This window comes from Manacus vitellinus, unplaced genomic scaffold (assembly GCF_001715985.3).
Source record: "Manacus vitellinus isolate BGI_N305 unplaced genomic scaffold, ASM171598v3 scaffold_36_pilon, whole genome shotgun sequence".
NCBI classification, from domain to species: Eukaryota; Metazoa; Chordata; class Aves; order Passeriformes; family Pipridae; genus Manacus; species Manacus vitellinus.
Window position 1 is genome coordinate 4,347,081 of NW_021940508.1, and position 239,844 is coordinate 4,586,924.

The 239,844-nt window shown below is 37.2% G+C and overlaps 2 protein-coding genes across 14 annotated transcripts; one reads left to right on the plus strand and one right to left on the minus strand.

The window, feature by feature from the left end:
* Positions 1-5,694: 5,694 nt before the first annotated feature.
* Positions 5,695-81,718, minus strand: SPEF2 (sperm flagellar 2). Of its 7 annotated transcripts, none has more exons than XM_029961551.1 (34): positions 81,656-81,718; positions 79,826-79,928; positions 75,396-75,648; positions 70,901-71,071; positions 69,454-69,591; positions 68,362-68,441; positions 67,400-67,628; positions 61,760-61,945; positions 60,407-60,594; positions 59,002-59,170; positions 54,433-54,652; positions 53,855-53,982; positions 53,659-53,682; positions 52,784-52,887; positions 52,064-52,311; positions 50,483-50,591; positions 49,571-49,728; positions 47,762-48,048; positions 46,231-46,358; positions 45,987-46,125; positions 43,202-43,339; positions 40,524-40,750; positions 39,507-39,687; positions 38,575-38,716; positions 35,834-35,941; positions 32,605-32,743; positions 31,161-31,399; positions 19,218-19,324; positions 17,210-17,392; positions 15,462-15,554; positions 14,708-14,881; positions 11,376-11,564; positions 11,126-11,248; positions 5,695-5,957 (listed from the first exon to the last, which is right to left on the minus strand). In XM_029961551.1, the coding sequence occupies exons 1-34, from the start codon at positions 81,711-81,713 to the stop codon at positions 5,880-5,882; spliced, it is 5,241 nt and encodes a 1,746-aa protein (XP_029817411.1). In that variant the 5' UTR covers positions 81,714-81,718; the 3' UTR covers positions 5,695-5,879. The 7 variants fall into 7 exon arrangements, with proteins under 7 accessions (XP_029817411.1, XP_017932645.2, XP_029817413.1 ...); XM_018077156.2 differs by having other exon boundaries at positions 61,760-61,948; XM_029961553.1 differs by lacking the exon at positions 70,901-71,071 and having other exon boundaries at positions 61,760-61,948.
* A 387-nt stretch (positions 81,719-82,105) lies between these two features.
* Positions 82,106-238,303, plus strand: PRLR (prolactin receptor). Of its 7 annotated transcripts, XM_018077223.2 has the most exons (19): positions 82,106-82,200; positions 84,098-84,181; positions 102,206-102,298; positions 170,491-170,578; positions 171,247-171,276; positions 204,700-205,239; positions 208,113-208,181; positions 212,965-213,078; positions 214,101-214,233; positions 217,649-217,818; positions 218,602-218,768; positions 220,273-220,414; positions 223,243-223,375; positions 224,639-224,808; positions 226,048-226,217; positions 227,151-227,295; positions 228,115-228,214; positions 229,118-229,187; positions 229,810-238,303. In XM_018077223.2, exons 8-19 carry the CDS (start codon positions 213,009-213,011, stop codon positions 230,824-230,826), a joined length of 2,487 nt encoding a protein of 828 aa, XP_017932712.1. In that variant the 5' UTR covers positions 82,106-82,200; positions 84,098-84,181; positions 102,206-102,298; positions 170,491-170,578; positions 171,247-171,276; positions 204,700-205,239; positions 208,113-208,181; positions 212,965-213,008; the 3' UTR covers positions 230,827-238,303. The 7 variants fall into 7 exon arrangements, with proteins under 7 accessions (XP_017932712.1, XP_017932713.1, XP_017932714.1 ...); XM_018077224.2 differs by lacking the exon at positions 204,700-205,239; XM_018077225.2 differs by lacking the exons at positions 171,247-171,276; positions 204,700-205,239.
* Positions 238,304-239,844: the final 1,541 nt, after the last annotated feature.

Genomic DNA, 239,844 nt, shown 5'->3' on the forward strand with positions numbered 1-239,844 from the left:
CTAAATCAATTGCAACATGTATTATCTGAATGTCAACTGTCACAGTACTGCAAAGTTCTGTTGTATGTTTAATCTAGGCCTGAGTATACTAACCTTGAATTCCAAGAGATTTCAGCACATGCAGTTTTTAAAATACTGGCAATATTGATTTGATTTTTGTACATGCTGTTATTTCCATTTACAAATTAAAAATGTCCAACGAAAATCCTACACTGACATAATTAAGTATTATTTATGGTGAACTGGAAACACTTCCACAGGACCAACTATGATCAAGACCTTCTCCTAAACTTACTTTATGGTAGTTATAATAATATATATGAAGTTCTCCAGTGGATCAGATTATGAGTTTAACAGTTATAATGCTGTACATTTAAAAAAAAATTAAAAAAAATCAAAAATCATCTTGAGCACAGAATGTCATTTGCTGGAAAAGCTGCAATTAATGGTTCATCAGGATGCAATTAAACTTCTTCAGGTGAAAATTTACTCCCATCTGTAAGTAGGCAAGGAAAACTTTAGCTTTCTCTATGTACATATGTATTTATATGTGTGTACATATATATATGCATATGTATGTATAAATGTGTACATACATGCTTATATATGTATATACACACACACGGGTTGGAAACAAAGAACAGATGAACCACTGTCATAAGAAAAAAGAGGAAAACTGAAGGTTTTGCCTAACTTGAACTATGAATTGTGCGTGGGCACATTCTTTGTTACTGACAGGTACTATTACTACTTTTTATTTAACAGGTATGACATTCACAGTGCAAGATAAGTACAAGTTTTTCTCAAAATACAGGCACCCACTTTTCTTATGTTAATGTAGCAAGGACATGAGCTAGAAGCTTGTCAAGCCTTGTATTACTAAGTCAAAGCTCTGATGTTCTGAAGGGTAAGGATGTCCAAAGCATTGCTACTGAAGCCATGACACTGAAAGGTCTTGAATGTAACGTCTTGAATGTAAATGAGAAGTCCTGAATGTAAGTGTCGATGTCTTTCTGGTACTGGGAGGTCCAGAACTGGACACACACTGTAAACATGATGAATGCTAACTGCTTGAATATAAGGACTTTTCTCAATCTACTCCTAGTTGTGCTCTGGTTGATACCTGCCAAGATTGCTCTTTGCTCCCAGGGCTCAAGTTCAGCTTGAAGTCCACCAACATCCCCTTTCCAGCAGAGCTGCTAGCAGAGCTTTCCAGCAGAGCTAGAAATCCCCCCAGCATTTATATTGTGAGAGCTTACTCGTTTCAGAGGGAAAGCCTTTTGCACCTTCCTACTTGAATCTTCAGGGATGTCCTACAATAAGGTGTTGAACTGCAGAACTTTCATTACACATAATATTTAAAAACAAACAGAAAATATTTTATTTCCCACTGTCAAGGACATTTTGCAAAACTGAGAATTAAATGCAATTGCTTTTCTACTTACAAATAAGAGTATTTGTTAAAGAATCTATCAGAGGTAATAAAAATAGTATCAACACAGGTAATTTTTACTGATAAAGTGAACTGTATTACATATTTTGATTTTTTCAGATTGATACTCCTTTAATTTCATAACTATAATACTGCAAAGAAGTCTGTGCAGTATGCTTGATTTTTAGATCATATCTATCATTCTATGCTTCTTTCAACGATTTGGAGAAATTCCCTTTAGCTGTCTTCACACATTAAGAAAATTCAGCAGACCTAAGAGGTTTTTAATGAAACAGCTGTCTTCACTTATGAAGAATACAAAAACAAACCATGTCTGAACCTCACGCTCAGTGGAAATTTTGAGGTAAGGACCACAGAGCAGATTGAGGAACTTTTCTTGCTATTATGGTGACAAGGTGACATAACACAGCCTCATTTTAAAGCAAAAAAACCCAAAACCAAGCCAAAACAAAACTGTCTTTAAAAGTGTTCTGGTTGCTTGCAAGATTTTGCATCTCCCTGTACCACACTCTGCTTCCTGAGGAATGAGCCTTGAGGGGTTTTACTTATGTAAAGGAATGGGTCATAGCCCTGAAACAGACTAATACGGAGCCTGAATTCTCTACAGAATGAAATGTTGAGATTTTATGCAAGTTAATAGAAGTGTAGAAAATATCCTAATTCAGCAGAATCTCTTGGTTTGCTGGATTTTTTGAAAGAAGATTTTTGCAGGGATGGAATACAAGTAATTTTAATTATTATAAGAACACTGATAATGTAAGCTTTTCTAAAGCAAACTATCCAAGCATTTCTATGCAGCATACACAAGAATACCTGACATAAGTGAAGTTAAAGAATAAACAGAACATTAAAAGATATCAGGTTGTGAAAACAGGATCAAGCACGTTGCATACAATTAACTGAAAGCAAAACTAGTCTTTTAGGTTTAGTTTTTAATTATGTATTTTAACATCAAGTATGCAGTTATTTATTCTTTCAGTTCCTGTCACAACCTGGATCTAAAAGAATTCTCTATCTTGATTTTATAACTCTGATGAGGAAAATGGCATGTTTAGCTGGTTGCTACAGCAGTCAATCTACTTCCTATTAAAAATCTGCTTGTTATTTTGAAGCCTGTTATTTTTGAAGATGCCTCACATGGAATTTGTAAAAGTGATACCTGAAACCCCATTACATTCTCCTTTGATAAAGTAAGAAGACCAAGTTCCTTGAATTTTCTTATACAAAATATGATTTCCCATAATTCTTGACATTATTCTCTGAACACTTTCCAGTTTCCAACATCCAGCTTGAACTGTAGACAAGAAAACTGAACATGATATGACAGTAACTCCACTGCCAAATCTGAATGCAAATCTACTCAGCATTCCCTCTTCATAAAAACAAGAACCTCTTTCACGCCTGGGTACCAGCATTTGGCTGGGAACTCCAAGTCTCTTGAATAACTATTGTGATACTCAGTTATATTCAAGTAGTAATTGTTGACAAAAATAAGTTGTTATTGTCAGGGGATATGTCCTTTGCTTTTGAAATTATACCTTCCTTTTCCCATAGAGGAGTATGTGAGCAGTGCATGAAGTTTGACATTTCTTGGAATCCACTTTACTGTTCATTACTTGACACTGCACAATCTGCACTTAATTTCAAACTTTATCAGTAATGATTTTATGTCCCATTCTAGGCCATAGGTAAAATATATAAATAGTGTATGACAAAGGAGTAATACCTGAAAAATCTTACCTAAATAGAAATTTATGATTTCCAGTAGCTGAAGTTCCCTCTTCCGTCATTCAGGTTTATGGACTGTAGGCAAGCTTTCTGAAAATAATGCCTTTTTATTTTCACATAGAGATCTCCAGCATGCCAAGTCAGAATCTAACACTTACTAATTAGAGCTGGCTTTCACTAAGAAACTATTTAGTTAGTTTCTTAGCCTTCTTTAGTTTTATTTGGAACAAAAGCACAATTTAAAGACTATGAAACATGCAAAAGGTAGAGAGCTGCACTGCAATTCTTTTCTATCCATGTAATATCTTCATAAGAGCAGTAAAAAACCAGAGTCTTGTATGAATTTAGATAGATAGATAGATATAATTTTTCAAAAATGTTGGGGACGAAATTTTGACCAAGTTGTACATGTTATGTGAAGAAATGATTCTGGTAACAAAGCAGATTAATTTGTACGCATCATAAAGTCTGTTGTCACAAGTAAAACGAGGATGTTGAGGTTTCAGCATGGTTTGCGGGGGCACAACAAAGTTACATCTGTTTCTGTGCCGGTGCGGTTAGACAAAATAGGTAGAGTGAAGAGATACAACATTATTTGCCTGAAATGATAATCTCACTGGGTTCTATTCTGAGATTAGTATATCACATATAAATGCTTTGATCTGCTACCTCTAGACTAACTTTCCTTTCAGAATTTTACTCTCTTTAATCAACAAAGAAATAAACCCACCATTATTGACATCAGGTTCTAAGAATCTGACAAAATATTTACTACCAGATAAATTTATTTATCTGGTCTGTTAGTCACTGTCTAACCTTAACTATGCCAGTTTATCTTTTTTTTGTATGCTGCTACTGTTTTTTGAATAGATAATTTTTTTACATTTCAAGAAGACAATCTAGAAACCTCATAAGGGACATCAGCAACTGTTATGCAAGTACTACAGTATCCTACATACTTGGCTAAAAACTAATAAAGACAGATTAAAAATGTAAAAAACATTCTCTGCAGATGGCATTCTCAACAAAGGGGAAAGGTTTGTGGTTCCCTATGTGACTTCAGTGGGACTATTTGTATTCTTAGAGAACATCATATGCTTGAATGCTTTGCTGAATCAAATCAGGGAAAGTAACCTTTAAATATTTTGTGCAATTCTTACCAGGGTAATGCTGAATCCAGAAAAAAAATATACTCCAGAATGAAGAAGCAGTGTTCAGATATGACCAGGCATCTTGGAATTATTTACTTATTAATAACATTTGTAGGCTAGTAAAACAATGTAGAATGCCCACTGTTAGCTACCATCTTGGGCAGTTGACAGACTACAAATTAGATGCTATACTGAGTTCAGATAATCACAGGTACCTGTTTCCTATGTTTAGTCCTCAGAAAACTCGAAACGGTAGATCAGAAGAATGAATACCACTGAAAACTGAAGATTTATTAGATATCTCAATTTTTAATTCAGGAGTGTTCTGAAATGCATGTCACAAAGTTCCATGAAAAACTAGTTCCTATCATTTTACAGTTAGCCATCACCAGACACAAGAGAATGGAAAAGTTGAATAAAACTACATTGAAACACAAACATCCTAACAACAGGAAAATTTATTTGAAATCTATTCCAGAACAATTCCAGAAAAAAACCAGTAACAGTCACACTTGATATAGAAGAAGAAACAACCACTTCAGCCATAAATGAGAGCATTTGACCAAGACTCTGCTTAATCTGCCAGAGAAGGCAACATCCTCTAGGTGTCATGGTATGCCATAGAGAGTTTTAGACAAATACGCGTCACACATGAAAATCTGCAACATTTGTCTGGAGAACACGGTGCCCTTGAATATACCATGTGAATAAAAAAAGGACTCTTGGTCAATTACTGAAAACAGTGGTGTGGAACTCCCCTTATTCTTGTAGCCACTGATGTGATGTGCAAAATTAGCGGTGGAACCACAAATGGTGTGCTGCTTGCCCTGCTGCTGCATGTCTGTGCCACATGCTGTGAGGGGAGGTGATCCTGTGCCACCCACACCACTGGGCTCTGCCTGGTGCTGCAGTGGAGGAAAAGCCTGTAGATTTTTAGTATGTGGCAGCAGAACTGAGATGTAGTGGAAGGTTAGAAATAGAAAGGTTGAATAGCAAAGAGTCATCATCTCCACTGCCAACAGGCACCCCATTTTCATGCCCTTTTGGTGGTTGATGCTGATCTTTAAAAAAGCAGTGTTTTCATTTACTTATTTTATTTGCTACAAATTGCAACATGTTTTAAAGAATTGATTACAACATTTACTTAACTAAATATTAAACTATACACATAACAAAAAGTGAGCAGATATCTTAGTTTACTTAGAAGAATTGGACATCTCCTTTTCTTAAACCAACTCTTAATGAACACATTATCATCTCTATTTACATTCAGAAATTGGTTTAATTTGATTTAGAAATATCATTAGACTATTTGACATGAGCAAATCATAACTTTTCCTGTTGGTGGTTTTGGTTTTTTTAAAATTTAAAGTAACAGAAAATGTGTAATTGCAATGGGATTTTGCTCTCACAACAATAAACAAAAAAACCTCACTCATGGAAGAGAGGACTGGAGATGTAAGACACATTTCTTGCCAACTTAAAAAAATATTTCTTAATGTTCATGAACAACAGTTTTTCAAACATTGATGTTTTTAATGTATGTTTTAATGATGTTTTAACGCTTTTTCCCCTCCATCAGTAGGATGTGCTTGTTTAGGTCTTTGGAGGAAGATTTTAACGTCCTATGAAAAGGAAAAAGAAATGTTAAAAGGTCATTCCATGTTGCAGCCTGATCCACCTTAAAACTTGTAATAATAACACCCTGGGGTGAGCTTTCTTTCCACGGGGTGAGTTTTCTAACTAGTGACTAGAAGATTGTGATGAAAAACTGACTTCAGAGGAGATAAGTTACATGTTCCCCAGGTTACAGAAGTTTTCTTCCAGAAGAGCACTAAAACCAATGCTGTCAGTCAGCTTAAGTATTAATATCACTGAGATGATGTTTTCATATTATCCCCAGAACCTCATTGCCTTTGGTGGCTTTACAAAACTGCAATGTGCTAAAATGCAATTCTTAAAGTAAACAGAGATCTTAAACATCAGCTTAAACATGTACCTAAAGAGAGGTATTAAAACTGTTGTTTAAACCAGTAAATGTTATTCAGAACACACAAAGACAAACTCTCCAATAAAGTTTCTTTTTTTTTTCACATATGTCATATTTCAGGCTGAACTTAAACAATTCCAGGAAATGGATATAAAAGAAAATAATTAATTAACATTTGGAAGAATACATGCCCTCATTAGTTTGATTTTGTGTTCAGTTCTTTATTGTTCAATTTGTTAATTTTCAATAATTTTGTATAAGCACAATCTGCTCAATTTCCAATTTTAGCAACTTTATTCACTGCCTTAGTCGGATGAACAAGGAATTTTTGGTTTAAAAAAAACCCCAAGCTGAATGTTCAGTACAGAGATAAATAGTAATTTAACTTATTAGAATTTTCCAATATTGTCAGTAAACATATTTCTTCCTTTGGAAAAATAATTAACAGCCAGAATTTTTATAAAATAAATTAGTTTAAATTCAGATATATAGTTCAATATATATTTCATGCATATTTTGAAGATACAGCCTTTTTTCAAAAGCAAGAACTGCCTGTATGGAAATGATGCTTCACAAGCTTGCAAAACATCAGAAGTATTTCAGTGAATACAGCAGAAACATGTTAAAAGAAAATTTTACCAGTCATTTGATTTAGAAGGCAGCACTACTGTTTATCTTTGACTCAAAGAAATACTTCAGTAGAAGGCCCTTTTCAGCACATTGAGTCAGAAAAGGGAGATTCAATTCCAGTTCCACAATACTAAATATTAGCAAATGTAATCTTAAATACTGTCAAAACACTGCAGATACAGTAGTTCAACTGATTTACTTTGTGCTTAATGAAGCAAACTTACTGTTCCAAAATAAATTTTTTTATATTTTTTGAATGTAAGAAACTATATTGTTCATGTACATTTCATTTTCCAAGATTTTTTAGGGATGAAATACATGATAAAAAGAAGCATAACACAGGTCTCCTCTTTAAACTAGGTATTTAAACACTGTGTTAAATTTTCCTTTTCTTGCACACTGAGACATTTAAAACACCACATGAAAAAAGCTTCTCAAGTTTCACAAGTATTACAACTACAGCCTATGACTAGACAGTGATTCAGCAGTGCTTTTTTCTGTCAAAGCATTGACTATGAACTATATGGTCCAGGTCATAAGATGTACTGAATATAATCTGTATGAACAGATTACTTGTTAAGTTATATGTGGAGTTCTGAATGTTTGTTGAGTCTTGTAACATCAAATGGCTGCTGTGAGTATAAATAGGTTTTGTAATAATTCCTCAGCACACTAATAAAACTTTTGGATAAAGACATGTTAACTATACATTAATAGAAATCTTATTTCCGTGGAATTCCTATTTGAATAAATATCTGAGTTATGTTATCGAAATGATTAACAGAATTAACAACAATAACAATAACATGATAATTAATTTAGAAGGAATAAGCATAATGCAAGGGCCTATGTTAAATGTATTCAAAACATGGATGCATAGAAAGACAGTGCGATATCCCTATCTTCAAAGCCAGAGCTTTTTAAAAAGGACTATTCAGGATTTGAAAGCAGGATAAAACATGTAACATAATTTATCCAATGCATACTATTTTTATATCAATAAACTGAATTCTAATTATCAAGCTACCTTGTTATCCTCAGTAATTATAAGAAAGTAGTCCACTCAAATTAACAGATACTGCACTAAGCATTACAAATTATAGAAGCAGAATATATCCCAGGCTCTTCCTTTAAATTTATCGGAATCAAAATGCAGAGTTACTGAAATGTGTGATTGTTTCTCTAGTTCTGTATCTGTGACAGTCTCAGAACAGATGGAACAATTGTAACAATAAATAATATAGGGCCTGAAGAAGACCCTTTAATTGAACAAAACAAATGGACAAACCCATGCGGTGGAAAAGGCAGAACCGCTTGTTTCTTCCTCCTGAATCAGTTGGTCTAATAAAATATTGTCTCATTTATTATCAAAGGTATTTAAAGAAAATTTAATTTGGAATGTAATGAAGTGTATTCATAAACATACATATATAGGTGTCACCCAACTACTCTTAAGGAACAAATTTCATGTGATAAGCAGAAAAAATATGTGTTGATAATGGCAAACCACTTGACAGCTCTAGTCAGGACCAGAAAGATTTGTAATCAGGACAGGAAAGACCAGATGAAAAAGTCATAGAATTTCCAAGCTTATTCTTTGTTGATATTTTTACTAAGGCTGAAAGGTCAGAAAGGTCATCATCATGTAGGATGTTGACAACCCACTGGTACCTGAACTGAGAAAACAAAATCCCTTCAAAAGACAAGAATATATCTCATCTTGAAAAAATATTTTTATGAGAGATAGTATTGGTTAAAATCAAACAGATCATCAAGATCCAAAGGAATCAGGTGTCCTAACTCAAAAAAATTGTAAGCTAGGTATCCCACTTATAGCTTTCAGCAAAAGATTTTATTTTCTGATGTTTCTGACTGCATTAGTAGAAACACTTTAACTTTAGAAACCACACCCTAACTTGCTATATTTATCTTATAAATGATCTCAAAATAACAGCATTGCGGTTGAATTTTGTTTTTTTAGACATCTCTCAGGAGAATTTCTGAAGAAATAATTGTTGGTAAAAATATTGTTTACTTACTTCAGCAATGTCTTGGAAAGAAAAAAAGTTTACCTGTTCCCCAAATATGGAATTGGCAGAGGAAGACTCTTGGAAGTTCATATGTTTTAGACCAGAATTGTAATGTACTTATAACAACGGTCCCTGGGTCTCTATGCTTGTTTGCTGATGAATATAAGACTTTTTTGTAAACCTGATTTAAAAACTTGTGGTTATAACTCTTCACCAGTTAGTCAGAACTTGAAAGTAAGACTGTGAAGTGTTGATTTCATGCATAAAACAGCAGTCTGTATTTAACAATAACAAGGAATAAAATATTCTGGTTTAAGTATAGAAACCGTAGAGTACTGTATTTGAGATAATCAGCATAAGCCTTTTCAAGAGAGCATTTTAAAGTATTACAAATGAGAACTGAAGCTCTGCATCACCTAACTGTTGAGTCAGGAGATACAGGCATCAAACAAACCTGCCAAAAAAGTGGAAAAATGTATTGTTTAAGTGCAATGATACCAACATATAAACGAGGTGAAAACTCCTTTGGGCTAGAATATGTACACTGAAACCCTCAGCTACTGCCAAGATTCATATACACTGTCTTACAGCTTTTCTCACAGAGTGACAATTTTTATAACTGAAGTTCTCTGAATATATCCTACCAGCCAGAAATAACATAGGTGATCAATGGTAGCTAATAAATTTTCAATGTGTACTACAGTCTACTCTTTAAGCTATATAACAGTTCCTCCTAAAAGTCGTAAAGAAAGACTGGAAATTTTAATAAAGAATAGATGCTGTGCTTTTTATTTGCAGCTCTTGGTTAGTGTGAAGAGATTTCAAAAAAAAAGTCACCCTTGCTGTAAATAGTCAAGCATATAGATATGGCTTTTCTCAGTTTACACCTTAGTTAAGTATTATTTTAGGTTGCATCACATTTGGTCTACATGAAGAGGTTGCATTATGTTAAATGTAACAAAGTCAGTGAGGTGTTTGTGTGAAGAACAACTCTTGAGATGGAACACATACAGACAACTGGTTCAAGAAATGCTTTGGCCTACAAGAAATTCAGTGAGGATGGAAAAATAATTCAAATTAGAAAACAAAGTACTAAATAAATTAAAAGGGTCAGGAAGAAGGAATAAGGAAGGAAAGGGAGGAATGACCTAACATTCCATGGTGTCTGTCTTCCCAAACTGGCTGAGATGTCAACATAGGCAGGATACCCACTGAAAGTTATAATCTTCAGTTGTGTTGTCTTTGTCTTACATTTTCCTTTTCTATCTCTTCCTATTATAGCAAATTAATTTTTAACCCTCACTTTGACTGAGTAAATGTATTCTTTTATTCTTATATCTCATCTTTTACTGAAAACGATTATGAGTGATATAATAAATGCCGCGCACTTCACATCCTACAAGTGATGAACATAATTCAGAAAAATGTACAAGTTAATCCTGAAGTATAATTTACCTTATTCAGATTTTGTGGGACGCTATGTGCCCTTGGTGGTGATCATCTCAAACCCGTGAAGACTGTTTATATTTCAACTCTAGGCATGCAAATGTCCTTTCATCTTGTCTCACACTATTTTCTTAGACCCTATATATCGTGTATTTTTGCCATAGTTTGACACATTAAATAGGGTTATACTCTGGCTCAAACCTGCCTTATGTGCAACTGTTTTAATGCATGTTTAAGCATAGGTGCAAGTAAGAGGGAAGCTCTAGAGAATGGCAGGGAAGAACACTTGGTCCTCTACTACCTCTGAATGCCCTTTTCTGAAGCCTAGTTGGCCTGGGATGTAACATGACCTATCACATATCCTGTAGTGTCCTGCAGTATGATCCTGTTGGGAAGATAACACAACCAGTATCCTTCCCATGGGTAAGGAGAAAGGCAATGCTGGATGTGACAAGGCTGTAGAAAATGATGGATGTGACAAGGCTGTAGGCAGCTACAGGCCAGCCAGATGTGTACAAAAAATAGGTCAGAAAGTTGTCTTTCACGGACAAGAAAACAACTGATCTAACCTACAGCTGTACAGCTGATCTACACTGCAAATTGGCAGCATCTACACAAATTACATTTACATTTCTAGGATAACGCAATTCAAATATGTATACTTACAAAGTTCTTGGTCCCAAAAAGCAATACTCACATGAAGTTTATATCCTTGATAGCTGTTGATCAAGTCTTTCATGAAGGAGTGAATCAAAAGGAGTTCAACCGGAATAGGTGTCAGATCTTCAATATCTAATTCTTTGTATATTTTGATGAAATGCTTAAAGAAAAAATAATACATAGCCAATTTATTGTTTAAAACATTGGTGGAAAAGCAAAGATTATGGCAGGTATTTATATAACATATAATGCAAGCTACAAAACCTTCTTTGAATCAATCTGCCTACCTCATCATAGTTGCCTGCCTTCTCCAGATCGCTAAATCTATGATTATCTTGATCTTTTCTTCCTCCAGTATGAAATACTTTGAATAGAGTTGCCACTGAAATTACTCCTTCACCGGTGTAATTCAAGACTTCTTTTTCATTTTCTTTTAAAGTCTTCTCATTTGACAATGTTTTGGGGTATGGAGAATCCTAAGAAAATTAATGTATAATACTTGGAGACAAATAGTCTGTCAGCAGATCACCTGTTTCAGTTAAACATTCATTAAGGATCAATGGATTACACTTCAAGCTTAAGTTCTTGCAAAACAAAAATCATCAACTCACACAAAATTATCTACTGCACTGTAGGATGAAGGAATAGATCTTAAGAGTCCAGAAATATCCATAATGTTGGCATTAGCAGAAATTTAATAAACAGCTTTTTCCATGAATGTGGCCAACATTTTACAGAAAAAATAATATTTCTCAGAGCAACAAAACATAAAAATATTTAATAGCTACAAATTACAATACCAAGAACTTTGTGTTTATATAAGGAGTAAACTCGAGGATTCTGAATGTTCACATGAAAAAAACAGTAGGAATTTTCTAGTGCAAATGAAGGAGTCACTGCAAGAACTCTGTTTTGGCCAACAGTTAACATAGACTCAGCAGCTCCACAGAAAAAGATGAGATTTTCTGTTTTATGCAGAAAACTTAGAATTTTATTTAAACAAGCAACTAGTTAGCTTTGTGGTGATATAAGGGCTGGTCAAAGAGAAAAAAAGCCCAAACAAAACCAAAACCAAACCTGCTGTAGAGATCTGTGAGCACAAAGACGAGAAAGGATCCCACACAGGTGAACAATGCTTTGACTAGATTATGCCACTGTGTAGACTAACAGCTAAGACCAGGAGGAAATTGCATTTAATTGAACAAACCATTTCTCTCCTCATTAGGAGGGAGAGACTGCTGAGATTCAGTCACGCTTGTGCTATGTGCCTTAGGCCTTAATACGTGTAATTTTGAACACAAGAGGAGCAGAGTCATTTATACAGCCTTTTTAACAAGCAATAGTTGAGATTACACAAATATCAGCACTGAAGTTTTTCTATCTCCCACTGTATCATTTACATTTAGCTTTCAGACTTTCATAGCCAACAACATTATCGAGACTTAAAAGTTAAACATTTTAAGTGAGAGGGTCTTTAAGTCTCAAGAATATGTTTGTCTGAGCTTTTCTTATTAACAGCATTAAAGTTTCAGATGCATTTCTGTAGGCAGTTACCAATGAGAAGTCATTACAATTATTGGCACGAAACAAGAAAAAGAAAAGAGACAAATGAGATGCAGCTGTATAAGTGCCTACATATAAGCCAGCTACCTAAACTGTACTAGAAGACTTCTTAGAGGTGAACAGCATAGCTCTTTATATTTCATTGATGAATATTCCACTGATAATATTTACTAAATTTCCAGTACTCGTAGTGAGAACTGGGATATTTAGATCACATGTAAACACCCACAGGGAAACAAAGATTTAGGTTCTTAATTTGGTGCTGAAAACCACTTAGGATGCCTTCAGAATTCTCTCTATTTGATGGAGCTTGGCTCAAACATGACACAATATCAATACACAATTTAATTTTTGCCCGCTTGTGTTTGTGGAACAACTTGCATGAAATGTTGCCTCTACTAAAACCAATGGAGAAAACTAATTTGCTTCAATGGAATGGGATTTCCTTTGTTCTCTTTTGTCTGTATTCAACATTATTGTGAAAGTGCACAAAGATGGAACACAAGGCATAAGAAGAAAGAAAATATTAAAATGATGTTCTATCAGTCCTGTGATTCTGAGTACCAACCTAAAACAGACAATTCTAAAGTCAAAGAGAATCCACACAAGCAAGATTTAACATTTAATTCTTAGATATTCCCAGGTTTCTAAGAGGGTCCCCAAATGAATTAGGCACACAAACTGTCTGTATAATACACTGTGCATAGGACACAGCACCGATTCACAGAGCCAATGCCTTGAGTGGGAAATTAGGCATGAGGAAATTCTCAGGTTAGATGGGATATAACTCCTTCTGCTCAGAGATATGTTGTTAATTGTAAGTTGAAGGCAAACGTTCACCTTCACTTGTGACTCAGAGCCTAAAGAAATTGTTGACACATAGGTGGTAATGCCAGTGTAGATATATATTACAAAACTTCCAACCAAACAGATCAAACCCAGCAGAAACTGGTAAAGAGGAGAATAGGTTGTGTAGCTTTATATCCAATGAGATGAGAGTTAGAACTTTCCACTGAAATGTGGGAAACTAAGTTCAGGTCCACAGTATCTAACTGGGAGTAGTCTGTGCTCTACTTCTTCCAATAAAGTGTGAAAAGGAAATTGTCTTATTCCCTCTCTCTAATGTACAAAAACTCTGTTGTGCCAAATAAAATACAGGGAAGTATAATATGTTTTGTCATTTGAAGTGATAAAATGTTATTATGCTTATGTATATGATTACACTGTGTAGTAAAATAAGGCCCTTTCTTTACTGTTTCTAGAGATCTCAACTGTACTGTAGGTATCGGGCAAATTCTACAGTCACTGTGGTTGTGACAGGGCAATGAAACATTTTATTGTCTGGAACAGTATGTTCTTTCCAAGGTGTGTACAGATAAGTAATGTATGTCTCAAAAAAATAATTTGTACTTCAATAATAAGTAACTGATGCAAGCAGTGCACTAATTGCAATTTTGAGACTTTAAGAATAAAAACATGCTCCAGAAATACCAAAAATGTTCAAAAGACCAGTTTCATTTGATGTGAGAATACATTCATCACAGCTGTAAAAATAACTTAAAAATTATTTTGTATGAAACTAATTTATCCTTCTGGTTTACAGGTAAAACTAAACACTTTAAAATAACAACAAATGTGTATCTACTTCTAAATACCCCAAAGAAACACAGTGGAAAATAAAGTAAGACCAGCAATAATATCAGGTGTTGCATCTATAGATAACACTACAGTCACACTACAGTCTAATTCCTGGGGACTGACTGCTGGTCTAAGACTAGGCCAAGGAATTACCTTATATTCTTATGTACAAGGAGTAATTACCAGTAAATATCTTAAACTTTCACTATTATTTGGCAAGCAAATTTGCAGACTTTTGGAAGGATACTTCTGAGTATTACTACCAAAGTCAGTAAACTATTTGCAGAGTTCACATGAAGTCAATGAGATTATTTGTAAGGACTGGAGATACCCAGGATAAGCGAATATACAGAAATATAGCTAATTTACAATCTGAAAGCACTACTACTTTCTCTAGTAATTTACTGTAATGCTTTACCGCACACGGATGAGAGGCTTCCTTTCTTCTGTGAACATATGTTCCAGTAGCAATGCTAAGTGCTCTGTATACACCTTCAACTGGATCAGAGTGGGAGGCAAAATAAAGCAGCATCTCAGTATAGTCGAGCACAGCAGGATCTTTTCTGGTATCAGCAAATAAACTGAAGAAAAACTATAAAAGGACAAAAATATGTAAACCAATTTCCATGAGTGGAATTTAATGGAATATAAATCAAGGACTGTAGAGAAAAGGATGAAATACAATAATTACTCCTAATAAGAGATACTGTGTTTAAAAGCATGTTAATGCTGTGTAAATCCAGATAAATCGTGTGTTTTAAGTAATTCAAGGAAACAGAAATTGAATTTCACAGAACATGGAAAAATTAATAAAATCGTTTATCATGACAAACATGTTCAAAGCATTTTTTGTATTCAGGTCACACTATTAGCTCCCTCTTTCATGGAAACGTCTATGCAGTGATCATTTGCCTCCTATTCTTTACAAAGCTGGTTACTGTGTAGTAAAATTAATGTTGTTCAACGAAGAGCACAAATAATTAATTCTGAACAGACTACTTTAGTAGGACAATTCTTAGATTCCTTTCTACATTATTCTGAAGCACCACCTGACCTCAAAAAACACTGAAACATTGAAGCAATTATGGAAAAAAAAAGACACAAGAAACTTTTGTATGAGACCTCTCAGGTTTGAATAGTGGTCTCTTCAAAAAACCTGTGTTTTTAGTTACCTTTATGAGGTGTTTTAGCCTATCTAAAGGCACAGATTGTGTGCAACTTTTTGTTATGCTTAGATCTTCATCTCCATTAAACCATAAGCCAACCTGATTAAAAAAAAAAAGTTTGTTAATTTTCACACATTAAAATAAGGTGGTCTTTAACTGTTCAACAGACAGGTTACTAAGAGCTTAATTCCTAAGTAGCTGTTTGTACTTTATAACAGATACTTCAGAAATTACTGAAAATTAGGTAGGAGAGAAGTGAATTTATGCTCTTGAAAATACATAGTGGTAAACTACACCGCCGAAAAAGCAAAATATGATGTGGAGTTTCTATGCATGTTCTGGTTTCCTCCTTTTAGGATACCATTTGCTACCTCCATAGCTTTTGTCTGAACTGTACTTTTAGAAGAAACTGTCCACAATTCAGGATGAAGGATGGAGTCATGGCTCTTCTCATGCTTGCCCTGCTCCCAAAAAGATAACTAATGTAATGCCTGCAGAGCATGTCCTCTAATGCCTACAGAGCTATAGCTACAGCTGTAATTAAAAGTCCTCAGAACCAATTCTATAATACTAGACTAGGAAATATCAACTAGATCTAAAACAGGATAGGCATGAACAGACTGTAAGATCCTGTGCACATTCTCAGTCTGCATGCCTTATAACTGTTAGTTTATTTTTGAACTCTCACACTTCAGTAAAAATTACCACAATAGAAAAATAGGTGCAGATAGACCTGCACTTTTTGTGGGATTTTTGGCCTTGCAGAATTTGTTTCTTTGCAAGTCAGGGATGGGTAGGCATTGGCAGGCACCCCTACAATCTAGAAATTAATCAAAGTAGTTCTGAAACTGACAGACTTCTGAACTAACACAGACTTTATTTAGTTTTTGAAGAAAATCAACACTAGGTGATTGGAAAATAAATTGCAATAAAGGTCCTATAAAATGTATTTAAAACAGTTTGAAAATTATTTTTAATATCAACAGACAAATGCAAACTGGCGGAACTGTACATCTTCTGTGTATACGTGCACACACATACACATATATCTATGGACACATACTAGCTGATATTTATAGCTAGTATGGACTAAAAGAATGAAACAGCAGTCATTTTAATTATGATTAAGAAAGCAGAGTAAAAGTAAGTGAAAATTTAATGAGCAGAATTTTTCTAAAAGAAGAAAAATGTGTTCTTAATACTCCTTCATGAAACTTGCTCGCTGAAAAATCTCACTAAACTATGTGACAATTCAAATAGACTCTATCTTCAAAGAAAAGATCAAAGAATTTTATAATTTTCCAGGTACTCAAGGTCTGAAAAACAATCTTAATTTGAGGAAATAATTAATGGGAAAAAAAAATCTAGAAATGTTTCAATTAAGTACAGCTGATGAGCTGAAACTAAAACCCTTATTTCTGCTTGAGCAAGTTTTTTGTCTTATTCAGTGTCAAATAAGCTAATAGTCATCAAAGTGCATACACAAAGGTTTCTTTAAAACCGAAAGGGTTTTTACTTTAAATTAATGGTGAAACTAGGAAATGAAAGTAAAAAGTAAGCTTGATTTGTGGAAATATGGACATCATTAGGCCATCCATTTCCTGAAAACGCTTTTTACCAGAAAGCACCCTCAAACCCAAAAACATTTAAAATTCAGACTGAGTTTCTGAATGTGAATAAACCCGATAATACACCATTCAATTTAGAGAGTTTAGCAAAACAAAACATGATTCAGAAGAGAAAAGGTTTATAACCTGCAAGTAGTATTCCTCTGTAACAAAGCCTGATCCAGCTACATCAACAGCCTTGAAGCTATGCAGTGTTTTGAGGAGTTGTGTCACAGATGGCACTGGCCAAGGCTGTGCTGCTGCTACCAAGAATCTGCGCCAGTCAGTAAATTCTGCGTTCACTGAGAATGCAGATGCCAGATTTTCTAACTATAAAACCAGAATAATAAATATTGTCAAATATGTGTGTATAAACATACAAACATACTCTTTCAATATCCTGTGTATTCTTGGGTCTTTTCCTGGCTAGGAAGGACAAGGTCCTGCAGAGAGATGTCACAGTTATATAAAAGGCATGTATCAGTAGAAAAACAGGCCACAAGCCACTGTGTGTCAGTTGATATCCCTCTAAATAAATACTCTTACTCCCCAAATAGGGCTCTGTATCTAAACTGCCTATGAGATATCATCCTGAAACCCTGAACCATGTCCTGTCTGCATGAGCACCAAGAATTGAACTGACAATTCAGCAGCATGAGCACAAAATCTAGCAAATCCTTGGTCCTGTGCCTTGGCCCTGTTACTCTTAGAGGTGTTGACCAGGTGGCTTTCTCTGCTCCAGCATTATTGTCACTTAGAAAAAAGCAGTGGTAGAAAAAATGCTTTGTGTCTTTTTACCAATGAAGACATTGCAGAGCTGGTTACAGGGAGAAACAAACAGAACACTCCTAAAAGGAGCAGCATTAAAAAGGCTGTATTTGACAAAGGAAACCAAATCTGTCCAGTTCATTTCTGCACTGCTGGTATGATGAGACCCTACTATGCACCTCTACACAACTTTCTGCCCTACACCCAGATTTCCTTGTCAAGGGAAGTGTCTGGGTTGCTCCAGTCCAGAGTTTGAGAAGAATGTGTTCACAGGAAGAACACATGCCCTGGGGCATCACAGTGAGACAATTTGGTAACACTGTACATGTCATCTGTGCTGACACTGGTTGGAACACTGCCGCTTATTATTAATTGAAAATTTACTGAGATTCTAGTGAGTCACACAATGATGAAATGGTGAGTTAAGCTCAGAATAGCTTGTGCAAAATAAATATATACCTTAGCTTATGCTTCATGCATTTCCTTTTGTAAATAAGTTCTTGCTTTCATTATAAATTTAAAAGTCTCATTTTAAAATGGCGCTTTTAAAGAAAGAAAATTCAGTTATTAAAATAAAAATAGCATTTATAAGCACTAAAAGTTCTCAAAGAACACAGAACATGGGATATATGCACATGTGGTCTATTAATAGACAATATTTGACTTGTAGTTTCCTCCAAACAATTAATTTTCTGTGCTAAGATTAGATTTTTATATACTGATGATGACAGCTGTGGCTAGTTTTCACTAAACTCAGTGGAAATACACCACTGGGAAACTTTAAAATGTTTTACTCATGCAGTTCATCTGTGTGAAGAACATATGAATGAAGCTGTTTCCACATGTGAAATCCAGTAAAAATATAAATGTGAATCATGGTTTACTCTAAGAAATAACTATCAAAACATGCTAAAACAAGTAAATAATTTCATTCAATAGGCCTACCAGCAACATCTGAAAGTAAAATTAATCAGACAATTCAGTATGGAAGATTTGGAAAGATTAAATTCTAATTTTCATGTCCCTAAACCTGAAAATCTTAGATAAGTAAGTTTAAGGTCATACAGCTCCAGATTTTAATTTCCTGTGCTGGAATGAAGAACATAAACAGTGTTATTTTAACTCCTGGAAATGAATTTTCAATGGTGTCTAAAAAAACCCATGATTTGAAAATTGTAAATAAATATATTGCTGACAAAAGCATTTTATTTCTGGTGCAGTAGCTTCCAGAATCCTCTAGTGCAACAGAAGAATTTTAAGGAAAAACTGATAATGTCCTATAATAACTATAATCTTGATTTTATCTTAATAAGGACAATGCTGCATCAATAGCACAATATTGCACAAACCAATATTCCAGTTGAAGAGAAAACAGGGGTTAACTTACATCTGGAAGTTTTAAGTTCATCCATCGATCAGGAAGGCAATTTACTCCACGATTCAAATTAACCAAGCGACTAAAAATGTCAATAAATACTTTCTTTCGTATAAAACCTAATAGAAAAGTCAATACCAAAAAATATATTTAGCATTTTAAATAGATTTCTTCTGTTAAAGGAAATCTGGTTTTTTTTTAATTTTAATAGCAATGTGGGAAACTTATTTGTTTTGCTATTATGCACTATTGATAATGCTAATATTTTCAAAGCCAAACATAAAATTTCCTCATTTAAAATAAACCGTGTGGCCTATCTAATAGCAAAATATAAAATATTCCAATGCATTGCATTTCTTTTGATACTTGTCCTGATCTGCATTGTTATCGCTAATCCATCCTCACACAGTCTACACTGACAGTTAATGAGCAGTTCAAAAATACCAATCACACGATTTCTGTGTGTTGAATACCTACCAATCTTTTCCCCCACTGTCCTCTATTTTAATCAATCATAAATCTATCTCCACACTTTAAAGCATGCATAAGTTAGAGAATAGGATAAGAAACACAGATCATTGTCTGTTGAAATTTGAAACAAAATCGATCTGTTTAAAAAGCTTTTCAGAACTGACTTGCAGGAGTTAAAAATAGCTCCATTAATTTTATTTTATAGAAATCATTAGACAGGTAAGTCTAACAAGTTCTATTTGTTTTTTTAAATAGGCATGGATTTGCTTATGAGCAAGCAAACTTTAAATGTTATACTCGGTATTAAAATGCAAAATTATGTATGTAAAATTTAGCAGACAGATAGAAGTCTTTTCTTCCAGAAACAGACTTCGCTGGCTCAGTGAGAATTCACTGCAAAACCTCTGCATTAACAAAAAAACCTGGAAAATAAGTTTCAAATTATTTAAATTTTGAGAGACAAAGCTGATTTGGTCAGGTTATGATCACTTCCACAGCACCAAAACTGGAAGTCTTCAGATTAACTTTAAAAGCGTATACAATCAGTGAAATACTGGTAAGACTTACTTATTTTTTTTTCTTTTTCCAGTCGAAAGTCTTGTCCTTTTGAAAAAGCACAGCTGTGCACATTTTATGGCTAAGAGACATTTTTGTTGGAAGCAAAACAGTGGAGTGAAATGTAACTTTATGAAAAAAGATGTAACTGGTAGAAAAATTAAGAATGTTTGAATATTAATTTCATAATGTCAGTATTCAAAATCCAGTAGCCAATTTGAATTGATAGTCTACAGTCTCTGTTTATGTCCAATCAGAAAACACAGGATTAATGCCTTCAGCACATCTTAGTACAGCAGAGGAATCCTACACATATATAAGCTTGGAGAGAAGAGGTAAAAAACAGATTTGGGAAGCTTAAATTCTGTTGGGAGAGGAAGAAGGAAGGACTTGAAGCCATATATCCTACCACAATTTCAGCATGAAAGCAAAGGCTGCAGAAAAAATACTGGCAGACTGGTAATAGTGCTCTGATGTCACCTTGTGAAAGTTTTTGAGTTATCGACATTGAGAAGGAATATCTTCTAAAAAACTCTTTGCTGTTTACTGAAGCACTCTGGATTGATGATGTAATAATTTAAGGTAACCAGAAATTTGTAGCCTGAAAACTTCATGCTACAAGGATCAGATAATTTCCATATGGCACAATAAAGCCTGCATAACAAAAGCATCATTACTGGGTGACTTCATAAGTAATTCAATAAACCACGTAACATTTTAGTGGTTCATGGGGAGAATAGTCTATGGTCCATGAAGGAGTCAGTGTACACTTCACATAAAAAACAACAGGAAAAAGTTTTACATCTTCTTTCAGTCTCATTTTTTTCCTAGTGCTTTACCATGAAGAGAGCAGTTATGGTAATTTTTATTGCATTTTTTGCTGAAATTTGCCTTTCCACATCTGATTACTGGCAATCTAACTTTTCTCACAACAGTTCAACTCCTAATATGATTTCTCTCTATGCCAATAAAGAATGTAGCTCCTGTATTTCCTATAAGCTTATGGTTTCCTGAAATGAAATTTAATTTTGTTTTTCTGCATAAAATTCTAAAAGGATACTAAGATCCTCATCTAAGTTTTTATGAGGCTACATGACTTTAGAAACATACATAAAAAGTATTTGAGAGACAAAGAATTTTAAGAGGAATTGCATCAAAACTAATGTCCAAAATAGGATTGCAATCTAAAATGTTACTCACAATCATAGAACTTAGACTGGATTATAGAAAATGCTAGAATGCAGTTTTCAGGTACATATTATGGCAAACATGAATTACTGTGAGATATTTAAGCTCTGCCAGGTGATCTGCAGTATCTACCCACTTTTCTTCCTGTGTGGGAAATGTGAAGAAACACATCCTCTTTCAATCAGAGCTAAGCCATTTTCTATCTATTAATTATAGAATTGCTGATGTGCTGTAGCGCAATTTCTTTTACTTTATTACCTCCTCCTGAAACATCTGATGTAGGATAATTCCAAAGTTATAAAAGTTCAAAACTTTCAAATGGACTGTGATTTAATTCCTCCTACTGACATATGTAGGAGGAATGATGAGGAAGTCTCAGAGAGACAGAGGAAATCCCTCATAAACATGTAAAAAAAGATAAGAAATACTTTCCTCACTGTGTTTTCAGGTATTTTGTCTCGATTTAATGAATTTGGGTACATATTACAGAGCACGGAATCACTTTTGAATATCTGATTATAATCTGAGACGAAAGGTGATTCACCATTTCAGTTCAAGAGCTGCTAATGCTTTATAATCACGGAGAGATGCCTGAGAGTGGGCAGCTACACAGATGGTACCGAGAAAAGAATACCGGTGTCTGCAAATGGCACTCTGCAAGTGGTAAAAGTAAATAATGTCTTCTAGGAAAGAACAAGGAAAACAATTCCCAGAATTGCCTTTGTCCACGTAACAGGACTCGTTTCAAAACAGGTATGCTCTTTATAAAAATCTTTTTGCTAAGCCCAAAATAAAAGAAACCAAACCCAGTAAGTTTTAGTTGAATAATGTAGGAGAATGAATAGAAAACGAAATTATTAAATGTCGAGAAACATTTTTAATTAGAAGAGGTAGCAAGCACTGTGGAAAAAGAATCAGTATTCATGAAGATTTTGAAAGACTCAAGAGATGATGAAGATCAGTAAGTAAATTTCACCAGAAACACATCAAAGTACTTTGAGGAAACAGATTGACAAACTGATGCATTTATTACACTACAGATAAAACAATTCAGGAAGGAATTTTAAGCACACTGGAGAATAATAGGATTAGAATTCAAAGTGAGCTTTACATGTTGGAGATACAGTCTAGAATAAAAGGACACTATCTAACAAGGATTAATATCAAGTGTCCCACTGGGCTGAAACAATGAACTGCATAAACAGCACAATGGGAATCTTACTGATAAAGTAAAATTTGTATAGAAAAGTATCTAGGGACTACAGCAGATCACAATATTACCAGAAAGTACACATAAAGACATTGGAAATAATCCTTTTTTTTTTTCTTCTCCCAGATGTTAAAGCTTCTGCTAGCATACAATTTTGGAATTTGCAGATCTACAAGGATGTACATAAACTAAAGACTGCCCAGAAGAAAGCAGCAAGAATCATCACAGGCTTAGAAAATATGTCCCAAGAGGCAAGGTTGAAGGAATTCTCCTAGTTTCATGGCTGAAAGCAAGATTATGAGAAAACATGCCCCTCTGCACCATGGAAGTGACTTCAGTGTTATAGATTCTAAATACACTTTCAGATTTTATTTCTTTTTTTTTGTCTTCAGCTGTTGGACATTCTGGGAACACATTTTCTAATCTCAACATAGTTAAAAATTTCCCATTTGAAAACTTAAGAGGGGAAAAAATCCTCTTGGCATTATCTGATTTAAGAGAAAACCCGCAGCATCAGCAATGCCACATATCTAATAAGGTACCTTGTACAATATATATCCTGTTGCTTCTTACTTAAAATATATCTAAACTACTTTTTTTTTTTTGGTCTGAGAAATCACAGATTAACATATTTCAGTGATGGATCTTCTATAATTCACTGTATAGTTCACAGTACTGATCCTTTTTCTGATCCCTACAGATTAACTCTTCCTGAATGGACTAAAATCCCTTCAGAAGGCACTCATTCAAAACTTACTCCATTTCTGACATACTATTTGGAACTAGATATATGCAAAACACTAAATATATATATATGTGTGTGTAAATAGTGTAGTTACATGATATAGTATGGTATGGAATGGTATTGTGCAGTTTCTGCTATTATTACACACATTTTACAGCGAAAGAGTTGATCTTGATTCAGAAAAAGGGTTGATTTAAAGGTGAATGATCTCACATTCATTTCTCCCAAATTATCTCTAGTACATCTTCATTACTGTTGGAAGAAGTAAGAGGGGTCCTTAATGATTTAATTTTAGCTATCTTTTGATACAAATCATTGCTTTTTCTTTGATGGTAAAAATATATTCTGCTGGTATGCTTTACCTTGATTGGAAATTATCAAGTAGAAAGTTGCATTTAGAATATGTAGAATTATGAAAATATGAAATCAGATACTTCTCTGAACTATACTTATTCTCAGCTCCTAGATAAAGACTCAAGATAAAGCATTCTTATTACAACTTTCAAAAATATTTTTACGGGGGGAAAGAAAAGTGGTTCAAACTGTGGAGTACATTGGTCATATCCTGGCTGTAAGAGTACTTGTTATGGGAAGACTGATTTGTGCAATTAATAATCAGCAATGGATCTGTTCTGTCTCTGTAGAGAAGTCTTCAGAAGGATAAGTCTGAGAAAAACTGTGAAGGGTCATGTTAAAGCTTATCTGATTTGTAAATTTAATCAAGATCTACAAGGGGAGAACCAGATTTAGCCATAGCATGGTATGTTCTAAAAATATTTTCTACTCTCCCTAATGTTAAGGAGTTCATGCTCTTCAACATCTGCTCAGTAGAAGCTGTGTCTGGTGAAGCAGTACTGGCAGCTTCCATGCAGGTAGCCCAGGCATGAGCTTCACTACTCTGGTGTGTGTTTATAAATTCAAGTTTGAAATCATCAGTGCCAGAACAAAAATTATGAATGTTTTCCCCCAAATCCACGTTATGTTTACGACATGGTACACAGAACATTATTCCCCTTTCATCATCATATTTTAACCAGGAGTATTTTGTTAGCCATATTTTTGGAAATTGACGATTCGTCTTTCTTTTCTGGTGTTCCAAATCTTTCTTCTCTTTCCCTTTGTCATCAACTTCTCTCTTGCTAGAAGAATTACTCTTGCTTTTAAATTGCTTCAGTGCTCTTATGGCTATAATTTAAAAAGAAACAACTAAATAGATAATAGTTATTATTCCATAATATATCAATTGCATATTTTCTTTTTTTTGTCCATATTAATCTTGTTAATTTGGGATTAAACTGTGACTTGAAATAAACAGCCATGAAGGAGAACAAGGAAAACAGAGATCTACTCTTAAATCATTTGGAGACTACCCAGGATTCTTGTAAGAAATGGTCAGTTTTGACTTCCATTTCCTTTTGACTATCAGGGGTTTGTCAGAACATGCAATCAGTGAAGGGCAGCAGCATCAATACTATTTTGGAAACAAAGAAAAGCAGAGTTAGGAAGAGGAATTAAGAAGGGTCTTCAAGGAAAAATGTCTCCAGAAGATACTACTGAAGTCACAAACTTATTCCAATGCCCATCATACCTGACATTAGCAGAAAAGTTAAGTTGGAGCAAGTCTGTAAATACATAATCAAAAACCTGACAAAAAAGCATAAGATGCTCTAAGGCACATGTAGCTGACATGATTTTCTTAAGATGTATTTATACACAGAATGATTTTATTACTGCTTTCAGAACAAGGAACTGTATAAGCTTCTCATTTTGTTCTCCAAATTAAAACAGTCTTAAAACATTGAGATTGTTCTTAACATTTCCCAGATTGTTCTGAAGATGGCCTTTCCTGTATTTTGTAGGAGAACACACCATAAGCTGAAATTTTTGAAGATTTTATCTCTAGAGCTTATGAATCTCCTACTTTTGGCCAGTAATTTAATGATTCTTTTAGTACATTGCTGCCAGAAAGTTAGGACTTTAAAAGAAAGTAACCAGATAATGATGAGAAATTACATGCAGAATGGAGGCAAGACAACTAGAAATCTATTTATTCACTGCAAAATAGCAAAAGTAAGGTCCTGAGCAAATGACCTAAACCCAGTCTGACTCCCCGCCCTCCTTATTGTGATGTGTACGTCAAGAGGCAAAATTTATGATTACATTAAGCTAATCATAGAAGGAAATGCCGTTCCTGGTGCCTTAAAAGGTCTGAAGAAAACAAGTTTTTGTATGCCACTCTTTTCTGTTTTACAGGAAAGAGCAAATTTTAATATATATTATACAATTTGTGAGAACTCTCTGTTCCCATTGTCATAAAAAATGACAGTTTGATTGTTCCATTCTATTCTAAGCATCCTGAAAGGCCATAATATTAAAAAAAGCTTGGAACATGCAGTTTAAATACATTTGAGTGATCCTTTCAGAGAACTTTAAAACTGAGGTAGCAGCTGTGGTCCACATGGACAGCAAAACCAATTAGACCACAGAAGGTTTTTCTGATGTGCACAGGTACCATACCCAGGACCCAAAAGATGGGCACAAGTATTCTTAACATACAGTAAAGATTTAAAATCTTCCCTAACATTAGGCAGCCCCAAACTCACAAGACTAGGTGAAAAAGAGTTGGAGAGATGGATTAATGGATCTGCAACTTCAGAAGTCAAAGGGTGGAAGGGACAAAATCATTGCAACATATTTATAGTGCCTACTGCTTCTTGAGGGGTGTGGGCACCTGTAGAAATTTCCTGGTACTTAGAAAATAAGGGTCAGAATAGATCTGTGATCCACTGCCAGGGATAATATTCTCTGTAAGACAGACCTTCAATGTTACCAACATTTTTCAGTTTCCATGCAGAAACTGGGACACATAGGAAAAGGTGGTATCTGTTGCAGTAGTACTTTGGAAAGAACACAGGATACAAAAGGAAGCCAGCCTGTACTACTTATGAAGCAGCCTCTTTTTCACATAAAGTTTGTCATCAATGAAATCAGAAAGTAAGAAAAGCTACACAAGGTAAACTTGTTTTTCATTAAAAACTTTTTAAAAGGTGGTATCATTCCCTAATACACAAGGTGACATTAGAAAGCCTTTATATGTTTCAAAAAGCAGTGCAGAAACATCATAAACAAATGCAAAAAGTAATTAGTGAAGAAATTAAGATTATGACTGCAAATGAAATTGAAAACAGTAAAATTAAACATCCAAAAAGGAGCATTAAGAATGACAGTAGTGCAAGTGTACACTGGATTTGTACCGTGTGAACCAGGACTGGGACATTTAACCAAAGAGCAATCACCCTGCACAGATATAAAAAAGAGATTTTTTTAAAAACACACCAATCAGCAGAATATTTTCATACAGGCATGAAAATATTTCCCTAAACTGAGAAAGTAGTATATCTCTAATTATTAAAAATTCAGATTATAAATTTACACAGGCAACAAACCTATACTAGAGATGAGAATTATGTTAATATTCCCTTTTCATAAAATTTTACCAGAACATTTGAACAGATTTTCACTGAGAAAAATATTTCCATAGTAATATCAAGAGGTTTGGATGATGATCCATGCAAGTTATGCACCAGACTCTGTAGCATGAGTGAAATAAACCTTGAGGATGAATTACATTCATCTAACTTTAGTAGTCTAAAAGGCAATAATATGGGATACTTCCATACTTAGATGAAAAAGACAAGCATTTCAAATATATGATTCTTTCCATCCAAGTTATTGAGAGACTCATCACTCCCTGCAGGCGAATTTCACTGTAAATATTTACATCATCTATTTACTAATTATTACTGATTCTGCTATATGTCCAATCCTAAATAGCAAGAATTGGGATTTTAAATTTAGAATCACAGAGAGTAAGGTATTTCTGGTGCTGCACAGATGCAATGAGGGGTGAGGTCCTCTGTTGTGCTGACTGAAATCTTAAAACTGGATATATATATATATATATATATTAAATGTACAGAAACATATACAACCATGTTAAATATGTTCCATACAAGTAATTAGATACAGAGATTTATAAACACCATAGGCAAATAGTCACAAATTTCTGAAATTCAGTAACATACATGATTTAGTAAGAGATATAACAGCAGGTTTAAATGGAACTTTCAGTAGAATTACCAAGTTTTCATCTAGTAAAAGATACGTCCTCTGTCTACAAACTTAACCTTTCTTATTTTCAAGTTTTAAAAAGCACATTGAAAATAAATAGTCTCAAAAAATATAAGTTAGAGATGATGAACCTATTTCTGTGCTCATATATGAACTTCAATCCCTACATACATTAGTCAGGTCATGATGATTACTAATGTAAGATCCTGAATTGCTTCTAGAGTGCTTGGGAAGAGAAAGCATAATCTATAGACATTATCCAGGGTCAGCATAAAATTCTGATTCAAAAAAATATTCTATTAAAAAGGTAACAATTCAGCTGAACTACATGAACACTTTAATATATCTATTTGTTCCAAATCTAGCAACACAGTAAAATTCAACTGGCAAGCCTACAACTTGAATAGAAATAGCAATACAATTTGGTTATAGGCTGTCCTTTATGTTCACGTCTTAGTAGCCTACTTAATAATTTCATAAATATTTTAAACATTTTTTTGTTATTTGATATAGAAATTTTTTAACCTGACTGAAGTTTATTTCTGGTGAATAATGGCTTCTATAATTAAATTGGAATGGTTCATAAAAATCATGACTACGAAAAAAAATAAAATTTAAAATTCCTTTGTGTGATTCAGTCATAAGATGGAGAACATAGTCTGGGATAGAATCCAATTTGATCTGCTTAGTAATGCAAAGCCATACCCAAATTGCATTTTCTGAAGCATCTTTAGAAGAGAACTAAGACATTCCATATGTATGCTAATTGTAATGACAAGAGATGTGGTCATAGGAAGAACATAGTGCTGAAGGGAAGCAAAGGGGATGAGATTTAATAAATAGTTTAATTTTGTTTATAAGAAGAACACATATCCAAAGAGACCATAGAAGAGAAAATAAAAAAAGTAAGAGTTAGTAGCTCTACATGCCACAGCTTTTCCTATAAAAAAGCATTCCTGAGGTAACATATTAGAGCACTGTCAACAACTTGATCAAAAGAGTTAGTGAAATCATCAATTATTGGAGAGCCATGTTGAGCTTGGGTAATGGCATGTGGAATAGTAAAAAAGAAAAAAAAAGTATTTCCTTATCAAATGAAAGGCTGTCAGTAGGTAGGAAGGTCCAGCATAAGCTGGGGTTTTTTTGTCCATCGCTGCTTATAATGGAGAGTAATGTGCTTCCATGGAGAACCAAGTGTGCAGGACAGTACAAAGTTGTCTGTAGTAAACCGGCAGTTCTTTAAAACTTTAAATTCCTAGGAAACACAAAACTGTTTACAATTTTTATATGAATTCTTTTGTGAATATCAAAATCCTTTAAAGTATATTGGCATGCCAACTTCTAGCTTTAATTTTAGCAATTTATTAAACATATCTTGAAAAGACTTTTGACATTTACCAAATATCCAGTAAGAAACCTGTTTACATGTTCACTTCTTCCAACATAATCACCCCTTCTTTGTTACTCTTTATGTGCTTGCTTTCTAAGTAAAAATCTGCTTCATGTAATCTCCATAATGCTTTAAAAAAGCCTAATATGCAATTTTGAGAACCACTTCAGGAATTTTGCTATTCACATACGACAAGGAGATTGGCAGGTTTATTCTATTTAGACTTGCCTAATAGCCTATGCCTCATGTGCTTGTTTGAGTGGACTTCCATTAAACACTGAGAGATCAGCTTGAGTGGGTGAGAATAAGAAAAAATAAGATGTTTGGCAGCACATCTAGATCAGTTTAGAGGTTCTCCAAGGCAGGGATTTGTTTGTTACTTTTTTGTATGTGCTTTAGAGCTGCCGGTCAACAATTTCACTGCCAGTGTGCTGGGTGCTTTAGTGTTTTCCCCTCTTTTGTTCAGTAGAGACTAACTACTAAGGAGGCATGTATTTTATGTTGAGCATTCTGTTGAACAAGAGGAGATAGATGGATATGAAAAATTTTCCTGATGTTTTAGGAGAGAAATGAGTTTATAATGAAGGGGAGCGGTTGCCTTAGGAAATGTAGGACACGATTTATGTTGTCTTAAAATAAGGAAAAGAATGGGAAGAAGTATTTTAAAGATGACTTGCACAACTTGTGATTTTCATCCTAATTCAGCTATCCAAAAAAGGTAAATATCTTGACTTAATAGTCACCAGAGACTAGAAGAAAGCTTTTGCATGTTTTTGGGACCTTATTTTAAACAATAATTCCTTCCCATTGTCCCAGACAACATGCACCACCATTCCGTTACTGTCTCAGGACTACTAAGTCAAGATATTTCGTTTTTTGGGTACCATGCAAGTCATGTTGGGTCATTTTAGTGAATATAATAATATCAAAATGACAAATATTGTAACAGATAAATATTTCAATTGTTTTCTTGCTAATTATTACAAGTATACAAGCAAAGTAGTTGGTCTGTCTTGAAGTTAGTAATAGACAAAATTTTTTGGTTTTAAATATCTTAAAGAATGAGTGACTTAACACCAAAAAGACCCTTTTTAAGTGAAAGGACCAGTCATACTGGTATCTGTGTTCCACCTCTCTGGCACTTTCTAATGATTACAAACATACAGATTTTTTAGTTTTATGTGTCATAGTGTATGCAATACTATCTGCAAAATTAGTCTCTACAGAAGATTTTGAAATGCTTACACACACATCCACACTCCTCCACTATAGATGAGACGATATGCATCTCTCTAAGGGAAAACTGTAAACATCTTTCTGCCTAAAATGGTTTCATATGCAAAAGGAAATTGGAATTGCTCTATAAATATTCATAAAAGCATTTCTGAATAAAGAATTAAATTCAACATCATAGTGCCTTTGTGGTCTTATTACATTGGAAGAGTTAGATTTAAAATTGCAAGTAGTTGTTTACACACTGTATTTCACAATCTTAAGGGCAATCATACTAAAATTATATATGGAACACTGGTAGTAATGAAACACTGCAAATATGTGTGTAACTACTTTCCATCTCAGTTTAAAAACTGCCTTACCTAAATTATTTTGTAACATTTGTACAGTTGTAGGAAGTTTTGCAAGTAAGTCTCTGCAACCATCCTAAGCCTAAGGTTCCCATAATTAGCAGGCACCCATACAATAAGTGTACATTCAAAAGAAAAGAAAAATTACATATTTGAGTTAACAAATTACATTATCTAAGTTAAGATCCAAAACAGCAGGCACACATTGACTGGAAGAATATAATGGTTAATAATTATAATAGACCCTTTATAATAGTTTCATGAAAATACTGATTTCTTTAAAATTGTGTTTTAAAATAATACAGCTTCAGTGTTCATTGAGCTGTCATTTAGTAAACAAGTTACAGACTTGAATCTTTAGCAAGCACAAAACGTACTCCTCTAAAAACATATTACAGAGGCAGCTGTTGGAGGAATATTAAATATGTGGTCCTGTGGATACAAAGCCCACAACAAAGCCATTAGAAGCTTTCAAGCGGTCTGGTACTTTACATTTCCAGTATTCTGTACTACGAGTTTTCTGTGTAGCAAGATCTTCATCATGATCTTCATCACTAGCATGATCTTCATCAATATGTTTAGTCATACTAATGTTTAACAGTTACTCTCAGACAGTTACTCCAGATTGTAAGTGAGTAACTAACAGCCCTTTAGGAGTTAAAAGGAAAAAAAAATCTCCTACCTTTAGGTGCCACCTGTAGAAACTGCTTATGAAGATTAGTGAGTTGTGAAATAGTTAGAGTACTTCTAGAGGTTTTTATGCATGGAACTTGTGGTACAGGAACAGGGTCAGGAACAGGGTCAGGAAACATTTTTACACCGCCATTGATGAAGAAATCTGTTTCTTCTAAAGTCATTTCATATTGGATTTTGCTAGAACTCTCAACATGATATCGTGCAGCCTCAACCAGCTTTTCAACACTGTGAAAGTGTGAGTGAAGAAAACCATGAGTACTTCTAAACACAATGTTAATAACATAGCTTTAAATTTTAATGTGTTTACACTTATAGAGCTTTTCTGAAATAAGAATTACAAATCCTCTGTGCAAATCCTGTAATCAGCAAAATCATTATGAAGTCTACTCCTCCTCTAGTAGCATGACATCTTTTGACTACGGTAAGAAATTTATATAAAGTCAGATCTAGGACACAAAAGAATGGAAAAATATGAAAGCACTTCCTAGGGCAGCATTGTAGAGAGGCATATGAACTCCCTTTTCAAATGTAATGAGTACAATTTATACAGGGAAAGACATTAGCTGTCTGTAACATCCAACTAGACACAGGCTTGGAGTGTCAGAAAAAAGGACATGATGTTCTGTAAATACCGTGTCTTTGGTAGCACTTGTTGTCAGGAGATCAAATAAAACTGGCTGGAAGGCAGAGGCTTTGCCTGCTTGAGCTCTGCCTGTTAAAGACTTCACATCCTACATTCATGTCTTTCTTCTCGGGTATGCCCTGAGATGGATCAAGTAGCACTGTCCCAGGTATGATTTAAAATTTAGTACAGGGGAGAAACATTTTACAAAGGGCAAAGTGACCTCTTTTCTTTGGAGAGTAAAAGCTCTTTAATGATATGAACATAGGTCATTCTATGCCAGATGGTCTGTGTCATACAGTGTCCAAAGTACATTTCAGTTACTCGGACAGAAAATTTGCAAAGGAGAACTTTTTTTAATGGTCCTTGAAATAATTTTGAGAAATGTTACAGAAAGTGGTAATAACGGTAGGTGGAATTTTCCAACATGTGTAAAGCACAGGAAACAGAATGATCTCACATTCCAAAGTGACAGAAGCTATGGAAATTATACAGAGCCTTCTACTAAATGGAATAACTGGTTGTCTGCTTGTAAATCTGCCAAAGCTGCAATCCAATAAACAGACTAGAAATATATAACAGAAAAATAGCAAAACTGATAATTACCTTTACAGTTATCAGCAGAACCTTCTAGGAAATCAGTTATTACCACTCAGGTATTGAAGATAAAATGAAATTTCAGTTCATGAAATAAAATTATTATTTTAAATTTTTTTCCCAAATTAATTCTCCTTATATAAACTACCATATTTACTACTATAGTCTAGGTAAAAAAAAAATAAAATTGTTTAAAATTGGTATACATTACCTGGCCATTTCTGCCAGGAAGGTGGATCCAAGCCACTTTTCCATATCTCTGTAAGCCTCTTCTGCTTTCATTTTTAGGTCTTCAAGAAATGCTAAAGCTTTTTCTTTTATAAGTTCTAGTCGAGATTTTGTGGCTGCCTCTGTTTAAATGGTAATGTCATAATGAGTAATATTTATAAAATTTTAGGAAGTTCTCAGTCTTAAGCACCTAAAATTTAGCGTGATTGCCTGTTTTTAGGCAGTAAAACACTTACTTAATTTCTCATATTCTTGAACAAGTTATTTTCTCAGAATCATCTCTATTGCATCCTGTATTTTACAAAAGTGTGTATTCTATAAGCATCAGAATTCACAAGGCAAGAAATAGCTTAATAAAACTAACACAGTGGTGCAGGGAATGTTAAAGTAAGCAGTGACATTGAACAAAATTAATACAGCAACAGACCTAAAATCTTAATGATACAAGTGTGAGTACTCTGTTATGAAAAAATGTTACAGAGAACACACCTAAATCATTACATATGTTAATCACAAGAAAAGTTTGCTTTTCTATTTCTAACCAACCTCCAACCCTTTAAAATTAACCTCACTTGTTCTGCCCCATGCTTCCTACATATCCATTTTACACCTTCAAACTCAGGTTGCATTAGAAAAGAGGTTGATTAGTGAGCACTAAGAAAATAATTCAGCTCTACCAAAATTATGCATAGAATATCTACATGAAAATTTTAAAAACATTGAGAATTTAATGATAATATAGTTTAATATGGTCTGCTGGCTCCTCTGGCACCTTATAGGACCTTCCAGTACCTAGAGGGGCCTTATTAGAAAGACAGAGACAGACTTTATAGTAGAGCCTGAGAGAACAGACAAGTGGTGATGATTTTAAGGTAGAAGAGGGTAGATTCAGAATAGAAATAAAATTTAGTGTGAGAGAACTGGTTACTGTAAAACACTTGAAGATGTTGCTCAGGGAGGTGCCCCATCCCTTAAAACATTCAAGGACAGGCTGGGCAGGGCTCTGAGCAACCTGATCTAGTTACATGTGTCCCTGCCTTTGACATGGAGGTGGACTAGGTGAGCTTTAAGGGTCTCTTCCAACAAAACATGACATTGTATGATTTTAAGAACAGGATGCCAACTGCATGAAAAGACAGCTAAGGCAATATATTGAGAGATACATGGAACTGGTAAAAAGCCTTAAAAAAAAAGACTAACGAAAGAAGACCAGTAGATAGTGATTATTTTCAATCCTTAAGGCAAATTCTGTATTCAACTTGGTTTTTCTTCATATTTAACCCTCTGTATGACAGAATCTTTTAAATAAATAATATTTTATAGTAATTGGTACAGTGACTTCAAAGTTAAAGACTGTCACATTATTTATATAACTATATTTATTGCACAATCTATTAATTTTTAAAAATACTTAGGTTTGGGGATGAAACCTTCTTTAGGCAACCAATGTAAAAAGATGGACTGCAAAAAAACAAAAAATAAGGCATTGTTCTTTAAATGTGATATTGCAGTCACAGCATAATGCAACTCTGCACAATTTCTGTTTTGAGTAATAAAGAGTTGATGTTCAACATTTTAAACATTTGCGTCTCACAAAGGGTTTTTTAATTGACAGGAAAAAGTAAAGGTTCTAAGTTGAAAGTACCTTAGAGGATACTTTGTGCCTGTGTAGTCACCTTTCTATAGTACAGTTTAAGGTTGCCTTAATTGTGACTTCTCTGCACATTCTTTGTGAAGCTGCTATCAGTAGTTACAGATTTTTGTTTAGCAGTAGGCACTGCACAGTTCACCAACAAAGCTGCTCTCTTAACAGTAACAGAGTAAAAGGCAAGGTACTTTGATGCAACAGAGAAATGATACATGAAATCAACATTAAAAACTTAGCAACTATCCACAACTAATGACTTTGCTAGACTCAGTGTAGCTGTATAAGCAAAAGAACAAGTTCCCAAAGCTGCAAGTGAAACTATGATTCTCAAACACCAACTACATGCCTGTGCAAATAGAAAATACAGCTCAACGTGTTTAGCGTTCCTTAGGTTCTTGGATTTTTTCAAATCATGGCTGGGCTTCGTGAACAAAGATTTAGGAAGGGCTCTACCCACGTTTGTTGCAAGCATGTTGGTGGCTAAAAAGGCCAATACAAGATAGAATTTTTTTTTTCAAATGTAGGATAAAAATAAAGCAATGCAAAGAAAACAAAACACGTTAATGAATAACATTCATGTGCATGCTACTAGGATCTTCAAAGTTATTACTATTCTTCTCCTCGCTACTCCAAAACCTTGGAATATTTATTCTTAGACTGCTTTTGTATTAAAACATGTTGAAAGTGGTAAGTGTACAAGCACTTGATCTGATTGGACCTGAAGAAGCCTTATGAATTTGTGTTTTGTTCATTAACTGCTGTTCACCCTCTAACTTTCATAATAAAATACTATGCAATAGTTAGCCCATCAAAGAGGTAACATGTATGGTGATGGGTTTGCCAACTGCTGCCAGATAGAATCTGTAACAGCTATGCTCTATCTTCCCTTTAGTGATAAAGAGGTATTTTTCTTTTAGTTTAAACCCATCTCCAAAAAAATTTTCAAACCTCTTTCAATCTAGGACTTCTTTTTTTCAGACATCTACTTTTGGCTGAATTGGCTTGGAAGTTATTGGATAAGACAGACAAAGAGACAGAATAACTGAAAAAATATGTAGTTTTTGAAGAGTCTGTCTGTAAAGGAGCTTGGAAGAATAAAGAAAATCTGTATCCTGCCCCTTGAATCCCATGTGGCTTGAAGAAGAGGGAATCAGAGAAGAATATCAAGGAAGTACACAACTGCCAAAAAATTCTTTCCCATATCAAAATATTTCAAATACTGAACTCAATTCAATTGAATACTGAAAAGTGGCTAGCCACCAATGCTAAGCCTTTACTCTCATGGCAAATATTTGCTTAGTCATGCCAAATTAAATTAGATGAAAAGAAACAGAGAACAAAAAGAATGAAAATCACATTTCTACTTTTAATATAGTTATCACAAAAGCACTGGCAATTACCACCCTAAAAAAATCCTGATTTCTCCAAACACTACTCTCTTCCTTCCTTTTTTCCTTCTTATCCATCCATTTTCTCTAGTGTTTCTGGCTAGTTTTGACTATTACACTACCTAAATTAGGAATAACAATCACCTCCCAATATAAATAACCAAATAGTAACATACCCTCATGTTTCAAGGCACTCAGATGTTCTTGTTTTATTTTAAGTGCCAGTTCTTGTTTCTTTAATTCTTCTGGGTCTAAAGGAATTACACTGACTTTCTTCTGTGATCCTGCAGGAAAACAGATCTTTCAGTCTTTGGACTTTGCTAGTAAATTTGTGTATCAATACACAGGCACTTATTAGCATATTTTTTTAAAGAAAAATTACACTTTCTACCTTACTTGATGTGACCATTATGAGAACATGCAGATGGGTGCTCGGCTATCAAATGTGATTTACATCTGCAAGTCATGCTAAGATTAACACTCCATAAACATACCCCAGCATATACAACTGTATTAAAATTGCTCAAAGGACATCCTAAAACGTATTTTTGAATGGAAAAATCATGACTGAGTAGGTGCGCCTCTGTTTTGACCCTAGGTGGTCAGAATATCCTGTTTGACCCTAATATCTACCAATTTATCACAACCAGCACATAAATAAACATCTTTTGAATAACACTTGTTTCTTTATGCCTTTCCAAACCATTCTGTAATCTGCATTACCAGCTTGTTTTAACTTGTTTATCTATGAACAGATACTGTAAAGGTATTTTATAATGTTTTTAGAGATTCTGTAGCCATGTCACTTTGGCTATTACTCAAAAATATTAAAATGTTTGTAATTGCTTTATCCTAGAAGAAGAGCAGATGGGGATGTTACAGAAAAAAAAATGACATCTGCATGATACATAAGGTCAACATAAAGCAAATGGTCAAATCGAGAAATGACAAAACTGCATGTGCTAAATTGTATCACTCAGTTACTAGCGCACAGCTCTTTCCCAGGGAATTCTTGAGTCACAGGAACACTACAGTAACGTTGTGTTTGACATTAAATCAAAGTTGATACTTCAGTTACAAATCATCAGTTGACACTTCCTCTTCTACCAGGAGGAATGCACAGCTGAGTTCTTGTTGCAGTTCTATCACTTTATGGTTTTGTGATTTCAGGTAAGTTGTCTGGTACCAGGTAGGAACAAAAACTTAGTTCCAAGAAGCAATCCACAAACTCCGACCTAGCCACTTAGCATACAGCAAGTGACGACTGCTGATTTTTTTCTCACAAAACTTTTCTAGAAGTCTGAAAATCTGCTACTCTCTTGGCTGGACTAAATGCTAAACTAAGCCTCTGGCTCTCTGGGGCTCACAATTGGCTAAGTATTTGCAAGGCTATGCTTATTCGACCTACTAAGGGCCGAATCAACCAGAGGGAGAGAACTGAGCAGAGTGCAAATTAAATGTCCATAAAAGAAAAAAGTCATCTGCTTTATGCACAATAACTCTGCAGTTACAGCTTTCTCACTTGGAAATGGAGTACCTGAATTTCAGGTTACCCTCACATCGCAGGGCATGAGCCCCTCTCTTGACATGTAGAATGTCTACACAAAAGATAAAAGATTCAGGCTACTAGCCTTGCTTCCTGCTGAAGTTAGGACATTTTGCAGGAAAAAAAAAGTGGAAGTTACATAAACCACTACCTGCACAAGGAAGTAGTTACGACAAAATGTATAAACAGCCTTGTACACCACAATCCCTTCCAGCAGACTGCCTGTTCCCCTTTTGCAAATAAATTAGGACAGTTTCTTACCAGGCCTACATTCGAGATCTCCCTCAATAGGAGTTGCTTTTTTTTGAGACTATAGATGATATTAGATTCTGTGTTCTTTATTTACACCACATTGCAGTTACACATAAAAATTATGGATATTGATTGATCCATGCTACCATATGGCTACTAAATTAATTTCAGTATATTTTAAGATACTGGATAATTTACTCATTCCATTCCAGTCCTATTATTTTAATTGTTGAGGAATGCAGTCAGTGCAGCTAGCTTTGGGAGCTGCAGGCTGAGTTCTGGGTGGTGGGAGCCTGAGACAAGAGGTTGTGAATTGGCACCAACCCTTTGCAGAACAAAGGGCCCGGGGCCCTGCCAGGGGACTGGACACCCAGAGTCACAGCAGGAGACAATGACCCCAAACTTTCATGCACTTAGACTGTGAGAGCATAAGAGCCCAGGGTTTCCTTTGTTCAGGGTCCCTCCTTGAAGGCACCAGTTCAAGCTCTTATCCTGTTGTTGCACCATAATTAAATTATTTTAAGGATCCAGATGTCTGAGACTCTGCCGTGGGAAAACTGGAATGGAGCCTGAAAGGAAACCTGGACTGATTGTGCAAGTGTGGGCTGTGTAAGGAATCAACTGGGGACCTGTCCATTCACTGGAGTTCCCTGCTATGAAGAGACCTCAGTCCCAGCTCAAGTGGTGCAGAGTGTGACTGCCAGAGTGGTTCCTGGATGGTCAGACAGGGAAATTTCCTTAATATTAATATTTGAAATATTTTTACTTATAGCTGGTAAATAGGTAGAATTTAATAGAATTTTATTTAATTTGATAAACTAGTTCTAACTATTCCATTCCATTCCAGTATGGAACATGGAGAAAAAATATTTATGTGCTATTTAGAATCTTTATTCCTACATATAGAGACAACATATATGTTTAAATAAATGCAATTGCCATTCAAAAACCTCTGCCCTTTTTTATCACTACCAGCTTTTTATACTGACATGTTACACTTTGCATTTTAAAAGAGAAAGTAAATACAAATTAAATATCTTGGCTTATTCATTTCTGTATTACATATTTACATTTCAGTAATTTCAAGCACTGCTGAAACAAAGCTTGTATTTTAAATACCTTTCTTCTTAGAAAGTGATTTGGTAGAAGGCTTTCTGACATCTTTCCCAGCAGCTTTGCCTGAGCGTTTCGGATCTTCTTTCAGTTTTTGCTGCTGCTGTTCTTCTTCCTCCATTTCTCTAAACTCTATTTCAGCTGTTACCTTGACACCATAGTCACACACAGTACAGTACATAGCATGAAGTCTGTGCAATTACTGTTTCAAATTGCCTATATTTGTTGAAAGTACTTAATGATAAGTAGACACATAAATAAAGGATATACTTTAACTAATTGATTAAACTTTGATTATTTACCAAAAATATAATTGTACATCAAAAATGCAAGACAGAGACAGAGTGGGTTTAATTCTGTAATCATTCCCTGTGCTCAAGGAAAATGTGAGAAATGCAAGAATCAACAGTGTAGGAAGCAAGACTAAAAGTTATGTGGCAAGGGTGCAGAAATTCATTTATTTTTAAATGATCACAGAGAAAAGAAAAATTAAACCTAGAAACCAACCATTTTAAAAGCTCACCTAATTTACTTTTAGCTATAGAGAAAAAAGATTGTAACTATAGCTTTTCAAGCTGTGAAAGTTTTGAGCAAACACTGCATCACAGGACTAAAATTCTCCATCTTCTCACACTTCTACAGAGGGGGAAGAGGAGAGTTTATCATGGAAGAAGTAGATATACAGAGGCAACATTCAAAGTATTTCTCTCAGTAATGGAGTAAAAGGGTCAGTTATAAATACAGAGATGCTGATAACACACAGATTCCAACACTTTCCTCATAGAACTACAAAAATGTTCAATGGAAATATCAGCAGTAGAGCAAGAGGCATGAAATTGAGATACACAGTGCAAAGATGATGTGTTTAGGCTGCCTGCTGAATGGGAGGCTTTGAATGTATGATCCAGAAGTGGTTAAGTAAATAAAATATTCCTTACCATATTTGATACTGCTGTTACTGCTTTTTGCCATGTATAAATAATAAGCCTTTCATCATTCCTGCAAGCAGCCAGTCTATTTTCAGAATTCTCAACGTCAGGACTTGCCTGCAGAGTTCTCTTGTTTTCTGTCTCAGCATTAATTTCTGGTGAAAACAGTTTCCGAGAAACCAGAGGAATCCTCAAAAATAAAATATAAGCAATAATTGATACATCTCTTTGCAAAAAGTGTTAGCAACTATATCAGAGAATATACCAAAAAAATTAGAATGCTATTTTCAAAATTTCCAATAGCAATAGAAAATGACCAAAAGTGAAGAAGAGTGTGTATGAGAAGAAAACTGTCCAGTTTAACAATTAACATCTAAAGAATATGAACAGATGGATAAAACTACAGTAAATAACTGTGTGATTTGCTGATGAATTCCACATGAGTTAGAAGCAGAGTTTTACTACTAAGACATTTTCTAAATGCACTGCAAGTAAGTTAAAAAGCAGGTGTCAATACTGATGGCATTTTTTATATTGTGAAATTATCTGATGGTATCCCTTCCCTTTTAATATGGCATTCAGTTCTGTGCATCTTTGTAGATTGCTTTGATTTACATTTGTCATTACACAACCCATTTAATTATGTTAATTGGTGCAAATTTTAAACCTGCTAATGTTCCACAATAATATTTTAACTTATTTATGTGAGGATTGTGCTGGAAATGATCAGCAACACAAAGGGACATAGGAAACATTTCTACAGTAGATTCAGTCCTAAGGCAGCCTTTACATTTTACAGTTCAGGGATGCATTAGTGAAAGTGATACAGGTAAATCAGTAAAAAAATCAGGGGTACATGTAACCTATAAGATAATATAAGATCCATCATTTAAGTATAATCCCAGGCTAAAAATTCTTGTTTCCCTATCCTTCTAAGTATACACACATATACTTTCACATACACCCACAAAGTTATCAGTGCATTGTATTCATTCATATTTGTATAATTTAATAATGCATTTCTACCTTTTTGATTTGTCTTCAGCTTCCTTCTGCTCTTCAGCTTCCTTCTGCTCTACATCTTTCTTATCTACATCTTCCTTATCTACATCTTCCTTCTGCTTTACATCAAAAATATCTAACAGTGGGATTCTAGTAAAATCTTTCCTGTCTTCTGTTGGGATTTTTCCTTCCATTGACCTATAGTAGTCATGAAGAATTCTCTTTGTATCTTGGAAACGATCCATTTCAACCTCAAGAAGAAAAGACAGAAGAATTGTAATTCAAAATAGGACAGAACAAAGTTCTGTTACTTTTTTAAATACATGTTAGCAGAAACAATTCTAAATCCTAAGAGTTTGAAGGACAGAAAGAAGCATAACCATTTATAGCGTACTCAATGTATACTACTTGCACCTATACTGTATTCACACTGCTATTTCTAAGGAGTAATAAGAATCTTGGTTGTTAAAATAGCAAAAATAGGAAAAATCCTCTACAATAAATAATCACAGAATCACAGAATACGCCGAATTGGAAGGGGCCCACAAGGATCATCAAGTCCAGCTCATAGCCCTGCACAGGACCACCCCAAAGAGTCACACCATGAGCCTAATGTGTATTACATTTAATCACAATATATTTTGATGTATATATATTTCTATAGTAGCAAGTATGCCAGCATATTACATGGATCTTCTTCTTCAAAGGAAATAAAATCCTTAATACCATAAAATAAAAAGGGCTATGGATGGAGAAAATTTTACAAGTCATACAGTTTTCTGGATCAAAGAAATCAACACACTTTACACACCTAAGTGTCTTGAAGATCTTTTTGTGTGAATCATCTCAGAAGAAATCAAGTAAGATTCAAGAAACATTTAACACCTGTCATGTTTTGATTTATTGATACAGTATGGTGTTAGTCTCTAACTGACAAAACAGCACTAAATATTCATGGGAAAATGCACAAAACCACATTCACAAAACAAAGGATAAAACCTTTGTGGTGTAAACCAGTACTCATCCATAAGTTAAGGAGGAAATATCTTCTATTATAACTGTGTGTACACAGAAAGATGGAATGAAATCTGATAAATGGCATTTATACAAATCTATATGTTCATGCAGTTACAGAGCCACCTGGGGAACATATGTAACTTTCAACAGAAAAACCCACAGATGGAGAGCTCAATATCAAAGAAGCCTGTTTCTGGCTGTTTCTAAAAAAAAAAAAAGTCATTACATAAAGTTACAGTTATTATATTTTTAGTTCTGCAGTTTAGGATTAATAATTCAGTTATTTTGGGAAGTACATACTAGAGTAAAGAAAGAAATAATGTTTTCCTTTAAATTTTTCTTTATGAAAATAAAAGCTTATCTATGGATAATACATGTGTTTGTAATTTTAAAGAGTTACTCTGCATATACACACAAGACAGATCAAATTAGATTCACAGTGAATATCCACTGGACTGCATCATATCTGTCAATGAAATTCTGTTAGAATCAGGATTGCAAAGTTATATATTATTATAAAAGGAGAATAATAAAATATTTAAGGTCTGTAACATTACTTTAATTTGTCTGCTTTATGCATATAATTCAAGATGGATTTTTTAAATAGTCAGGCCTATAAATACTCTAATTACAGGATGAATGTGGTTCAGCTAGTCAGGAGTTATTTGATATTTCAACCTCTCTCTTTAGTCAGTGGTCTTAAGTCTTTCTTTAGGGCATTACTTAGACTCTTTGAAAATGAAGTTAACAATTTACTTACTGCAGCAACAGATTGTTTCACAAACTTCATATTTAAATTACCATAACACTCACACGAGATAAGAGAGTGGCTCCCTTGTTTATTAAACATATAAAAATCACACAGAGAATTAAAGGCACGAAACCCACCCTAAACTGCTTAGGTCTGCTTTTTTCAGCTAAATCATCATCACAAGGTATGTGTTTAAAGCATTGTTTTTATTGTCTTCTTTAAAGTGCCAAAACTTTCACAGAATTTTCACTTCAGTTTACAGAAAAGCCTGTCTAGTCTAGTCTATTCCAGTCCAGTTCTAAACCAAATTTATGCACCTAGAACAGAAGTAACAGGGAAATCTTACTTTACTGCTCTTGAAAAATTTAAGGTTAGATATCTGAAAGCTGGGTCATATTTGAATGGGTTTTCTCAAGAGCAACAAATGACATCTCAATATCAAAAACATACCTTGCTTTTTGGGTTTTTTTTCAGTGTGTAGGTAAAATTTCAAGCCACATTGGTGAAGTTACAACTGAAATAATTTTGAGATACAGGAAATACTGTAACATCAAGTAAGTCAACAACAGAGGTGAATTATGTACTTCACAAATTAAATGGAGATGTCAATATGATTACAGAAGGATAAACATCTGTAACATTTCTGTTAAAAAAATCAGATGATTCACTGGAGTGATAAAATAGCAAAAAGTAGCACTGTATAACAGAGATTGAAAGTTCGGGGGGGTTGGACAACAACAATGGTATTTTTCTTAACCTTTCCTGCCTGTATGGAATGTCACCTTTTTGTCTCTCAGCTTCCCAGATAAATTCAGAAGAGACATGAAGATTTGCTTAATTAATTCTCAGTCTCTCACACATTTCTCTCAGGCTTACTGTCCTCCAAATCGAAGTCATTGTCCCCTTCCATTGCAGACTCTGTAGTGGTCCATACCTGCATAAGTGAAAAGAAATGGTTCATTGCAATTCCCCTGTGATCTGGCAGCCAGCCTTTATTCATGATATCAACACGTTCCTGCTCTGCTTCTTCCCTTCTGCTGTCACAGATATCCCAGAGAAGATCTCTTAGGTCCTAAAACACAAAATCAAATATGATAACTAACTATGAGAGAAAACTTAAATAACTTTATTTTATATATTTATTATTAATTTGGGGGGGGGGGCTGTGTATAGAGCATTGTCTCATTTGGGGTTTTTCTTTATTGCCATAAATATCAAAGCCTGGTCAAGTGACATGCTTATAGAGAGCTGACAGAAAGTGGCTTTACAAATGTACCACAGAAGAATACAAAGACCTGAGTTCAATGTGCAGGCTGCCTTGCTTTTTCTCAGGTAGAGATAATCTATCTAAGCTAGACAAACACGAGACTATGAATAGCTAAGCTCCCAACTGCACCAACTTTGCAGTTGGATGGTTTGCTAACCAATACACTAAGAATAATACTCTAAAGGGATGTGCAATATGGAAATTCTAAGAAAATCATGCCAGATTTCAAGAGGTGTTCCAATTTGGATTACCTCCGTGCCATTTTTCTCTAACATTCTTTTAATCAAGGGCTCTTCAACTAATGTCTATATCTAATAGCAGAACTATGTGGCTCACTGACAGCACTGAAGACCTACTAAGCATCAAACATCCTTGCAAATCCATTGTTCCCTATTACCATCTCTGCACGGAAATAGCATGAACAAACCACTATGTTGTAAGAGGTCATAGGAAGAGATCTGTTAAATGCAGTGCTAAGGTAGGACCAGATGACCTGTCTGTTGGGCTCCAAGCAGTTCCGCCTCACCTGACCTGTTCTGGGATAAAAAAGGTGTTAGGTGTTCCAGACTACTAGCCCTGCCATGAGGAGCTTAGCTTCAGTTGAGGTGATTCCATATTCACCAGGTCTTGGTCTCAGACTATTATGTCAAATCCTGTTTCTCTCTCCCTGTCCAAAGACTTCAGACAAAATCACTCGTCCTCTGTTGAACAAAAGCCACAGGGAAGCTGACAAATAGGAAGCCCAAACACATTAGTGATGGCTAGAAGGTACTCAAGGACTCTATGCCCTGCCACAACATCTGCTCCTGCCTGGGCTCTTCCATACAGGCCACAGTTCCTGCCAGGAGCCTGCTCTGATGTGGGGTCTCTGCACGCCCATGGACTGGAGTGGTGAATGAATTCCTTGTTTTCCTTTGCTTGGTGCTTGATTTTTGCTTTACCTGTTAAACTCTCTTTATCTCAGCCCACAAGTTTTCTAGCTTTTATGATTCTCTCCCCAGTCCCACTGGTGGGGGAGGGAGGGAGTGGCTGCATGGGGCTTAGATGCTGGCTGGGGTTAAACCACAACAGCATGTCAAAGGAAGTCTTGGCTGGCCTTTGGGCTTTAGGCCTTTAAGAAAGTTCTCATACATCACAAGATGGGGTGGGATTTTATATTTTCCAGTCGATATCAGAGAAATTTTGTTTTCAGGTTTTACAGCTGGCCCTTTCCAGTGTTTTAGGAGAGGATCAGCTGAGATGACAGAGCTGAGCAGTCTAGGAGTTTGAGGAAAAACATTCTGAAGATTATCACTGCTTTCATTTCCTCTTTTTTTCTAGCATCAAGGAAGGATGGCTGACAGAATTCTTACAGGCAGGGAGGTACAATGGGCATGGCCTAAAAGCATAGAGGAGGTATCATCTTCACAATCACCCAAAGGTTTGGGATCTACAAGGAATAGAATGGGTCATTCAAAGAAAAAAATTCTGAAAATCATTTATTCACTCCAAAATGTTTAGCCTTATCACAGTATCTGAGTCTCACTGCATCATATGGGAGTACCACCTCCTCTTAACAGAATCTGAACTGGACAATGTCAAACATGGATTTCTGTTATATACAACAGTCCAAATATTTTAATTTTACCTTTCTAAAATATAGCACAGAGCGATTCCAGTCTTTTTGTAATTCCATTTAGTAGAAATTAGGACTATGGATGATGATTTTTAAGTCCTCTAATACATTCTATTGAAATAATTCTACAGAAAAGAAGATCCATCTAGTGCTTTTTCCATCTCAGTGAATTTTTCCACGATTCCACAAATGTTGCCTTTTACTAGCAACATTGTCAGTATTCTTTTTCCCCTTTTTTGGGAGCATTTTTCCTGATACGACTCAACTAAAAATCATGTCTATTCTGAAATGGGAATCTGATAAAATCAAAGATATTGTACTTTTGGCTTACGTTAAATCTGGCTATGAACTTGTCAGAACTTTAAATGTCACGGATTTTTGTGAAGAAGAACACTCAGGACATGTATGACCTAGCAAAGATCTATCTGAATCAAAACATTTCAAAGAAATTCTCTGTACTTTGTATGAATGTTTTAGAAAACATATATTACCATATACAACTTATGGAAAAACTAAAATCTTGCCAAGATTTGTTAGATTGTGATAGAAATGGCTAAACTTGTAAAATCTCTGAAAACCATAAAATTTAAAGAAAAAAAGAGCAGTGTACCAGGATACCACAGTGTAACCTAAAAATTAAAGCAAGATTTAAGAATATTATGGCCAAACAACAGAGAAATAACTGTGAAGAACACTTTATGCACAAGAGTAAATTAAATAGTTTAAGAGGAGTTGTAAAGAAGGAAAAAGAAGTAAATAATATCGGTCATGTCATATCAAGCTTGTATACAATGAATAATAGTCTATGATATATTGTAACTTCTGCCATTTACTTACAGTAACTCTTTGGTGTAGTTCAGCTTTTGTTTCCTCATCATCTCGCAACTCATCAGAAATTGAATTAAAATCTGTTTGCCACTGAGATACAAACTCCTGCTTAAGATGTGGACGTTTCAAATAATCTTGGAAATTTTCTCTGTAAATTATGGTAAAATAATTTTGGTGTTAAATGACATATAGAATGCCATATGAAAAATAAAATACACTAATATTAAGGTAATAAGATACTATTTCTACTCACCTAATATCTGCTATGTAATGAATCATCGCGTATTGTTCATCCCTTAGGCATCTAAGTACAGTTTTGATGGTATTTATATATGCATTTTCTATCATTTCCCAGTAAGGTACTAAAAAATCAATTATCTCCTGTGAATTTTTTAAAAAACATCAACATTAAATGATATATTTCTTGGTAGCTCATTCATCTGTAGCATTAGTAAATACATGAAAAAATTATTTCGTTAAATCATATTACTTTTTTTTTTCACTATATATTTCTTTTGATTAACAACTGATCATAGACATTGTAACAACATATAGTTTTATCCTGTGCATTTCTTTGAAAAAAGTGGCAGGTCTCAAAAGGAGTTGTAGGTTCTAGCAGAATACTCCAGTATCTATAGTTTTGGATATGCTCATAAACTAAGTGATGATACTGAGTGAATACTGAAGTATGAAAATTTGGTCATTTCTGTTTGAGCTTGTAAAGATCTAAGCTGACCGTCCAGTGTTACAAAAGTGACGTTTCACTGACTGGCTGTCGTGAAATATAAATAAAGCCCATGGCCAGAGGAAACCAAGCATAAGCAGTCATGAAGGAAAAACTGGTAAATATTAAGAAAGGAATTAGTAACAAAATTTCAAGTTTCATTGTCCACCCTCGAAATCTACATCTGAAAAACTGCATGCAGTCCCAGCTTCCCCTCTCCAAAGACTTACAAGAGAACTAGACTAGATTATAACTGGGCTGGAGAAGAAAAGCAGCATTGAGCAAAATGAACATATAAGAGATGCCAGTGACACATCTTAAATACCTTCAGAGAGTGATTATAAAATTATTATTCATTGTATCTCACAATTCATGAATTAGGGTCATCAAGTTCAAGCAAAGAATGGTTTAGAACAAAGAGAGAGAAACTTTTTTTCAGAATTAACATAATTATACAGCCTATTCCATGGAGAACAAAAAGCAAATTGATTCAAAAAAGCAACTAAAGCAGCTAAAACACAGAATCATTAAAAAGAAGTTTATTGAAAGCTACTAAACATAAGATGCAGATACAAAGCAACTTCAGGAAAGCTCTAAACAGATCACTGGAATCTAGAAAGATGCCTTTGGAGAAAACAGGTAAGGAAAAAATTATCCTAGGAGAAAGATTAGTGCACACACTCCCCATTCTTACTCTTTGCATGAGATCCACAGTTGCCCCTTGTCAGAGACAGAAAACTGATCTAGTGAGTCTGTATCAATATATCACAACAGTAAAATGGATTATTATTAAGAACACAGGCATCTGTGTTCTTAATAATAATTCAAAAGAACTTAGAAAGAAAAATCAAAATTTTAAAGTATGTTCCCTTATTTTATGTATTTTAGTAGGAATGATTGTTTGTATATTATTTATCACACAGTACTAGCTTAACGTACATTGAAAAATATTGAAGAAAATAACATGCACTGATGTAAAAAGTTTAAGTAGAACATACATAGAATACTAAGAAAAATATGTACTTTGATATTTAAGATGTTTAATCCTGAATTAACATACCTGGGGAAGTGGTTCATCTACATAAATCCATTCATCCGATCCTGGTTCTATTGGTGGTGGTGGTGTCCCAGGAGAGGGAGGAAGTAGATCATCTGTAACTGGTAAAGGTTTTTCTTCTGTAACTGGTAAAGGCTTTTCTTCTGTATCTGGTAAAGGCTTTTCTTCTGTATCTGGTAAAGGCTTTTCTTCTGTATCTGGTAAAGGCTTTACATCTGTATCTGGTAAAGGCTTTTCTTCTGTATCTGGTAAAGGCTTTTCTTCTGCTGGTGCTATTTCTTGAGTAGACCCTTGATATAAATGTACAATTAGTACCTTCAAACGTATTTTAAGTATCAATAAACAGAATTAGACATCTATGCTACTCTGACAAGTTCAAAATAATGGAACAGATTCACTATTTCACTACTTAGATGTTGTTAATCAGAAAATATACTCATGAAATCAGCAGTGCTCAAGGAGGATTGGGTCAGAGAACAGCTAAAACAAACTTGACAGCCACAAGTCCACAGGCCCTGGCAGAATGCTCCATGAGTGCTGAGAGAGCTGGCAGACATCATAGCCAGGCTGCTCATGATCACCTTTGAAAGGTCATGGAGATCAGGAGAGATGACTGAGGACTGGGAGAAAGCAAATGTCACCCTGGTCTTCAAAAGGGGCAAGAAGGACACAGGGAACTACCAGTCAGTCAGCCTCACCTCAAACCCTGGAAAGGTGATGGAGCACCTCATCTGGAGGCCATCTCTACTCACACAGAGGACAAGAAGGTGATCAGGAGTAGTCAGCATGGAGTCACTAAAGGTAAGTCATATTCCACCAACCTGCTTATATGAACCTAATAGTGAAGGACAGCTTGGAAGCTATCAACATAAATATGAAAGTAAACATTATTAATTGGCCACAGGGATTATTTTTCCATAGGGAATAAATAGTCCTTTACAGTACTTCTATACAATAGCTGGATTCTAACTAGAAAATCTCCACTCCATTTGCATCAATAGGAATTTTGCCACCCACTCCAGCAGGGCTATTAATTATACCAAGCACGTAAAAAAAACACAATTCCAACTAGGTAGCTTTTTGAAAACACTCCATCCAATTTTCTGTCAGCTGTGGTATTTCCAAGAATTTTTCATGAACTAGAGACCTTATGCATGAGTAGTGGGATAAAATTTTACTGTAAAGAGTACTTTTCCAGTTAATTCTTTTTTTTTCCTTTTGGTGGTAGAAGACACATCAAGACTTTCTCATAATAGTTATGAAAAAAACCTCTGATTATTCACAGGTCTACTAATACTGGTCTACTTGATGTATTTGTTTCCCTGGATACTTCACCTTTTCTTCCTTTTTTTATTATTTTCTGCTTGATTAAGAAGAGAAACGGAATAAAGATGTACCAAAATTCATATCAAAACCACTCCTAGTTATCCATATTTTTATGCTGCTGCTGCTGCTAAATGAATACATTTTGATAATGGCAAGTTAGATTTTCTTATACCATTATGCTATATACCATTGTATCATTTTCATAGGATGAAAATGCTATCTGTAATTTTTAATCCATGAAGAAAGACTGAATTTAATGCTTTAATTTAAATTTTATGTGAAATTGGTCCATATCCTCTGGAAAGGTAAAAACACAACAGAAAAGTTAAGGGTTCTGGTTCAGGTATCACTAACTCACACAACTCCAAAGTCTTCCAGGGGCAGCAAAAATGCAGGTTGCCATATAGTGTTATACAGTAATTACTAATTATAGAGAAGAAAGTCTTTTGTTATTGATGTCTAGAAAGTAAGAACACAAAAACTTACTTCTATTCTGGTTTTTCGCAATTTCCTCTATTATAATTTCCTTCACTGTTTCACACACATGACTTTCTTCTGTCTCTGCATTTACACTCACTAGAATATTTTGATGGACTGAAAACCACTTCTCCAATTTTGGCCATGTGTCTAGAAAGCCTGAAATTCTACAAAAATCATATTAATGTATGAAATTAAAATCTAAGTAGTGGAAAATCAAACATTTTCAAAAATTAGTGAACAAAAGAAAAACCAGACCATCTCAACACTAAAACAACTCCATCCACAACAAACTCTTCATTTTAAACACAGGAAAATTTTCAAAATCCTTCTGTTACCTAGTCTTTCTTCCTCTTTCTTCTCACAAGCTAAACCTACTTTCCTATATCACAGCTAAACCAGCAATAACAAATAATAGTCTGAAGTAGTTAGTATTATCAAATATTTAGAAACAAGACTTGTTGTTCTTGATTTTGCTCTTTGTGTAAAGTTAATAATCTAGTGATTTAATTAAAACTGGAAAACTAAGTGCTTTTTATAAATGTAGAAATGGAAAATAGCATTTTAGAAAATCTCTAACTCAAATGTATTTCACCCAAAGGCAGTTACATCATGCGTGCCATATATAGATATATATAGACACAAATATGTATACATATAGTTTATGCAGTATATATCTGAAGACTAAATTCTACCTGGAAGAGTACTTTGGAAAATCAAAACACATGAATTCTAATTTTCTAGGATTATTTATATTGTGCAAACAATGAAAATATCCTTTAGGCTTCACATTAGAGAAACACCTAAGTAAATTCTTTACATTAAGCATGTCAGTATTGTCATGGATCACATATGAGATTGAGATTAGTTACATGCCTAAACATCTACTGGAGCAACTTTTTTGTACTTCATATAACTTACCTATGTAGGACCTGGTCCTTGTCCAAGTCAATGCTCTCTTCTAGGATTTCAGGATCTGAATTTTGATCACTGTTCTCCTGTTCAGTTTGAGATGACTTTGATTTATCTACTGTGTGGAAAAGAGCATATATGAGCATATATCAAAAAAGGCAATCATTCAGTTATTTCTGCAAAGTAAGATAATTATTATAAGAAAAATTTCAGTGTTCCTTGATCTTATACTTCTTCATTTAAAAATTGAGTATCAAACTTCCTAAAAGAAAGGAGAAGTCAGAGAACATCATAGAAATACAAAATCAAACTGTAAAGGACCTAAAACCACTGTCTTGCCTCTTCCTTTTAAATGCATAGCCAATTATAGCACTAACATTTCCTAATGCATGCTTTGCAGTCACAGAAATCTCCAGTTGAAGAGATGGAGCATTCCTGTGGGCAGACTATTTCAGCCTTATCTACTCTACCAGTTAGAAGGTATTTTCCCTGTCTTATCTGAATCTTCCTTGAAGTACCTACTTCTTTCCACAATGAGTAGATATTCCTGCATGAAATGACAAGGTATTGTCTCTCTCTGAGTCTTTTCTAATTTTAAGAAACCTTTAATTCATTAGAAATAAGCCAAATTAAAAAAATTCTGATATATTGTTCTTTTGACTGTATCACCACATTACATAACATGAAATAAATTCTGTTTGTATTTCTGAGATTACATCATGCATTGTCACGTGTTCCAATTGTTCTGGCAAAACAAGATCTTAAATTTATGAAGAATTTCAAGTATCTATACATTTATCTTCACTATGTTGTTAGCAAGAACTCTGAAAATTTTGTCTCATCCTCACTCCTACATCTACATAGAAGTTAAATGTAAATTGTGCTTTAATTTAAGTTATATGCCATCTGTGTGCTGCAGTGAAAACGAAGAAGAATCTCCTATAATTTTGGATAATATGGGACATATTAATGAAAAAAACTTATGTTTTGACAAGGTGTGTTAGGGCAATTTAAAATGTGTAGTCTGAAAGTGAAACAACTCTCAAGAGGCCTTTGAGGCTTTTGTCTTGGTTGGCCTAAAATGACAATTTCTCATCATTCGCTGACTAACTGAAGACAAGACAAAGGCAGTAATCAATAGGGAATTAATTTTGGCATTCTCATAGAATGAATATTGGCACATCCCTCTGTTTATAATTTCCTTCATCCCTTTCCAAATGTGTCTCCTGAAGAAAAATACTATTTCTATACATTTATCTTTATTGAGGGATATTTCTGCATCTGTTGTAACTTGTGTTTCTCCCAGTTGCTGTTTTATGTGATATCTAACACCAGCCACTGTACTATCTCAGCTCCAGTGAGAGTTCAGTACAAATGCAAAAAAGTATATACACATCCACTTGCATACTTCTGATTCACCTTTGACTGAAACAAATAGAAGTATTTGAAATAATAATTCAAGCCACAATTAATGAAAGTGATACTGCAAGATGTAGAGAAATTGTGCAGTAATGCTATTTTTCATTGGTAACTACAACTTACAGATATCTGCTTATCATTTTACTTTGGTAATAGTAGTTGGAAACTTACACTTCATGTTAGCTGCACGTTTCAGTACCACAGTGTCTGAAATATCCAATAATACAGAAACATCAAATGCAGGTGAGAAAACAGGAGGCTCGTTACGGGCTCTGGGATCGATAGCAAGTGAGAGCCTTCCAGGAATTGCATCTTTTTCCTCTGGATCATTCCCTGTATAGGCTTTGTCAAATAGCTTTGCCTGATTAATAGTCATTGGAAACCCTTCCACAATCCACCCCTTCTCTGGTGGTATTTGGCTAAAAGTAAATGAAGAACCAGAATTATACTGTGAATTGATAGCACAATAATAAAAACTAAAGAAGAGCTTGCTCAAGCAGTCTTTCATTATTAATTCAGTATATTAAATATACTGATGAATACAGAATATGACAGATATTATTAAACTGTAAATCTGAAAAAATAACTCTAAGTTTAATTAAAAGTGAAAAAAAAATCAGAAATAAAACTATTTTTGCTGTCTTGATAAATAGAATTTTCAAAACCTGTATAGGAGCTCTTTTTAGAAGTATAATTTCACTGTTTTCTCACTAACTTTTGTACTGAGGTAACAAATAGTAAAATCTGTTCTGTAACTGAAGTATACTAATGGCGGTATAACTTAAATCATATTCATGCAGGAACTTCAGTGGTAAAGGCACATCAGGGTAGTTGAGACAATTTTCTGTCAAACAAGAGTAGACAAAACCAAGTGTTTATATAATTTCATACTTAATGGCTTCCAACAAGAGGTCAATTAGTAGTTCATCGGGAATACTTTTTCCTTTCTTCAACCATTTCTGCGATGCGGCGCCAAGCTGGGCACGTACAGACAGCTGTGGAAGAGTGCACTGTATGCTCAGTGTTCACAACAGTCATTGTCAAAAAGAGTATGATTTTACTTTTTGTATTACATACTATTTATTTTTTAATTTTTTTATTTATATTTAATAGGGTTTCTTTTTCTATTAAGGAGAATAGTTCTAACTGTAAAAAGTGCATAGTTTAATCAAAATCTTCAACTGATTTCCATCACTACATCTGCAACAATGCCAAAAGAAACATGGTTGAGAAACAAAGGATATGAAGGCCAAAAAATAAAGAAGTGTTCTGGTTCTAAGCTTACTTTGATTGATTTTCACTACCATAAATCCACTGATGGTTTCCTACAGTAGCATATCAATTCATTAATTCTACAGAGATTCTTTTATAGTTTAGCTTTTGAAGTATTTTTCAAAGAGCACTAAAGTCAAAGAAATCGCTGTAGAATTAAGCATTTTTAATGTAAAGGAAAGAAACATTGTCATTGAATAAATTATCTGCTTGGCAGTTGTAAAATCAAGAATACAGTTTTGCTAACTCAGAAATGACACAGAAAATACCATATCTTCTGTGAATTTGAGATTTAACATGAAAATATAGAACTTCGACAATATGTATAACTCTCTAACCAACATACAGAGGAATAGATTTTCATTTTTCATACATAAAATGCTTGCAGTGAGGTAATAAAATTTAGAATGATGAAAAGGTGTAACCTTTTAATTAATTTAACCATTTTAATTAATGCTGCTTCACAAAGTAGAAACTAAAATTGGTTCACAAACCTTGGATAGGCCCTCTTGACTGTTCTATAACAGAAAAAAACAAGACTGTCAATTCAAGCTGACTCTTGAAGTCTTACATGTCATAATGTAGAATTAAGTTTGAAATTGAGCAAAAATTGAAACATGCTTTCTTCCTTACATATTTCATTCTCATCTACCTGTTGGAGCCAAAATGATAACTAAGAAAAGTGCTTACCTTATTTTGTTCCCCAGAACTCTCTTCATGTGGAATCATATCATGTTCACTTTTCATTTCATTTTTAAGAAAAGACTCGATAGCCTCCCAAACCAGAGTATCGACAGATAGTACCTGAATATTGCAAACTAATACACAAAAAAATTAAATAACTTTGTAGTTTAAGTTGAGCCTACGCACAGAGAAACTACTACAGGCAGTTAAATTAATAGTATAATAAACGTTCTTTCCACTCTTTCTTCTCTCTAACCACTGCAGTCTGTATCTACAATCACTAGCCACCTTGCCAGTCTCCTCTAAAACAAATACCTCCAAAGTTTACCAAAAGCATTTTCAAATTTGCAATGCAGAAGTAATACTATATTAATACTACTTTCAGGGTTGGGTGTTTCTAATCTTATTTTGGAAGATAATGAAGGAATGACATGCAACCAACCCACGTAAAATACAGATGTACCTGAGGTTCAAGAATTAGTAATTCAAGGATTTGCCCAAAGAATTTTTATTGTTAGAGTGAGATTTTAATACAAATAAAAGTTTCAAAGAAATTCAGGCAAAAAACCACAAACAACCTCTACCTTTTTCAATAAACTTTGCACAGGTAGTTTTTCCACTAAAAGTTTTTCCCAAAATACATCCCTTGACAGGAAATGAAGTAAGTACACGTGGTGAAGGTTTGGGTTGTGGAGGATAGAACAACTCCATCAGTCTACGAAGCACATGACCCAATATGTTATTATTAAGAGGAGGTTTGTTTTCACTGTCCTCTTCAGTTGGACTCCATTCCCCTGTCATACTCTGTATAAATGACAAATTAGCAAATCATGTCTCAATATGCCTTGTCTTTCATTTTTCTAGATATATGTATTTATACACAAACACAATACATAAAAAACCCCAAATCTGAATAGTATTAAATAATAAAATATTTTTTAGAATAGACCCTTGTTAAAAGGTATAATTATATCATAATTATTAAACATGTCTTGATATTCACTAATAACTAGTTAAGAGACAAGTACTCATACAAACACTTACATGGGTTCTGTGATGTTTTGCCTCTGGCTGGATGCCAGGCGCTCACCAAAGCCACTCTATCACTCCCCTAACCAACAGGACGGGGGAGAGAAAATATAACAAAAGGTGTATGGGTTGAGATAAGGACAGGGAGGGATCACTCACCAGTTACCATCATGGGCAAAATGGGCTCAGGTTGGTAAAATTAGTTGAATTTATTACGTATCAAAATCAGAGCAGAATAGCGAGAACTAAACTAAATCCTAAAAAACATTTTCCCCTCACCCCTCCTTCCTTCCTAGGCTTAGCTGTATTCCCAATTCTCTACCTCTTCCTGCTCAGAACAGCGGGGGAACAGGGAATCACATGTTGTTTCTGTTGCTTCTTCCTCCTGATGGAGAGAAGTTCTTCCCTTGCTCCAGCATGGAGTCCTTACCACATGAGCCAGTCCTCCCTGAACATCTCCAGCTCAAGTTCTTCTCATGGGCTACAGTTCATGAACTGCTCCGGTGTGGGTCCCTTCTATGGAGTGCAGTTCTTCAGGAACAGGCTGCACCAGGGCGAATCCCCCATGGGGTCACAAGTCCTGCCAGCAAACCTGCTCCAGTGTGGGCTTCTCACTCCACAGGCCACAGATCCTGCCAGGAGCCTACTCCAGCACAGGCTTCTCATGAAGTCACAGCCTTCTTTTGGGCATCCACCTGCTCTAGTGTGGGGTCCTCCAGGGGCAGTAGGTGGATCTCAGCTCCGGCACCTGAAGCACCTCCTCCCTGTCATTCTCCACTGACCTTGGTGTCTGCAGAACTATTGCTCTCACATATTCTCACTCCTCTCTTCTATGGCCTCAATTACTTCTCTGTGCAAAACCTTTTTTTTCCTTCTTAAATATGTTATCACAGAGCTGTCACCACCTCAGCTTTGGCCAGTGGTGGGTCCAACTCGGAGCCAACTGGTGTTGGCTCAGTCGGATATGGTGGAAGCTTCCAGCAGATTCTCAGAGAACCCACCTCTGTAGCCCCTCTGCTGCCAGGACTTTGCTGTGCAAACCCCAAAAAAAGATTCCTATAATCACTTTTTTAATTCCATAAATATGAAAAATAATTTCACCAATACCATAGAATTAATCAGTAGCAGATTTTTGTAATAGAAATCCAATATTCTACCATTCTGCCTTCTAAAACTGGGCAACATTACTGTCCAGTATCCCACATAAATCTTTGAAAATTTTATGGATAGATTTCAAATATATATTTGCCTAGAACGCATTCAATAGAGAGAAAAAAAAAAAACCAAACCCAACAACCCAAATCAGTTCAAACAATTTAAGGTAAGGAAATACTGAGTAGAAACTTCCAGTTCATGTACTCTGAGATCAATAGCAATTTATGATTTACCAGTGCACAGCTTAATGAGGTTTTGCTAGTAAAGATCCTCTTACTGAGAATCACATCAGAAGAAAGATAAGAATGGAAGGATGTAGTCAAAAGAACGGAACACAGAATTACACTTTTGCCACTCTAATATATACTCTACTAGTATTGCATCTTGTAGCACTAGCAAAGTTTACGCACAGTTTATGCTGTAAGAAGTTGAAAGACAACATTTTAATATGCAGGATAATACCAGTCCTGTATTAATATTTATTTGGTTGCAGCATACTAAACACCTGTTTGGAAGATATGTTGACTAATAATATTTGCTGTTAGATTCTAGCTTGTCACCTCATTTGGGGTGTCAATAAAATGTTGACAGGCAAAGTCAAAAGTTTCAGCGAGAGAAATGCCAAGTGGGAAAAAAAATGATAAAAAAAATTGTTCACAATGAGAGTGGTTAAACATTGGAACAGGTTGCAGAGACTGTTGAATCTCTATCCTTGAAATACTTGGAAGTTGACCAGACAAGGTGTTGAGCAACCTTATCTGACTCAGATGTTGGCCCTGCTCTAAGGAAAGAGGCTGAACTAAATGACTTTCACATCTCGTTAAATGCAAACAACTGTGTCATTCTATAAAATTATATATCTATATATTAAATACAATAAATACAGATGTCTATCTCATATATATATGTACACACATATATAAAATTAAATATTTCATCACCATCAACAAAACTGAAGAGTTTTAAAATTCTACTGAAAGTTAATGTTTTGAATTCATATTCTGGATAGAATATGCAACCTTTTCCTGAATCTACTTTCTGAATGATGTATTGCGACACCATACATTCTACTAATAGAATTTGATCACTGTTTATTTTGAACATATGTGTATTAGATAGAAAAACACGTCATTATCATGCTAAATTAAATTTAAAATAAAATTTCAAATTAATAAAAAAAAAAAAAATTCTTGAGTTGCACAATATCTCCTTTCCAAAATATCTCAGAAAATATACTTCTTCATATGTAATTGAAAAAACATCCTTAAAAACCCCAAATCCTTATACTATCTGAACCATTTTTCCTTAACCATATAAGTAGAGATGGATCAGTTGTTTAAAATTTTATTAGACTTCTGAGAAAAATTAATTCCAAATGGAATGGGTTACCTCACCTTTTGGCTTTCTTGCCCTTTTAACCAGAAAATTGCTAGACTGTACCTGCCATGAGGTAAAGAAGTTTACCTGTCAGAAACAAGTTTTCAGGTATCCAGGTAAGCATTATATAACTCCTGGTCAATACTTTCAAATGAAACGAGAAATTATTTGCTATTTTGAGTAGTATCTAATGTTATGCTTGTTTGGGGTGATTTATTATGTGATTAGCCATGATTGATAATACAGTAGTTTCCAAACACTTTCATGCTAAATCTAATGTCTAATATGCAATGGACTGATAGCACTGCATTTTCTTGTATTTTATCAAATATACTTGATACTTTTAGTCAGTATGTAATGTAAACAGTATTCTTGAGAGATGCCAAACTGCCTGCCTTGGGCTTTTTACAAAAGGTTTAGGAAAATGAGCATGAACATTGCCAGAATGCCCTGTTAATACAGTTTTACCTAGAAGCAATACTTTGAAGGCATTAGCTGTTCACTTAGGTTTTCAGAACACGTAAGTATGAATTGATGCCAACAATTTTACATGTCATATTATACCAGCTTTTGATGAATAATGATTCAGAAAGGCATAAGACTAACAACATCTGTGAATAAATTAATTACGTGACTGTGCATTTGAAACAGCCTGGCAGAAAAAAAGAGGCTTTAAATGTGTCAATAAATCTTTGTGACCTTCACTAATGTTACATCTAGAGAGGACTTTATAATATAAACAATATGACTAAAAACTTAAGTTTTCATTAGTGCTCCCCACTGTTTCCTGCCTTTCTATCCTGTATGTCCTTCCTGTTTACTTTGGGTATGGGCCTTTTTTTCACCTAAAGAAAGTGATCATGAAATCATTACATGAGTTGGTATGTAGTGAATAAGGACCTTAAAAAGAGATACATCAGAAAAACGATACGATCGAAGCCACAGAAACTCATAACTTTTATACTCATTGGAGTATACATCAAAAGAAAACGTACCAATTGGCTCAGGAAGTGAATAAAAGCACATATATATTGTAGTTATAAATTCCCAACAAGATAAAGACAGGTTATTTGCCATGATTTTGCCACATTCTATTTATCAAGTTATTTGAGGTCTAAATATATAATGGGATTTTTTTTTTTTCGAAGAAAAGCACCATTAATGTAACTTTGAAAAAATTGTACAATATATTTTAACAGGGAACTATTCATCCTTCATCTTCAAATTTTGAAATTACACTAATGTATTGTAAAGTTGAAGAAAAGTTTTAGGGTACCCTGAAAAATAGTTACTTCTATTCCAACAGAAGATTAAGAAAAACGTCAGCCATTTTTAATAATTTTCACAAACATTACTATCTTAAAATGAATGGATCACTCAAACTAGTAAATCTTGTTAGACCGTTTTCACTCGAAATTGCTGAAATTAAGACTTCTAGTATTGTAACATATATAGTATTTAATTTTACTGCTTTTACTTGTTACTTTCTGTTGCATTTTCAAACCTGGTAATATAAATTACACCTCCAAATTCTAATTGGCTGAAAATGCAAGGTGTATTATCTTCCATTATGTATTATCAGTTTGGTGTACCTTGTATTCACCATAATCTTTTTCATCTAATAGACTCATTTTATTCATCTCTGCAAGTTGTTCTGGGCCAGGTTCATTTGGCAAAGGTTGAATTGAGGCTTGTTCATATATTGGTTTTCCATTTAAAAAAAATTCCTTCCAGTCCAGCATCAGTTTTAATGGAACTCGGCTGCAGGAAAAAGAAAAACAAAACCAAGCAGTTCCAAATCAAAAATTAAAGGGTTAGATGTTTGAAAATGGTAGACCCAAATTTATAAGAATCTTAATCATGAAACAAGTACATGCTAAGCTAGTTATAGCTTATAATGCTCTCTGTAATTATTACAGTTTTCTGTAAATGTTTGTTTACTTTTAAGACAGCTGTAGGCACTTATAGGCTTCAGTATTTTCACAAATGTGTTATCACACAACATTTGGCTGGCAGAGCTGTGTAGTAACAGTTTTGCTATAGCTATTTTTGCCAGCCCCAAAACATTCTTAGTTTTGTGGGGTAAAGCCTCCTCTTGCCAAAAATCTATAGAACGTTTTTACTGCAAGTTAAAATTAATTTAGAATTGTATGAATAGTTAAACTCCCTTTTTTTAATTAGTAATTTCACTAAATTATGTCCAGGTTGACTATTTTATCATGTAACTACTAAGCCTAAATTTATATAATTTCTATAAAATATAATCAGATATATTTCATATGGTTAAATAGTATTATTTTAACATACAATTACATTAAAAAGCAATTAAGATTTTGGTATACTTTCTAATGCTGTAAGTCTTACCCCACAGTCAAATCACTGAATACTAATGAAAGAACTACAGCTACAAAGCCCCACTCTACGTTTTTTTAAACACTTCTACAGCACAGGCACGTGGAGATTATTGCCCTTTTAGGGTCTTCTCAGAAACCCTGTGCAATTAGGGCATGTCAGAGGGAATCACAGCATGTAGGACGCAGTAGAATTTGGGCTTAGTTGCCACTCTTTGGACAGTCCAGGCAGGGTTACCTATCTTAGGAAATTCATCCAGTTTATATTACACTGAGGAAGTGTTCAGCCACTAGATCAATCTAGAAACCATTCCGTTTTTAACTTTTAACTAAACAATTTGTTCACAAGAAAGGAAATCAGTAGTTTAGCTGTGGCACTAGTGGATTTTTGTCTCCTTAGGATTCAAGTTAGTTGCATCTTCAAGAAATTATGTGAAGGCTGTAGCACTAGTTCACTCTGTATTATACACCAGTGAATTCTCACACAAAACTAATGTGACCATTTTCCCACACAAACTAATTGAAGCTGTCATGTAAAATGTCTGAGAAACTACATAATTGGTTACAGTGCTTACAGCAGTCTGAATAATGCACCCTAACAGCTACCTTACAGCTGCTATTTTTGCCTAGCAGCTACCATACTCACTTCTTTGTCATGTAGCGATATTCTCCTACTTTTGTCGACATATCAACGATTTGGCCCATCACTTCCCAACACATAGAATAACGTTTTTTATAGCGGGCCTGAGCTCTTTCAGCAGCAATTTTCTCATGTTGTTCTCTCTCTTTCATTATTTGTTCTTCATTATCAATGTTTTCTTGTTTTGCAAGAGCCTGGAATTTTTTTAAAGAGTAAATCTGAGACTGCAATGAAAATGAAAGTGCAGAGGTGCACAGTCCTGGAAATGAAAATTAACTTGTTCATTTAAGTCACAAAACAGAAACAGCTCATTTCTCACCAGAGCTGAAGAGCCAGCAAGCAGACTAATACAAAAACTAATCTAAAAATTTTTATTAATTCTATAAATTCCACTTTGTTTGCTTTCTAACTGCTAAAATACAATAAAGGAGAAATGCTTTACTTCTTTAATGACAAACATATTAAGAACATATTGAGTGCTTGGGGGCAGTGAAATCACAGGTTTCAGTGGAATTACTCATTCAGAAAATGTGACAAATAATTTATCTTACTAGATTCTGATCTTCAAATAATTTTAAATTATTGATGTTGTTCAATCTTCGAAAAAGATTTCTGGTCATAGTAGAAAATTATTTCTGTGATGGTGTGCTGCTTTTGGCTGAAAGCATACTTAAAGAGATCAGATAGCTGCTGATTACACAGGACTTCAGCTGTGTTGGAGGATTTGGAGTTACTAATTGTTTTTGACAGGATCACATTATGCCCTACTATGAGCATCGCACTGGGCAGTTTTCCACAGAATTTTAAGTCCTTTTAATCAACTGAAAGCTTCAAGGTAGAAAGAAATAAGCACTCATGAGTGTAACCACTCCAGCATTTGTAAAAAATGGACATTAACATATTATATCTAAGTGAAATTAAAAACATGATTCTTGAAACAAGATCTTAGGCTACTGTCTTTTGTCCTGTTGCCTCTGCAAGACTGTGCCTTTTAAATTCAGCACACAGAGATGCCCTACAAAGTTAAAATTAGTATAGAAAAAAAGATCAAAATTAGACTTTAAGTTGCTCAGCTTTATCCCTTATTATCCCCCTGCCATGGGGGCTGTTCTTCCTCCCTCCCTACATAATTCCCCTAAAGTTTTAACACACTGCAAAATGCTCTCAGTTCCACAATTACAGTTACATGCTTAATGCTTATCACCCATGTTAGCTGTAACTGTGAACTAAAAAATAAAAGAATATATTTATCATTAAATCATCCTGTCCTGAGAAAAGTCTTGAAGATGACAATACGAATTCCATTTAATAACATTCTAATAGTCCTGTAGCAATTCAGAGAGCAAAACAATCTTTTACCGCTTCTCTGTCAAGAGCTTCCTGGAACTCTTTTTGCCGTCTTTCTTCATATTGTTTTTCCCTAAAAATTCTGTTTTGCCTTAACACCTCTTTTTCATGTCGAACATGCATGAGTTGAGCAGCAATCCTCCGCTCGTGCTGAGATTGTTTCATTAGTCTGTAAACAAGCTGCTCCTCCCGGTAAGCCTTCTAAAAGACAAAAAATAATGCTACTAAGCACAGTTTATAAACTATTTCCTAGACAACTCATCGGTGTCTCATATGAGAAATATGAGTGGAGTTTATATAACAGCACTCACCTGCTTATATGACACATAAATCCAGAACAACAAACATATCTATTTATTAGTACTATTTTTGTAAGAAGTGGTACTATTTATGTAAGGATTTATAGCAGCAGTATTTATGTAAGAATTGTAGAACTCTAGAAGAGAATTCTAACTATGTCTTAACTGAGATATTCAGTAAAAATACATTTGGTCAGATTAACTCAATTTTAATGTGGTTATTTCCCATGCGCAAAGAAACTGCAGCACATTTGAAATAATGGCTTCTGTATCTAAAGATATACCCTTTCCTCAAATAATTAACTTATTCCTGCTATTCACCAGTTCCCATTCTCAGCCACATTCTACTGGATCCTTGATCACTCTCTTTTCTACAGGTTTGAAATTTTAACTTCTTTCTGGGGATTTGGGTAATTATCTTCTCCATTCTCCTCTATTCAGGAGACTGAGAATAGGAAGAACCATTCCAGAACAGAGCAATATACAAGACTTCTGGGCAATAGTTCCAGTGTTCTTACTGGGACATGGATACAATACCCTATTTGGTACTATGGGAAAATCGTTCTGAACCATTGCTTGAGGCATGGTCTGTGTACACAGATACTTTCAAGGCTATGGATTGTTATTTTTCTAAGTACTCTCATAACATAATAGTATCTTATCACTACTACACTTCTCTAGCCTTCTCTGGTATGTAAACTAATGCTTAAACTAATGTAAAGTTTTGCTTCATTATCTCCGTCCGGAACTCCTTCTGAGTCCTAAGCAAAAACATCAAGCCCCATTGCCAAATACCACTCCTACAGCAGAATTCTAGACGAAATATCTGATTTGCTGGATATTTGTTTCACATGCAGCAAAACTACTAGGAAATATATTCCAATGTAAGGACCAAAACTGGGAACTGATTTGAAGATTTCAAATTCATTTTCCTAAGAACAGAGGCACAGGTAAAGCCAGTTATTAGTACAAAAAACCCCAAACCAAAATAAAGTCACATCTATTTTCTTTTATCTGGTTTATTTTTTCATCAGCTGTGACAGAGAGGAAAAACACATTACATACATACACCTATAATTGAACAATTCAATTTGATTACATATTATCATATTATTTATGAAAGAACTCTACAAAGAGTCTAGATCTGTGCTACACAATGCAAACTAGGACAACTGTAAAAAAATTTTTATGCAAAGCATGGTTATTTGAATTTCAATAATAAACCCAACAACTTTCTAAATAATTTATTTAATATTGATGTTGGGAAGAAGCCAATTTAAAAAAAAAAACAACCTCTTTCCATATTTTTAAGTTCTTTTCTCTTCACAATTGCTGGGAATAAAGTACATTCCAATTAAATTCTGGTGACTTGAAAATACTAAACTGGTATAAAAATATCTCAACACTTTTCTTATTTCAGCCAAAATGTGGGCTTTGTACTCCCCTTTCCTAGCACCAAATCTCATAACACTGCATGATAGTTCTAATGGCAGATGCAGTCATCTCAGGCTTTAATCCCAGAGTGGTTCACCTGCATGCTATGTTGTCTCTATACAAAGTTTTTCTCAAAATGAGGGCCTAATTTTGAATGTGTTGTGTTTTGTACCCTATTTGTACTTACTGTTTGTAAGCTATTTTTCTATGGAGGGAATTATCATCATGCATGCAACTGAAGTGGAAAACAATGGAATCATAGCAATTTTATATTCATTCTATGTGTCATTTGATATAGTTCAGGTGATAAATTTTTCCAATAGTACTGCCTACTGAAGAGTTAGTCTGTCCATTTTCTCTTACATTCCTATCTCAAGGCAATAAAAGGAGTAACAGTACCTTTTGCCATCTCAGTTCTATCCACTGCTTCTTTGGACTTAGTATTTCATTAAGGTTTCAAAGAAGAGTAGAAAATGCAAGATTTGTTTCCTACTGCAATAAATATCCTTCATTATTTTCTGTAGTTGCTACTGCTTACCTTCAGCCATGGATTATTAGAACAGTAGGCACTTCACCAGAAGAAAATGGATTTTAAAACCCTAATTCACAGGGAATTGAAGGAGCCACCCTAACAGAGTGGTCACTTGTCATACTTAAACCATCAACTTTATGGTGCAAAAAGTTGGTCCATTGAGAAATTAAAGCACCTTATTTAGGTGAATGTGCTCTTCCTAAAGCAAATGGTAAGATGCTCCTTTAGAACACTTTACAGCAGCTAAAAGAGACCTTGTCTTTGCTTACTGAAGTGTAGAGAACTTCAATATTCTAAGTGATCAAATATTTTGGCATGCTCAGTAGGCCTAAAAAGAGCTAGTAGGAAATTTTTGAGGAACAAGAATAAATGAAAAGGCAACTAACTCAAAGATACACAACAGATAAGTAAGGATTCAGAACACCAAACTCAAAGTTTCAGAGAGGTTGCTTATTGGGTGGGGAATTGAAGCCCTGGTAGCTATCTTTCATACAAAAAGGAATGGACAAAGTACTCAAACCAAAGGTTAACAAGTTTTAAAACTTCTGGACATGGTAGGAGACAACATAAAAATTGTAGTACCATTTTTTGACCTAAAATTTTACATCAACATCTTCACAGAGGACTGTGAAGTGCCTGAAGAAATCATAAATATCATAATTGGGAAATCCGCATAATAATTTGAAAAATTACTATTAAAAGAGCACAATACACACTTTTTTCCTGGTTTACCTACTTGAGACAACAGTGGCATCCAGTGGCCAAACCATAATGTGTGTATGCTTCATGTTGTTCATACATAATTACTGTATCACGTTTCTATTTTTCTATTTCCTTGTTTGATTTACATACAAGTGAAACAATTTTGTGCTGTTGTATGGTCATAAAATTTATGACCAAAACTTACAGTTCAGAATACATAAATCTATTTGGTTGACAAGTAATAATCTAGTAACGGTTCATTTCTCCTCCCATTTTCATGTTCTCAATTTATTGCTGAAAGTAACTTATTCCTGATAAATTTTTAATTCGGAGAGATAAAATCTGAACAGAGCACCCAAATATAACAAGTAAAAAGCACAAATAATTTGTTGAAATGGTGGAGATAAAGGTTCAATAGGAATGAAGCCATATTACTGTCAAACACTTTCAACACCTCCCTATGAAAATCGGACTGGCGTCACGCTATGTTCTACAAAGAGTAGAGTATTTTCTCTCCCAGGCTTCAACCTGTGAAGTGCCAAAAATAAAAAATTTGAACAAAGTTCTTTTAGTAAGATTTATAAGCATGGATACAAAACAATCTACTGCGTTCTGAAGGGATGAAATTCATTTGACTCTAAATGATCTCATGCCATGTTCAAAGTTTATGCTGCACAGGTAAAAACCTGATCCTAATACCTACAGGGCAGCTGCAGTTTCAGTGTGAAAATCCTTTATGGTTCAGTACATAATGGAAGGGAAAAGTAATTTTCAACTATTTTGTATATTCATTTATTTTTTAAAGAAAATACCTTAGTTTGCTTCCCAGTTCTCTTAAGTCAAGTGGCACCTAATTTCTGAAATCTCGAAGTTCCAGCCAAACATCTCTTCCTCTGCTAATATAGAACCAAATTACCACTAAACAGATTCTCTGATCTGGTCAAACTACTGTTCCAGTCAAATGCTCACTTGTCTTTCCTTCTAATCCCACAGTCTGTGACTTCAGTTGTTCCTATATCAAAGCTTATTTTTTTCCTGGGAATTTAGGAACACTATTGTTAGTTTTGCCTTGATTTGGAGCCTCCCTGGAGCCTGTGTGATTGGCAGCACATTGCTACAGTTCCTCCATCCCAAACTGATAAGGCTTGTCCTAAACCTCAGGTGGACTAGCTGTGTGACCTCCTCACAGCACTGGCTGGCTTTGCTGGTTTACAGCTGCTGTATCCACCAAGCACCCCAGTGACGGACAGCCAGGACTTTTGGAACCCCTCGTCCAGGCTGCCAGGGCTGCAAGAGCTGAGAGCAATTAAAGAGCAAGTTTTGGGACTTCAGTGATTTCAGGCAACTGGACTGCAAAACTTCTTCATGGCCTATGGATATCACCAAGAACATGATGTAAAATCTCTTTGAATGGGAACTCAGAGACAGGATACATGGATAGACGCACTTTTGGTCTAAGCTACTACAGGTGTTTTTCAAGAATATAGATCAGAGATAGACATCGAGAAGCATCTAATTCCCAGATGACTACCTCAACAAATCAAATTTTTTCTTAACATTTCCAAATAGTCTCACAGAATCACAGAATATGCCGAGTTGAAAGGGACCCACAAGGATCATCGAGTCCAACTCCTGGCCCTGTACAGGACCATCCCCAAGACTCACACCACATACCTGAGAGTATTATCCAAATGCTTCTTGAACTCTGTCAGGCTTGGTGCCATGACAACTTTCCTGGGGAGTCTGTTCCGGTACCCAGCCATCCTCTGAGTGAAGAACCTGTTCCTAATATCCAACCTAAACCTCCTCTGACACAACTTCAGGCCATTCCCTTGGTTCCTCTCACTGGTCACCACAGAGAAGAGATCAGTGCCTGCCCCTTCTCTTCCCCTCATGAGGAAGTTGTAGACTGGGATAAGTCTCCTCTTTAATCTCCAGACATTACATGCCAAGGCTTAAAAATATATACATATATATAAAATGTATGCTACACATCTGAAATGCTATCATTATGCTCCAGCAGTGGAGAAAGTCCCAGCTATAGTGGGTTCAACACACATGATCTAAGCTAAGGACTCACAGTGAAACACTAAAATAAATGATAATCAGAAATCACAGAAACCCAGCAAATTACAAGTTCTGTTTCTACACAATCACTATAAAAGAGAAGACACGTGAAATCAGTAATCTAAGAGCTGCTTTTTGAATAAGGAGTATCGGAAGAGAAATCTTAAAAGCCTTGTGCTTTACAGGACAGGATTCAAATGGAATAACCTGCAACATCCATTTTTAGACATAACACAGACATTCTCCAGAGACATATCTTCTATTCCACAACACATCAAAAATCAAAGCTCTGATCTGCAAATTGAGTTTGATTTTCCTTTGTTCAAGTTTCGGGGGGGTGGCAAGGAATAGAAGGCAGATCTTCAACTGATTTTTATAATCTTTGCTCTGCTGCCTTCATTTATCTTTTGTGGTTTGTAAGTATGGTGTATGACATAAAGGTTGTGAGAAATAAAAGATAACCTTCCCTATTTCTCAAGGAAAGCCAATGGCTGGCATAAAAGTAGTGCATATATCTTCCTTTATCCTCTCCAAAAGTGTTCTGATTTTATATTTGTAAGCAAATTTTTAGATTGCTAACTGCACATGGACTCTATAGTTCAGCATACAATTTCTCACCTCTTCAGATTCATGTGCTAGTAACTGGTCCATTAGCATTTTTCGTCGTCTCTTTGCTCGTTGTTCTCTAGCAAATGTATCTTCCTCTAAACGTTTTTGAATTTTCCTTATATATTCACCATCTGAATAAACATTTAACAGCTCAGTTTTTGTCTGTGCTGTAGTTTCTTGAGTAGTTTCTTGAGTTGTTTCTTGCAATTTCTGTGTTTGCAATGATTCTTGTATATCACTGATTGAAAAGATTAAAAAGAGAAAGATCTCTGACTTAATATGAATTATAGTTCTTAAAGGTGTTTACATACAGATCCCTGTATAGCTATATGCAAGTCTAACAAATGTACAACATCACTCTGAGGGTACTGTGGCTACTTCTCGGTGCCCTTGTTACTGGGTTACTCCTCAAGATATCACTCTGAGTACAGTTTTGCAGTTACAGGTTTACACACAGAAATATCTACAGCAGTATGGATGACTATCACCTCCTGTCAGTAGGGTATACATATCAAAAAAGATGACAGAATGACTATTACTTATAATTATTCACAAATAAATCAACATACAGGCAAGTTTCAGGAAGAAAGTTACTTCTCTCTATTTCCTTTGAAATGTGTTACTGTGTACGAATATTCAGAGCCATTCTCACCTCTCTGCAAGGCTAAATGACCTCATAGACCCAGTGACTAAAATTAACAGAAGAGATGCACTTTGATCCATTTCTTGCTGTATATGTGACAAAAAGTAGAGAAGGAAGCTTGAGCCATCCCTACTACAACTAAAGGTAAGGTAAAGACACTGCAACTGTGTTGGAATTGAAATATGTGCAGTGGGACAATCACTCAAAGAACAATCACAGTGTAAACTAAATGAGACATTACTTTTTCCTCAAGTAGCTGCCTACATAGATAGCAGACACCTGAGGTAGGATCCTGTCTATTCTTAGTAATCTAATATCCAAATATTACCTGTCAGTCACCGGGCTGTGTAATTCAAAGGCATTTCCTGTCATAGACTTCTCAAACTTGTCTATTTCCTTGTATACGTTCTGAAGAAGTAACACAAAATTTAATGTTTCCTTTCTCTTCACAAAACATCACAAAGAACAAGTATTAGGGAATTACTTTTCTGTCATGCATGTACAACAGAAAGGTTTACAGTGAAAATACTTTAAGCATCAGCTAGACCAAGAATAAAGGCAAGACTATTTCCTTCTTCTACCTTTTGCTTCTTCCCTTGTTCCCTGTCCTTTGCTACACCTACTTCCATCAGCTAGAATATTCTAAAAATTTGCAGCTATTCATTCTGCAGGATAATTCCAATTTTGCATAGGGCTTCAGCAGTTTACATAATTCTCACTATTCAGGGATTTGAAAAGATATTCTGGGCTATCATCTGCTTTCCAATCAGTAGCTTGAATGTATCCCCAATAGCTACTCAAGCAACTATGTTACTACAATCTACATTTAAATACATCTGTGACAGTTGCACAGTTGTAAAAGGTAATATTTACACTCCTGATGATAATACAATCCAAGAACTTGAATTACAATCCAAGCACTCTTCCATACTAGATAATACAGATTTTTTTTAATGGTGCATTGCTATCATCTCTTGATTTAAGACAACTGTCAATTTCAGCTATTAGTAACATTTTTAATAGAGCAGACAGCTTTACAGTGTGTTACAGAACAGTTCAAATATTATCGTGCAAAACTTCATCAGGCACAAATGAGAAAGGAATGCTAATACTTTTATTTCACATATTCAACTCAATAGGCTAGAAGGTAAAATAGTTTTAGAAATCAAATTAGTACCTACCTATGGTATATATTCAATACAAATTTTCTCTTATGTCAAAACAGTTTTTATTAAGAAACAAACGCAGAATTATGATAAGTATTCAGCCCATTTCACTGCCTGCGTCTACTATATTTTAACAGTTATATAGCAGCAGCTTTTGTATGATGTAAGTACGGTATTTGTAAGTGCAAATGTTCCCAAAAATCATGGTTTTGAGTTAATATAATTAACATTAAAAGAGCATAGATGATAATTACCTCTGCTTCTCTTTTCTTTAACAATTTTTTAGTTTCAATAGCTTTTATGATGGGTCTTGGTGGAGGCTTTGGAACCTTTAAACCAGCTGTTTGAATCCTGTGCACTACTTCACTTTGTCTCCTTCTTCCAGTGTGATCCTGAATATTCAACATCTTGTGTTCAGATACATAGTTTGAAACAAAATACAACATATGGCCCTAATATACTACCTAAATATTTCTGAAGTAATACGGTACTTTATACATAGACATAGATATAGATGGATAGATAAATACATACATTTACTTAATATATTTATATGAAGTAAACGTAATTAAACCAGAAAGAAAACAATCTTTCAGGAGGAAAGAAGAGCTTATCAGGCTTCAGACTTGAGCAAAGGATCAGTGCCTTATAGGCATTTAGGGGCTTTCATTGAATTCTAGTTCTAGTATGTTACCCTGTTTCAGGTCTGAATACAGTACAGAAACTGAAAATACCAGTTTCCTAGTACAGAAAATGAGAATACCATTAGGTAACACATTAAGTAATACTACTGGTGAACAGTGAGTCTCAGATGACCAAGAAGTAACAAACATATAAATTACACTACAGATACCTGTGGGTACAGATTGATATAAGTAGAAAAAATACTTTTTTACACAAATAGTCAAAGTCAGTAAAAAATATATAATATATCAAATAAGGTACTAATAAATTTTCTTTTAAACTTTTTTTGTTATATTTTGGATATTGTTTGTATTTTCTTTTCTAGATACATGAACTGACTTTTCCTTCTTGTTCACGTAGTGACAATAGAACAGCTAAATAATCACAGCAAGACTCTGTCCCTTAATTAGCCATATAAAACACATATCAAATTAGTCAACTACATCTTCTGTGTGGTTCAACACCTCAGATAGCTCGCCATTTCCTCGATATAAACTGTAAGCTGTACTTTGGATGAGTGTTCCCATGTCTAAACAAATTCCTTTCTCTTTTTTTACTTTATCAGAATGGCTACATAGAAGTACAAGATGTTCTGAGGCCATACCCACTAGGCCCCCTTTCCCTGTCTTTTCCTGTTTTTGAACAATGCTTCTTTTCTTTACAAAAGAAGAATGTCACAAAGTTCTTTTACAAGGACATCTCAAACACATACAAGTTGTGAAATTTACACTTAGTCTTGAAGTCTACAGATATTTTCCACACATGACAAAACATAAGTACTCTCATTTTTAAACTATGTGACTTTTAAACAGTAATGTTTTTAAAGTCTCATAAGAGTATATTGACTCTGTGTCTACATATTAAGGATTTCCACGCATAGTCTTTTCCTTTGTTCTTGTATAAATATGACCGTGTAGCACAGAACTAAGAAGCCTTCACATTGGCTTTAACTAATCCATTATGCACATATCCTTAAGAAAATACATCTTCAGAAGTCTATAAAAAGTAAGCAGTCACCTCTTCAGTGTCTTGAGCTCTTTGCTCTTCTTGGAGCTTCTGAGCTCTCTGCTGCTCTGCAAAATGTGTACGAGCTATTTTATCTGCTACTGCCTTGGATCTTGTTTCAAAACGTTCCGAAATCTGCTGTAGCTGCAAGTCAGCCTGATGTGGCACTGAAGTTTTCAAACGCTAAAATTAAACATCAAGCAATGAAGAGTCAGAAACTGTAATAAACATAATTAAATATGACAATTATAAGATGTTTATTTTAAACTGTGTTTTCCTGTGTAAATGGGTACAAAATAAACATCTAAACATGTTTGAATAGAAAACCAGGACTAGCTCCATTGAAAAAAACAGAGACTTGAATTTGAATGATGCCAAACTTTCTTTACTTTAGACAAAAAGACAAATTGCTTTGTAGAGCTTCTTGAGGAGGGGAAGTGCAGAGGGAGGTGCTGTGCTCTTCTTCCTGGTATCCAGTGAGAGGACATGTAGGAATAGAAGCACAGAATCATAGGATCACAGAATGGTTTGGATTGGAAAGAACCTTAAAGATCATCTAGTTCCAACCCTCCTGCCCTGGGCAGAGACACCTTCCACTAGACCAGGTTGGTCGAAGTCCTATCCAGTCTGGTCCTGAACACTCCCATGGATGGGACATTCACAGCCTCTCTCTGCCAGTGCCTCACCACCCTCACAATAAAGAATTTTTTCTTAATATTTAATCTAAACCTACTCTCAGTTTGAAGCCATTCCCCCTTGTTCTATCACTACATGCTCTTCTAAAAAGTCTCTCTTCATCTTTCTTGCAGGTTCCCTTCAGGTACTCAAAGGCCACAATTAGGTCATTTTGAAGCCTTCTTTTCTCCAGGCTGAACAATCCCAGTTCTCTCAGCCTTGCCTGGTAGGAGATGCTCCATCCCTGCAATCAGCTTGGTGGCCTCCTCTGGACTCTCTCCAACAGGTCAACGTCCTGTCTCTGCTGAGGACCCCAGAGCTGGATGCAGTGCTCCAGGTGGGGTCTCACCAGAGAGGAGCTGAGGGGCAGAATCCCCTCCCTTGACCTTGACTGCTTTTGAAGCAGCCCAGGAAACGTTTGGCTTTCTGGGCTATAAATGCACACGGTCAGGTCATGTCCAGCCTCTCACCCATCAGCATGCCCAAATCCTTCTCAGTAGGGCTGCTCTTCATTTGCTCATCCCTCAGCCTGGACTGGTACCAGGGCTTGCCCTGACTCAGGTGCATCACCTTGTACTTGGTCTTGTTAAACCGCCTGAGATTCCCATGGACCCACTGATCAAGCTTGTCCAGGTCCCTCTGGATGGCATCCTGTCCTTCAGGTGTGGCAACCACACCTCTCAGCTTGGTGTCATCTGCAAATTTGCTGAGGGGGTACTCGATGACTTTGTCATTGATGAAGATATTAAATAACACTAGTCCCAATATGGACTCCTGAGGGGCACCATTTGTCACTGATGTCCATCGGGACTCTGAGCCATTAACTACCCCCTCTGGTAGTGACCATCAAGGCAGTTCCTTCCCACTGAACAGTCCACCCATCAAATCCATGCCTCTCCAATTTAGAGAGAAGGATATTGTGGGGGACCGTGTCAAAGGCCTTACACAAGTCCAGATAAATGACATCTGTAGTCCTTCTCTTGTCCACTACCGTAGTCACTCCATGACAGAAGGTCACTGTATTGGTCAGGCAGGACTTGCCCTTGGTGAAGCTGTGCTGGTTGCCTCAAAGCACCTCCCTATCCTCCATGTGCCTTAGCAGAGCTTCTGGGAGGATCAGTTCCATGATCTTACCAAGTACAGAGACGAGGGTGAAAGTCAGTAGTTCCCAGGGTCCTCCTTTCTACCCTTTTTAAAAGTAGGTACAATGTTTCCCTTTTTCCAGTCACCTGGGATTTCCCCTGATGGCCATGAGTTTTCAAATATCATGGAGAGTGACTTGGGAACTACATCGGCCAATTCCCTCAAAATTCTGTGATGGATCTCATGGGGCCCCATAAACTTACATACGTGATTGTACATTATGTTCATTATTTACTCAGGTGGTCATAGACCTGATCCCTTCTTACAGTGGGAGGGACTTTGCTCCCCCAGTCCCCATCCTGCTGTCCATCCACTGAAGAGGTGTAGGAAGAGAGGCTGTCAGTTAAGACTGAGGCAAAAGAGTTGTTGAGTACTTCGGCCTTCTTCTCATCTGTTGTTACCAGTTTCCCAGTGCTGTTTATCAAAGGGGGTCTACTTTCTTTGACCTTCCTTTTCTGATTAACACACCTGTAGAAGCCCTTCCTGTTATTCTTTGTGTCCCTTGCCACAGTTTCAGCTTTGATATGGCCTTTCTCATCCCATCCCTACACAACCAAACTTCCCCTCCATACTCTTCCCAACTCACTTTTCCTAGCTTCAACTGCCTATGCATTTGCACAGCAGCCACGTCGGTCTCTTGCCTTCCTTGCCTGACTTGCTCCTAGTGATTGCTAGCTCTTACACTCTATGGAAGACATCCTTAAAGATCTTTCAGCTCTGTCTCTGTGGGCAGTCTGCCAGGGTATCCCCTTGACTATCTCCCTGAAGAGCTGAAAGTCTGCTCTCCTAAAGTTCAGGGACCTAACTTTACTCCTCACCTGACCCACATCCCTCAGGACTGCAAACTCCACCAATGCATGATCACTCCAACCCAGGTTGCCTGCAGTCTTGATGTCCCCAATTATCTTGTTTGCTCTGGTGACCAACAGATCAAGAAACACATCCCTCTGGGCTATTTCTTGGGTCAAGAAGTTATCTCTCATGCATTCCAGGAGTCTCTGTGCTACTTTCCCAGCAGATGTCGGGGTGGCTGAAGTCCCGCAGCAGGACAAGAGCCTGTGAGCACGATGACTCCTGTAGCTGGAGTAAGAAGGTTTTGTCAATAGGTTTCCTTGGTCAGGTGGACTGTAGCAGACACCAACTACAGGGTTCCCTTTTTTGCCTTGGTTTGTGATTCTTAGCCACAGGCTTTTGAACTGCTTGTGTCTGTGCCTTGGAGACAATTCTTCACAATCCATCTCTTTATGTAGAGGGCAATCTGTCTGCCTCTCCTTCCTCTTCAGTCTCTTCTAAAAAGCCTGTAGCCATTTATAGTCACACTCCAGCCATGGGATTCATCCCATGCTGCACCAGGGGAGGTTCAGACTCCAAGTTAGGAAGCATTTCTTTACTGAGAGTGTAGTCAAACACTGAGACAGGCTCCCTAGAGAGGTGGTCAATGCCCTGAGTCTGTCACTGTTTCAGAGGCATTTGCACAATGACCTTAACAACAGGCTTTAACTTTTGGTCAGCCCTGAAGTGGTCTGGTAGTTGAACTAGATGATGGTTGTAGGTCCCTTCTAACTGACATATTCTATTCTATTTAAACTGAAATATAGAAAATTCAACTTAAACACAACGAAAAAATTACTGAAAGGGTGGTAAATAATTTACTTACACAAGCTGAGAAGTCTCCAGCTTTGGAGACAGTCAAGACCCCACTGAACAAGGTCCTGAGCAACACGCTCTAGTTGGCTTTACCTGGAGCAGTGGGGATGGACTAAGTGATTTCCAGAGGCCCCTTCCAGCCTCAACTATTCTATGATTCAAATGCTGTTCTGAACCTGCCTAAAGACCAGACCTACTCACAGTTGCTTAACTTCTTTAAGCTATCCCTCTATAGCTGAAGGGATACTTCAACTCTCTGGTACTATCCTTGCATTTGTTCATAATCTTTCTGCCTGCAGACTATTTCTCAGGAAGTGTGACAGAAAAAAAAGTGAAATTTTACCCAGATGAATTTGATTCATGATATATAGCTTCTTAAAAACTGCCCAACCTGCTAACAAATAATGGTTTGCACATGCTGAATCTTACTGCTGAAAACAAGAAGAATGTCTTTAACAGAACCTACTACATCAATACTGACTTCCTCTTAGGTACTCTCTTTTCCTTTTGTTTTTTTTTTTTCTCTTTGTATTACCCAGCACATGATATTGCTGGCTGGAGTGTAGTATAAATATATGGAGAGACATGTAACAGAATGAACCAAATCACTGTGGCACAAAGCTCAACATAGTAAAAAACAGGCTTCCTGGAGGGGCAATTAGTCTAAGTTGATACCTAGACCACAATGCAGTCTGCAATCTGCACTGATAAAAGTAAAAATGCAGCTGCTGAATAACTACTAGGCTTTGTTGTTATAGTATTTTAAGTCTGGAGACAGCTTGAAAATAGAGCGGGTAACACAGGATGAACCAAAACAAAGGAAAACAGAACACAGAAGATCAATAGCCTATTGAGTTACTGATAAGCTGTGTAATGCCACTGTATAAGACATTGCAAAGGACTGCTTCTTTTCAATATAAGTGTTGGGGTTTGAACAGGAGATTTAAAAAGTGAGGAGGGGAAGCACGCAATACACTTGAAAAGTACATGTAAACACATCCTACCTTTTCTCTATTTATACAAAATAGGCATAGCTAGTTACCTCTGGATACAAAACACTCTCAATAGACTTAAGATTTGTAGTTGCGGCGGGTCTTATTGCTTCCATGACTACTCCAGGGTGCTTTGCCTTTCTCTTTTTTTCTAAAGCAATATACAATTCATATAAAAGCTTTGTTGCAGCCCCATGCTGTCCTGTCATGATGTCTTGGGCCACATTCTCATTAAACGGCACACCAAGGAGGTGAAGTGTAGGTTCCAGGCGAGAAAAATTGTTAACTTTTGCATCTGCAACCCTATATGATTAAAAACAACAACAAAAACCAGAAAATAAACTTATTTTCAGTTCCAACTTGCTGCATTAAGCATGGTCATGATACTTACCTCATACCAAGACAGGAGAAGGAAAAAAATAAAACCCACAGAGGACTTCCTTAAATAATGGATTACACAGTTTGGCTTAGGTTTTCTACTGCAGTGTACACACACATTGATTACTAAGTATAACTTCTGGAAAAAACAAAGATCACATTGGATTATATAAATCCTGAAACATAAATACACAAAGTGCATCTGACAGCAAAAGCTAACCCCAATCGCAGCTAATGGTACCCCATCCACAAAACACACACAGAGTTTGAATTAAGTTTCTACATTAGCTGTATCATCACTTGAGCTCTTGCCAATCAAAACATACGTAATGATAAAAAAAGCCTATATTATCCATTAAACCTCACAACACTTTGACATATTTCTTCTCCAATAAAAAGAAATGGACACACAGGTTAGAATTAGCAATTTACATTCTAAGCTAAAATAGTGGCTTGCAGATTACTGTTTTTCTTGATATGTAGATTCTCCTGTGGAAGCAGTCAATATCAGTAGATATACAGGGCAAAGTCAAATAATAATAAATTATCAGTTTATCACAACTAACACATCAAATTTCATCCAACAAATCCATAACTTCAGTCTGAGTCAGAACATCATGCTTTCTACACTGCTCTATCTCTTGAGTTCACAATAGTTCCTTTGTATCTACCAACCAGCTTTTGAGGTCAGCTGAGCTCCAGCACAATTCTACAAAAATGCCCAATTTTACCTGAAGACCTTCTGGTAACAGAGTATTCATCTTATTTTGAGATTAAACTGTCCAGGGGCTCATTATTCTCTCTATAATAGTCCATGCCTTATTTCTTACCCAATTATATATAACTGCAGCTTCCAACTACTGAACATTTTTCTGCCATTGATTCAAGGTTAAGATGAGCCCTATTGTCACAAACCATCTCACATGCACTGAGAGGCTGTAGTGACACCACCTCTTAACTTTTTATTCTGCAAGGTGCGGCAGACTGGTTTGTACATCCCATATTCCCCCTTCTTGCATTCCTTGAAGAGAGGAGTGGCAGTTGCAATCTTCTAGTCCTAGGGACCTCCCCAGTCATCAGGACCTTTCAAAGATTATTGAGTGGCCTAGCAGTGGTATCAGTCAGGTCCCTCAGGTGGGTATATGTCATCAGGTCCCATGGACTTGCATATTTCAAATTTATTTAAACGTTCCTTTCTTGCTACAGACTGTCCTATAAGTCTCAGAGGCTTGGGATATCAAAGTCTTATGGATGTCTCAATAGGTCCACATTTTCCCTAGCCTTCCTTTTGCTGTGGAGATATCTGTAAAAGCCCTTCTCGTTGCCCTTCTGCCTAGGCATAAGACAAGGTCTTTTCCCCATGAGGACAGTCAAGAAAATTGAAATAAATTGCCTGGAGAGTTAGTGTAGTCTTCATCCTTGGAGGTTTTCAAGATGACACTGGGTAAACAACTGCTGCAGACTTTCCTGTTAGTCTCAGGGGCTTGGGATTTCAGAGTGCAAGTTTTACCAGTAGAATAGAGTAGGACAGAGAAGCCATTAAGTATCTCAGCCTCAGCATAGCAGTCTGAGAAATACTCAAGGACCTGAGAGGGAGGCTGATCAATGGAGCCACACTCTGCCACCTTTGATGCAGAAAGACAACTCAGCATGGCTGCTACAGAGGCAGGTCTTGGAACTTATCTGCTCTCTCACACATGGGGCAGCTCTTATTCCTCCTCACCTTCCCAGCCTGTCCATCCTAAAGAGCCTATATCCAGCCATGGCAGCACGCCAGTTGTGTGAGCTAATCCACTGCCTCTCTGTGATTCCAATGATAATCCAGCAACAGGTCACAGGCTGCTAATTTCTTCTGTTTGATCCCCATGCTGCATGCTTTAGTATACAGGCACTTTAGAGAGGCAGCCAGTTGTGTTGATTTTTAAAAAATGCAGAAAAATTTAGAAAAGGTGTGAATGTTTATCCCATAACCTTATCTTCTCAGCACTTCCTTAATAGTGTGCATACATTTGGGGTGGAAGGCCTTCTGTTTTGCTGCTCTTATTTGCATCACCCTCTTCTTGCTTGCCAGTCCAGGCCATCACTTCCTCACTTGTTTGAGAGTAATCCTCTCCTTCTCCCCTCATTCCTAGTTTATCCTCACCAGGTTTGTCAGGCTGTTTCAAAGATGCTTTTGCCCATCTTGGCCAGGTGGATCCTATATCTTCCTAGCAGTCTTCCCTCTCAAAAGAGGATCTCACGGCTGTGAAAAACAAATCCCTGCTGTTAACAGCAGCTGCACAACCACTTGTTGACCCATGGAATCTATCTACTCCTCATCAAGCCCATCCACCTCACCAGCAGAAATAAGAAAAAAAAAATATTTGGGCCCCGTGCTTGTGGCTCCAGGTCTCTCTGGCAATATCCTTGGTACCCACAGAAAAGAGCAGCAGGGATAACAGTGCAAGGGCTCTGGACAAATCTCTGCAGCTCTGGACTGAAGGCCCAGCATGCAGTAAACCCCTCTGGCTAGCATGTCAGGTCAGCAGATGGCACCTCCATTTTCTAGTGCTATCATTTACTTGCTCCCTCTGGTGCTCTGATGTAGTTTAGACTTCAACAGCTCAGATGTTTTGTTGCACAGTGCCACCAGCCTCTCATCTGCTACCACAGCCATCAACCTGTTCTGCAGCTTCACATCAGCAGGTGGAGCAGACACCTTCCTTTTCTTGCCAGAAGTCACCTCCTTGCCAGTCATCTCCTTTTCCCAACCCAACCAGATTCTGCCTGCCTCTCTCTCAGCACAGCTGCGGGTCCAGGTTCCTGTATCTGCAGTGTCTCAGAGAAGATCCAATCCACTGATTTCATTCTGCAGCAGCTTGACTTGGTTACACAGATCCTCCATGAGCATATAGCTCTGCAGGCAAAGCCATCACCTCCCACTCATGAAGACGTAAAGATTCTGGGCATTCCCTTTGGTCTGACACAGGGAGACTTGACTCCTTTCTCTGGAGAGAAATCTGACTTGAGGCCTCTGATATTCTGAGTAGTTGCTCCAATGGGTATTGGGTATCACACTCTGTCACGCATCCCCACGCTTGCTGAGCACACATACACTGTCTCAGCAGAGTTTCTAACCACTTCTTGCACATACTGAAGTGCATCTTCACTAACTGCACCTCAAAGCACACTTTTATTGGGAAGAATCAAGAGAACTTGTTAGAAGCTGCTAGAGCCTGCTAGAAGTAAAAGCCTGTTATTTTCCCCAGCAACAGCAGGTACTCTAAACTTCCTCAAAGAGTTACCAGGGGTTTTCCAATGATCCCAGAAATTCCTGGAAGATCTAGAAGTCTTAGAAGCAGAGCGCAAAAACTGCTGTGCAAAACTGCTTTTTGCTGGCTGCCTTTGTTAGCTGTGCTCAAGTTGCTCTCTTGAAAATTGGTGGGACTTGCAGAGGGAAGGGTGTGAATACACGGGAAGTTCAAAGAACATAAAAACAGAGGTTCAGAAGAAAAAGGAAGATTTCATGCAGCCTGGCACTCTTGATGCATAAGCCAAGGAACTCCATGAACTGCATCAACTGTACCAAAGCTCACAGATCCGCACAAGACTTTTCAAGTTCACATTTTTCAGTTCTTCTTCAGGACAGATACTACACCAGATTACTTGTAAACTTATACATTCTTGTATGATTTTCTACCAGGGCTTCACTCAGAGCCTCACAATGTATCTCCACCATTTTCATTTTAGTGAAGATGGAATGGTCACCACCACACCACAACTCTGTATTCCTGGCTCTACACAGCTCACAGGGACAGTGACAGTATTTCCAGCCCTAGAGACATCCTTGAAGAGCTTTTTGCATTCTTGGTCTAACCTGTTACTATTGTAGTTACAATCAAAATGCATAATTTTCTTGAAGAAGTATGATCAATCTCTCTAGATATATGACACTCATTAAGGCATCACACACAAGCAGCTTTTGAATCTCTGAAAAATGTTTCAAATCTCACTAAGTTCTACATGTTTTCCCACTCTGCATTTAGAAATTCTGAGAAAATATGTATACTATATTAAAATATGTCTACTTTATGTAAGAGACATGTTATCCATAAGTACTAACCTGCTCTGTGAAAATTGTTTAAAGTCATCCTGAAGACCATATTTGTGTAGAAGTTCTCCTAGGAGGTAGCCGTTAGAAAATTCTTCTGGAAATGATCCTGGAACTAAGTTTTGGGTTTTGTTGTTTGAGTTTTTTCCAAAAAATAAGAAAATTAAAAGAATTCATACATTAATCTTAATACAGCTTGTTATTATAACAAAACTAAGTCCAAACTTCATTAAATAATTCAGAGGAATTTTAGAAGATTGACTTAGCAGTAATACTTTTCAACTCACAAATAAATAAACTTTCTGTGTAGTTATTTTGCAACATAAGCTTTAGGTAGTAATTTCTCATTTTCGTTGTAAAAATATAAACATTGTCATTGAGATTGTGGCAATATCTATAAACTATGATTACTACATTTTCCACACAAAATGCAAATGAAAACAAAGCTAGATCTAATGTGCTTCTCTTCAAGAGTCATAGAATATGGTGAGTTGGAAGAGACCGACAGGGATTATCAAGTTCAGCCCTGTGCAGGACACACCAAGAGTCACACCATGTGCCTGAGAGTGTTATCCAAACACTTCTTGAAGGTTGTCAGGTTTGGTGCTGTGACCATTGCCCTGGGGAGCCTGTTCTAATACCCAACCACCGTCTGGGTGAAAAACCTTTTCCTGATATCCTGATATCCTGATAGCCTAAACCTCCCCTGACTCAGCTTCATGCTGTTTCCTTGGGCCCTGTCACTGGTCACCACAGAGAAGAGATCAGTGCCTGCTCCTCTGCTTCCCCAACACGAGGAAGTTGAAGACTATGATGTGGTCTCCCCTCAGTCTCCTCTTCTCCAGGCTGAACACACCAAGTGACCTCAGCCACTCCTCATACGGCTTCCCCTCAGGGCCCTTCACCATCCCCGTTGCCCTCCTTTGAGGGCATTAAGCTCCTAAAAGCTTAATGTCTTTCTTATGTTGTGGTGCCTAAACTGCACACAGGACTCAAGGTGAGGCTGCCCCAGTGCAGAGCAGAGCGGGACAATCCCCTCCCTCCACTGGCTGGTGATGCTCTGCCTGATGCCCCCCCGGACACGGTTGGCCCTCCTGGCTGCCAGGCACTGCTGACTCATATTCAACTTGTTATCGACCAGGATCCCCAGGTCCCTTTCAATGGCACTATTATCCAGCCTCTCATTTCCCAGTCTATACACACAACCAGGGTTGTTCCATTCCAGGTGCAGAATCTGGCACTTGCCCTTGTTAAACTTCATACAGTTGGTGATTATCCATTGCTCTAATTATCAAGAGGAAGTTGCTCCCTCTTCCTTGCAGAACAAATGTTTTTGCAATGCCAGCACAACACCTGCCATACAAAACAAAGCACTACTTTCCAAACACATCAAAATATATTTTTTATCCTCTGGAGTCCTTATTAGCAGGTGAAGCTCCAGCACCTCCTGTCTCCCCAGAGCACTTGCCCCATGAGGAGAATTAACTTCAGCTTGAAAACTTCAGGCATTGGAACAGGTTGTCCAGGAAGGTGGTGGAGCCACCAGTCATTCCTGGAGGTGTTTAAGGAGCGTCTGGGTCTGGCACTGGGCGATGTGGTTTAGGGGTCACAGTGGCAGTGCGGGGCGGACAGTTGGACTGAGTGATCCTGAAGGCTTCTTCCACCCTTGACGACTACATGATTCTACGACTAAACATATACCTGCGGCGGTACCTGGGAGCGGGCCAGCGGGCGGGTCCGCCGGGGGAGCAGCCGGGGGGGGGGGAGGGGAATCCCCTGGCCCGATTCTGGCCCGACCCTGAGCAGCGCCCTCGGTCCTCCCCGCGCAGCAGGGCCACTCACCGACGCGCCGGAGAGCTTCACCTCCTCGTTCAGCCATTCCGCACAGGATTCGCGACATGGCCGAACCGGACCGCCCGCTTCCTCCACCACTCCGCGTCCCGTTGCCGCGGCGACCGCGCGGGCGCCTGCGGTTGGGGGCAGCGGCGGGCGGCGGCGTGCCGCGCAGGCGCCGGGGCAGGCGCGTCCGCGGGGTTGTGCCGGCGCGCGAGGAAGGTGAGCGCGCGACGGGGCGGGGCGGGGCGCGCGCCCCGCCGCCCCTTCAGCGGGGCCAGGGGAGGCGCTGGGCGGGAGGGGCGGGACGCGGCTCCGCCGAGCTGAGCACCGGAGGTCGTGCCGGGGGCAGGTGGCCGGTCCCCGTCCCCGTCCCCGTCCCGTCCCCGTCCCCGTCCCCGTCCCGCCCTGTGCCCCCGCACCGTGCCGGGCTGGCGGCACACGGGGCTGCCACTCCTCTCTGCTCCGGCCGCGTGTTCCATGTGTGTGCCAGCCCGCAGTTCCCCGTTCCGCCCCGACGTCGGCGGCGCCGTGCCTTGTTTGCTCCTGAGCTGGTGCGGGTGATACGGGGCAAAGGGCTGACAGGTTTAGGGTGGACATTAGGGAGGCTGAAGGGCACACATTAGGTAGAACTTTTTCCCAGAAGGGGTGTTTAAACATTGGAATGGGCTGCCCAGGGAGGTGGTGGAGTCACCGTCCCGGGAGGTGTGTAAGGAGAGCCTGGACGTGGCACTCAGTGCCGTGGTCTGGTTGACAGGGTGGTGTCCGGTCATGGGTTGGACTCGATGATCTCGGAGGCCTTTTCTCGCCCAGTCGATTCTGTGATTCTGTGAAACACAGCCTAGCAGGAGAAGGAAATTAATCCAGGGTGATTTTCCGAAATCCGTTCATATAACGGCACAAATTACTCTGTTGGCGCAGTGTGAAAAGGGGGAGGGAGCGCCAGAAGTGCCGAGAAGGGCTCTGGCGGTGCAAATGTGCGCTACACATCGAGGAGGGTTTTTTCCAGCAGCGCTGTCGGTGTGAGGCTGGGGAGCATCCCTGTGCCAGAACAGCTGCTCCTGTGGGAGCCAAGCCGGGCTTATAACGAGCCTCGCCGATACGGCTCTTTGCTCAGCTTTTGTTTGTATTAAGTCATCTTTGTTTTAGAATCTGAAACAATCATGGGTGGTTCCAGTGCTCCTGTCTGAAGCGTGTGTGACAAAACTGTGGAGCGTAGTGCTACATCTGGAAAATGCACTGCACACCATGGGGATTTCAATTGGCCAATTTCTTCTGGAAAAGACTTATGTTTTACTTAGTTTTTGGGTACCTTTCAGTACAATACAGAATCCTAAAGGGTTATTTATCTTGCAAAAGGCAGGGAAAAGAGGATCTAGTGGCTAAAGATAGGCTGACAGCGAACTAACTGTAATTTTCAAAAGTGACAATAATCAACAGTTGGCATAACTTGGAATGTTACAAATTCTGTTTCCCTACAAAGACCAGAATTCTTCAGATTAAATCTCTGGGCTTTTATGGGGGGTATGCTTCAGATCAAATTAAATCCTTGAGAATAAGTAAAAATAAATGTATAACTGACCAGGTATTTATATATCTTGAAAAGGTCAGTACAGAATTAGTGATACATGAATGAATAAAGTAACAGGAAACTTCAAGAGGAGAAGTACTTTCAAGGCAGATGTTTAAATTAATATTTATATTCTTCTAAAGATTCAAAGTTTTGTGTATATCTGAAGGTATAAAAATACCCATACTTTAGGGGGAGAAAAAAAACCTTGAATTTTTAATATTTTTATGACACTATTTCATAGTAGCATGAAAGTGGTAGCAGTAGCATGAAAATAGTAATACTACCCACTAGGAGTGGGTATATCTACTATCACAAGAGTGTTTTTCTGATATGGCAGGGTGCGAGGAACAAATATATTTTAACTTTCTCATGGAATTTTTTCCTTATCTCCAGAAATCAATGTATATTTATTTATGTTTATATATAGTTACATGTTGCTGCACATAGTCATTAATTGTTTAAGAAGTTTATGTTGATTTAAAACATGCAAACCAGAACTGATTTATATTAAGTATAGAACTTCTTTCCATATCACCTCTGACTTTAAAAAGCTGGTATTTCCTGTGTCTCTAGGTTTTTTCCTTATGGAATGTATTCTTTCAACTTTATTATCATATTCAGTGAATTTCTAAACACTTGATTTAGTTTAAAATAACATGGGTTGTTCTATCTGCTGAGATGACATAGTAAAATCTTATTCAGATAAGCTAGAATTATGAGAAACATGGAATTTCATATTTAAATTCAGTAGTGGCTTGTTGTTTCATTTAAATCTGTCTGAGCTCTTAACAAATTAGTGTAGCTTTCTTTCAGAATTCTGGGTAGTGATAGGATAATGTATTAATCAAATTTTACTTTATTCTTTCCCTGAATTTAAGACTTTGGAAGATGTCTGTGTTCTGCACTGTGAAAGCTGAGTCCAGACAGCTTTTAAAGGAAGATTCTAGCAGACAACAAATAAGGTAAGTGTTTCCCTAATTATACCCTTATTGAAAACACCAGTATTGTTAAATGGGTGTTTTCTGTGTTCTCTTAGTTTTTTAATTTTTTTACTTATACTTTAATTTTGCTAGGAATGCCAGTTGGAATATCCTAAGCATTCCAAACTGATTTTTCAAAGGACTCTGTACTTTGAATGGTGTAGATTTTAGACAGCAATACTAGATTGTGGAATGCATATGGATTTTTCACATAAAACTTTGTCTTTATTTTAAAGTTAATACATCTTCTCATGGACTTGCTTAGAAAGAGGAGAGGATTGTCCATAGGCTGAATTTATAATAGCCAAGGGAATAGAAGACATCAGACAACAATCTGTTGAGCACAGAAATTGAGGTGTTGAGGATCATCTGCATATATGAAGAACAAAAAAGGATCTTAAAATATAATCAAGCCTACAGCTTTTTTGTACTTTAGTTTTGAATAACGTGGACATATAGTGGTATGCATGAAGAGCAAGAGGGCAAAATTCAGTTTTAAAAGTGATTATCCATAAACTTCAGTGTTATCACAAAAGGACAATCAAAATTCTTCAGCATGTTCAAGGTAATAAACTGACGGGGGAGTTACTTAGGAGGAATTATTTACAATTTAATACAACGAAGATTAAGAAAAGTCAAATGGAACAGTACCTGAATTCTCAAATCAAATTCCATTTAGATTGAATCTGTGCAAACAGTAATAGCACTAAACTGATACAGAGTAATTAAAGCATGTGTGGGTTCAGGAGCTTCCTTTTTGTGCACCAGAATTTGTTGCTGGGTCAACAAGATTCTTTATAAATATACTTAAGTATAATTATTGCAGTGTTATGGTTCATGTTGTTTGCTTGTCTTTTCTCTCTCCTGAGAATTTACAACAGGGCTAAATAGCCTTCTCTCCACCTAGGGCTTCTTTTCACTTTTCCCTCTCTAGTTTGATTATTTGTTTTACTCAATGTTGTTTACCCACTCTGACATGATCAAATGATCATGTTCTCTTTGAAACTTAATTTTAACTATATTCATCCCTCACAGACTCTCCTCTGGTCACCTCTGGGTCCTCAGGATCAAACTCTAAAGAAATCATGACCTTGAGGATTGTGCTTACCCCACATTTCCACAGCTTCTTGCTTCATGCACCTCTCAGCTCTGTTGCCCATACTGGGCTCTTAGAACAGCACTACTCTGGAAACCTGTTCTGCTTTCTACCTTGAGTTTCCCTGTTGCCACAAGAAAACAGCTATATTGATTCAGAGCTCATGTTTGTCTAGTTCAGTCTCCTGTCTCTGACAATGATCAATAACAAATGCCGGGGAAGAAATGAAGGGAAATCATATACTAGTACTATATGCTTGTTAGCATATACCATGTTGCCATACAGAACGTTGTCTTTACTATCACTTTTTGTGATAAAGGACTTTATGCATCTATGTAAGATAGTACAATTAATTTTTCCTTCCATTAGCACATGCAGACAGTTCTAAACCTCTGTAAATGTTTAATATTGACAGTGGACTGTGGTAAGGAATTCCATAACTTAACCTGGACTTATATGAACAAATTAGGTTACCCTTCATTATGTGAAGAAGTACATTGTTATTTTGAAGCTGCATCCTCTGCAGTGCTGTAACTGTTCTGTTATTTTTAAACAAGAGTATGAGGCATCTGACTTGCAGGTTGAACTGATGCTTTAAGTGCTATCTTGCTTCCAAGAGCTATATAATAGATGTATTTTATACTCACATTTACTACCTATCTTTGTTTTCTCTCTACCCCAGTTGTGAGGTTGTGTCTCTGGACACAAATGTGCCTCATATTAACTGTGGTTAATATGGCTTATTCTGCTCTTTTTATTATCTGCACAAGGAATGCTGGGGTGTGTATCTGCTGTACCAGTCCTGTAAAAAAAAGTCCCCCACTTGACAATGCTGATGTGGCTACATGCCATATATATGCAAGATCCGCAGTTACTGCCTAAATAATCTCTCTGTATTGTAAACAAGTGTGTCTTCTGTGTTCAAATACTGATGAGAATGTATGATGCAGCCTGGCAAATTACAGGTATGCAGGAAAATACTGTAATGGGTGCATTGTTTTCTGTACTGCGAAGTGGATTATTAGTATGTAGGTTCAGTTTGAGTAAATCTCAGTAAATTACTGGGCACAATTAAGGCAAGAGCATTGCAGAGAAGTTCTGCACTATAAAGAGACAGGGCAAAATGTTTCCAGTGTGAGGAACAGCTGTAGTGTTGTGGCTGGCTGATGTTTTGATTCTTTTCCACACTGCTAACCAAGTAAGGAAGAAGATAATTTAATCTTCTTAAGTGAGATCTATAACTCGCTTGTTGTATCTGAGACAGTATGGTTCCGTTTAGTTCAGTTATAGCACTGCACATTTAAACCAGGGACTGAGGGATTTTTCAACTTCAAGTAAGAATTCAGTGTCTCCAGTGTGATGTATTTGTCAGGAATTACAATCCACTATGGTGGATAGTGGCATATGATATTGAATAGTATTTGAATATTGATTGATGCTTTAAGACAAACTAAGTAAAGCAGAGTGGGTTTTTTGGTGGTTTGTTTTTTTCTTTTTAAAAAAAATGCATTACTGACTTCCATTGATTACTGACTTTCATTTAAAGTTTTTGAAAAGGTTCTGTGACTTTAAGGTAGACAATGTTTCTTAAGTATTTCAAGATCAAAGGAGCACTTTCTACAAAAAGCATCGAAACAGTAAAAACTGAGTATAAACGATGGAAATAAAAAAAACAAACTGCCTGACAGATTGAAAATTTACATAAGCAGAATAAAAGGAAGTAGAAAGATCATTAGAACCTCCCTGAATAATGAATATGTACATGTCTTAAGGACACAATAAATTATGGGGGAATTAGAGACTGGCATGTAGATACAGCTTTAAGCGTGTGTGAAACAAAAGAATGAAGAATTAAAGACATTTTTGTTTTGAAGACATTGCTGGGATGCCACTGAATTTGATTACCTGTTTCTGAGCATCTCATTCTTCTTAATAGTTTATTTTGGGATTTATTACCACTTTCTTTCCTGTATGGTAATTTTTTTTCTATCAGAAAGTTGGAGATTGTGGGTGGGGGATTCCATGATTCCTTAATGAGATAGTAGGAGTAGTAGGCAAGGGGTAAAAAAAGTTGGAGATTAGAAATTGAAATTGAATAAAATTCATCGAGGAATGTGACTGGTACAGATAAGTAGTCAAGAAGAGGATTCTTTCAGGGATGGAACAAAGGGAATCATGATGACACAAATTGCCTTAGTTCTATGGCTTGAACAGACTCCTTGAAATTCTGACTCACTGTTTCTCTACCTTAGGAAATTGTATATAAAACATACTGTCAAAGAATGGGTTTAGTCAACCCGGTAATTGCCTGCATCCACACACACATCTGTGTCATAAAACAGAGCTAAAATTATGTGAACATTTTTCTTGTAGTCATTCCTTTATGCACAGAATGGTTGCATGCTTGGTGTGGAGGAACGAAAGCTCTCTCCAGCTGGCTGTTTAAAAAAGAAAGCAAGGCAGCTAAGTAGTAAGGAAAGTTCAGATGGTTCATTTTTGTCATGCACAGTTTAATTCAGACTCTGGCATAGTGTTTCTGCTAGATACAAATCAAGTTAATAAATCAGATTTTTCTAGGCAGCTACAAATTGTGAGTATGTAATTTTATGGTTGGATTACTTTATATATAATGGTCTGAAATATTTTGAGTATTATTTGGAATACTCACAGGCCTCATCAGTTATTATTTTGTCATTCAATAAACTCTTATTAACTGTGCACCATTTGTCTTATGTTCTTTCACTGTAGCTTTTGTGTAGTATTATTAAAGAATGCATGTAATGTAACTAGAATCTTTTTGGATGCTACTGAAATGCAACTGCTTTTTCTTTTACAAATAGTACAGCTATTGTGTACCAACAATTCTGTTCAATTATGTTTTTAGAGTATAAAATTAAGAATAATGTGTCTGTTTTGGAGTAGAGAAGAAATGCAAGTATGCATAATGTAACTAAGTGATCTGGAATTTGGCTAGCATCCTTGCAACAAATGCCAGCACTTAAAAGCCTTGGATAGTTGTTCTTTCTCATTATGTTGAATGAGAACATTGGTCAAGCATGCTGTACATTGGAAGAGTTCCTGGTAGAACATCAGGCTTTCAGAAATGTTCTTTAATTCACACTACTTAGCTAATTAGGGTAAATGTGATCAAGTAAATAGTTAAAATTAAAGTGATGTTGATGTAACTTGACAAAGGAGAGACTGTGGGCTAACATGCCCATTTGCATCTTTTAACAGTAAATTAATGGTACATCACAGCATGATAATGCTAGTACATGGAATATAGCTTCTTTTCTACAGTAATGATTTACCTTTCAAGTTGCTCATTTCTTTCCTCTTATACCAGCCTAAATTTGTTCTGAGGCTGATTCCAATAGATGTTTTCTTTTCTTCTTGAGCATAAGAGTTGCTGATAATGATGGGGATAGTATTGTACTTGTGCTTAATGGCCACCAATATACAATTTAGTTTAACAAAATTGTTGAATTATTCATAAGCAGTTTCTTTTTTGATTGCATGCACTCTGACTTGAAGATTTGGACAGGAAGAAAAAGTCTGTCTTAAGTGAAATTCTGTAAAAAAGTTTAGTTTAATACAGAATGACAGAACACAGGCCCTAGTGAAAGATGTAAAAAAAAGCCATCCAACTGTTCATGCTTTATGTTGTGGCGAAAATAAGCATTTTAAACAAATAACAGAAATTATAATTTAGTCACTGTCATGGTGAAGCATTTACTATTACTGATGGATCACTTCAAATCATGTAACAACCTAGCATGTTCTGTGTTCACACCAGTAGTAAGACTCTAAAATAGTGCTACTCTGCCTCTGATTTTCTTCAACTGTTCTACCACTTATTCCCATTTCCAACTCCTTTTGCTCCATTGATTCTTACTCTCTCCTGCAATCAGAATTATTCTGACCCGTATATTTCCATTTATTTCTTTTTTCATATTCCTCAGGTCTTCACATTTGATGATGTGTCTTTCTTCTTCTTTTCATCTACAGCCCTAATCCTTCTATCCTGTCAAGGCTCATAGGTGCATTTTGTTTTGGAAGTAATTTCTGCTGTAGAACTCTAATCATTCTCTATTCTCTTCACTCTCCAAAGTGTTGGTAGAAACTGTTAAAATTGCTCTTTAGGTTCAATGGCAATAGTTTATCCCTTTTGTTCATTTGAGTCATCTGGAGAGTGGTAGGCCAGCACCCCTTCAGCTGTTCCTTTTGTACAAGTACTTTTTAAGCTCTTTGGCATAAGGATATTTGACACTTGCCTATCTAGGCATCTTAGTGTTTTTGTGGATTACAATTTTGAAATTACTTCCCCAGAGGAATGGTAGATGTTCTGCTTAATCCCAGAGAAAGGTCTTGTGAATGAGATTTAAAATTAAACCCGAAGAAAATCATGGTTGGGCTGTCAGGTACACACTAAACCAGTTGGTGAATGTGTCAGCTTTAAAAAAACCCTCATGACTAGACAGAAAATCTGTTTCCTAAGTACCTTGTGAAACCATTGATTATTTATCCTCAAATCTGCATAATTGTGCCTGTGTTTATATCTATATTGTGCCTTATTCTGAACATATGTTACAAGTTCTAATTTATCTTACACAATTTATGTTCAAAGTCTGGCACATCTTGTTTTACCCTTGGGTTTCGAATATGTTTTCTCACCTGCGGCTCAGCTAGTTGTCAGTGTGTTTATCCTCTTAAACAGAATGAATGCTCCCAAACAAATTATATCAATTACAAGTTCTTTCTTAGCAGCACAGGAACAGCATTTGTCAGAGTGAATCATGAACAACACCCGGAATGCACTGTTTTCTTCCTGCCTCTTCTGAATTTGAAGTAGCATTTTTCTGAGTATATGCTCAGATAGACCTGTCTTCAGTGTCAGTAGAGAGGTGACTCTTCTTTTCACTGGTGATTTCTGACAGTAAAGCTCATTCTGCCCTCTGTTCTTTTTACCTCTCACCATACTGCTACTTCTCTTTTACAATAACAGATACAGATGCTCAAGCTGCGCTATTCAAAACAGCTATTTTAACTGCAGTTATAATAGTTGGTATCTACTGATATTTGATGTTTTCTTATACAAACACTGGTAACTCTCTAGTTGAATTTCTTCTTTGTTTGAAATTCTGTTCACTAGAGGATTTGAAGATTTACTGTAACCTTGAATAAAGTTCTTGCTGTTCAGTTAATGAAATCTTACTTATTTTCCATTTTAAACATGAAAATTGTGACATTTTCTGTGACAAGAATTTGCTTAATGGTGATTAATAAAATATGTAAATGAAGTGGACTTAATCTGTTTTTTGGTCTGTTTACCATTGGACAGCAATAGAAGGTTCTTTCACTAAAGCTGATATCTGCTGTAGACGCACGTTCAATTCAGAAGAGTCATGTAAAAACAGAGTAGTCCTTATCCTCCATTTAGAGAAAGGTGTCATTCTGAGATTTAGGTAGATGTTTTTGGTTTCTATGAGAGTATAATTCTTTATCATATTTGGAGTAAGAAAAGGCTCAAGCCACTAAGACACAAGTGCATTTTAAGTTATATCAAATCAAAGAAATTCTGTACTTTGATTTGATTTATCTTTTTTTTCTTTTTTTCTTTTTTTTTTTGACAGATTAATGCATGATATTACTTGAATGGACCAGATAAAACACAGAAAAATAGTTTTAATTTTTAAACAAAAAATAAGCATCCCTGACAGGCTTTAAGGCATCAGATTTATCCCAGTATGTGTATAGGCTATGTAAATAAAATTTAATTATATAATGAATAATATGATACGTGGAACCTGAGATTCATATAATTCTGTTTCTGGAGTTACACAAGTGCTTCTTGTGATTAGCTGCCTAGAGATCTTCTGTTCAACAATCCCTTTTAATGAATGTTTTTAACAGTTTCGATTTCATGGTGAGAGAATAACCAGATATAGGATGGTCAGCATAATCAAAATGCAAATAAATGAAGATTTATAAGAAAAATTATGTGTAGATTGTGTACAGGCATGCACATGTATATGCTTTTAAATATTTTTTAAAACATTCAGTGATTTTGAAAGCTCTTTTGCAAACACAATGATCAGTGTTTCAAATGACTAATAATAAAATAGTTATTGCTTTCTTACTGCTGCAATGTAGTTTCTTTCCCATGAAGTTACTTATTTTAATGAAAATAAAATAATTACTTTTTCCCCTGAATTTTAAATGAAATTCACTGATTTAATAATGCTTTTCTTCCATCATGATGTTACATTTGAATAATTATACAAATACAACTTCTTGAAATATTTTTTGGGTCTCTTCCAGCTGAAATATTCTTTTTGTGTTTTTTCTGTTCTGTTGTCCAGTCCTGTCCTGGTTTTGAATTTGTCATACATGATATTGTTTGTGCAAAAGGACGAGAATGGGTCTATCAGTTTTTAATAAGTATCTCTGGCTCGCTTTTTGTGAAATAGAGGAAGTAATATTGCTTTCCTCATGATGGTTTTTGATATTTAGATAATTTGTTTCTATTGTCTCTATCACTTAGTATTTGTGAACTACTGCTTACAACCTTTTTGTAAGATTAAAGTAGGTATTTCTGTCCTGTGTATAACATGTTAGCACGTGGTACAGCAGGTGCTAGAGGTGTAGTTTTTCAGTAATTCTAACATTTTATTTTGTTGAACTTTGTAATTTATTATAATCTCTCTGTACTATGTCTCTGTCTGTATGACACAATTTTTTTAATATGTTTAGGTTTTTTCCTTCATCTTTATAGCTTCTGTTTTGTCTGTGATGAAGATATCCTTATTAGTGAAAAGGACTTTCTTGTTGATCACTCATTTTCAGGGAGGATCCCTTATGGTGTTCTCAGTATGCAGGTGTGGTTCAACCATGGTTTATCGTGCCATAAACTGTAATGTGGAATTTAACAAGCAGAAAAAAACACATTTTGCGAGGTGATAAACTGCAGGAAATTCAGGACAAATAATGGAAAAATAAATGAAGTAATTACTAAATAATGGAGGTGTCAAATCTTTATAAGGAGTTAGCAATTACAGTTTGCCTCAACAGGAGACATTTGGAGGTATGTATGTCTGTTTTAGATACCCAGGTATAGTGTCTATTACAGTTACATTCTTAATGCTGTAACTGGAATTGTCTGGAGCAGTGTTTGGGAGATGAATGGAATAACAGTTTGAACCCTGTTGTGTAAAAGAGCAAAATTCCCAACAATAAAAACAGGAAGAAGCCCACTGTACTTTTGTGAGAATTTCCATTTCAGACCGTAGCTGAATCTCACTAATATTTCTCCAGCCTCTCTTTCTGGTATGATCCTGTCTTCCTCCTTCTTACTCAACTGATATTACTATAATTGTTATCGACAACTATCTGTGTGACTTTCTAAGTACTCGGGAAGCATATTATCTTTATTTCTGTCAGCTTTTGTTTTCTCCTATGCAAGACCTCATCATCCTTCATGTTTCTTTCTTCTATCCCTCATCTTTCCAAATTGTCCTATTTCCTCACTGAAGAGAGGACTTTTTCTCTGCTTTACTCAGCTGAGATTTCATTTCTTTTTATATACATTTCATCTTTCAGAAAATTCAGAACACCAAAAATTCTTACATATATGTGTCAATCTGTAAAACTCATTCCTTTTTCCACAAAGGTTTTGTATTGGAGACATCTGGATATGGCACTTGAGGATAATGTTTTAGGGATGATTATGGTGGTGCTGAATTGACAGTTGTACTAGATGATCTTGAAGGTCTCTTCCAACCTTGATGATTCTGTGATATTATGATGACTTTTACATCAGGTCTTGGCAATGTAAGTAAAACTCCTAATATAAGTATATAGGATTCCTCTACAAAAGAAAGAAGATAATGTGTGAGTTTAAGGGAAATAATTTTATCCTAGGATTATAAAGTCTAGCAAATACTGTCAGCGGCTCTTTATCAATCGGCTGATCTACAGCAGCCAGAAAAAGATATTTACAGTGAAAAAATTATGTGTGAAGTGTAACTTGGGGATCAAAGAAATTAAGCTTAAGTGCCTAAAATGTCATCCCCATGATTTTGTGAAGTATTGTCTTTATGGGCAGCTTCAAAAGACAGATATATCACAGCAAGTAACAGGTCTTTGCTAACTTTCAGTTTTGTTAAGATAAACAGAAATTTGCTATCATATGGCTTAGTGAACCTAGATTTATCACAATCTTTCAAAAACTACTGATGTATGATAAACACTTTCATTATGTAATATGAAACACATGGATACTGTATTGCTGGCGCATTGAGAGCCTGGAAATATTTCAACACCTTCAAGCTAGAAAGTATGCAAAGCAGTAAGATAAAATCATTAATAATCAGGTTCTGGATAAAGATTACACAACCACTATTGAAGCAATTCTCATTAAAGTGGTTTTTCTGGATGGGACATGCTTTATAGAATAGCAATGCCACTTTCCCAGAGAATGCAAGCAATGGCTAGCAAACCTGAATGTCAACAAATTAGAAGAAAAGGTTCTGATTAACTTTTTTTGGGAAAAAAAAGTCACCGTTTTCACTAGAATCTTAGGTGTGAAGTTGTAGAACAAAAAAAAAAAAAAAAGAAAACACAGTAGAATAATAAAAGAGAGGAAGGCCTTTTAATTCAGAGTCCGTTAATATGCGATAAGAAAACAATAGGGTTTTTTGAGTGAAAAGAGAATTAAAGTGGGGGCTATTCGCTTAGCTGGAGAATGTTGATATACTTGCTCAATCTTTAAAATGTTTGTAACCTAAAAATCTAAGAAAAAATTTCATGATGAGTTATTTTAACAGAAAGATGGCTATGTTTACCATATTTGTATCCCAGTCACACACACCTAGAGGCTTAATGAGACTATGTTTTTCATGCCCCAGTAAGATCTCTGTTTATACTGTTATAACTCCTGGCTTGAACAGATACATAGTAGTTTGTTGTTGAGATACAGTTTAATCTATTTACAGTATTTTTATTTTCCTTTAATATTTTGGCTAGAGTACTGTACCTTTTAATTTGAAGATTTACTTTCAGTCAAGTTGCAAACTTAGGAAATGTTTTTCATTTATGTGAGCAGTTTAGTTTCTGTTCTTACACAATTTAGTATTTTTTATTTACAATTTCAAATTGGTTATAATGTGAAATTCTGGAGTTTGGGTTGTGAGTTTTTTTCCTCCAGTTTGGGAGCTTCTTTGTTATTTAATTCGCTTTGTGGTAGATCCACTTTATGCTTATTTTTTAAAGAAAATAAAATCAAATGCTGGGACAGTAGTTCTTGCAACAAAATGCCCGCTGCTAAATCATTAGGAACCAGTCTGACTTGACATTATAATAAATATGCTGGATCTCATTTTTGACAGGTGTGGTTCTTTGGTGGCTTATATAGGCAGACTATATGTTTAAGTGAAGTAGAAAATTATATGTTGTAATTTATAGTTATTGCTAGTAATTACTGTTTATTGCATCGCCATGACTCAGAAATCCATTTATTATAGGAGTTAAACACAAGAGATGATGATGCCTGAGAACATGTGCGAAGTGGAGATTAAACCATATTTTCTAGTTTATTTTTTCTTTCTTAGTTTGGCATTTGACTTTAAACATGTTTTATCTGTAGCAGCTCATCAGTTAATATAACATGGGACTAATTATCATGTAAACTATTATGTGTGCTATCCAAAAATGGAGACTGAGCTATCCACTTGTTCTATTGTCCCTACAAAAATGGGATGTAGTCTGTCATTTAACTGAGGGACAATCTCTGAAATCACCACAGTTTAAACCAGCAGTTGCAGCCAATGTAGACCGTATTTGTTGCTGCCTAACTGTGATGCTTTGGTGGTCTTGCCCAACAACCTTTTCTTTGGTCTTAACTTTAGTATGTTTGGTGGGATTTCATAAAGCCATAGAATGCTTTGGGTTGGAAGGGACCTTAAAGGTCATCTCATTCCGACCTCCTGCCATGGGCAGGGACACCTTCCACTAGACCAGTTTTGCTCAAAGCCCCATCCGACCTGGCTGGCCTTGAACACTCCCAGGGATGGGGCATCCACAACCTCTCTGGGCAAATTCATCAAAATTGTTTGTCTTTTTTGCTAAATACAGTGAATACCAAGTTTTTCTTAATTCAGGAATGTCTTCTGAATATTTGATATTGAATTGTCTTACATCATTGGAAGGTACTATGGTGTTGCAGTCTTTTAAAGCTGTATTCTTTGATTTTAAGTTAGTTTGTAAGATGTTTTCTTAAAAGAAATCAAACTAGAAGAGTGTCATCAGTCTAGTGCTCTCCTGTTCTTTCCGTTCTTGGGTATTATCTATTTCTCACTTTAATCCCAGTCCAGTCAGTCTGTAAGAGTATTTTTCCATTATATAGCCTTTAAAATTTTACCTGTACTTTTGCTATTAAATTACTTATTGTATATACCTTAAGTTTCTGAATTTCCTTTGAATTATTTTAGATTCAGTGCTAAATTAAATGTTATCATGCATAGACATGTTTTTACATAATTTTGGTATATTTTTGCTTGACTGTTTTTATATACTTTTCTGTAATGGAAAGTATATGAGCTGCCTGGTTTCTGCAAGAATGTGGTTTTTTTGCACACTTAACATTAAATTTTGGAAGCAGGTCATCTGATTGTAAAGGCAAATGTGTATTTGCATCATGGCTGGGGTTTTTTAAACATTGATAGATCATGTGTATAAATGTTTTCAATGTTTCAGAATAAAGTTTAGTGAATATATTTTAATGTACATGCGTATCTATATGCAAACATATATAACTCATGTATATACATACATAGTATTACACATATCTATACCCTAGAGTTGTGAGGAAAATATTCATCATTACTACCTTAGTGTTGTGAATGAGTGTTTTAAGGTCGCTCAAAGAATCACCAGCAAAGGTATGAGCAAAAGCAGGTTTAATATTAAAGCGACAGTACGACAAAGTTTGTTGGCAAGGTTCACTCTACTTGCTAGATGGTTAAAGCACACAGAGGAAAAATTGGACTAGAACCTAAAATCATTCAATCTAAAACTAAAATCAACCAAAAAATGATCTACATGGAGGCTGGGAATGGAGAAGGGGTAAGGATAGGAAAGGGTAAAGATCAAAAGGAATAAGAGAGACACTCCCATTGAGTCACAAGATTCAAAGTGGACCACTTGCCAAACTTAGCCCCAGACTTGACCAATAATTTAGGCCTTAACAGGACTTAATCTGTATTTAAACAATCTAACAAAAGTTTCTATAGAATTTACTGGAGGCACAACAGTAACTTACAAATCTAAAGTACTTAAGAATCTAGGAGAGCAAAATTCATAGTACATTTGCCTGAGCTTATTCACACTCACAGACACAGAAACCTGAATGAGTATGTACAAGGTATTCACCTGTGAAAAATTCCCCTCGAATTCATGAAGTATTCACATCGGATACCTTTGTGTCTTCTCAATGGACAAAGGGTTGAGGCTCGAGAAGTGGGAGTATCAGCCTAGGATCCATCATAGGCGTTTGATGATCCTTCAAGTAGAGGCTCTGAGAGTCGTCTCACTCGGAGGGAGATGCTGGTCACAGCTCACTGCAGGTCAGAAGAGCTCAGTCACAGAATCATTCAGGTTGCAAAAGACCTTTGAGATCGAGTCCAACCTGTGACCAATCACCACTTCATCAACTAGACCATGGCACTGAGTGGCACATCCAGTTGTTTCTTGAACACCTCTAGGGATGGTGACTCCATCACCTCCCTGGGCAATTCATTCCAATGTTTAACAGCCCTCTCTGTGAAGAAATTCCTCCTGAAAGAAGGGTCTGGCTAAGGACTGCTGTTTATAGGGTTGCAAGAGAATTGGCTTAAGTCATAATAATTTTCATCTTGGCCAAGATTTGGGTCAGTACCTTTCTCTGGTTACAAATATGTTGTTCCAGACAGGAAAAATAAGTTTCCAGGGCTGTTTGTTAAATACAGGAGCTTGTTAGACTGCACTAGTTCCTGGGAGCAGATGGTGGTTTTGATAAGCTCAAGAGGGGCCTAATGCTGGTGTTGTTTGTCAAGGCTGAGGCCTAATGAGCAATTCTGAGATCATAGTGTGGCCTGAGGGGAAGGCAGCAGGGGGATGCACCACCACACGTGGTTTCTGCTTACTGCATAAGAAAGACGTACTTAAAAACGTACATTTTAAGAAATGAAAATGGGATTGACATGTAACTTTCAATTACTTTTCTTGGCCCTGGGAGAAAATCTTTATCTTCACTTTAACAGTAGTCATTGTCAAAAGAAAAAAGAGCAACAATATTGGAAAGGAAAAATTAATTTTTAACCGACATAAAAATCTGTTTGCTTGTTTTCCACCTTTTTTTTTTTTAATAATATTGTAGTGATATTGGGAAAGAAATAATGGCTTCTACTGTGTTTTAAATATTTTAAGTTTGTAAGCTGATACAAGAAATGATTTGGTACTGTGTAATTTAACTGTATGAGCAGAATATTTAACTGTATGAGCAGAATAACCTGCTCTGAGAGATGATGTGAACTTTGTAATAATTTATGCTGTCTGTTAAGAAGTTTTTTTCTGATTTTTAAATCAAGGTAAATCTTGCTACAGGCACAACCATAAAAAGTGAGCCTTTTCTAAATTAATAAGGAATGGTATACCTGTAAGACTACTGGATTAGACTCTAAGGAGCATGAAAGGCAGAAGCAGTACTTCTCAAACACTAAACAAAATGCATTTCCTCCCCTCAATACTCGCCTTCCCCCCATCATGGGAAGTAATATTCCTGTCAGACATACAAAGCCATACAGTCCCAGAATGAAAAGATAAATAATTGAATGCAGGAATATGAATCGATACAATTAATTTCTATTCATTTCCCTTACTCCTTATTTGATACTCCGATGGTCAGGTCTAAATGTCTTTGAGTGATGTTTTAGTTATAGAGACTTGGTTGCCTCTGCCTTGCTGCTGTTTTCTGACTGTTCCCTGTATGTGATGAGATTTTATTCTTGGAATCAGAGGAGATTCAGTGACCTGAAGAAGTTATCTTTGCAATTACTGAGTCAAAAACAAATTGAAAATAGGAAAGCATAATGATGACAATCTCAATCCCTGAAGTGTTTGGTCTGGATTTTAAAGAGAAGTATCAATGTATGGGTATACTGTGTCCTGAGCAGATGCCTCTTAAGACTTAGAAGCACTTTTGAAGTATCATCTAGATGCTGAACTGAATTTACTCAGACAGTTATTTTGAAAACTCTGAAAGCCTGAAGAGGTGTATGTAAAACCAACAATGATTTTGGTATATATGATATGGTTTACTTTGTAATGCTGTAGCTTTCTTCCTAAATTCAGCTCCTTCCTTTTGCCTTATTTAAATCTACCTGGAATAAAAACAGAACCAAAAAGGGAGTGTAGAACAATTGTATCATTTAACTAATCCTCCTCAGCAATTTTAGTACAAGTTATCAATATCAATAGTGATCTGTAGATAATGCCAATTGTTCTTCAGACATTAATTGGGCTAAAGCTTTGTGGCAGTTAATATTAAAACTAATACTAATTTAAATCCTTAATTGCATTTAAATGTAGATTTGCTTATGAAACAAACAGCTGCACCTTTTCCATCATCTTTATTAATCTGCCATTTGAAATATGCAGGAGAGATTTCTGCATCAGCCAGTTATCAAAAGTTGTGCAGATGTAATCACACTATCTTTAATTATTTGTTTTCCATTAAATTAGCTTCTGTGATCTCTGAGACAAGAGTGACAAAAACTATGCATATCTGTCTTCGCAGATAGTATTATTTGCATTAATAATTAACACAATAGATTAATCAAATAGTGACAGTTTGTGGGTGAATAACACAGCAGATCCATCATCATTACAGTTCTGAGTGTATGATTGGGACAGAAATTTGGCTGTTAGCCACCACAATGACATGGCTTAACTAATGTGATCAGTCTTGAACCAGACTGAGTCAAAATTTTATTTCCCTGGGGAATAGAAGCCCCAAGGTATGTTCTAACCAGTTGATATGATAAATTATTAAATACTTTTTGTGACAACAAGGGATCGCAAATATGCTATTTTGTACCCTTCAGAAAGATTTAAGGAGGTACTTGTTCATTTTTTCCTTCTTTGAGTTTTTCCATTAATGTATCATTTTCTGTTAATGTTTTCCATCCTTTTTCCAAGATAGTGAGTCCTACTTCCAGTAAAATGATCTCCATGACAGGGAAGCCACCTCTTCTGGAAGTGCCGTTTTATTGACTCAGACATTGCCACTAACATTTGCAACATTCAGGCCTGGTAAAAGCTGAATGTCTTCCTACTGTTAAATAAAGAAGAAAAATTATGAAAAGGACCAATACTGCAAGAGTACAATATATGTATTGCACATATGGAAGTTAATGTACAAGGCAGGAGGTATCCTGTCACTTTATATTAAAAAAGTGAAGGTTAAGCCACTTTCCATTACAAGTGTAGCATTTCTATCTGAAAAACAGATTCCATGCAACTGGGAAGATGATTTCAAGAGCAGAGTGAATGAGAAGGTTAGTATTGGGAGCCATGTGAGGGACAGGAAACAACGAGGAAACTGGAGGATGATAGTCACTTGGTTTGGAATAGTGGCAGCGCTAGTAGAACTTGGAAGAATGCAGAAAGTAGGGTTTGCTAACCAGAGGGAAAGGATGTAGGCAAGAATAACGGAAAGGGGGGTAAGAGACAGATTGGTGGTGTTGTGGAAGTTGGAATAGAACAGCCTATGGAAAGTGTCCATGAAAACAATGTATTTCCTTATGATACCTATAGTGATTAACTTACGGGAGTAATAAGAGTTTCTTTTTCTTAACTAACCCTAAAATTTAATATTTCCTTCATGTTGAGAATCCTCTATTTCTTATTAAATTGTGTACTTTATCACTCTGTGTCTTGCCTTTAGGCCCACCCAGCTTCTTGCAGATGAGATGGCTACTGACCAGTTGTAAATCTTTTCATCCTTCTGCTTAGGAAGGGATGACCTCTCTATCTAGAAACATTCAGAGGACTGAAGCAGGAAGCAAATGTATTGTTGGAAGATCATGTCCTTCTGGTTCTATCACTATTTTACAGACAGTAAGAACATCAAGATTGCAAAAAATCAGTTGGTACAGTCAGCAAAATAGAAAAAACTGTTTGTGGGTTGGTTGTTTTGCAGGTTTTTCAACCATTCATACAGGCTTATATTTTTCATTAGAAGGTCTTTAATATCATTTAAGGTCATTGAACTCTGGCTGTAATCTGTTAATGAAAACTGACAGTTCTGAAAAAATGAAAGTAACATAGAAACCTGGAATGTAGAAGGCAATAGTACACAGGAAAATATAAGTACAAAAAACTAGATAAAATGTTCTTGGTTAGTAGATGGAACTGCATGACCACTGAGTTGCATCAAGTGCCACTGCAAGTTGAACTGTACTGTCCAGTTGTTAATACACTGGTGTTGCTAATACACTGGTTTACCACAGTCTAAAAATCCTGGGAAACGTGCAAGATTGCGTCTGTAGTTAGTTCTTTTTAAGTATTTGTTATTCTTGATCTATCTTACTTCTGGTCGTAACTGATGTGAAAGCTTCTGACCAGGAAATTCATATTCTGGGATTATCAAGTAATTATCAAGCTATTAGCTATTTTTGCTTACAATTTCCAGTATTAAAAAGGAAAAAAAAAAGTATCTTTACTCTTTCATTCTCTCAGTATTTGTCATTTTGGCAGACTTTACCCTCAAATTTATTATGAATAATTATTCTTTGAGTGTATTCAGGTAATAATGTACTGCCTAGGAAAAAGCCAATTCCTGGTCTTTCCAAACACTGAATACTGCTTAACTAATAATCTCTATAACGTGGGTTTTTTAAAGTTAGCAGCATGAAATTGCTGCAAGTATAATGAGATGGAATTTCATTGTGTTATTTAATTCTGAAGGAGAAAAAAAGATGTTTTATGCAGTTTAAAGTTTCTCATTTCTAAATAGCAAAATGTAATAGATTTGTTGCATTGTGTTGAAATGTATTCATTGTATAAACAATTATTTTCTTTTAAAAAACAGGTTCAGGAGACTCTCAAACTCTTCAGCAAAGTTATATGCCATTTAGAACTTGTAAAATTTCATCATCCTTCTAGATGCAAATGAAGAAATATAACCTACACAAAGTCTTCTACAGTCTGTAAAATGTGATAGATCAAGTGAAGATCTTGATAGCTGAAGAGTTTGAGACTTTGCCAGCTTTTGTAAGACTTAATCTACTGGGAGAAAAGTGAGGTCAAAAAATATCACTAGATATCTGTGCTTCCTTGTATGATGTGCTGACTGCATTGTCAGTCTTCATTCCTTTGATGAAAAGAGACAAACCATTAAATGTCTTTCTAACTCTGCAGTCCAAAAAATACTGTTGTGTAGGAAAAGTATATAAAAGGAATATATAGACAAGCAGATAGTTAAACATGAATTACTACTGTAAGACAATTGAGATTACTGAAAATTACTTGAATGGCTGAAAGTAGTTGCTGTAATGAAGCATAATTATGATACAAAAATCGAAATTGGAACTGCAGTGATTGAAAATTTGTTCAACGGGTACATGGAGATGCTGGCAATTTGGTTGTTTCATTTTGCTATTAGATTCTGGTAATTACCTCAACATGCTTGGAAAGAGATCATTTAGTGTGACAAAATGAAAAATCTATCATCATCACATTAAAAATTGCATTATCTAATGCTGAAAGCTAGATCAGATTTTAGGAAATAGAAAATTTTGTATCTGATTTTATATCTGATTTTAATGTCTGTGTCTACTGGTCCCTTTTTAACCCGTGCCTAACTTTCCTTTCAGATACTGGAACCTGAATGAATACATAGAATTTTTGAAACAAGAAGTGTGAAACAAGTCCTTCTACTACTCAGGCCTCTGCCTGTGCGACATGATGTAGGTCATTTAACCATTTTGTCTCTGTTTTTTCCTTTGTAGACAATGAAAACATACTATTTTCTGTATTTTTAAGAAGGCTTTGTTTGGATTAAATTCCCTAACAATCATGATGAAAGCTTTAATTTTACAATGGAAATTAATTTAGTACATAAAAAATGTTTGGAAAAGAAATGTTAAATGAAACCTTACTTTTCGGCTAAAACTATTAGTTAGATTTGTAATGCTTTTACAAATAATTGCAACTGACCTAAACCTGAGGTATGTGAGGCTGCTTGTTGTTACTTTTTTTGCATTGTTACTTCATGGCTTTGCAATGTTTTAAGCATTTACTAGTAAATGTTCTTACTGGCTTCAGTTCTATAATCTTGTGTGGTTTAAATAATTTAATTTTTTTGGAGCTGTCAAATTATTATTTCAGTGTTTAAGTCCCAGTGATCTGGAAGGATCTATTCACTAGTGCATCCAGGAAAAAAAGTGATCCATAGGAAAAAAATCAACAAATTCTGATATATAAGATATACAGAATATGGGGAGAAATGAAACAGAGTCCTTAGAAGAAAAGAAATATTTAATTCTCTCTATGAATCAGTAAAGTCTTACAAGTTTCGGTTCAGCATCCATGTTAACACAGTATTAGCAGAGAATTTGTCTTGCAGATATTGTCTTTCAACTGTGTTACAGTATGATTAATGTACATTTATAGTAACTTAAGGAAGCAGGTAATAGAATTTTCAGAGGAATTTCTTGGTGACCTAGATTGGTAGAACTCTACGAAAGACAGGGCATAAATGTTTAAGACAAAAAGAGGGGAATGTATTTGGAATCCTCAGTAGCTCATATTTGAAAGCAATTTCCACAGCATGTGCTAGGAAAGTCATTCACTTAAGGGCCTCGCTGTAATAAAATAGCGATTGGGGTCAGTATGTGAATTTATTTGTAACTTGGTTTTTCGTATAACTTTGTTTGTTTTCCATCCATTAACATTAGTACAGATATATTTTAACATAATTTTTGTCTTCATTCTTACATGAATACTGTAGGAACTTCGGGATTTGGGATTCCTCTAGACTGGGTGTAAGCATTTTCTACCATGTGAGAATCTTGCTGTTAAGCATGAACTAACCTTAAGTATGCTTGTATTCTTTTCCTCTTTCTTATTCCTTCTTCTGTTGCAGAAGGTCCTATATCCACCTAACTTTGCTTTTACCTTGCCCAATATGTACTAACCTCCCAAAGGAATGAACTTGAAATCTTTCTTGTTTATTTACTAGTGATTCTTTTAAAAGAATTTTAAGTTTAGATTTGTCACATAAGTCATTATTCTTTTTTAAGCCTTTGTAGTTATTTCTTTCTCTGTTTTTCAGCTGGAAAGCTAGTTATGAAAAGTACCTAATTAATTTTGAGATAGTTATGAAAATTCACTTCCTTTCATAACTATAATCCTTTTTCTTTATTTAATACAGATGTAAAACGCATTATGTCAATACAACTGTATTTGCAACTCTCATCTGTTTCAATATTTCTAAGAATTAACTCTGGGGTTTTATTGTAAGTACATCTTTTTCTAATAATATTAGCTATCTTTCTAAATGTGGTTGTATTTCTTATAAAAGTCTAATTCCTAGGTGTGACTCCTAGTTCTGCATCATTACAATTTAAAATGGCTAATTAATGGTTCTGTTGTGTATTAATATTATTTTTAAAATGTACAAAATATTTTATAACCATGATTTCACAGAGCACTGGTAATGCAAGCTGCTCATAGTCTTTACAGACACTCTTTTTAGCAATACTTTAAACAACAGCCTGTCATTTTCCAAAACCCCTTATGTCTCTTATCTCTTTCCCCCGATGGTTCGCAACCATCCTCTGCTACCATTTATGTCATGGTTTGAGATAGCCCCAAAATCCAATTCCCTAACTCCATTCCCCCTCCCACATCTCAACCTAATGTGAGATGGGTTTTTCCAGACAAAACACGCCAGACTCAAAGTGGGGGAAAGGGAATATATTACAATGACTATACAAATAAATACCACATCACATTATACACACGATCACAACTATCTCTACCATGACACATAGTATTTAAAATGGATCAGATCTCTTCTCTCCTCCAAATAAAAGTCCAGGAGGGAAAGAAGGACAGATCCCTTCCAGTCTCTGAACAGCAACATCTTCTGAGGCAGCAGTCTGTCTTCTTCACATGCATGCAGCAGCTGATAGCTGGATTTCTGCCAGCGCTCACGAGAGAGGTATCCAGGCTCCCTCGGCCCCCTTGACGCAGACAAAGGGGTCTTCCGTGGGCTTCGTAACCCCAGACAAGGTCGTATCACCACGTCATATCACGAAGACACAGGGGGGTCTTCGTGACGGTCTGGTATCTCCAGGAGACTCAGCTCCTTGCAGGGCCTCTGTGCCCTGTCTCTCAGGCTGCCACCGTGGCAGCAGTGCAAGGGGGGGGAGCCAAGGTCAACTCCCCCCACATTCCTCTGGCCGTCCCGGTCCAGCTCCGGGACGCTCTGAGCTTCTCAGCTCCTCTCTCTCTCTGGTGCTGCATGTCTAAAACTCTTCTCCTTAATAGGAGTCCATCTCCCTCTTTTCTCAGAGGGATCTCAAAGGAGTTTTGGGGGGCTGGTACAGTCTTACCCTCAGAACTCTGTCTCTCAGGCTGCTGGCTCTCTTTCTCCCGGCTCTCCTTCCAGGAGTCCTTTTTCTGGTGCTGCATGCTGCTTCTGCTGCTCCTTCAGTTCAGGTGTTATCTGTCCTGGCTCTCTGCCACCGTTTCTGTGGTGCTTGCCGGCTGCTGCTCTGTGCCCATGGAGAAAACATCTCCCAGCTTAACTACAGACACTTAGTCCAGCCTAGCACTGTTCCAGGTCTTTGCAGTCCCCCCCCCTAGCCAGGGGCCCCTTCCTCGTGGCTCTACAACATGGCCACCTCTCCTCCAACAACCAAAACTACAACTCATCTCTTCCGGTGAGCTTGTGGGATGTTGACATTTTTGCAGGAGCGCCCATTGGGCAGAACTTCAAAACTTCCAGGGGTTTCCACCCCTTGGGGTCTACCACTTTTCTTAGCCTCTGGGGGAAAACGAAGTCCAAACCACTACACTCTTCAGTGTCTTAGATTCACAATGTGCACATTTTGTGTGGTTCAGTCACCTGTGTAAATAACAGCTTTCTCAGAACTGAAATGAGCAAATAATTAATTACTAACTTGTACACATAGTCAATATTTTAGTCAAACTAAGTTTTGACAAGTTTACAGAAATTTTTGAGTTTTAGACTCAAAAGCATGAAACATGAAGAGACTAAAGTACAAACAGTATCCAACAAATGCTCTTACTTTTTTTAATTTTTGTTTTGTTACTAGGCCTACAACATCTTGCTTATCACTGGACTATCTTAGTATCTAAGAAAATTGATATTTCTCACTGCATTCTTTCAAAGGTCACAGTTTATGTTATTAGTTTTTTATCTAATATGATGTCTGTAGTCAGGTTATACATTCTATGTTTTTTTTTACTGAAAGCAGGAGAATTCATAGTTTTTCCAACTTCCCAGGGCTAAATTGACAAATACAAGCCAGATAGATGAAGAACTCTTCATCATTGTTTGTTTGGAGTTTAAAAACAAATCTAACTAAACAAAACCAAATAAAAAGCCTTCCCAAACCCCTCAGTAATTTTCTTTACATTTTCAGCTCCACTGTTCTTGAAGATGGAAATTCAATGTCATGGGAGGTTGTGTTCATAGTTGTGCTAACCTGATCTTTTTTTATCATGTGAGCTTGTACACTTGAGATATTTGAAAAGAAAAACTGAAAACTGAAGTTTAACCATATTCAATAGGAAATCAACTATATGAGTAGAGTGATGTATTCTTGGTGACCTGTGTTGCTAAGAAACAAACTGCTGTCTTGTCAATTGATTAAATCCTTCTCTTCTGAGTGTTTTTACTGGAAGGTCCATTGCAATGCCCTACTCAGGCTCGGATGTTGCACATCCAATAACCAAGAGGTCAAGCTTGTGTCTGCTTCATTCCTAACATCAGTCTTGCTTCATCTCAACTAAAATCACTCAGACATCTCTCAGTGAACATCTCCTATAAAGTTCCAGTTACTAGTACTGAATTTGCCTCGTGCAAGTTGGGTTAGAACACACATGAGCACATAGCGTATTTCTGTTATATTAGCCGGTGCACACAAAAGAAAGATTTTTAACAACGTTTTGTTTTCATATTAGATTATTGATATGTGGTCACGTAAAAAGTCTGCCACTAGAAAGTTATCCTGTCAGCATTGTTTGAACAAATTTAAACCAATAAAGTAATTTTGTATAGGATCTATTCTATGCATTGTAGTACTGCAGGCTTCTGGTGAAGTACAAGAAATTGTATGGCTAGATTTACTGCCTAAGTTCTTTTTGCCTATACTTACTGAAGAGTATTTCTAAAGTAGGACCTCCTTATTCAGCTACAGATCTGATAGGTTTGTTTTCTTGTTTCACACTTTGTCTTAATTACTGTAATTTCCCTTTTTTAAACTTCGAGAAACATAGCCTTCTTCCACAGTATTTATATAAAATGTTGCTGCAGTGCATAGTTTGTCACCATCTTGTTTCCATATCCACCTTTAAACTTGGTCCCAGACCTTTCACTTTGGATCCCTAGTGCTCCCTCCGTTTCTGTGCTAGCCATTATTAGCCATTTGTTGAATTTTCAAATGGTATTTTTTTTTACTTTCTCTCATGTTGTATTTCCCACTTGATAGGACTTTATATAAACATTCAGTAATGCCCTTATATCCCATGGCTTCTTGCTGTGACTTTTGCTCCCTGTGCTCACTAAGACAAGAACTAAGTTTCAGGAGTGTCCAACCTATGTAGGGAACATCTTTAATAGAGTGAAGATCTTCACTGCTTTTATTTTTAGCCTTCAATGACCTGTAGAAAATAGCTTTAAATAACAGATTTTCCTCTGGGATATACCCTAAACCTGGACATCACATATGTCTTTGGATGCTGTGGTAACTGCAGCTATGTTGTCAAGGAAACAGCCTTGTGCTCAGTAGGCAAAACCAATGAGGATTAAGCAAGGCTATATTATAGCTAAGTCCCTGTGACCTTATCAGGGATCAAGATCTGTCTGTTCTTCAGTGTGCAGGTGTCGCTCAGGAGTGAGGGTGATATGCACAGGCAAAAACATACGTGCAGTATGCCTGATGTAAGTATCAGACCTGGATTATTCTAAGAAGTGAATTCATTTCCCAGTTAGATGGATTAAAAGACTCCATTTGTGTAAGTAAAATCTTTATATGAAATTAAATAATAGAAAAGTTTCTCTGTAATCTATGAGATGAGGAAGAGAATTGAAGTATAATGAACTCTGTAAGTCTTTTTAATCTTTGTTGAAAATTCACACAAAAATATACCAGTATCCAAATACCATAATTTCTGAGGGATAAGAAACAAAGTTTATAGAACCCTGAGATGCAGAATAGTTGTCAACTGTTTCCAACACAGTGTCCTTCTTCAGTAGTAAGAAATAATTAATGTGTCACTAAAGTACACTGCAACATAGATGTATTATTTCATCCCAGCTTTTTGTATCTAAAAGAATGAAAATCCAAATGGAAGTGAGATAAATTAATACAAGAGAAAAAGCCTAATTGCTGGGTGGAGTAGAAAGTTGAAAAAGTTATTTAAATTGCTCTTAGAAGTTAATTGTTTTCTGCTTAAACTTTAACTTATTTTTACCTTTTGTTTCTAAAGCAAAATAGAATGTTACACATTAGTTAACGCTTTATAACAAATAAGTGAGTGAAGGAGCGACTAAATTCTACATGCTTTGGCAGAGTCTCTGAAGTTTATTGTGGTTTTCTTTTTTATATTGTCACGTAACGTCAAAGGTGATATAATGTCTTTCTTAATTAGCCCTAAGTTTTAATTGTTAATCTAAGTGTATCAGCTGTTATATTTTTCTTTTTTCAGTATCTCTTATGTTACAGGCCTATTTAAGAAAAATTAAAAATCAATGTTAGTTTGTCTGCAGATAATGCCAGACAAACCTTTTTTAATAGTGGTACTGTCCCATGTACTGAGAAGGGAGCGACTGAAGCAAACTGTGAAATGAGACGCATCTGATTAGGATAATGATTTGACTTCTAACATTATCTTGCAATATATTTTCTTTCTTAATGGGTTTTTTCCTTTCAGAGGTTAATCTAAACCTACCAAAATTTTGTTAATTTTATTATTATTTTCTGCCAACCCACTGATTATTTTTTTTCAGTTCTGCATTTCATTCTTTTTTTATACCAGTTTATTTAAAATAACTGGTGGGGTTTTTTCCCAAAATTACTATCATTACCATTTCATCAAAGTTACAGAACAGCATATGAGATGCTTCTTACTACAGAGAGTTCAGGCATTTTGCCTGAATGTTTAAAGCCATTATAGAAAACTTGAAATTGACGTGATTTCATTGCTTCGTTTCTGAAGCACTCTCCTAAGATATTTCTATCAGAACATTAGGGGATTAAATAAAGCAAGAGGACAGTGAAAAATTGTCCACTTCTGTGAGTTGAATATGATGTCAACCTTCTTAACTATGCAAAATAGACAACTACGCAATAATGCGTAAATAACTACGCAATAGAAGAGTTAGAGATGAGACCGCATTCAATACTTAAATATTTAATGCATAAATATTCAAGAACATAACAACATCAAAGTTGTTACAATACATGCAGCAGTTAGCTTAAAAGACTGTGACTTAAGTCCTTGGAGAAAAATCCACTGTGATCCAAACATGCTTAGAGTAACAGAACATTAATTGGCAAAGTAAAAGGATTAGGAAATATGTTGTACCTTCCCAAAATATTCTCATTCCCATTTCTTCTTTTATTATTAATTTATTACTTTCAATTTGCTGGTCATGTACAGAGCTGAATGCTTTTCATAATTTATTATCTCCATCTCGATCTTCTTCCCCTCCTTGCATTTTTTTCTAATTTTGTACCAATAAATCTGTCCTTATTTTCTCTTGGTCCATCCTGTATTAGTGCTCACTAGTATGAATAATCTTAGCCATTTATTACTAATTTAGAAAACAATAAGTGCAATCCAGCTTCTTTTTTTCTTTAAACCAGCTTTAACAGTGTTAAATTCCTGCAAGTTATCTACTACCCTGCCACTGTCTAGGAAAATCTGTAATCCTGAACAATAATCATAGCAGCAGCAGTCTCTCCAGTTGTCTTGTTTGTGGACAAAGAGGCAGATCAGCCTTTCGCGGCTCATAGAGTGAGTTGGGTGAATCCAGGACATGTCACCTCCCCTGTGCACGTGCTGTGCAACTGATCCCTGAGTGCATAACAAGTCTTAAGATACTTCTGATACTGTTGATTTACAGCAGGCCATCTGTGCATGGCCCCAAACCATGTGTCCAGGTGTTCCAACCTGTTTAATACATACCTTTTCTTCCATGTGAAATGATGGCAAATATGATTTTCTCGTTCCATTTTAAATTACTGGTAAAACTTTGGCCTGTCTATTCTAAATACCTTGTCCCATAGACATTTAATTCATTTGATCAAATTCAGACATGAATTCAGGAGTAGTCATTGGAAACATATTACTGTAAAGTCAGATTAATTCTGTAATATCATTATGGAGGAAACCAGAACTAGACCTACAGTACTCCACTCATGTCTGATTTTTCTTCCTCTTTCATCTTATATGTCTATTGACAGTGCTGTAAAATTACAAGAACAGTTACACCAAATCAAAATGTTCCCATTTGTCATATATTGACAACAAAACCGCAGAAAAAAAAGGCTGTGGAAGACCTTGGGTGCTTAGGTTGCTGTTGTCAAGGGGCTGAACAGAGAACTGTAGTTTTAATTAAAATAAATAAAAGCAAACTCTAATTTAGTCCAATGTTCTTCTCAGATGTATTGCATGTGAATTATATACCCATAGATTATGGAACATTAATTCCATTGTTGTTATGAGATTATGTGTTTATAGGAAAAAACTGTATTAATTATTTCTGCACAACGTTGTAATGTTTTGAATTTGGTGCACTGTTCATAACCCAAATATACAAATCTGTATGTTGGATGCTTTTTTTTTATTTATTTACCTTCAGACTCCTGGTGTATACGTTTAAGAGTTTAGTTTCTCATGAGGGTAACTTAGTAGCCATAAACCACTTTCTGAACAAGCTTTGATGATTGAAACACTCAACCTTGACTATGCTTATTCAGGTTGTGAAATACAAATGCTTTGGGGGGTATATTAATCAACAGATGTGTGGTTTCTTTAAAGAATAACATACAGCAATATGCTGTTGCCCATCAGTTTTAAATCAAAGGCTGTCAGCCACAGTAGCTATCTGTGAACAACTGAACATACTTGTAGTACCTATTTTTGTGTCACTGCACTAATAAGTAGCAATTGATAGATAATCCTAACAGAAATCGAGGACACTACTCTGACAACTAACCTAAAGTACCTTACGCTTTTGCAAATTGCTTGCCCTGTTTTCCTGAAACTAACTACGTTTTTTTTCTATAGAAAATTATGCAAAATGTTTACATCAAGATATTTGTATTCTTGGGTGCATCTTTTACTGTTGTTTGCCCCATTAATATTTATGTTACATGTGTTTTATATACAAAAATACTCAAACAAATAGAAAAATAGCCATCTTTAGGCTCTAAGGTCTGTTCATATTATTTAAATCAATTCACTGTGAAGATTTTTTTTTTGCGCATGTATGGTTCACATTCTGATTTTTGATTTACAATCCAGTTTAAATTTGATGGAGAATCAACCCAAAACTTAAATTGTAAGACTGTCAGCACTATCTCCAACTTCATATCCTCCTTAAGTTCGAGTTGTCTGGCAGCAGCAGTAGTAAATCATATTGTCTTGAGGCTTACTGTTATCCAGCAAGCAGCATGCAAGCTCCCCTATGGCTCACTTGATCTTCCAAGAGACAGCAAATGGCTTTCAAGTAGTGGGGAGTAGCTGAGTGCCTTCTCCTGTGCTTGTTCACATCTCAGCTCAGAGAGCAAGGAGGCTGCTGCAGACCCATGGAACTGTGAAGTTATAGCTCAGCACTGAGGGAATGCGAAGAGTGGCTCTCACAGCTCTCCTCTCTCTGTAAATAGTGAAGGTGATTTGTTTCAGAACCAGAGTAGTTTGGCTTAATCACTTAATGTGGAAGCTGTGTGATACTTGCCAGAAGTGCAAGTGCTACCTCATTACTTCATTTTCAAACACCTTAAGAAAGGGGGTGTTTATGGAAGCCCCAGTGCCTATTGGTTTTTTTTATCTCTTGGTAAGTGCTGTGCATTTTTCCATATTATTTGGTGAAACAGTGCAAAACATGCATATTTTCCATTACTACTTTTATTTAAAGCACCGGTGTTTCAGAAGTGACAGAACCAAATCCAGAAAATTATTAGTAGAAAAATTTAGATAAAAGGTTCAATGGATTCGCTAATGTTCTTTGCTGTCTACATTTCAAGTCTGCAATCTTGATAAAACCTGAGTAAATACTGATGATGCTTCCACTGAGAGACATTACATTCTTTTAGAAGTAATAATGTTCAGCCTGAGAAAAACACACAGAGGATCATTTGGATTATGAGTTCTGCTTTTAAGGGTATTAGCAGGCTCATATCCAAGAAGATGATAGTTTCAGTGCATTTTGCTTAGAATTTATACTGAGGCACATGGTCACTAACACAAAACTGTTCTGCTTCCTTAGGAGAAGGTATTTAAGTCCTTTCAGTCACAAGAACATAGAAATGGCTGCACTGGATCAAACCCATTCATTTTTTATTTATTCAGCCTCTGATTGGAGTTTATAATTCATTCTACAGAGAAAAAGGCAAGAATCTGTAGCATTTACAGAATAATCAGCTTACTAAAGAAAATTTCATGTCAGGTTCTCCCTGCTTGTGAGGCTTGATTTGTATGAAATTACTCTGCTAAGTTGAGTGCAGTGGGAAAAATGAAGAAATGGTAAAAGCTACTTCTTAGTTCTTTTGTGTGAAGGAGAACAGTGTGACTGATAGAAAGGAAAAGAGAAGACAGAGACCCATTGGCAGTGACACAAGTAGCTGACAGTGTGCCCTCAGTAGTCCATATTTGATGGATACTGCCTGAGCAAGTACAATGAAGAAATTGGGTAAAATTCAGGGTACAGTTTCAGGGGGTGGGATATGATTGTGTCTGTCCTGGGTGTGGTGAGAACCCTGGATATATCATAAGGAGAAGCAAGAGACTTTTGGGATATTGAGTGATGTTACTTACATTTCCTGATACACAGGTTTGGTAACAGTCCTAAAAGTTCTGATGTATGATATCTGAAGAGCTCCGTGTTCAGCCCCTGATAAGACAAGCACCACAAGGCCGAGAAAAGGATGGGTTTTAGCATTTCTTTTACCACATTGGAATTTACTGTTTCTGAGTCATAGCAGCCCAGTGTATTTTCATTGCATCCTTTCTAAGCTACAGATTCCAAGACTTTTTTCTCTTTTGTATTGTTTTTTTTTCTGTACCTTTCCTTGTATTTTTAAATTGTATTGAAATTCCTGTCTGAATTCCTTCTGTTATTTTTGTATTCTTCCTGGGCTTTTTTTGGTTGGTTTGAGTTGGCTTGGTTTGGTTTTTTTATATAGTATTCTTTGAACTGAAATCAGTTATTACCGGTGTAGATATGCCTTTGATTTTTATAGTCCTTATGAACACTGATAATATTGTCTTTCATTCTAAATCTTATGTTTTGTTTAAGCTTTTTTATTGAGGAGATGTTTTTTTGTTAGTTTGTTTCTTAGTAGGTACATTTGATTGCATCTCCAGTATATGTATAAGTAGTTGGTTATTTTTTTCTTTCAGTATCCACTGACTTCGTAGTTACCCAGAAAATTGTACTTGCTAATGTGATTTTCAAAGTGCCGATGAAAGCTGTCTGTGTTCTCTTGGTTGTAGAGCAGAGCTCAGACATGAAGCACAGTCAACTGCATGTCTCATGCAAAGGTGTTTGTGGAGATCGAACTAGAGGTTCTTGCTGTTACCTCAGTCATATATTTCTCCCAATATATTCCTCTTTGCTTGAGATAATAGAATTTCAAAGATTTGAGGTTATGAACACCCTATTTAACACAGCAATGCGGTGTTTGGACAACCAGAATCACAGTTAGGCAAGCAGATACTCTGTCATCCAGTGATCCCTTTAGTCAGGTGTCTGATGTGTTCTTAAGTGTTCAGGATTATGGGTTTCAAGCTTTTTGAATTCCTTAGCCTATGATATTAGGTCTTTTTTTTATAGGTCCCACACTATTTAGTAGGGTACATTCGTTATGTACAGGGTAAATGTCTCCCTGGAATGTCTTCCAAGAATTTTCAACTAAAGTAACTCTTAAATTTTCTAAAAATATACTTATATGCAAGCTTCAGCAGGATCCAACAGAAAAAAACTAATTACTTGTGTATTTTACAGTGTACTAGAAACAAGCTGTACTTACCCTTCTTCTGCAATTTAAACATATGCTTTTCCATTTAAAACTCCTTTCAAATATCAGACTTCAGTTTTGGCTAATACAGAAACTTACAGTGGTTAGAACAGGTGTTAGGTCTGCAGTAATGACAGGTATTAGATAAATAGTTCCTGTTTTGCTGACTATGTGAGCAAAAACCTTTAATATAATCTGGCATATGTACCTGACTCTGCTGCATCACATTTTCCCAGCAAGGTTCTGTTTAAATACTCCATCTATTTACTGGCATTTTGTCCAGAAATGTGTATTGCAGGAATTTTTAAAATAAGAATTCTAATCTATTTTATAATGTTGTTGCAATTTCATTTTTATGTAGTAAGTGTTCAACTTTGGTTGCCCATACTGGAGTGTTAATGTCTTTGCTTACTTTATTTGAGCTAAAAATTCTCCCTAAATTTTCTTTTTGTTTGCATGTCTGCAGTAGATTTCTCCTGTACACTACCTTCATGAAGGAATTGGGTAGGATATTAATGCCATGCTGGGCTGCAAATACTTGCCAATGCATGGCAAATATGGCAAGGTTGCTTTTCAAGATCTGCAATTCTTTGATAGAATAATTCAGTTAGAAGGGACCTACAGCGATCATCTAGTCCAACTTGTTATCAGAGAATCATATAATAGTTTGGTTTGGAAGGGACCTTAAATATCAGCTAATTCCAACACCCCTGTCATGGTTAGGGACACTTTCCACTAGCTTAGGTAGCTAAAAGTTCCTTCCAACTTAGCTTTGAGCAGTGTCAGGGACAGAGTATCCACAACTTCTCCAGGCAACCTGTTCAGTGCCTCACCACCCTCACAGTAAAGAATTACTCCCTCATGTCTAATATAAACTTACACTCTTTCAGTTAAAAGACACTCCCCCTTTTCCTGTCACTACATGCCCATGTAAAAAGTCCCTCTCCAGCTTTTATGTACTGGAAGGCTGCTTTAAGGTCTCCTTGAAGCCCGTGCTTCTCCAGGCTGAACAACCCCAGCTCTCTCAGCCTTTCCTCATAGGAGAGGTGCTCCAGCCCTCTGGTCATCCCTGTGGCTTTCTCTGGACTAGCTCCAACAAGTTTTTGTCCATACAGCTGGATGCAGCACTCCAGGTGGAGTCTCACAAGACCAGAGTAGAAGAGGAGAACCACCTCCCTAGACCTGCTACCCACATCATTCTTTTGATGCAGGGCTTGCAAGCACATGTCACTGGGTCATGTTGAACTCTGCATCCACTTACAACCCCAAGTCCTTCTCCCCACGTCTGTTCTCAATCCATTCTCCGCCCATCCTGTCTTTGTGCTTGGGATTGCCCTGACTGATGTGCAGGACCTCCCTGCGCTTGGCCTTGTTGACCTTCACAAGGTTCACACAGGCCCACCTCTCAAGCCTGTCATGATCCCTCTGGATGGCATCCCTTCCCTCTAGTGTGGCACCATGAGAGGCTGTCAGAAAAAAAAAAAACAGAGGGAGGTTTCCTCAGAGAGGATATGTTGGAAAATCAAATGTTTGTGACAGTAGTAGATCTGGAACAGAATAAAAAAAATGAACTGTTGCAAATTGGTAAAACTAAGTGAAAAGTACTCATTGGTTTTGAAGGACCATACCTCTAACACAGATGTGCAACCTGTCTTCATTTCGGCATTTTCCAAAGCAGGTTGCTAGTGTACGTGCCTACGTTCCCCTCCTTTAGCCCTGAATGTAAGCTAAGTACTAGTTCTGTTTCCCACACATTTGCAGTCTGACAACACTGCAAATTAATTCAGTTCACCGTGAGAAAAGCTGCAGAACAGAACAACCACAGCACCATAAGATAGGTGAATATTAAATGCCAACAAAACAGACAATTGTATTAAAATGATTCCTGCAGTATGTTAGAAAAATAACAAATCGTAAAAAAAAGAAGAAACACACTGAATCAATGACATCCTGAGGTTGAGTAATCTCACAGGTATTGCTTTTGCTGAATTAATGGACTCAATGAACTTAAAGGTCATTTCTAATGAAAAGATTCTGAGTCTGTGACTAACATTGTGCGTCTTACTTAACTATTAGGATCCATTTAATAGCATTGTGTTTCCTTTTTGCATCAATAATAACATTTGAATTGTGTCACTAGATTTCTGAGAGGGACCATTTAACAAGTAATTTATAGATGGGAAGTAATCCTCAGAATGGAACACAAGGAAGTAAGCACAGATAAGGCAGATAAAGAACAAAAGAAAATACAAATTTTTTTAATCAAGCAAAAGTATGGAAAAATATGATAACTATATGGAATTATTCTTTAAAGAAGCCATCAAGAAGCCACAATAATAAATAACAAATATAAATCTGTAACAGATTATTATTTTACTAAGTATACCTGTTTTTTATACCTGAGGAAGCAGATTATTTTCTGTTTAAATATCTTCCAAAAATAGACATGCTTTTTGTAAGATGTTTTTTTTTCTTTTTTTAAACCTAACAGAACAGATTGGCTGCATTGTCTCAAAGTTACTTATACTGATTTAAACCAGATGAAAATTTAGTCTAATAAATTTAGATTATCTTCATATAATACTCCCAGTTAGAATAAAAAGGAATGAAAGTCAACACACAGAAGGAGCAGAACGTAAACAAAATTTTATACTGAGTAATCATGGTATATTCATTCTTCCCTTAATAGCAGAGGTTTTAATCATATCAGACCCATGGAGTTGTCCAAAAACAAGATCACAGACCTGCAGTCTTACCAATTCCATTTTTTCTTCATAAAAAATGAAATTCACTAAGTATTTAAAAAATATTTAGTATAAATTTGTTATATTAGACATATGAAAACTTCAAATCATCAGTAAAGACTCCAGTTATAAAGGGTAAGCAAATCAGTATTATCAGGAGATGGTTTATGCTTAAAACTATCAGCACATCCCAAGGAACAGATTTCATGGGGACACAGGAACCATTGGAGAGTCATAAGAACAGCAGTCAGTCTTGAATATCTTACTTGGCTGGATGGTTGAACTCAAAGAGTTGGAATCAATGTCTCAATGTCCAAGTGGAGACCAGTGACAAGTGGTGTGCTCAGGGGTCCATACTGGGGCCAGCACTGTAACACCCTTGTCAATGGCATTGAAAGTGAAATTGAGGGCACCCTCAACAAGTTTGCTGCTGACACCAAGCTGTGGATTTCCTGGCTGGATTCATTGAAATAATCCATTATAATATTGTAAACTTTTACCTCAGCAGTGCACCCCTGTGGAGTTTACCTGGTTGACGTGATTGTTTGCTTCTTGCTCTTAGATTTCCTGGTCTCCCACGATATGTCACAGGCACTGTCATCGTCCTAGTCCCCCTGTCAGTATTATAGTCTTAGAAACCCTGTGCTTTCTTACTTAGATGAGAAATCCCAATCCATACTGATCCTATTTTCCTTATTACTGCAGTGAACTCATTTATCTAATTTGATTCAGGTATTTTAGTGTTTAACACTACTCCTCTGTTGGAGTGAACAGTTTTTCCTATGTTTGTGTACTGAACACAATAAGCATTCCATTTAGTATTTTTGTTTCACCACGTTTTTATAGGTTTACAATGTTGTTAAAGTAACTTAGAAATGGTTGTTTGGCTTCCCCCATTTTACTTATTGGTTTGTGCTTGCATGTTTTCATACCTTTGGTACTATTTTTTGAGTTACTATACCCTGTTTAAATAGAACTCTGTTCTTAATCAACCAATAAACTGAATCTTCTCATATCTGCAAAATAATTTATTTTGCTCTTGACTTCTTTACTTGCCTTTCACTTCCACCAGTACAATGTAAACTGTATGATGTTACTGTCTTAAAACTGAGAATGCCTAAAACAAAATTACCCCATACTTGATGACTATAAGATTAAATGAAAAAGCAAACACAAAAGTTAAAGAGAAGCAATTAAACCGGAATTGCAGAGTTTGAATGGAAAGCCACATCAATGGCTTTATGGGTTGTTTTGTTCATGGATTGATGTATGTTCTGTGGGAGGAGGCTGCAGTTTTGATCAAGCATGGTAGGGACAAATTAACGTTATTTTTGTAGGTGCACTAAGAAATGCAATTATGCAGTAGATCATATGTGAGTCTGCACTTTTTTCCTGGTATCTTGAGTCACTGTTTTACATTTCCAGGAGACTGAGAAGACTATGAAGGAATAGGATTTTCAATATTAAATAATAAAAGGTCTGTACAAACAATTAGAGGGAAATGCAAGATTTTTTTCTTTGTAAGTATTTATTAATTTCCTACTTTAAACCTCCTCTGATTTTCTAGGCATTTGTAGATGCCATTTTCATTGAGGGTATGAGACTATACTCATTAAATGCTACAGAGATTTTCACTCTCAATCTTATTTTGCATGCTTGGTAGTACTTTAGATCTGAAGTAATGAGGAACCACACACTTCATGTTTTGTTATTTTAAACTCAGAGTATCTGAGAAAGACAACTTAGATTTTAGCCTGTTTCTGGATGCATAAAACCCCTTTTCCATTACATTCATGCACAAAGTTTCTGTTTATATATCACTCTTTGGCTTGATTACAGCCTTCTGGAAATTATTTTGATTTGCTTTCCTTATTCAGTGGAAAGGTAAAGGCATTCAGAGAAGGATTTTTGGTTGTATTTTTGGTCTGTTTAATAACAGATGAAAGCATCAAAACAAGATCTTGACAGAGATAGGAAAGAAATCAAATTACAAGAATTTTCATTATAAATAGATGTCTAATTACAATGCAATAACCCTTGAATTTATGTAATTACACATACTCAAAAATCTCTGTGTCATGGCCATAATGAAAAAGCCATCATTTCTGTTCAAAAGCACTTCAGAAAGCAAAATTAAGTCTGCCAGCACATTCAATTTGTCCATCTTTCACAAAAATTGTATGCTATCTTCAGTAAGGAAATTGGTGTTCTGTCAAAAGCAAAATAGTTATAAGAATTTCTCAGAAACAGGAGCAGAGTTCTCATCACTCCTTGAAATTAAAATTGTAAATATTTCTCTTCCCCCTTGCTCCCTCGTCTGTTTCATTTCATGAGTATGTAGGCCCCTGACCTTGGCCTGATGGACAAGGAAGTTAAAACTGCAAACACTTAGTATTTCTTTCCACACATCAGGGAAATGGTGTTAGGAATTTTAAATGGATGAACAGTTTAACTAATATTTAATTTATAAAAGGTATAAATGTATGCCATTTTATGGTAAACAATAATATGAAATTTTTTTTTACTGTCAGTAAAAATCTGAAATACTGCAATTAGAAGAAAAAAGATTAATTGTTTTTACATATTAAAACACATGTGTAAGTATATGTTAGGATTTATTTTATTTGGTTACAATTAATAAACATTAGTAAACATGAACCTTGAGACTGGTTATACCCTCCATGCTCCCTGAGCTACTCATTCTAAATCCAGTTTCCTAGGCTTCAGATTGTAAACAAGGTTGCAGTTTCGTCTGCAGTTATGTGCATTCCACATGTCAGGTTATAAACTTGATTAGAGAAGTAAAATTGAACAAAATGTGGAAGTTGCCAAAAATTATTAATGAAAATTGGCAGGAAAACTAAAATTCCTTTTGAATTAAGCATGTAGGGTAGGTGTTCTGTAGATACATTCACAATATTTTTGTTGACTTACTGACCTTAATATCCATCCTAAGATCCCAGTAAGTATGATCAGCAGTAAATTGTGTTGTAAGAAGACAGTTAAATTATCAGGCCATATTACCTAGCAGTGATTTCTTTATTTCTCATTTGGGCTTTTCTTTCTATCTTCTGTGCTCTTTGAAGACTCCTACATAAACAATAAAGTGTGTTGGCATTACAGCTTGTATTTCTTTCCTACTACAATATGTAATTTTTGATCCATCCTCAGTCTTTCACTACTATTCTATTACTAGAAAGTATAACCCCATGTCTGATTCAGAGTTTAGGTCCAAGGCTAAAGTTCATCAAGATGAACTTTATGCTGGTTGGGGGGAAGATTCAAATCACTGCAATTCACAAAAAAAAGGGCTGGGTGACCCCAATGGACATGAGTGAAGTCTTCATATTCCATGGGACCCAATGTGGCACATCCCAGAGTTCTGAGAGAATTGGCTGATGTAGTTCCCAAGCCACTCTCCATGACATATAAAAAGTCATGGCAATCGGGTGAAATCCCAGGTGATGGAAAAAGGGAAACATTGTACCCATCTTTAAAAAGGGTAGAAAGGAGGACCCTGGGAGCTTTTGACCTGTCAGCCTCACCTCTGGGCCTGGGAAGGTCATGGAACAGATTCTCCTGGAAACTGTGCTAAGGCACATGGAGGAGAGGGAGGTGATTTGGGACAGCCAGCATGGCTTCACCAAGCCGGTGACCTTTTGTGATGGCATGACTGCATCAGTGGACAAGGGAAGGGCTACAGGTGTCATTTATCTGGACTTCTGTAGAGGCTTTGACAAGGTCCCTCCCAACATCCTTCTCTCAAAATTGGAGAGACATGGATTTGATGGGTGGACTGTTCAGTGGGTAAGGAATTGGCTTGATAGTTACAACCAGAGGGGGGTAGTCAATGGCTCAGAGTCCCGATGGACATCAGTGACAAATGGTGCCCCTCAGGCATCTGTATTGTTATTTAATATCTTCATTAATGACAAAGTAATTGAGTGCACCCTCAGCAAATTTGCAGATGACACCAAGCTGAGAGGTGTGGTTGCCACACCTGAAGGACAGGATGCCATCCAGAGGGACCTGGACAAGCTTGATTGGTGGGTCCATGGGAATCTCAGGCAGTTTAACAAGATGAAGTGCAAGGTCATGCACCTGAATCAGTGCAACCCCCAGTACCAGTCCAGGCTGGGGGATGAGCAAATGAAGAGCAGCCCTGCTGAGAAAGACCTGGGCATGCTGGTGGGTGAGAGGCTGGACATGACCCGGCCATGTGCACTCACGGCCCAGAAACCAATCCTGTCCTGGGCTGCATCCAAAGCAGGGTAGGCAGCAGGTGAGGGAGGGGATTCTGCCCCTCTGCTCTGCTCCGGTGACACCCGTCCTGGTGCACTGCATCTAACTCTGGGGTAGAATTCAATGAAAGTCCTTAAATGCCTATAAGGCACTGAACACAAACTTGTTTTTTTTCAGATGTGCTTCTTGCACCATACTGTTTATTAATGCAGACAGTATGTATAGATGCACCATTTTCTGATGATGGTAATTAATATGTCTTCATCCTCAAATATTGAAAATTCGTACTAGTATATTGATAAGTTGTCAAAATTATTCAGAATTTAGAATGATTCTTTAAATGCATTTTAGAACATCTACTTGATATAAATTTGTGATTTATGAGTACTGTGGCTAAGAATATTTTAAGTCAAAATTTAGCTGTGGACAAAAGACAAAAAATTTTTTGCTTTTACAACATTTTAGTGGTCTACTTAAAAAAAAATAAGGTACTAGAACTAGAATTCAGTGAAAGCTCTTAAATGCCTATAAGGCACTGCTTGTTTGCTTAGGTGTGAAGCTTGATAAGCTCTTCTTTCTTCCTGGAAGATTGTTTTCCTTCTGGGTTAATTACATAGATAGATAGATATTAGATGTATATATTTGACATATATATATATATATATTTAGTGTATTATTTCAGAGGTATTTAGGTAGTCTATTAGGGCCATATGTTGTATTTTGTTTCAAACTATATATCTGAACACGAGTTGTTGAATATTCAGGATCACATAGGAAGAAGGAGGCAAAATGAAGTAGCACACAGGATTCAAACAGCCATTATACAGATTCCAAAGTCACCATCAAGACCCATCATAAAAGCTACTGAAGCCAAAAAATTCTTAATGAAGAAAAGAAAAGCAGAGGTAATTACTAGCTATATTCTTTTAATGTTAACTATATTAACTCAAAAAATCATGATTTCTGGGAACATTTATACTTACAAATACTGTACTTGCAGCATCCAAAAATTGCACATATATAACTGTTATAGTGATATAGTAGACTCAGCCAGTGAAAATTGTGCTGAATATTTAAATGATCATAATTCTGCATTTCTTTCTTGATAAAGATTGTTTTGATGTAAGAGAAAGTTCTTATTGAATTTAAACCATAGGTAAGTACTAATTTGACTGCTGGATGCTAGGCTGCATCCAAAACAGGGTGGGCAGCAGGTTGAGGGAGGGGATTCTGCCCCTCTGCTCTGCCCTCTTGCAACCCCACCTGAAGCACTGCATCCAGCTCTGGGGTCCCCTGCACAGGAATGACAATGACCTATTGGAGCAAGTCCAGAGGAGACTACCGAGTTGATTAGAGGAATGGAGCAGAGCACCTTTCCTAGGAGGAGAGTCTGGGAGAATCGGGATTGTTCCGCCTGGAGAAGACTTCAGAGTGACCTAATTGTAGCCTTCCAGTACCTGAAGGGAGCCTTCAGGAAAGATGGAGAGAAACTCCAAGAGCATGTACTGACAGGAAAAGAGGAAATGGCTTCAAACTGAAAGGCAATAGGTTTATGTTAGAGATTAAGAAAAAATTCTGTACAGTGAGGGTGGTGAGGCACTGGAGCAGGTTGCCTACAGAAGTTGTGGATGCCCCATCCCTAGAAGTGTTGAAAGCCAGCTTGGACAGAGCTCTGAGCAGTTTGGTCCAGTGAAAAGTGTCACTGCCCACAGCAGGGGGGTTGGAACTAGGTGGTCTTTAAGGTCCCTTCCAACCCAAGCCTTTCTATGATTCTATGATTTAGTCCTCGTAGATAGGCCCATAGAGGATGCATGCTTTTGTCCGTGATGATAAGGCTTAGCTACTTTTTTTTTTTAATAAAATTAGTTTTGGGGTTTTTTTCTGAATTTTTTTGCTGTTTGATTTTTTTGCTACAACTCCTTCCCACTTGTTCTGTGATAGCAGTTCTTCAGAGTGTGAGTACTTACAACAACCTACCCAGATTCTTTGTAGTGGGGGAGGAAATAGGCACTTCTCAGAGAAATTTGTCTTATCCTTTATTTAAAACATGTAAGATGGGTCACATTCTGTAAGAGCCTGTTTCTTTTCATTGACTGCATAGAGACCATATATAGCTCAGCTACAAGCTCAGCTATAGGCATCTGGTTAAGTGAGGTTAAATTTGGCATCCTGAAAGTGTTGTCTCATGGGGAATGCACAATCGACTCAAAGTTCAGCTCAGTTGGAGCCATTAAGGTGGGAACATTACTTTCCTGTTCCAAAATGGGCAAGTTGCAGCCACCTTTCTAGTGTGTATTTTACTTGAGTTGAGTGTTTTTCTGCCCTCTGTTCCCAACAGTACTTTCACAATTGGTCCTTCCAACTACAGATTTCTCTAAATCTCTGGATTTGCTTTTCTTATGTTTATTAAACAAAAAGCTTTTGCCTTTGTATGTTTTTCCCCTATATGTATTACTAGATCCTGAAACTTTGGTACAGGCTATGATTTAATGATTGAAAAGTGTTCTTCGTCTTTAAAATATGCTAATAAGACAAGGTTGCATGAAATAGATTTAGGCTCATTAACAACTTTCCAGGGCAGGAATGACAAATCCCCTATCTTGTTTTTCTTTCTCCAGTTCTGGCCACAGATGTGTATTGCTTACCTTGCACGTGAGCATAGCAGCTCAGTGAAATGTCTGAAAGCTGTCTTGGGAAAACCAGAAGCTGTTTAACCCATTAAATCTTAAGATTAGAGATGGTCTGGATGTTGTATCCTGGACACTGAGAGAGAGTACAGAAACTGTGTTACTGAGGGTTGGAAGGATGGAACTACGTCAAATGCAGGAGGAATAGGGGAAAAGTGAGGATGCAAGACTTCTCTCTTGCAGCGTTGTCAGACTGTACTGTCCACTCATAAAGTGTACTGTCATCTTCAGATTTAGTACAGCTGCTTTTCACTAAATAGAATCACTGAAGTTCATTTTACTGTAATCTGCTGGTCCTTATTCCAGTATCAGAATGTATACCTGTGTTTTAGCCCCCAAATTCTTATTTCAAGTATGATTTGTGAGATTCTATAGCTATTTTAAATTATTACATGTTCATCCTCTAATATTAGGTAATTTAAATGAACTGATCTTCTAACTGGGTCTTAAAAGACACCAGTAAGGTGTACTTGACATAAGAATGTTTATGTTAATGTTGAGCTTTGTCAGTGATATGAACTTAATTCAGTAGTTTTCAGTAATGCGAATATAGTGAGAAATTGACTATTATTAAGAATTATCTCATTCATTGGCTTTTCTTCACCTCTGTAAATTTTGCTGCAAACTGGCTAAAGGCTGTTATAAGAATTGAATGAATGGATATAGAACTATACACAAAATCTTACTATTCCTAGTAGGTTTAAAAAGTTAAAGAAAATATCAATTTTTCCTATTAAATGAGGAATAATATATTGTGATATTATTCTACATAAAGAATTTTTAGGTCTAAGATAAAATCACTGTCTCTTAAATTGCTACAGTAATAAGGACTACTTAATCTCTTCATGAAGTATTTCTAAAAATTCTAATTGAAATACCACAAAATTATGAAGAATAGGAAACACAAAGGAATCTTCTAGATAGGTTCGTAGTATTATGCTGAGCAGATTATTTTAATTTGTTATCAGGTATTTCTTTCCGACTTATTTAGTCTCTTCAAGAAGAAGCAGAGGTAGAAAATCTTTCCTCAGTAATGCCAGCTTTTTATCTATTTTATGGAAAAGTAGAAGATTTTAGTCTCCAAACTGATGACTAAAATTGCAAACCCCATAAGAGATAATGAAAACTCTATGGAAATATTCTTCCTGTGATTATGATGATTTATAGTACAGTTTGTTTCTGAAAGAATATGATTGTTATAAAAGGATATGGTTGTTATAAAACTGTTTCCATTGGGTATTTTCAGGATTTTTATTTGCATGTTAAAGTCTGCAAATGTCAACAAAGAAATAAGCATTTCTGATCATGACCATAGTAAAATGAAGACACTTCTTTCCCATGTGCTGCTCAGTGGAAACTTCCTTCCTCAGTGGAATTCTTAAATGCGCAGGTGTTCTTTTATGTACCGGTTTGGCTGTTACTTCTTTGACGTGACATCAGTAGGTTAGCAGTAATTCAGAAATGTTTGTTTCCATTGCAAAGAAATACTTTTGTTCTGCATTTAGGGGAAAATACAGGATTTGCATTTGGTGCTAGGTCTGTTCATGGGCTTTTGGTTGAGCAAGCTTTTTTAGTGCATCTGATATGCTTAAAGTTGTACATTCGTAATTTCTAATTACGTTTTCACCACTATGATATATAACGTTAGGTAACAGTGACTACATGTAATGAAATACTTGTACAAACTCATCTTCAGGTTTCAAGAAGATATATCTGTCTTTTATTTCTGGTGCTATCTTGAGGCCCTACTGATGGTCACGGACATGCTGCAAAAGCAGTGTTTTTTCAGCAACACAGTTTTTGACCAGCAGAGGCTTTGGTTGGAAAAGAAAACAAAAGTGTTGATCATGTCGCTGTAGCCCTTTCCACTGTAATTTCTGGATTCAGTAGTGGTTTTGCTCTGTTGACTCAAACAGGAAATTTGGCTGCAATGATACAAGTGAGTTAGGCTTGGTTCAAATTGATTCCACTTCTTATTTATCCAGAAACTGCATGCGTGTCACTTAGTTCATGAAAAACATACTTATTCTAGCTAACTGTGAGAGAAACATGATGAATCGGTTAACCAGGGCCAAAAAAAACAAGGAGGGCTAAATACCAGCAGAAGAGGAAAAGGAGCAAGCTTGGAAAGTCATCAGTGCATAGGCTGGCACATAGAGGGTCTACATAAAGCTGTGCTCAGAGCAGTAAGCTAAACATGGGGAAAGTGAAGTTGATAGGAAGGGATCTGGAGGTCAAGAAAAACTCAAGAGTTCAACATCTAATTTTAATTAAGTGATTTCATGATTGATTGGAATTAAAATCCAAGGTGCTGTGTATGTTAATGAGAAGGTGATTGCATGCAAATGCTCTTGAGATATTGTCAATAACTGCTAATGGTTAATTATACCTGAGAAAAGTTGGATGCTAGTAGCTGTCTTTTTTAAGTGTCAAGATCATGACTCCATTTTCTACTTCAAAAGAACTGTTCATCTAATTTTAGGAATCAAGTGTGAATGAGAATTGTTATATACTTATTCATACAGGAAAGATTAATGTGAATTGGTGTTTCTGGGTCATTCTTTCCAATGCAAAAGGAATTATTTTTGAAGGAGGTAGCATTTTAACTGTACAGAACTACTTCAGAGGCCCTTTTAATTAAGGGGGTGGAGATCAGTGAGAGGTGGAAGATCTCAGTCTTTCAATACTAAAAGCTTTCTTTGGTTCACTCAACTTTGAACACACACATGGATGTTGAATCCATTGTCCAAATTATTACTCTGGGGACTGGATAATTGAGCAACCAGTGGCCAAAAGACAGTTTGTAATATAATGGTAAAGTTGTACTGGCTGCATAAATAACTATGGAAAACTCACTAAGGATGTATAATCCCTGTTAATGAGTTCTTATATCTGTTCTCTCAATGTTCTGTGAGTCTGGAGAACTTGGAAATCATGTAATTCAGAAGTACACTTACCTTTTCTTCCCTCTAAGTGTTCCCAGGTTTGCTGTTCTGGTCACTTTATGTAATTTTCCCAGTTCTTTGTCACTTAATTCATCAGCTATGCTATTTCTTTGGGATATTATGCTATATTCTTTGTCTCATCCAGTCTTACTGAAGAAATCACAAGTGTCACTGGCAGCTACTCATTCTCTTCTTAGATTCTGGGTTTGGTATGGTTACTTTTATTAACTGCCAGCTGCTTGACCTGCAAGTGGCCAGGTGGCAAAATTGGCTTTTGCTTGGGACTAAATTATCTATGATTAATTGTCTCTCAGTGACAGTTGTTCACTGGGGTAGAAACTGCCACCTAACTTACTCCAGTTTCCATATTCATGTACAACTTGTTTCCTGGTTTTGTTACACTCTTTCTTTTGACGGTGCTGTACATTTAATATGCATGGTTATTCTTATTTCGGCTACGTTAAGATAGAATTGAACACTCAAATGAAAGTATGAAAGTAGACTACAAATGAAGAAATTACAATGAATAGTCAAAATCAAACCTTCTCTTTTTATTTCTTTGTTTGACATTTGGGTTGAATGTATCTCAAGGTCTTGGTTTTGTAATCTTTCTACATGCTTTTCTGTTTCAACAGGCTTAAACTGTTAAAATTTCTAATCAGAACCTGGATTAGACTTTGCATTAGTAATTTTACAGTCATTTTTCTATTTCCATGTTACCCAACTAAAATAAAGAGTTACTTTAATAAAACTGTGAATCAATCTCAGAGAACTCCTTATATTTTTGAAGAGTTTGAATTGAGGGAGGTTTTTTTTATCCAAACAAAGATTACTTTATTGGAAGTTGTGACTCCACTGAGAAAGAGTTTAACCTTTTAAGTAATCGGATTGAAACCAAAGCTCCCCAATGTTTATCCTAATTAGTTAATACATGTTAAATGACATGCTGTCTGGCATATGTCAGCTAATACGTCAGGTTGGGATTCTTTAAAAATCACCAGCTCTCCTAATGTCAAAGGGCAAACATTTTCTTTCAGTTTCGTGACTTTCATTGTCTTGTCCTGCAATATCGTGGTTTCCAAGTGTCATTTGAGACTGCCTGCAATTTTACCTTTAATGTTAAGGTGGAAGAAAAAAATCTTCTCAGTTCCTCAAATAAATCATAATGAGCTAAATTAAACCTAACCCCAAATCTTTTTCCCTTTACAAAATATCCTAAAATTCAGCTCTTAGAGACATAGTGATGGAGGTAGAAGCCAAGATCTGTTTCTATCAACACTGCAGATGATAATAGACTGACCAACACTTTTACATATATTGTGCATCTATCATTTGCAGCAGCCTTTCCTGTTGTTGCTTTGTTTAATACCGTAACAGGGTGCATACTTAATAAGTAGGATTTTCAGGAAAGTGTGATTTTCTCCATAGAGAAATTAATCATATTTTTCTTACTTAAATATAAATGAGTTTTGAGTCTTTTCTAGAGCATTGTTTTGGTGCTTGGAACAATTTTAAAGGAAGCTGAGGGCGGCTCATCTCCTTTTAACATGTTGTTCACTATTGAAAGTGTATGCTTCTAATGTACATGTGTGTGTTACATGACTAAAATTAGATGGGATTAATTAGAGTCTTCTTTTTCTTTTTCCAGTGGGCAGCGTGGTATGTTTGTCAGACACAAAGGATTTGTAGGGGGAAATAAGAATATTGTAATAATAGATTAGGCTGCTAATAAGTGATATCGTAAGTACTGACACAGTTTTTCTGATGATGATATGGATGTACATTCCTGTTTGCATGCATACTCTGATCACTGACTATGTCTTGAGCAGTGCACAGCTCATTCTGTAATCAGATTATTACTTCAGTCGTATTACAGTACTTTAAGCTCTGAGGGTATTCCCTTAATCCCCTTCCTTTAGGATGCAGAAAAATGGCAAATAACAATAATGAACATTAGGCTCAAGGGATAGTCCCTTCTCTCCACCCCCATTTCTGCAGCTATAGAGTTAAAAATACTTTTGCTTGAGCATACAGTACAAAGAAATCGAACATTGGAACTTAAAATTCACAGTTTTCTCTGCTGCCCTTGTAACTGTTTAGCCCTATTTTGCCAAATAACAATTTGGACACATAGGAAGGTTACATTCATAGAATCATAGAATCATTAAGGTTGGACAAGACCTCCAAGATCATCAAGTCCAAACTTAGACCAAATACCACCATGTCCACTAAACCATATCAGAAGTACCATGTCTGCTTGTTTTATGAACACTTCCAAGGATGGTGACTCCACCACTTCACTGCAGAGCCTAGTCCAATGCTTAACCACTCTTTCAGTGAAGACATTTTTCCTGATATCCAACCTGAACCTCCTTTGGCACAACTTGAAGCCATTTTGTCTTGTCCTGTCACTTTTTGCCTGGGAGAAGAGACCAACCCCCACCTGGCTACAACCTCCTTTCAGGTGGTTGTAGAGAGCAGTAAGGTCCCCTGAGCCTCCTGTTCTCCAGACTAAACACCCCCAGCTCCTTCAGCCTCTCCTCATTAGATTTACATTCCAGATCCCTCCCTGGCACCACTGCCCTTCTCTGGACACACTTCAGCACCTCAATGTCTTTGTTGTGGTGAGGGCCCCAGAACTGGGGGCTTTGAGGTGTGGCCTCACTAGTGCTGAATACAGCGAGGATGATCCCGGCCTTAGTCCTGCTAGCTATGCTGTTGCTGATCCAAGCCAGGATGCCATTGACCTTCTTGATCACCTGGGCACACTCTGGCTCATGTTCAGCCTCTGTCCACCACCAGACCTGCAGGTCTGTTGCTGAAATATGCAAACTAGCAGGCAGTAAAGTATCATGACTTACAGATTATTGTACTTTGTTAACATGTGCAGCTTTGATATTGTGTAAAGCACCATTCCCAGTTTAATAGTCATAACATATACTTACAAAAGTAAAATACTTGTTTATTCTTTCCAATATATACTCTAAGTACAGTGTCAGTAGACTTAAGTTTCAGCCTTTCTGCCAAGCAGTCATTATGGCTGCATCTTTTTTAGTAAATTAAGTGTGCCCAGGAATACTGTCATGGAGGCCAACTGATATGAAATACAATGTCCATACTTTTGACTTGTCTTGCCCTTGAAAGCACTGTAGTTGCCTGCAGACCACCTACTGGGACTAGCCTCTTGTGCAAAATCCAGATTTGTATTCAGATCTGCAGTTCTTTGGAAGACTAGCAGATGACTTGGACCAAATCTGTGTCAGGGACCATTCACAAAATTTAACACTATAGCTAATCAGGTTCCAGTGGGAGATGTTCCTAGGTACACATTTAGATTTACACATCCTAGATTTACAGGCAAGTATATAGTCACTGCAACTAATACATTGTAGTTTCAGACTATAAAATTCAAGGTGACCTTGTTAGTGTATGAGTAATATCTATTGTGGTTTTGAATAACGCTGAAGTGCACCTTTTAGATGCTGTTGCTGTGTCTACTGATTTCTCCAATAACTTGAGATTCTGAGGAAAAAATAATTTCATATATTTCATTTGCTGCCTTCAACTTAAATAGAATTCACAGCTTTTACTGACACATTTAGAAAAAACTACAGCACCCAGATTTTTTGTGTATGTTCTTCTAAGTTTTAATGGGTGTGAATGAATTTACCTATCCATGATGCTTTCAAATAGATTAGCAAATATATTGTGAAATGTTTTGATTTTCATCATCATCTCAGTAATTGTGCAATGTGTAACAATCTCTACTGAATCTTGACTGGGGAACAAAACATAACCTCTCAGTTTTGGCAGTACTTATTTTAGGAGATTTGTACATTAACAAAGTGAATATTAAGCAATATAACTGGTACCAGACAGGATTTGGTGATGAGTAGATACCTGTCAGCTTACAGAGAATATTCCTTTATTTACTCCTTGGACAGTCATTTTGGCAGATCTGTAATGAAAATTAAGTACAACTTTACACAGAGTAACTTTCCCAGTTCAAGAGCTGCAGGATTACTTCACAGCATCAAAACCCCTTTAAAAACTTGAAAGTGTTTGGTGGGGTTTATGAATTTTTTAGGCATGAAGACACAGCGGGAGATAAAGGTGCTGACATTTCTTAATAGTTTTTAAAGTGAACAAGAACGTAAACAATTATCATGATGAGGGTCTAGTCAACAAAATTAAGATAGAAAGAGTAAGAAAAACAAAAGTTCTGATGAGCAACTAGTAGAATCATCCATTATCACTGGTGGTAATGAATGATTTTGACTACTGATTTTGATGAAAGGAATTCAGCAAAATAAAACCACCAGATTCCGAATCAGCAGACTTCAACTCTGAAATGTAATATGTAATATTTCACAGTAGGAAGGCCTAAGAGAAGACTAAAGGAAAATGTGCATCACCTTAAATACGATACACTCTTATACTGACTACACACTACTCCACTGCAGAGGATATACAGTGTAGAAATCAATAGCCCAGGTAAATCATAAGTTCTTGTTTGACCTTAAATACAAGAAGTAAGCACAGAGAAAGCAGAAGTTAGGTCAAATGGCAAAAGCTGAGTAGAAGATAATTATTAAAAAACTCAGACCAATCCAGCACACATGGGGGAATCAAAAAAAAAAGAAACCTGAAGTTAATGGCAGTATATAGACAACCACTGTGTATATAGTGGCATATAAAATGAACCAGTGACAATTCTCTAGCCCCAAGAACATGTGGTGCCACACATTGCATATCCATATGGGTAAATTCTCTGTCCTCCATAACTTTGTCCCATGCTGCCTGTAGGGAACAGTAAGTGGTTCATGCTTCTTCCGAAATGCTCCACTGCATCCAGGGAGAGCACTGATTTGAACAGGCTAAAAGTGGACCAGGAGTGTGCTCTTAAATAGGTTGAACAGATGAATGCTTGGGCTTGAGCTTGGGCCATGACCTTATTTTGTTTACCTTAGTGAATGTTCCAGTGAGTCCTATTCACGTTTTAGCGTAGAATGTTTTTGTTTTCCTTGGGGAGATCCTTACATGCCTCGCCTATCCTATCCCTCGAGGGACCATTTTAATACAGCACATTTATCTTCCTAGGTTTAGACCCTGTTTAAATCCTCTGAATAGGAATTAATATTCCTTCACTTAATAACACCACTGGGTCTTAGTTTTCTTAAAAACCAAGGTTATCAACTTCCCAAGCACAAGACATGACATGAGATGTGACTAAAGGGGGACAATTTTAAAAATGTAAAATGCCTCTCTGGTACAATAAGAGCAGTAAGAGAAAGAACAAGACAATTTTAGTTTTCTAGCAAGTGGAAAGGCCAAAGATGCAAATTATCTTCCATTAAAGAAGTCAATTTCAGTGAGCTGCTGAATGCTATTAATACTATACTGAAGACCTAATGGTACTGTTTAATTCTGAAGAGAAATAAAACATAATCAACTACTTGACTATAAACATCACAAAGGCAACAAGGAGTTGAGTAACTTAGCAGCATTGTCATGAACAAACGAGTCAAACCAGTTCGATTTTTTTTTTCTGGGAGGGCAGTGGGTCTTAGAGGAACAGTAACTATGAGATATCTTGTTTTTGAGAAAGCCTGTAAGGAATAGGCTGTATCCTGTATCTTTTTATACTGTATTGCATGCCATTTTCATACACCAGCAGGGAAACATGGTCAGGATAAATTTATGTTAGGCAAAAACACAGCTAGTTGGAAAATCAGAACAGAGGCAGTTATCAATGGTTCAGCATCAAAAGTTTGTAACAACTGGGGTTCTATATGCATCTGCCCTGTATCCAGTACTACTCAGGATTTTTATTAACAAACATTGGCTTGAAAGTAAATAAATGAAAGCAAATTGGTATGTTGGAGCTGCAACGGTAGGTAATCCAAAATAGATTTTAAAAATTGAAATTATGCTATGAAAAAAATAAGAGACAATATTAGAAGAAAGGATGGAAAGTTACGAATTTAGGAAGGAAAAAGAAGCCACACAGTAATAAGATGGGGAACAAGTAAATACTGAATGTGCAAAAATAAAAGGAGCCATAGACTGTAGCAGCTCACAAGCTGAGCAAGAATTGTCTGTTGAATACTGTTTGTGTTTATCACTTCAAGAATCTGAATGTGAAATTTGTTCGCACATTGAAACCATAGTTTCTTTGCGGAAGAAAAACTTTCTGTTTTGCCATATGTTTCAGTTATTCTTTGCAGATAAGCATAATTTATCTGAGTTAGACATATGGCTAATTCCTAGTTTACTAGGAAAAACTACCATTTGTCAGAAGAGCATGGATTATGTCAGATATTAAGAGGAGCATAGTTCCTAAGATGTGTGTTTTTACGTCTGTTCTTCAGCAATGTTAGTGAATAAACTGAAGTACTTAATTCTTTTTTCAGAGTTTTTGTTTCAAGAATAGAATAATTTCAGAGAATCTATTAGAAAGCATCAAGGGTTTGCCAGAAATCCAGAGAAATCTGTGACAAGAGAAAATCTTGAAATCTGTGATCTCAAGAAGATAGGAGAATGAAAGTGGAGATATATGGTAACAATTTTCACATATTTAAAAACTGTTGCAAGAAGGGGCAGGTTAATCTGTTCCTTATCTGTGGTGCACAGAGCAAACAGTACTAGTTCCAATTCACAGAATGGGTGATTTCTTTTATAGCAATATATTTTGAAACCATCTGGATTTTGCTACATTACTCAGTTAAAACTGCTGGGTTTTACCACAACAGAGACTTATTGAGCTGTCCTTAACTTCCTTGTTCTTTTGCATTTTGATGATTTCTCTTTAGCATCTACACCACTGCATTTTAATTTGAATTTATTTTTCTTTCATCTGTGATTGCAACCTCTGTCACACAGCTTTCCATTACAGTGAGCTTCGGGGCAAAGAATCTTCTATTGCAAGCTGCTGGAAGCTTTCAGTAAGTTGGATTTTGAATCAGCAGAATTCATTAGCTCTTGTATGCTGAGGCAGCCTTCTTTTCTGTCTCTTCAGAAAGTGTATTTATATCTGTTGGTGCATTCCAAAATAATGTGCTTGTATTTCACTGTTCTTCCTGTGTAAAATTCATGTTTCCTGTGAATGTTTCTTCGACTTACTGTTCAGATTATTTTCTCCAAATGTGAATAACTGATGACTGCGTTGTTTCAATGGAAAGATTCTGTGGTTTCTTCGTGAGCTCAATCGAACATTCGGGCCTCTCAAGTAGCCAGCTCTCCATGGTCTCTCCAGTATCCAGCCAGACTTAGGAACACTCTAGTACTTGACTCCCAAAACTTTTATCATAAAATTAAACTGTGCAGAAAAATTACTTTAGGCTATAGGAAATGTCTCAATTAGAAGCAGAAAATTAAGGAAATTTGCATTAAAGTAAAATGCAGCAAAAAAGTGCTATTGTCCACTGAAATGCAATGAGTTCTACTTGCAATATTCTGAACATTTTTGGTTACCGTAGGCTATACAAAAGCACAAAAGTATTATGTGTCTTTATTTTTGCACTGTATTTTCTTGTATTTCTTTGAATTTCAGTACTCTCTAGCTTTGTTTTTTCCTCAGGTTTAATTTTCTCTCTGTTTACTCAGTATTCAGTTGTTTTAGTCAGAATTCTATTCAGGGCATGTTTTATGTTTTTTTTGTTCAATAATGGCTGTATTGATAGAGAAAAGTTGTAAACTGCTTAATACTGATCAAAACAAGAAGCTGAAAATTGGGTCACTTTTAATAAACTTGTTAATAACAAGGTTTGTTACTAAGTAAACAAGGATTCTGCAAGGAAATAAGGATATATAAAAATAAATATGTGCAAGGATCAGTTATTAAAATAGAGCCCCAGAATCAGGAATTTGCTGTAGACAGAGGTAGTACCAGCAATATGCTACTGACATACATCATCCTTTGCAATTAATCCTCGTGGGACACACAAACATACAGTGACACAAAAACATCGCAGACCCCGCACAATACACTGTGAAAGTACATCAAGGGACAATTACAGCCAAGTGCTGCCAGTGTTTGAATGAGAGCCCCCACCAATTTTTGTCCTTGCAGAGAGCTGAAGGATAAGGCAGGCTACTAGTTTGTTTTCACATTTAGGCAGAAGTACTTTTTCACAACTGCAACTTAAGAAAGTTGGCAATTTTTTAAAGGAACAAGATGAAGAGCACCCACACAAATTACTCTTGAGCAGAAGAAAGACAGGTAGTTCAGTAAAAGACCAATTTGGCTAAATCATGAGTTTTTCAACGAAATGAGTCTGAAAAGTGACCTGAAAGATTCACATAAAAGATGGAAAATAGGTCAAAAGCTAAATAGAAAATTAATAGCATATGCATGTAGAAGTCAAATCCAACATACCAAGGTGCAGAATTATGTACAACTAGTTTTTATTTTCTCTGCTTCATTGTCTGAAAAGCCAATGTTATTTCACCAAATTATTTCTGTTACCATTACCAAAAAGTTGACACCTTTTTCCTTGAAAATGGCAGCGTATGCGTGAGAAGTATAAAATAATTCTCAGCTAGTAAATGTCAAAAAAAAGTAAAAAAATGTGAGACTAATATCCTGAGGAGGAAAATTGTTCAAGGGCTTTTTTAAAAAAATTTGCTGGTTAGTATGATCCAATGTGGTTCACAAATATTTTTATTGAAATAAAAAATTAAACATTATTAAACAAGGCTTCTACATGGAAACCCCTAAATTATCCTGCATTGTTTACTGAAGAGCATTGTATTGAATAGTCACTTCAGACAACCTGCAGGAAATGAAAAGACCGTGAGCAGAATTTATGGGAGGAAATATAACTTCTATCAAAATCTCCCACTGATGTTAGAACCATAGAAGTTTCCTGTTAGAAAAAAAAATACTGTGAAGAGAGAAGGACCAGTGAAAAATCTGTTCATCTTTGTATGTTTTCTAAGTATCCTAGTACTTTGGGAGATACTCAAATCTATTAAGAAAATTAATAATCAGGATACTTTCCAAAGCATTATTTCTGTGATGCATTTTAAATAGATGGTTCCAGAGAATGAATTTGTATATTTAGTCCACAAACAATGAATAAGAGCAGTTCTATATGGGTAAAAATGCAGATTTTCCATTACACTTATAAAATCAGACTTAACAAATTGACATAGACATGTAAATACTTTCCTATGCCTGTGGATCAGGTACACAGAAAAGTAAACTACCTAAGTCTTGGGTGCAATAATTTAAGATAAACAGTTGCAATTTTAATTGTCTGCATCAAGTGCCTGAAAATCATAGTAAAAGGCAGACTTTTTCAAGAACAGTGGGAAAAACTGTCTTCAACATCACTTAAAAACATAGAACCTCTATTACTAGATGTCTTTGAGAACAGTTGAGAGAAATATCTTTTATAAATTGCTTTGGTACACTTGATTATACCTTAGAACTGAAAAGTTATTTGAAGGGACCTCAGAATATCAGCTATACTCTGTGCTTTATTGTGTAAAGTCAAAAATTTTACTCCATTCCAAAGGTTGACTTTTTGATTTCAAAAGGGAGAAAAAAAACCTGAGCATTCTCCAAAGGCTAGGTAGACGCTAATTTCCTCCCACAAGGAGATTTGGCCTTTGATCATCCATTTCAAAAGAATTTCCTGTCTCTTCTATATAATATGGGTAAGAGGAGAAGGCAGCCAACTTCATACATCAATCATTTCAATACCATCATTTAATCACCTTCCTGCCAATGATGTGGTGTGTGTATATGTCAAATACTGTGCACCAGTTGTAAAAGGCGCTGAGAACAGAATGTGTTGCAATCTTTCAAAACTACTGTAAGACTGTGAACGTGAAGCTGTGGTTTGTAACAAAGGAGCAAACCTATCACAAAACCACGTTCATGTCTTTGCCTCCATTTAGTTATCTGTTAAGTGACCAGTATTTTAATTCTCTACAGCAAAAGCACCTTCTGCAGCAGATAAGCTTTTCACAAGGAATCTCACTTATCTTTGTAAAAAAGCTTCTGATTGCACAATAATAAAAGATTATGCAGAACTGGAAAAGCAATATAATCTACCATAAACAGGTACTGGAGAGTGAAACTTGAGATGCTAAAATATATTTGAAAATGAGACTGTGTCCCTACGTATTTACAATGTTTTCCTCTGCCATTTTGACATATATAGGATGAAAATCTCTTCTCTTGTTTGTTCAAGAGATTATTCAAATGAAGATCAGGCTATTAGACTGTTAGCTTTACCATGCTGAAGGGAGCAGCTATAAAAAGAGTTTTAAAACAAACAAGGCTCATCCTCAAGACAAGAATCGTTACTAAAAAACAGATCTTATTTTGTAACAATAAACTGTAGTTCTAGAAACCTGGGATGGTTACTGGATTGGAGCATACAATGCACAGGTAGAGGTAAAGGGAAGAGGGTTTGTTTAGCCTGAAGAAGAAAAGGTTGATGGAAGATCTGGTTGTATTCTTTGACTACCTAAAAGGCCAGACTCTTGTCAAAAGAGAACAGTGACAGAACGCAGTGGTCAGAGGTTGTAACAAGGGAGATTTGGATTGGAATTAGAAAAAAGTACTCAAGAGAGAGTGATTAAACACTGAGTTGGTTTAGCTAAAGGGGCTGTTAAAATCTCCATCTTTGAAATTCTCAAAGGCATCTCCATTTACTTATGAGAAACTAGGAACTTGCTCTCTATTGTTCCTCTCCTAAGGTCAGAATTTTGATTTTAGATTTTATTCGTAGAGAAGCAGTACCTCAAGTGGATTCTTAAATTGAGCAGGGCATGTTTGGCTTTAGGGAAGTATAGTAATAATTTGATTTGAAGAAATTGCTTTTGCTGCCTTTACAGTTTATTTTCTGTGAACTATGTTTTCAGTAATTTTGTGATCATAGTTCCTTACCCTTTGCTGGGAATACCTCCGTGAGAAACAGCATGAGCAGACAAAATTAGCATTATTTTTCTATTTGCTTCTAACTGAGGATGATTCATAAATAATCTTACAAGGGTTTGTATTTTAATGATTTTACCCAGACTTTTTTTTAAGTCTTTATGGAGGTTTTTTCAAATATGTAGTTCTATTGAAAAAGCCGTTTATTGTTATGCACAAAGAGCAAGGCATGTACATGCAATAAAACTTCTTATTTTAGATTAAAGAAAACAAAAATAAATAAATAAAATAAATAAAAAACAGCTGCTGACCCTGCAGATAGGCAGTCTTACTGGGATATTAAAACTCAAGTACCAAGGAAGCAAACATAATTCATATCCAACTTCTGGTTGTCAGAGTGCTGTGACTGTACATTATGCTGTTAATTTACATATGTTTTATTTTTAATGTTGCTCTCCATGAAAGTTTTTCTGATTAGTGTGCTGTGTCTCATGAATGGCTTGAGCAAATTATTTGAAGTTGCTGTTTTTCCAGTCTCCAGAATTTGTCTTTTCAGGTCATATCATTGTAAAGTTCCATATGTTAATTCCTTCTTTTCTGTCTGTGGTTTGCAAGAAATTGTCACAAACATTTCCATTGCTAGTTTTCTACTGTATGGCTGTCTTTTGCTCTTTGCAGAATTTAGTTCTTGGTGCTAATAAACGGAAAAAAAAGCTCAAAATCGGAGTAGGGATACTCTAGTAGTACTAGTACTACTAGTAAAACACTCTTACAGTTTTGCGGTGCTATAATGGAACAGCATCAGCTAAAAACATCATTTATGCATTGTAACTACTTGTTTCTTGTTAACAAAGTATCACATACAGGACTTGATTGTATATTAGAAAGAAAAGTTAGTAATCACCAAGGAGAGAGACAATTATTGTAATTATGGACAAGTTGTTTTCTCTTGCAGTTTCACCCATGACTCATAGTGCATGAAGAAGGATAAAAAAAGGAAAGAAAACAAACCTGTAACACAAGAGAGAAAAGGAGAGCTAAGTAAAGATTAATTATTAGTAATTACATCAGTATTAAACTTATAACCTAGAATGCTTTTATTGTATTAGTGGTCTTTATGTGATTTCTTCTAGCTAAAAGGTATGATTCTGATTAAAAGGTGAATCAGTGCCCCCAGATAATTCTGAATAGCAATTAAATTATTTTGGTTGAAAATAATTAAGTGGAAAATTGCACAGCCGTGATAGAAGGAAATTATTTCAGAATTTTCTGTTTAGGACCCAGCTACTTTTTTCACTGGTTTCTGAAAAATCAGGAAGATCAGGTAGTTAATGATGCCAGAGACCTCTTCCTTCAGGTTATCTCTATGGAAGATGTTTGTAAATGTCTGTGTGTTGGAGGAAAAGATGTATCATACCTCCTGTTGTTGTAATTTCTTGATGTAAACTGTACTAAATACTGTTAGAAAACAGTCATGCTGGGTCATATGAAAGGTCCATCTGGTTTTACTGTCTCCTCTACAACTGTGGCCAGTAAATGTTACTTGAGGAAGAGAATAAGGTAAAATGTAGCAGCTGTTCTTGTTAATCTAAAGAACACTCAATAGGTAATGAAATACAGCTCATCTAAACCATTTTTCTACGCCATGATTGTTCAGATGTTAAGTGAGACAGCATGTGGTGTATTGACCCTGCTGGATGCCAGGTACCCACCAAAGCCACTCTGTCACTCCCCTGCTTAGCTGATCAGAGGAGGGAAAATATAATGAAAGCCTCCTGGATTGAGATAAGGACACGGAGAGATCACGCACTGATTACTGTCATGGGCAAAACAGACTCAGCTTGGGGAAAATTAGTTTATTACCAATCAATTCAGAGAAGGATAATGATAAGTAAAAGTAAATCTTAAAACACTTAAAACCCCTCCCTTCTTCTCAGATGCAGCTTCACTCTACCTCTTCCCCCACAGCAGGGCAGGGGGATGGGGAATGGGGGCTGTGGTCAGTTCATCACACATTGTCTCTGCTACTCCTTCCACCTCACAGGAGACAGTTCTTCATGAACTTCTCTGATGTGAGTCCTTCCCATGGGCGGCAGTTCTTCACAAACTGCTACAGCGTGAGTCCCTTCCATGGGGTGCAGTCCTTCAGGAACAGGCTGCTCCAGGACATGTCCCCCACAGGGTCACAAGTCCTGCCAGCAGACCTGCTTCAGCATGGCCTCCTCTCTCGATGGACCACAGATCCTGCCAGGAGCCTGCTTGAGCATGGGCTTCCCATGGGGTCACAGACTCCTTTGGGCATCCACCTGCTCTGGAGTGGGGTCCTGCATGGGCTGCAGATTGATCTCTGGTCGGCTCTAGACCTTCCTGGCCTCGGTGGCCCGGTCTGTCTCACCATGATCTGTAGCTGCAGGCTCACCACGAGCTGCAGGGGAATCTCTGCTCTGGCCCCTGGAGCACATCTTCCCTCTCCTTCTTCACTGACCTTGCTGTTACTCTCACACATTCTCACTCCTTTGTTCACAGTATGGTTGGCAGTCATTTTTCTGCCTCCTTAAATATGTTATCCCAGAGGTGGTGCCACTGTCACTGGTGGGTTTGGCCTTGACCAGCAGCAGGACCATGTTGGATCTGTCTGGCGTTGACTCTGTTGGACATGGGGAAAGCTTCTGGCAGCTGCTCACAGAAGCCAACGCTGTAGCCCTGACTAGAAAACCCTTCTCATGCCAGCCCATACAGCAATATGATTCTTAGTGATCCTATAACATGATTTTGAATAGCAGTATATTTTTTGGAGTGAGTATTAATTTCTGTTTCATAATAGATTTAATACACTTACTGGAAATATTTCTTAAGGGAGAGTTTTCTTCTAATATGGATACACCCATTCTACTGTGGTCAGGCTTTAATTTAAACATCACTGAGAGGCCCTACTCTAGTTCCTGGGACTTACACTGATGGCCATCAATAGAATGGCATGGCCATGTACATTAGGCCAAGTTCATAACTGAATGGAGTCAGAAGGAATATCATCATCATTACATAGTTCAACCTAGATGTTACATAGTTTATTGATTCCACATACGTGTCTTCATCTACTACAATAAAATCTGATTGATTTAGGGAGCAAATGACTTGATTGAGTTCTTGCATTTTTGCATTTAAAAGGATAAAAAGTAAGAATATACTTCCATAAGGCAATCATGTAAGTTAGAAATTAAGTATTGTTTGTGTTTAGTTCTTTTAAAAAAGCTGTATCTGCCCTACAAAAATGTATGGAACCATTTCTTAGAATATTTTAAGAGACCGAATCAATTTAAGACATATAAATAACTGGGAATCAAGTCCTTTGAAAGCCTGTTTTTATAACCACCTCTTTTTCTATTTGTCTTTTCAAACAATGTGAGATTTTCTTGGACATACTGTGTTAATTAGATGTAGAGTTTTGTGATTTAGAAATGTAAATAGGCTTTCTGCAATGGTATAAATATCCAGTAATAAATGTCTTGTTGTATGATAGTGTAACTTCAATTACAGATCAGAGAGATGAAAACATTTAAACTCTGAAAAGGTTGGCTGGTCTGTCACTTAGTGCCAGTACAGAGAGACCATGTTATTGGATAAATACTGTGTGTTGAAATCTGTTAGATCTTGTGTTGTTGACCCAGTGTTTGTATCTGTGCATCTCACATCAACCAAACTGTTGTGATACAGAAATATTTTGGTTTATAATTTAAGCAAAAAGATTCAGATATGGTGAACATCATTGTTATTTCATGAATGTCCTCATGAGATGAAAACATATTTTTAGACAATAAATAGAGTTTGTTGTTTTTCTTTTCTCTGCTTGATTAAGTTTGTCAGAGAGAATCTTTGGCACAGAAATATAAGTAATGAATTTCAATATAGATAGTGGATGTGATCCCCATTCCTTCCACTATGTTCCAATTTTGTTTTAATAATAACCATAATTAAACTGTGTGCCAACTGCAAATGAATGAGATACTCAGTGAAGGCATCCGTGAAAGCTGTGTGTTTGTTACAAATCCAAAATTAAAAGAGATAGGAACATTTCATGAATTTCTTTAGGAGGTAGTCAAGTGATCAAGCATTGCTTAATAAAGTAGGAAGCTGCCACATTGTACAATGATCCCATCCAAGAAGAAAGAGTTATCTGTGTCAATGTATGAACTCAACTGAATGTACAAGCCTTCTGAAGATGAATATAAATTTACAGGGGTTTATAGGGCAAGTGACACAAGGCTGAATTAGCTAATGTTACTGTTGTTGTTCATTAATTCATTCAGGCTTTATAAAATTTTCAGTTTTCTTCAGCACAGCTAGTGCTGGTTGGGTCATCGTATTGTTCCTCACATACTAGTATCCCCATTTTCTCTATTATGCCAACAGATCAGGAGCTGCACTGGCTGCAGGCATGAGCAAGTGTGGAATACTTGCCACTAGTTGATGGACAACTTTTACACAAGATGTGTCCTCACTTCTGGCAGAAGTCCTGCATGCCACACTCATATTGGCAGGCTTACTCAGAGGGTGTCAGGTCCCTCAGGACCAAGCAGTCCTCCCTTCCTTTGCTCCCATCAGATGCCACTTTGCCACCTCAGTCACACTTGTGTGATCTGCAGGCTCCCCATGACTACCTGGCTCCTGAAGCTGTGCCTACTTGCCAGTGTGGTCCATGCACCCAGAGATCCCATTGTGTGAGCATTTGCATGTTAATGCAAAGATCATCAGCATGTCTGAGGGTAAAAAGACTGAAGATTTCTGCAGTAAATGGCAGTCTCACGTGTCCCAAGAACAGGAGTGCAAGAATAGAGTGGCCTGAGTGCAGACTGCTGTGAAGGCTAGGAAAGGGTTATAGTGTCACACAGACCTGGCTGTTAAAGAGATTGTGGTTTTCTGTGAGAGGTGCAAAGGATATGTGGAGAAGAATCACAAAAGTAATGGCTGGAAATGTGGTATGTGTTAAGAACAGATCCTGAAAATAAGCATCAGTGCATTTTGACCACGATTAAAATCCAGGAACAAGGGAGGGCTGTATTTCTGATGACATGGAATGTACGCAGAATGTCCTGGACTTGCTGGCCTAGGAGTACTTCTGGGTAAACAAGAACACAGCTTCGAAAGGGTGATCATCATGGGCTAAGGACATCATGGTCCTGTGGGTCTTTGTTGTGCTTCTCAGTTGAGCTTGCTATGTGATGAGGAAAGGCACAGGACTTCAGAGATACAGTGCTGATGTGAGAGAAAGTGAGCAGCCATAGCACCTGCCGTATCTTCTCTTATATTACAGACAGAAGTACATTTTGTCTGTCTCTAAATACAGTCACATCAGGTGGGTTTGGCTGCAGCTTCTTCAGAGGAGGTCATTGTAAGGAAAGTAGGCAACAGCAGTACAAAATATCATTCTCTCTGTAGCTCTGTGACTTCTTATTTCTTACAGTTGTTCCTCTACATTTAAAAATAGAGGCTTGCCTGTTTCCCTGTTTGATTTCCTTTGATGCCGTTTTGGTTTGGTTTGGTTTGGTTTTTTTATTGCTGGGGGTTTTGAGGAATGGCGGGGACAAACAGCCACAGCCCCACAGCCCCCTCTACAGTGACTCTCCAAGGAAGGCTGGGGATTTTTGATAGATAAGGGTTTCACGAAAGGGCAAAACAGACTGCTGTCTCCTCTCACATGCCTCTCACTGCCTGACATATTCCTTTTAACATTTTTCTTACCTTTAATGCCCTTTCCTGAAAACTTATTGCTTCCTTTGACTGGTTCTTCCAAGTTGTATCTTCTTTCCTGCCTATCTCCCTATATCCTACATGCTTCCTGCTCTGCCTAAACGTCAGAAGTCTGATGTAGCTCCAGTGCAGAGTAACTTTTCTGAGGTTAGTGCAGTTATACAAATGTCATTATAATTGAAAATAAAGTTGGGCTCTTGCTTTCTTAATTTACTAAACCTTCATTTCTTTAAATGATCTGTTGGTGTTAAGGACTTTTGTTTGGAATTTATTAGCTTATTTTGAGAGATTCCAAGCCTACAAACTTTTCTAAGTAAATCAGTATCTGGGAATGAAAGTATTATGCTTCTAGACCAACCACAGAGGAATCTTTCTCTGTTGACTATAGGGCTGCTTAAAATTGTGACCTAAACCAGATTTTTAAAGCGATACACCAGTTACATGAGATGGGATGAATCACGTTGATAACCCCTTCAGAGACTGGCCAATTTCTATTCTAGAAGTAGCTATGCTTTTTTATACACTACTGAAAGTCTGCTTCAATTTTTCATACTTCAGGGGTTAGTATCCTTTTAGTTTACTGTCTGATTTTATGTATGTTCTGTTTCTACCCATTGTTCTTGCTCCAGCGTTGTTCATTCGCCTAAACAGTTTTCTAGTGCTTACTCTCTTTTGTATTTATAGACATACAGTACCTTTATAGGGACAAGTAAGTGCCTGTTCATTTTCTGCCTCAACCTCTACTTTGCCACACTAACCCAGCCAAGTTCTGTCAGTCACATTTGAATAGATAGGCTTTAAAGTCTTACCTCATCTTGGTGACCTTTCTTTTCTTCTGTCCTAATTTGAAAGAATCTTTCTTGAATGTGGGTGACCTGTGCTGTGTGCATATGGGATCTTACTGCTACCTTAAAATACTCTCCTTAATCCAGTGCTCGCTCCTAGGATCACAGTTGCCTTTTCTTGGCAGTTTTCCACCAGAGGCTGAGTGTACTTGTATAGACTTGCCTGACTGGCTTAAATATTGCTGGTAGTGTAGCCACAGGCACACAGTGCTCATTAAAAACTGAAAAAGCTAACTCAAAATCCTAGGGAAATATTTAGTAGCTATCTCACGCTGCACTGCCTGCTGCCACAGTTACCAAGGCTGCATTACGTCAGCTAGCTGTAAACTGAGTGGCACAGGTATAAACGTCTGAAGTTATCATTGTTACTGACACCAGTGGTAGTTCTTAACTATCACACCTCGTCTTTCACTACTAAATCATTAGTGATTTATTTCTTGTTCTCTTTCTCCTGTCAACCACATTCCAGGGCTGTAAAGCCTGTTTTGATTAGGGGGGAAAATATACATGCAGACCTTAACAGTATATACTTCTCTTACAGAAATTAATATGGTGTGAACAGTACTTCTTGGTTCACCTTAATATTGAAAGTTTCTTCCCTAGGTAGAATCTCACCTTTGTCATCCCCCCACTCCTGTTTTGATCTCCCTGTGTTTAGCACAGTCAAACAGATGCAGAAATAAGACAACCAGCTACAGCCTACTATATCTTTTCTGAGTGGTTTAATACCTGTTAGGTTTTACCATGTGTTCCTTTTCTCATTTTTGAGGCGATAGCATCTTTTCAAGAACACATTTCCTATTTATCAGGAGTGGTGTCATCCCTTTCAACACAGAGAATCACCAGTAGAATTTGTTCACAGCTGGATGAATGCTATGGGAACGTGATAAATTTTAAGGCATAGTTTGTGATACAATCAGCTGTGTCTTTTCTGAAAGCTACGTGTTCTGTTCCCCAGCATGCTGTCACCAGCATTTGTTTGATCCCAGAATGAGCCTGTTCAGAAATTTACAAATAAGAGGAAAAACAAAGGAATTGTCTTCCACCAGTTAGCTCTCTAAACTACCTTAACAGAGAGCCAAATGGATAGCACAGCACACATGATGGGAGCAACGCAGGTGGAGGTGCAGAGTGGAACTGTTCCTCTCAGCAGCAGCTGTGAGCGTAGCCAAGCCATACTGAAGGAACACACCTGAAGTTTTGTAATCTCTGTGTGGATAGATCACAAGGTATGCATTCCTTACCTGAAAATGTTTGGCAAGAAACACAAATGTTTGGCAAGAAACTGTTCATATTTTCATATTCACAGATTGTTTCAAATAGTCTGCAGAATGTCCATTTAGTTATGAGATGTGAACAGTGCCAACCTTGGTTGGAGAGACTTGACCCTATTAACAACTTAACATCCACACCAAAGAAATCTCCTTTCATTATGAAAAGGAATCTTCTTGCTCAATCTTCTCCCTTAAAAAGAATTTTCACTACAAATGCATACATTTTATTTTACGTTCAGTTCACTGGCATGAAGATAAAAATATAATTCAATGAAAGCATTACGAAGAATATGTAAAAGTGTTTTTATTGAAGTATAGATAGATGACTAGTGAATAGTTATGTCAGTAAATTTCAAAACCTTATTACATAATCTGAAACTTCTCAAATCACAAGAAATAGCAATCAAAGTTACAAAAAAAAAAAGGACTTTTTTGCCTTCTATTTAATCTGCTTTTTAGTGTAAAGCCAACACCTTTCACTCTGTTGTAAAAAGAATTTATTTTTTCTGCTATTCTAGAATATAAAACATAAACTACTGGTGCACAAAAAGTATTATGGATGCAGTTTGTACTGAAGGGGAATCAGATTTCCCTTGAAAAACAAGAATCATAGACAGTAAGCATTTAAAAGGAGCCACAACAACCTGTAGAGTATGTAGCTGATGCTTACAATTATTCTTTTTCTGCTGATGCATTCCTACGCTCTAGAGCACACCTCTCACCTTTAAAGCCGTCACACTCCAAACATTGCTTGCACTAAAGAGAGTCACTGTTTTGCCTCAAGCAAGGAACATAAGTGTTGCAAAACTGACTCCTCCTCTAATGGGGTGAGCATGTACAAGTACACAGAGTTGTATTTCTCCTAGAGCTGCCAGACTGAACATTTTGCAGTCAGAGCTGTAAAGCTTACAGGCTTTTTCTTTGTTTAGCTTTCTTCTGAGTCTTTTCCCTCCCTTTCTTTCTGGATTTTTTTTTCTTTTAATATATGTGAAACTCGTTCAAACGCTGGATTTTCAAGTCCTTGTTCAGGAAGCATTCATGAACTGGCATGGGTCAACATACATTTCATTACCAGGCAAAAGTAAGTACTGCAGTTAAACCTGTGTTTACCTTACTGTAAAGGGTTTGGTGTTGTTGTATAAAGGGCAGAGTAGACTGTAGTTCTATTAGCAGAAATTAAAAACTTAACAGAAGGTAAAATCAGTTCAGCTTAATGTGGTGTGCTAAATATCATATGGCTTGCATTCTGAAAAATTAAAAAAGCATTTTTACTTGTGATTCAGTGGTCTCTCTTTTAAAATGCTGAAATAAGCTGGACACAGAAATGCCACTCCTTCTGTATGTTTTCTTTTTTTTAATGAGAGTTGGATTATGTTTATTATTTTAAAGCATTTTTAATGCACCTGGTAGTACTAATTTCATTATACTACTGCTTTTTATCATTTATGTTCACTCAATAAACCTCATTTTTGTTATTCATTAATGAAAATATACTGGTTGAGGAAATAAACCTCCTGGAGCTCCCATAACTGCCGTCATATCTTCCACTGTCTTAATGTTCCCTAGCTGTTATTTTATACTTCCTGTGTTACCCTCTCCTACGCTTGCATATACATTCACTAGTTATCAGATTCTGTTTTGCGTTATTATTTTCAGAATTCATTGGTATTGGCATAGACTGGCAGCCAAAGGCTGAAGGGAAATGGATCTCAGAGAGAAGGGAAAGAAAAGCTGTTTACTGAGCTGGCAAGGAGTAAAGAAAACGATGTGATCTGATCCAAAGAGCATCTTTTCAGCCCACTTTTTCATGCATTCTATTGAAAAATTGTACTGTCATAATCTGTAACATTTTCACTATTCCAACAGTCACCTGGGAATTCACGAATACCTTGGAATGAATACAGTTTCCTTTGCTATGAGTTCCCTCTAGAGAGCGCAGCAGCCTGCAAGACAGCTTGTGTGGATTCTGTGTCCGTATTAACCAGTGTAAGATTTCTACTGCAGAAGTGCCGTGCTGCAGCTATCAGTCCTTTCTTCTTTTGAGAGTTGCTTTGCTATTACTGAGCTGCACTAGGCACTCCCCCAAGGCAGGCAGATGGATTGCCCAGGCAGTGAACAAGTTTAGCAACAAGTAATGCTTGAACATCTGCATAATGAAAGGAGCCATTTACCATTTTTGCAGCACGAGGCATCTATAGAAAGTCTGTGGCGTTGAATGCACACCAGTCTGGTGTGACAAAGTACAGCCGAGTTAAAGCACAACGCAAGGATTAACACAGATCCTCGCTGTGGCTTGGAGCATGGAGATTGTGAAGGAAAACAAAATCTAGAGAAATGTAGTTAGTGTAAAGGCAGCAAGGAGCAAAAACGGATAGGTAAGCCTAGCATTTTTTTTGTGTTGTTAAAACTGAACTGGAAATCTGCCAGACTAAAATGTCATGTGAAAGATGTGATGCTTTGAAAAGGGCCAGTTTTCCAGTAGACTGAGCTCAGTAGGATAGTTCAGGTTTCAGAGTTTTCATCTTTGTTTTTCAGAATGGCTTTAAAGTTAAGCTATTTCCATTGTATTATCATCTTTTTTCTGTTGTGCAGTGAAAATGTACTTTTTTTATGTGTTGAGCATTCATGGCCCCAGCTGAATTACCACCTGTAGCAAATGAAGCTCTGCTATCAGAAACAGAGTGCTCAGGAACAAAGGTGGCTTTTGAAAGCTCTGGCCTTCATTTAGAGATTGTGGAAGCTTGACTTCCACATGGTCCTTACTGCACCGAAGCAAATTGAGTTCAGCCACTTCATTCAGCTGCATCAGGATTTGAGATGAAACCTCCGGTGTCCCAGGCATGTTTTTTTCACCAGAATCAGACACAGGTTAATTGCAGACTCATAGAACACTAGAAATGCTTTTTTCCTACTACCTCTTGTTTTTGAAATTAATATTCTGGTACTTCCGGACACTGAAATTTACAAACTTTAAGTTGTTCTCTATATATTTATGTACTTGCATGTACATATCAATACTTTTTATCCCTCAGGCAGGATTTTTTAGAGTTTTGTCACAAACTCTTGCTATGCAATACCCTTCTTTCAAAGTTCTACTTCTCCCTGAAAACCTTAGTTTTCTGTGGCTGCAACCCCTCTTTTGGTTCCCATTTATATCTTCAGTACAGCTGCCTTTCAGAGAGGTTGTAGGGTTGTTTCACAAGGTAAGATCAAATGGCAACTCAGCCTGTACCCTAAGGTTTTGATTGTATTAATAAATGAATGAAGACTCTCACTGACCTTTTCCTGGCTGGTCTCCTGCAGTTTTGGGGGATGCCTTAATTCCCTGGTTTGGTATCCACTCTTTTTGATCTGTGATTGCTATCACATTTCTCCTCAGCCTGGCTCTGAATTAGAAATCTCATGTCACATGAGTCTGTTCGTGTTCAGGCTGCATGGGCAGCTAGGCTAAACTTAGTTCATTTCAAACTGTTCTTAACCCTTTTAAAGAACCAGCCCATGTAATTTTAATATAATTTATTTATTTATTGGTCAGCTGTAGCTTTCCCTAGTCTGCAATCCTCCCTCTCACTCTAAGTTATCATTGTGAAGCAATTTAATTAAACATTATTAAATCAAGGGTGCAGAGGTTATTATGAGCTAAATAATGAGAGAACTAAATAACTCTTGTCATTCCTATCTTTTTTATTGCCTGGCCTTACTGAAGAGGTCATGACCTTGCTCTGAGAGAATAGTGTCCCACAGTTCTGGTAGATGCAGATTGGTTATGGTTCTATTTAACATGACTTTCTCCTTCTAAAAACTTACTTGTTAATAAACTTTCATATCCAGTCGACTTTTTACAATCACTTTTTACCCTTAAATCTTTCTCAGAAATTCCGGTTGAGCCACTGATAATTCTGTTGGTATAAAAATCTTTGCAAATAATCTAGTTGGATTTTTATTTAACTGATTTTTCACTTCATTGCCAATACTGAAAACTATTCTTAAAGAAACTGAAATTATCAGGTTTTCTTAATTGTGTTTTGGCAAGTTGAAAAGACAAAACTTCAGGCTGAGCAAAGCATTCAGCTAATGCTATCTAATCTGAATGAAAAACATTTCATTTTAAAGCCTTTTTTTAGGAATAAAGGAATTAGGAAACTGTCATTAAAATTGTAAAGGTTTTCATCGTAAAAATCTATGATGACTCATGTCAGTGTTTCAGAACACTGTTTAGGTTTTCTTTCTCTTCTGAAATATTTTATTAATATTTTATTATATTAAAATCACAACCGCTTATTTAAATTTTACAGCTCACTAAGTTTTGTCTCTGGATTAAAGTTCTAACCAAAAATTTCTCTCAGTCTAAATTAAACCTTTACTTTTCCTTTTCTAAGGTTTACTATTAATTTTGGTATGCTCTGGACTAGTACAGATTTTATTCTCGGAATCTTTTGACTACTTTTCCAACTGTTGCTTTATCTGTTATGGAGAAGAAGGAATACCTTATCACACAAGTACAAGGAGTTTATGAGACTTGCAGCTGTTGCATCCACCAGTCTTTCTCCCACTTTTTCAGATGCAAACACCAAAATGATCTAGTCATCTCATCTTACCTGGAACATTACACCCTACTTATTTTTGGTTGAGAAATTACAAACTGTTCAGGTTCTTTAAAGTTCAGTCATATTGCATGGCAGTTTTCTACAGCTGATCAACAGAAGTTTTCTCAAGGAATAATTCAATTCATAGTGTTGACCAATTAACTTCATATTCCCAGAAGAAGCCTGTGCTTGAAAGAATCCTGCACTGATAGTCATGTTTTCTGTATTTGCTGTATTCTTTTGGAATTTTCTCATGCAGTAAAAAGTTTCATATTTTAAGTTACAGGATAAACAGTGACCTTACAAAGGCCTTTTTTTAACCTATACTTCAAAATAAAGTATGTAGGTTGTTTCAGCTGAAGATTCAGAAGAGTTTGGATCAGAATTATTATCATGAGAAATTAGGAAGCACTGAACCATGAAGAAATTTATATCTCAAAGCACTTAGTCACTTCTGTAGTCCAGGCTTCTTGTCTTATGGGTGTTGGGAGGAACAGAGAATTCTAGAAGTATTTGCAGTGTGTGACTATTTCAGAGTAGTACTTAGAAGCTTCTTGAATGTGTACGTTCATGCAGCCACATATTGTACTTGTGGAGAATGTGTGAGATGCCTGAGACGTGCTCTGGTGCCACTGGATGAAGTCTGCAAATTTTTCCATGAGTCACCTTGAACCCAGACTACCCCATAACACAGGTGTCAGTGTAGAGTCGTGACGGCTGATACAGATACAAGGAGTCAGTTACATGCAGGAAAGATGTCTTCCTCGTTTTATTTCCTCATCTGCTTTTTTATACCCCTTGCTAGCAGCAAGCAGTATCCTTATTTTAGGTAAGCAAGCAACAGCGTTTTCATTGGCTAGGATCTGTGGGCGATGCATTTGGCAAAGCTCAAGGCCTTAATGCAGTTCCCACATCCTGGGCCTACCAACTTGACAGCCTGCCTTTGTCTTCTCCATTAGGGCTGCGTACTGACTTCCTTATCATCGAGGATACACCCGAAACTTTTCCCAGTCGATATCTCATCCTGACCCGCTATTAACCCCATCAATTCCCCCTTTCTGTAATTGTGTAAGAAATATTCCCTGTGTCGTCTTTTGCAGGGCCCTTTGCAAACACGACACAATACATGGCAACATTACAAGCACAAGCACGAGTATTATCAAAACTGAGACCCCCGTCTTGAGTAAGGACAGTAACCAACCTGAAATGCCCCAATTAGACAGCCAGCCTTCCAGGCCGAAAAACCCAGTTTCCTGTGTGATCTTCTTTGTTTGTTCCTGAAGTGTGGCAGGTTGTCTGTAGATGGATTCAGAGTGATCTGAGATATTTGAACAACATATGCCTTTAAATTCCTGACAACTGTGTCCATGTGCTAATAGCAAAAAATTGATGGGGTTAATAGTGGGTCTATTAGCTCCCAGGATGGAGATATCGACTGGGAAAAGTTTCGGGTGTATCCTCGATGATAAGGAAGTCAGTACGCAGCCCTAATGGAGAAGACAAAGGCAGGCTGTCAAGTTGGTAGGCCCAGGATGTGGGAACTGCATTAAGGCCTTGAGCTTTGCCAAATGTATCGCCCATAGATCCTAGCCAATGAAAACGCTGTTGCTTGCTTACCTAAAATAAGGATACTGCTTGCTGCTAGCAAGGGGTATAAAAAAGCAGATGAGAAAATAAAACGAGGAAGACATCTTTCCTGCATGTAACTGACTCCTTGTATCTGTATCAGCCGTCACGACTCTACACTGACACACAGGAACCATTATTCTCCTGCCTGCAGCTTGTACTGGCAAAGTGCAGCCGTGGCTCTGCTTGATAAACTGTCCTTTACTACATATACCCCATACCTACCAGCACATCTGACCAGCCAAGCAGAGGATTCTGCTTAGATGCCTTTTATGCTGGTCTAACAAAAAGCAGCAAAAAGGAACTAGGGAATCATTTTACATTTTCTGGTGTTTTTTTTTCTGCCCCAATCAAGGTTAGTGAATTAAAAATGTGAAAGAATGAGTGTTCAAAATTAATGTTAAAAAAAACAGTTTTCTGGAATGTCTCTGCTGTTCAGGATTGCATTTAGGTTGAGTTCTATTGCCTTTGTATATAGGTTAGATTATTGTTATGATCCCTCTAGCTTTACAGTTAATGATCTCTGAAAAGACGTCATTGAGCATATTTGTTACATCTGATATAATTTTTTTTCCCTTGTCTTGAGAAATTTTCTAATCTTCTGGATTTCAAACTCCTTACACCCTGAGGTAACCTGAGTCTTTTGACATGGCCATTCTCTTAGCAAATTCATTCTTCCCTCAGGGTGAAGTCATTGCATATTAACAGTACTTCTAAGTTGTAACATTTCCACTTCTGGTGAGCATGTGATACATAACATTCCCTGTGAGCAAGTATGTACTGGTTCATAAAAGCAGTCAATAAACTTGGCACTAATAACTTCTGAAAGCTTTCAGACCTCTAACTGGATCAAGAACAATCAGGAGCAATTGTGATATAAAAATGGAAGTTTTAAAATTCAGGACAGAATAGTCTGATGAAGAGTACATTTTGGATGCTGCTGTGTGGTGTGACCCTTCTTCCTTGGACAGAACAGGAGATCGCCTTTGGAAAAGCAAAGATGACTTGTAGCCAAGTCTACATCTGCTCATAGCTTAATCCAAAAATTGGGTTGCTGCTGTTGCTGTTTCTTCAGCCCTAAACATTAGCTGGGAAATATGAGAGTTTAAGAAAGTCAATCCAAAAAGGATAAGCTTTTCCTTCAAAAGATTCCTTTTGCTTAATCGTGATGCAGAGAGAAAATAAAGAACAATACACCTCAGTGATTATAGAGCAAAGTCAACCTACCTTATGAAAGGTCGGTAGATCGTGATTTTGTGCATACAAAATAAAGATACCAAAAAATTAAAAGGTACGTACTTTAAGTCAAGAATAAAAATCAGTTTTAAAAACATTAATAGATAAACTACTTATTTAGACGGAAGTGTTAAGTAAACTACCAGGCTTAAATAAACTACTAAATTACCAGGTTCAGTGATAAGGTCTGGGTATGTGAAGGTAAGATCCTCATGTAACCCCTTTGTTTTAAGTAACAATATAAAGTATTTTTGTCTAGATAAGGTAATTGGGTATGATCATACCATTTCGTCTTAATATAAGGGAGATAAAAAATAGTTTGTTGGCTCTTTGTTACTTAAAGTATGTCTTCTAGTCTTCTCTTCAGGAGAAGCTCAGCCTCACATATCTTGTATCATCTCTGTACCCCAATCATCATCATCTATCTGCTTAGCCTGTGTAATGCCAAATTACCTCAAACTGCCTGTAATAGTTACTATTGTATGTAAAAATAGTATTCATATGTAAGTTCTCTCACTAATTATTATATACTGCTTCCTACTTATTTTATGTCTAACACCTGTCTTCATTCCTTATTTGAGTGGTAGCAACCTAGATTTCTATTGATTTAGAAAGTTGAGGAGAGGATGAGAAAAGGCTACAACTGATGGAAATGTCATTAGTCTCAGTTGAAGAACAACTTTGGTACAGGATGGTTCAGGCTACATTCCTCCAACTTCTACTGGAAGACCTGACCCTCAAAAGTCTGATGACCACTGTCCCCAGAAGCCCTTCTCCCTTTCCCAACCATATGACCTGTTTAGCCCAGAAGTGCATTATATCCCTCGGGCCTCAGAAGTCCTCGCTTTATCTGTGAAAGTCAGCATTTAGTCATGGTCATGACCAGTACCCCATGTGATTTCAGAACCCCCTGTAACTGCCAGCAGCTGAAACCCTGCCTTTTTCGTTGCCACAGGAGTGTGTCAAAGGCCCTCATGCACACACACACACACACACACGTGTTCGTGTGTGTTTGCGAAAACATGTAAAAGTGTAGAACAGTTTAAATGTGTGTTTATACGTAGTTACACTTCTTTATAATACACAAAAATCATATTTATAAAATGTGTGTATAAAAGTGTTTAGTAAGATATAATAAAATTAGTTGAAAACGTAAGTAGAAAGAAAACAAAATAAAAGGAAAGTACAGTTGAATGGTATGGGAGCATGTCAGAGAGTGGGGAGGCCATGAAAAAATCTGAATATGCACTGGGCAAAGGGATAAACCTATGAAGCTATCCAGGAGGCTGCCACCCAACCCCAGGCCATTCAAAGAATAGACCAGACCTGTGAATCTGCCCAAGAGGCCCCCTTCACCTGCCTGCAAACCAGCCAGATCACCTTATGGGGCTGTCCTTCAGCTTTGTCCTATGCTAGAAAATATAGGTAACATTGCTTACTAAAGATGAAGACCAGAAGAAAAAAAATAACTTCACAAGAACATGTTTGTAGGGACACCTAGAGCCCAAAAGGTCTTCCTAAAAAGACCATCTGCATTGGAGAGAAGATGTTTGGGCTGGCATTATGAAGACAACAGTTTGTGTGAGGGGGTAGGAGGCAACTTTTGTCTACATCTCAGTGTCCTAACAGCTACTTGTAATACCATGACAGGAATTATACTCCATGTATTCCCTTACCCTTATGTTGACATGGATTTTTTAGCACTTTCTGAAAACATGATTCTGGCTGATTGCGTAAAAGACACAATTATTTTGTGAATTGTTTTTAATCTTGCTTAGAACCACAGGATAAAAAAAAAATAAATCAAACCATTAAAAACACATCTTTGAAGGAAAAGAAATGGTGACAGTGAGAGGCAAGTCACCATCACCCAAACGATAAATAAAGTTTTGTTGAACATGACAAATCAGTTGCCTAATGTTTGGTTTTTTGTGTGCATGTAGTAGCAGCATGTTAACAAACTACAGCATCTGTCAAAACATATTTACTATGCTCCTGAGGAAGTGGGATGCTTTGGGAATGTAAAGCCCCTTTCTGAAACAAGCAGTACTGTTGATCTGAAGAGAAAACAGGTAGCCTCATGTCATGTAAACCAAGAATTAGAATATAACATAAGACTGTGAGAAAGTCCTTTAGAAGTAGCAGGTATTTGTGGTTTATTCTAAACACAGTAACAGTATTAGTCTCATTTTAGTGGTGAACATACTATCCCAGTGTGCCTGAACTGTATGTCTGAAAGGCAGAATGAGTTCTGAAGTAGCTGAGGCTTTTAAACCATTTTTGCCACCTCAGTAATTACCAAGCAGAGAATGGATGTTTTTAAATCAGCCTTCACACAAGTTGTTAAATTAGAATAATTTTCACTGCTTTGTTACTAATAATGAAGTAGAGGCCTGTGTCACAGTTTGCTTTAACAGGATGCTCGAAACTAAAACATGGGGATGTTTTACAGCAAGCAATTACCATTTGCTACATTAATGTGTTACTGGAGTTTATAATAAAGAACTGTAACCACAGCTTCTTCATTACAGTCAGAGAATGGGCGTGAAAACTCGAAGCTGTGCAAGGATTTGGAAAACCATGTCTGGCAATTGGTGAAAATTAGAATAAATATGCCTCCACTCAGAAAGGAAGACTATGAGGATGTTTAGGACAAAAGAAATATTTGACATTAGTTATGATTAGATGTTCCCAGGTACTAGTTGAAATTGTGAATGTTGTGGTTTAAACCCAACTGGAAATAAGCACCATGCAGCTGCTCACTCTACCTCTGCCTCTCTCCCCCCACCCTGGTGGAATGGGCATGAGAATCAAAGTAAAACTTGCAGGTTGAGATAAAAAAATTCAAGGAAAAATTTAATGAAGTTTAATAATCAAAAATAAAGTAAAATACAGTAATAATAGTAGATTATAATGATAATTAAAAGGGAAAAACAAGTGATGCACATTACAATTGCTCACCACCAGTTGACCAATGCCAGACTCCCCTTCCCTAACCCAGATCAGCCCCTCTGTTTATACATTGGGCATAATGTTCTATAGTGTGGAATGTCCCCATTGGTCAGTTCAGGTCACCTGCCCCAGTTTAGTTTGTGAACTTCCTCACCTACAGACTGTGCGACAAGAAAAAATAACTTAGGATAAACACAACTTAGCCAAAAACAAAACATCAGTGTGTTATCAACACCGTTCTCATTCCAAATCCAACATACAGCACCGTAAGAAATTAGAATAAGCTACTGAGAAGAAATTAACTCTACCCTAGCTGAAACCAGGACAATATCCACCCCCTTATTCCATACCATTTGTCATGCCAATTTCCACACTTCCCAATATCCCATTACCTTCCCTAGGTGTCCTCAGGACAGTGAGAGAGGGTCAGCATACTGCTTAATAGACTACAGTCACCAAGGTATAAAGGGGACGTTTTATTCCAATGAACTTTAAAGAACTTTAAAAAGTGAGCACTACTGAGAACAGTATATGCAAAATTGAGAAGTTTCTAGCAGTAAAAAGGCAAGTAAGGAAGAAACAGCTGTTTGTGAAGTGGTGGTGCTTGCTGAAGAAATTTAACAGCTGGATAAAAGCCTCTCAAGTCCATGATGTTTAGCAGCTGAAGCCAGAGTGGGAGAAAAAGAAGGATAGTAAACTGTGGTTTTTACATCATGCTCCCCAACAATGCTTACACCAGAATATCCCCACAAAACACCAGTTTGAACTTTACCAAACAGCTATTCAAAGCCCCTGGAAGCTGTCAGGCCAGTGGGAGATGGGGTTTGCAGAAATACAATACCCAGGCAGCTGGAATAATATTAATAATGCTGCTGGGTAAGACGTGGCATTATTCTTTGTGACAAGTCCATTATTCATCCATATGCATATTGCTGGAATGTATAAACATTTACTAGTTCCAACAACAGAGCTTTAACTGTTGACCAACCATAGACCTGGTCTTCAGTCCTGCAATTAGGGAACAAAGCTTAAAATGGATGAAAATCCTTGTACTCTTTGTTCAACTGGGAACCTAGCGAGTTTTTCTGAAACTTCTCCTAGGGTAGCCAGTGACAGTTTCCTTTTTAATTGACATGCCTGGAAGGTTTTTATCCCAATGTACCTCTACACAAAACCTTGTTGAGTACCAGCTGGTTTGAGATTTATAGGTCCCATTATCATGCTGGGTTCTGGCACATGGTAATAGCAGTGAGCTCATTGCAGCAACGTAGTACAAACTGCTTTATGTGCCAGTAAAACAACCTCACGTAGAAAGAGACAGCACTGAAATAAACAAAAATGAAAACAAGCATTTCTTTTTTTGCAGTGGAAAGGAGACTCTGAAGTTTTATCTGTTGACCTGAAAGGTTCTGATGTTTTAAGGAAACACACCATCATGTAGTAAAGAATAAGTAGTAAAGGGTAGTAGAAGAATTAAAAGGACCCTTCCTTGTCCATGAATTATTAAAGAGCCCAGGTGGAGTAGAAGCTGTATTCCGCAGCCTCTTTTCAAAAGCTATACCATTTTTCTAAAAGAGTTTGGAGATTGTTAAGCCACATGTTAAAAGCATGGCTGAAAACATGGCCGAAGATGCAATCAGATGTGTCTCTCAGGCAGTTGTGGCCCAGTTGCAAACACTGGCAAAGCAGGAGATCTCTGGGGTGGTTAAGAGACACATCACAGCCCTGAAGGCCCGTCCTTCCCCAAACCCTTGAAAGGAAAAGGATGGGTAATGCCAGTCTGCATTTCAGCTGCAAAAAGTAAAAGAATAACAAACGCTACTGAAACATAGAAAACCCCAAGAAATTCAGAGGAAGGTGGCCCTTTCTACCGCTAGAAAAGGAGATATATTTTAACAAGGCTGCTTTTTGTTCACGGCTGCTCAGAATAGTGTACCAAACCCATACTAGATTTATTTGAAGTGGCCCCAGCGCAAACAGGCATCACAAAGAGCTTGTTCAGTGAGGTGCCATTACTGTCAACTGTAACATGGACTTTTCCCTGGACTTGAATGGGAAAGACTGTGTAGGTCTGAACAACCGTGCTGGATCTTTGCTGAAAAAAATTGTTGAAGAGTGAGCCTGATGAATTACTTGTTGGTTGCTTTCAGCCAGCTGGATGATAACTTAGGAGAGATCCTGTGTTTGTAAGCCCAGTCTGCTATGTAAGGTATAGGTGATTTGGAAGTTGCCTTCAGGGGTTTGTCTTTTGTCCTAACAGGAGGCATGTTTACTGCTGCATCATGTTCAGGGGAAGCATTCACATTAGAGAAGCCTTTTGGTAAGTGTCATCCCTTGCCCTAGTCACACTGGACAATTTGGTTTTGTTTCAGAAATTTCATCGCAGCTGTCATTTATCCAATGGACGTAGTCTTTTGGGGAAAATCCATTGTGAACTTCTCCTAGTGCCCCTACACATGTTACTGTAAAGTTAAATTTTTGTTCTGATTTTCCATTTTAATAGGTAGTGTTGTCTGTATCTTGCAGCACAGCACAAAGTCCAAAGACAGACCAGGTAATACTGTGCAGCAGTCTGGTTGGGATTTCATCTGTGTTGTTAACTGGTAGTTGTATGACTGTATGTTCTGCCTTTTTTTATTTTCTATTCGTATTTAAACTTTATTTTTGGTACCTCTTACTAAGTAATCTTTTCTATGTAAACTTTTGCAACTATAAATTCATTATTATAAACTGTATGCATTTATAAATATACCCACCTCGCTGTATCTATATTTAGAGATATTTACAATGCTTGTATATGACATATATCAAGAATATATGAGAAGCTCTTGAGAAGCTTGAAAAAGGTTGTGGGGTTTATACCATTAACAAAATGGCATCCCCATGCAAGGAAGAGGGAGGACATCCTGCTCTTGCTGTGCTTTGGGGTTGACCAAGGTATGGCCTCACCTACCAGACAGTCCCAGGTAGTGCTGATATCACCTGGGTTACAGCTGGGTTACAGGGGTGGCCTCGCAAGGACATGATGATGACCTAGTTGTGGGGATAAGCCAATCACTGGAAAATGGGTGTGGTTCTGAGGCAGAGGGTCATGTCGCCCTGAGGTGACCTGCAGCAGGCACCTGCCCTGTTCTGCCTCATGTGAAGCTGTCCTGACCCCAGAATCTAAAATTGGACAGTGGAAAAGGGAGGCAAGATCTTCTCTTTAGACAAGAGAACACCCAGTCAGCAGTTTCTATAGCCTGTTTGCAATTAGTATCTTCTGTGCAGATTTTTAACAGATTTTTTTTTTAGCTGTAGCCTCTGTGTGTTGATCACTTGTTTATAAACTGCTGTAAGATACTGAAGTAAATATATGGGAGAGCATGGAGATAAGTAGCAGCAACACAGGTTCCCACTGAAAAGAAATATTCTCCAAGTGCTCCAGTTTTCTCCTAAAAAGGTAATAAGCCTCAAAGATAGAAGAGCAGCAGTGATGTCATACATCTGCACTGTGGTCAGGCTTTCAATACAATTTCATGAAATTTTTGTAAATTAACTAGAAACCCATAGTCTGTATGAAACTACTGTGCAGGATGCCCCAGTCCTTGGAAAACCATTTACAACTGGTTATCAGTGAGGCACTGTCGGAGCAAAAGGGCAGATTGAAACCAGCTGCCCAACTCCTTGGTGTGGCAGCTAATCTGAATATCATTAGTGACATGGATAACGCTGTACCACATATTTACTAGACAACAGTGAAAGGAGAGGGACTTCAGTTTACTGGAGAAGAGGAAGAAAAAGAAATCATATTTATAGAGTCATGTATTGTTTCTGATAAATAAAGAGTTGCTCAGTAGAAACAAGACCAAGGTGCTCCTCTTAAACACAGATACATAATTGCACAAATACTAGATTGAGGTAACAAGAAGGTATTTGGTATAAGTAAGGGGTTCAGTGCTACACAAGAGGAACAGGAGCCAATACTGTCCCCCTGCTGTGTGAAAAGTAAATACCATGCCAGGATTTACAAGTAGGAGTATGGTTTGGGTTGTGCAAAGTGGTTTCCTTATTCCCTTCAATATTTTCGAGACCTCAGCTAAAGTACTTTGTCTTTCTGAGGCACAGTGCTTCACAAAAGATAGGCAGAGTCCGCAGAAGAGCAAGAAGAAGATTTAGAGGTCTGGAGAATGTGTCTTGTGAGACAATGAATCAAGACTGACACATCTAAATAGGAGAAGACAAGGGTGATATATCTGAAGTGCTCAAAGTAGTGTCTCTCAGCTCTGCAGAGAGATGGGAGCAGTCTGTTGTTTTGTTGCTTTTAGCCTGCAAAAGTACTTGGATTAAGTTGCAGCAAGGAAGATACAGGTTAGATAATAAGAACATTTTATTATTAAAGATACTAAAACAGTAGCTTAAATTGCCTAAGGAGGTTTCAAAATTCCCCTAATTGGAGATTTTTAAGAACAGTTTAAGCAAATCTTAGGAATGAAATTGGCATTGTTAATCCCTCCTTGGGGCTCTTAAATTGTCATCTAAATGACATCTCGAAACTTGTTTTAGTCTATAATTTATTGAGAAGCTTTTATGCATGCAACTATTAGGTTTCACATTCTTTGAAAAGGGAGATATATCTCTGATGTTTGTACAGTGCACACCAAAGCAGTACAAGGCTACAGACTCTGGTCATCATAGAATGACTCGTAATTAGCATGTTGTATTGGAATGTAACTGTAAAACTGTGAGTCCCTGTGCAATCAGTGATGTGGTGGGTTGATCTTGCTGGGTTGCCAGGTGCCCACATAAACTGCTTTGTCACTACCCTCCTGAGCTGGACAGGAGAGAGAAAATAACAGAAGGCTCGTGTCCTTATCCTTGAGATAAGGACAGGGAGAGATCACTCACAATTACCATCAGGGGCAGTTTGGGTGAATTAATTTATTGCCTGTTAACACAAGACTAAAATGAAAAATAAGAACAAATCTACAAAAAAAATTCTCCCTATCCCTTTCTGCTTCACAGGCTCAACTTCACTCTCAATTTCTCTATGTCTTTCCCCCAGGTAATACCGGGGGACAAGGAGTGGGGGTTGTGGTCAATTCATCACACATTTACTGTTTTCTCCTCATGCTCTTCCCCTGCTCCAGTGAAGGGTCCTTCCTACAAAAGGTAGGCCTTCTCCAATATGAGTCCTTCCCAAAGGCTATAGTTCTTCATGAACTGCTCCAGTGTAGGTCCCTTCCACAGGATGCAGTCCTTCAGGAACAGGCTGATCCAGTGTGGGTCCCTCTGATGGGGTCACAATCCTGCCAGCAAACCTGCTCCAGTGGGCTCCTCTCTCCACAGTTCCAAAAGCCCTGCCAGGAGCCTGCTCTGTCACTGGCTTCTCACAGGTTCACAGCCTCCTTTAGGCATCCACCTTCTCTATAGTGGGGTCCTGCATGGGCTGCGGGTGGGTCTCTGATCCCCCGTGGATCTCCATGGATTGCAGGAGCACAGCTGCCTCACCATAGTCTTGCAGGGGAATCTCTGCTCCAATGCCTGGAACACCTCCTCCTCCTCCATCACTGACCTTCGTGCAGAGCTGTTCTTCTCACACATTCTCACTCCTCTTTCTGGCTGAAGGTGCTGAGTTTTTTGTCCCCCCTTCATAAATACATTATCCCAGAGGCGCTGCCACCACTGCCAATGGGTTCAACTGCAGCCAGTAGTGGGTCTACCTTGGAGCCATCTGGCATTGGCTTTGTTGGACATGGGGAAGGCTTCTGGCAGCTGCTCACAGAGTAGCCCCTCTACTGCCAAACCCCTGCCATGCAAACTCAATACAACCACGTTTCAGAATTACCTGGCATCATTAAAATTATCTTGGCTAATTTGAACTTTATTGGGAACTGTGGCAGTGACTTACAGGTGAAAATCAGTATGATCTGTACTAGAAATCAACCATGTTAACCTCTAATTTATCACTTTAATATGTTTTTGTCACTGTAGTCACAAACAAAATTTAAGTCAAGAATTATTGTTATCCATATCATGTTTGTGGGGCCTTTAGTGTTTGTTTACTCCCGGGGCACTGAAGAAGAGGTACTCAGATTAACTGATTAGTGATGCTGTATCCCACTGAACTTAGGGGGTTCATAATGTCCAATCTGTTGTGAAACCTATTCATTAAAATTAATTTTTTAGGTACTCCTTTAGAGTCTAACTAATAAGAATGTATTAATAGTATAGCCTTTGTGTGCCACTGCCTGATTTATTGGCAGCTGTAGTCTAGAAGAAATTACAACAAGGCTAACAAATGCTTTATGCCAAAGAACTACAAAGCAAAAACTTTGCAAACCAGAGCAGTTTAGAGCAGACACTTCAGGCAGCAGATGGAAGTGGGAAGCTATTTACAGTACACAGTGATGTTACACAACAGTTTTTGGAAGAAAATGTGGAAAAGAGTCTTTCATTAACTAAAACTGTAAAGGGAATTGTCTACATTACACAATGCTAAAAAGCAGAAAATATTAGCCTCTGTGGAGGGTTACATTAATGCAGTAATACTAATTTAAATGCTTAAGCTAACTGACTCAGAACCGGTTTGATAATATGTGAATGGCACTGATACTGACAAGTAGACAGACCTGAAACAGTTTGTATTTCAGACACAAGAAATCTGAATATGATTTCACAGCAACATTGTAAGCCAGGAGTGACACCGATGAGGTAAAGAGGCACTTTATGGTTTAAAGTAAATGAGTTTTAAGAGACTCAGGTCTTTCGAAAGACACAGCCCTGGAAGCAGGGCAGCACCTGGCCCCATAAAGAGCCTGAAGGGATAGGACAGCTATTGAATAGGATGTTTTAATATCTGGTTTTGCAAACAAAATCTGAATTCAGTTGCAAGTTATTTTTGTTTAAAAATTGCATAGTAGCTTATTTAAATGAATTTATAATTCTTTTAAGATTAAACTCTTTCTAATACAAACTTCCATGTTTCTTTGTTGCTTTCACAATATTATCCAAGTTCTTTCAGTATAACTTCTTTCAGTCCCCTTTGCAACCTCCTGGTGCATAGTGGAGCAAATAAATTCATGACATCTAAGAATAAGTATTACTGTAAAAATTTGGGAAGTTTTATTTACTGAGGCATGGGGAATATTAAAGGATGCTTTGGTTTTCTTTTAATATTTGGGAGATGTTTATTACTGTAATTTTTAACCAGAAATTTTAGCTAATGTAGTTGAGGTGCTAGGACATTCATTCTCATAGATTTTTAGAGAATCAGCTCCAGGTACTTACTTACTTTCATCTTGAGTAGAGCCTATATTTGTAGTAATATATGTTACAGTTGATTTTCCCCACTAGAGTAAAAGTACTATGATACCAATTTTTTTCCAATTTGAAAGAAATCTGAATGGCTACTATGGAATCATTTCACTTCACATTGCCAAGTAGTTAACTGGTGTCAATATTAAATATTTATGAAAAATAAAATAGTTTCATTTCTTCTGTCAGTAATTCCATTCTTCATAAATAATACAGTGTTAACTGTAGTAGAGATCCTGGCTGTCTAACATTGCAGATTAATGTCTTTCTGCCAGACTACATCTTGCATTTTGATCCCTGGTTCAATTAATATTTAATAAATCCTCAAGAAGTTCAAACAGGCTGAGATACAAAAGTTGAGACTTGTCCGTAACTCAGTAGTAATGGCATTGGTCGGGGTTTGAGAGATTATCTGAGGGTCCCTGGACTTTTTAGGTACCATTCCTGACCTAACCATGCCTACTTTTGATGGAGGCCTTGGGGGGGGGGTCCTGTGAAAAGAGGTAAAGAATGGATGTACACAATTAGCTGTGTCTGACTTCATTTCTGCTGGTACATTCTGTGACAGGCATAGAGTGGTGTCAGGAGGAAAATTTCTCTAATTTAGAGAGGGAGGTTGTTTTCCTGCTGTATTGCAGAAAATTGACTCTAATGGACTCTTTAAATCTCAAGAAGAACTAGATTCCTATGTAAGGTTGTTGGGAATGAGATAAGCTAGTGATGAGGCCTAGAAATGGATTAAAAGCATTGAGTATTATGAAAGTAGGACAAGCACTGTTGTGAATGTTTGGGAGGAACAGAGGAGGAGATACGAAAAGAGATTTTTTAAAATTACATTCAAGTGGGATTTAGCAATTGCTACAAAAGAGCAGTCCAGAAAGCCTGGGACATAGAAATGGATGTAGCTGAGAGATTTTATGCCTGCTAGAAACTGGGTAGTCTAACTGGGTAGTCTTGGAGTATGGAAGCTACAAGGCACCACCAGAAGGATTTCTGAAGGTTGGTAATTCATAGTGAGGGGTGTTTTCATTTTTCATGTCGTGGAAAGAAGGGACAGTATGAAAGTATTGTGTCAGGGCAGTACAGCATTTTTGAAGGCAAATGGAGAAATGTAGCTGGATTGTGCTCAAAGAAACAGGGACAGGACATTCCAGGGCACCTCACATTCAAGTGTTCATTATAATGAAGAAGATAAAATAAGGCATCATCAGAACAAGATGGACTTTCTTATAAAAAGGTGGAGACAACTATTTCACCAATGCCAGAGCTCTCTAGTTGAGGCAAAGAAAACTTGCATTCAGGCTCTTGATCTGTATCAAGGAGTAGGAGGTCTTGAGCCTGTATTTTCTGTAATCTACTATTATGCTGTCTGAATATTTGGGAAAATGTACTTTCTTGAACAGAACAAACTTGTAAACATCTTTGTTTTCCTTCTCCTTCAAAACTGAATCTATCAAAGACAAAGAAATTGCTGCTTCAAGCTGCAGCCCTGCCAAAGAGTGTCGCTTCTCTGCATCTGTTGACATCTGTTCCTCCTGTGTCAGAACTCAGGTTTCTGCAGTATCCCAAAATCCAACCCTGAATGCTCCAGTGCCAAAGTCTTGAAACATTGTCCTTTGCAGTATACAAACTGACAGGTCAGTGTGCAGCAAAATACACTATTTACTGTCACAGAATCACAGATTCAGTTAGGTTGGAAAAGACCTCTGAGATCATCAAATCCAACCTATGGCCAAACACCACCTTGTCAACCAGACCATGGCACCAAGTGCCACATCCAGTGTTTCCATAAACACCTCCAGAGACAGTAACTCCACTACCTCCCTGGGCAGCCCATTCCACTGTCTATTCACTCCTTCTGTAAAGAAATTTTTCCTAATATTCAACCTAAACCTCTCCTGGTGCAGCTTAAGACTATGTCCTCTCATCCTGTCGCTGACTGCCTGGGAGAAGAGGCTGACCCCCACCTGGCTACAGCCTCCTTTCAGGTAATTGTAGAGAGTGATAAGGTCATCCCTGAGCCTCCTCTTCTCCAGGTTAAAGAATCCCATCTTTCTCAGCCACTTGTCATAGGACTTGTGCTGCAGACCCTTCAACAGCTTCATTGTCCTTCTCTGTCACTGCTGAGCAGATCCTGAAAACAAAGGAGTGATGAACATCTCGTTGCTCTTTTCTTATTCCTGAAAAAAATTAATTAACAAGTTCAGACCAGAGCTTGGCAGTGCTTCAGAAGGAGAAGAAAAACAACTTTTTTCCTCCATTTTGCTGTTCCTGCAGTGCAGGGTCAGCTAAGCAGCAGGACCCTCAGCTGAATTACCGGCTAATGTCAGAAACCAGGAATATAGGAGGAAAGAATTAGTCTGGAGTTTAGGCACTGATCTCACATGAAAGGATCGTCTCTCTCCTTTCAACTGAAAACTATGATTTCTTATGGGTGCAAGAGGTGGTGTTGATTCAGTGCCAGTGACTGTGTGGGAGATTTTAGATACGGTATGATCACAAGTATAATGACTTTGTGATAAGTGACTTCAATGCACCCACCACTTTCTTTATTGGCGTCTGGTCTGATATTTGATGTGAAGTAAGAAAGAGTATTTACCTTGAATAGGTTCCAGCTAAAGACTATTTTTGCTATACATTACTTTTAATAGCAAAAGAAATTACACCCTTAAGCTTTTATTTCCCATCCCTGTCCTCCCATTCACTATCACTGTGTCGTGCCAACACAGCTGCTTTTTTCGGCAGTAGCATAAGCTGAGTCACTGAGATGACTTAGGCTTTAATAAAAATTGTAGTTTGTTTTTTAGTGCAAACCATTTCCGTGATTGTCTCACAGACCCATAAGCAGCTGTATCCACCCAACTGAATAAGTAGGGAACTGCAGCATGGAAGGAGAGTAAGTTTAGTTAGGAAAGTTTCCTGAGATAGCCATATTGGTGTATTGTCAGTGTGTTGTTGAATTACACCCCTAGCATTTGGAAGAGAGGTAATGTAAGCTGCCCTCCTTGTATAAGTGCTGTCTGCATTGAGGACTGTGACCTCGTTAGCTGGGAAGCTGCTGCCTTCGTTGTGACTGCTGATAATGAATGGTGCTTAACACAAACTTAGAATTTTTGTTTTCTCTATACGAGAAATCACAACTTTATGTGTACTACACGTCCAAAGACAGGTATATACAGTCTAGAGTATGGGCTAGAATCTGCCAATAGGAGAAAATTTTTGCTGGATCTGTAGGACTTCGTCCCCCCACATACCCCCATTGCCATTTTTTCCACCTGATCTTAAAACTTTCTTTTTCTGACTATGGGGAGACCAATAGCCACAGCTTAAGAATCAACATCATGTTCACAGATTTTTTACTTCTCAGACTTTGGTCATGCTATCCCATTGCATGGGGATCCTACTGCTACTTGAGAAAAGTTGCTGTTTGTGTATTTAGCTAATTTTAATCCTCTCAGGAAATCTCTCTTTGATTCCCACAAATAACAACTAACTATTTCCAGCTCATAGAGAAGTGTGTGGCTGTTTTCTGTAATTCTGGAGGCAAATAGTTGAACCAAAGGTCACCCAGGCTTAAGTACTCTTCAGTTGTGTGATGGACCTTTTTTTACAAATCTTACCTAGTATCTCCATGGAAGTCTGGTTATGTTATCACGGTTGTACTGGGAATTGTAGTGTGAACTGTCTTCATTCAAACAGGCTTGAGGAATCTTGTTGCAGGTAATAACCAATACTAGTGAGTACCTCAAAAATGTGTTTACTGTATTTCCTCTCTTGTGTTTTGCTTTTCAGCTCACTGCTGTTAATGGACTGCTGCTTACTAGGTTCAACAACTGTGTAGGGTCAGCCCTAATGGGTACAAAGAACATCTATTTCAACAGACATATTTTTATAATCCTTTAAGGCAGTAAAAAACTAGTTTTTCATTGGTTTTGACATTATTACTTTGATGCTAACTTTTAGCTACATCCTCATCGTTGAATCAAAACTTCACAGGGATTATCCTTAGTGTTTGCCTGAAACAAGGTGCTTTAAACAGGTTAGGTTTAAGTGTTATTGCATAAGATTTCAAACCATCTCCACCTCCTGTCTTGTTATTTCACTGATTTGTTCAAGGAGATAAAATAATAAAAAATAGCTCTGCAAAAAGAAAAGTGGTTGGTTTTAGTTCCTTTAACTGATTCATTGCAGGTTCAGGTGAATGCTATAAATGATGCTACAGAGAAGATAGGAATATCTGGACTTGATTGGTCAGGACGCTGAAATTAGTAAAAGAACTGTACCATATAAACTGACAACTGTTCAGTGTCACAAAAAAAAGACTGGAAGAAAATGATCCACTACTATAAAACAGGAAACTTTGTTTTTTCATATCTCGATTCTGTAATTTATAAGTAGGTTGGAAGTTATTCTAACAGTCTCTGTATGTACAGAGAAATTCCTTTTGAAGATAGATGTCCATTAGGCATGCTGACCCCCTTCTCAGTTTTAGGTTTGGAGTAACTGCATGTTAAAATCATGTGCCCTATTTTGGTTTATACCTCATACCATGCTTTAGGTGTTTTACTCTGTTCCACTCCAAATAAGGAAAAAGTTAATATTATACTGAGTTTTATGAGAATAGCTTCAGACTGGTATAACTAGAATGATTGCCTCTCCCTTGCTCAAAATGTCTAGTCTCTTTCCTAACTAATAATCTCAATCCTGTTGTGCTGCCAGAATGAAATAAGCACCTATATTGTTTAATCAGCCTCTTGAATGTGGAGCAGTCAGTGTCCAATGACTGATGACTGACACCTCATTAACTCTCATATAAACTGCCTCATGGGAAAAATTAGAGAGATTAAATCAATGAATTAAGGAATTTGTTGCCATTTATTTACTTTTTATTTCAGCTACAGAATTTTAATAGAGTTAGCTATTTATTTTTATTCTTCCTGCTAGCATAGGCCCTAGTGAGGGTTAAGATGAATCAAGAAACCTTTTTGTAAATCAGTGTCATGCTACAAACAATTTAGTCAGTTTTGATATAGCACTGATAGATTTAAAACTGTCTCTGTGCTACTTTGTTCTGCTGCTTTCCCCATGGGAAACCTCCCGTGTTTATCTTGGTGGGAGGCTAATTTTCTATCCACCCTGAAACTCAGGTCCAGGCGTCCCAGTTGGCAGAGTGGGTTTGTAATCTGGCAGTGCAATCCTGCTAAACTGCAGAGTAGCATAAGAGTTAGCTCTTGGCTTTGGGCTGGGAGCCCAAAGCCTGCATGAGCATTTCCCAGTAGTTGGGACACAAACACAATGCAGGGCAGCAGCATGTGTGTCACTGCAGCCACTGGCCTGCCAAGCACAGCGTTCCGTGTGGGGCAGATGACGTACATGCCCCTCTCTCTCTCTTTTGTTTCCATTTGCCTCGGCTCCCAGCTGTGCTGGAGGGATTTGCCTCAAGAAGTCAGTCATGTTCTTCTTTAGAGAATCTATTAATGCAAACATTCTGGAGCATTTCACAAAGCAGATATCTTACCATGTAATACTTAAACTGAAATCAAATGACGTGACTTGCACTGAAACTCTCTTCTGTGTTGCCTAAAATAGACCGTCAAAGTTAAAAATACATACACAAGACTCTGTGTTAATTTTACAGTAAAGCAAAGGCTCTTTGTGTAGCTGGTTGGACAATTCGACAGGCAAGGTACAGGATACAGTAAACCATGTCATGACATCAAAAAATTAAGATTGCAGGTGCACTGCAAAGTGCATTGGAAAGTGCAGTTTGTTCAAAAGCCCAGTTAGAGTTGAACACAGAGATCCCCTGGAGGCATACCAAATTAATACTGATTTACAGCTATGCTTTCTGCTAGAAAACTATTAACTTATGTAATCTTAAGTCAATCTCTAAAGCTCTAACACTGTTGCAACTGACCAAAAGTTAGCAATGATAAACTAGGTCAGAAGAATGCATATTTTAAAAACTGCATTGTTCTTCAAAAAAAACAACCAACCAACCAAACAAACAAAAAACCACCACCACCATATCCTGGTTACTCTGAGAAGCCAAATCATTCTATTCTGAAGATTTTTATTTGTTGTCACAATTTTTCACTGAATATTTTTATAAGAAAAAACTGATATTCTTCTTAATGTAAATATATTAACTTTTAATAGAAAAAGGGCTTTTCATAAGCTTTTTAAAAAGGACCAGTACTAGTAAAGTTTCATCTTGTCCATGTCCACGAGTGGTTTCAAATATACATTGTTGTTTCTGTATTATATCCTCTGATCCTTTCAGCTCCCACAGAAATTGGACATGATCTAGCAGGCAGAAGTCATTAAGTGTAGGTGTAGTTCTGTTGAATTCAGTGTAAGAACACAGACAAGCCAAATTTTTTTGGCAGAATCAGGCTTTGCTGGATCAGAATAGGTCACAGGATCTAACAAAGAACAGCTGAAGTTTAGATTTCATCAACTGGTTCTAAATTTGATTTTGTTAAACCACAGCAAATCCAAAATGGAAAAGAATACTGAAGCTCTTCTTGAGCTTATAGGGAGCACTTTAAATCTTAAGCACAATTTATTCATAAGGGTTCCTGAAGTTCTGAGTTATATTAATGATATTAAATTCAAGAAAATATATTTTCTTTGAAAAAAAATTCTTAATTTTCTCTTTAGAGTTCTGTTTAAAACAGCAAGTGCTTAAAAATGGATTAAAATGCACCCTAAATCTCCAAAGACTATAGTTTTTCTTTAGAGGTGTTTCCAGATCTCTGGAGAGAGCAATTTGCTGCATTTGCTGCATTTGCTTCTGCTAGGTTAATTCTTGATGATGAAAGAAATAGTAAAATCTCACAGAGTACAGTGACCAACAATTGTCGTGAAGGTAAGTAAGGATGAGAAGGAGGTGATCATATACAGCAGTTTGGGTCACACAGTAGCTTAGAGCCCTTCATGCAGGGTGTTAGGCACAGTTAGTTACAAACCTGTAAGGTAGCAAAAGGTGAGTAATGAAGGTAATTTTTACAGAGTGGAGTGTATCAGTGACACTGAGAACTGCTGAGGCTTCAGAGATGACAAGCAGCTCGGGTGCTGTCAGTTGGATGCTATAGATTAGCATGGGATCTCAACAAGCTTGCCTCTGTAACAGGGTAATTGGGTTTAAAATATCTCTGTACACCAGTACAGAATGCATCCTTGCTCATTCAGTGTGCTCCTACATTTTGTGGATGCTGGAGAAATAGAAGGGTGCAGTATTTGTGAGAGAGCTAAGTCAGCATCTTAATGTGAGGAGAATCAGGGACTCAGTCTAGTTATTCAGAAAGAATAGGTGACTTAATTCTGAAGTAAGCATATAAAGAGAAAAATTATTGAAAGCCTTTTCCTCTGGAAGCTAAAGTCATAGGATCAGATCACCAGAAGATAAAACCAGAAAATGTAATATTAAAAGTTAACAACCTTCTTTCAGTTCTGCACAGGATTCTCCCACAAAGGTGAGTTATCAGGGATGATGTCTAAGGAAGGATTTGTGGTAGGCATCTACAGGGAGAAGCAGGGCACAAGCTGAAAATTTACATGACATATTCTTTGTGCCAATTGACAGGGGAAAAGCCACAACGCTGCACTTCAGCCAGAAGATTTGGAGTCGAAGGTTTCTGAAATCAGCAGAGACTGCTTGAGAACAGCACGTGGTAAAATCACAATTACTTCTGTTCTTTTTCTGGGTAAAACAAATGATCTTGAGTTACTTGATTAAGTGGATGAAATGTATTAGCCTCAGATGTGCAAATGGTATTGGATGTTCTGATTTTTCCTTTTGTCCTTGAATTCTGTATCTGCAAATTACTTGGGGTTTGCTTGTGTAATATGAAGTAGGATAAGTGGAGTGGTTGGATAGAGCGCTACTGTGAGTATCCCATTAGAAACTTAAGCTTTGGACAAACTACTGCTTCCATAAAACTCATATTAGCCAAGAGTTATAGACTATTTCTGTATCATGTTGTTACCAAAAATGTATATAATATTTGAACTGAGTTTTAAATGCAACATTAATCCAGAAAATTAATTCCCAGTGTTTTAAATTAAACTGTGAGGCAGGTGCATAATTTAAGTATGGGAATAAACAACTTCGATGTTAGTAAATATCCACTAGGTTTTGTGTTTAATGAAAAGACACAAGAGTTGAAAGACTTCAATGGAAGCACTTGCAAAAACACTTCAGAGTTTGTTAAGAAGCAGACTTCAGATCAAGTCCACTTAAAAAAAATAGTTGCAAGTACATTTTATTTAATATAATAAAACTCCCTGTAGCCTTCAACTAGTTGTGTTAGTTCACTGTTTGTGTTTTTTTTTCTTTCAGGTAAACACAGTGCTACATCTCTATATGTAGGTAATGTCTTTCTAAGTGTTTTCCTCAGGTTTATGGATTGAAGGCAAACAAGAAAAGCCCAAAAAGCCAACTGAAAACCTTGCATTATTTTAGAAACTAGCATCACTAGAAAAAAAAGGGGGTTTTTTGCAATAATCTGTTCTCAAAAAAGCTGTGCATGTTTGCTTGGCATTTTCATTTTGATGTAAATGTGTATAAATTTGTGGGGTTTCTGAGAATTTTGTTCCTTGAATAGAAGAAACAAACCTGGGTGTATAACTTAAATTGTATATGTGAGAAATAAGATATTTCAATTAAAAAAAAAAAAAACCAAACAAACATTTGCTTTTAAAATTGCAGAAGATTTTTGAAGGAGTTGAAATGCTGAGTTGATAAATATCTGGGCTAAAGCCAATCTTTGTAAGACAATACCAGATCTGAGAACCACAAAACCAAGAGTGTTTTAGACACACAGTGACAGAAAGCCAGGCTGCTAATACAAAATATACTACTTACAGATCTGAGAACAGTGCCCCAAATTGCTAACACACAACAACACACAGAGTCGGGTTTCAACATTGTTCTTCATTTCATAAAAGTGTACAGATTTCAGTAGATGTTTAACTTTTCTCCAGCATTGATTTGCACAGTTATAGATCACTTGCAGTTTGTTTTTTTTACAAGGTTTTACCTAAGATTTCCTTTTACAAATGATTTGGTGAGTTCCCAAGCCATCTACTAATGTTGGGTAATGGGGAATCTCCATCACATAATTGTGTGGAAGTGGTATAATAGCGAGCATGTAATTATAAAATATCTTTGTTTTCAGATATTACAAGATGACTCAAGAATGTTGTGTATATAAAAGCTGTATTAAAAGGGAGGTTACAAGAAAAAGATGCAGACAGCTATGCATTGGCCGGAGTAATTTAGAAAATGTGTAGAACTTCAGAACAGTTCTTTTAAGCTGAAGACAAATGCAAAATAAAGGGAAAGATAATGAAATGCTGAAGGCATTTTAGCTAGACTAACTGATACCTGTCTATGTAGAAGTGCAGTAAATCTCATCTAACTTCAGTAAACATCTTTTCTGTACAGATAGGAAACTGTGGGATTGAAAAGTTGGATTTAGAAAAGGTTTTGTAGGGCTGTACCTCAGTAGATAATAACACTAGCAATGAAAGGAAAGCTTTTGTATAGGAGAGGGTTAGCTCTGAAATTCCTCAGGATGAGTGTTGGATCTGAATCCTTAATACTTATTTGAATCAACAAGTATTTGGATAACAAAAATTGCTGTTTCAGCCAGAAGCTCATTAGTGGGAAACGCAGGCAAATTACTTTGGCAAGTACAATTCTAGGAGCGTTGGCCCGATGTAGCTGAATTATATCTAGCAGAATTAGAGAAGTGTTAATGATGTTACTCAAAGTTTTAGTAAGCACATCAAAGTAATTTGTGAAGTTCTACTGATTCGTATTCAAACAACATGAATTAAAATTGGAGGAGGTGCAAAGAAAGGTTCTATTCTTACTATTTTAGTAGCTTTTCTTACAAGAAGATAACACAAAAGTCTGAGCAAGGAATGAAATCATAGAATGGTTTGTGTGGGAAGGGGCATTAAAAGATCGCATCGCTGTTTACCATAGGCAGAACGTCAAAGCTCCATCCATCCATCTGCTCTTTGAGAGGGTATATTGTATCTCTCCATAACATTGTACAGTGCAGAAACAATGCCAGGAGGAGGCTGTAACACTAAGGACAGGGAGGAAAAGAAAATGCAGAACTCTGATTTGAGCCACAAACAAGTAATTGTAAAATAGAGAATAAATTTTAGTGGGAAATTGGAAGATGATTCTTTTCCATTAAAGCAATTAGAGACCAGATCATCTCTCAGTAACAACAGTCAGAGCCAAAAAAGCAGCTACTTTAAAAATGTATCTAGATTAGCTAATTAAGAGGCTTATGCAATATGGTTATTCATACTAGCAGGTGGCTTGGCTGAATCCAGTGGTTTTGTCCAGCCGCTGCTCCCAGTTGTTATCTCTGTAAGGGTGGATCTGTAGAGAAGTCTGTGGATGACAGATTGTTGATATATTACAGATCTACCTTAATTCAAAAATGATTTTTTGAAGGCTGAACCATGATGCCAGTGTCAGCTCTTTGGAACTGTCAGCTATTATTTTGGTTGCCTGCAGCACATACTTTCATTGAAGGTCTAGGCAGTGGTCAGAACTGATTTTTGTATGCAGGGGTATTAAATTTTCTCACTTAGGAGCTTTTGGCATATCAGTGAGGAATATGAAAGGCTTAATTATGCCTCTGTGAAGCTGAAGTGCTGCCTGTGGTAGGAAGAAAATGCTTCATGGCAGCTGGGAAGGCTGTGGTGCCCTCAAGCACTGTGGTTACAGTGGCTGGGCAGCACCAAGCTGACCTACAATAGCAGGACAGGTCTGACCAATGTTCCCCCTGCTTTTCTGACTGTCCTTCCCAACATGTGCAAGTGAAGGGGTTTTCTTGGGATAAAATGGTAGGAAAGGGAAAAGACAAAGGGGTGTAATCCCACCCTTCAGATGCCTCTTCATAGTCACTGTTGCCCGTGCTAGTGGTAACTATTGCTGAGTTTATAAAGCCCTGTTTTATTGACCTCTTGCTTAGGTTAGTACAGGTTAACACACTGATAAGTGGGGCAGTTGCCTTGAACTTGCACCTTTTTTTCTATGCACTATTGCTTCTCTTTCATGTGTTAACCCCTGCTAAAGGTTTTGGGAGCTTTGCATAGAGAATGTGTCTCTTTAACTGCAAAACTAAATAGAGAACTGTGAAGGAAAAATGTTATATGGGTTACTGTAGCCCAGCTCAGTACAGCTTTTCACATTGTTCTCTTAGTTTCTTACCCCATTTTTTTATCAGGCATCCAATAACATTCCTGACTGTGTCCAATGCCAGGGAAATCTGCAATGTGCACTCAAGTGGGAGTAGCAATTACAGAAACACTCCTGGTGTTTATGCATTTCCCACAGAGCTCTTGGATCACTTGTGTAATAATCTTTTTCAATAAAGAAAACTGTATAAGCATTAATCGTAAAACATATCAGTATCCTATATTTTGGTGGGTCAGGCAGCTTGCCTGGCTTCTGCAGAATCCAATTTGACATTTTTTTTGCATTGGGAAGGCCAGGAAGTGTTGGATTGGGTGAATGTACTGTGTCAACCTGGGGTGGAGTTAACTTTTCACACAGCAACCCCTCACAGTGCTGTGCTGTGTGTTGGGAGCCCAAAAGGTGCTGGTAACACACCAATGTGTTGGGCACTGCTGGGCAGGCTTGCACAGCATCAAGGCTGTGTCTGCAACATCCCCACTCAAGGGCCAGTACACTGGGGGTGGGCAAGATCTGGAGAGGGGACACAGCCAGGGCAGCTGAGCCAAGATAACCAAAGAGACATTCTATACTAGGGTGTCTGCTTGGCAATAAAAGCTAAGGGAAAGGAGGAGAGGAAGGAGCAGCAATTATTAAGGCATTTGTGTTCCAGAGTAACCTCTAAGCATAGTGAGGACCTGCTTCCTAGGATGTAACTGGGCATCAACTGCTGGTAGGAAGTAGACAATTAATCTTTTTGTTTTCTTTTGCTTCTGTGTGCAGCCTTTGCTTTTGCTTTACTAAACTCCTGAAGCTACTGGCTTATTTTAACTAGAAAGCCTGGTGAGAATACATCCATATGCATTTTATTCAAGTAGCTGAACTGTTTTTTTCTCTGTTGTATCCATTCATGAACTCTTAGGGAAGTGTAGCCTAGCACAGTTTGAATTTAGAGTGATCAGTCATTGCACTGACTATAGGCTGTGTTTGATGCTGTGTCTGAGTTCAGCTGGCAATGCTTCTGTAAAAGGGGAGTTCCTGTTCACCAACTCCTCCTTTCACTTCTTTAATCCTACCTACCTGTGAGCACTATCACCTTTGCATTGTCTTTAGTGCTCACTGTACCTCTTATGAAGCTGATTTAACTTGCTAACCTGACAGAAGGTCTTTGTCAGGATAGTTTGTCTGTGTGGATCTCAGCTGGCACATGGAGAAGTGGGAGGACATGTCCAGGAGCAAGGAGGGTGAGGGAAGTGAAGCCTCCCCACTTCATTGGTCCACTCTTCAGTGTTGTCAAGGTGCCTCAGCTGTAGTTTCAAACACAAAATATGCTGCCCAGCAAGAAACTAGTTGGAGACAGAGGTCTGTCATGGTGTCAGAGAGATACGTGTTCATAATGTGTGTCAGGGCACAGCCCACATTATTGCCCAGTTAAACCTGGTGAAGGTTTAATTGGTTCAGCCATGACTCCAGACGGCCAGATAAGTCCATAGGGATGAGGTAGGTTGGGATCAGGCCAGGACCTCAGTTCAAGGCTCAGCTCAGGGTCCAGATGAGTGGGGTGTCTGGCCAGCACAGGCATGGCTGCAGCACAGCTCAGGTGGGGCCAGTATGAAGCCCTTGGCTTAAAAGCCACTGCAGAGCAAAATGGGGGAGAGCACTCACAGATGGTTCCTAGCAGACCTTTCTGGAAGAGCTGTTTTTAAGGCTGGACATTTGCACCATTATTGAAGCTGATCTTGAAATCAGGCACTCAAAACCCCTGCCAGTGAGAAGGTAGAAAGGGAGTGCTCAGAGCTCTGGAAGCTTTCAGAGAACATGTATTAGGTCGGAGCTGGAACTGCAGTGAAGTAACAAATATTTTGATGGGCTGGGGGGCAGAGTGTGCAATACATTTTATCCCCCACTACCTACAGTATCTGATTTTTCTATTATCCATAGTGTAGATAGAGACTCAAATAGTACAATAACTAAACACCATTTAATTTCTCCAGAAACAAAATAATTGGTGTATTTGGAAAAAGATAGTCACTTTCTTACCGTTGGATTTACCCATAGCATTTATGGTATCTTCTTTCACACTGAGTAAACAGAAAATTCCCGTAGATGAGCTGCACTGTGCATTCACAGTATGAAGTCTTGTACTCTGCTGTGTATCAGCTCTGAGAGGGAAAGGTACACTATAGGATACAGGATCTTCCCTTTCACATATGCATTAACCAGCCTTAAGCAAACTTAACAGGATTTGTAGCAGTTCATATGGGACTGTGGTTCTATTTCAGATTCATAAAGCCTTTGAAAAAATCACATGTATAAAACAAGAAAACGCATAACTTTAATAAATAGTGCTTCTGTCTTTCACTCAATTAACATACACAGGACAATGACATGGTTAATGAATAATTCATTATGACATTTAAAGAAAAATGTGGTCTAAAACCAGCTTACATTGAAAAGGTTCTGGCCTTACTAGAAGAATGTAGTTGTCATCATAATACAGTGGAATTATTCTCTTAAGTAAACTAAAATATTATATTTGGTCTTTTGAAATGTCTTTGGGTGATCAGAGCTCTCTGTTGACTTCGTCTTACAGAATATTTTCTTATATTTATTCTGTTTTAACATATTAAAAGTGTATTTGGTCCACATGAAAAACGAGCAAAGTTTTAAAATCCCAGTGTCATCACTTAGTAAATAATTATCTGACTGTCCATCAACAGTCTTGACTTAGTCTTAGAGAATATCCCTGATGTTAATCCTCCTTCATACTGCCTGCCATCCTGAGTCAGTAAGATTGTTTCCAGAACAATGTTCTGTTCCAGTATCCTGCAAGGATACAGACAAGGCTAGATAGTGATGGGAGAATGAAAAGATTATACTTGAGTCATTCATTACAGCCTACGTGTATAGCTGGTGAATCTTTTTTCACTAAGTAAGAAAACAGCTAATTTTTCTGTTACACAAGAATAAAATCAAAATATGTCTATAAGAAAGACATATTTCAGAGGTTTCATAATTTTTTTTAAGTTTATGTATCTCTTTTAAAATGATATTTAAGTAGAAATAATATGTAAATGTGTGTAGTTAAAAAGAATTCCCTTCTCTCTATACTTTCCTATACAAAATATGGTCTTGCTTTAGTCACTCATATCTGTTTTAGGATTATGTCACCTACTAGAGGTAGAACAGTGATACTAGATCAGCAGTGACTGCTATCTGACTCTATCAGACAATTTAAATGAAATTTAAAACACAGATCCACTTTTCTGTCATGCTTCCAAGATGAAAATATACTTATCTCTTCAAATTCTGTTGCTGTGCATGAGATTTGAATGTATGGGCAAAGGTAGCCTTTGTTATTCTGAGTCTTGTAAGACTCTTGCAAAACTTAAATTTGCAAGATGTCCTGAGTGTGGTGAAGATGTCTGCCTCCATTTCCATAGGAACACCTCTAATTAGAGGTATTCTAACCTGTAAGTGTTTTTCCACAATCTTCTTTCTGTTCCTGTTTCCTTCTCATGTAAGTAACAATCAAAGGTTTTTGTTCATTGTCTTTCGTTGTCTAGCTCAACTCTCTCCATTCTACAGCAATGAAATAACTTTTTCTCCCTTTGAAGTACAAAGTTTTTGATTTTGCTTTTGTCAGATAGCATCAAATCTTTCATAACCTTTATATACCCTTTCTAAACCGATTGCAAATACCTGCTGATTGCTGCCATGCCCTAAATTGACAATCAAATTTGACATGAACTTATTGTGGTACTCAATACCTTTTTTGCCTCAGTGTTCACAAGCAAGTTCTCCAGCCACACCACCCAAGTTGCAAAAGGCAAAAGTAGGCATAGGGAGAATGAAGAATCACCTGCTGTAGGAGATCAGGTTCAAGAACATCTTTGAAACCAAAATGTGCACAAGTCCATGGGCCCTGTGGAGATGCAGAGGGAACTTGCAGATGACGTGGCTAAGTGACTCTCCATCATATTTGAGAAGTCATGGAAGTCCAGTGAAGTTCCCACTGATTGGAAAAAAGAGAAATATAACCCAAAGGGGGAAGAAAAGGAGGAGCCTGGGAACTGCAGGCCAGCCAGTCTCACCTTGGTGTCCATGGATCATGGAGCAGATTCCCCTGGAAACTATGCTAAGGCACATGGAAAAGAAGGGAGGGATTGGTGACAAACCAGCATGGCTTCACTAAGAGCAAATCATACTTAATGTCCTGTGGTGGGGTTACAGTGTTGGTGCACAAGGGAAGAGTAACTGGCAAATCATCATCTACCTGGACCTCTGCAAAGCATTTGACACTGACACACACAACATCCTTGTTGCCAAACTGGAGAGGAATGGATTTGTTGGATGGACCATTCAGTGGATAAGAAATTGGCAGAATCAACAGCTCAATGTCCAAGTGGAGACCACTAACAAGTGTCCCTCAGGGGTCAGTATTGGGACCAGTTCTGTTTAACATCTTTGATGGCGGCATGGACAGTGGGATCGAGGGCACTCTCAGCAGGTTTGCTTATGACACCAAGCTATGTGATGTGGTCAACACACTGGAAGGAAGGGATGCTGTCCAGAGACCTGGACAGGCTTCAGGGGTGGGCCCATGTGAACATCATGAAGTTCAGCGAGGCCAAGTGCAAGGTCCTCCACCTGGATGAGAAGAATTCCATGCTCAAATACAGATTGGGCAGAGAATTAATTGAGGGCAGCCCTGAGGAGAAGGACTTTGGGGTGCTGGTGGATGAGAGGCTGGACGTGATCCAGCAATGTGTGCTGCATCACAAGCAGTATGGCCAGCAGATTAAGGGAAGTAGTTCTTCGCCTCTATTCTGCTGGTGTGAGACCCTGCTTGTAGTTCTGCATCCAGCTCTCTGGGTCCCCTCCATAAGAAGGACATGGACGTTCCAGAGTGAGTCCAGAAGCAGATGTTTAGAGGGGTGGAGCACCTCTCTTACGAAGAAAGGCTGAGAGATTTGGGGTTTTTCAGCTGAGAGGAGAGACGGTTCCAGGAAGACCTTATGGCACCTTTCAGTACCTAAAGGGGCTACAAGAAAACTGGAGAAGGACTTTTCACAAGGGCTTGCAATGACAGAACAAGGGAGAATGGCTTCAAACTGAAAGAGGGTGACTTTACATTAGATATTAGGAAGAAATTCTTAAGTGGGTGGTGAGGCACTATAACAGGTTGCCCAGAGAAGCTGTGGATGCCCCATCACTAGAAGTGTTCAAGGCCAGGTTGGGCAGGGCTTTGAGCAACCTGGTCTAGTGGAAGGTGTCCCTGTCCATGGCGTTGGAAGGGGATGGTCTATGAGCAGCAACCCTTGCTATATCTGCAGCTGTTCTTCTTTTCTGTATGTAAGTATGAGTTGTCCCAGTTCTAAATTTTATTGGGTGATATACAGAGGACTGCTGAAGAATGATCTGAGAAGAATGTCATGACTTTATGAATACTGCATGTACTTAAATCTGTGAAGTGCAATTATTACAGATTGGGTTTTGTGAATTTATTGTGAGTGTACATTCATCAAGCTTTAAAGAAACTGTGAGAAGAATAAACCTGAAGACAATCGAGTGTCTTAACATCTTCCAACAAAGCATTTCATTATAATAATGCACTTCAAAGGTTCTGCCAGAGTGGCGTAGTTGTGTAGTCAGGTCTTGGAATTAAATAAGAAAAAAGGACAGTAAAGAAAAAAGCTTTTTTTGGATTAAGAGGAGGGTGTACTTGTCAGGTGGTGTTCTCATTGAAACGCTCTCAGGCCCTGGAGAGGCATCTGAGAGCAGCTGAGGCCTTCCCTCGCTCTCAGGTAATGACAGGGCTTAGAGAAAGGAAGTGTGTCAATGGACTTTTTATGATGAGGCAATCCAAGAATTAATGCACTGCTGTATAGAACTTGTCTAGTAACAGCTAACCAAAATCATTGCTTTCAAAGGATGCAGGTGCTGTCTCAGTGCTTAAGAGAAAAAGCTGAGTCCATGGAAAGACTTATTTCAAGGGAAGACCATTTCCTAGAAATCAAAGTCTCCTCTTGTACTTGAGCACACTGTTTTTGTGAACTTAATAACATCTGCAGATAGACCACATCATTCTTTAGGTGTTGGACTATTAGTAATGAAATACTAATTTTGGGATGTGGAAGATGCTTCTGGGCCTTATTTCATGGATTCTGAATTAGCTATGCTGCCTTTACAGAGCTGTTATAAGGTGTCCCTACTGATCCAGAATTCAGTAGACATCATTTGGCCACAAGGTACTCATTAAAGGCTTGGGGCTAATTTAACATTGGCAAGCTCTGTTCCTGTAACCTTTCCTGCAGCAAACATGCTCAAGTCCATCCACTAAGTCTACAGTACTATGGTCATTGCTGTTTTCCATAGAGATAACATGCCCAGCTGGGCCAGAAATATTGTTTAAAAATACATAACTATAGCTTTTCTCTGGAGAAGTCTTTACAACATTGCATCATACTCTGGTAAATTATTAACTATTCTGGACAATTCATGTTTGGTTTTGTTATATACTTCATGAAACACTGTGATTCACGTATTTCTGGACTTCAGAGTTGCCCTGTAGGCTGTGAGCTTAAATTGTTCCATGCAGAGATTTACAGTCAAGAAATGAGTATTCTGACTTGGATTCTTAGTTGGATTCTTCTCTTATATTCTTCTTACTTAGCTTTGCTTTCATATGAAATGACACCATATTCTGATGGCAGCTTCTTACCAGTTACCTTACCAATTGCACTATCAGATCATTTAAGGCCTACTGGTATTATCCATAAAATCACCTCAATACAAGCCTGGAGAAAATTCCTGGAAGGCAGCTGAATGTTTTGCAGTCCATGAAAGGATAGTAAAGAGTAATGCCCCTGGCTGTTTGTGTCTCCGACATTTAAGCTGCTGCCAGGCCTGAGACTAACTTTGGTTACAAAGCCAGCAGGCAAGCATCACAACTTACCTTTTCTTTTACCTAGCCTTGAGACTCTAAATCTACTCTCTTCACCCCCAGCAAACTCTTCTTTCATCCTTCTCCTCATCTACAGATTTTCGTAGCTCTTGAGGAACTGCAGCCCAAGGGAATGGATAAGGTGAGCAGAACAGAGGAAAAGCATGAGAAGGAAGTAATGACAGAGATGAACTAGTGTGTATTGACCATAATCCCCCACTCCACAGTTTCGCCTGGTCTGCTTTAGTGGTGGGAATTATAGGAGTCTGCAAATGAAGGAGTGAAACTGAGGCTGGGAAAAAGGGGGTGAGGAAAAGGTGTTGTTTTAATTTTGTCTTTTTTTTTCCTCTCACCACCCAAATCCATTTAATTGGTAATGAATTAAATTAAGTTAATTTCCCCAGATTTGATCTGTTTTGCCTGAGATGGTAATTCGTGGGTGATTTCCTTGTCTTTATCTCAACTTAGCAGATTTTTCATCATAATTTTGCCTCCTGCCTTGTTGAACAGGGGCATAAGAGTGGCTGGGTGGGTGTTTGGCAGCTGGCCAAGGTCACCCACCACAGTTTAAAAAACAATGGTTTTTTCCTGGGTTTTTTTTTTTCACTCTTTTTGTGACAAGCAAGATGGCTTGCTTGGATTTGACACTCATGTTTAGATAGCCTTAATTTCTGTATGAACTTAAAAAGCTTTCTGCCCAAGGTGCAGTCTAATGGGGCCCACAGGAATTTGGCTGTGTCTGAACAAGGTTTTACATCCATTAGTTTGTACCAGCAGGGCCTTTCCTTTTTTTTTTTTCTTTTTTTTCTATTTTTTTTAATTGCTGCCCAGACTTTTCTTGCTTGTGTTTTTTTTTTCTGTCAGCAACAAATGAGCAACTTCTATAATAGCTGGCATGTCATTAGGGACATACGAATGACATCCGTATTTCCCCTTTTCCAGTCTTTATGCTGTCTAACCCAGTTATACTGCCCTGCATCTTCTTCCTCTGCTTTTTCTAGCATATACAGTTGGTGCTGCCCTGTCTTCTGTAGGACACTGCAGGCCTACCCTGAATTCAGCTTATGATGTGCTCACCCACAGCCAGGGTGAGCCACTGCCTTTTTCAGGCAGTATGATATTAGTATTTAAGTGAGGAGATTATGCCTGCAGCCTGGAATGCCTTACAAGAGAGGATGGCATGATATGACAGAGTCCTTGGCCTCTGTCTGAAATGATTCTTTGGAGAAAGCACAGAGCAAGGCTGCCAGTCCTTGTTGTTCTAATCAGCCTCCTCCATTTGGCCAGAGCGTCTCTGACAGCCTTGCATGTGTCTGCTTGCTAGCACACGTGTTTTTCCATAGTGACTTAAGGCACATTCAGGAAGCATTTCAGTGGAGATTTCACCATGAGAGCATGACTAGGCTTGGTGCTGAGCACCATTGTGGACCTCAGAAGCCACTGGTTCAGGACGGTGCCCCATCCTTTGTGACATCCCTAGGGATGCCTTCTTTCCAGAACCATGACCTATCACGCACTGTCTTGCGATCTTTGTCCTCTGTATTAGTCGATAATGAAACAGACTCCCTTGAGCTCTGCTTCTTTTCTCTTGGCTAAAGTTGTCAGACAGATGCTTCCAGAGGGAAGGGGATTTCTTTGTGTGTGAGGCAACACGCTGGGTGGAGGCCAGTAAGCTCAATAGCGCTGATATGTCGTGCCAGGAGGAGGAAGGGGTGTCCCAGCTGGATGGATTTAGCTGGTAATTGCACCTCGTTGTTTCTGAATTGCAAACCTAGATGAGTTGGTGACTGTGGAAGATTTACTTGGAACACTGGTGTACCAGGGTAAAAGGATACTAAGAGCTATGTGAGGAGGTATCTACAGTGTATCTTGAAGGCCTTTTTATATTCTTCTCAATCACATTATGGTGATGAATTCATGCAGTTACAGGCTTGAGGATCTCTAACAAGAGTTCTTCCTCCCCTCTGCTCTCCCAGTTGTCCTTGTACTCAGATTTGTTATAGTTTCTTTACTTGTGTCCAGTCCATTTATGGCATATAGGCACTGATGTCCACGTAGTAGGTGGCGTTTTCAAAAACTCTATCCTACCTGCACAAATGCCTTAAATAAAATAAGGAAGGTGCTATACTCCAGCTCTCTTTGTTTTCAGCCCTGAAATGATGTATTGCAGCATGTTCCCCATTGTGCAGGAGGATCCCGTGGAAAGTACAGTAAGCATTGGGCACTCAAGAGGTTTCACTGGTGCTCTGGGGGAGTGTCTTGAACATGCAGAAACTTGCTTCTCTTCTGAGTATGACTGCCAGAAACCCTCTGGTACTTCAGATGTAGCAAAAGACTGGGCATCCTCCATTGCTTACAGAATTTCTCCTCTTGTTGGCAGTACAAAATGTTCCCTTTTTACATAATTATGAAACTCTCTTGTGTTTATACATAAGCAAAGAATTATATCCTTTTTGACAATGAGCAGCAGGCCTATCCACTCTATAGATTGTTTTACTGCTTTTCTTTCTTCTTTTTTTTTCTTAAATCAAAACCTTATCCAGTCCCTCAGTAAGCTTCCATTTTAGCCTGACAGACTTGGGTCATTAATCTTTCTCCTGTGGTCTGGAAAACATCTCCAGACTCATTCCCAGATGTTTTGTTCAGTTTCTTATCCAAAATGTGCACCCTGTTGGTGAATCTAGAATTTTAACCCCATCGTAGTTACTTTTATTCACAGTGACATTACAAACTGAGTGTTTTCCAGATCACTTGCAAACTCAGTGCATAAATAGCTTCACTAAATCATGAAATTTGCCAATTTGAATTGTCTCAATTTGTCTGCTAAATTTATCCATCACCACCGTGACCACCACACAAACACACACTGGTTTCATTTTCATATTAGTTTGTGTCTCTGCAGGGAGTACGAGAGGTAATTAGCTTGTCTTGGAGGACCAAGACTACTTTAATGAAGACACATGTACTTGCTAAGGAGGTCCACTGGAATGAGATCTAGCCCCAGTTTTGAAATCCTCTCAAGCTTTCATTCAGAGGGCAGCTGTTTTCCTATGGGCAACGTGGGGTCTGCACAATTTCTGCATACCATGACATGGGCCACAAATACTCACTTCTTAGGTATCTGAAGTAAAAAGTTGCTTGTCCATGGTCTAGAAGTGTGTTCTTCTGACAACTAGACCCTGAGAAATGCTGGTATCATGTTAAAAAGGAAGGCTCTTTTATTTTTAAATACTTCAGTCATATTACTTTGATTCACTTCTCTATTCCTTCAGAACAATGGAAAATACTTTAGAATGCTTTAAAATATGCTTGTCTCCTCCATCAGAGCACCTCTCTTTGGTTAATGGCTTTTAGAAAGCTGTATGTTCTAAGTAACGTGTAAATGATAGATGACATGTAATTTCATCTCTTTAGTTGCTGTAGCAACGTCACACTGAACTATGCATTAGTCAGTAGTCCAGGCCAGCAACTCTCTTTTTTCTGAAGGATGGTTTACACATTATGATGACTATTAGAAATGAATACTAAAACATAATTGACTGTATAAGCAATTCCAACAGAAGAATGTGTGTTAGCATGCATTACATTGAATAGGTTTAGAACTGAATGTGTATATTGAGCTCCATACAAAAAGTCTTTCAAGTACCTCTCACCTCCTCTTTTTCCATGCAAGTATATATACTAGCTTTTTATGCATACAAGGAAAAAAAAAATGCTTCAAAGGTAGGTAAAACCTGAGAACTAGAAGTTCTTTGTGATGACCTGTGTAATTTTGCCCTTTATCTTTGATACTCAGTCACATAATGCTGCTGTATTTGCCATGATCTTTCTGTGTGTAATGCAATGACAGAGATTTTAGGAAAATCAAGTAGAGAGATTGTATCTTAAAAACAGCAATCAAAACATCTTTCCCACGAGAAATAAGATGCAATATTAAGGAGCACTAGTCAGGAAATTGAAAATAAAAATTCAAATGTTTAAATAAGTTCTAGATAAGGGGTAATGTGTTTTACATTTTGGTATGATAAAGGAAAGACCTATATGTAAAGCTGTGAATTTATTTTAGTAGAAGAGTCTAACCAAAGAATTCTTACTACTCCAGACCTAATTGCTAAAGAAAAAAATATAGAATTTCAGAAAAAGTCTCAAAAATAATAATGTAAATTGTTGTGCACACTATTCCTTATATCTACCTCTTATTCTCTGCTTATCCTTTTGCCACTTCTGCCTGCTAAGTTATGTCAGCAATGGTAGTCTGCCTGAGTTATTCCAGGTCTTTCAGAGAACTGAAGTGTTGATGCTGTGGTCACCTGCTGTTTTTCACTAGGAGGAATAGGTCATTGCTTTCCTCATTCTCTTCTGTAGGATACACTTTGACCCATTGGACCCATTTTTCTGTGTTTGCTAATGTTCTGCACCTTGCTATTTACTCATTGACCTGATAGTTTACGTTATATCAAAGTTTACTTTATGGCTTTTATGTATTTTAGATATTGTTCTTCATTGCTTTCGTTTTGCTCAGCTCATTGTTGCCTGTTGGTGAATTGTTTATAGACCTTGGATTGGGTCAGCTTGTCCCCCGTTTCTTGCACGTATTCCTCTACACTGTGTCATTATGCCATTATTAAATATTTCATCAGCTCAGAATAAACTGTGTGTTATTACTGTATACAAAATGATAGTTATACAAAAAGAAGCGAATAAAAAACTAAAATAAACTAGGAAAATTATTACTTCACCTAAGTAAGCCCCCAAAAATGGTGCAGGTGGACCAAGAAAAGTTCAAAGTAAGCCTGAGAAGCCTCAGTCCTGTGGACTTGCAAAGCCAGGACAGTCTGTTACCTGTTGCTACCAATGGCAATAGTGTGTTTACAGAGCCACAGGGCTACAGTAGAACACAGCTATGCCTTTCAAGAAAAATGGAATTGAATTTGAAATGCAGTTTGATCATAGACCACAGGTTCTGTTATGTAAAGTATCTCTAAACACAAATAAAGAAATAGAAAGTCTCACATGAAATCAATATGTGGAAAACCAAATACTGATAATTCGAAATGACACAAATGTTTCTGTTTACTTGTCAAGTAAATGCAAGATAACTATGGCAATTATTCAAAGCATGGCCATTCTTGAAAGAAAAGAATTGAAGCTGTTGTTCACTTGGCAAACCTTTATATAAATAATCCCTCTATCATTAACTTTTGTGAATTACAGTCCATCAGAATGAGAAAGAGGTTGATGATTTGGAAAGAACTTGGCTTAAAATGTTGCATTAAATTCCATTCTAATTAGCAAATACTTAACAGTTTTATTTTCAAGGGTGATCCTGAGTGAATTATGTGTGCAGATTTCGCATGGTTTGTTTCATAATTTGTGAGGAATTTTCTTGCATCACATTTTTCCTCTTGTTTGAAGATGTATGACTCCTTACTATGCTAGAATCGTTCCAGTTAAAGTTGGCACAAGTGGCAGTGAGATCAGGGAGATATTCTTGGTCTTCTATCAAACACTGTGATTTTGTTTTCCTTTAATCGTGCAAGTTTTTCAGGCACTCCATTTCATGGAAAACCTAATAATTTGAGTATTGTGGGCTTTTTATTTTGCCCAATGAAGCAGAAAACTACTGTCTAGAAGTCAGATGTCAGATGTGTATCTTCTGCTTATGCTAAATTCAGTGAGATTTCTCTGTATATACTGATCTGAATGTGAACAGTGCAGAGCAGAAGAAGAGATTAAATTATACAGGGGCTTGATATAACAGTTAAAATAACTCAGTACTCAACTTAGAGGACAAATTGCCATATTTTTGTTACTTATAATTGTTAGAGATAAGATAATGGTTAGAGAAAGTGGATTTACAAAAGAAGGATGTATATGATTCTTTTCCTGCCACATAGTATTCCTAAGGGATTGATTAAAACCAAAGTAAGTTCATTATTGTGGACTCTTTACACATTAATTACAAAGTTTAGTTGACTTAATTGCCTGTGCTTACCAACCCCTGGTGTCACTTCTGTATCCTACTTCTGCCAATAGAAAAATAGGGAGCTAGCATTCACAGACACTGAAAGATTGAACCAAAACTGAGAAATAAATCAAATCAATGCTTTGCACTATAAAAGGGAAAAAATGAGGGCACCAATGTCTTTTGTTTTGGAATTTATTTTATTTTATGGTTCAAAGCTGGAAATCTTTTTCAGGATTCATGGAAAATGTTAGTATTGAATTTGGTGTTTGGCATTAGAAGTGGATCCTGGCAATGTCATGGAAGGAGTAATTCTGTAATTAGTAGAGTTTCGTCTTGGTTCTGAAGAAATTGAATATATATGTTCACTGTATATGTTCCTAGTAAATTTTTTTCCTGTTTCATTTAGAGTTGCCATTTTTTATTCTCATCAGTTTTTATTGCTGCAGAGACTTTCGCAAGTTATATATAGAGTCTTACAGGCAACTTGAGCTTCTTGCAGTGTCACTGTTAGAGTGTGCCTGAGCTCCAGTTGGTGCATCCACTATTCTGGTGTAAGAGAACTTCAAAGCCAATGCATCTTTTTTTGTCTGAAGCAATTGTAATATTTAGCTAAATTGGAAAGAGAGTAAGCAAGAAGGAGAATCTGTGTTCTTAATCCAGAACTAGGAAATAAATGTTATTCACTGTTTAAATGTACTATTAATAAATAACAGTTGCTTTCACAGAAAAAAAAAAGGATTTATACAAACTCTAAAACATTTTAAAGGTGTGTATTCAGCCAAGCAATATCATAATTAAAATTTTTGTCCTTCAAATCTTCAGCTTCATCTAAGATCAGATATCCTGATCTTGCGCCACACCAATCTTAATTTTAAGTATTTTAGATAAGATCCATATTTTTCCTGGTAGTCTCATTATTAAGTATCAGTATAATCAAGCAGAATAGAAGAGGATAACGTTTTAAATAATGATCTGGAATGTCTAGAAAGACTGGCTGTATTCAGCATGCTGAAAACTTGCCTCATTCATACCAACAGTACAGCTCTTCTTTTCCCAGTTACAAAATACATTCATTATTTAGGAGTGCTCCTGAGCTAAAGTAATTTCTAGACATACCCTTGAAGTTTGCAGATCAAACCTTGAGACCTGAATCATAGAATCATAGAATCACTGAGGAGGGACAAGACCTCCAGTGTCATCAAGTCCAACCCTATGCCGAAGTGTAGCAATAATAGAGCATGATTCTTCTCCCTCATGTACCAGACTCCTTGAACTCTTCCTTGGGCAGCCCCAGCTGCCTCACAAGCCCATCACTGGAGACCTCTTCCTTCTGGGCAGCATTAATAGCAGGAGTGGCAGGAGGGACTTGATCTGTACCTGTACCCATCTGCTGAGTCTCTGTCCCCTGCCTTTGCTGCAGCTCTTCCTCTGCCATGCACAACCTGTAATACAGTGGAGTACAATCAACACTTGGGATCTAAAGTCTACAAAACTTTTGGACAAGTGGAAACTGAAATTTATCATCCAGGCCCACACCCAGTTAACATCTCTTCCTCTTCAAGAGCATGTGAGATACGCTTTATCAGGCAACTAAAGCTCTTTGTTTCATCATTATATAAGTAGCTGGTATTTTAATTGAAGCTCAGTTGCATATCTATGAATGTATGCATCTTCATCTAAGATCAGTTATCCTGATCTTGCATCACACCAATATTAATTATAAGTATGTTAGGTCAGATCCATCTTTTTCCTGGTAGTCTCATTATTAAGTATCAGTGTAATCAAGCAGAATAGAAGAGGATAATGTTTTAAATAATGACCTGGAATGTCTAGAATCATACATATCATATGTATGTACCCGTTAGTACATACATATGATACTATATCAATAAGTCCTAGTTATGTCCTACTTATAATTTTGTTTAAATAAAACCAAGGTTAGCAGGTTACTGATATTTTTCAAGGATTTTAGAAAGGTAAGGCATCCAATTAATTGTGTATTTTGCCTCTAATAATTCCTCCTTTATTTTAAAGTAACCTTCTTTCTCTTAGCAGCTTACTCATGTTTTTTGCTCATCTTTTCTGTATGCCAGCTGTCTGTAAAGGAAAAAAACAATGCGTGAAGGTTTGCGTGTCATGATAATAAAACTGAAATATGTTATAGTATGCTTGTTTGTTCATAGGTATTTTATGTGGTATCACATTCACCTATTTGGCAAACATCTAGATTTAGAGCTGAAAGAGTTCCTGCACTAAAGTGGTATTCCTCTGCATAGTCTTCAGGGATTTGTTGAGAAAAAATAGATTAGGCTGAATGGATCAATGGATCATTTGTGACCAAGTCATAGATTGTAGCATAACACTTAAAGGAAATCTTTTGAAAATTTAAAATAGTCCCCAACAGTAATTACCTCTAATACATTTAATTTTTTTGACAGAACATTTTTCAGCTCTGTGCTTTAGGCAGCAGTCTTCATTACTGTTGTGGGAAGGGCTGAAGTTTGCACTTACAACACAGAATTCCCTGCTGCTGAGATTCATGTTTTCGTGTCTCTTTTAGGATACAATCAATCTCAGTTCTCAGTGCCAAGTATACTTTTTATCTACATCTACTTTCTGCAAGTCTTTCCTAAGTAATTTTCTTGCTGGTTTTCCTCATAGCTTCCTTAATTTGATCTGCTGCTTTGCTTTCAGAACTGTGTTTGTCTACATAGTCTTCTTTAACCAATAGGGTGTTAGAACAACCAAGACAACCTGGTGGTTTCTCCTTGTTCTTACCTTGTTGATTCTCATTATCCTGTGACGGAGCAGAGGTGCTTGTTTTCCTACAGAAGAGCTTGGATTGGTGAGAGCAGACAGACGAATGTTTTGTGACTGAGCAGGGTTCTGATGCTTCTCTAGAATCATAGAATGAAAGAAAATGCTTTCTTTGTTACCTCATAAATTTGCTTTATAGTGGTGGTGTACAGATAGGGCTTCTGTTCCTGGATGTGTAAATCATTAACAACCACGTATGTGGTCAGTAGTTAGCTTATGGTTTAAGTAAGTGGTGCTTACTTTTATCTTGGACATGTGTATACAGCAAAGCATAAAACTGGTAAAGTTTCAAATTCAGCAGTGCCTCGTTTCTAGCAGCAAAAGTGACATGTGGAATTTTATGTTTTATACGTACAGTAATTGTTAAAATATAAAGACTCCTTTTTCTTATAGATAAATCCAGCTACTGAAAAGCAGCTCCTGCACAGAATCTGCTTAATCTAATCTTTTCCTGCTTCACCCACTTCTCCTCGAGTCAGTCCACGCAGGCCTTTTATTTCCTTAAGGAGAATTTAAGCGGCTTGTCCTCACCCTTGAGTACTCTACAGTCCCACTGCAGTTACTCACACAATCCCTCCCTAACGTGTTGCTCCACTCTTTTGTGCTGTCCTGTGTCAAGTTCGTTGTTCTGTGCCCATTTCCATCAAATCCATTCACATCAGCACAAATTTTGTCTTTCTTTCTTCTTTCCTCAGTATAAGAAACATTTGAGTGACAAGTTAATACTTCGTCTGGCTTAGACAGACAGTGTCTGTCTGTGTTTCGTGATACTTGAGTTTATTTCTTTCATAGAAGTTTTTATGAAAGACTGAGTGTCGCTGTTGTTGGCTTTCAGGAATACTTTTATTGACAGTTAATTCTTTTAGAAGTTCTTCTAAACCCCCTCTTAATCTGTGATTTTCTGCTTGATCCTTCTTAGCTTGTAAGGCGTTTGCCATAGGAATGCATCTTAACCTGAAATTTGAAAAATAACATGTAAAAATGCAATGTGACACAAATAATTTTTATCAACAGCTCATTTAAGAATATTACATTGTGCAAAAATAGTTAACATTGGTTCATTTAATCCTTAAAAAATCTAAGTATATATCACCTTAAAAACAGAAATGTTTTTTAAAGGAAAGGTTATGCTTTTACTTCATCTTTCTTTTTTTTTTTTTTTAATGAAAGAAGCAACATACAGTATTTGTCATACAAGCTCTAATGGTGAAATAACCTTCCAAGTTTTATTTTCAGGTGTATTAAATGTATTTCACTCACTGTGCCATCACAGAATGTGGAAATAATAGTAATTTCTCTACAGTTCATAAGATGTGAGAGAAATTATGAAATTTTTAGGAAATTTGGCAGGCAAAATTGTAAGTTGTCCTGATTTTTTTTTTATTATTATTATTGGAATTACCTCCATGGAGTTGAAATGAACTGTTTACTATAAGAGATGTACAATTTCTCCACTTATCAATAGTCCCTTATTTATCTGAATAAGGGGAAGCATCTGAAAAATTATACCAGCTGATGCTACAAGTATCTTTTCAGAAAATGTAGAGTAGAGAAATACAATTAGAGAATGGAAAGAACAAGCACGTAGGTACTGACATTCAAAAATGGGGCAGGGAGACGTGTCAAGAGAGGAATCACAAGGGATCTCAATGGTTTATCTGTTGTGACACTGGAGAGAGATTAAGAACCTGGATTTGAGTTTTCATTTCAGTTTATGCCCCAAAATAGGGAGATTAATATTGTTTTTATCTTCATCGGTTTAATAACTGAAGGTACTACTGGAGCCCTGCTACATTATCATATTAGAAAATGTCTAAGCCCATTACTGGAGTTATTCCGCATAAACAGCCTGGTTTTATTTAAAACTAAGATCTTACATTCTGTGTGATCAAGAATACATTCTGAGTTAGAGTGCAACTTGTTTAGTTTTTCTCAAGTATTCACAAGATACTTACATGCAAATGTATGAGAAAAAGGATACTGTACTCCCCGTGCAAGTGCAATAACAACATCAGCAAAACTTGCAAGGCCTATACCACATAAGCAAAAACAAAAAGAAAAAAAAAAGGTGGAAAAGCACTATGAGAATTTCAAAACCTTACTGTATTTTCTGTTGCTGAGTAAAGGCAAGCTTTTGGCTTTTCTCCACACATCAAACTTTATTGTATCCATCCTTTAGGAAGTAGCACCAGTCTCTTGCCATAGCAGAGAATCATTTATGTGCTCCCAGGGCCATAGGTGGGTGTCTCTAGCCTTAGGATCCTAAGGACTAAGAAAAGTTAACTGATAATTCGTTGTTGATATAACTGCATTCATTTCAAAGGTTGTCAACATGGACATTTGTAATCTGGTGGTCTTATTTAACAGGCAAATGACTTTTCTCTAATAGGCCAGTAGGCCGTGTGGCATGTCCTCTAATAATAGGAAATGGCAGCATTAAAAGGAACACACTAGAGCTGGGAACATGGAGCTCTTACGAAAATGACAGTGAAAAATTAATTCCCACCTATGCCAGTCTTTTTCATCTGGAAAGTAGGCAGCTGTATCAAGCTCTTTCTAATCTTGCCAATTTCAGAATTACTTTATCCCCAAGCATGAAATGATCTTGAACTATTTCTTTTGCACACAAAGTTTGAATAGGTTTTGTTTTAGCAGTGAGTTGGCTTTTTTTTTTTTTTTGTGCTTCTTGTTCATGTGCAGTTGTTGGAATGTTCATCCCAAACTGGCTAGGGAAGGCTGATAATATTACACCAGTCAAAATGTACAGTCCTTTTCTGAGTCTATACTAAAATCCCAAATTTAAAGGCTGATTTTCATTATCAGCCATTTGTCCTGGGCATGTGAGAGCCTACAGGCTGGTTCACATTCTTTGCTGAACCCCGGCACTGTTTACCCTCCCTAGTGAGACCACCCTAGTTTATTTGGAACAGAGTGGATTTCTAACTGCATCCATACAAATATGATGTGAAGAGAGGGAGGTGAAAATGCACAGTGTAACAAGGCTAATAGTTCAATGTCAAAATACGAATTGGTAGTTATCTCACATATATCTACTTTTATTATTTTAGTGGGCTTTAGGGTCTATTTGCTGTCCCAGTTGGCAGTTCTATGGGAGCCAAAGAAGTTTCTCTTATTTTATAAAACATTACAGAAAAAAATAATCAGAATTTTCGTTCCAAGTTGCTTTGAAGAAACAGCAGTAGCTCATTAAGGTTCATTTTCATGATCTATTTCGATTTTGTTTTCTTTTGTAGAAATATAGATATTCATATTAAGAGGGTGCTGACATATCCTTTTTCATGCAGGTCAAGCGCTTTCTTTTAAGACTTAGCCAATTTGATTGAAGGAACTGCAAGCTTTGTTTCACACTGTTTTCATTTGCTTTCAAGAGGCAGGAAGGGCCCCAAACATCAGAGAATTAATATGCAGTTATACATCAGAAGGACAGCCTAAAATTCAGATAAGTGTTTCAAGAGAGTAAAGGGTTTGGATTATAACCAGAGAGTGGTAACAGGATGGTAGAGCCATAAACAGAAGGGAAAATGTGGGCCTGCATTTTCCTGATGGCAGTCTTCCACTACCTGCAGGGAAGTTACTGGGAGGATGAGGGCAGGTTCCTGCTGCAGTGCATGGCAGGAGGACATGTTGAAACAAGGGAGGTTCTAACTGAATATCAGGTACTATTTGTAGTTTGAGATTTTCCAGCTGTGAATAGATAAACCCAGACCAATACTGTCTGGTCTCATGGTCTCTGCCTTCAGCAGAGAATGGATTATTTGACTCCAGCATGAATTATTCTTTCATCCTGTGGTTCTGTCCTGTTCTACTTAACCTTCATAGACCCCATGAAATTCAGGTGACCCTGCTCTGTCTTTCTACTGCTTTTGTTTTCCATTTTTAGTGCATGTTTTTACAATCTGCTTCCATTCAGACACAGTCTTTTTCAGTGTGCAGCATTTCCTGCACTGAATTATTACATGTCCCACACAGCTACCTATGCTTTTTGAATCCTTCATTAGCAGTGCCCTCAGTAAAAAGTAACAGTTCAGTAGCTTGTACTTAACTGGTCTTTTTAGTCTTGGCAATAAGATTTACCTGATACATCTAACTCAGTGTAACAACACATGCAGGAGAATATATGGATATCATGCTTCCTAATCTTGTGGGTTTGTTTACTCAAACATTTGGTAGTTCCAAATGTTCACAGCATTTCATGGAGTTCTAAATGAATATGTACTTGGTTTTCCACTTTCCTGTCTTAAAGACCTATTGTAAGTCTAAAGTTAAGGTCACCTACCTTTTTTTGCTTTCTTACTTGTGTTCAGGCAAATACTATTGATTTGTTCTTCAAGAACATTTTTAGAGAATATTTTTAGAACATTTCTTTTGAAAGGAAAGTTAAACAAATACATGCTTCTGCATGTCTAATTTGACAAACAGAAATAGTTGGCTAATTTCAGTCTTCAAGGATGGTGACTGCACCAGTTCATATGCAAACTTTCAATATTTAATACATAGCTTGTGAAATATCAATTAATTGCCAAGTATTTGATTTCTCTCTAAAAAATAAGCTGGTTTGTCCCCTTTCCCCTACAGAAATCATCTCTTCTTTCTCAGCCTCCACTCCCTTCTGCATGCACACATGTACAGACACACACATGACAGGAGACAGTTTTCCTTTTATCTTTGTCTTCCACAATTCTCCTGACTACTACAGCACATAGTAGTCTCTATTCTTTCTCTGCAGGGGTCTGCTATTGATCATCTTTCATTCTCCCTTCACATCTTATTCTGCATCTAATCTGAACAGACAACTCCATCTGTCTTCTCTGTAGTGATTACCCTTGAGTCTACATCTACAAACCTTTCCTTTGGACTTTTTTCCAAAGAAAAATACTGACCTGTCTCTCTAACATTTCTTTGTGGATTTGTCACCAGCAAAACAAGATAGGCAGGGATCAAAGACAGCTCCTAATCAGTCACACAAACCTCTTTGTTTGTCCTCTTTGTTTCTCCTCTTCTTTAACTGCTGTAGCAGTCTGAACCACCCTGCCAGTTAAGCTGCAAATCGCTTGTCACATCCGAATTCAGGTCCAGGCTATCTTGCACACTCCTTTGCAATGCTATTCTAAAATATTGTGTTTCGTGCCTACCAGATCTCATCATGTATTTTACATTAAACAGTCACCTTAAAATAAACAGAAAATGGGCAAGGAGCAAACAAACCTCATTCCTTCCCATCCAAGTACCTTAAACACTAAGCTATAGTTGGATTCTGTCTTGGTTATGTTTTTTCTGTCACTTTAACTCTTGTGTTCTTAGCCAGAATGGAAACAAGAGGAGTAGAGAACAAGTCCAGCCCAAATTACTCTTTGCCGTAAGAAATAAGAGATTTGGGACTGATTTCCCCAGGATGAGATGGTCATTTAATTTATGCTTCCTGGTTTTTAGGCAAAGGACCAAACAAGTCCATTTTTGTCCAAGTGAGACAATAATTTTTAGTCCACACACTTTTTAAAAGCCTATGCCCTCTTTGCTCTGGTGGCAACCCGTAAAAAGTGCACTGCATGCTCAGAGTGAATAGAAACACTGTTACAGACTTACTAGAAAAAAAATATTAAAATATAATGATTGGAGATTTTGAAATTTGAGACTGCTCTTGGTTTACTAAGGAAGCAAAGCTAATTGATCTCACAATCTATAGGCTCATTCCTTCAGATATTGCACTATACTGTTGCCCAGTATAAATCATATTGAGAAGAAGATAACATTTCCAGAGTTAATAGAAACATAATTTTTTTTCTAAAAATTTTCAAATGAATGGAAAAGAGATACTCCAGTTAGTATTTTCTGCTCTTGTGAAAGGAAGGTTGTGCAGAATTTGTTTAACATGGGTTTCCTTTTGGCAAAAGCCCATTAGACTGTCAGCATATGCACAATGGCCATTCAAGCAGACTTGTGTAGAAACCACCCATTTGCATAAGTTTATCTCCAACCCAGACATAGCCTTTCAGTATAATAGAGGATGTCAAGAAGAAGGAAGCTGGTATTGAAGTGGCAAGGTGAAACAATTTCTTAGAAAATCAGGCTTTTTCAGATCCACTGCATGGAAAAACATGTTTTTTTTCCAGGCTGGTCTCAGCTTTAATCATGTGTTATTGCCACGTTTTAGAGCTTAACTTCTGTTGAGTCAGTATTGCAAAACTGTTCCTGAAAGAGCTTTTGTTCTCACAAAATTACAGACTTACTATATTCAAGGGCACAAAGTGTTAGCAGTGGCCAAGAAATGTTTGATGTAGCTGGGGGTGTAAGGGATAAGCAGTGTCCAAAGCTACTCATCACGCTCTGACACCATCAGCATAGGTCAATACCACTGTGTAGAATGGAGCTATTTGAAAACAATTTTGTTTCGTTCCAGCTGTCTGTGATTCAAACCTCATCTCCTGGCTTGAGAAGAAGAATGGTACGTTAATCATTACAAAAACCAGGATGAGTGTTTTCTTCCTCTGTGCTGCCGTAGTAGAGCTGGCACAGCGCCCATCTCCTCAATTCACAGTGTCCTTAGTCAGTGTAGTGGGTTTGCTTGGCAAGGTTTTGGTAGCAGGGGACTACAAGAGTGGCTTCTGTGAGCAGTTGCCAGAAGCTTCCCCCATGTCCAACAGAGCCAATGCCAGATGGATCCAAGACGGGCCCACCGCTGGACAAGGCTGAGCCCACCAGCAATGGTGGCAGAGCCTTTGGGATAAAAATTGCTGCAAAACCACAACTGGAAGAGAGGAGTGAGAATGTGTGAGAGGAACAGCTCTGCAGGCACCAAGGTCAGTGACGGGGAAGGGGGAGGAGGTGCTCCAGGCGCCAGAGCTGAGATTACCCTGCAGCCTGTGGTGCAGAGCATGGTGAGGCAGCTGTGCCCCTGCAGCCCACAGAGGTCTACAGGTGACCAGAGATCCACCTGCAGCTCCTGGAGGACTCCGCTCTGGAGCAGGTGAATGTGCCCAAAGGAGGCTGTGGCCCCATGGGAAGCCTGTGCTGGGGCAGGTTCCTGGCAGGACCTGTGTCCCACAGAGAGAGGAGCCCACACTGGTGCAGGGGAAGAGTGTGATGAGTCCTTCCTGTGAGGAGGAAGGAGTGGCAGAGGCAACATGTCATAAGCTGACCAACCACAAGCACAATTCCCTGTCCCCCTGTTCTGCTTGGGGAGGAAAAAAAATAGAGAAATTGGGAATGAAGCTGAGCCTTGGAAGAAGGGGAGGTGGGGGGAAGGTGTTTTAAGATTTACTTTTTATTTCTCCTTATCCTACTCTGATTTGATTGGTAATATATTAAACTAGTTTCCCCAAGTCGAGTCTGTTTTGCCCATGGCAGTAATTGGTGAGTGATCTCTCCTTGTCCTTATTTTGACCCACAAGGCTTTAGTTGTATTTTCTTTGCCATATCCAGCTGAGGAGAGAGGGGAGTGACAGAGCAGCTTTGGTGGGTACCTGGCATGCAGCCAGGGCCAGACCACCACAGTTAGGTGCTCCACCTAGACTTCATAACCTAGTACTGCTGTCATCATATAAGTAGGAGGCTTTGCTGGGTTTTAGTGTCAAACATAATTGGGTAAGTAAAGCTGCAGGAAAAACATATCTGCATATTTTGTAGATGCTATAAAGAACATATACTCATGTTCCCCAGCAGTAAGAATTGTGCTATCAGTCTAAGGCTTTTATAAAGTGGTAATCATGAAAATGTTCTGGGATGTAATTTCATTACAATCACTGAAAATGGCAGTCAAATAGAAATGCCAGGCATCATCTTGGATTTACCAGCCTGAATGATAATTGAGGGAGAGAAAAAGATACTAAGAAATGACAAAGCTTTTATTTTTCCATGGAGTTAGCCAAACACAAACAGATGAACTTTCTGAAGAGTGACAGTTTGTTCCCAGGTTGAGAATTTATACGACTTATTTAATGGTTTGGCTGTAAAGTCAAAAATAAAGTGGTTTGTAAAGGAATTCAGTCATTGGCTGTTGCTTTTGTTATGAGCACAGTTTCTCTAAAAAAGGAATCAGATTTTGACTAATGGAAAAATATCATATAAAGGAAAATAGAAAGATATTGAGGATTAGAACTAGAGTTTCCTGAACCTCGGTGCTAGTTCTTATACAAATACACCCGTGGAAAATGAGCATGGTGGAGTTCTAAAGCAAAATTCTTCTCAGAGCTGGCCTCATTATCTCTCCCTTTCTCACTTAGTTGTATATTTTAGCTTTGTATTCCAAGTGTTGTCCTGAAGGGTTAGATAGTCTTTTGAAGCACCTGGAGTTCTATCTGGGACTCCCTGGTAAAAAAAAAACTATGGGCATACCACAGTAAGTCCAGCAAAGGATTACTATGGTAATAAAGGTACTGGAGCATCTCTCCTATGGAGAGATGAAACTGTTCTACCTGGAAAAGAGATGGTTTGGGGGAATTTCATCAGTGGGTGAATTATCTTCTGGGGGAAGTAAAGTAGATTGAGCCAGGCTTTTTTCAGTGGCATCCAGAAAAAGGACAAGAAACAGTGAGCACAAACTGAAGTATAAGAAAATCCACTTGAACATAAGAAAAAATTATTTACTGTGAGGGCAGTCAAACAGTGGAAAGGGCTGTCTGGAGAGGTTGTGGAATTTCTGTCTTTGGAGATTTTCAAAACCCAACTGGACATAACCCTGGGGAACCTGCTCTAGCTGACCCTGCTTTGAGCAGTGGGGTGGGACTAGACAGTCTCCAAAGGTCTTCTAACTTCATCCATTCTGTGATTCTTTGAAATGTGTACTAACATTTCTTGGCACTTGGATTTATTTTTTTTTATTATTATTTACAGCAAAATCACTACTACCAATAATTCATCTCATGAATAATCCCTTCAATCTAAAGTGCGCAAAGTATCTTGGAAACATCAGTTTCAATCAACATGGAAATTATAAGTGTAGTTAAAAAGATCTCAGTGAGATGTCCACCCATTTTGCAGGTGGACAAGAGACATCCAAGATGTCAGAGACTAAACTACTGGAAGAGATGGAAAGAGAACTCTGGAGCTGAGTTCATCAGAACATACATGTGCTTTCTCTTCCTCACTTCTGTCTTCCCAAACACTTGGAGGGTACCTGGAAGACTTGGTGTCCTCCATGATTCTCTGCCCGTGATTTTTTTTTTCCTGCTCTTATGCACAGATTTCTGCTCCAGAACTTGTACTTCTACCATAGAAAATACTAATAATATCTAAACTGAGACCCTAGTTTCAAAGCTTTTGAACCAATGAAGGTTGCAACCAATTTCACTTGCAGACAACCTGCAGAAATGTCTGATTTTAACATTTGCTCCTTGTATTTCTGCATTGTTTTTAAATATAATTACTGATATTATTGGTACTAGCGGTGCTTTCTGCAGCTTGTTTACATATCCAGTTGATGGATTTACCTCAAAATCTGGAGTATTTGTTCTGTCATAGTACCAGAAGCACAAACTATTTCCTATCCCTTTTAGTTTCTAGTAATGGGTTGATTGTATATAAGTATTTAATTTACTAAATGGAGAAAATATGTGAATTCAGTGATATAAAATTGATTTCATATCAGAGTGCATACTAATGATTTTAACTCCATAACAAAACTGACCTTGCAAACTCCTACTAGGCTTTCAGATATCTGCAGGAAAATGCTTGATTCCTGAATAATTTGAACAAAACTTGTGTCAAATCAGGAGTCACTTCTTAAATTTTTTCAATAATTCACATTCATTTGCTGTGATACTGTTTTGAGACTCCAATTAGTGCTATGTATTTTACATGTAGTTAATCATACTTTGTAGGTATTGTATTTTAAAAAGTCTTCACCTGCTATGATACTTGGGTTTAAAGAAAAGCCATTTAAAGTGTGTAAGTCCCACTGCATTAATCCCAAAGACTGATAAATCTCAAAAAGTAAGTTGAGGTCAATGGAACTCTCAAAGGAGTAAAAGCACCCATACAGGGAGAACAGTAGTGGACTGACGCCATATGCTTGGTTGCTGAGGCTTGTAAAGTACAAACATGCCTTGAGAAGCACAAACATATATTTCCTATAGCTGCTCCACCAAAAAATGCACCTGTATAGGCTGTGAAATTCTCATAAGAGGGAGTGAGTTTTAGCAGCTGGAATTATCAGATGTGGAGCATGTAAAGAAAATGTAGTTGTAAGTATATGAAAATCCATCACTGGAAGAAAATAGGATAACATGAAACTCCAGTGGTCTCAATAGCCTTTTCCTGAGATGAAGAGTCTTGCCTTTGCCACATAAAGGATCTTAAAACTGCTTTCCTTTTTCATTTGCATTTGTCCCATGATCACATCATTGACATGGAACAGAGCCTTAACATTATATTCAAAGAAAATGTGCATGTATATCTAGTTTTACAAATACATCTGCTCAGCATGTGATCCTGTAAAAGGAATAACAGCATTTGTTTACATCTTTGAGTGTTCTAAACTACTTGAAGGACAAGGTGATTGAAGGTTGAATGTTAAAATTAAATGGAGTAAGCTTAAGCTGACAAGTAAATAAGTTAAGAATAAAGGGTCATAGTATAGCAAAGTGGCCGTTACTGTGCACTTGTTGGCTTGGAGATTAACTGTTTGTCTATACTGTTGGATACACAGTTATGAAACTCTTCTAGGCATACACAGGTATAAAAAGTAAGGACTCTTGCTTAAGTCAGAGGTTCTGAGACCTAAAAACCAGTCCATGACCTTTTCCTTTCGTATTCTTCTATGCATACATCAGTGTTTTCAAGTACCAGCTTCACCTTTCAAAGAATGAATTTTGTTTAAAGAGCAGATCAGTTAAAATGGGAAACTGAAATAGTGGAGCAGACTTTGAAATGCAATGTGCATCAGCAATTTGCAGAACCACTGTTCTTTTGCACCACTGGAGGAGGAGTGTTCCAGAAATCTCTGTTGAAAGCACTGTCCCCTTGATTTGGTTTCCATATTGAAGACTAAATGGACTGTGAGCAGTGGCTAAATGTTGCTGTGTTTATTTAACCTTCCAACAACTGGGACCTCTCTCTTATCTGTAGCGGATAACGCATCATTCTGACTGCACTTACAGATGTATGTTTACATCTAAAGATTTCAAAATGCTTCAGCTACCCATCCAAACTGTCTGCAATGGATTCTCCCTCTTAAAGTACTGTGGCTGTTGGTGCTGTTATGAAAGACCACTCTGAGCCAACACTCAAAACCTGTTCTTCATCCAGACACCAGCTTTGCAAGCTGAGTCCCCTGCTCTCTCTGAGCTGCATCTGGGACAAAACTCTGTGAAGCAGAAGGAAAGTTGCCTCTCCTAATCACTTTCCTGCCTGGTTCTTAGAGCCTTAATATCTTCTGTGTTCTTGAGTCCAGAGTAGAGCAATGGAACTGGGGAAGGGTCTAGAGACTAAGTCTGGTGAGGAGTGACAGAGGGAGCTGGGGGTGTTTAGCCTGGAAAAAAACGAAGCTCAGGAGGGACCTCATCACTCTTTACAACTACCTGAAAGGAGGTTGTACCCTGGTGAGGGTTGGCCTCTTCTCCCAGGAAGCCCCTGACTGGATGAGAGGACATGGCCTCGAGCTGTTCCAGGGGAGGTTTAGGTTGGACATCAGGAAGAATTTCTTCATGGGAAGGGTTGTCATACACTGGAGTGGGCTGCCCAGGGAGGTGTTGGAGTTACCATCCTGGAGGTGTTCAAGAAACAACTGGAAGTGGCACTTACGTGGTATAGTTGACAAGGTGGTAATTGGTCAAAGGTCTTTTCCAACCTTAATAATTCTGAGCTGCTTTACATCTGCTTTGTTCTGTGTGCTGATGAGGGTCACACAAGACTGGTATCTTGGCAGCTTTGTCAGAGGTGTAACCATCTGCAGGATGCACAAATTTCAAGTGGAAGGAGACCTTAAGGGAGACAGAGATCTGAACTCTTTCAGCTCAACTTTTCTACCACGGCCAGTTAAAATAAAAAAACAATCTGAATTGCATTTGGAAGGCTGGTGCTGGCATCTTTAACAATGTCCAGTCATATATTCAACATACTATCAGTGGAGCAACTCAAGGATTAAATTAAAAGATGAGTTTAAAACATGGTTGTGTTATTCTTCATTGATTTTTCCCTTTAAATTATATAAAACATGCTGTGACCTAGGGCCAAGAAAATTCAAACATATGAACATAAAAGGCATTGCTGAAAAGGCAACTTGAAAAGATACAGGTAACAGTAATGACTGAAGTATGGATCCAAGTTTCAATAGAAATTACTTTTCTATCAGCTGAAAAGGTCAGCCTTTATGCAAGCAAGGATTTAAGAGCCTTGTTGTTATTACCTAAAGTAATACCCACAGTTACAGCATTTTTTCCTCCTGCCATTTCATAAATGTCAGCATAAGGTTTTTATTTCAGGAGTTGTGGAAGAAATATAGTGGATTACACACAAAATGAATGTTTCTACCGTGTGAAATATACTTGGGTAACTAGGTGCCTACAAAAAAACTACAAATTGAAGTTGAATGTACTGGTATATGAAACAAAATGGGTTGATGTTAATTATAGAGGCTGATAGTTGATTTCTAGTGATCTAAATTACCATGCTTAGAATTATTTCAGCTTTTGCTAAAATTTCCTAGTTTGCTGCAATGTCTCGTGAAATCCACCCCACAGAGGGCAAGCTGTTCTTGATGCTTATGCCTTTTCTTTCATTCCTTGTAAATATTAAATATTTCTAAAATAAATGTCATTGTTATTTCAGATTTAATAACTTTGAATTGGGGAGGTTTATATTTTTCTGAGATAGCCTTTGTCTGATTAAAAGATGCAGGTCTGACATTTTAGATGCTTGGGCATAAAAAAAAATTCATCTTTGTCTACCTGCACTTATTGAAACTTTTGAATTTTTGTCAGTTTCTTTTAGGTGAAAATCAGGTGGGTTTGCTTGCAAGTAGCTCCCACCTTCACACCTTCCCCTAAATTGAATGTATTTTATAATCTTGAAGAAGCATGTCATTTCAAAGGCAGAGGACTCTAGTGTTGATGCCAGTGTTCCAAGGTTAAGTCATTACCAAGTATAATAAGGTCTATAAAACTTACTTATTACTGTACAGACTGTAGGTCCAATCTGATATTGAGTGCAAAGAAGGAGAACTTTCACAGCCAGTGAAGCTGTACAATATACAGTAAATCAAGAACATTTGCTGAAAACAGAGGTGTAGCCTGATGTATTGATACATGCTGTAACCAAAACTCCTTCATTTCATTCTGATTCTTTTTTTCACCAAATAGCAGAATGTACTGAAGTGTTGAAGTAGATTTTTCTCTAGTACAGAAAATATTTTTTAATCTTCAAAATGTTTTCTTCTCCAAATTCTGTTAAGTAGCTATTTCTTCATTATGTAACCAAGAAGTGTGCCAACTCCACAGAGGAGTAGGGCAAACTGAAATATTCATGTTAAATCTTACTTCAAATTTGGTGTTACAGAAGAGGTAAGGGAGAGGCATTCTTATGTCCTCTCCCTTTATGTTTGCTAAATCTAAACACTACCCATAATCTGAAACCTAATATCCCATATTTAATTGATCTGTCTGTGAAGCTGTTTGTTTGTCTTTGCTGCACTATAAAGCTTTCTTTTTCTTTGCAAAATTAATTTCTTCAAATAGATTCTTGGCAGATGCTTATTTACTGTCAGGGATGCAATTATTACCTGTCAGAAACACATTCAGCAGTAGGACACACAGTGTTGTCATTGCAGTTTGTAAGGAGCTGAGCGAATAAGTTAATGAATGAATGGGTTAATGAATGAATACATTAATAAATTTACCTTTAACCTCTAGAGATTGCAGTGTTAGTCTTTATTCTGTAAACAAGCACATAAAAATCTCACAGTCTGCAACCTCAGGGTCATTTCCTTAAACTGCAAAAGAAAAGAAAAGAAAAATCCAAACCACAATTCACTGTGGCTGACAATCTCCAAGGAGTAGCAGCCTGGGATGAAGATGGGGAGTAGATCAGGTTAGTGCTCTACTTCATTCAGTTTATATATTCATCGTGAAGAAATCAGACAGGAAATTTGTACTCCTGATCAAAGGGTGAATTCAGTTCCCTCAGAATGCAGGGAACTGCATTTCAGGAGCTTCAGTTTTCTTCCACTGCAAAACTAATTTTTTTATTTTTTTTTTTCCTGGAAGATGACCATCTATGTAGAACTTAACAGGGTTATGATAGAACAGTATTGATACTATTACTGGTTTAGCACATAAGTTTGCACATTTAGCTTTCTGTAATAAGACTTCTCACAAGGAAACAGTGTTTTCCACTGACATTAGGGATTAATGCCAACTAACCAAACTCCTGTAGAGAATAATCCATTATGTGTTAAACATGAGGCTACTCAGGAGTTAGGTACTGGAGGAGATCCACAAAATGCCACCAAGATTTGAACTAGGCATAATACAGATACTTCTCTGCATATCCACATATTCCAGTATTAAAGGGGGTATAATACTTTAAAAGTGCCAAAAGATTAATTATTTTAAGCTCAATAAACTGAAGGCTGAATGTTCAATACTGTGGTACTCCCATTGTTGTCAGCAATTTCTCTCAAATAATTAGTTTTAGATTATCAGGATAGCATTGTTTCATTCCTTTAGCTAACCAGTGTGCCACTTATCTGTGCATGGCATTAGTGTGGCCTTTAGCATGCAACCACAAAGCTCTTTTATCAACAAGTTTGAAGCTTGGGGAATACGGTTTGAAAAATAATAGGACGTTTAGTGTTTTTATCAGTTTGATTGGAGTGGTAATTTTTGGTAATTGTGTTCTTTTACAGAATGACTCTACAGTCACTTAAACAATTCAAGTGTAAATGTTCAATGTGTACTTCGAAACAGACAAAGAAACACCTTCTTTTACAACCTCATACTGAGGACCTCCTGAAAAAGAGAACACTGAAACAGAAAAACAGTTATTATTCTCTGCTCCCACTGATACTGTTAATGGCTGAGCATATTTGTAATTGAAGAAGAACATTTGCTCCCCCGCAGCCAGGTTCTTTCCCTTAGAGTCTTTCCACAGTCATAAAGCTTTGTGTAGAGACTCCAGACTCAGACTCAGCCAAAATGGGCTTCCTCAGTGAGAGAGACTAAAGAAACTGCTCTGGAGCTAAGGTCACATCCTCCTTCAGCATTACTCTACTGATGCTTGCAGGCACTAGGATCCAGGAGATGCTGCTCCTCCACTCAACCCTATCACCTGTGTTCACCAAGAAAAGTCTATCTGGGGGTGGCATCCAGTGGGTGGAGCTTTGCAACTCGAGTGGAATAATGGAGTACAATCAAAATGACAAGTTCAGCTGATCCTTTACTGCCTGGTGCAAACAGATTATTTGCTCTTTCCCCCTTCTGTGTCCTTCCTCATTGTCTTGTTCCCTCTAACCTCTGACACTTTTCTCCATTATTGTGTTCCCTTTACTAGTTTCAAAGTCCTGTTCCTTTGCTTCCTCTCTGCAATAAACCTCCTCACCTCTACACCACCATCTTCCCTCAGAATTGTCAAAATTGCAAGAGTTTCATGCCATTGCATTACTCATTGAAATTTTGTGTATAATTAAAGATTATCAGAAATTTTTCATCACAGCATGATTTCACTGGAAAAAAAGAAGTTGAAAAAATACTGCAATTATTTTATTAGGTTTTATAAAATATTCTAATGGTAAATTTCAAAACAAAATGCTTTATGTTGATATTTGGTTATACTTATTCATTTTGGAATTTTGAAAATTTGGGTGTATTGGTTTTGGTTGAAAAAGAATTTGTGGCATTCTGAAATTAATTTTCTAAAACTGATCCTTCATAGGCAGTTTCCAGTTTATGGGATGTTTTGAAAATATTTTACAATGAAAATAATTTTTAGTCTCAAACAAAAAATGTTCAAGTTTTGACCTGCTTTTTAGATCCCTGTCTTCCATTCTGTATTATTAATTGGCTAGTTACATTTTTGGATCTTAAGAGCAGAAACTCTTCTTTGTACAGTACCTAAGACTGTGGGATTCTTTCTTAGTTCTCAGGACTATCACAATAAATATTATTTGAATAATGATTATTTGATGTGGAAATACTTGGATGAAAGTCAATGCCCTGGTTATTGCAGAAGGTTAGGGTGTATTGTATCATGATCCTTTCCAATCAGTGATATGATGAAGCCAATGCTTATGGCACTATTGCAACTTTAAAAAAAACATATTTTATATCAGTCATATTGTGTAAGGATGTGTCACTAATTCATAAAGTCAGTTCTTAATGAAGGTAGTCTCAAAAGCAGAAAAAAATTTGCTAGTAGGGTAGAACTGTAAGTTTTGATGCAGTATCAAGTAGTAGAAACCAGAAAAAGTGTTATTTTTATTTAGTGATCATAACCATACCTTCATTTTCTCTTAGAACTAGGCTTCCCTTTAAGTGTTAAGCAACTGCATTATTTTTAAAATGTCTCTGTGAAGCAATCTAGATCTGAGGCAGAATTTTGAGAAAATTCTATTTAGTCCATTTCTAGTCAGTGTTCCCAGCACGCACACTGTCAACCAGATTTCTGTCCTCTCTAAAGCAGAAAGCATTTATTGAGCTCCATCTTTAAACTACACTTTACCTTGTGTCATGGTTGAGTAACTGCAAACATTATTTCTGCCATATTCAGTTGTATGTTATTGATGCCATTTTAAGTATGCACATAAAAAAGAAACCATTTATCGCCCTCAATTAAATCCGTTCCTCTGTAATGGCATAATGTCTAGCTGCCAAATAACTTCATGGTATTTTTATTGCTCTCATTAGCTTTACTGAAATGGAGCCAAACAAAAGAATACCGTGGTAACTGAGTAATATGTCTTTCCACCTGGTCTCCAGGAGACACAGTATATTCTTAATGTTAGTTAGAAAATATTCTACTTTATTTCAAATTGTTTATGGAGAGATTTCTGTCAGAAATAATATGATGAAGTTAGTAATTTCAAAGCTAATAATGTAATTAATTAAACAGTTTTTGTTGCTCTGGCAGATAAGTTGCCCACTGAAGTTCATCTAAGTTCTTTCTTCACAGAATAGTGTGTTTGGATGGAGCGAAAAAGAGCAAGTAGTTAAACGTGGTGGGGTATTTTTTGGTGAAATGTTGCATGTCAGTCTGTTAGAGCCCGTTGAATCAGATAATCCCATAAATGTGAGGCTGCTTTAGGTCCATATCCTCAATTTCTGCCTGTAGCAAAGCTGAGCAGCTGCTCCCAGAGGGTGGGTGCATGGGCACAAAAACCACACAGAGGTGACGCACATCAGTGAAGCCGTAACATTTGAGTGTAACATATACATTTACATATATGTGTGTGCATTTGCACACGAAAAATGGATTGCTGTAGTAGCTGCTCCTGGATGCTCAGGTGACCCAGTAGCTGGCCCCAGATCCCCTGGTCTCCCTAGTTGCAGGGGAGCTGCATTTGAGCCTGGAGGTTTGCAATCCCTCTCTTCTCCACTGGCTAATCTAGCTGAAAGTTCCATAGCACCCAAAAGTACCACTCAGAACAGTCCACCCAGACAGAAGATAGTTAGAAATAGGATTTAATGAGAGCATAGGGCAGACCACAGTGATCAGGCACACATTTCAATCTGACAAGCCACCGATTTACACTGAACTGACCTCTTTATTTCTCTTGTTTTCCCATGCTTGTTTCTCCCCAGTCCATTTTGATCCTTTCCTTTCCTCCCCACGTTGTTTCCCCTCAAGCATCCCTTAATGTGTGCTATACCTCCTTCAGTCAATGAGGCGTGTGGGGAAGGGAGTTTGTTTGGTGGGTTCCACACAAGGACTGTGCTTTAGTAGTCAGGTGAAGCTCATTCCCTGCACCCCATGTTCACTAATTACGCTGCTAGAGCTGTCAGTTTTTATCTGATGCTGGCCTGGACAGTGTAGATGTTGATTAGCCTTCGCATAGCCTAGCACAGTCTACCAGTGAGTTTAAACTGCATCTGAAGTTGCTACAAAATTCTGTGCTTTTATTGAAACAGATAAAGGAAAGCATGTACAGTAACACAGTATTTTACCTCAGTCTCTATTGCTCTCAGTGTTTGAATGTATTGACTTAGGGTTTCAGTATCTACAACAGCTAATACAAAGAGTGACCTTTTTTCTCTGTGTGTTTTAGGAATAAAGTAGTGATACTTCTGGCAATATACTAAACCTGGATTTCTTTTTCTTTTGCAGCCTATGAAGTGATCTGACATATATGAAAGAGAGGAATAAAAAGCTTCCTTACATACATGAATCTTTTAGGTAGGAAATTCAACTGTATATTTCATGACTATTCTATATATGAAGAATATTTAAAATTACTATAGGAAGATAACTGTGGGGTTGGGCTTGATAATTGGTAGAGATTAATTTCCATCATATTTCAAGTTCTAATGTAAATTCTGGCTTTCAGACTCTAAAATTTTACTCTTTAGAGCTTATGATTTTCTTTTCTGTAAAAGACAGCTGTAAAAATAATAATCCTGCAATCATGACTAAACATTCAAACCACCAGGGAAGAAAATGGAATATTCAGGGGCTGTGAAAATGGTAGATAAAGATTGCTATTGTTAAGTAAATCATGTTTTAGTAGGAAAACAAAGGCAGTAGAGGTGGTATTTAGAAAAGAAAAGAAAAATTGTAGTAAATGATCATTTTTTAGCTTCTGTTAAACTTATGAATCTGAGCAAAGCACTTGGTTATTCTGTGTTTTAGTTCCCCATCTGTAAAGTAAGGATAATGGCACTTTCTTCTTGTCATGGCTTGCTTTTTTTTTTTTCTTTGTCAATTTAAATGGTGAGAGTTTTTAGGAGAGTTTCAAGCTCAGTTCTGTAAAATAAATAGGAGCTAAGAGCATAAATACTATGATGGAGAAGGTGAGGGTCTAAACTATTTTTAAGAATTTGTGTTTTCATGATTTTTCAAAAATGAATCAAGTCTTTCAGATGGAGAAACATATCTCCATGTGTGAGGGAAGTTGTTCCATTCATCATCTCATCTTGACTGCTAATCAAATGAAGGGTTGCAAAGAGTTATTAGGAGGTCGAGGTGGTTTGTTTAGGAGAGAAATTTAGGAAAAATATATTATAACCCATGTATAGGCTTTTCAGATGAAATCTAAAAGACCTTTACATTGCTCCCATTTTATGCAACACAGAAATATGAAGTCCTTAGTCCCAATAAATTAACTGGATGTCAAGGTTCCCTCACATAGCCAACAGCAGGTACTAAGCATCCTCACAAAGTACTCCACAGAAACCGTGTGCTAAATAGCCACCTGGAATCAGTCACAAGAAATTCAGATCAGAGATGTGTCTGAATTCCATAAATTCTCTGGAGCCTGTACATCGCTATGAAGGCCATACTGGGTGCCTGAGGGATTCAGAGTTCTGAGACGTCCAATTAGGGCTCATTCAGAGAGGGAAAGCAGAGCTCTTGTCACACTGCACACCTACAACTTTTAATTTACAGTATGATCCCAAACACCACTGTCATTCAGAAACAAATCTAGCAATAACAGTGCTCAAATCATGGCTAGGAACATGTATCTGTGTTGACACTTGAGATCTCTGCGTGGGAAGGCAGACTCATGCAGTATCCACAGTATAGTTGAATGTTCTGGATGGTCAAACAGACTGTCACATTCTTGCTTTATTCTGTTCTTTATCTGTGCTTGGTTTCATACAGCTGTAGTTAAGCCTTTCAAATGGTAATGAACTCTGGTGTTTTGTGAATTCCTTAATCTGCCTTCCCCCAGGCTGAAAGATGAACATTGTTTATCATCATGACTAGTGAGAATGTGAAACTTTTTCAGTACATTTTGGTAAAGTACTTTTGGCTTTTGATTTATTTAGCCGCAAAAGCAGAACTTATGATGGACATAATGTCATTGCCATTGGCTGATACACACTTGTTCCTGTTCCTGCAAGCCTGGAAGCATTGCAGCTAGAAAATTTTTCCATCTGTGCAGAACTGAGTAAAGACTTCTCTGACAATCTCAAGAAATTTGTCCACCAGCATAGCCAAGAAAGAAAGAAAAGAATGCAAGAACTAAAAGTCAGTTAGAACAAGACCATTTGTCTCTCAACCATGCTCCACAGCGCCTGATTTCAGTACTGGTGCTTAGCTTTCAGCTTCATCTAGTAGCATTGTCAGCACAGTTTTCAGACCTAAAATTTCATTATATTATCAGTTCCAGAGTAGCATTATTTTATAGGAACATCTAACTCTTCTGTGCATTTTAATGCTGCTGTAATAGTTTCCATTTCCATCAAGGAGCACTGTTTTCCAGTGTGTAATGTGCAGCTGTTGAATACTATATAACAGCTGTGTTAAAAGGAAGAAATTCAGCTGGAATGTCAGAATGCAATAAGTTGGTTGGAATTAAATCAAAACCTTCAAAAGGAGGCATATGATCTTTTAATTATCAGTTATTCAACCCTTGGGTTTGCATGACTTTGTGGCAAATCAGTGTCCACTGTATCTCTTATAAAAGAATGCATTCAGACCTAAAAGTGAGGCATTCCCTCACAGCATCTTCAGAAATGCTAGTTGCTCTTTTATGAAAACATTTTCGTGTCATAGATAGGGGAGATTATGCATTTTTGATACAGTTATGACAAAGAGGGTGTTATCTATTTTATTTAAGCAAGTATTTTCAAAAAAAAAAGACGTCTCTTCAGAAGCCTTATAAACTCTATTTGAATCACAAATTCCAAATACCAGGCAACCATGGAAACATTCTTATTTTCCCTCTTTTGATGCTTATCTCCTGCTACGTTTATAGGCGACAACCACCCTTGCACGGAGTACAAAGCCAATTCTTTTAAATCGCCATCATGAGACAGCCTCTGTGTCATGATTGTAGCTGTGTTCTGAATCTGTTCTAAATCTGGTCTGGTTTTTTTCCAAGTATAGGTGACGAGAATTGTACGCGGAGCCTGCTGTGTGGCACTAATAGGTCCATATTCCTCCCCTGTATATCTCCTGTTCGTTTTCACAGCCACATTGAAGAAGTGATTCGCAATCATCTCATTTTCAAATGCTCCCAAGGAAGAAGTACTTGGTTTTAAATGCATTAATTTCTTCCTCTTTCTATTAATTTTGTTCTTTAGGTCTTCAGTTTCCAAAATTATCCCATTTTACTTGCAAGAGTGCTCTAATAGAGATCTTTTGTGATACCTCTCCTTTGTTGTATTGAAAAATTTCAATCTTTTAGCCACCATAATCAGTTTTTCTTACCTGTCAATTCTTCACACAGAAAAGATGTGTCTGTAAAAGTAAAAAAATAAATCATGGTACCAGTTACCTTATAGGGAATCACAGTAAGAGTCTGAGTTTGAAAGTGCTGCATTTTGCAAACGTTTCAACTCTTTTTAGAAATAGTGAAACATTTTAAATGGTATCATATGAAATAGCTACTGTTTATAGTTCATTATTTCACCTTCCCTTGAGAAAAATGTGCCTTGTATGAGCACAGTCAGCTGTGTCCCTCATTATATAACACCAAGTTTTCAACTAATTTCTAAAAGTAAACACTATAACATTTTTGCCTACCATTTGTTTACAGTACTAAAATTTTCATGTGCTTACTCAAAACCTGCCTGCATATGCACAGAATGCTCTGAGTGAGTCTAAAACTAGCCCATATGTGATTTTCTAGCTTGTACTTCAGTTACGGGTGTGAAATGTGCCTGGATATTCGGAAGTGGTACATGGAAATGTAGCCAACTGTTGTTCTTTTCCTCATTGTCCACAGTAAACATGTTTTAGACTCAGTTAAATTAACTGATACTTCATTTGCCTTTGTGCTGGGAAAAACATTTGTATGATGATGGATTACAGTTTCTTGATACAGAAAATGAATTGCATGCTGAAAATTGAGTCATCTGATGAACCGCAAAGAATTTTTCCTCCCCAAAGGCACAGCTTGTTCCCATGCTGTGCTACACTGGATGGGTTGCAAGCATACAAGTACCTGTCAGATGTGTTTGGTGGGAGTGGAAAGCTGAGATAAGGAGCCTGCTATTTAGCTGGTAAATTGTTCTTCTTTAGCTTCAAGGAGTAAGACTGGCTACTGAGAAGCTAATAGCCTACTGCAGTCATCATCTCCAAGCAGGAAGCATATTGGTGGGAGAAGCAGCAGGTTTGCCTTAAGTGGTACTGTCTTTCCTTCAGGCTAAGCAAACAGATTTAGCAACAACAGAGTCTCCAGAGCACCCAGAGTTATAGTCTGAATTCTGAGGACATCTAGTGGTGTCAGCCCACTGCGGGGAGTCACAGCTGGTGGCTTTCCAAGTGCACGTGTTTTTCTGCTGTTCTACAGGATTAACCTTTACAGGTTGAAGAAAGAGGGATAATTGCATTCCATCTTGCATTTTCACACAGTAAATTAGCTGTGACATTATGTCACTTGTCCCTTGGTTTCTTTTCTTTGATTTTGACATTTCCACTTCACTGCAAAATCCAATGCAGTAAAAACAATTAATTAAATGCACAGAAACAGTAGCATTCTTCAGCTCAGGTGATCCTGAATTCAATATCGACAGTCCCAAATATTCAGAAGTCATGAGATTAGATCAAAAATCAAAACCTTCTAAATAAATGTTAGACCTTTTCTATTTACCTTCTGTTCTCAGGGGTTTCAGTGTTCGAATATGTTGGCATCTTCTTTGTATCAATAGGGATAAAAGTGTATTTTTGTTACCAAAAGGCTGGTTTCTCTGGTGAATTAATGACTGTGAAAGTTAGAACGCTAAGGTAAGCACCAGGTATCCCAAGATGTCAAATAAATATGCAAGATTTGTTAATGCTATGAAATTGTAATCCTAGCACTGCTAACCATTCAAGGACCTTTGGGAAAACCTTCTTGCTACTCAGGGATTCAGGTTTTCACCTTCTGAAGTGGAACTGTAGGTGTTGCCACACCTTTTGAGAGAACAAGAATCAATTAGCTGCAATTCAAAAAGGACTTTGATCAAGTCAAGTAATACATATTATACGTTAAGCATTGTTATTGACTGTTGCATGACGGTGTGTTTTTCAGTGAGCCTCTGATCTGATATTTCCTCCTGAGGAGAAGCAGACATCATGAAGCAGAGATTCATTTCATCAGTTCAAATTATTTTGCAACTTGCTCTGACTACAGCAGGTCTGACAGGTGAGTACAACCCTTCCTGAAACACTAGTTTTTCCTTAAAACACTTTCTTTAGAAAAGTATGAGGCTTTACCCAATCTGTCCTGACCACCAGTGGAGCCTCGACCTATTTAAAGTACTTTCTTCTGAAGTTTTTTATGGCATTTTGAAAATGGCTCGAATCCTTTTTTTATATATAGTATTAATTTAAGGACTGTGTGGTGGCAATGATGAAAGACACTCACTCCACCCCTACATTTACTTCATCCTTGTCACCTTCTGGGAAATTAGCATCATATGAATAGTCACACTATTTGAGACAGTGATATGGAACTTTAATAAAATAAAGGTAAGCTTAAGTTGAAAGATCACATGCTTTTCATACCAAAATATACGTAAATTAGTGGTCTGTGCTTTTGATATAACCTAATGACAGGTAGTCTTAACAAAAATATTCTTAAATGTATTTGGATTACCAGTGAATATCTAACTAATTAATGAATACATTCAGGTTGCTAGTACACAAAAATAATCATCTAGCCTGTTGATTTCTTTCTTTTTGTCTAACCTGTAGTTTACCCTAACTATGCACAAATAGTGGAATTTTAGTTCTGTTGCAAAGTTGAAGGTGAAATTTAATTTTAAGATGATCTGAAGATAAAAAAATTCAATGTTTTAGGGGAAAAAAACCCACAAAGGTCATATATTTACTTCCAGGCATTGCAATTTACTTTGGAGATAAATATACACTTTTTGAGTTTAAGCAAAAATTAAATTTTCATATTAAAAAGAGAAGCAAAATAATTTTAGTAGTTATTTTGGAAGTTCGAGGTACAAATATATTTTTATATATCTATATGTACTTTTCTGAGAATTTTGATCCTTTTTCCAGGCAGATTTATTTACCCAATTCAGTCGATAGTTTCACATAATTTTATTGTCTTCAAAAAAGCATTCCTTGGTGGCTGGGCTTATCACTCAGCAATAACAACCAAAAACGTTGTCCTCCTCTAATATAACTAACTGGATTTTTGCACTTCCCTAGGTCAGTCATACCCTGGCAAACCTAAGATAATAAGATGTCGTTCTCTAGAAAAGGAAACCTTTTCTTGTTGGTGGAAGCCTGGCTCAGATGGAGGCCTTCCTACCAATTACACCCTGTTCTACAGCAAGGACAGGTAACGAGTGGTGCATACATATTCTGTAAGTGATCAAGTGATGGTTATGACAGAATAAGGGAATGATAACATTAATTTGTAAAGTTTTTATGAATCTGTGTTAACCTCAGATGGCCAACAAGGGCTGCATGAGATGAATGGCTTCCCTTGTAAGAAGAAAACATGACCACTGCCAGTCTCAAAACTTCAGCCTATCCCTACTAAAACTCATCCAACCTGAAATCCCACTGAAGAAGTGCTGGAAAAGGCATATTTGTCCATCTTATCAGGAGGCACACAGCTTTTAGCTGAATGGGGTCTTCTCTGAGGAGTGGAGCATCAAGGCATGGAGAAGTGAGGGTCCCATCCAGAGCCCATCACTCCCCCTTGGCTAGGGAGCAGGGCAGAGTGGGGGGACAGGGATAGACTGAGACCAGGCTGGGCCAGGACATCAGCACATTGATTGAGGCTGGCTAGGAGGGACCATGGAAGTGCAGGGCTTTGGGGACCTGGAGACCATCCCTGATGCAACAGGCTGGAACAGGGACAAGGGGCCCTGGGGGTGCCTGGGGAGGCTGGGCAGGGGCAGTCAGGGCTGAGGGTTCCCTTGGGTCCCTGCCAAGAAGGCTGTCCATTAGCATGCCCAGCAAAACCCCATCTGGAGTATAGAGAGTAATTGTTTCCCCTCTTGGAAATGTAGCCAATTTCCTGGTTCCCAAAATGGAGTGAAATCAGATAGCACTGTAGCACTTCTCAAAGTTGCTGTTTTGGTCAAGTCTGTGACTCCTTCATCCTGTTTAGGAATAAAATGTGTATATGTTTGGCAACTTTGCTTAACCTGTGTATCTTTGTATAACTATACTTTTTTTCCTGAAAACAAGAGGTCTTTGAACAGGGCCAAGCAGGCAGGGAGGCTCAGAGATTAAATTTCTTTGAATAAATCCAGTGCGGTTCAGAATAGATAAGGTAAAGCCTCAGACATCCCTACTTCAATTAAATAAATTCCAAATCATTTGGTATTAATTGAGCAGAAAAGATGCAGCCTTTAATAAAGTTACCACACTCAACAATGATCTAAGAGCTTTTATTTTATTAAAGCTCTGATGTTTCAGTCTTCATCAAAACAAATTTTAATGAATGTTTCAAGTTATACGTATCACTGCCCGGAACAGCCCTGTCTAGGGAGGGTTAGCAGTGCTTATCCATTTCATTAAATCTGCTGAACACAGACACTACCAAGCACTCTAGATCTGGGCCACAACTGCATTTCTAGACTCATTGTCTCTCAGGTACTATCCTCTTACTCACATCTTTTCTTTGAGAACTGTGATGAAATTGCCTGGAAACTAAGAGATCTTTTTATTAGTGGTGTATAGAGCATAACAGTGGGACTAATGTGCATTCTTACACCACATCAGGTGGTGCTTTCAGTTTGTGTAATTCTTCACACTTGGGGTAGGCTGTGAGTACATCACCCGGTTCAGCTTTAATGGAGTACAAAACTATCCCTCTCCTGAAAAAGCTGAAGACCCAAATAAAAGTAATTTCTAAGAGACCGTGAACTAATAAGGTTTTTTTTCTTTTGAGATAATTGTGATAATGATCATGTTAAGAACCAGGTAAATTAACATCGGAAAAGTCATAGAACAGATCGTCTTGAGTGTGACCACACAGCACGTACAGGACAACCAAGGGATCAGGCCTGGCTACCATGGACTTAGGAAAGGAAGGTCCTGCCTGACCCGCCTGATCTCCTTTTATGACCAGGTGACCCACCTAGTGGATGAGGGGAAGGCTGTGGATGTAGTCTGCCTGGACTTCAGCAAAGCCTTTGACACCATCTCCCAAAGATACTCCTGAAGCCCATGGCTTGGACAGGGGCACTCTCTGCTGGGTTAGGAACTGGCTGGAGGGCCGGGCCCAGAGAGTGGTGGTGAACAGTGCTGCATCCAGTTGGCAGCTGGTCACTAGTGGTGTCCCCCAGGGATCAGTGTTGGGCCCAGTCCTGTTTAACATCTTTATTGGTGGTTTGGACGAGGGGACCAAGTGCACTCTCAGTCAGTTCACAGATGACACCAGGTAGCAGGAAGTGTTGATATGCTGGAGTGTAGGAAGGCTCTGCAGAGGGATCAGGACAGGCTGGATTGATGGGCCAAGGCCAATAGGATGAGGTTCAACAAGGCCAAATGCCAGGTCCTGCCCTTAGGTCACAACAACCCCAGGCTACACTGCAGGACTGGGGAAGAATGACTGGAAAATCACCCAGCAGAAAAGGACCTCGAGATGCTGGTTGACAGTGGCTGAACATAAGCCAGCGCATGCCCAAGTGGGCAAGAAAGACAATGGCACCCTGGCTTGTGTCACAAGCAGGGTGGCCAGCAGGACCAGGGCAGTGATCGGGCGTTGGTGAGGCCTCACCTCGAGTGCTGTGTCCAGTTCTGGGCACCTCAGTTCAGGACGGACATTGAGGTGCTGGAGTGAGTCCAGAGAAGGGCAGCAGAGCTGGGGAAGGGACTGGAGCACAAGCCCTGTAAGGAGTGACTGAGGGAGCTGGGGGTGTTTAGCCTGGAGAAAAGGAAACTTGGGGGGCCCTTATCACTCTCTACAATGACCTGAAAAGAGTTTGTAGTGAGATGAGGGTTGGCCTCTTCTCACATAACTAGAGACAGGATGATAGGAAATGGCCTCAGGCTGTGCCAGGGGAGGTTCAAGTTCACCATCAGGAAGAATTTCTTCATGTAAAGGGTGTTTAAACATTGGAATGAACTGTCCAGGGAGGTGTTAGAGTCACCATTCCTGGAGGTGTTCCAAGAAATGACTGGATGTGGCACTCAGTGTCATGGTCTAGTTGAAAAGGTGAAGATGGGTCAAAAGTTGGACTCAATGATCTCAGAGGTCTTTTCCAGCCTAAATGCTACTGTGATCTTGCTGAAAACAAACTAATCAATAAAACAGTCCTCTGCCATAGGGCCCATCTGCTTAATTTCCAGGGGTAATACACAAAGAAGATGTTTAGCAACTTTTCTTATTTAGTCCAAGTGAATGTCTCTCCTTTTCCTTTTACTTGTTTATAAATATTGTTAAAATTGCCTTGTTCTGTCTCTGGAAATTTCTCTTTCCGTTCTTTTGTTGACATTCCTACGTATAAAAAAAAGGAGTGAGAGCACTCATCCAGAAAAACTGCAGTAAAAATAGCAGTGAAGCACTTATGGCAATAGCATGTGACACCAAAATGTTTCCCAGAGTTGAGATTATATGTATTATGTACAATTATTGTATTGTCATGTAATAGAATTATATTATGTATCTATATATAAAAATAATATGATTATATATAACCATTTCAAATTTCTCTGCTGAACCTAGGCCATTACTAGAATATTGCCTGCTTTGCTTTGTTTCCTGAGCTTTTAACTTTTAAATCATTTTATTTCAGTGAAGAAAAAATCTATGAATGTCCAGACTACCAAGCATCAGGTCCCAATTCCTGCTACTTTGATAAAAACCACACTAATCCCTGGACAACATATATTATCACTGTAATGGCAACGAATGAGATTGGAAGTAACAGCTCAGACCCTCAGTATGTGGATGTAACCTCCATAGGTAAAAAGAGAAGAATAAAATGGAAAACAAGCTAGTTGGAGATGTATGCAGTTTTTAATGCCAGAACAAGTAGTGGTGAAAGATTTCTTTCCTCATGATGTGAAACTTGATATGGAGAAGTGTTTATCTACAGATGATCTAAAATATGCATTTTAAATTTATGTGAAAACTGCATTTTACTTATAAATTAAATAACTACATATTTTATTGCCATTTTAACTTTGGCTTAAAAATTGGCTGCAGTTTGTAGCTGTCTCCAGTATTTCAGTTAGACTCAATGCAGATTATAAAATTTTCATTAGGTTGAGCTACCTAAATTTTCCAAATGTGAACATCTTTATGGCCGCTGGCATTGAAGTCTCAGGAGGGTAAAAATAACTGCCTGAGCATTCTACGGGCTTTTTGTAGTATTTAATATTCCCAACCCTGTTCTACTTTCTGCATACACATGATATACACATCATAATGATAATGTACTTACTCATTTTAGCTATGAAATATTTGATATTTTAGTTTTGCAAGAGTGGCCTAATGAAATTATGATTTGATTTCCTTAGCCTGACAAGTTCAGAGTAAAGTCTAAGATTTGCTGATACTGGTGGATCAGTAGCTGGTTAAACTTGCTAGGGAGAAAAAGGAAAAATAAAAGGCTATTGTACTATTCCCTTACAGAAGTGATGAATGATCTGAAATTAATGTGATGAAATACAAAACCATAAAGGAGGTGCCTCTTCTGAGAGAAAATTAAGTTATTAATGGCACGCTTTTCATTCATTTATACAGTTCAGCCAGATGCTCCTGTGAACCTCTCTCTAGAAACAAAAACATCTGCTAGTATAACATACCTTTGGGCAAAATGGTCTCCACCTCCGTTAGCTGCTGTCAGCTCTAATTCACATGTATATCACTATGAGCTACGACTTAAACCTGAAGAAAAGGAAGAGTGGGAGGTAATGGAAAAGTATATTTATTGTATAAATGCTCTATTCAGTGAGTTTTCTTGTCTCAATTTAACTGATATTATAAAAATTTTAGTTTCTGTAAGGGTGAAAAATTAATGTAACCAAATCTGATTAAGGAAAGAAAAATACTGTAGTGGTTTGTAGAACAGTGAAATTCAATGTATTTGCATAATCATCCTAATGTCATATACTGCAAAACCCTATTTAGTCCACTGATCTAATATTTATTTGTAATGATTCCACATGTCACAATAAAAGACTGTGCAGTTCATATAGTTTAAAACAAATCCGGATCAAAACAGTTTATTGATTCATTAAATTTAATTAACAATTAATCACTTAACTATGCAGCACTCAGCAATCACTCGGCAATGCAATAGGTGAATCACAATACTGGGCACTCAAAAATGTTACTAGGCATCTACAAATTTATAAACACATTTCTATAACTAGTCCCAGACATATATAGACTATATACAGAAATTCCCCTCTCCCAAGCATACTCCCCTCCCTCTCCTATTTATACCCACTTCTGTGGGTGACATGGATGCTTTAACATCATGTGAACTTATGTCCCTTCTTACAGTATCCTAAGACACGCATCAGTGAGAAAGGAGCCACATGGTCACATGCAGACACCCAGGTGTGGCTTCCTGCCTGCTGCAGCCCACGCTGTCTGGAGAGCAGCTACTCACAGCATCAGAGAGGGAGGCTGCTCTGGCTGGCCCAGGGAGAGGTCATGATGCTGACAGAGCAACTTTTGAGAGCATCAAACTACGCTTCAGCTACTGCTGAAGTTTCCAGTTCCCCCACACACACTATTACAAGTTTTCTTGTTTATTTATTAGTAGTTTTCAAGTTTAACCTTGAGAAGTCTCTCCATTGCTCCCTAATTATTATTTATTTGGGCTGAGAGGTGTCATCATACTCTTCAATGTAATCAGTTGGAGGCAACCCGCCACTCAGAAATTTTGGTGTGTCCTACTCGCACACACCATTTCCATTGACATTCTCCACCATAGGAATATTCCCACAGCTGAGTTTTCGGGATAAATTATCATTCTTAAAGCTATAGTCAGATGTCCTCAATGCTACCTAAATTGTCGAAACCTTAATGATGGAGAAAGCTATGTGTTTTGAAAGAGTTCTGAAGAGAAATTCAAAGGACCTGAAAAATGCACTTAAAGCCACTGAGAAGAATTACACAAGGGTTTATATGTAAGCTGGACTACCTAATGTGTTCCTGGTTGTGTGGATCTGATGGAGTACTAGGAAGGCTACAGTTAAGTATGTTCTTGAGTATCAGAATCTCAGTGTTGAAGTGAATTTTTCTGCAAAGTCACTACCTTTGTTCCTCTGTAATTCATATTTTATAAAATACCAACTGAAATTCTAGACTTTCAGAATTCAGTAACTCAAGCCTATTCCTTTATTGTTACTTGTTAAAATGCCCCAATTCTTTATTATTTTCCCAGTCCATTTTCTTTTCCAGACAATATCTGTTGGACTGCAGACACACTACAAGGTGACTGGGTTACAAGCTGGGGTGAAGTACATTGTTCAGGTCCGTTGCATGTTAGACCTTGGAGAATGGAGCGAATGGAGCTCTGAAAGAAACATCCAAATCCCCAATGGTGAGTTGGGGATGGTGACTGCTGTTCTATAAACTGTTTTTAAGTTCTATCAAGTTCAGTGTTGTGAAAGGTGCCTAAATGGTAGCCCTGAAAACCTGGCTTCTCACACAGATACTTCATAGTGCTGGAGGAACAGATCAGTGCATTTTAATATACCTTCTGTGTAATTGCTTGTTTAGTCTTTTTGATTCACTCAAGATCCTCTGCTGAAATGGGCTATGACAAATAAAGTGGTATGAGGAAGTCACTTCTGATGCAGGTGTGCCTAAATAATTTATTGTTCCTGTCCCTTAATTTAAAAATTACATTGATTTTATATGTAGCTACAGATGTCAGGTAATGGTTTTTGTGTAAGAACCTAGACTGAAAGCATTGCCATGTCTAACAGAGAACGATGCTTGCAGATACTACCACGTGGAATTCATTATCTATGTTTTCTTGGATTTGAGTAGGCACACTAAATATGCATGATATTGTATCTTGTTGCCAGACACTTTAGCCAGGTCGTCTCAAATCTTCTTCTTCTGTTCTTAGTTGTATTATTCATTACTTGACATGAAGGTTGCTGTTGATCATGAAGTACATGAAGTACTGTTAATAGAAAAATATCTTTTAAATTACCCATTTTCGGATCTGCACTAGGCAATTAGAAATTTGGAAAATCAATGTCTCTGCTCTGCATAGTAGGAAATGTTTATTATTGATGTAATAGGATTGTATTTTTGCCACAAATGCATAATTGCAAAAGTTTCAGTCACATGAGGGTTTTGACTGGCATCATCCTATTCAAAATTTAATCATTTTTCCCTGCCCTACTCTTAAGCGCTTTGCTTGAGTCTATAAAAACTTGCTTGGCAGCAATCAGGTGAGCATCCTGAGTACTGAACATAACGACACTACAAGGAAGTATGAGAGCTGCTTCTTTGTGTCTTTGGAGACAGATCATAGGTACTTCAGAAGAGAATTACTGGAAAGGACATAAACAAATGGGCAAACATTTACATTCTTCATTTTTCTTACCTAAAACCTAAAACAAATTACAGCATATTTTTTAAACAACCGGAATAATCTTCAAACACACTTTTTTAATTAAAAAATGGTTTTTGTATATTGTGGTTTAAACCCAGCTGGCAACTAAGCACCACATGGCTGTTCTCTCACATCCTACACCCCACCCCAGTGAAATGGGGAAGAGAATCAAAAGTAAAACCTGTAGATTGAGATAACAACAGTTAAGTAATTGAAACAAAGTAAAATATAATAATAATGATAAATACTAATAATGATAATAAAAAGGAAAAAAACTAAAGAAGTAATGCACAATACAGTTGCTCACCCCAACTGACCAATGCCAAATCCCATCCCTACACCCTGATCAGCCCCGCTTCCAGATAATTCCCCAGTTTATATACTGGGGATGATGTTCTATTGGTGTGGAATACCCTTTTGGCTCGTTGGGGTCACCTGTCATGGCTATTCTCACTCCCAGCCTTTTTTATCTGCTTTGTACCTCCTCACTGGCAGAGTAGGAGACACAAAAAGGTCTTTGGTTTAGGATAAACATGGCAGTAACAACCAAAACATCCATGTATTGTCCACATTTTTCTCATACTGAATCCAAACCACAGCACTATACCAGCTACTGAGAAAAAATTAACTCTATCCCAGGTGAAAGGAGGACAGCACAGAAAATAGATTGTATAGCAGAGTATATTTTAAATAATTTTATAGAGGCTACTGTGGCAGTATTTGAGCACTCCCTATGATATTTTGGGACAGAGAAGAGCCAGAGTCAGAGAAATAAAGCAGTTCTTCAGCATGGCTGCAGTGAGAAGGGATTCTGAATCCAGGTGAAAGTATCAGGCTGTTGCCTGAACCACTGAACTGTGCTGATTCCTGGGCTGATTCCTACGGGATAAGGTTCAACAAGGCCAAGTGCCGGGTCCTGCACTTTGGCCACAATGACCCCATGCAGCGCTACAGGCTGGGGGCAGAGTGGCCGGAGAGCAGCCAGGCAGAAAGGGACCTGGGAGTTTGGATTGACAGGAAGCTGAACATGAGCCAGCAGTGTGCCCAGGTGGCCAAGAAGGCCAATGGCAATCTGGCCTTGGATCAGAACAGTTGGCCAGCAGTCCCAAGGAAGTGATTCTTCCCCTGTACTTGCGTGCATACTCCCCTCAGCCGACTTGGTGAGGCCACACCTCGAGTACTGTTGTTCCAGTTCTGGCCGCCTCAGTTCAGGCAAGGTATTGAGTGCTGGAGTAGGTCCAGAGAAGAGCCTGGTGAAGGGACTCAAGCACAAGTCCTGTGAGGAGAGGCTGAGGGAGCTGGGGCTGTTCAGCCTGGAGAAGAGGAGGCTCAGGGGAGATCTCATCACTCTCTACAACTCCCTGAAAGGAGGTTGTAGCCAGGTAGCGGTTGGTCTCTTTTCCCAGGCAACTATCAGCAAGACAAGAGGACCTGGTCTCAAGTTGTGCCAGGGGAGGTTTAGGTTAGATATTAGAAAAAATTTCTTTACAGAGAGGGTGATCAGACATTGGAATGGGCTGCCCAGGGAAGTAGTGGATTCTCTGTCCCTGGAGATGTTTAAAAAGAGACTGGATGTGGCACTTAGTGCCATGGTCTAGTAACCGCAGCGGTAGTGGATCAAGAATTGGACTTGATGATCTTGAAGGTCCCTTCCAACCCAGCTGATTCCATGATTCTATGAAAGCAAAACTTTTCCTTTCTTTGTATTTTCCTGTGCTCTGCTTGACATTGTTTTATGAATTCAGGGTGGACTGAATACATGCAACTTACCAATTAGTTTATTTCTTTGTCTTTCACAGGAGAGTCACCTCCTGAAAAGCCTACCATAATAAAGTGCCGTTCTCCTGAAAAGGAAACATTTACTTGTTGGTGGAAACCTGGTTCAGAGGGAGGACATCATATTAACCACACTTTGCTTTACAGCAAAGAGGGGTAATAAACTGTATATAAACAGTGTTTTATTGGAAGGACCTGGAAAATCCATCCTGATTGTTTTTGCATTTAGGGAGATGTCATTTTCTGTAGTACGTGGTTTTGTCCAGTGGCATATTCTGAAAGAGTGCTAAAGCAGCAATGTATTTAAGAGTGAAATAAGATCTCTTTATAATGTTAGTAAATTATTGTCAATTACTGTGAATTACTCTGCTCAGAAAGATGGATTGTCTTGAAAGTTGCCATTGTCCAGCAACTACATTTTGTTAAGCAATACAAATCACAGTCCTGTAACTCTTCAGTCATGCAACCCTAGAAACAAAACTGTCCAAAGTGACCAGTGACCAGATACTAAAATCTTCATCTTCTGATAATGCTTATTTTGCACTAGTATTCATAGGCCATGAATACCCTGTGCCTTCTGCAGTAATATTTCTTTGGAACTCAGATCAAGTGCTAAACATTCATTTAAAAGAAATAGTCAATATATATTTTTAGGTTCTGTGAAGTATTTTTGGTTCACCTTTTTTGCTCAGCCTTGCACTGACCTAACTGGATGCTAAATTCTGTAATTGTCAACTGTGAGCTAGATCTTGCTGGAAAAAGAGAGGTACTGGTCCATCCAGGTAGGGCAGAGTATGAGGTCCACATCCACAATTCTCTTATGTCACTGTGCATCTCAGAGGAGTTTGGAAACAAGTGCTACATGCTTAACTTTTTCTCCTATCCCTGCTTTGACTTTGGGAAACTTGGGAATGGATTTGGAGGACAGGTACAAAGTAGACTTTTTTTTGAAAAGTGGTGAAAATAAAATAAAATAAAAATAAAAATTCAAAATAAATTCTAAAAGCATATTAGTGTAATATACAGAACTCTCTGTAAATGTGAAATCAACATTGGACATAGTTTTTAACAGATAGCTTTGAAAACTTCAGCAATCACTTCTACTTACTCTCTGGAAGATGTAAGAGTTATGCAGTGGACAATGGCTTTCTGAGTAGTAAGAGCTTTACTCTACTAGCCCACTGCTGCGTCTACAAAAGCCTCAATTCTACAGGCTTTGTTGTCTTTACTTTGGGGGAGAAATGTTTACTACAGTCTCTGGAATTGTCCAGTGACTCTTTAGTCTGGTCTGGAAGAAGTTTTCTGATTTTCTTCACATCGCCAGGCATGAAAAATCAGATCAATAATGCTGACATACTAGTAATCAAAGTCAGGTGTTTTAGTCTGTGTAATCTAATCACTGCAATTCTTCCATTTCAGAGAAGAAAAAGTTTATGAATGTCCAGATTACAAAACTGCAGGCCCCAATTCATGCTACTTTGATAAAAAGCACACCTCTTTCTGGACCATATACAATATTACTGTGAGGGCAACTAATGAAATGGGAAGTAATGTCTCTGATCCTCATTACGTGGATGTGACTTACATAGGTAAGAGTTTAAAAGTATTTTCCGTGGAAACAAATAATTCAGAACCATGGGGTTTGGCACAAAAATTTTAATTCCAGCTCTTCTCATATATGGTATTATATCCATGTTAAAGACTTGTACAAATAAGATCTTCTCTGATATAATAACAAATCAATATTCATCCCTTTACCGTTTTATTTTCAAAGGAAGCATAAAAATGCTAAAAGCTTTAAAACTATGTTCAGACGACCATTTATTGTTTTTCTTTATTTCTTTCAGTCAAACCCTAAGAAACATCATCCAGCTAAAATCTTTTTTCCACTGTACAAGCAGCTGAAATCAAATTGATCTTTTAACAAATAACACTTAAATTTGATTATATAAAAGGAGTCTCCAGACCCAAGAGGAGCTGCATTAGTGCTTTTTATAGCAGTGTACTGATAATCTCTTTCTCAGACTTTTTCCACAGAATGACTGCATACAAGTATTTGGGGTTTTTTTTCTAACAGAATGGAACATTATCATTGATAACCATTTTGTTGCCAAGGATCTGGCTGCCAGGAGTCTGGCAACTGGAAAAGGACTGCTGAAGGGCTGCTTCATATTTTATCTCTATGCCATGGCTGCTTGCTTGATGAAGCTTTGCATCAGACAGTGGTAAAATACACGCACAATATGTGCAGAAGCTCTACCTTTGAACTGAGGAAGCTGCAAACCTGTCTGAGCAGAAACCTTTGTTCCATTTTGGTTTGTTTTTGAGATATAGACAGAACTTTAATATTGCTGTTTCAGTTTACTTTTAGATACTTTACATATGCATTTGGGATTACACTGTTGTGTTTTCTGAATGTAAAAGATGGAGGGGGAAGTTCCATCAGCTACATCTGTGTTTTCAGCATTTCTAAATATTTATGCCAAACCTTGATAAGGTTATCATTAAACACATCTTAACATTGAAGATGTCAACTTTGAAACATGGTTGTAGGGAAAACCAGCAATAAATGGTAATGTAAGAAAAAAACATTTTTGCTGATTAATGATTAAGGCAAATCTCAACATGAATTCAACATGGTGTTTTTTCAAATTATAAATCCATACTTACTTTATCTGGAAACTCTTGATTTCTGTATTCCAACATCAGTTCTAAATTACTGGACACAATGGAGGTGATGACTCTTCACTCACATAATTTTATATTTCTTCCTAGGATGCAAGGAAAAAATAAATAAAACTCTGTTTGACAGTTCTTTGTTTTAACAGTACAGCCAGATCCTCCTGTGAACATAACTCTGGAATTAAAAAAGTCAGTAAATAGAAAACCATATCTGGTCCTGACATGGTCTCCACCTCCACTAGCTGATGTCAGATCTGGATGGCTTACTCTTGAATACGAATTGCGATTAAAGCCTGAAGAAGGAGAGGAATGGGAGGTAAGGATGTTGCAAGTTTTTGTTAGATAATGTTTTCTGATCAGTTAGATTTTTTCATCCAGGTTCCATGCACGAATGCAATGAAGCAGAGGCACTGAATAGTTCATAATTTTTCAAAAGCGCTTGTATGATTTCCTACTGAGAGCACTGGTATTTCAGATGTTATTGTATGATAGCAGGTGGTAAAGTACTTGTTTTTAATTGTGGTCATATTATATTAATCATATTGGCATGGCAGTTTAAATTGTTTGTTCTCATTTAGGCAGGTTTCTTTTGTGATAATTTTTTCTTCACCATGAGCACTTCTTAGGTGACAGAAAGCTCAGTGACATTATGAAAATAATTTAAATTTATATAAATGGTCATTAGGTGGTTGTTTTAATGGCCACAGAATAGTAATTGTCTATAGCCAGAATCTGCAACTCGTACAACTGAGTGGCAAATGAAAGACTCCAGCTTGGTATTTGACTGCATCCTCTTCTTGTCTGCAGTCCTTCCAAACCATCTCTGTATCTCCTCCTTCCTTCCCCCTCCCACAGCACTTCTCAGCCCCCTGGCCATTGAAAGACCTACTTTTTACTAACCTGTGAATTTCCACCAACTCGACATTCCCTCTTTCCCTCTGCATTTTCTTCCCTCATCTCTGTTTCTTGCCTCCTTCTGTTGCTCTCACCATCGCAATTCCCACCATTACCACAGTTCCTCCCCATGTGCCATATGTTCATGATGTGTTTTTGTAGTAGTTTAATTTGCACTGTATACCAGATTCAGATCGCATTCCCACTGATGTTAGAAAGCTAAACTTTAGAAATAAAATACATGTACCATTATTCCATGCCTGCTTAATAATTATTAGGAAATGCTCTCCAGACTCATTCTATATTCCTATCCTGGTTACCAAAACCTTAGCTGTGATTTTTGTTTAATTTCCAGACTATTTTTGTTGGACAGCAAACACAATGTAAAATGTTTAGTTTAAATCCTGGAAAGAGGTACATTGTACAGATTCACTGCAAACCAGACCATCACGGATCATGGAGCGAGTGGAGCCCAGAAATGTACATTCAGATTCCTACTGGTGAGTGGCCAGGCATTCCTTCAGCAATTGTTATTGTGTGCAATTGTATTTTTGTTTGTTAGCTGTTTGTGGCACCCATGCAGATCCCATATTTTCCCCAGGACAGGCAAGAACATCATTGCTAAGGTAACTGGATTATTATCGCTCCTGCACCATACCCAATTAGTTTTCCCCTTCATTACTTTATGGTGTTAAGAAGGTGAATAAATTTCTTTGCTTATTTAAACCATACCCTTTCTGTCTACTGCCTCATTTGCTCTCATGATGGTAGTTTTTAATTAAAAGAAGACTGGTAAGTGCTTTTAAACTGTGACACAGGCAACAAAAAGTGACTGCCTTCAGATAGTAACAGCTTTTATTACTCTTTATATGGAATTAATTTGAAATCAATACTTCCATATAAAAAGTGTTATTTTACAATAAAAATACTTTAAAATAGCTAGTCCTAGGTAATTTAACCCTCTATTTAATGAGTTGTATGATATGTATTTGATAATGACATGACTGTGGGTTTGGTACCACTGGATTTGAACCTAATTGCTATAAATGGCTGTGACAAAATTTTCCTCTTCATACATTTTTGTATAATTTTCCAAGACACTTTATTTCCCATGCAGTACCATTAGTAAAAATTATATTCATTATTAGATATTACAATGATTTTTGACATCCATATATGCTATTAAAGCCCTCTAAATTCAATACCAAGTTTGGCAGTTTAGGCCAATTTTTAAAATAAAAGTCATCTCTGACTTCTTGTGCATGCTGACAATGCAAATACTAGATGTATGTCCTTAAATAATTCTGTTTATTTCTTAGATTTTAGAGTAAAAGATATGGTTGTGTGGATCATTGTTGGTGTCCTGTCATCTCTAATATGCTTAGTCATGAGCTGGACAATGATTTTGAAAGGGTACAGGTAAGTCACCAGTTTCACAAATGCATGGAGTTCAAAATCGCAGAAAACTTTTCAAAAGTAGACTTCAAATATTTGACTCAATTTCCTGTAGCATTTGTGTTCTCTTACAGACTATTAGTTACACTGATAAAGAAGTATTTCTGCTCCTTAGGGAAACCAGGCTAAATTCTCAGTTGATAAAGACATGTCTCTGTTAGATCTGAGAATCTTGGTTAGCCATGTAATTCAGCAAACATCACTTGGAGTATCCCTGCTTCTGTAGAAGATATGCCTTTGGGTCTTGCTGTAATTTCCTAAAGTGAACAAGGTTATATTATGAGATTGTCTTTCTGCCCACCTGTCTGCCAATTCCCCGAATAATTTATTACAGTGCTGGCTAATTTCAATCAAATTTGAAAGAGAAAGATGTTGCTTTTGTACAAGTCTTGCAGAAAAGTACTGTCTAAGTAGAAGAAAGATAGAAACCGTGTTTGGAAAAGCCAAGTCATTCGCCATAAATCCTATTGAAGAGTAGTCAGCTGACAGTCAAGTATGCTGCGACAGGCCCCCTAGTCCTCCTGAACTGTACCCCATTTCACTGTTTCTTGGCCAGTGATGAATTTACAGTGGTATTAGAGAATCAGAGGTTAAGGGACTAAAGGCAATAAAAGGACATTAGCAGTGTTACATTTCCAACTGAATAACTTTGTATTGTTCTTTTTCTTATAAATGCCTCTAAGGGTACTCTGGGGATTTGTGAATTACCTGGCTTGAGGGGTAGATAGGAAACAGAGGTACGACAGGGACATATCAGATATGGGAGAAGCATTTAAAATCTCAGTCACATTCTGAGGAAATGGGAGAACAAATAGTGAGATAGGGCCCATACTTACACCTGGTGTGTTTGTTCTGGTTTTTTTTCAGAATGATGGCCTTCATCCTACCACCAGTTCCAGGACCAAAGATAAAAGGCATAGATAAACATCTGTTAGAGGTGAGTACCACAGTGAACATGAAAAGAATTCACTGTTACTTACTTTTCCAACTTATGTACTAGCAACCACAATTACCCTAGTAAAGGATGAAATTCCTTCAATTAATCAATGTTTAAAATAGGTAACACTTTCAGGTTGATGATGTGGAGGGTATGTGTGAGACAGAGTTTTGCCTCACACTTGTAGTAGGAGAGTGTTTGAGAACAAGATTTGTGACCATGGCTGTTTCATGGGGCACCAGAGGAAATGCCTGTGTGATCTTCCTAACGGTTCTTATGGAAGTCCTACTAGTTCTTACCATGCTGAGGTGGCAGGACATGGCTGCACTATCATTCCATTTCCTTCTTGTCAAACTCAGGAGACCCACACCTGTCAAAAGCTCCCAGGTCCTCCCATTTTAGAAACATGAATTCTGCGATTGTGTCTCCCCACTGAGGAAACTCAAGAAATTTTCTTCCCTTCTTTCAGTGTTTTCTGCAGCAGTAGAAATCCAGTTTAGGTCTAGTGATATAACTATTGAAGTGTTTGTATAGCAAATATGTAAATTGTTCACAATTGTTCTAGTCAGATGAACCCTAAGGTTAACAGTGAAAAATTATATCCTATTTATTATTCCCTCAGACAGGAAAATCTGAAGAATTACTGAGTGCTCTTGGTTGCCATGGTTTCCCTCCAACATCAGACTGTGATGAACTACTGATAGAATATCTGGAGGTAGAGGACAGTGAGGATCAACAACTCATGCCAAGCCATCACAATCCCAGTAAAAATATGAAAATGATACCCAAGGAAACAGACAGTGACTCGGGCCGAGGGAGCTGTGATAGCCCTTCCCTGCTCTCTGAGAAGTGCAGGGAGCCTCGTGCCCTTCCATCAGCACTTCAAACACAAGATGTAAGAGCTGTCCAAGAAAATAAAGGAGCAAAAAGGAGCTGGGAAACTCAGTGTATAGCCTCAGAACAGGAAGCACTCCTTTTTAACAATGAGAGTACAAAGTCATCCACATGGCCTGCAGTTCAGTTACTACCTGATAATCAGCTTCCTATGTTTGCCTACCACAGTACTGTGGAGGCACACACGATAATACTGAATACCACAAATGTGAACATTTCACCAGTTTTGGTGGGAAATGAAGAAAAACATCAGTCACGATATCCTGTCACTGAAGCTGTCCATGACAATATGGAAAAGCAAAGAGAGATGGAGTATTCCATAACTGAACAAACTGCAGTGCAGGTCAAACAAAACAGACATAATGACAGGTCACCTTTCTTGAATCCTAAACTAATGGACTATGTAGAAGTTCATAAAGTCAGACAAGATGAGGAGCCAACAGTATTACTGAAACATAAAGATAATAATGGAAAGACCAAAAAATACACTGTTCCAGGAACCAGCAAAGAATATACCAAGGTCTCAACAGTTGTGGACCATAATATTCTAGTATTAATGCCAGATTCACGCATCCAGCACACACCTGTATCTCAAGAACCTGCAGTGGAAACATCACAGAACCTTCAGCAAGGTCAAGCTGAGAAAAATATGAGCTACTGCCTGACAGCTCCAAGTGACTACAAAAGAGAGACCAGTGGGTCAGAGTATATGGACCCATCTTCCTTTATGCCCTCCTTTAAATAACCAGTTAATACAGTACATACTTATATATGTCCAGTAAAACAAAATCACATAGCGAACAGTCCTTCAAAAAAGCCTAGCCTCCAAAAGCCTAGTCTCCTGTGTGTATTGTACAGATAATAAAATAGACAGTGGGTTGAGGTAATAATCATGGAAGTAAATCATGGAGCATTAACACACGTTTCTGACACAGTGAAATGAGGAAGTGGATATTGCCATGAAAAACACATAGTAAAATAATTATTCAGTTCTGCAAAGCTGTTAATTGATTAAGCCTGAGGGAGTACTGTAGGTTCAACAAAGATGAAAATTGTTACGTGTCAGTCAGCACACCATGGTGATCAGAGCAGTTCCTATGTTAGATAAATCATTGCACAGCAGTATTGTTATCTACAGTGTCTTTTCTTCTGAATGCATTCTGACATTAGATTGAGATTTCTTCATATTTTTTTCTCAATCCTTGAGAAAAAAGGAGTTACTGTATATGACAAATCATAGATAAAAAGAATATATTCTACAAATGACAGTAAAATAACAAATTCTTCTAAGGATATTTTTGCTTTGTTTCAACGTGATAGAAAACTTTGCATCCCATTCATATCCCAGTCCAGGCAAACCAAACATGAAAAAAATAGCAGGATAATATTTGATATACTGCCTTACTGTATATAATATACAATTCTACTTTAGTATAAGCCCATATGTTTAACAATATATTTTTAAAGGCTATTTTTCTATTATCAAAAAAAGAGCAAAATAAAATATTTTTTAATTTCCCAGTGTTATTTAGCTACTTAGGAACTTTTCTGTTTCCTTCTGCTGAGACAGCAGTAACAAGTAAAGCTACAATTTCTATACAAAGCATGAAATTAAACTTTATACTAATTAAGAATATGAAGAAATTTTTAAACTATATTTCTAATATATTACAGATATATTACTATTTGAATTGTAAATTGTTTCTTTCACACCTTTTTTATCACCTATAATTATATAATTAAAACAGAATCTAGGTTTTGAGAGGAAAATTTCTTTCCCTTTGAATTTATAGTCTGATGCCAACAGCGAATGGAATGGTGTTCTCCTGCATCCTTAGTCATTGCACTTTTCTCTGAGTCTGGAGGAAAAGTCTGAAGTAAGATTTTTCATAATGAATTTATGAACATGAGTTTTGGAAACCAGCCTCTAAAGTCAAAGATAAGAGGCATAGAGTCTGAGTCATAGATCTGCTGAAATAGCAATGAGAATAAGGAAAGGAGTCTATGTACTAGAGCTGAATGTATGTCCCCAGAACAGCAGTGGGAACAGTAAGGATTCATTGTATCCCATGTAAACGAAGACAGAATCAAAACTGTACTGTAGTGGCTGTGAAATTACTGTGGTCCTCCCTTCTTGAAACAAAAGTTTAATTTACTCCAGAAAAGTATGACCAAGTGATGACTGATTAAAACTGGACCAAATATTTAGCCACTCTCACTAGCTTCAGGGGAAACTGGAAACATAAGGTAAGGGAATGGTTCTGTACATGTGAAGGAAGGTGTATTTGATAAATGGACTGACTCCCTATTGTTCTTCTCCTTCCTGAACAGTTCTATGTTTCTCTATATTTTCATGATTTTACGCACTGAACCAGCCTTCCTGCAGTATCAGGTACCTGCTGCAGAGCTAGCCAAAAGAGAATTTCAGATTTTGAAGGTCCCAGAAGGCCACATCTAATTTGACAAATCAGATTCTCACCCTTTACCTTCAATGCCGTGGAACTGCTCAAGTACAGATTAGTTGAGCTATCTAGCCTTTCCACAGGCAGGACTTAGGAATTTAACTGTTTGTCTGTGTGTCTATAAACATATGTGTTAGCATGGACCGTAACATTTACTTTAGGCATCAGATTTGGAGCCTAAGTCCTCTATACAGGTAATGTACTGCTGACTTCTAGAGGCTGATCAGGGCAGTCTGGCTGCTCTGATGAAAGTGTGGGGAGATATCTTAGATTCTTAATACATCCACTTATTTAACACTTGAAGACATGAAATGGCTACTCCAGAGAGCAGCCAGACATAAAACTTTGTTCAGTTATGGTTAACAGAATAATTTACTGTAGATATACTTTTCGTAGTATATCTTACAAATTTCTAGAGATGCTAAAAGTACTGCAAAGAAACTATTGAGTTATCAGGAAAAATTGGAATGTTTTTCAGGACAGCAGTTTGTCTGTGTGCAAGTATGTAAGCTGGTTATACACTATGTCTGACAGTGTTTAATTTACACTTCAGTTTTCTGACTGAATCTGACAGAGCTAATCCAGACCAGACACATTTTCTTTACACAGATAGTCACTTCTGTGTTGTTTCCTACACCTAATGCTGTACATAAAGACATGCTGCTACAGGCCTTCTGGGAGGCATCTAGTGATGCACAGAAGGATATAGAATCTTACCAAGCCACAGACTAAAAATGTTCCTCATATAGTGGATTTCTTAGATTAAAGTACATGTGACTACACAGACCTACAACAGCAGCAGACTGATGCTGTGGTATTGATTACTTTGTACCTGAGGCAAACTGGCACAACTTTTGGCAGATTTTTAAGATTATGATTCATCCCATAGGCATGTGTGCCTCCTGTAATCCACAGAGAGAGAGAGTCAAAGAGTTTCTATGCTTTGTCATGAATTAGTACTGAACTGCAAAATAGCTGTAGCATAAACTACACCATGTGGTGTTGATTCTATTCCACCTTTGCTGATGAACATCTCAAGATGCCGAATCATCGTGGCTCTCTGTGAAAAGGTAAATTCAACCAGAGTGGAAAAGGGGACATTTGCTCACTACATGAAGTTTTGAGGGATTTGCTAGTTAAATATAATATAAACACAATTTTTATAAGTATACTTCATTCTTTAAGCTGGACAAATGTGCAGATTGATTATTTTTCCTTGGATTTGCTTATGTTTTCCAAAATACCTTGTTACTCCCAAAGGCGGAGCAACACCTTCTGAAAGAGACCTTTAACATCTGAAAGTATATGACAAAAATAATAAACTATTGTTCTGTGAAATCAGAATAACCTTCAGCTAAGTGTTTGGTCCTTTGAATGTTCAAATATTTAATTCTTTCTGTTTGTGATGATATTTTTGCTTGCAGTTCTTAAGCTTTTTATTAGGAAATAGATGAGCTTTTGCAGCAGTTGTACACAGTCAATCGGTGTAAAATTATGACACACCAGTAGGGAATAACAGGCTCTTGACACCTCCTTTGATATCCAAAGGGATGAAGTATACCACAGAATTTACCCCAGAAACAGTGATTAGCCCAATAGCTCTTGCACCATAAGTAAAATTTGTCACTTTGAATAATTATTCTAAGAGTGCGAATGATGTTTTCAATGTCAAAGCTATGCGTGTCATTCATAGTGTGAATTACTTTGTAATAGCATAAAAGCCCTAAAAGGAAGAATAAAGACTCTTCAAAATAATTAGTTTTATAAAATTCATAAAATTGAATATATATTTTTAATTAATTACCTTTCCTTTTGACTCAGACTAATTTTATTAACTTTTTTTCAGTACTGACAAATATGATTCATTATTGTACATTTTCTAATTAGACTTTTTTTTTAGCAAGGACATATTTGATGTACTATTTTAGTATCTCAGTGTTATATTCCAGACTTCTAAAGAAATACATGTTATTGAATTGGCACGTGTGCTCACAAAGCTCACTGTCACACATAATGCAGCCTTGAAAATGGTCTTAACATCATGTAACTACACAGATTATTTCATAAAAATGTAGTAAACTGACCTTATATAATATTAGTAAGAGGATATATGTGTTTATGGAATAAACTGTAAAACAAATATGTAATGATGATTTATGTTAAAGCAGTGAATTTTGTAGTATATCTGTCTATGTGTCTATGTTTAAATGGCTGAAAAATAGACAGTTGCTTTAAATGTCATTTAAGTATTTAAAGTGTCGTGGCAGCAGGTGTTCAAAATGAATAAGCAGAATTTTTTTGTGCTCTCTGAAGCATTGTATGTGTGGGGTTCACCTCATGAAACCTGTAAGTGTATTTCATAATTTTACAGTAACTGTAAATGATTTGAGGGTGTTGTACAAGGAAACTGAAGTCACTTAAGCCAGTTGATAGATACCAGACATCTTCTACAAAGCCATAAAGACAAATGAAATGAAGAAAATGTCATGAGACCAGGCATCATATTCTCAAATAATTGCTACCTCAGATTTTTTTTTTTCTCCCTTTAAAAGGCAGGCAAAACCATTTTGCTTTTTGTACAAAATAGTGAATCAGTCTATCAAGATTTAAAAAGACTTATTTTTAAATCCAAATTATTTTTGTTAACAAACGGCTTGTCATGGAATCGTCACTTGTTTTGCACTGGTAGTACGAGGATGGGATATTTGAGATGTGTGGCAAAATTAAATATTTTTAATGTGAAAAAAAAAACACTGAAAATTCCATTTTGTAGGAAAAGCCATCTTTCCCAGCTTGGCAGTCAAACATCAGTCCCTTTCCTGACCTGAAAAGTTTATTACCACTGCCCGTGTTGCCAGGTTGCTAGGACTGAGCGAGCCAAATTTCCAGAGATGCCCTCATTCTGGATCTAAGCATTTATCAATCCTTGCTATTTAGAAATACCTGTTTTCAGCTGAGTTCCTAGGAAGTAAATATTTTCTGTCTCTAAATAAGCAAAAGTGGAGACACCTACTCTCAAGTGTCTCAAACCCTCATACTAAATTCAGACTCCAGTTCCCTTGGGTGTGGAAAGATGGACTGAATTACAATTTGAACAAACTTGTGACCCTGCCTTGAAAATGATTTTGAAACAAATCAGGGAATTTCTTCATCTTTCCTGTGTATGTCAAGCAGGCAAATAAAGATAAGCGGATACATAAATACATAATATATGGGGATATAAAGAGCTTAATGATCATAGAAACATAGAATTGTTTAGGTTGGAAAAGACCTGTAAGGTCATAGAGCCCAAATGTTATCACAGCACTGCCAAGTCTACCACTGAATGATGAGAACAAGGACAAGGTTGCTGTATGTGGCAGGATGGGAAAAGGAGTACAGTCACTATAGCACAGTACATGGGTAGATGATGAAAGAAAAAATGCATTTTGACAACTACTGAGAAGAGAAGGAGGGAGAACAGAAAATGGAAGTGAAAGAATCAAATGTAAGAGTAGACAGGAAAAAATGAGAACTAGTAGAGCTGAGAGGAGTGATAAATGAGTTACCGAGGGAAAAAAAAAGAGAAGAAAATACTTCTACATCAAAAGTGGGAATAAGCACAGCTACCTGATACAGTCCACAAAAGTAGTAAAGCCTTATTAGATGCTAAAGAGCTGGCAAAATGCTGAAATCAGCTACTATGGATCAGCTATATGAAGGAAAAAGTCCTTCAACAACATGAGAAGTTGTCATTCACTTTCTATCAGTTACAGGGTTTCCTTCCGCATATCTGATGTTGGTCCCAGGCAAACACAGTACTTGAAGAGCTAGACTCTGCATATGAGTGCTATTGCACTTCCTACATTCCTAAGGAAAAAAGCTCCAGAGGAATAAAGTGTACCACGCTGCTTTTAAAAGCAACCTTCAATTTTTCAGACAGATATACAGATTAGGTGTATTTATCCATTTACTTTGTCCCACACATATGCCTACCATTCTTAAACATTCTTCTGGTTTTATTTATTAAAGTTAATGCAATGACCTAGAAGCTCCAAGGGAAAAATATTTTGGGGATATTAAAAGAGTCTCTTGGCATTTCTGGGCATTGTTTCAGTTTGTACCTGGGACAATGTATCTGTTAATATTTTCCTTAATCAGAAAGTCCGTCTTGGTGATAAATCTGGAAAATTTTAGAAAATTACCAAGAGAGGCTTAAAATACATATCTTCAATTTAAGTTAAGCTTTTAAGAGACACTATTATATCTGTTGAAAGTGATGAAAAATACTCAAATTAGTTGTGTGGCCTCTTACAGTGCTGATATGCTAAAAGCTGATCTTATACTCAAGATATTGGTGTATAGAGCAGTTAGATGTGAGAAAGTCCTTTTTTATATATTCTTCTTTTATTTTTGGAAGGTTTAATGTCTTTTTCTACTTTGTGATGCTGCTTGTCGTGTATCTTGTCTTTATTTAACTTTTTTTTGGATAATGCTGCTTTTGAGTCTATTTTTATGAGCTGTTGAGTACTTTCACCTCATTTTGACATCAGTAAAAATTGAAAGATTTCACTTCAGTTCCTGCAATGGTCAGTTTTAGAGACATAGCACTGAGTGGAATTTTTACAGGATGCTGGAAATCTTTGTACAAGTCACTTGTAGAAAATACTCCTTCAAGAGGATGGAAAAGTATACATGTCTGGGAAGAGGCATATTTTTCTACAGGCAGAAATATAATGATGTCAGATCATATTTTATAAAATTCATAATACTGTAGACTACTCTTAATTCTCATCTATGTGTCCTTCATTCCAAAAGGAAGAGGAAACTACTGCTCAGTATAATCAGAAAGAGCTTTAGTGTTTATTTTTCATCTTGGTAAGTAATTTTTTTAATTCTGACTGCCAATACCATTCACCATCTGAAATAACACAACCATCAGTTCCATATATGCATTATATTGCTCAGACATACTCAGCATTATCTCGACTTCTGAAATCTTTATATTGTGCTTTGTATATTTTATAGTCATTGTGTAAAATATAGCAATACTGAGGGCACTGGTATGAAAAAGTACAGCCCAGAAAAAATATGTTAGCACTCATTAACTAATCATATTTTTTCAAATTTTTGCCACCCTGTTAAGTGAAGGGAAAAGTTTCTGGAACTTCCTTGCCTTTAATTGTGCCAGCAGTCTCTCAAAGAAACATAAATTGCATCTTCTGAATAATACACAGAATAAACAGTGTATTTTCAGAGGTGAAAGAGACGATCCAATATTTAAAGCCAATGTGTTTCCATTTGCATAATCATTTCATTGGTAGCCTTGCAATACAAGCTAGGCATTTTCCCACTAAAATTTCAGAATTTGTATGTAATCTGGAACATCAGTGTTGTCCCAGTAGCAACAGAATCACTTTAAGCACAATTATTCTGTGAACCGAATCCAAATTTTTTGGAAATTTCTAAAATATAAGAAATTGTAAGAATTAGATTTCATATGTAGTATGTACATTGGTTGGAGAATACTGGTATAAAAATAGTTGCTCAGGAATTCTTCATTGTTTCTAAGTGAATCTGAAGGAAAATGCTTTAAATGCATTTTTTAAGTTTGTAATATTGAAAATGCTGGCTTTATTAAAATCTGTTAGTGTTTTCACTTGTAAGATCAATATTGTTCTGAAGTCTGTAGCTTTCTGATGGAATTTTCAATCTTTTGTCATTGTAAAATCTCTTTGCAATGGTGTTTGCATTTCAATTTAATAAAAATTCTTGAATAAATTTCACAGATTCTACCTTTCATCACGATATGTAACAATTCCAGTATATAATACACAGAAAGAAAATGGAAAAGCCAGACATCCAACATAGTCTGTAGGATGGGATCCTGCTGACAGATGTGTTTAACCTACTTTGCAGGCACTCAGCAACTGAACCCCTTAACACAGGTGGGTCACCCACCAGGTCACAACTTTTATGCTTCTTTATGAGTCTTGTATTCATGAAAATTATCACTGAAGTTAAGGGATTTCAAGTTAGTGAAAGTAAAATTTGATTGGGAAGGGCTGAGCATTCAGGCATCCTAAGGTATGTAAGCACTGCCCTGGTTAGTAAAAGGTACAAATCTCTGATGCATTGCAACAACATCAGGCAGTTTTCCTGCAGAACTGGGGCTGCCCTTGAGGGTAGGTGTCTTCAGCCTTCTGCTTTAGGAGCAGCCAGGGTCACCAAAACCTGTGAAATACCTCTCATTGGCAACTGTGTCTAGTCACAGTGTATGCCAATTGCCATTCTAGGAAACCCATTGTTGAGCCTTAGTTCTTCTAGTATTACAAGGATGTGCTGGTTTTGGCTGGGGCAGAGTTAATTTTCTTCAGACTGCCTGGTATGAGGCTTTTGTTATTGCTAAGCTGGGCTTACACAAGGCCTCTTCTGCTTTTTGTACTGCCATACTGGCAAGGAAGTTGGGGGTGCATGGGAGGCTGGGAGGAGACACAGCTGGGACAGGTGATTCCAACTGACAAAAGGGATATTCCATGCCATATGATATCATGCTCAGTATATAAAATACTGAGTAAAGAGGGAACATTCGGAGTGAAGGAATTTGTCTTCCCAAGTAACCATTATGTGTGATGGGGCCTTGTTCTCCTGAAGATTGCTGAATATGTGCCTGCCCATGGGAAGCAGTGAATCAATTCCTTGGTTTGCTTTCCTTGTGTCTGTGGCCTTTCCTTTCCTGTTAAACCGTCTTTATCTCAACCCATGAGTTTTCTAGCTTTTACTCTTCCAATTCTCTCCCCAGTCCCACTGGTAGGGAAGCAAGTGGTTGCGTAGGGCTGGGTTGATGGCTGGGATTAAACCACCTCCATTACTGGAAGGTAATGAAGGAAGGCAGTAGAGCTTCCCATTTCTTCTGTCCTTGTAGGAGATTGTGTTAGATCTCTTTGCCTATGAAGTAGAACCAAAAAACCTAAGAAATGGGTTAGCAGTGACCCTCTCACAATGTCTCTCAGTTTCTCCTCATCCACCTGTCTGTATTTGTCATAGCAGGATCACAGAATGGGTCAGGTTGGAAGGGACCACAGTAGATCACCTGGTCCCACCTCCCTGCTCAAGCTGTGCCATCCTAGAGCACATTGCACAGGATTGTGTCCAGATGGTCCTTGAATATTGCCAGTGTGGGAGACTCCCAGAGTCTTCCCTCTGGGCAACCTGTTCCAGCACACAGTTACCCACGCAGTAAAGAAGTTCTTCCTCATATTCAGAGGGAACTTTCTGTGCATCAGTTTCTGCCCGTTGCCTCTTTTTCTATCTGTTGGCAT

Bases quoted from the DNA above. Each gene is read 5' to 3' on its own strand.
- PRLR (XM_018077223.2), top strand. From the start codon at position 213,009: ATGAAGCAGAGATTCATTTCATCAGTTCAAATTATTTTGCAACTTGCT. The intron at 214,234-217,648 runs GTAACGAGTGGT...ATTTTATTTCAG, and splicing joins CTGTTCTACAGCAAGGACAG to TGAAGAAAAAATCTATGAAT. The intron at 223,376-224,638 runs GTAATAAACTGT...CTTCCATTTCAG, and splicing joins TTGCTTTACAGCAAAGAGGG to AGAAGAAAAAGTTTATGAAT.
- SPEF2 (XM_018077156.2), bottom strand. From the start codon at position 81,713: ATGTCGCGAATCCTGTGCGGAATGGCTGAACGAGGAGGTGAAGCTCTC. The intron at 43,340-45,986 runs GTAAGTAAATGG...TTTGTGTTTTAG, and splicing joins AACTACACCAAAGAGTTACT to GACCTAAGAGATCTTCTCTG. The intron at 31,400-32,604 runs GTAATGTATACC...ACACTTTCACAG, and splicing joins TTCCTGGCAGAAATGGCCAG to TGTTGAAAAGCTGGTTGAGG.